The sequence below is a fragment of the Pelobates fuscus genome, chromosome 7, assembly GCF_036172605.1.
Source record: "Pelobates fuscus isolate aPelFus1 chromosome 7, aPelFus1.pri, whole genome shotgun sequence".
NCBI classification, from domain to species: domain Eukaryota; kingdom Metazoa; phylum Chordata; class Amphibia; order Anura; family Pelobatidae; genus Pelobates; species Pelobates fuscus.
The window spans coordinates 192,915,110-193,203,467 of NC_086323.1; the positions used below are offsets into that span (position 1 = coordinate 192,915,110).

The 288,358-nt window shown below is 42.2% G+C and overlaps 2 protein-coding genes and 1 pseudogene across 6 annotated transcripts; 2 read left to right on the forward strand and 1 right to left on the reverse strand.

The window, feature by feature from the left end:
- The first annotated feature begins 13,338 nt into the window (after window positions 1–13,338).
- LOC134568424 (oocyte zinc finger protein XlCOF7.1-like) lies at window positions 13,339–220,279 on the forward strand. 4 transcript variants are annotated; one of them, XM_063427010.1, is made up of 2 exons: window positions 13,339–13,396; window positions 218,548–220,279. In XM_063427010.1, exon 2 carries the CDS (start codon window positions 218,598–218,600, stop codon window positions 220,224–220,226), a length of 1,629 nt encoding a protein of 542 aa, XP_063283080.1. In that variant the 5' UTR covers window positions 13,339–13,396; window positions 218,548–218,597; the 3' UTR covers window positions 220,227–220,279. The 4 variants fall into 4 exon arrangements, with proteins under 4 accessions (XP_063283080.1, XP_063283079.1, XP_063283081.1 ...); XM_063427009.1 differs by lacking the exon at window positions 13,339–13,396 and adding an exon at window positions 172,516–172,625; XM_063427011.1 differs by lacking the exon at window positions 13,339–13,396 and adding an exon at window positions 173,408–173,512.
- LOC134568440 (gastrula zinc finger protein XlCGF17.1-like) lies at window positions 15,040–30,017 on the forward strand. Of its 2 annotated transcripts, none has more exons than XM_063427031.1 (2): window positions 15,040–15,152; window positions 28,891–30,017. In XM_063427031.1, exon 2 carries the CDS (start codon window positions 28,944–28,946, stop codon window positions 29,997–29,999), a length of 1,056 nt encoding a protein of 351 aa, XP_063283101.1. In that variant the 5' UTR covers window positions 15,040–15,152; window positions 28,891–28,943; the 3' UTR covers window positions 30,000–30,017. The 2 variants fall into 2 exon arrangements, with proteins under 2 accessions (XP_063283101.1, XP_063283100.1); XM_063427030.1 differs by having other exon boundaries at window positions 15,040–15,142.
- Window positions 220,280–262,799: 42,520 nt separating the features above from the next.
- Window positions 262,800–265,793, reverse strand: LOC134569266 (uncharacterized; annotated as a pseudogene).
- Window positions 265,794–288,358: the final 22,565 nt, after the last annotated feature.

Here is a 288,358-nt window from a genome sequence, read left to right on the forward strand (position 1 = left end):
ACCATCACACGCACACGCACACATCACACAAACAGCACCCTCACACACACAGCGCCCTCACACAGCACAGTAACAGGACCCTAACAAACACACTCACAAACACCCTCACCCACATAGCACACTACCAGCACCCTCACACAACCCTCACACAGCACACGAGCAGCACACACATACACAGCAGTGTGTGTGTGTGTGTATATGTGTTTATGTGTGTATGTGTATATATATATATATATATATATATATTACATATATACACATGCGCCGTGTGTTTGTGCTTTAGGGTGCACACCCTAATGCAATAGGCTGCGCACGCCTATGGGAATATGACGTCATATTCCGGCTCCCAGCTACAGCAGACAGCCCGCGCGGCGAGAGGGAGCAGAAAGCTCACAGCTCCCTCGCCGCGGCTGATATTGAGAGAGCCGCCCGACCCACTGGACCCCAGGGACAAGTCCACGCCAGCACTCCAGGTAGAGAGGCTGGGTGGACATTTTTTTAATTAAAAAAATAATAATTTGTGTGTGTGTGTGTGAATGTGTGTGTGTGTCTGTGACTGTGTGTGTGTGTCTGTGACTGTGTTTGTGTGTGTGTGTGTGTGTGTCTGTTTGTGTGTGTGTGTGTGTCTGTTTGTGTGTGTGTGTGTCTTTGACTGTGTGTGTGTCTGTGTGTGTGTATGTGAATATGTGTGTGTGTATGTGAATGTGTGTGTGTGTGAATGTGTGTGTGAATGTGTGTGTGTATGTGAATATGTGTGTGTCTGTGAGTGTGAGTGTATGTGTGTATGTGTATCTGTGAATGTGTGTCTGTGAATGTGTATGTGTGTCAGTGTATGTGAATATGTGTGTCTGTGAATGTATGAGTGTGTCTGTGAATGTGTGTGTCTATGAATGTATGAGTGTGTGTGTGTCTGTGAGTGTATGTGTGTGTGTTTGAGTATGCGTGTCAGTGTGTGTATATATATATATATATATATATATATATATACATATATATATATACACACACACACACATATACATACACACACTGGATTGTATATTATTTTTTTTGGGGGGTGGGAATCTTGGTTCCCACACTTTATTCCCCAGGACTTTATTCTCCCCTGTCGGCTCAGGCAGAACCGGCGCTGAGTGTCGGCTCTGCTCTAAGCCTCCATGGGCCGGCGGGGAGATCAAAGATCTACCTCACCGGCCCACAGCAGCATGAAGGGAGGCAGGAGAGGACCCAGGGAGCTCTAGACAGCAGCTCCACCAGGTTCCTCTGGCGAGATCTGAGCGTTGCCGCGGCAACGCTCAGATCTCACGGGAGTTAACTCTAGCCCCGCAGGCTAGAGTTCACTCTCCACTGGACCACCAGGGATGGCACATGGCAGCAAGGATCCCCCCTCCCTACATAAGGTAAGAAGGGAGGGGGGATATTTACTAATCTACAGTGGCGGCTCTAGACTTGGCGAGGCCTTAGGCGAAATTCATACATGAGGCCCCCACTAACACCATTATTGGAAAAAAATTGCAGTTGACTTGTGTGTGTGTATATAAGAAGCTGTAGATATATTGAAAGGAAGCTTGCAGTATAGAGAGAGTACTGTATATAGAGAACTAGTCTTTGTATACATAGTTGCATTGTGCATTTACCTGTATGTACCTGAGAGTGTGTGTCTGGCAGTGAGTATCTTTGTATATGTATGTATGTTTCCCTGAGCATGTGTATGTTTGTGTACTGGCCTTTGGCATTAAGTTCATGGCGACGCTATGTTTTATGACAGTGTGTACTGTGTAGAATGATTGCCTTTAGGGGGTGACAGGGTGAGTAAAGGAGTAACTGTGGCAGGGTGAGTGTAAAAGAGCAGGAGGGTGCCAGAGTGCGCAGAGTGGTGCCCGTGTGTTTAGAGGGAGCGATAGTGTGTATGGAGGTAGGTGACAGTGTGTGTGGAGAGAGGTGACAGTGTGTGGGAAAATGACATAGGGGGTGACAGGTGAGGTGGCAGGGTGAGAGGTGGTGACAGGTGAGGTGGCAGAGTGACAGGTGGGGTGGCAGGGTGAGTGACAGGGTCAGATGTGGGGTGAGAGAGGGTGACAGTGTGAGGTGGGGTGACGGTGTGTGGGGAGTGACAGGGTAAGTTGACAGAGTAAGGTGGGTGACATAGTTTGGGGGGTCACAGGGTGGGTGACAGAGTAAGAGGTGGGGTGACAGGTGAGGTGGCAGAGTGAGAGGGGGTGACAGGTGAGGTGGCAGGGTGAGAGGGGTGACAGGTGGGGTGGCAGGGTAAGTGACAGGGTCAGATGTGGGGTGAGAGGGGAGGCAGGGTGAGGGGGGTGACAGGTGGGGTGGCAGGGTGAGAGGGGGTAACAGGGTGAGAGGGGGCGACAGTATTAGGGGGTGACAGGTGGGGTGGCAGGGTGACAGGTGGGGTGGCAGGGTGACAGGTGGGGTGGCAGGGTGAGATGTGGGGTGAGAGGGGAGGAAGGGTGAGGGGGGTGGCAGGGTGAGAGGGGGTGACATGGTGAGAGGGGGTGACAGTATGAGGGGGGTGACAGTGTGTGGGGAGTGCCAGGGTGGGTGACAGAGTGGGGGTCACAGGGTGGGTGGCAGGGTGACAGGTGGGGTGGCAGGGTGACAGGTGGGGTGGCAGGGTGAGAGGTGGGTGACAGGTGGGGTGGCAGGGCCTGACAGGTGGGGTGGCAGCGTGAGAGGGGGTGACAGGGTGAAAGGGGGTGGCAGAGTGAGAGGGGGTGACAGGTGAGGTGGCAGGGTGAGAGGGGGTGGCAGGGTGAGTGACAGGGTCAGATGTGGGGTGAGAGGGGAGGCAGGGTGAGGGGGGTGACAGGTGGGGTGGCAGGGTGAGAGGGGGCAACAGTAATAGGGGGTGACTGGTGGGGTGGCAGGGTGACAGGTGGGGTGGCAGGGTGAGTGACAGGGTCAGATGTGGGGTGAGAGGGGAGGAAGGGTGAGGGGGTGGCGGGGTGAGAGGGGAGGAAGGGTGAGGGGGTGGCAGGGTGAGAGGGGGTGGCAGGGTGAGAGGGGGTGACAGGGTGAGAGGGGGTGACAGTATGAGGGGGGGTGACAGTGTGGGGGTCACAGGGTGGGTGACAGAGTAAGAGGTGGGGTGACAGGGTTACAGGGTGAGAGGTGGGGTGGCAGGGTGAGAGGTGGGGTGAGAGGGGGTGACAGGTGGGGTGGCAGGGACTGACAGGTGGGGTGGCAGCATGAGAGGGGGGTGACAGGGTGAAAGGGGGTGACAGGTGGGGTGGCAGGGTGAGATGGGGGTGACAGGTGGGGTGGCAGGGTGACGGGGTGACAGGTGGGGTAGCAGTGTGAGAGAGGGATGACAGGGTGAAGTGGCAGGGTGGGGGGGGTGACAGGGTGAGGTGGCAGGGTGAGGGGGTGACAGGTGGGGTGGCAGGGTGAGAAGGTGGTGAGAAGTGGGGTGGCAGGGTGAGGGGGGCGACAGGGTGAGATGGGGTGAGGGGAGGTGACAGGGTGGGGGGGTGACGGGGTGAGGGGGGGTGACGGGGTGAGATGGGGTGAGGGGGGGCGACAGGGTGAGATGGGGTGGCGACAGGATGAGATGGGGTGAGGGGGGTGACAGGGTGAGATGGAGTGACAGGGTGAGGGGGGCTTCAGGGTGAGATGGGGTGGCGACAGGGTGAGATGGGGTGAGGGGGGTGACAGGGTGAGATGGGGTGACGGGGTGAGATGGGGTGACGGGGTGAGATGGGGTGACGGGGTGAGATGGGGTGAGGGGGGTGACGGGGTGAGGGGGTGACGGGGTGAGGGGGGTGACGGGGTGACGGGGGTGACGGGGTGAGGGGGGTGACGGGGTGAGGGGGGTGGCGGGGTGAGATGGGGTGACGGGGTGAGGGGGGTGACGGGGTGAGGGGGGTGACGGGGTGACGGGGTGAGGGGGTGACGGGGTGAGGGGGGTGACGGGGTGGGGGGGTGACAGGGTGAGATGGGGTGGGGGTGACAGGGTGAGATGGGGTGGGGGTGACAGGGTGAGATGGGGTGGGGGTGGTGACAGGGTGAGATGGGGTGGGGGGTGACAGGGTGAGATGGGTTGGGGGGTGACAGGGTGAGATGGGGTGGGGGGGGTGACAGGGTGAGATGGGGTTGGGGGGTGACAGGGTGAGATGGGGTTGGGGGGTGACAGGGTGAGATGGGGTGGGGGGGGTGACAGGGTGAGCTGGGGTGAGGGGGGTGACATGTGGGATGACAGGGTGAGGGGGGGGTCAAAATGTACCTTTTTCCCTGGTGGTCCGGTGGGGTCAATCTGTCCCTGGTGGTCCAGTGTCCTGGATGGCTCCCTGGTGGTCCAGTGGGCTTTCCGGTCTGCAGTTCCGCCGGATGCAGAGCTGCAGACCACATGGGGAAAGTCTCGTGATCTCCATTCAGAGCGTTGCCGTGGTAACCCGCGGCAACGTTCTGATTGGCTGGAGATCGCGAGACCTCAGTCTGCAGCTCACACCCGGCGGAGCTGCAGACTGAGGCAGGCTCTCTCCCCAGGCGCCTGACAGGAGGGGCCTCGCACCCGGCGGCACCATGAGCAAGCCGCCGGGCACCCTCCTGTGTCGGGTCCTCGGTCATAGACCGAGAACCCGACATGTCAGTCTGCCCTCAGGCGGTTTAGGCGGCCGCGAGGCCCCTGACTGTGCGAGGCCTTAGGCGGCCGCCTAAATCGCCTAATTAGAGAGCCGCCTCTGCTAATCTGCCCCCACCTCCACAATCTGTCCAAACATACAGCACACACACACACATACAGCACCCACACACAAAAAGCACTCTCACACAAACAGCACACACACAGCACCCTCACACACACAGCACCCACACACATACAGTACACATACAGCACCCTCACACACACAGTACACTAACCGCACCCTCACAAACACACACAGCACCTTTACAAACACACAACACCCTCACACACAGCACACTAACAACACCCTCGCAAACACACACACACAAACAGCACCCTCAGAAATACATGACACCCACACACATCACACAAACAGCACCCTCACACACACATCACACAAACAGCACCCTCACACACACAGCACCCTCACACAGCACACTAACAGGACCCTAACACACACACACAAACACCCTCACACACAAACAGCACCCTCACACACACACACACACACACAAACACCCTCACCCACATAGCACACTACCAGCACCCTCACACATACACAGCAGCACCCTTACACACACCACCCTCACACAGCACACACACACACAGTATGTATATATATATATATATATATATATATATACATACATATACATACATGCGGCGTGTGTTTGTGCTTTAGGGTGCACACCCTAATGCAATAGGCTCCGCACGCCTATGAGCACCGCAATTGTGGAACGACCTCCCGCACAATTTAAAATCTTTCCCAAGCCTAAAGTCCTTTAAGAGATCCCTCTCTACATACCTTGAAACAGAATGCACCTGTCATGGTTGATTATATATTTTCTACCTGTTCTATGTTACATTTTGCATTTATTGTGTATTAATATTGTTTTTGTATTTTATTGTACCCTAATGTAACAATGCAATGATTTGTGGACCCAGGACATACTTGAAAACGAGAGGAATCTCAATGTATCTTTCCTGGTAAAATATTTTATAAATAAATAAAATAAATAATATTGGCTCAAAATCTGCTTTTCTCCAAATGAGTACATGTATGCATTAGCATACATCGGGGCCATAGGTGCCCCCATGGACGTGCCTGTCTGCTGAATATAGAACCCAGATTCAAACCGAAAATAATTCAGGGTTAAACAGTTGTAGTAATTCCATCATGTATTCAATGGGCGGGGAAATGTTGTCCTTATGTCTCAATAATGTTGTCCTTATGTCTCATTGCTTGTATGCCCTCGTCATGAGGGATTACTGTGTATAAGCTGTTGACGTCAATGGTGGTCAGAAGCATTCCATCTTTAGGTACCAGGTTGAATCACCGCTGAAGTATCTTTCACACATGTTGGTAACATCATGACAGGTATCTTAAATTTAATATCCTGTCGAGGATTAGAATAATTACACTGAAGATGTTTTCTGAAATGAGCCACGTCTTCTATGACATCACTTAACCTCGTTCTCATTTCTTCACCCTCCAATGAACACTTGATCACCACATATTTAAATGCTGTCTATTTCACTGTTAACTTATCTTGATAAAGGTCCGATGGGACTGAAACGTCAACACCATTAATGAATTGTTGCTGAAAATTAAAAGCACTATTTTGAACAAATATTGAGTCTTATGAGTGCTCTCCTTCAAGGTGTGTTATGTATATACATATATGTATATAATTTTTTAAAAATTATTTTTATTTATATATAGGTATACATATAGTGATATATACGTATATACCTATGTATATTATTTCGTTCTATGTGTATTTTGATATCTATATATATATATATATATAGATATCAAAATACAGTTAGAACGAAATTACACACATATATATTTTTAATTATTTTTTATATTTTTTTATTTACATTTTGTAACGTATTAACATATTTTTTTTATTATATATAAATATATAATTAAATATATATTTAATCAATATCATTCTACGTGTATTTTAATATTAATATATATATATAATTATATATATATATAAATATTAAAATACACTTAGACAATGTATGTGTAAATGTGTATATGTAGAAAGGCCATTAGGCCTGAGTTTGTGGGAGGAGTGAGTCCCCTGCTTAAACTCCCAGCCCCTACTCACCTCTGACGTTCAAGTTCGAGTGTTGCTGTTCGACTTCCGGTTTGCCTGACTTCCGGTCCGGGCGTCCTGTCTGTCAGCTGCAGTCTCCGTCAGAATCCTCTGTCCTATCTGCGGTCCACGCCACTCTGTGGTCTTATCGGGGGGCCGGAACGCACATGGCAGTAACTTTTATCGGAGACCACCCACGGTCCCCACTCTAAGTAATCTCGGGGATCGTTTTTTGGTAAATCTACCACCCCCCCCAACGGACTCGTAGGTTCGCGGTACGTTACTACCCTTTCATACATACCACGTACCGGCTCGGTTAAACGATACTCATGTTTCCCGGGTTCTCAATTGTGCATGTAAATCCGCTGCTGTTATAGCAGAGGCTATGCTACTGAGCTGAATATGTAAAGGATGCCATACTTCATTATAGTGTTCACGGCATAGTGCTTCTGTTTGTAAACTTTCATTCATGCTTTCCATTGTCTCTTGTGTCAGTTCATATGCCAAGTTTAGTGGGCTGTTATCGCCACCTAGTGGTTTTTTATGGTATTGGCTGGTTCTTTTCTTTATGCATTACATGTAGCTTGCCTGCACTAAACTCTAGCAGTAGCAGCAATCTAACGTACTTGGCTGTTAACCGTGAAATGCTAATTACACAATATTATACCATTTCTTTATGTGCGGATGTTAATCTTAGCTCTGTTAAAATTTCTCTGGTCTCCACAGATCGCCCGTTTGTCATATATTATGGCTAAATTGCAAAAAACCCTGGTTCTTGTTCTACAATCCAGGTATAGTATGTGATGTAGAATTATTAAAAATCTTTATTAAACCTGTATTGAATTATTGTACTAACTCCATTTTAATCTCACATAACCTCACATTATGACAGACCCTCCATTTTGTCTACATTACATGACAGAATTTCCTAACAGCATTTAGTATAATGAATAGAGACTGTATTTTCTATAAAGACATGACTAACCCCGGAATTGCTGAATCTCCTGTAATTTGCAACATAGTATAATCTGAAGGCCATGAGAACGCCGGCCTAATGAAATGTTCTATTCATAAAAGAACCTTGCACCTGACCACAAGTCTGACATCACTAACTGCCCAAAATGACGTTTAAGCCCCCCTTCCCACCAAGTAAGCCTCATGCTGGGAGAGATGGCGCTTGAGCCATCTGTCCACACCCGTGTCCAGAACAATACCACCTCCCGGTGGGAGGACACCTAGCTAGTAACTCAAATCCCTGAGCCAATTAATAATATTGATGGGTGGGCATTGACATAGCCACTTAACATTTAATCCAATTAATGATGTTTATTTGTTATTATCTGATATTCAATGATGATGTCATTTTGCCTTTAAAAGGGTCTGCATACCCGTTTTCTAACCAGATGCCATTAAATTTTCTGAAGTGCTTTTAACCTGAACTCCATGTGTCAGTGTGAACTTACTTCTGCGTATATGCAATTTAATCATCTCAGATTTGGACAGGAACAGATAGACATTTAAACATATTTGTTTATTTCTAAATTAATCTACATCATATGTATTTCACTTCAGTTACTGTTTATCAAGGCCTCAGGCACCCTTCACTCTACACTTGTTACTCTGTCTCGAACCACTCGTTCAGACCCCCCAGGAGCTCACGTTGCGCTCATACGCCACGCTCACACAGATCTACATCTGTCTCAAACCCTTAGGTTTTTTTTTACGATATCACCAACTGCTGTGCCTCTCTTCTAAAAATACTTGAAGGTTCAAGTTCCTGGGTATAACCACTATCAAGGTTAGTATCCACCCATTACATAATTTGCCAATTTACCCCATAGATGGTGCGCGAACTGGCTTACAGGGTCTGGACTCCATACCTAGCTCACCGAGGTATTTACAGGTTCCGAAAGGCCATCTCCAACCTCAACACAGAGGTAAGGCCCCACGTCCAAATCATAGTTAAACGCCTACAGGGCCGTAGTCAGGGCCTCACTTTCCACGGCCACACATTTTAAATCTCTTAAATGTCATCGAGAGGCCAACATCCCACCACCACATCTGTGGCCATGTACTTACCTCGGCCAAATTATAGATAGAGCCTCTCACCGCCACTTGGCACTAGTAGGGCCTCATCTGTCACTAGTCAAAGTTAAGTTTTTCAATTCGCCTTACAGTCCAGTTCACCTTAGGAACCCCCCCTGCCCCACCTCGTTTCATTCTCTCATACGCCCCTACTAAATCCAATTCATTAATTAGTTTCTAGAATGTCTCAAGATCCGGCTCTCATTGACGAGTTGCCTACCGATGATATTCCGTTTACTCCTATCAGACCTGAGTCTCCAGGCGAATCTCTCGCCCCCTCTACCCCTACGTCCTTGAGAGCATGTACTATTCCTAAAATTACTAAAGTAATAGAGGTCCAGGCACTCCTTGGTTCAAGACAGGTACTTTATTAGGAACCACAAGAGCAACGTTTCGACCCCAAAAGGTCTTTGTCAAGCTTGTCAAAGACCTTTTGGGGTCAAAACGTTGCTGTTGCTGTTGGGCCTATTTTTAAATTACTCAGCAATCTACTTGACAAATCCCCATTCGATCCCAACACGAACCTGGTGATCAAGTCTGCTATCTATTTAGATTTTTATGGGTTCCTAAGACCTAGGGAATTTACCGTTGTTTGTCAAGGAGATATCACACACAGCCTCAAAACCTCACAACTCACTAAAGTAGAGGATTACTACGTTCTCACGATCCCATCTACCAAAACTAATCATTCACTACACCTCACTATCATTCCCCTCTTTCCAACAGATAATGCTCGGTGTCCGGTTAAGGCACTAGACCACCTACGGTCAACTCATAACACGCACTTACCAGACTCTCCGCTCTTACAACTACAAGGGCACCCACTCACCACAGCTAAATTCACAACGCATGTTAGAATCTTATTGGCAAAACTGGGTTACAACCCGGCTTCGTTCTCTGGGCACTCCTTCCGCATAGGAGCCGCTTCATCAGCCTCTAGTACAAACACCCCGGTCCATATCATCAAGAGACTGGGTCAATGGAAATCCTCCATATACCATACGTACATACCACGACCCGAAAGAGAGCTTCGCCAAGCCTTCAGGAACTTAGTTATGTAATAAATGCAATAAAGTGTGTTTTCTTCGAACTTCTCTTTTGCCCTCTTTACAGGCCCACTCGGACGTTGGTTTCGGCACACTACAACCAACTTTCATCTCAGACACTATCCATTACATATTAAATTCCGAGCACAAATATACTTAGATCATTTATATAATATATATATAAATGATCTAAGTATATTTTATTTGTAACTGTAATTTTTTTTCATTAAGGGTTTAAGAGGGGAGGAGAGGGGGCAGAGACAGTGTCAGCCAGCCTTCGGTATCTACTGTGTCTGACGGCCATCTTGGATGCGAGGGGTGCCTTACATAGTGCCTGCGTCGCGTTGTTGGTCGCAACCATGAGGCCACCATCTGCTCAGCTTGGCGGTGAGTTGCTCCCCGGTTTCGCAGTGCTGCCCTGAGACCAGCGCAGGTCCGGTCCAGTATTGTCATGGGGGATGTGTGCGTCCCTGAGCGGGTATTCCGCCTGCACAGCTCAGGCTGGTCGGCCATTTTGGCTGTACCTCTGTGGTCTGATGCCCCGCCATTTCTGGTAGTTGGTGTGGACTTGTTCCATGCTGGTCAGTATGTGCTTTGGAGACCGGGATGTCCCCCACCGGTCCTGGGGGGGGGTCTGCTGCGATGTAGTAGCTTGTGGGGTCTTCCGCTGAGGGGAGCGGCCGCCTCCCCCCTGTTTCAGCCCCAGTAGGCCGCATGAGGAACTCCGTGTTCCCGTCATCGACAGGCACCGGGGTGGTGTCTGTAGGCTCAGTAGGGCACACCCGACGTGGGTAGTGCACCCTCCGTTACTTTTGGGCTTAGGATTCGTCGCTGTCACCCCGGTTTCTGCCCGCCGGATCGGAGCTCGTGGCAGACGCGTCTGCACGGCTCAGCGGTCAAGCTCCGCCCCCCCTAGATTGTATTTCTTATACAAAAAATGTGAGGAAGGCTGAACTTGATGGACGCAAGTCTCTTTTCATCTATGTAACTATGTAACTACGTTTCTATTAAGAAGACTTGAGGGATCTTCTGTAATTTTATTTTATATACGGTTACCCACTATTGGAGAGCACGTGTGTTTTAGATATATATATATACTTCGGAGCTTTGCACAATGCACAGTTTGTCCCTAACCAGCTCCTGTAGTAAGTGTGCAAGGCATGCTGGGATTGGCACACCACCTAGATTTGCTCTCTTCCCAGTGTGTGTATGGAGTTCGGCCATGTTGGGTGTATGTTATCATTATACAGAGCGACGTGTTTATTATCAGCGTTTAGATACTCAGTATTATTACACAGAGCGAAATGTTTATTATCACTGTATAGATACTCAGTATTATTATACAGAGCGACATGTTTATTATCAGAGTATAGATACTCGGTATTATTACACAGAGCGAAATGTTTATTATCACTGTATAGATACTCAGTATTATGATACAGAGCGACATGTTTATTATCAGAGTATAGATACTCGGTATTATTATACAGAGCGACATGTTTATTATCAGCATATAGATACTCCGTATTATTATACAGAGCGACATGTTTACTATCAGCGTATAGATACTTGGTATTATTATACAGAGCAACATGTTTATTATCACTGTATAGATACTCAGTATTATTATACAGAGCGACATGTTTATTATCAGAGTATCGATACTCAGTATTATTATACAGAGCGACATGTTTATTATCAGAGTATCGATACTCAGTATTATTATACAGAGCGACATGTTTATTATCACTGTAAAGATACTCAGTATTATTATACAGAGCGACCTGTTTATTATCAGTGTATAGATACTCAGTATTATACAGAGCGACATGTTTATTATCAGTTTATAGATACTCAGTATTATTATACAGAGCGACATGTTTATTATCAGTGTATAGATACTCAGTATTATTATACAGAGCGACATGTTTATTATCAGCGTATAGATACTCCGTATTATTATACAGAGCGACATGTTTATTATCAGCGTATAGATACTCGGTATTATTATACAGAGCGACATGTTTATTATCAGCGTATAGATACTCGGTATTATTATACAAAGCGACATGTTTATTATCAGCGTATAGATACTCGGTATTATTATACAGAGCGACATGTTTATTATCAGCGTATAGATACTCCTCATTATTATACAGAGCGACATGTTTATTATCAGCGTATCGATACTCAGTATTATTATACAGAGCGACATGTTTATTATCAGTGTATAGATACTCAGTATTATTATACAGAGCGACATGTTTATTATCAGCGTATAGATACTCAGTATTATTATACAGAGCGACATGTTTATTATCACTGTATAGATACTCAGTATTATTATACAGAGCGACATGTTTATTATCAGTGTATCGATACTCAGTATTATTATACAGAGCGACATGTTTATTATCAGTGTATAGATACTCAGTATTATTATACAGAGTAAAATGTTTATTATCAGTGTATAGATACTCAGTATTATACAGAGCGACCTGTTTATTATCAGTGTATAGATACTCAGTATCATTATACAGAGCGACCTGTTTATTATCACTGTATAGATACTCAGTATTATTATACAGAGCGACATGTTTATTATCAGTGTATCGATACTCAGTATTATTATACAGAGCGACATGTTTATTATCAGTGTATAGATACTCAGTATCATTATACAGAGCGACATGTTTATTATCAGTGTATAGATACTCAGTATTATTATACAGAGCGACATGTTTATTATCAGCGTATAGATACTCGGTATTATTATACAGAGCGACATGTTTATTATAAGCGTATAGATACTCGGTATTATTATACAGAGCGACATGTTTATTATCAGCGTATAGATACTCGGTATTATTATACAGAGCGACATGTTTATTATCAGCGTACAGATACTCGGCATTATTATACAGAGCGACATGTTTATTATCAGCGTATAGATACTCGGTATTATTATACAGAGCGACATGTTTATTATCAGCGTATAGATACTCGGTATCATTATACAGAGCGACATGTTTATTATCAGCGTATAGATACTCAGCATTATTATACAGAGTGACATGTTTATTATCAGCGTATAGATACTCAGTATTATTATACAGAGCGACATGTTTATTATCAGTGTATAGATACTCTGTATTATTATACAGAGCGACATGTTTATTATCAGTGTATAGATACTCTGTATTATTATACAGAGCGACATGTTTATAATCAGCATATAGATACTCAGTATTATTATGTGGATACTGTGGTGTATACCAGCAGTCCCTTCTAGGGGAGCTTTGCACAATCCACAGTTTTTCCCTAACCAGCTCCTGTAGTAAGTGTGCAAGGCATGCTGGGATTGGCACACCCCCTAGATTTGCTCTCTTCCCAGTGTGTGCATGGAGTTCGGCCATGTTGGGTGTATGTGACGGCAGGAATGTGTATATCAACAAAGGGATCGAACATAATATATGACTTGTGATCAATAAATCCTGGCTGATTAATAGACGGTATGTTATTGTAAGTCAGCTATCATCAAACATAACAGGTACTCGGTATCATTATACAGAGCTACATGTTTATTATCATTGTATAGATACTCAGTATTATTATACAGAGCGACATGTTTATTATCAGTGTATAGATACTCCGTATTATTATACAGAGCGACATGTTTATTATCAGCGTATCGATACTCAGTATTATTATACAGAGCGACATGTTTATTATCAGTGTATAGATACTCAGTATTATTATACAGAGCGACATGTTTATTATCAGCGTATAGATACTCAGTATTATTATACAGAGCGACATGTTTATTATCACTGTATAGATACTCAGTATTATTATACAGAGCGACATGTTTATTATCAGTGTATCGATACTCAGTATTATTATACAGAGCGACATGTTTATTATCAGTGTATAGATACTCAGTATTATTATACAGAGTAAAATGTTTATTATCAGTGTATAGATACTCAGTATTATACAGAGCGACCTGTTTATTATCAGTGTATAGATACTCAGTATCATTATACAGAGCGACCTGTTTATTATCACTGTATAGATACTCAGTATTATTATACAGAGCGACATGTTTATTATCAGTGTATCGATACTCAGTATTATTATACAGAGCGACATGTTTATTATCATTGTATAGATACTCAGTATTATTATACAGAGCGACATGTTTATTATCAGTGTATAGATACTCAGTATTATTATACAGAGCGACATGTTTATTATCAGCGTATAGATACTCCGTATTATTATACAGAGCGACATGTTTATTATAAGCGTATAGATACTCGGTATTATTATACAGAGCGACATGTTTATTATCAGCGTATAGATACTCAGTATTATTATACAGAGCGACATGTTTATTATAAGCGTATAGATACTCAGTATCATTATACAGAGCGACATGTTTATTATCAGCGTATAGATACTCGGTATTATTATACAGAGCGACATGTTTATTATCAGCGTACAGATACTCGGTATTATTATACAGAGCGACATGTTTATTATCAGCGTATAGATACTCGGTATTATTATACAGAGCGACATGTTTATTATCAGTGTATAGATACTCGGTATCATTATACAGAGCGACATGTTTATTATCAGCGTATAGATACTCAGTATTATTATACAGAGCGACATGTTTATTATCAGCGTATAGATACTCGGTATTATTATACAGAGCGACATGTTTATTATCAGTGTATAGATACTCGGATCATTATACAGAGCGACATGTTTATTATCAGTGTATAGATGCTCTGTATTATTATACAGAGCGACATGTTTATTATCAGCGTATAGATACTCAGCATTATTATACAGAGTGACATGTTTATTATCAGCGTATAGATACTCAGTATTATTATACAGAGCGACATGTTTATTATCAGCGTATAGATACTCTGTATTATTATACAGAGCGACATGTTTATAATCAGCATATAGATACTCAGTATTATTATGTGGATACTGTGGTGTATACCAGCAGTCCCCTCTAGGGGAGCTTTGCACAATCCACAGTTTTTCCCTAACCAGCTCCTGTAGTAAGTGTGCAAGGCATCCTGGGATTGGCACACCCCCTAGATTTGCTCTCTTCCCAGTGTGTGTATGGAGTTCGGCCATGTTGGGTTATGTGACGGCAGGAATGTGTATATCAACAAAGGGATCGAACATAATATGTGACTTGTGATCAATAAATCCTGGCTGATTAATAGACGGTATGTTATTGTAAGTCAGCTATCATCAAACATAACAGGTACTCGGTATCATTATACAGAGCGACATGTTTATTATCAGTGTATAGATACTCAGTATTATTATACAGAGCGACATGTTTATTATCAGCGTATAGATACTCAGTGTTATTATACAGAGCAACATGTTTATTGTCAGCGTATAGATACTCGGTATTATTATACAGAACAACATGTTTATCATCAGTGTATAGATACTCAGTATTATTATACAGAGCGACATGTTTATTATCAGTGTATAGATACTCAGTATTATTATACAGAACAACATGTTTATTATCAGTGTATAGATACTCAGTATTATTATACAGAGCAACATGTTTATTATCAGCGTATAGATACTCAGTATTATTATACAGAGTGACATGTTTATTATCAGTGTATAGATACTTGGTATTATTATACAAAACGACATGTATATTATCAGTGTATAGATACTTGGTATTATTATACAAAACTACATGTTTATTATCAGTGTATAGATACTCAGTATTATTATACAGAGTGACATGTTTATTATCAGTGTATAGATACTCCGTATTATTATACAGAGCGACATGTTTATTATCAGCGTATAGATACTCAGTATTATTATACAGAGAGACATGTTTATTATCAGCGTATAGATACTCAGTATTATTATACAGAGCGACATGTTTATTATCAGTGTATAGATACTCAGTGTAGCGGAGTAGAGGTATTATCCAAGGTATCTCCGTTGGTAGACAGGAAAGGTAATCCAAGACAGGTATAAGACAGGTAGCGTAGTTACAATCCCTTCCCTCCAAGAACTAGACGACACATAGCTTGGAGGTCAACTGAGGTTTTATTCACACACTCACAGTATTTATGGGATTTCCCATGCAAGGGGTTTCCCTACAGACAATTCAGGGGTGAGGAAATAGGGGACTACGTGGGAAACTGCACAAGAGGGACATTTCTCCCATAATACACTGCTGCACGGGAGGGACACTCCCACCAACATATACCGTTAAGTGGATTATCCCCTCGTGCAGCAGAAACCATATTTTACATTAAAATACATAAGAGAAATATTGTTCGTCAGATTTAGATGAACGGGTGTTCGGTAGATCGCTGGGGTCGGAGCGCACATTCCCTGAAAGTACCGCTCCGATCCCAGCTTAAATAGCCAAACGCCGCATGAATTACATTTATTTTCTAAGTTCCCCTCAAACTACCGAAGGATTCCATAGAAACCTAATACCGAAAGACCGGGGCTCCCGAACGGCTTGGAAGTCCAGCGGTATTCGTGCCGCCGAGCAGCCGATTTTAGTTCCAGGCGCTCGACGACCAAATACCGCTGGGCTAACAAAGGATCCAAGATGGCCGACCGCCGCGTGGTCGGTAGCCGAACGACGGCCACCCTGAATCCTCTTAATTTACCGTTTGCAACAATGCTGCAATCTTTAACGAGAGCCACACGACCTCCTGCACCTAAATGAATGCACCAAACTCCCGAACTGCATACAAGGGAATAAGGTAGCACTCCAGCTGGAACCTCACGAATAGCTGCTAGCAGACGAACAGGAAAAGCAGACATCAGCTTACACTCCTAGCAGTCAATCTCCAGCAGCATACAGTGAATCCCCCCAAGAACGAGACAAGGCTCCGTGTTGAAGGTCAAGCAGTGGTCTGAGGTGCTGGGCACCCAGCCTGGTTTTTATTACATGAGTACACATACAGGCCACACCCAGGGGGAGGCATAAAATAACCAATAACATAGATGTTACCTCCCACACATCCCCTCCCTTTAGTGTGACACTTAATCCCATTATGTGTACAGTTCAAAATATACTTTTACATAACTTTCATAACTTTACAACCATACATCGTATCCACATAACAATCACATATTCAGACTCGGCATACTTTAAACATAACCACTCTCAAAAATCATACAAATCCCTCCAGTAAATAAAAAGTTACACGGAAGTCCTTTTATGACCGACCGCAAGCACCTTTTCTTGCCCAAAACAGTTCCATGGATTTGGGCTGTGCGGTCGGTCACTTTCTAGCATAAAAACGGCTAAGTCCCGTTCGAAGTATGGCCGGTACTTCGACTTTAGTCGAAGTGTCGAAGTGAAGTCGATGGTACCGGTCGGCGGTGTTCGAGTTAAAATGGCCGCCGCCACGTGGTCCTTTGTCCGATGCCGGTCACTTCGACAACTTCGGAAACTCCGGCACTTTGGTAACTTCGGCACTTCGGCTGCATCCGGAGTGTCCTATAAAAAGTGTCAATTCTTCTCCCATAGTAATAAAAGGGCCGAACACTGTTTGTAAAGGGCCCAATCTCCCAGGGCCATAGTCCAAAGGCAGCAGGCGGGCAACCAGGCTCCTCCAATACAATGTGGCGAGATTGGTTTCGTCACATCTCTCCCCCTTTCCAAAAAGATTAACAGGGTACCTGACCTCCTGCCGGTCAGTGCCCTTGTTAGTCCAGCAACCCACCCACAAAGCAGAAAAAACAATACAGCCCACCCACAATAAATGGTTACTACACCTGGGTAGAGGAGAAGTTTGTCCATGTCCAGGTGCCTCACCACGGCTGTGTAGGGGACTGGTAGGCTGCCTTGGTGGGTTGCTGAGTGGGCAGAGACCAGCGGTACTCTGTCCTGGTGCCAGCACTACCACCGGAGTAGTCTGGTTGGAGCCTGGTTGCTGGAGACTGACTGTCTCCCCCTTAGGTGCATAGCTCTGCTGCTGAATGGGGAGACCGGTTGTCTCCCCCTTGGATACACAGTTCTGTCGTGGGGGGTAGGACCGACCATCCCTACCCCCCGTGTGGTAAGTGCAGAGACCACGGTCCCATCTGCACCGGTGGGGGGTTTACAGTCTCCCCCTGGTACATTAAGCTGCCGCTGGGGAGAGGGGGTAACAAGCTCCTCTCCCGATATAACACTCTGCCCATTAATGATCCGCCGCTGGGGAGAGGTGGTAACAATCTCCTCTCCCATACATACTTTTAGTCTTTGCGGAGGGAGACCGACTTTCTCTCCTCCCAATACAGAGTCCTGCTGCTGGGGAAAGGAGACTGGGCTCTCTATTCCCTGCTGGATACTCTGCCGCTGGGGAATGGAGACTGGGCTCCCGATTCCGGGCACATCACACTGCCGCAGGGGAGGGAGGACGCTGCTCTCCTCTCCCTGCACTTCACATTGCCCACCTGGCATATCACTCTGCTGCTGGGGGGCAGGAACAAATACCTCTGCCCCCTGTAACTCAGCCTGCCGCTGGGGAGGGAGGAGGCTGCTCTCCTCTCCCTGCACTTCACATTGCCCTCCTGGCATATCACTCTGCTGCTGGGGGGCAGGAACAAATACCTCTGCCCCCTGTAACTCAGCCTGCCGCTGGGGAGGGAGGAGGCTGCTCTCCTCTCCCTGCACTTCACATTGCCCTCCTGGCATATCACTCTGCTGCTGGGGGGCAGGAACAACTACCTCTGCCCCCTGTAACTCAGCCTGCCACTGGGGAGGGAGGACACTGCTCTCCTCTCCCTGCACTTTACACTGCCGCTGGGGAATGGAGACTGGGCTCCCAATTCCCTGCAGGACCGGTGGAGAGACCTCGGTCCCATCTCCACTGGCCACCTGGGGTTCTTCCCAGTAAAACTGTACCATCTCGTCCCCTCTGAATGGGTCTGGCTCTGGGTCTGTCCTGCTGCTCTCCTGCTGAGCCTTCTCATAATATTGGAACAGCTGCTGGTAGCCCTGTTCTAGCTCCATCTCCCGGGTCACCAGGTGGACCAGGTCTTGCTCAATTTCATGAGTGTCATCCCAGTCATACCTGCTCTCCCTCCACCCCAAGAGATCACTGAACCGGTCTTGTGTAGGGCTCCCAAATTCAAGCTCTGAAAAGGACCCCCATAACAAGCCAGGACCATCAAACTCCAATCCCTCTGGCTTGTCATGCTCGGCTGTCCAGGGCAGGTGCTGTGCAACATACCACCAAAGCGCCTGGTAGGCATCCTCCAGCCACATCTCCTGCCATACCCGGAGCTCCAATTCTTTTACCCATTCCTCCCTGGGCTGCTCTCCCAGGAAGGGCATCCGCAGGGCTAGTCGCTTCTGCAAACGCTGATCTTCCTTGGGAAGTCTCTTACCCTGTTGGTATTCCACAATGCCCAGTGCCTGGTACCAGATGCCTTTACGGACTGCATCTCGGTCCTCCATGGCACCCTCATCGAACTCTACTGCTGGTTCCATGCTGGTGCTGTCAAATTGTAAAATCCAGAGCAATGGTGTCTCCTGTAGCTGTCCTTCTGGCTGTAGGAACGATCCCGCCGCTTGCCACCAATTGTTACGGACCGTTTCAGCATAAAAAGGGAAAAATCCGTTTAGGCGATAATCCCCTTTTCACAAAAAGGCACAGCTACTATAAAAGCACCAAAACTCACGAATTCGGATATAAATGAATGCACCAAACTCCCGAACTGCATACAAGGGAATAAGGTAGCACTCCAGCTGGAACCTCACGAATAGCTGCTAGCAGACGAACAGGAAAAGCAGACATCAGCTTACACTCCTAGCAGTCAATCTCCAGCAGCATACAGTGAATCCCCCCAAGAACGAGACAAGGCTCCGTGTTGAAGGTCAAGCAGTGGTCTGAGGTGCTGGGCACCCAGCCTGGTTTTTATTACATGAGTACACATACAGGCCACATACAGGCCACACCCAGGGGGAGGCATAAAATAACCAATAACATAGATGTTACCTCCCACACATCCCCTCCCTTTAGTGTGACACTTAATCCCATTATGTGTACAGTTCAAAATATACTTTTACATAACTTTCATAACTTTACAACCATACATCGTATCCACATAACAATCACATATTCAGACTCGGCATACTTTAAACATAACCACTCTCAAAAATCATACAAATCCCTCCAGTAAATAAAAAGTTACACGGAAGTCCTTTTATGACCGACCGCAAGCACCTTTTCTTGCCCAAAACAGTTCCATGGATTTGGGCTGTGCGGTCGGTCACTTTCTAGCATAAAAACGGCTAAGTCCCGTTCGAAGTATGGCCGGTACTTCGACTTTAGTCGAAGTGTCGAAGTGAAGTCGATGGTATGGGTCGGCGGTGTTCGAGTTAAAATGGCCGCCGCCACGTGGTCCTTTGTCCGATGCCGGTCACTTCGACAACTTCGGAAACTCCGGCACTTCGGTAACTTCGGCACTTCGGCTGCATTCGAAGTGTCCTATAAAAAGTGTCAATTCTTCTCCCATAGTAATAAAAGGGCCGAACACTGTTTGTAAAGGGCCCAATCTCCCAGGGCCATAGTCCAAAGGCAGCAGACGGGCAACCAGGCTCCTCCAATACAATGTGGCGAGATTGGTTTCGTCACAACTGTCAACTAGGCAGATCAAGGACAGGGCCAGCACAAGTCATAGCCCTGGCCAATCAGCATCTCCTCATAAAGATAAATTGAATCAATGGATCTCTATGAGGAAAGTTCAGTGTCTGCATGCCGAGGGTGGAGACACTGAATGGCAGTGCTGCACACTAGGCAGTGCTGCCCCAGGAAGCACCTCTAGCAGCCATCTAAGGAGTGGCCAGTGGAGTTATTTTCTCTGAAAAGACAGGGTTTACTGCAAAAGGCCTGAATGGAATGATTCTACTTACCAGAACAAATACAATAAGCTGTAGTTGTTCTGGTGACTATAGTGTCCCTTTAAGTTTGGAAGCTTAAGAGGGATGTATGGGAACAAAACTTGTGTGGACTGGCTGACAATAAAATTAGTTTAGATAATGCAGACGTTGGTCTCTCTAACACTGTGGCATGTCCCCATTCTTCTTCACTCACTACATACACTACACACACCTTTTCTCTGTCTCAGACTATATACCAGGAACTTCTGCCTGCTAGTAAGAAGGTAAGGAGACAAGTGGACCAGCGAGTGCTAGGGGACAGTCCTTAGAAAGCATGGAGTGAGCGCATCAGACGCATTTATGTTAAGCTCAGGGTGCTGCCTGCATAGTATGCCCTTAGTTGGACAGCCTGCATGATTGGCGGGCAGCCTGACATGCATTCATGCCAGGCTGTCCTTCAAATGCTTTGAACAGACATTCCTCCTTTTTGGGCATGTTCTCCCCTTTTGGCAGGTCTGGTCACGTGATTCGCACCAGTGGCCCACCCTTTTACCCCTCCCATTGACTTCCTGCTTCACTGGACACTGCTGTTAAGGGTTATGGATTTACTTGAAAGATGAAAGCATAAATTAGAGAGAGATTAGCATAGAGTATGTGTTTTCTTATAGCTGCATCCTATGAGTTTCCCTCCAGCACCATCTCCATCAGATACATGACGCTTGGGAGGTATGATTGTTTTAGTGTTTTTGGTCGATAAGATTCTGTAATTAGGCCCATTATCATTGTCAGCACTAGCCCCAGTGTGCTCTTAATCCGGCCCTGTCCCATAGTGTTCTTCCCCCTCCCCTGTCCCATAGTGTTCTTCCCCCTCCCCTGTCCCATAGTGTTCTTCCCCCCCCTCCCCTGTCCCATAGTGTTCTTCCCCCCTTCCCCTGTCCCATAGTGTTCTTCCCCCCTTCCCCTGTCCCATAGTGTTCTTCCCCCCTCCCCTGTCCCATAGTGTTCTCCCCCCTCCCCTGTCCCATAGTGTTCTTCCCCCCTCCCCTGTCCCATAGTGTTCTTCCCCCCCTCCCCTGTCCCATAGTGTTCTTCCCCCCCTCCCCTGTCCCATAGTGTTCTTCCCCCCTTCCCCTGTCCCATAGTGTTCTTCCCCCCTTCCCCTGTCCCATAGTGTTCTTCCCCCCCTCCCCTGTCCCATAGTGTTCTTCCCCCCTCCCCTGTCCCATAGTGTTCTTCCCCCCTCCCCTGTCCCATAGTGTTCTTCCCCCCTCCCCTGTCCCATAGTGTTCTTCCCCCCCTCCCCTGTCCCATAGTGTTCTTCCCCCCCTCCCCTGTCCCATAGTGTTCTTCCCCCCCTCCCCTGTCCCATAGTGTTCTTCCCCCCCTCCCCTGTCCCATAGTGTTCTTCCCCCCCTCCCCTGTCCCATAGTGTTCTTCTCCCCCTCCCCTGTCCCATAGTGTTCTTCCCCCCTCCCCTGTCCCATAGTGTTCTTCCCCCCCTCCCCTGTCCCATAGTGTTCTTCCCCCCCCTCCCCTGTCCCATAGTGTTCTTCCCCCCCCTCCCCTGTCCCATAGTGTTCTTCCCCCCCTCCCCTGTCCCATAGTGTTCTTCCCCCCCCTCCCCTGTCCCATAGTGTTCTTCCCCCCCTCCCCTGTCCCATAGTGTTCTTCCCCCTCCTCCCCTGTCCCATAGTGTTCTTCCCCCTCCTCCCCTGTCCCATAGTGTTCTTCCCCCTCCTCCCCTGTCCCATAGTGTTCTTCCCCCTCCTCCCCTGTCCCATAGTGTTCTTCCCCCTCCTCCCCTGTCCCATAGTGTTCTTCCCCCTCCTCCCCTGTCCCATAGTGTTCTTCCCCCCTCCCCTGTCCCATAGTGTTCTTCCCCCCCCTCCCCTGTCCCATAGTGTTCTCCCCCCCTCCCCTGTCCCATAGTGTTCTTCCCCCCCTCCCCTGTCCCATAGTGTTCTTCCCCCCTTCCCCTGTCCCATAGTGTGCTTTCCCCCCGTCCCATCCCCCCCCACCCTGTCCACCCCCCCCCCCACCCCCCACCCCCCCCAAAAAAAAGCAACATTTGACCCGTTTTCAGCCGAAACGGCATAGGCCCATTTTCGGCTGAAAATTTTGTCAGCTGAAATTTCGGTGCATCCCTAATATTAATATTAAAATACATGTAGAATTATATTGATATATAATAGGAAAAAAAATTATGTAAATACGTTATAAAATAAAATAAAATAAATAAATAAAAAAAAATATATATATATCTGTTTATTTTCGTTCTAACTGTATTTTGATATTTATATATAAACAAAGCAAGAAATGAGAGCACTCCATGGGTTTGGTAAATCAAATTACTGTATTCAAATAGCACGCAAAAAAATCGACGTTTCGACCGTCTAGCGGTCTTTATCAAGATATATATATATATATATATATATATATATATTAAAATACACGTATAAATAATATATCTACATATATATATCACTATATACCTATATATGAATAAAAATAATAAAAAACAAAACAAATATATATATATATTTCTACATAATTCTACATATATATTTATGTAATAATTTTACATAATTAGGTCATTTTATTAAGTACAATTAGCGGGACCTGCCTGACAACCCAGGCAGAAAGTATAGGGAATTTAATTTGCTAGCACTATATTTAACCCTATAACTTTCCAAAACACCATAAAACCTGCACATGAGGTGTACTGTTATACTCGAGAGACGCCGCTGAACACAAATATTTGTGTTTCAAAACCGTAAAATGTATTACAACAATGATATCGTCAGTGAAAGTGAAAGTGAGGACATCCAGCGTCAGATACCAGACCAAAAGAAGAGAACCCAAGGTATTGCAAATGGGGTATGGGGTATGAGCGTAGCAGGAACAGATCTTCTAAGAGCTAGTGGTTATACTTAGGGGAGTATTATGATATAGCAATCCCCAGAGTGTATGTAGTTCTCAAATCCCCCAAACATGAACCAAGACTTCATGAAGGGGTACATAATTCTGTTTTAATGGTAGCCACACTGGCCTTTTATGCAAGTCCCCATGCAAGGGTGACACCCACATACACCTTGCTTGGGGACTTGCATAAAAGGCCAGCTGTGGCTTCCATTAAACTGAATGCTTTACCCCTTCATGAAGTCTTGGCTCATGTTTGGGGGATTGGAGAGCTACATACACTCTGGGGATTGCTATATCACAATACTCCCCTTAGTATAATCACTAAATCTTCTAAAAGCTGATCCTGCTATGCTCTCTGGACTAGGAGAGGCCTACCCACTGGAAGCTGGATCCTGGTCTTCGGTCCAGGGTGGGTGGAGGATGGCGAGACCCCAACCAAGCTGCAGCGGTTCGTGGGGTTTACAGTGGTTATGGTGCTCAAGTACAGTGCTTATGGTGCTCGCAAGTATTCGGAAGCCGCGATTGATGGAGGTACCCGGTCGGTGTGCTAGGCAGTCTGTTATAGCAACAATGGGGGAAAAGCTTTAGTGGCTTCGATGGCCACTTCGAGTTTAATGCGATATACGATAAACGGTTACTTACATAATTATGGAACTCTTAGGATGATGATAAATACTTATAATTAGACTGGAAGAATAAGATTGAAGGCAACGGCACATGCTAGAATAAGCGTAGATTAACAATAATATTAGCATAAGCAGATGGGCGGGGCCTGGCCGCCGAGCTGGAAGGACATGGAGCACATCAGCTCCTCCACAAACCCGTGCTAAAATGGCTAAATATGCCCAGGTCCCTCTGAAAACCACACCAAACAGATGCCAACTGACAGGGGGACCCAAGCGACATCTGCATCTACAAAGTCAGCTCCTGTCCGACCGCCGACGACACGGTATGGGCCGCTGAGTTTGGGCCTGCCGTGAGGCCTTGGCGGGAGAAACGGCCGATCTCCCGTGCTTGGTCCGGCGGGGCCTCCCTCGGTCCCATCACAGGCCCCGTTCCCCCCCCTGTGGGCCGGTGGGGGTTATCCCGGCCCCCCCAACCGGGGAAGCAGAGCACACTCCAGGGAGCTATACAGCGGCGAGACCAGTCTGGGACCGCATGGCACAAGCTAAGATGGCCGCCGCACAGACTGCACGACGGAGCAGAGTGACCGCAGTGCCTGAGGGGAGGCTGGATGCCCCCTAGGAGGTCAGTGTGCACAACAGCAAGTGAGAGACATGGCACCCACGACGAACCCCTGGACACTGATCCTCTCGGAGCACTGTGAGGAAGCAGACACTTACTGATAGACCAAGCCACCGAGAAAATTACGACAGGGATCTCACTCCCACCCGAGGCAGACATTGTACCAAACCGCAAGTACAACATAAGAGAACTGTCATTCTGCCACTTGCCTGGACTGCACCTAATGCGGCGGTTCCCAAGCCTGAGTTTACCTGCAGTCGCTACACCTCAGAGTACCACAGTTGGGAAGAGCCCCCAAGTTCGTAAGGCTGGAGTGCTTAACACGTCCCTCCAACATGCCCAGAGACTGACTTCATCCTAGAGGCCCTCAGGGGATAATACTGTGCTGCAATGGCCTACTATATGGTATAATCCGGGCAGTGATAGAAATCAGATGCCTTATCAGTAAAAAGTTCTAGATGGTGTGGTATAAATGCATAGCCTATAACAGATCTTGTAAGAATAACCCCAGCTTCTGGAGCTTGAATACACTTATCACTGCTAGGCTGTTTTATAATGTGGTAGATATTGTATTACACCAGCCTGTAACCTAACTAACAGACCTACCTTAATTTAACAGGTATACTAAATATAGCCTAACTGTACTGAATGCAAGAATGTCATATGACCACTAAGATAAGCATCTATATTACTTTGATTAGGTTTGTTGCCTCTGATGGTAGCTAAGACTTACGGTATTAATACTCAGTGTCAGGTCTATAGAAAAGCCTGCGTAACTCTTGGATACCTCCCTACCACGACAATGCTAGCCTTAACTTGTTATAACTTTCAAACTATTTACTTCACTGCGATTTAAACATGTCCATAAATATAAAAAATAGTGCATTGTACTACCATACCCTAATGCTTTCCCTGTTATACACTCTTTGTTTTTGAAATAAGCATGCGGATTGCCTTTGGGGTACCACGTGCCTGTATGTTACCATCATATGCATTGCAAAAATAAAGAATTTAAAAAAAAAAAAAAAAAAAATATTAGCATAAGCTATAACTTTATTGCTTAATGAACATGACTGCATGAGATAAACTGAACGTACGTGGATCGTATGAATATGACAGTAAAAGTAATTACAATACCTGGGCTAGTTGCAATGCAGTCGAACGCGATTGAAACAAGTTAGTGTAACAGAGAAAACATGCTGACTGCAGATGGCAGAGATGTGAACCGTTTCTAAACTGCTGATGAGGAGTGTTATAACGTGAAGCAAACCTATGCAAGTTTGTAAAGTTTGATGTGCATCAACAGCTGAATGTGGGCCGGATGTGGCCAGCAAACAAAGAAAACATTTAGTTTTCAAATACCTGCACCATGTGTTAGAGGCATTATAGGGCTACAGAATTTGCTGGCGCTATATAAATTAAATAATATTAAACAAACTGCAAATTAGCATATGACCAGTAGAACCAGCGTACGTGCATACAGCAGTTAACAGACATAATTATGCCTGGCAATTTTAAAGTACGATTCGCTAGGCCTGTGCGGCATTTTCCCAGAAAGGGATAAAACAATGGAAGTAGTGACGGACAATGAAATAAGACCGATTACCATCAAGGCAGTACTATAAAGGCTAACCACATGTATAGGGCCAAATTTGGACCTGTCATCAATTTATCATGTATAGGCATAAGTTTGGGCCTGACGTCATTATGACCGACATAATATTAAAGTACCGTATATACTCTAGTATAAGCCGAGTTTTTCAGCACATTTTTTGTGCTGAAAAACCCCAACTCGGCTTATACTCGAGTCAGTCTGTATTATGGCAATTTGCATTGCCATAATACAGACAATGGGGGCTGTGGGGGCTGCAGAGAGATGTTACTTACCTTTCCTGCAGCTCCTGTCAGCTCTCTCCTCCTCCGCCGGTCCGTTTAGCTCTTCTGTCAGCTCACAGAGTAAATCTCGCGAGAGCCGCGGCTGAGGAGGAGAGAGCTGACAGGAGCTGCAGGAAAGGTAAGTAACATCTCTCTGCAGCCCCCACAGCCCCCTCCTACACAGTGCCCATCCACTGGACCACCAGGGAAGGAGATCCCCCCCTCCCTGGCCAGCTAGCAAGCAGGGTGGGGGGACAAAACAATGTATGTATATATTAATAAAAATAAAAAAAAAATAATAATAAAATAATAAAATAAAAATAAAATAATAAAAAAATGTAATGAAACAAAAAAAAATATAAAAATAATATTTAAAAAATAAAAATGCCCACCCCCCACCAAGGCTCTGCATCATACTCTGCATTACACACACACATACACACACTGCATTCATACACACACACTGCATTCATACACACACACACACACTGCATTCATACACACACACTGCATTCATACACACTGCATTCATACACACAGCATTCATACACACACACTGCACTCATACACACACTGCACTCATACACACACTGCACTCATACACACACTGCACTCATACACACACTGCACTCATACACACACACTGCACTCATACACACACACTGCACTCATACACACACACGGCACTCATACACACACACGGCACTCATACACACTGCACTCATACACACACACTGCACTCATACACACACACTGCACTCATACACACACACTGCACTCATACACACACACTGCACTCATACACACACACTGCACTCATACACACACACTGCACTCATACACACACACTGCACTCATACACACACACTGCACTCATACACACACACTGCACTCATACACACACACTGCACTCATACACACACACTGCACTCATACACACACACTGCACTCATACACACACTGCACTCATACACACACACTGCATTCATATACACACACTGCATTCATACACACACTGCACTCATACACACACTGCACTCATACACACACACTGCATTCTCATACACACACTGCATTCATTATATACACACACTGTAAATAAATATTCAATTAATATAATTTTTTTAGGATCTAATTTTATTTAGAAATTTACCAGCAGCTGCTGCATTTCCCACCCTAGTCTTATACTCGAGTCAATAAGTTTTCCCAGTTTTTTGGGGTAAAATTAGGGGCCTCGGCTTATATTCGGGTCGGCTTATACTCGAGTATATACGGTATATTTGACTAGGCTCATGTGGAGTACAGAAAGGCTAAACCAACGTAAGTAGTGAAATACCCTTCCCACAATTCCAGGCTTCACCCACAGCCTCAACCTGCTATATATATATATATATATATATATATATATATATCTTGCTTATTCATCATGATGTTTCATAGTCCTATTTCTTATCTTTGATGAAATTATTGTCAGTTTTTCTATGGTAAAATGGTAAGTATGGTAAAAAATAAATAATTTATTATTTGCAGATTTTCTTTAACTCCGAGTACGTTTCCACATTTCAGGTCAAACTAGTTATTTACTACAATTTCAATATCACAACCTTCTAGTATGAGTGGTAAAGGCTGAGTGATATAGAAAGAGTAGTAGATACATGGAGCATGCTTCCAGTGAAAGTGGTAAAAACGAATAGATGTATAGAAAAGGTAGTAGATACTTGACACAGCCTTCCAGGGGCAGAGGTAGGGGGATAACAGAGAAATAATGTGCCGCACGTGATATACACAGTGTGTAACTTGTTCCTCTAGCATAAATGCAGATACGTGAGGCTTTATGGACTAACTCATATTTTGCAAAGCAAATTAAAGTAAAAGGGGGTATACTCAATTTTGCTAGTGAAGGGGTTAAAGCACACAAAATACTTTCTTCGCAATCAACATGACACCTAATGGTCATATTTCTTATCTATTACGGAAATATTGTAAGTTTTTTTATAAGTATGGCAATAATATATTGTGACCGATTTCCTTTAACTCTCTGTGTATTTCTTTCAGGTTTATGTGCCAGGCATGGTTTTACTGAAAGAGGTGACAGGAATACATGAAGCATGGCTATGAAAAAATCTTTAAATAACAGAACCAAGGAGTCTAACTCTGAAAAATCAAACATTTTCTCAGATTCCTGTATGTTCTCAAAGGAGACAGTAAACATAAACCCCACACCGTTCTCATGTTCTGAATGTGGAAAATGTCTTGGCAGTAAAGAAACTCTTGTTATACATCAGAGAACTCACACAGGAGAAAAATTGTTCTCATGTTCTGAATGTGGAAAATGTTTTAACAATAAAACAAAGCTTGTTAGTCATCAGATAACTCACACAGGAGAGAAACCGTTCTCATGTGCTGAATGTGGGAAATGTTTTAGCCGTAAAAGAACTCTTGTTCTTCATCAGAGAACTCACACAGGAGAGAAGCCGTTCTCATGTTCTGAGTGTGGAAAATGTTGTAGGGATTACTCAGCTTTTGTTAGACATCAGAGAACTCACACAGGAGAGAAACCGTTTGGATGTTCTGAATGTGAAAAATGCTTTAGCCGTTACTCAATTCTTGTAATACACCAGAGAACTCACACAGGAGAGAAACCTTTCTCATGTTCTGAATGTGAAAAATGTTTTGGCAATAAAACAAAGCTTGTCATTCATCAGAGAACTCACACGGGAGAGAACCCGTTTGCATGTTCTGAATGTGGAAAAAGTTTTAGGGATCACTCAATTCTTGTTATTCATCAGAGAACTCACACAGGAGAGAAACCATTCTCATGCTCTGAATGTGGAAAATGTTTAGTCAGTAAAACAAATCTTGTCATTCATCAGAGAACTCACACGGGAGAGAAACCGTTTGCATGTTCTGAATGTGGAAAAAGTATGAGGGATCACTCAAATCTTATTAAACATCAGAGAACTCACACAGGAGAGAAACCATTCTCATGTTCTGAGTGTGAAAAATGCTTTAGCCGTCACTCAAGTCTTGTAATACACCAGAGAACTCACACAGGAGAGAAACCTTTCTCGTGTTCTGAATGTGGAAAATGTTTTAGGGATCTCTCAAATCTTATTAAACATGAGAAAAATCACACAGGAGAGAAACCATTCTCATGTTCTTAGTTACATAGTTACATAGCTGAAAAGAGACTTGCGTCCAAGTTCAGCCTTCCTCACATTTGTTTTTTTTTTTTTGCTGTTGATCCAAAAGAAGGCAAAAAACCCAGTTTGAAGCACAATTTTGCAACAAGCTATGAAAAAAATTCCTTCTTGACCCCAGAATGGCAGTCAGATTTATCCTTGGATCAAGCAGTTATTACCCTACATTGAAAGATTATATCCTTGAATATTCTGTTTTTGCAAGTATGCATCTAGTAGCTGTTTGAACATCTGTATGGACTCTGATAAAACCACTTCTTCAGGCAGATAATTCCACATCCTGATTGTTCTTACAGTAAAAAAAACATTTCCTTTGCCTTAGATGAAATCATCTTTCTTCCAGTCTAAATGCATGACCTCGTGTCCCATGTAAAGTCCGGTTTGTGAATAGATTTCCACACAATGGTTTGTATTGGCCCCGAATATATTTGTATAATGTTATCATATCCCCTCTCAGGCGACGTTTTTCTAAACTAAACCGGTTTAAATTTGTTAATCTTTCTTCTTAGCTGATATGTTCCATTCCTTTTATTAATTTTGCAGCACGCCTCTGCACTTTTTCTAGTGCCATAATATCCTTCTTTAGAACAGGGGCCCAAAATTGCACAGCATATTCAATATGTGGTCTTACCAGTGATTGATTTATAAAGAGGCAAAATGATATTCTCGTCCCGAGAATGAATGCCCTTTTTCATGCATACCTTACTGGCCTTGGCCTGAATGTTAAAGAGATTTTTCTGTTAAACCTAATCTTAATAGACATCAGAGATCTCTAACAGGGGAAGTCTCTTAAAATTTTATAATGTACATAGGAATAAAATGTCTTGTATTGTGAATTTTTCTCATACTGACACAATAAACAGTAACTGTGAAAGTAGCAGTCAATGTACATATGATGCATTGGTATTGTGGCACCCCCATGCTATCATCCGGGGGTGCCTAACCTGCAACGCTAACTCTTCTCTACTTGGTAGCATACTCACCGGCAACAAGAATACAACTCAGGATACATTGTGGTTGTATGTTCTGGCTGTTACAGAATATACTAACTAGCCTGTTCCACTGGTAATTCACTTCAATGAATATGGTTCATTAGCATGACTTAAATGTGCATGGATTCCAACCAAGACCTCCACAAAGAGACAAGACACGCTTCTTGCTGGCAACTTGTAGGATCATTATTTCTGAGTGTCAGCTTTTATTAAAAACCACAGCACACACATTAAATGCATTTACAAATTAAAAATTAATTGGGATAGGAGACCAGAGTTCTGACTTAGGGATTTTAATTAGGTTGAGTTAATTATCCCCAAGGGTCCTTTATTCTTATCCCAGGACACAGTAACCTTGGACATTCCAAGAGAAATGCAAGTTCCCCCACCCTCCATGTTAATACAGACTTCAAGCTAATTTTAGGTTTACTTCTAATTCTCAAGGTTTTTTTTTCTTAGGGCGTGCAATGCAGCTGAAACTATAACTACTTCATACATAGGAACTGATAGGCCCTACGTAGACATCTAGTATTAATTATAGAACGTATGTCTTATGGACATAGTCTAAATTAGAGGGGCAAAGGTTTAAAAATAAAATCAGGAAGTATTACTTTACTGAGAGGGTAGTGGATGCATGGAATAGCTTTCCAGCTGAAGTCGTAGAGGTTAACACAGTGAAGGATTTTAAGCATGCGTGGGATAGGCATAAGGCTATCCTAACTATAAGATAAGGCCAGGGACTAATGAAAGTATTTAGAAAATTGGGCAGACTAGATGGGCCGAGTGGTTCTATGTATGTCCATTGTATATCAATGGTCAGCACATAGGGTTCTTGTTCAGATAGATTGATGAAGGCCCTCTGTTGTTATACAGGGAAAAAAAATAGACTGTGCCAAATTAGAAATACTAGGTAATCATATACATATATTATAATCTAGTATTTCTTATTTGGTGCAGTCTGTTTTTTTTCTGTATTTCTTCCTTGTTCCTCTTGGGTTATTAGTGTATCAAAGTAACAAACCTTATTCTACTGCCTTTGGCGTTAGTGCTGGATCCCCCCCCCCTTCTTTTTCCCCACTGTTACTATAACCTTTGACCCGTCATTGCAGGCAAATTCCAGGAAGACTCCCATGTGTATTAAGAAGGGCCTCTTTCTGAATGTATTAATTTAACCCCTTAAGGACCAAGCTTCTGGAATAAAGAGGAATCATGACATGTCACACATGTCATGTGTCCTTAAGGGATTAAACATATATAGTAAAATCCTTTGTGAAAATTATATTTTACTCCCTATGAAAATAATGTTCCATATTAATTAAGAATGATTGATCACTATTGAGCAAATTAAACTCTTATAAATAGTTAAGATGGCGCCGGTAAGCACATAAACACACACAGGCAGTATCACTAGATGCAGGCCTGGATGCCACAGCTACTAATACACAGCACTGAAAATGTTAATAAAACCACAAAACACAGCATCAGAATGACTCATGCATACCATCACAAGATAATTATTAGTATACAGCTAGCTTTTAGATAAGAGATAATTAACCAGACCTGGCATGGCATTGTTGGTGGGCCTGGACAGCCTGGACAGCTGCCGGTCTCATCCATCGCTTTTCCAAGGTCTTTGCTGGGCTGCACTGATAAGGAGACTTGGTGGAAAAGTACAGACTATTCATCCTATTGGTAAGTCTCTGTTAAAAAAAAAAAAAAGTATAAAAGATGAGAAAACTTGGCGTACTACCCACCTGTAATATGGACGCGTATTGCTGGTTCTACTGATTCCCAGAAAGAGAGGGTCCCCTTCAGGCCTGACTCCCAGAAGTTCTCTCAGTCGAGTGCAGCAAGCTTCACTAATGGTGATGTATAACTTAAGCTGAATATCTAGATAATTAAACTTTCTTTAAGCTGAATGTGCACTATAGATTAAATGTTATTACTTATTAATTCTCTGTTAGTCAATAACGTTTACATTAAAAGTCTCTGTTAGTCAATAAAGTTTGTATTGATTATTTACAGTTGCAAGAAAAAGTATGTGAACCCTTTGGAATGATATGGATTTCTGCACAAATTGGTCATAAAATGTGATCTGATCATCATCTAAGTCACAACAGTAGACAATCACAGTCTGCTTATACTAATAACACACAAAGAATGAAATGTTGCCATGTTTTTATTGAACACACCATGTAAACATTCACAGTGCAGGTGGAAAAAGTATGCGAACCCTTGGATTTAATAACTGGTTGAACCTCCTTTGGCAGCAATAACTTCAACGAAACATTTCCTGTAGTTGCAGATCAGACGTGCACAACGGTCAGGAGTAATTCTTGACCATTCCTCTTTACAGAACTGTTTCAGTTCAGCAATATTCTTCGGATGTCTGGTGTGAATCGCTTTCTTGAGATCATGCCACAGCATCTCATTCGGCTTGAGGTCAGGACTCTGACTGGGCCACTTCAGAAGGCGTATTTTCTTCTTTTTAAGCTATTCTGTTGTTGATTTACTTCTATGCTTTGGGTCATTGTCCTGTTGCAACACCCATCTTCTGTTGAGCGTCAGCTGGTAGACAGATGGCTTTAAGTTCTCCTGCAAAATATCTTGATAAACTTGGGAATTAATTTTTCCTTCGATGATAGCAATCTGTCCAGGCCCTGACGCAGCAAAGCAGCCCCAAACCATGATGCTCCCACCACCATACTTCACAGTTGGGATGAGGTTTTGATGTTGGCGTGCTGTGCCTCTTTTTCGCCACACATAGTGTTGTGTGTTTCTTCCAAACAACTTAACTTTGGTTTCATCTGTCCACATAATATTTTGCCAGTACTGCTGTGGAACATCCAGGTGCTTTTGTGCAAACTGTAAACGTGCAGCAATGTTTTGTTTGGACAGCAGTGGCTTCCTCTGTGGTATACTCCCATGAAATCTATTCTTGTTTAGTGTTTTACGTATTGTAGATTTGCTAACAGGGATGTTAACATTTGCCAGTGACTTTTGTAAGTCTTTAGCTGACACTCTAGAATTCTTCTTCACCTCATTGAGCAGTCTGCGCTGTGCTCTTGCAGTCAACTTTACAGGACGGCCACTCCTAGGGAGAGTAGCAGCAGTGCTGAACTTTCTCCATTTATAGACAAGTTGTCTTACCGTGGACTGGTGAACAGCAAGGCTTTTGGAGATACTGTTATAACCCTTTCCAGCTTTATGCAAGTCAACAATTCTTAATCGTAGGTCTTCTGACAGCTCTTTTGTGCGAGGCATCATTCACATCAGGCAATGCTTCTTGTGAAAAGCAAACCCAGAACTGGGGTGTGTTTTTTATAGGGCAAGGCAGCTGTAACCAACACCTCCAATCTCATCTCATTGATTGGACTCCAGTTGGCTGACATCTCACTCCAATTAGCTCTTGGAGATGTCATTAGTCTAGGGGTTCACATACTTTTCCCACCTGCACTGTGAATGTTTACATGGTGTGTTCAATAAAGACATGGCAACATTTCATTCTTTGTGTGTTATTAGTTTAAGCAGACTGAGATTGTCTATTGTTGTGACTTAGATGATGATCAGATCACATTTTATGACCAATTTGTGCTGAAATCCATATCATTCCAAAGGGTTCACATACTTTTTCTTGCAACTGTACAAGTACTTGGTGTCAGTGTCTTTCCCTTTCTCATATACTCAATTCACTCATCCCGAATAGGGTTTTGGTGCCCACCAATACCTTTAAAAACCTTAGGGTAATTGATTATTGCTTTTTGATATTGGCACTTCATGAGTTTAATGATTAGGCACAACACCACCCAAGTATAACCATTTTTTTTAAACATATGGCTTTTATCATAGATTGCACGGAATGGTGATTAAGCCACAATCGCTTTTACACGTATTTTAAAGAATTAAATAACCTTATCCTTTTGTGTGTGCCTCCTAATTAACTGAATTCTTAGACATGTAAAAGCTTTTTGCTGATAGATATTCACCAAGACAATCTGATTCGATTATTGGAACTCTGATGTGACAAACAAACATCTCAGGATCAGCTAATTTCCTACATTTAATGGTCGTGATTTAAGTCTGAATTATTACTAACTGAATAGAAATGATTCTGCTGAAAAGATTCAGAAGATTACAAGAAAGTAACGGCAGAACATGTCAAACTCTGCCGAGTGTTAGTACCCCGCTTGATACAGGAGGAACATATGTTCACGGAAGCTGCATGACATTCCAAGGATCCTTTGTTTAAACATCCCAGAGTTACTACGCGAAGACAGAGGTGAGCAGGAGGAAAATCAATTGAACGTGGTTGCTTTATCCAGTACTGGAAGATTTTGTAGATTATAATTTAAGATTTGCATCTGAAGTCCTTATTGTCCTTATCTATTTTGAATAAATAGCATAACGGCCCTCAAAAAAAAAATTTTGTTTGTTGGACGACCCTCAAGAATAACTACATACTCCACAAAGTATTCTTCCATCAAAAATCGTTGAATCTGTGGAAACCAAATTTCTTCAAAGGGTATATGTCTTTTGTAACCCATCTGTACAAAGTTATATAGTTTTTGTTAAATACAACTTTTTAACTGTGTAGTTAATCATGGAGTGGCTGCAAAAGACGGCTGCCAAATTTGACTGTCTTTAGATCTGTCTGTGAAATGGTTTAATCCTGAAAATATTTGGGATGATTGTTCATTGAAATTGTTAGACAGATTAAGTGATATTGAGCAAAGCAATGTGTTTAAAAAGGAAAGTAAAAAAGGTGCATGTGACATGCGTTACCTTCAAAAGAAGTTTGCTACAAATTCCTGGAGGGAGTGTGGAAGCTGGCCTCCTTCCCACCGACTATGGGCCAGGTCAGAGATTGTGAATAACAGTTACATTTTATTTCCCAATATTGAACTCCCTAACTTCTCCCCAATACGGTATAGTCTGAACTACCGAACACAGACTACCCCTGGCTTGTTCCCTTCAAAATAATCATTCGTGTAAATGCACCCTCTGGGTAGCTGCCGTTCGTTTATGCGAACGCATGTGTACAAACAAATGGTTATTTTGTCCATGCGAACGCAGGCAGAGGTATAAAGGCATCGATGTCTGGAACTATTTTTGGCTACACTATCTCATGAATCCCGGTCAAGCAAGTATGCTTCTTTTCCTAAATGGATAGACAAACACTATTCGGTAGATTCTTTCTACCGAACAAGTGGAGCATTCTTATCCTGAGAACCAGGCAGTGCATATGGTAGATTGCTAACAGGAACTCCTAAAAGATGACCGGCCAGTGCAGCTATTTTCACGGATCTATTTTGGGCTTGTACCTTGTGTTTGGTCGGTCAAAACATTACTACAATGGCATTTGCGTACCAAAAGCATCCGAGCACTTTTTAGTCAACATGGGCGCAAAGATCCGGACTATTTGGGGATGCCAGACTTGTGGGGATACCTGTTTGTTTTATGTGAATTTTGGGGTATTGTTGTAGTGGAGCGCTAATCCTAGCAGGAACTCTCCTCCGCTGCTGTGGTATTTTACCAAACTATAAATTACTATATAAACATACACATATAAACTATGGTCCGTTTACTTTAACAAATATTTATTCAGAGACAAAACAACAACATACAAATAATGACACACTAACTATACCAACAACAGCAACAACAATCTAACTAACTAACTAACAATAACAACTAAATCTTATAAAGTCACAGGAACCCACTCACAGTTCACCATTATAAAAATTAGCCCATGTCATTTCTGCTCAGTAGCACAGCCAAGAAGGAACATGAAGGGTTGGGGAAAGGGGGGAGTGGTTATCTCTTTCCTGACTTGTAAAGGTATTGAATTACCCAATTACCATATCAAAGGGTAAAGCTTATCCCCCTGTAAGAAAGATCTACATGAGCTTGGTCACATGACCCCTGGTCACCATATTAGTTTGATGGCAGGGAAAGTCAGGTGAAACAGGAATAATACTGAATTACCAGACGAAAAGACACAATGTAATAATTTGGTACTTGTTTTCCCAAGTAACGAACAGTAGCAACACAGGAAAATAAAGGCACACAAAGGGTATGGACAGCCCCTCGTACAAAGAGGGATACTGTGGCAAAGCCCATTCTGCTACAGTCGTATATTATTTTTATGTTACCTCTGTGTTTGAGAGATCCACTCAGCCTCCCTACCTTCTGGAGAGCTGGGTGAATTTCTTACCTGGGGTCTAGTGGGGCTGCTGGGCAGTTGTTCATGCAGTCTGGGGGCGGACAGGCAGCGAGGAGTGTAAGCGCTCCCTAATCGTCTCCCTTGCGCGCCGCAGAGTGATGCCGGGAGCCGGAGTGACGTCATATTCCGGCATCATGGCAGGGAGTTGGGGAGGGAGAGCTCACACTAAGTGCTCCCTTCGCAGCGGCCTGCAAACATATTAGTTGTGGGCCGCATGCGGCCCGCTAGTTTGACATTCAAGGCTAAGACTGTTGGGAGTTATTGGAAGCAGATCGGTTATTTCTGCTTCCATATCTCCTATTTCCCTGAGAATTCCTTTTCCACTGAGAATTTCCTTGGTTCTTGTTATAGCAGGGCCGTTTCTTACCACTGGCATTGGACTTTCCAGAGCTATTTTCAGAGGAATTAACAGGATTGCTTGTAGCTGTTACCTGTTTCTGAGGTTTAGGGGATTTAAGAACCTCAGCATCAGTCCGTTTCTGTTGGAACTCTAATCGTAATTGAACTTTGGTCTCTGACACCATTTCATCACCAGGTTTCTTACCCATAACGTTCATGGTATATAGTATACAGTTTCATGCACTGATTGACTAGCCATTCTAATGGTAACTTATAGTCATAATCCCTTGCAAGATTCATTTGTATGTTTACCTGCATAGCGTGAAAATACAGATCTTTGAACGCTTTACTTTCATACCTGGGTTTCTTATGGACCATGAAATATGCATTTTTAAGAATTTTTTAAAATTCTCGGGGACTCTGGTTTCCCTGCACTTTAAATTATAAAGTGCTTTCTTGGCAGAAGCAATAGTTTGAAACTTCCTATATTCCATGATTAATTCAGACTTCATCTTAGACCAGGACATTAGCTGCATGTTTTGGAGACATTTTAGTAGGGATGTGCATGGGCAAAAAATTTGGTTCCATTCGGCACTTCCGAAATTCGGGACTTTGGCAATTTAGCACTTCAATTAGTTTTTTTTTGGAACTTCGACAATTCCTTAACCCTACCCCTATCCCTAACCTAACCCCTATCCCTAACCTAACCCCTACATTGGTTGGCGTTAGAGGTCTAGGTTAGGAGTAGGGTTAGGGGTAGGGTTAGGGGTTAGGGTGTCAGGACGATCCAGTGACCCAACACGCAGAATAAAGTAAAACATGTAACAAAGACAAACCGTAACAACGTATTACCAGGGACTAATGATGTATGTGTATGGAGAGAGACAGGGACAGGAAGCTACATCTTATCCCTGCTTCTCTCTACTGACTGAAACCGCAGGGGAGCAGCACATGCAGCCATCAGAGACAGCCTACAGATCAGGTAAGTGAAGCATGGGGGCAGCCTATAGATCAGGGAAGTGAGGCATGGGGGGCAGCCTATAGATCAAGGAAGTGAGGCATGGGGGGAGGCTATAGATCAGGGAAGTGAGGCATGGGGGGCAGCCTGTAGATCAAGGAAGTGAGGCATGGGGGGAAGCCTATAGATCAGGGAAGTGAGGCATGGGGGGCAGCCTGTAGATCAGGGAAGTGAGGCATGGGGGCAGCCTATAGCTTAGGTAAGTGAGGGATGGGGGGCTCCACCTACAGATCAGATAAGTGAGGGATGGGGGGGCAGTCTATAGATCAGGTAAGTGAGGGATGGGGGAGACAGCCTACAGGAAGGGTCAGCAAGAAGCAGGAAGGTAAAGTAAGAGAAGAAGCAGAAAGGAGAAGGAGCAGAAATGAGCAGGAAGGGACATCAAGGAGCAAAAAGGGGCAGCAAGGAGCTGGAATAGACAGCACAAAAGGTAAAGTAGGAGAAGGAGCACAAAGGAACAGAAATTAGCAGGAAGGGTCATCAAGGAGCTGGAAGGTAAAGGAGCACAAAGGCATAGTAGAAGGAGCAGAAATGAGCAGGAAGATACATCAAGGAGCAGAAAGGGTCAGCAATGAGCTGGAAAGGGCAGAAGGAACACAAACATAAAGTAGGAGAAGGAGCAGAAATTATCAGGAAGGGTCTGCAAGGAGCAGGAAGGGTCTGCAAGAAGCATGAAGGGACAGCAAGGAGCAGGAAGGGTCTGCAAGGGGCAGGAAGGGTCTGCAAGGAGAAGGAAGGATCTGCAAAGAGCAGAAAGGGACAGAAGGAGCAGAAAGAATCAGAAGTAGCCAAAGGTAACATAGGAGAAGGAGCAGAAAATGATTAGAAAGAGAAAGGAGCAAAAGGGCGCAAAGTAAGCAGAAAGGTAAAGGAGCAGAAAGAGCCAAGGAGGAGAAAATACAGTGTCAGAAGAAAAAGACTGTGTCAAATGAAGGAGAAGAAAAGGAGATTGGAGCAGGAAGGACAAGTGAAGTGAACCCTCCACTTTATTCTAGACACCACATCATAAGGCTATGATACCATGGCCTGGCAGGGAAACTTTGGACCTTCTCATCTCCCCAGGTAAAAAAAAAAATATCAGTGTTAATGTGTTCACTTTTATTTACTGAGTATCAGGAAGCACAGAGTACCGCTGGGTAGGGGTGTCGCTGATTGGCTAGAGCGGTCAGCTGGCACTCTAAGCTAAGTAAAAGTAAAACATTTTTATGATCCAGGAACTAGCGATTGGCTTAGAGCATTAACTGACCACTCTAGCCAATCAGCGGCACCCATGCCTGACGTTAATCTGCACTTACTGACACTCCGTTTCAGAAGCCGAATACCACTGAGCGACCTGGAGATCTGGAGGAAGCCTTTGGGGTTAAACCATTTGAGAGCGGTTTAACCCCTTAAAGGAAAGAGAGCACCCAGGGACTTCCTGGCATCATAGCATTTTCATTTAGATGAAGTTGTTATGGTGACCAGAATGATCCTGTAACTTGCTTAAAGGAACACTATAGTATCAGGAATACAAACATGTATTCCTGACACCATAGTTTTTTAAACGCTATTCACCCTGGCTTTATGTGATAATGATTATGCCCCTTCCCTTTCATGATACTGTCAAAAAAGGACCAAGCATGGATGTCATTACAATTATGCCCCGTCCCCGTCCCCCGGGAAAAATTCCTGCAGACACCCATGTTTCCGTATCAGAGAAAACGGAAGGTAATACAGTAGGGTGGAGACCATATACAACATAAAAAGTTTTCAAAAGTCATACGTATCGTTGTTCTGGGCAAATTCAGCCCAGGGCAAGAGGTCAACCCAATTATCCTCGGAAGCGTTAACTGATTTGCCCTTTCAGCCGCCCCATTAGTTTGGGTATGATAAGATGAAGAAAAACACAGGTTGATACCCAATTCTTTACAGAAAGATTTCCAGAATCGAGAAATGAACTGAGAACCTCTGTCAGAAACAATGTTTTGAGGAATCCCATTTAACCTCACCAATTCCTTAATGAAAATCTGAGCAAGGTCTTGTGAGGGAGGTAATTGTTTAAGGAGGACAAAATGGGCCATTAGAGAATCGATCTATGACCACGAGTATAGTGTTATATCCTTTGGAGAAGGCAACTCCACAATGAAGTCCATGGCTATATGAGACCACGGAATGAGAGGCACAGGCAGCAGTTTCAAAAATTCACATTTTAATTTGTGCGGAACCTTAGAGACAGCACAAGTCTGGCAAGTATTAACAAAAGTAATAACATCAACCTTAAGAGAGGGCCACCAGAACCTTCTGGTTACCGCTGAAATGGTTTTGCAAGTACCTGGATGCCCAGCTGTAACGTTATTATGAAACATATCAAGAATCGCCCTTCTTTCAGTTTCAGGAACAAACAGGAGACCTGAAGGTTTATTACTAGGTGCCTGAGGTTGAGCCGCAATTATGACACCAAGAAGGTATTCGTATTCCCCATTACGGGTTTTTAACTCTGTTTTCCATTCATGTCCTCCTTTGATTCTAACTAGATTGTAAGCACTCCTTAAATTCAGTTTCATAAATATCGTAGCCCCTTTTAACCTGTGAAAGAGCTCTGAAAGAAGTGGTATAGGGTAAGCGTTCCTTATGGTGATTTTATTAAGCGCCCTGTAATAAATACAAGGACTCAGAAGGACTCAGATCACCCTCTTTTTTAGATACAAAGAAAAACCCTGTTCCTGCTGGGGAAGAGGATCTGCGTATATGACCTTTAGGTGACGCATCCTTTATATATTCTTCCATGATTTTACTTTCCATGGGAGACAGAGTATAGCCTCTCCCTTTCGGTGGTATAGTACCTGGCAATAGATCTATAGGACAATCATAAGATCTATGGGGTGGAAGTGTATCGGCATGTACTTTGTTAAACATCTCTTTTACCTCCCTGTATTGGGAGGGAACCGTAGTGGACAATGGAGAGGCGGTAGGAACATTGATAGTACCCAATTGTTTTCTTATAGACTTTAAACATTTGTTACAACATCCTTCACCCCACTTTTGTATCTCTCCTTTCCTCCAATCTATATGTGGATCATGTTTGATTAGCCATGGAAAACCAAGTACAATGGGACAAGAGGGTGAGGAGATAACCTGAAAAGTGATCTGTTCCTTATGCAAGGCCCCTACTTGCAATGAAACCGGTAAGGTCTCATGGGTAATGAGCAGATTCCTAAGAGGTCTACCATCTATGGCCTCAACGGCCAAAGGTGTTGACTTCTCCCTTAGAGATATTTTGTGTGTGGACACAAAGTGAACATCAATAAAGCTTTCTGCTGCTCCTGAGTCTAATAGGGCTTTGCAATTGACCTCAAGGTTGTGTAACAAAATGATAACAGAATGGAGAAGTCTCGAAAGAGGCATAGTGGGGGACATATACTTAACACCTAAGGCCAGTCCCCTAATGGTACTTAGGTGTTAGAGTTTTCCGGACGAATCGGGCAATTTACCCTCATATGTCCCTTCTTGCCACAATACATACACAGACCCTTACTCCTCCTGAATTGTCTCTCTGCTTCAGATAACCTCATAACTCCCAACTGCATAGGTTCAGGTTCAGCAGCTAAAATATGGGGTTTGTGAACAACAGGGTTGGAGAAGCAGGGAGTGAGAAAAGTGCTATTTCTTCTAGGTATGTTTCTGATCCTTTCCCTTTCTCTTAGCCTGTTGTCCATCTGTATCATATAAATTATACACTCGATAAGTTTGTTTGGCAAGTCTCTGGTAGCAACCTCATCTAGAATGGTATCGGACAGGCCTTCAGTGAAAGCGGTGAAATCCACCTCTGAGGCAAGAGTACAAAACTCAATGGCATAATCAGCAACAGAGCGATTGCCCTATCTTATGCGCATGAGGGCTTATTCTGCATCCTTTTCCTTACCTAATGGCTCAAACGTTAGCTTGTACTCAGCTACGTATTCCGCATAATCATATGCTATAGACTTGTTGCTTTCCCATGAAGGATTTGCCCAGGTAAGTGCCTTACCTATCAACCGATTCATCAAATAACTAATCTTGGATCTATCTGAAGGAAAGGAGTCAGGGGTGGGCTCAAAGTGGTACTCGATTTGGTTAAGAAAACCATGGCGTTCCTGAGCATTACCACCGAAATGAGGGGGTTGTGAGAGGGATAAAGACCAAGTGTTGTCACGAACGCACCCTACTCCAAGAGTGTGTGTGACGTAGTTGTGGTGGTGAAAGGGTTAAATTCACTATTTGTCTGCACTAGACCGGAAATAATGACAAAATCCCCCTTTTTAACACCACCCACACTTAAGCATAATAATATAACTATTACTATTTTAATGCTGCCACCACCAAGACAATTTATAAATGGGGTGCCTTGGTCCCCCAGGTAAATCGACAATAAAACCCACCAAATATTACTTCGTACAATATTTAAGGGGTGGAGTTAAGGTGTACCTACAGAAATAATAACTGACCACCTCCTTTGTTCCAGACCACGCATTTGGCTCTATCTTCTTTTTTGTACCTGCCACAGAAATAATAATTGCATCTACAAATTTGTTATTATTTTCCCATTCCATAGACATGTTACACGTCCCATCCATGATCCAATAGGACGGACATCACAATTCCTTTCCCTAGGGTCAAGTTAGGTCACTCATGTTTGGACTTGGTTAGAAGATGGTGCTTGTCACATTCCAAATATAACAAAAATGAGGCTATAATATTATTCTGTGGGGGGTAAATATGAATGTTTTGTCCTTCCTTTGGATATGATACTGGAACAAAACTAATGGCATTCACATATCAAAGAAATTTACTCATCACTTACAAGGTACATGCCAAATGGATGAAGAGACATTCAGACTTTTTTCAAGTGTAGAACCTCACACCTTGCAGAGCCTTGATTACTTCACATCCATATGGTAAAATCCTTTTCACATCGCAATGCCATTCATACTACCCCTTCTGTCATCTGACCTCTGTGGGGGTCCCAGCTTCAAAAGATGTAAACCCTTTTGACCTCAACAATACCATCTCTGTAATTTGTACCATTTACTACACAAATTACATTACAGGATAATATTCCATAATAAATTATGCACCCTTGCCGTGACAAGCGTTGTATACTATGGTTACAACAGCAACAGGAGGGGTTGGAAGAGGTCGTTGATCCTCCGGTTGGAGGTGAGCAGTACGGGCCAACAATGTCTAAAAGGCCTGGGCGAATTGACCACACGTTGATCATTATCTTCCAGCCTTCTTTCGCAAGCCAACATTTGTTGACTTAACTCTGCAGGGTTCATAGACCTGTCGTAATGTCAGGACGAACCAGTCTCCCAATACGCAGAATTAAGTAAAACACGTGAAAAGACAAACCGTAACAACATGTTACTGGGCCTTAGAATGGCCGGATTTAACATAATAGAATAAACAGTCACGAGCCGAGGTCAGGAATACAGAAAGGAATAAAAACGATAAGAGCAAAGCCAAAGGGTCAGGGATACCAAAAATACAGTAAGTCAAGCCAAGCCAAGATTAATAGTGTAGCATTACTTACCTTTTCCAGGTGGCCGGCCGGGGTCCTCTCTTCGAGCTGCGCGCGGTCCTGCTGCTGCACTAGCCGCGCGCGGCTCATCCGACGGCTGCAACAGGAAGGCGGGCAGTGACCGCGAGAAGCGGTCACGTGTCCCACCTGAATCTAAGAGCGCGCCGCGGGTCTCGGGCACGCATTTAAAGAAACAGTGGGAGTCTAAATCGACAAAGGGCTCCCATTGGCCCCTGTCATGCCACACTCCCCATACACTTACCTTTTGGGGGCGTGGATATGACAGGAGCCAATCACATTAATTACTAAGGTACTTTTACTCACCTTTTTCCCTTAGTCCTTGCCCTATCGTGGTTTCTGTTGCAGTTCCCTTTAGCGCTTGTTGTGTTCAGTTGTGTTCCTTCGTATTGACTTTGGCTTTGTTTCTGACTACGTTTTCTCTTGTTCCTTATCTGTTCTGTTTGCCGGCTTACTGTTTTCTGTGTACCAGACCCCGGCTAGTCCTAGTTTACGCTGTCTCTTTGTGCCCTTGACCTCGGATCGTTCCTGACTCTGTCTCCTCTCATATACGTTGAGTCCGGCCATTCTAAGGTCCGGTAGACGTATTTCTCCTCTGTGTTGTCTTTTGTTGAGTTGAATCCTGCGAGTTGGGGTATATTTTCGTTACATTACGATAGGGCCATGGACCCTGCAGATTTAGCTCAGCAAATGGCTTCTCATGAGGCTAGGTTTGTAGAGCAGGATCACCGTATGGATCAGATAGCTCAGGCTCTCCAGACGCTCTTGTCTAGAACTATTCCTGCAACCGCACCTAACCCTCCTACACCTCTTCTTCCCGAAGTATCCACTTTGCCTAATACTTCGCCCCATTTAACACCCCCTCCCAGGTATGGAGGGGAGGCTAAGACATGCAGAGGTTTCATTAATCAAATAGAATTCCACTTTGAGATGTATCCACGTTCCTTTCCCACTGATAGGTCTAAAGTGGGGTTTTTGATGCATCAACTTACTGATAAAGCACTTGAGTGGGCAAATCCTATTTGGGAGGCCAATGGACCTTTGGTGCATAATTTCAATAGTTTCCTTACGGCTTTCCGTAGAACTTCTGACACAACTAAAAGGTCAAAGAATGCCGCCAGAACATTAATGAGAATCAAACAGGGTTCTAGGTCTGTGGCTGACTATGCCATTCAGTTTCGTACCCTTGCTTCACAGGTAGATTGGACCAACAATGGGTTAACTACTGCATTTATGGAAGGTTTATCTGACACTATATTGGATGAGGTAGCAGCTAGGGAGCTTCCTACTGCATTTGAGGACCTTATTGACTACCTCATTGATATAGATTACAGAATTTGTGACAGGCTCTATACTAAGAACAGGAATAGACGTTTAGTTACACCTATTAACCCCAAAGTTGATACACCTGAGAGTTTCAAAGTATCTGAGGAGGAATCCATGCAATTAGGGGTTGCCAAACTCTCTGATACTGAAAAATTGCATAGAAGAAGGGACGGGCTCTGCCTATACTGTGGTAGGGGAGACCATATGATTAAAGAATGTCCTGTGCTTCCGGAAAACTCTCGCACCTAAGACCTTATAGGGGACTGGCCTTGGGTGTGATATCTAAGTCTCCTAAATTCCCTCCTAACCGTTTGCTTCTCCCTGTTTCTCTTCATATGGGAGAGAGTTGTATAGCTGAAAGCATACTAGCCTTGGTTGATTCCGGGGCTGCTGCGAATTTCATAGACTCTGGTTTTGATACAATAAAAAACATTCCCATCAGAGAGAGGGAGATACCTTTGGCCATTGAGGCCATAGATGGTAGACCTTTAAGTACTCCAGTTATTACCCATTAAACTGTACCATTATTCATGTATACAGGGGTTTTACACTTTGAGACTGTTCAGTTCCAGGTTATCACCTCTCCCTCTTCTCATATCGTGTTAGGGTACCCATGGCTACGTTCTCACAATCCCATTTTCACTTGGGAGTCGGGGCAATTAAAATCATGGAGCAAAGCCTGCCACGAATCTTGTATGATTAAAGTCACCCCTTTACATTCTATTAATGTTCCTACAACTCCTCCTTTGTCTACTGTTATACCTCCTCAGTACTTGTTTCTCAAGACTGTATTCGATAAAAGGGAGGCTGATAAATTACCGCCTCACAGACCCTATGATTGTGCTATCGATTTATTGCCTGGCACTATACCTCCAAAGGGCAGGGTGTACCCTTTATCTATTCAAGAAAACCGTATCATGGAGGAATATGGTAAGGAATCACTAGAAAATGGATTCATTAGGAGATCCTCTTCTCCGGCTGGAGCGGGGTTCTTCTTCGTATCTAAGAAAGAAGGTGATTTAAGACCGTGTATCGATTATAGAGGTCTAAATAAAATCACTATCAAAAATGCATACCCTATACCTTTAATCACAGAATTGTTTGACAGGCTGAACCATGCTACTGTATTCACTAAATTGGACCTTAGAGGCGCATACAATTTAATACGTATTAAGAAAGGCTACGAATGGAAGACTGCATTCAACACTAGATCCGGTCATTACGAGTATACTGTTATGCCATTTGGTCTTTGCAATGCCCCAGCAATATTTCAAGAATTCATTAATGACGTCTTAAGAGACTTTATTCACACATTTGTAATTATGTACTTGGACGACATACTAATATATTCTACAGATTTACACACTCATCACAGACATGTTACAACGGTCCGGAAGACCCTTCTTGCTCATGGTCTTTATTGTATACAGAGCGACATGTTTATTATCAGCGTATAGATACTCAGTATTATTATACAGAGCGACATTTTTATTATCAGTGTATAGATACTCAGTATTATTATACAGAGCGACATGTTTATTATCAGCGTATAGATACTCAGAATTATAATACAGAGCGACATGTTTATTATCAGCGTATAGATACTCAGTATTATTATACAGTGCAACATGTTTATTATCAGTGTATAGATACTCAGTATTATTATACAGAGCGACATGTTTATTATCAGCATATAGATACTCAGCATTATTATACAGAGCGACATGTTTATTATCAGTGTATAGATACTCAGCATTATTATACAGAGCGATATGTTTATTATCAGCGTATAGATACTCAGCATTACTATACAGAGTGACATGTTTATTATCAGTGTATAGATACTCAGTATTATTATACAGAGTGACATGTTTATTATCAGCGTATAGATACTCAGTATTATTATACAGAGTGACATGTTTATTATCACTGTATAGATACTCAGTATTATTATACAGAGCGACTTGTTTATTATCAGTGTATAGATACTCAGCATTATTATACAGAGCGATATGTTTATTATTAGTGTATAGATACTCAGTATTATTATACAGAGTGACATGTTTATTATCAGCGTATAGATACTCAGTATTATTATACAGAGTGACATGTTTATTATCACTGTATAGATACTCAGTATTATTATACAGAGCGATATGTTTATTATCAGCGTATAGATACTCAGCATTATTATACAGAGCGATATGTTTATTATCAGTGTATAGATACTCCGTATTATTATACAGAGCGACATGTTTATTATCAGCATATAGATACTCAGTATTATTATACAGAGCGACATGTTTTTTATCAGTGTATAGATACTCAGTATTATTATACAGAGCGACATGTTTATTATCAGCGTATAGATACTCAGTATTATTATACAGAGTGACATGTTTATTATCAGCGTATAGATACTCAGTATTATTATACAGAGTGACATGTTTATTATCACTGTATAGATACTCAGTATTATTATACAGAGCGACATGTTTATTATCAGCGTATAGATACTCCGTATTATTATACAGAGCGACATGTTTATTATCAGCGTATAGATACTCAGTATTATTATACAGTGCGACATGTTTATTATCACTGTATAGATACTCAGTATTATTGATACCGGAGAAACTGACGGAAGCCAAGCACAGAGAGATGGACACAGGTTTCTTCAGCAAGGAAGAGATTCTTTATTCGGTTCACCGATCGGGACTCAGAGGGACTAATGTCACCAAAAAACAGCAAAGTCTGAGTCCTGATCATACAGTGTAGGTCCCTTATATAGGCATGTAGCTCCTCCCATAATCAGTTCAACCTACACATACTCTTATCTAATCAACCGAATAGAGACTAAAATCCTGTTTGACCACATGGCTTGCCCAGCACAATGGAGGAGGGGAAATACTCGTATATCCTGTATTCCTACTTATGCTCCTTACACTACTGATTGTATCTTAGCTACGTATAACTGACTTAACTGGTACATCAACATATGCAAATGCACATACCATGTGGCAATCTTGTCCTAGTAAATTTATTTTTACTCAGATTCCACCACATTCCCCCCTTTGATGCTTCTGATATTTCACAATTCCAGATGCATCACTTAACCATAGTTTGCTTACACCTCAGGTTGCTATGAACCAGACCAGACTTTGCGACTAATGACATGAATCCCTCAACATTCCTCTCCCACTAGTTCTCCCTGATTTAGAGCCTCATATCTATATATGGCCATTATCTGTGCAGCAGCCTTTCTTTCTGCTATATTTTCTATAATGCCCTGCACAGACCTAACTACCAAAGGAATCAGACATAGTAGGAGAAGGCACAGCATCAAAATTAGCATGACTCCACCTACCAATGCCTTAAGTCCTCCAAACGGCTCATACCAATTACCAAACCAACTACTTGGATTATACCCTTTCCATGCCTGGGTAGGCACATGCGCTAGTTTAACCATATGGCTAGTAAGCTCAGCTATTGCTTGCCCTTCATCATCTATTTGAAGACAACAATTGCTTAGGTTAAACTTCCCACATACACCTCCCTCTACTGCCAATAGGTAATCCAAGGCTAATCTATTATGGTAAACGGGTGTCCTCATCCTAGTATTATGTTTCGCTAGGAGATTGAGCGCTTGTGATGTCTCATTGGTAATTATCTCAACCACTGCCTGTAACCTTATAATGCGGTTGAGCATATATATTGGGGTTCTATATCCGAAAGTGCCATCTTCTGCCTTAGTGCCTGGCCCATAATAATCTATGATACGCTGGGGAGGCCATTCATTATCTTCCCAGGTACCTATCTCTAGGGGTCCCCTTTTCTTCCTATGATTCACATCATATACTTTAACTCCCAAAGTCTCTCCTGTTTCAATAGGCAACAAGAAGAAGGATGGTTTGAGCATACCTAATACACATGCCCCTTCCCAGTCCTGTGGTAACTCCAAATAGGCTTTCTTACCACAGATCCAGTACAAATTTGCTGGGGCTTTCCAGCTAGATGTAATAGATAGATCAAACCACACCTCCTTTAAATTGGTATAACTTGCAAACGGGTTAGGTGGTTCTGAGACATTTGAAGCCGACCACCAGGTTGTATTCTTTGTAGTATCATCATAAGCTTTTTGCCCTAGACAAGTTAGTTCTCCTACAGATGTGTTAAACATTATTCCTTTTCTTGCTATGCAAACATAACCTATAATGGAGGTCTTTAATCGCCACTCAGATTTACCTCTAACACTCATTTGATAATCGGCTTGAGAAGATATTAACTGTTCAACTGTCTCAGAACCGGAATACATTACCTCCTTTGCTTCCCATGGCCATTGGTCTCCCATATTAGTACCTCCACACACATAGCAGTTGGTCACATTAAGACTACCAGCAATACTCTCGGCTAGATCAATAAACAGGTTCTTAGCATTATGGGGGATCTTATTCTCTACACTCATCTCTTCATAAAAAGAATGGAAAACCTGATGAGTTTGGGATGCTACGGTATCGGTCTCTATCCCTATAAATAATATTGTCCCAGGATCCAAACCCGTCCCATATATCTGGAACCCAAATAAGTTACCAAACCTATCTAAAAATTGTTCAGGATTATTAATAAGTATATGGACCGGGTTACACTCCATAGACTTACAATACGGTTTGGTAGGCAACTTAGTAACAATCATATCCTTATCTACTGTCTGTCCCCAAGTTGCCCACCCCACACAAGACCAATATGGGCAATAATTATAATCCCTATCTGGGCATTTTGGACGTACGTACTTATTTTTACTACTGGGACAAATATACTTATTGTTAGACCCATACGTTCTCTCCCACTTAAGATCCCCGCATACATTCCACGGTTTTCTACCACTTGATATCGCCTTACATGCATCAAATAGCAGAACACCCGAAGAATGTACGGTTTCTAATACTGTTTTATTTATTAGGGTCCCCTGTGAGTCTCCATTCCGGAGGGTCAACCAAATTGTACGGGGTTGATACTCTGGATTGAAGCACTTAGGTTCGCCTACTCCTAAATGGCATACACTATACTCTATACCTAAGTATCTACACCTTGATACATATCCTTTACATTCATATTGTGAATGCCAAATTAGGGTCTGGGAAATATGATTACCTGTTATAGTAGTCTTAATGCAAAAATACATACTATCAAAAACACTTCTTTCGACGTCTTCATCCTCAGTCTTCGTCCGTGCGATGGCACCTCAGCTTCCAGGATGTAAGGGCTGCAAGGAATGGAGTTCTGCAGGTCCTCTCTTCCCTTCACAGAGGTCCCTTCGAGACACCCTGGCTATGTCATGTGGGTGAGTGGTCTGGCTTTATTATGGCCGACAAAACACTCACTTACTGATCTCTTTAAACACACTTGTAATCCCAATATCTCCTCGTTACTCCGACTGAGTCATGCGCTTTAACCGGATCTTGCAGGGATTCTCTGGATCTGGTGTAGCTTGCCAAGAATCTACTGCTGCTGGTTTAACCCTGGAGTGATGAATCCACGGAGTCACTTCAGCCACCTTTATTGCTGTAGGGGTAGACAAAAGAACAACATAAGGACCCCTCCACTTAGGCCCTAACGGTATACTGTTCCACTCTTTAATCCACACTTGATCTCCTGGATGATAGCTATGAACAGGAGAATACATATTCACAGGTAATCTATCTTGTACCCATTTCTGTACCTCCTCCATAGTTTTACCCGACTCTACAACCTGCTGCCGGGTAATTCCTTCTCCCAACTGACTCAAATCGCCCCTTAAGTTACCAAGTACGGGAGGTGGACGCCCATACATGATTTCAAAAGGTGAGAGACCCATCCTTCTGGTAGGTGTACTACGAATACATAACAGAGCTATAGGCAAAAGAACATTCCACTTAAGTTGAGTTTCTTGACACATCTTTGCCAATTGGTTCTTAATCGTTCTGTTCATCCTTTCCACTTTCCCAGAACTCTGAGGTCTATATGCCGTATGAAGCTTCCACTTAATACCAAGCATATGAGTCAGTTGTTGTAGGCACTGGTGAACAAAGGCTGGACCATTATCCGATCCTATAGAACATGGTAGTCCATATCGGGGTATTATTTCTCGCAACAGGAATCGTACAACTTCTCCTGCTTTCTCTGTACGAGTAGGACATGCTTCTACCCAGCCTGAATAGGTACACACAACTACTAGTAGGTAGCGATGTCCACCGGATTTAGGCATTACAGTATAGTCTATTTGAAGATCGGACATAGGGAGTCCCCCCATATACTGGACTCCCGGTGGTTTCACTGGTCCTTGCTTTGCGTTATTCTTAGCACATATTACACATCTTCGTACAATGGCTTGAGTCAAGTTGGACAATCTTGGTATGTAGAAATGTTTTCTGAGAGATTCTTCCATACTATCTCTTCCAGAATGTGTCCCGTTGTGATAGTTCTGGCCAATTTCTACAGCTAGTGATGCTGGAATGACTATTCTTCCATCTTCTAACTGATACCATTTGTTCTCCAGGTACTTCCCAGCTTCAGTCTTTTACCACTCTTCTTCTTGAGCTGTATAAACTAGAGTCCATTGAGACAGTGGAGTCGGTATAAGTGCAGCTATATGTTCCACATATTCCTGTCTTCCTGATTCAGCGGCACGCTTAGCTGCATTATCTGCCATCCGATTTCCTTTGGTTACGTCACCATCTCCTTTCAGATGCGCCCGACAATGTATAATACCAACTTCTTTCGGTTCCCACACGGCTTCCAGTAGTTGCAATATTTCAGCTGCGTACTTGATTTCTTTACCCTCTGAATTCAATAGTCCTCTTTCTTTATACAAAGCTCCATGGGCATGAGTGGTTAAAAACGCATACTTGGAGTCCGTGTAAATGTTCACTCTTAAACCTTCTGCCAATTGTAACGCTCGTGTTAGTGCAATTAATTCTGCCTTCTGTGCCGATGTTCCTTTTGACAATGGCCGAGCTTCTATCACCTTGTCTATGGTAGTCACTGCATATCCTGCATAGCGAATCCCTTCTTTCACATAACTACTGCCGTCCGTATAATACTGGACATCAGGGTTCTGGATAGGAAAATCACGAAGGTCCGGTCTACTTGAGAACACTTCATCCATCACCTCCAGGCAATCATGTTGACTCTCAGTAGGTTGTGGCAAAAGGGTAGCTGGATTCAAGGTATTAACAGTCTCTAAATGCACTCTTGGGTTTTCACTCAACATAGCTTGATACTTAGTCTTGCGGCTATTACTAAACCAATGATTGCCTTTATAGTCTAGAAACGTTTGTACTGAGTGCGGGACTCGCACGTAGAGTTCCTGACCCAGAGTGAGCTTATCAGCTTCGGCTATCAGCAGGGCGGCGGCAGCTACAGCTCTTAGATAAGGTGGAAGACCACTGGCCACTGCATCCAGTTGTTTGGACATATATGCAACAGGTCTTTGCCATGATCCCAAGTACTGTGTCAATACTCCCACAGTCATTCTTCTTTGCTCGTGTACATATAAGTAGAATGGACGTGTATGATCAGGTAGACCTAATGCTGGGGCACTCATCAAAGCCTTCTTCACATCTTCAAATGCCTTTTGCTGTTCAGGGGTCCACAGGAAGGGATCGTGTTCTGTACCTTTTATAGCTGCATAAAGAGGTTTCGCCAATTTCGCATAACTGGGAATCCATATCCTACAGAAGCCTGCTGTCCCCAAGAATTCCCGCACTTGTCTTCTATTCTTGGGTATTGGTATTTGGCATACAGCTTCTTTTCTCTCTGGCCCCATTATCCTTTGACCTTCAGAGATATGGAATCCCAGATACTTGACAGTTGGCTGACACAACTGAGCTTTCTTCCTGGACACCTTGTATCCTGCCTTCCAGAGAATGTGTAGTAGATCATGTGTTGCTTGCTGACATATTTCTCTTGTAACTGCCGCTATTAACAAATCATCTACATATTGCAATAGTACACACTCTCCTGGGATGGACTTGAAATCCAGTAAGTCTTGACTTAAAGCTGATCCAAATAGGGTGGGTGAATTTTTAAACCCTTGGGGCAGTCTTGTCCAAGTCATCTGGCGTTTCGAGCCCGTTACAGCATTTTCCCATTGGAATGCGAAGATACACTGGCTTTCCGCAGCAATTCGAAGGCAAAAGAAGGCATCTTTGAGATCTAAGACAGTGAAATAGGTAGCCCCGCCCGGAATTAAAGCAAGCAGGTTATATGGATTGGGCACAACTGGGTGTATACTTACGACCGCATCATTGACTGCTCTCAAGTCCTGCACAGGGCGATACTCATCTGTACCGGGCTTTTGAACAGGCAACAATGGGGTGTTCCAGGGGGAAGTACAGAATTTTAGGATACCATACTGTAGCGGAATGCAGTAAGCCTGTCCTATAACATGCCTGTGTAACTGTATTCGTTCTATTTTTTTGCCTGTGTATAAATTGCATTTGAATATTTACTATGTGAATTGAATGTTATTCGGTAGTTTCCATCCGTACCATATGCTTATGGAAACTACCGAACTGAGGGACCACCCCAGAGAGAAGTGTGCCAGCAATTAAAGTTCACATTCCTTCTAAACCGCAAGTTAACCGGCTCATTAACATTGTATCTGGGTGGCCGCCATTCGGCATGCGTACACGTGGCGGCGGCCATCTTACGCATGAAAATCTCAGCGGTGTTTGGTCGTCAAGTGTCTGGAACTCAAATCGGACACTCAAACAACCGAACACCGCTGAGACCTCCAGAGCTCCGTAACTGCCGAACGGAGAGTCCTAACAAATTCCCATTCGGTAGAGACAAAGTACCGAATGAGGGAACCAACATCTATGTGAATTTAAGTGTGCATGGCAATTATAAATGTATGTTTTAACTGCCAAACAGAGACCGACCGCAGGGCCCAATCTTATGGAACCCTTTTCGGATACCAACTCGTGTGCGGTCGGTCAAACTTCACCTCCCCGTAACTACCGAACTACTGGTCCGATCTGGGTGAATTTTGGATATTATAGTCACCCAGATCAGGGCTACCTAGCGGTACCCTAATATTAATGTTAGGGGATGGTTTAGGGGTACATCCAGGTTTGGGGTAAATTGCTGTGCAAGTTAAGGGGATTATGACTCACTCTGAGGGGAGGAGAGGTGTGGGAGGTAACAAGCACTGTATGGGTTACTGTCCTAATTACTGTAAATCCCTGCCTTGCATGGGAGCAGGCTTTATAAGAAACCTTGGAATAAACGATTGTCAGTTCTACTCCTGAAACTGTGTGTCGTCCAGTTATTGGGAGTGCTGTGGGGATATTGCTGTACCTTTTTACCTGCTGGAAACTCTGCTGTGGATTTACTAATGACTTGTTCCTGAGCCTTCCTAGGATCCGAAGTGGAGAATAGCTGCGAGAAATCAGCTCTCCGCTACATTGGTTGGCAGCGCTGGGATCCAGACTCACAGAGGAACAAGGATTAATGGAGATTGACCTTTCTACTCTAAAGAGATCCACGTTGAAAGAACTTCTGGAAGCGAAAGGTGTTTCAGCTAGCAGCAAATCCAAAGCAACGCTTATCACTGAAGTAATGGCAGAATACAGAGCAGAGGAGGTCCAGGCCACGGAACAAAGACCTGAAACAGAACAGGAGGAGTTCCAAAGGCATTTACAATTCAGACTGGCCTTTTATGGGGAAAACCCACCAACAGAGATCATCTCTAAAACCATGACAGAGGTGCAGGAGTTTGTGATGAGCAAAAGGAGACCACAAACACCGGAAAGAAGTGCAGCAGGAGCTGTGACACAAGAGGGTAAGCCTAAAATTCCCTATTAAGCGTTTAAAACATATGTGGAGGCAGAGGAGGATATAGATGCCTTCCTCCAAGACTTTGAGAGACTATGTACGCTGCATAACATACCAAGGGAAGAGTGGGTACCCATATTAGCAGGACGGCTGTCAGGAAGGGCAGCTGAAGCCTACCGCACTGTACCAGATGTTGAAATTAGGAACTATAGCCGGGTAAAAGAGATTATCCTGGCCCGGTATGCAATAACACCAGAGGCATACTGGAGGCGCTTCAGGGAACTGAAAAAGGCTGACAAAGACTCGCACACAGAGTGGGCTTGCCGACTAGAAAGGGCAGCTCTTGGGTGGATGCAGTCGAGTAAAGCGCGGTCCATGGAGGACTTGTTACAAATGCTACTATTGGAACAATTTTATGAGGGGATATCCACAGAACTGCAGGAATGGGTGAGGGATCGTAACCCCACCACCCTCACTGAGGCTGCCAAAAAGGCAGATGATTTTATGGATGCCTGCAGACAAACTAAGGCAGTGAGTACTAAACCTGCCATGCGGCCGCTGGGAGGAAATTCCTTCTCCCTTAACCCTCAACCCTCACCAAGACAACTCCCTCCACCAGCACCAGCAGCCGCACAACGCGAGATACCGCACACCTGCTTCTGTGCAATGCCACCGGTGCCAGAAGTGGGGACATTTCCAGCGAGATTGTCCACAGTCTAGAGACCGCACCACCTGGATTCGACCAGGGCCACCACCACCACCACCGAGAGCAGCAGCGCACCACTACCAGGACGAGGTACCACTTCCCTACAGCTCTGCAGTTCCAGTCACGACTGTGGAACAGTGGGAAGTGCTGCATGAGGCCAACCCCTTACAGGCACAGGCGGATAATCGACAGCACCATAGGCAGACAGTGTATCTAGAAGGGAAGCCTATGCAGGGGCTCAGAGACTCGGGAGCCACCATCACCTTGGTTCAAAGTCATTTGGTTTCTGACAAGGCCAAACTGAATAAGACTGTGGCTGTCAGGGTCGCAGGGGGAGCCGTGTAGCGGCTAGACACAGCCAGGGTACACTTGCATTGGGGTGCGGGGTTCGGGAATGTAGAAGTGGGACTAATGCCGCAATTACCTGCTGAGGTGGTCCTGGGGAATGATCTGGGCAAACTCACCTCCGCATTTGAGCCCCAAACTACTGAGGAAGCGCACCCAGTAGTCACCAGGCAACAGGCCCGCACCCAGCACAACAACGCACTGCCGGAGGTCCAGGTAAGAGATTCCTCCCCTTCCCTAGACTGTATCCCTTGGGCCCCTCCTGACGAGTTTGTAGCCGAGGTGATCACTGACCCTACCTTACAAGTATACCGAGACAAGGTCACCTCTAACCAACCGGGGGCGGAGGGAGAAAGATTTGTGTGGGACCGACAGTTATTGTACCGAGAGATGAGTAAACAGATAGATGGGTCAGACCCCATTGCTGCAAGGCAGCTGGTGGTACCTCAGAGGTACCGAACCGAATTACTCCGGATAGCGCACGATATTCCGCTATCAGGACATTTGGGGGTCAGCCGTACCAGATATCGGCTGACCCAAAGTTTCTTCTGGCCAGGGATTAGCCAGGAGGTGCGCAGATATTGTAACACCTGCGATACGTGCCAGAAGGTAGGAAAGAGGGGGGATAAGCGTAAGGCGAAGCTGCACCCACTACCCATAATCGAGGAACCCTTTCATAGGGTCGCAGTAGATATTGTAGGCCCCCTCCGGAAGCCTAGCCCATCGGGCAAACGGTATATCTTGACCGTAGTGGACTACGCCACTCGCTACCCCGAGGCGGTAGCCTTAACTAACATACATGTAGAGACGGTGGCTGAGGCGCTGATGCAGATTTTCTCCCGGATGGGGTTACCCAGGGAGATCATCTCGGATCAGGGCACTCAGTTCACGGCAGAGGTCACCCAACAGCTCTGGAAGTTCTGTAAAGTTAAGCGCATAATTAGTGCCCCATACCACCACCAGACTAATGGGCTCTGCGAACGGTTCAATGGCACCTTAAAACAGATGCTCCGAACCTTCACAGAGACTCACCGAGACTGGGAAAAATTCCTGCCGCACTTACTGTTTGCTTACAGGGAGGTACCGCAGGAATCTACGGGATTTTCCCCCTTTGAACTGCTATTCGGGAGGAGGGTAAGGGGACCCCTAGACTTGATTAGAGAACACTGGGAGGGAGACCGTAGCGCCGATGGCACCCCTATTGTACCATATGTGTTGGCCCTCCGAGATCGCCTGGAAGCACTCACAAAGACGGTAAAGGAAAACCTACAGGCAGCTCAGACGCGTCAGCGCACCTGGTACGATAGGGGCGCCAGGGACCGCAGCTTTAAGGTCGGGCAGAAAGTTTTAATTTTAAAACCTGTCCGACACGATAAGCTACAGGCCGCCTGGCAAGGCCCTTATAAAGTGGTAGAACAACGATGTGACACCACTTATATAATTGGCCACTGCGCAGGGACTGGGGGGCGACGCATGATCCATGTGAACATGATGAAGCCTTACCAGGAACGTTCAGAGGAGGTGACAGCTATCTGCGCCCCCACCTCTGAAGAAGGCGACAGCCTACCCCTCCCCGATCTGTTAGAAGACGGACAGCTGGCTGGGGATTTAGGAGCAGTTGTATTGGGGGATCGGTTGAGCCCGCAGGAGCGTATCGAGGTACAACAACTACTGCAAGAGAAGCAGGAGACCTTTTCTAATGTACCTGGATACACCCCTCTGGCTACCCACCGAGTAGAAACCCCAGGACAACTTCCCATGCGCCAGACCCCGTACCGCATCCCTGAAGCGGTACGGGAGAATATGCGCAAAGAGATTGAGGAGATGATTCAGTTAGGAGTGATTGAACCCTCGGATAGCCCCTGGGCTTCTCCAGTGGTCCTCGTACCAAAGCGGGACGGCACGACCCGCTTTTGCGTGGACTACAGGAGATTGAATGAGAAGACAGTATCCGACGCATACCCGATGCCTAGGATAGATGAGTTACTGGGCCGTATTGTCCCCTATACCTTACCACGATTGATTTGTGTAAGGGGTATTGGCAGATTCCCTTAGCCCCGGACGCCATCCCTAAGTCCGCCTTTGTCACCCCATTCGGCCTGTACCAATTTAAGGTCATGCCGTTTGGGATGAAAAACGCGTCGGCTACCTTCCAGCGGATGGTGGACCACCTCCTAGATGGGTTCCAAGACTATACCTGCGCATATCTCGATGATATTGCCATATTTAGCGATACCTGGCAGGAGCACTTGGCCCATGTAGGAGCGGTTCTAGACAGGATCAGGGAGGCTGGTTTAACCCTAAAACCAGCTAAATGTAGCATTGGGATGGCCGAGGTACAGTACCTGGGCCACAGAGTGGGCTGCGGTAAACAAAAGCCGGAACCAGCCAAAGTAGAGGCAGTAGCACAGTGGCCTACCCCGAAAACTAAAACCCAGGTGTTAGCCTTCCTAGGGACAGCAGGGTACTACCGGAAGTTTGTCCCCAATTATAGTGCCCTGGCCAAACCCCTCACTGACCTGACACGTAAAAACCTTCCCCGCCAAGTAACCTGGACCCCGGAGTGTGAGCAGGCATTCCAACTCTTGAAAGATGCACTTGTTAATGCCCCTGTCTTGGCCGCTCCCAATCCAACTAAACGTTTTCTTGTTCACACAGACGCTTCTATGTTTGGATTGGGGGCAGTACTGAGCCAAGTCGGGGCCGATGGCGGAGAACACCCCGTAGCTTACATCAGTCACAAACTTTTACCCCGGGAAGTAAGCTACGCCGCCATCGAGAAGGAATGTCTGGCTGTGGTGTGGGCCTTGAAGAAATTGCAGCCCTATTTATATGGACAGGCTTTTTCTCTGCTCACGGATCACAACCCGTTAGTCTGGCTGAACCGGGTGGCTGGGGACAATGCCAGGCTGCTGCGCTGGAGTTTGGCGCTGCAGCCTTTTGACTTTAACATTCAGTACCGCCCGGGTAAGCAAAATGGAAACGCCGACGGGTTGTCACGACAAACTGATCTGGAGAAATGATCCGTGAGCACCCCGGTCATCCCCAAGCCGATCCGTGTGGGATCAGACTGTGTATGCCGGCTTGTGGGCAAGGGGGAACAGTGTAGCGGAATGCAGTAAGCCTGTCCTATAACATGCCTGTGTAACTGTATTCGTTCTATTTTTTTGCCTGTGTTTAAATTGCATTCGAATATTTACTATGTGAATTGTATGTTATTCGGTAGTTTCCATCCGTACCATATGCTTATGGAAACTACCGAACTGAGGGACCACCCCAGAGAGAAGTGTGCCAGCAATTAAAGTTCACATTCCTTCTAAACCGCAAGTTAACCGGCTCATTAACATTGTATCTGGGTGGCCGCCATTCGGCATGCGTACACGTGGCGGCGGCCATCTTACGCATGAAAATCTCAGCGGTGTTTGGTCGTCGAGTGTCTGGAACTCAAATCGGACACTCAAACAACCGAACACCGCTGAGACCTCCAGAGCTCCGTAACTGCCGAACGGAGAGTCCTAACAAATCCCCATTCGATAGAGACAAAGTACCGAATGAGGGAACCAACATCTATGTGAATTTAAGTGTGGATGGCAATTATAAATGTATGTTTTAACTGCCGAACGGAGACCGACCGCAGGGCCCAATCTTATGGAACCCTTTTCGGATACCAACTCGTGTGCGGTCGGTCAAACTTCACCTCCCCGTAACTACCGAACTACTGGTCCGATCTGGGTGAATTTTGGATATTATAGTCACCCAGATCAGGGCTACCTAGCGGTACCCTAATATTAATGTTAGGGGATGGTTTAGGGGTACATCCAGGTTTGGGGTAAATTGCTGTGCAAGTTAAGGGGATTATGACTCACTCTGAGGGGAGGAGAGGTGTGGGAGGTAACAAGCACTGTATGGGTTACTGTCCTAATTACTGTAAATCCCTCCCTTGCATGGGAGCAGGCTTTATAAGAAACCTTGGAATAAACGATTGTCAGTTCTACTCCTGAAACTGTGTGTCGTCCAGTTATTGGGAGTGCTGTGGGGATATTGCTGTACCCTTTTACCTGCTGGAAACTCTGCTGTGGATTTACTAATGACTTGTTCCTGAGCCTTCCTAGGATCCGAAGTGGAGAATAGCTGCGAGAAATCAGCTCTCCGCTACATTGGTTGGCAGCGCTGGGATCCAGACGCTACACATACCGTATGAACTTATCCAAATACGATTGTATATTCTTCTTGGCCTTTTGTGGGATATGATCTTGCCTTAAGCTCACTGGATAGACCCCAAGTTTCAGTTCGATTCGAATTGGTGGGATATTGCGAGCAAGTCCTGGTGGGTTGTTCTCTGCCCACACTCCTGGTATATTAAACAAGGATTCATCACTCTTAGGGTTTTGGCTAGTCAACGCTGTATAAAGTCGCCACTCTTCTTCCTTTGGTACAGATATTGTCATTATACCTGAAGGTCCATTGAACTTTAAAGATGTTGTTCCATTTGGTAGAAATGTTATCTGCGCTTGTAGTTTTGACAACAAATCACGTCCTAACAGTTGGACTGGACATTCAGGCATATAATGTACAGAGTCGACTTTTAAGAACCGGTTTAGCAGCACTCCTTCCAGTTGCTCCTATTACGGTGATAGTTCTTCCGGATGGAGGAGCAACTAGGTCAGTCACCACCGAATGTTCAGCACCAGTATCGATCATGAACGCACTCCTTTTTCCCCCTATTGATACATCGACCATAGGCTCCGCTCGGCCAAGGGGGATAGAGCCCGTCGGTATCAATAGTCCTCCATGACCGTGTCAGCCAATCCTACAAAGTCCCTATCTTCTCTATCGCGGGATCTCTGCACTGCTGGATATACCTGTCTTCTCTAACACTTCCTCTATTGCTACCATTATTCCCTCCAGGACCTCCTCTACCTCTTGCTCTGCCTCTATAATTACCATATCCTGCCCTAGGTCTGTCTCTCTCATACTGTTCCAATATATACTTCTTTTTCCCTTCTATCTACGCCTGCGATTGCTACCGCTAGCATATCTGCCTTTCTACGCATCTTGCGCTCTTCCTCTTTCTTTGTCTCTGTTTCCCTGTTCATGTACACTTTATTCGCTACCTTTGTTAGTTGGGTTATGGACATCCCTACAAACCCTTCTAACTTTTGTAGCTTGCGCTTTATATCTCCGTTGTCATGCCTTAATTATGATATCCTCTTACTTCCTGGTTCCACGGAGCTTAGCCACACCTCTTTATGACACGGTCTCCCTATTTAATCTGACCGCACCAGCTGATCGACGCTGGATTATTGAACTACGTTCCGTACTCACAAACCGGCTGCAACATCGTTGTGAAAGCCCTCTGTTACCGGACCGGACTGGAAGACTTCAAGTTCCCTTCACCTTTCCTCATCCACGACTAAAGCTGAACTCTCACCATTCAGGATAAACCGCCTCTGAGGAGATCTCGGGAACCAGTGTTCTATGTGCCGGAAGCTAAGTAAAACCTCTGTGATAAGTGTTGCATCTCAAAGCTGTTATTTCCTGTCTCCAAAGTCCTTCGTTAAAACAACCTCGTTACAGCTAACTTCAACTCATACTTTGTCTCAGTTAGCTGCATCTGTCTTACTTCAGTTTAAGTCTATGGAACAGCTATTGTAACTTCTTATCACCTAATTAATTAATAATACTAAAGGACTCTTTCTGCTTCAGTCATCGTTTACTACTTAAAGCTACAGTGCCTATAATTGTGGACTTCAGTTATCGTTTACTACTTAAAGCTACAGTGCCTATAATTGTGGACTTCAGTTATCGTTTATTACTTAAAGCTACAGTACCTGTAAATTGGAATTAAAGTCAATACCTTTTACTTTTTATAATAAATATTCAAACTATAAGAAATCTGCAGTTGTGTTCCTTCATAACAAATGTTTAGACGTGACATCCGTAGGCTTGGCTGACAAAGGCAGAGTTAACCATCCGGGAATTCTCAGGGGCCTCCGGATTAAAGGGGGTATACAAGCGGTATGCCTCCAATAATAGGTCATAAAAGACACTTTGCGATTCATCACATTTCTGCAATACCTCAGCCGTCTTAGACATGTTAATCGCCTTCTTTCCTCCAGCTTTCATGCCAGCAATAATAGCGTCCCTGTTTGCTTTTAAATGGGCCATATCTGCGCCATTGATATTCCATTCCGGATCAGTGTTTGGATAATGTGCTGCGGCCCATGCTGCCGGATTGGCCTGATTTTGTGTACGGGCCACTTCTTCCAGCGCTTTAATTGCCGCTTGGTTTATCCTTGTCCTTTCCTCGTTATTAAACAATGTCATAAGCAGTTGCTGGCAATCAGCCCAAGTGGGATTATGTGTCTTGACTATGGAGGTAAACAAATCCGTCATGGCTTGAGGCTTTTCGGTGTATGAGGAGTTATGGGTCTTCCAATTAAATAGATCAGTAGTTGTGAAGGGAACATAAACGAATACTGGATCCAGGGCCGGACTGGCTCACCGTGCCACCGGTGGGCCGCGGCACCTGGGGGCTGCAGAGGTATGTGCCACCGGGTGGCCGGTCCGGTGGCACACTCAGAGGGGGCCGGCCGCTTTCCACGCTGGTGCCGTCGGGCCGGGTGGCAGCCTCGCCGGTCCGGCGGCACTTCTAATGCTGAGGACAGAGGAGCATGAAGGAGGAGGGAGGAGCATGTCTCTGTACCATGCTCCCTCGCGGTTCCTGTGCTGGGAATTGTGGGAACCGCGAGGGAGCATGGTACAAAGACATGCTCCTCCCTCCTCCTTCATGCTCCTCTGTCTTCAGCATTAGAAGTGCCGCCGGACCGGCAAGGCTGCCACCCGGCCCGACGGCACCAGCGTGGAAAGCGGCCGGCCCCCTCTGACTACTCTCGGATAAATGGAGGGGCTGGGGCACAAGGGGGGGTAATATTGGGGCACAAGGGGGGGTAATATTGGGGCACAAGGGGGGTAATATAGGGGCACAAGGGGGGGTAATATTGGGGCACAAGGAGGGGTGTAGTATAGAGACACAAGGGGGGGTGTAGTATAGAGGGGGGGTAATATTGGGGCACAAGGGGGGGTAATATAGGGGCACAAGGGGGGGTAATATAGGGGCACAAGGGGGGGTAATATAGGGGCACAAGGGGGGGTGTAGTATAGAGACACAAGGGGGGGTGTAGTATAGAGGGGGGCACTGGCACTGTCCAAGCACATGTGCCTTCACGGACCGGAGGGGAGATCAGAGGTCTCCCTCCCTGTTCTGGAGGCACCATGCAGGCAGCCGGCAAGGGAGGGAGGAAGAGAGGACCCGGGAGCTCAGCCTGCAGCTCCTCCGGGTCCTTCTTGCGCGAGTACAGAGCGTTGCTGCGGTTACAGTGGCAACGCTCCAGCTCTCGCGAGAGTGAACTCTAGCGCTGGAGCAACGGGCTAGAGTTCACTCTCACCACTGCGACCTCTAGCCCCATACCCACACCTAGACCTCCCCATACACACATTGCCCCCCCCCCCCCACACAGGCACCCAAACACACATTGCCCCACACACCCTACACACTGAACCTTTCACACAAACTGCACCCCTCACACATTGCACCACTGCTCCTATACGCTACTACAGCCCCATATCCCAGCAGACCCCAGGTAAGTTGTCAAACTGTTCTTAAACGGTTTGACTCCTTACTCTGGGAGCGGGTCCCGGCACTCCTGGCACCATAACCACTACACAGAGCAGTAGTGGTTATTGTGCATGGATTATTTCTTTAAATCTATAAGTGCCCCTCCCGAGATCAGGCTCTGGATCCGCCACTGGTGTGGGTGTATATATATATATATATATATATATATCATGTATATTAATGTGTGTATTAGTTATATATATAGAATTATGCCTATTATATTTACACATATATTAATGTACATATATATATATATATATATATATATATATATATATATACGTAATACACAGAGAAATGTAATTGATATGTACCATATGTAATGAGCAGATATTGGCCCAGTCTTGTTGCTAGGTGCATACTCCAGCACAATAACATATTTAAAGTGAAGAGCGCACCCACAGGACTTCAAACTAAACAAGATACTGTCATTTTTTACAGTTGTGCCCTAGATACATTCACCATTTCAGTCCCATGACCAAGCTTTCCTTAATATGTCAAGGTAGTTGGACTGAAACATTGGTTATATGCAAAGGCACGTCTGCTTAAAAAAAATCAGCACTCTTGGTTTTTTTGAAGCCTATATGTGCTTTTTTTTTTTTTTTACGTTGGAGTAATAATTTTTAATCTTAAATTATCTTTTCTAACGCTGTATTTGCACATTATGCCGGCGTGACGCATTATGGGGCTGGTAAATAATTTTTTTCCAGGGCTGCTTTTAATTCCCAGTCCGGCCCTGACTGGATCAGCATATTGTATCTGGCCGTCACCGTTAATGTGTGTCAGGCCAGGTGTCAGTCGAAGTGGCATTTGATAATGTCGGGGTTGTAGGGTACCGGTCAATTGTCGGGTTAGTATGGAGCTTCGTTTTGGAACGTCAGTTAGGGGTTCCGGTCGAGGGGTAGTAAGACAAGGGGATGGGGACGCTTTACTGAGGGGGAGGTCGGTGAGTAAAATATTCCGGGCCGGGCTAGGAGGAGCCTGACCAGGAACTAGAAATGGCGCCAAATCTGGGTAGGTGGAGTTGACAGAGGTAGGTACTGAGAGGGGAGGGTTTAAAACAAGAGGGCTGGGCTCTGAGCTAGAGGAGGAAGTAGGTGGGGACAACGGGGCAAGGGGAGGAGCGTTTCCAGCAGCACCTCCTCTTCCGGTGGAGGAGGAGTAAGGGGGCGGCATAGGGATCTCAGACTCAGGAGGCGTGTCCAAAATGGGTGTAATCAGAGGCGGCTCTCTAATTAGGCGGTTTAGGCGGCCGCCTAAGGCCTCGCGCTGGCGGGGGCCTCCCGGCCGCCTAAACCGCCTGTTGGCAGAGTGTGTCAGGTCCTCGGTCACTGACCGAGGACCTGACACCAGGAGGGGGCCCGGCGAGGCCCCTCCTGGCTGCCCGGCCACCATCGCAGACACTGGTCTGCAGCTCCGCAGTGTGCAGAGCTGCAGACCATGTGACTCGCGAGAATTGGCCAATCAGAGCGTTGCCGCGGGTTACCACGGCAACGCTCTGAAATCTCGCGAGATTACACGGTCTGCAGCTCTGAGGAGCTGCAGACCGTGAGCAGTGGCCACCGGACCACCAGGGAGCCCACTGGACCATCAGGGAAAGGTAGGCTCTCCCTCCCCATCACCCCCCACCACCCTCAGGCTCACCCCCAGCTTCACCATCCACCACCCTCAGCCTCACCCCCCACCACCATCACCCCCACCACCCTCAGCCTCAACCCCACTACCACCATCACCCCCCACCACCATCACCCCCACCACCCTCAGCCTCACCCCCCACCACCATCATCCCACCACCCCTCCCCACCCTCACCATCACCCCCACCACCCTCAGCCTCACCCCCCACCACCACCACTATCACCCCCCACCACCCTCAGCCTCACCCCCACCACCATCACCCCCACCACCCCCACCACCCTCAGCCTCACCACCCACCATCACCCCCCACCACCCTCAGCCTCACTACCCACCACCATCACCCTCAGCTTCACCCCCCACCCCCACCACCATCACCCCTCCTCAGCCTCACCCCACCACCATCACCCCTCCCAACCCTCACCATCACCCCCCACCACCCTCACCATCACCCCCACCACCCTCAGCCTCACCCCCCACCACCATCACCCACCATCACCACTCTCAGCCTCAACACCATCACCCCCACCACCCTCACCATCACCCCTCCCCACCATCACCCCTCCCCACCATCACCCCTCCCCACCCTCACTCCCACCACCCTCAGCTTCACCCTCCCACCACCGTCACCATCACCACCCCACCACCCTCAGCCTCACCCCCCACCACCATCACCCCTCCCCACCCTCACCATCACCCCTCCCCACCCTCACCATCACCCCCCACCACCCTCACCATCACCCCCACCACCCTCACCATCACCCCCACCACCCTCACCATCACCCCCACCACCCTCAGCCTCACCCCCACCACCATCACCACCCTCAGCCTCACCACCATCACCCCCCACCACCCTCACCATCACCCCTCCCCACCATCACCCCTCCCCACCCTCACCCCTCCCCACCCTCACTCCCACCACCCTCAGCTTCACCCCCCCACCACCGTCACCATCACCCCCCCACCACCCTCAGCCTCACCCCCCACCACCATCACCCCTCCCCACCCTCACCATCACCCCTCCCCACCCTCACCCTCACCCCCCACCACCCTCACGATCACCCCCACCACCCTCAGCCTCACCCCCCACCACCATCACCCACCATCACCACCCTCAGCCTCACCACCATCACCCCCACCACCCTCACCATCACCCCTCCCCACCATCACCCCTCCCCACCATCACCCCTCCCCACCCTCACTCCCACCACCCTCAGCTTCACCCCCCCACCACCGTCACCATCACCCCACCACCACCCTCAGCCTCACCCCCCACCACCATCACCCACCATCACCATCACCACCCTCAGCTTCACCCCCCACCACCCTCAGCTTCACCCCCACCACCATCACCCCTCACCACCCTCACCATCACCCCTCCCCACCATCACCCCCCCACCACCCTCAGCCTCACCCCCACCACCCTCAGCTACACCCACCACCACAGTCACCATCACCCCCCACCACCCTCAGCTTCACCCCCACCACCATCACCCCTCCCCACCCTCAGCCTCACCCCCACCACCCTCACCATTACTCCTTCACCCTCAGCCTCACCCCCACCACCCTCAGCCTCACCATCCCCCATAATCCCCCACCACCCTCAGCCTCACCTCCCACCACCCTCAGCATCACCCCTCACCACCCTCAGCTTCACCACCCACCACCACCCTCAACATCACCACCCTCAGCATCACCCCCTCACCCCCCTCAGCATCACCCCCCTCAGCATCACCCCTCTCAGCATCACCCCCCTTAGCCTCACCCCCCCACCACCCTCAGCATCACCACCCTCAGCATCACCACCCTCAGCATCACCCCTCACCACCCTCAGCATCGCCCCTCACCACCCTCAGCATTACCCCCACCACCCTCAGCATCACCACCCTCAGCATAACCCTCCGTCACCACCCTCAGCCTCCCCCCACTCACCATCACCCCCTCCTTCTCACATTACCCCCTCTCACTCTCACATTACCCCCCACTCTCACATTACCCCCCCACTCTCACATTACCCCCCCACTCTCACATTACCCCTCACTCTCACATTAGCCCCCCCACTCTCACATTAGCCCCCCACTCTCACATTAGCCCCCCACTCTCACATTAGCCCCCCCCACTCTCACATTAGCCCCCCACTCTCACATTACCCCCTCTCACTCTCACATTACCCCCTCTCACTCTCACATTACCCACTCTCACATTACCCCCTCTCACATTACCATCACCCCCCGCTCCCTCTCACATTACCATCACCCCCCGCTCCCTCTCACATTACCATCACCCCCCCTGCTCCCTTTCACCATCACACCCCTGCTCCCTCTCACCATCACACCCCCGCTCCCTCTCACCATCACACCCCCCTCTCCCTCTCACCATCACACCCCCCGCTCCCTCTCACCATCACACCCCCCGCTCCCTCTCACCATCAGCTACCCCATACACATAGGGTTTCAGACAAAAGCAAACATGCTCACAGAGACATACATTCGCACACACAAGGATACTCTGTCAGACACACTCTCAGGCACATACACAGGTAGACAGTGCATCAATGTGTATATGTGACACTTTTTTGTTAGTGGGGCCTCATGTTTGCGTTTCGCCTAAGGCCTCATAAAGTCTAGAGACGCCTCTGGGCGTAATTACGGCCTTAGTGGACAAGCGAGTCCTGGCCACCATGAGGCGACATTGTTCCTCGTGGCATACTCGGATCCATTTTGGCGAGTCTTTTACGGCCTGCCTCCAACAATCAATATATGGAAACTGCCCGTAAAGTTCAGGCCTACCTGATACAGCCACGTGTACACGCTGTACCAGATTAGGATCCAAACTGCCACGTGGCAGCCATGCGGCAACCAAAGTAGGCCATTCCCTACTACACAATGTAATCAAGCGTGCTGGAGACATCTTTACCCCAAAATCACATACTGTATATCCCTTTTTAAAATTCTTTATCATACATCCTAAGGGATCCAAAATCGTCGAATCTGACGCGCCCATACTTAACAATGGAGCGTCGTTTCCAACAGAAACTATACAAACACTCTACCAACTGTCACACCCGTTCCCTCGGCAACAGCACCACGTGGTACAGTTACTAAGTGAAACGCACACAACAAAACACTCAGGGAATTCCCGTACACACACAGCTGTAACACCAGTCACTAAGTAACTAATACTGTGCCCTTTGGCAAAACTATACGGTCACCCACGCTATAATTCCCTATATTTGAATTACCCGTCTATAACATACCCCAGTAACATCGTCTTTACAAACAGTAGTTAAAGTACAATTTAAAGTCACAGTACAATTAGTAGTGGTTATGGTGTTAAAACATGCAACATAGACGACAATTATTAGTACTTATTTACAGTGTCAGTAATTATACATGGTTATGGTACCGTGCGCTATGATACAGTTACACACTATTCACACTCTCGCTAGACGGCAGAGCTCACGCTATCTAGCAAGATATATACGCTACTACAACAATCTTTAACACATTTACAATTCCCAACTAATCTATTGGCCAGTACCTTGATGGACTACCTAAAACTATCTACATACGTTTTGGTTAGCCACACTGCCCAAGCACCACATATAGCGAACTAGAGGGCGGAATTTACAACAGCACCCTTTTAGTCTATTTACTCTATCAAAAATCTAGTGGGTTCCAAATTTACACGCCTTCCCACTTAGCCAAGATAGGTTGAGATCTAGCGGACCGAATTTACACAGACGCCGCTTAGTCTCCCGGTCCCTCCGACCTAGCGAACAAAATATACACCCTAGAATGCTAGTCTAGACAAGACACCGGTGTCCGGCTAGGGCTATTTACACCAGAACCCCGCCTGACTCCAAACCAAAATTAAACGGGCTTACTAAAGAGCGTTTAATTGAGCGGTGCACCTTCGCTCCTTCCCTCCACTGGAGGGGGCAGATTCCATACACAAATAACCCCTTATGGGCCTACCGCACAATCGGTATCCAATACCCCTAGTGGGTCCACCGTCTAAAACAGTAGTCGTCGTCTGGTGGGAATGCCCAATTATCCAACCCTACTGGGAACACATACACAAAATCATTCAGAGATTCACAGACACCCCACCACCGAAGGACCCTGCAGCACTCCTCCTCCACCACACCAAAACCAAAGCATCCGTATATAAGAAATCCCTCACGGTTAGAATCCTCAATGTGGCTAAAAGTCTGATTCCAGTATTCTGGAAAAAACAACACGCTCCCCCGATGGCAACCTGGTTCCAACGCATGGAGGAACTCAGAACGCTCGAGGAGCTCACCCTACAGGCAGAGGGGAAATCACAGACATACCAGACGATCTGGACCCATTGGATTCTGACGACTGGAAAACCAGACTTCCAAGACTTGATACGCTAAACGTCACAAACACGGACGACACTATTGACACACACCCAGAGACACGACCCCCCCCCTCCTCCAACATACCTGACTCCCTGCTCCCCGCCCCCCCCCTCCCCCCTCCGGGAACCGGGGGACGAGGGCGCGTACACGGACTATGTAAGAGGAATATGTTAGATTGCATAGGTAGACAGGAGTAAGCACGACAAACTAGGCATTTCAGACAGAGGTTGATTACTGGGTGGGGAAAGGTGCTTCGTATCAAATCAGTATAGGGGGAGGCAGATACACTGATGAGCTACACTGAGCCCACATCGCAGAGAGATAACGGAGAATGGGGACTGACTGAAGACGTGAGATAGGGACGACATCCCGAGATTCCCTTAGTCATCAGCCGATCCCGACAAACAGAATCTCCCCCCCTCCTCCCCCCCCCTCTACCCCCTCTCCTCCACATCACGAAGAGAGGGGCACCCACCCGTGGACCGGGAGACCCCGGCTGTACATCCCTGAAATCCCCGAGTCAGCTAATAACATAATCACTGCAAACGTAAAGGGAAGCCGGAGATATGCCTTACCCTATGCCTATGCAAACTAAAGGGACCTGCGAGTCCACCAATGTTGAAATAAGTACAGTTGATAGGGGTAGTGTGTACCCTCAGTTTATATGTTGCATATTCTTTATTAACTGGACCTGCGAGTCCAACAATGCTGAATCCTGACATGTCGGAAGGGGTCCACTATACCCCGGAATATATGCTATTGATACTCTGATACCGGGACCTGCGTGTCCACAATGTTATTTTTGCTTCATGAAACTATATGCAATTCCAAATTCTAAATAAAAAGATATTTACAAAAAAAATAAAAAAAACAGTAGTCGTCTTACCTCCTCGTTCCTGAACCTGGATTCACACTCATCGACGGGGGCACCCCAGCACTTACTACGTAGAGGCCGATGATCTCCTGGACAACAGACCAGTGGTGCCGAGACGAAAGGAGGTCCACGCAGAAGTTCAGGGGTGCAGCCATAGAGAACGTGGGCAAAGATAGACCGTCTCACGCCTCTGCTTCTCAGCTACCGTTAAACGATGAGCTTCCCGGCCCAATGCACCAAATGATACCGGAGAAACTGACGGAAGCCAAGCACAGAGAGATGGACACAGGTTTCTTCAGGAAGGAAGAGATTCTTTATTCGGTTCACCGATCGGGACTCAGAGGGACTAATGTCACCAAAAAACAGCAAAGTCTGAGTCCTGATCATACAGTGTAGGTCCCTTATATAGGCATGTAGCTCCTCCCATAATCAGTTCAACCTACACATACTCTTATCTAATCAACCGGATAGAGACTAAAATCCTGTTTGACCACATGGCTTGCCCAGCACAATGGAGGAGGAGAAATACTCGTATATCCTGTATTCCTACTTATGCTCCTTACACTACTGATTGTATCTTAGCTACGTGTAACTGACTTAACTGGTACATCAACATATGCAAATGCACATACCATGTGGCAATCTTGTCCTAGTAAATTTATTTTTACTGAGATTCCACCACATTATTATACAGAGCGACATGTTTATTATCAGCGTATTGATACTCAGTATTATTATACAGAGCGACATGTTTATTATCAGCGTATTGATACTCAGTATTATTATACAGAGCGACCTGTTTATAATCAGTGTATAGATACTCGGTATTATTATACAGAGCGACATGTTTATTATCAGCGTATTGATACTCAGTATTATTATACAGAGCGACATGTTTATTATCAGTGTATAGATAATCAGTATTATTATACAGACTAGTGACTACATTATTATGTAGATACTGTGGTGTATACCAGCAGTCCCCTCTAGGGGAGCTTTGCACAATGCACAGTTTTTCCCTAACCAGCTCCTGTAGTAAGTGTGCAAGGCATGCTGGGATGGATACACCCCCTAGATTTGCTCTCTTCCCCGTGTGTGTATGGAGTTCGGCCATGTTGGGTGTATGTGACGGCAGGAATGTGTATATCAACAAAGAGATCGAACATAATATGTGACTTGTGATCAATAAATCCTTTCTGATTAATAGACAGTATGTTATTGTAAGTCAGCTATCATCAAACATAACAGGTACTCGGTATCATTATACAGAGCGACATGTTTATTATCAGTGTATAGATACTCAGTATTATTATACAGAGCAACATGTTTATTATCAGCGTATAGATACTCAGTATTATTATACAGAGCGACATGTTTATTATCAGTGTATAGATACTCGTTATTACTATACAGAGTGACATGTTTATTATCAGTGTATAGATACTCGGTATTATTATACAGAGCGACATGTTTATTATCAGCGTATTGGTACTCAGTATTATTATACAGAGCAACATGTTTATTATCAGTGTATAGATACTCAGTATTATTATACAGAGCGACATGTTTATTATCAGCTTATAGATACTCAGTATTATTATACAGAGCGACATGTTTATTATCAGCGTATAGATACTCAATATTATTATAAAGAGCGACATGTTTATTATCAGTGTATAGATACGCAGTATTATTATACAGAGCGACATGTTTATTATCAGTTTATAGATACTCAGTATTATTATACAGAGCGACATGTTTATTGTCACTGTATAGATACTCAGTATTATTATACAGAGCGACATGTTTATTATCAGTGTATAGATACTCAGTATTATTATACAGAGCGACATGTTTATTATCACCGTATAGATACTCCGTATTATTATACAGAGCGACATGTTTATTATCAGCTTATAGATACTCAGTATTATTATACAGAGCGACATGTTTATTATCACTGTATAGATACTCAGTATTATTATACAGAGCGACATGTTTATTATCAGCATATAGATACTCAGTATTATACAGAGTGACATGTTTATTATCAGCGTATAGATACTCAGTATTATTATACAGAGCGACATGTTTATTATCAGCTTATAGATACTCAGTATTATTATACAGAGCGCCATGTTTATTATCAGCGTATAGATACTCAGTATTATTATACAGAGCGACATGTTTATTATCAGTTTATAGATACTCAGTATTATTATACAGAGCGACATGTTTATTGTCACTGTATAGATACTCAGTATTATTATACAGAGCGACATGTTTATTATCAGTGTATAGATACTCAGTATTATTATACAGAGCGACATGTTTATTATCACCGTATAGATACTCCGTATTATTATACAGAGCGACATGTTTATTATCAGCTTATAGATACTCAGTATTATTATACAGAGCGACATGTTTATTATCAGCATATAGATACTCAGTATTATACAGAGTGACATGTTTATTATCAGCGTATAGATACTCAGTATTATTATACAGAGCGACATGTTTATTATCAGCTTGTAGATACTCAGTATTATTATACAGAGCGACATGTTTATTATCAGCGTATAGATACTCAGTATTATTATACAGAGCGAAATGTTTATTATCACTGTATAGATACTCAGTATTATTATACAGAGCGACATGTTTATTATCAGCGTATAGATACTCAGTATTATTATACAGAGCGACATGTTTATTATCAGTGTATAGATACTCAATATTATTATACAGAGCGACCTGTTTATTATCAGCTTATAGATACTCCGTATTATACAGAGCGACATGTTTATTATCACTGTATAGATACTCAGTATTATTATACAGAGCGACATGTTTATTATCACTGTATAGATACTCAGTATTATTATACAGAGCGACATGTTTATTATCACTGTATAGATACTCAGTATTATTATACAGAGCAACATGTTTATTATCAGTGTATAGATACTCAGTATTATTATACAGAGCGACATGTTTATTATCAGTGTATAGATACTCAGTATTATTATACAGAGCGACATGTTTATTATCAGCTTATAGATACTCAGTATTATTATACAGAGCGACATGTATATTATCAGCGTATAGATACTCAGTATTATTATACAGAGCGACATGTATATTATCAGCGTATTGATACTCCGTATTATTATACAGAGCGACATGTTTATTATCAGTGTATAGATACTCAGTATTATTATACAGAGCAACATGTTTATTATCAGTGTATAGATACTCAGTATTATTATACAGAGCGACATGTTTATTATCAGCATATAGATACTCAGTATTATTATACAGAGCAACATGTTTATTATCAGCGTATAGATACTCAATATTATTATAAAGAGCGACATGTTTATTATCAGCGTATAGATACGCAGTATTATTATACAGAGCGACATGTTTATTATCAGTGTATAGATACTCAATATTATTATACAGAGCGACCTGTTTATTATCAGCTTATAGATACTCCGTATTATACAGAGCGACATGTTTATTATCACTGTATAGATACTCAGTATTATTATACAGAGCGACATGTTTATTATCACTGTATAGATACTCAGTATTATTATACAGAGCGACATGTTTATTATCACTGTATAGATACTCAGTATTATTATACAGAGCAACATGTTTATTATCAGTGTATAGATACTCAGTATTATTATACAGAGCGACATGTTTATTATCAGTGTATAGATACTCAGTATTATTATACAGAGCGACATGTTTATTATCAGCGTATTGATACTCCGTATTATTATACAGAGCGACATGTTTATTATCAGTGTATAGATACTCAGTATTATTATACAGAGCGACATGTTTATTATCAGCATATAGATACTCAGTATTATTATACAGAGCAACATGTTTATAATAATATTGAGTATCTATACGCTGATAATAAACATGTTGCTCTGTATAATAATACTGAGTATCTATATGCTGATAATAAACATGTCGCTCTGTATAATAATACTGAGTATCTATACACTGATAATAAACATGTTGCTCTGTATAATAATACTGAGTATCTATACACTGATAATAAACATGTCGCTCTGTATAATAATATGGAGTATCAATACGCTGATAATAAACATGTCGCTCTTTATAATAATATTGAGTATCTATACGCTGATAATAAAGAGCGACATGTTTATTATCAGCGTATTAATACTCGTTATTATTATACAGAGCGACATGTTTATTATCAGCGTATAGATACTCAATATTATTATAAAGAGCGACATGTTTATTATCAGCGTATTAATACTCGTTATTATTATACAGAGCGACATGTTTATTATCAGCATATAGATACTCAGTATTATTATACAGAGCAACATGTTTATTATCAGCGTATAGATACTCAATATTATTATAAAGAGCGACATGTTTATTATCAGCGTATAGATACTCAGTATTATTATACAGAGCGAAATGTTTATTATCACTGTATAGATACTCAGTATTATTATACAGAGCGACATGTTTATTATCAGCGTATAGATACTCAGTATTATTATACAGAGCGGCATGTTTATTATCAGTGTATAGATAATCAGTATTATACAGAGTGACATGTTTATTATCAGCGTATAGATACTCAGTATTATTATACAGAGCGACATGTTTATTATCAGCTTATAGATACTCAGTATTATTATACAGAGCGACATGTTTATTATCAGCGTATAGATACTCAATATTATTATAAAGAGCGACATGTTTATTATCAGCGTATTAATACTCGTTATTATTATACAGAGCGACATGTTTATTATCAGTTTATAGATAATCAGTATTATTATACAGAGCGACATGTTTATTATCAGCGTATAGATACTCAATATTATTATAAAGAGCGACATGTTTATTATCAGCGTATTAATACTCGTTATTATTATACAGAGCGACATGTTTATTATCAGCGTATAGATACTCAATATTATTATAAAGAGCGACATGTTTATTATCAGAGTATTAATACTCGTTATTATTATACAGAGCGACATGTTTATTATCAGCGTATAGATACTCAATATTATTATAAAGAGCGACATGTTTATTATCAGCTTATAGATACTCAGTATTATTATACAGAGCGACATGTTTATTATCACTGTATAGATACTCAGTATTATTATACAGAGCGACATGTTTATTATCAGCGTATAGATACTCAAATTATTATACAGAGCGACATGTTTATTAGCAGCGTATAGATATTCAGTATTATTATACAGAGCGACATCTTTATTATCAGCGTATTGATACTCAGTATTATTATACAGAGCGACATGTTTATTATCACTGTATAGATACTTGGTATTATTATACAGAGCGACATGTTTATTATCAGCGTATAGATACTCCGTATTATTATACAGAGCGACATGTTTATTATCAGCGTATAGATACTCAGTATTATTATACAGAGCGACATGTTTATTATCAGCGTATAGATACTCATTATTACTATACAGAGCGACCTGTTTATTATCACTCTATAGATACTCGGTATTATTATACAGAGCGACATGTTTATTATCAGCATATAGATACTCAGTATTATTATACAGAGCAACATGTTTATTATCAGCGTATAGATACTCAGCATTATTATACAGGGCGACATGTTTATTATTAGCGTATAGATACTCAGTATTATTATACAGAGCGACATGTTTATTATCAGAGTATAGATACTCGTTATTACTATACAGAGTGACATGTTTATTATCAGTGTATAGATACTCGTTATTACTATACAGAGTGACATGTTTATTATCAGTGTATAGATACTCGGTATTATTATACAGAGCGACATGTTTATTATCAGCGTATTGATACTCAGTATTATACAGAGCGACATGTTTATTATCAGTGTATCGATACTCAGTGTTATTATACAGGGCGACATGTTTATTATCAGCGGATAGATACTCGGTATTATTATACAGAGCGACATGTTTATTATCAGCGTATTGGTACTCAGTATTATTATACAGAGCGACATGTTTATTATCAGTGTATAGATACTCAGTATTATTATACAGAGCGACATGTTTATTATCAGCGTATAGATACTCAGTATTATTATACATAGCGACATGTTTATTATCAGTGTATAGATACTCAGTATTATTATACAGAGCGACATGTTTATTATCAGCGTATTGATACTCAGTATTATACAGAGCGACATGTTTATTATCAGTGTATCGATACTCAGTGTTATTATACAGAGTAACATGTTTATTATCAGTGTATAGATACTCGTTATTACTATACAGAGCGACATGTTTATTATCACTGTATATATACTCAGTATTATTATACAGAGCGACATGTTTATTATCAGTGTATAGATACTCAATATTATTATACAGAGCGACATGTTTATTATCAGCGTATTGATACTCAGTATTATTATACAGAGCGACATGTTTATTATCAGTGTATAGATACTCAGTATTATTATACAGAGCGACATGTTTATTATCACTGTATAGATACTCAGTATTATTATACAGAGCGACATGTTTATTATCAGTGTATAGATACTCAGTATTATTATACAGAGCGACATGTTTATTATTAGTATATAGATACTCAATATTATTATACAGAGCGACATGTTTATTATCAGCGTATTGATACTCAGTATTATTATACAGAGCAACATGTTTATTATCAGCTTATTGATACTCAGTATTATTATACAGAGCGACATGTTTATTATCACTGTATTGATACTCATGATTATTATACAGAGCGACATGTTTATTATCAGCGTATAGATACTCAAATTATTATACAGAGCGACATGTTTATTATCAGTGTATAGATACTCGTTATTACTATACAGAGTGACATGTTTATTATCAGCGTATAGATAATCAGTATTATTATACAGAGCGACATATTTATTATCAGCGTATAGATACTCAGTATTATTATACAGAGCGACATCTTTATTATCAGCGTATTGATACTCAGTATTATTATACAGAGCGACATGTTTATTATCACTGTATAGATACTTGGTATTATTATACAGAGCGACATGTTTATTATCAGCGTATAGATACTCCGTATTATTATACAGAGCGACATGTTTATTATCAGCGTATAGATACTCCGTATTATTATACAGAGCGACATGTTTATTATCAGCGTAGAGATACTCAGTATTATCATACAGAGCGACATGTTTATTATCAGCGTATAGATACTTTATTACTATACAGAGCGACCTGTTTATTATCACTGTATAGATACTCGGTATTATTATACAGAGCGACATGTTTATTATCAGCATATAGATACTCCGTATTATTATACAGAGCAACATGTTTATTATCAGCGTATAGATACTCAGTATTATTATACAGAGCGACATGTTTATTATCAGAGTATAGATACTCGTTATTACTATACAGAGTGTTATGTTTATTATCAGTGTATAGATACTCAGTATTATTATACAGAGTGACATGTTTATTATCAGTGTATAGATACTCAATATTATTATACAGAGCGACATGTTTATTATCAGCGTATTGATACTCAGTATTATTATACAGAGCGACATGTTTATTATCAGTGTATAGATACTCAGTATTATTATACAGAGCGACATGTTTATTATTAGTGTATAGATACTCGTTATTACTATACAGAGTGACATGTTTATTATCAGTGTATAGATACTCAGTATTATTATACAGAGCGACATGTTTATTATCAGCGTATTGATACTCAGTATTATACAGAGCGACATGTTTATTATCAGTGTATCGATACTCAGTGTTATTATACAGAGTAACATGTTTATTATCAGTGTATAGATACTCGTTATTACTATACAGAGCGACATGTTTATTATCACTGTATATATACTCAGTATTATTATACAGAGCGACATGTTTATTATCAGTGTATAGATACTCAATATTATTATACAGAGCGACATGTTTATTATCAGCGTATTGATACTCAGTATTATTATACAGAGCGACATGTTTATTATCAGTGTATAGATACTCAGTATTATTATACAGAGCGACATGTTTATTATCACTGTATAGATACTCAGTATTATTATACAGAGCGACATGTTTATTATCAGTGTATAGATACTCAGTATTATTATACAGAGCGACATGTTTATTATTAGTATATAGATACTCAATATTATTATACAGAGCGACATGTTTATTATCAGCGTATTGATACTCAGTATTATTATACAGAGCAACATGTTTATTATCAGCTTATTGATACTCAGTATTATTATACAGAGCGACATGTTTATTATCACTGTATTGATACTCATGATTATTATACAGAGCGACATGTTTATTATCAGCGTATAGATACTCAAATTATTATACAGAGCGACATGTTTATTATCAGTGTATAGATACTCGTTATTACTATACAGTGACATGTTTATTATCAGCGTATAGATAATCAGTATTATTATACAGAGCGACATATTTATTATCAGCGTATAGATACTCAGTATTATTATACAGAGCGACATCTTTATTATCAGCGTATTGATACTCAGTATTATTATACAGAGCGACATGTTTATTATCACTGTATAGATACTTGGTATTATTATACAGAGCGACATGTTTATTATCAGCGTATAGATACTCCGTATTATTATACAGAGCGACATGTTTATTATCAGCGTATAGATACTCCGTATTATTATACAGAGCGACATGTTTATTATCAGCGTAGAGATACTCAGTATTATCATACAGAGCGACATGTTTATTATCAGCGTATAGATACTTTATTACTATACAGAGCGACCTGTTTATTATCACTGTATAGATACTCGGTATTATTATACAGAGCGACATGTTTATTATCAGCATATAGATACTCCGTATTATTATACAGAGCAACATGTTTATTATCAGCGTATAGATACTCAGTATTATTATACAGAGCGACATGTTTATTATCAGAGTATAGATACTCGTTATTACTATACAGAGTGTTATGTTTATTATCAGTGTATAGATACTCAGTATTATTATACAGAGTGACATGTTTATTATCAGTGTATAGATACTCAATATTATTATACAGAGCGACATGTTTATTATCAGCGTATTGATACTCAGTATTATTATACAGAGCGACATGTTTATTATCAGTGTATAGATACTCAGTATTATTATACAGAGCGACATGTTTATTATTAGTGTATAGATACTCGTTATTACTATACAGAGTGACATGTTTATTATCAGTGTATAGATACTCGGTATTATTATACAGAGCGACATGTTTATTATCAGCGTATTGATACTCAGTATTATACAGAGCGACATGTTTATTATCAGTGTATCGATACTCAGTGTTATTATACAGGGCGACATGTTCATTATCAGCGGATAGATACTCAGTATTATTATACAGAGCGACATGTTTATTATCAGCGTATTGGTACTCAGTATTATTATACAGAGCGACATGTTTATTATCAGTGTATAGATACTCAGTATTATTATACAGAGCGACATGTTTATTATCAGCGTATAGATACTCAGTATTATTATACAGAGCGACATGTTTATCATCAGTGTATAGATACTCAGTATTATTATACAGAGCGACATGTTTATTATCAGCGTATTGATACTCAGTATTATACAGAGCGACATGTTTATTATCAGTGTATCGATACTCAGTGTTATTATACAGAGCGACATATTTATTATCAGCTTATAGATACTCAGTATTATTATACAGAGCGACATGTTTATTATCACTGTATAGATACTCAGTATTATTATACAGAGTGACATGTTTATTATCAGTGTATAGATACTCAATATTATTATACAGAGCGACATGTTTATTATCAGCGTATTGATACTCAGTATTATTATACAGAGCGACATGTTTATTATCAGTGTATAGATACTCAGTATTATTATACAGAGCGACATGTTTATTATTAGTGTATAGATACTCGTTATTACTATACAGAGTGACATGTTTATTATCAGCGTATTGATACTCAGTATTATTATACAGAGCGACATGTTTATTATCAGTGTATAGATACCCCCTATTATTATACAGAGCGACATGTTTATTATTAGCGTATTGATACTCAGTATTATTATACAGAGTGACATGTTTATTATCAGTGTATAGATACTCAGTATTATTATACAGAGCGACATGTTTATTATCAGCGTATAGATACTCAGTATTATTATACAGAGCGACATGTTTATTATCAGTGTATAGATACTCAGTATTATTATACAGAGCGACCTGTTTATTATCAGCTTATAGAGACTCAGTATTATTATACAGAGCGACATGTTTATTATCAGTGTATAGATACTCAGTATTATTATACAGAGCGACATGTTTATTATCAGCGTATAGATACTCAGTATTATTATACAGAGCGACATGTTTATCATCAGTGTATAGATACTCAGTATTATTATACAGAGCGACATGTTTATTATCAGCGTATTGATACTCAGTATTATACAGAGCGACATGTTTATTATCAGTGTATCGATACTCAGTGTTATTATACAGAGCGACATATTTATTATCAGCTTATAGATACTCAGTATTATTATACAGAGCGACATGTTTATTATCACTGTATAGATACTCAGTATTATTATACAGAGTGACATGTTTATTATCAGTGTATAGATACTCAATATTATTATACAGAGCGACATGTTTATTATCAGCGTATTGATACTCAGTATTATTATACAGAGCGACATGTTTATTATCAGTGTATAGATACTCAGTATTATTATACAGAGCGACATGTTTATTATCACTGTATAGATACTCAGTATTATTATACAGAGCGACATGTTTATTATCAGCTTATAGATACTCAGTATTATTATACAGAGCGACATGTTTATTATCACTGTATAGATACTCGGTATTATTATACAGAGCGACATGTTTATTATCAGCATATAGATACTCAGCATTATTATACAGGGCGACATGTTTATTATTAGCGTATAGATACTCAGTATTATTATACAGAGCGACATGTTTATTATCAGCATATAGATACTCAGTATTATTATACAGAGCAACATGTTTATTATCAGCGTATAGATACTCAGCATTATTATACAGGGCGACATGTTTATTATTAGCGTATAGATACTCAGCATTATTATACAGAGCGACATGTTTATTATCAGCTTATAGAGACTCAGTATTATTATACAGAGCGACATGTTTATTATCAGTGTATAGATACTCAGTATTATTATACAGAGCGACATGTTTATTATCAGCGTATAGATACTCAGTATTATTATACAGAGCGATATGTTTATTATCAGCGTATAGATACTCAGTATTATTATACAGAGCGACATGTTTATTATTAGTGTATAGATACTCGTTATTACTATACAGAGTGACATGTTTATTATCAGCGTATAGATACTCAGTATTATTATACAGAGCGACATGTTTATTATTAGTGTATAGATACTCGTTATTACTATACAGAGTGACATGTTTATTATCAGCGTATTGATACTCAGTATTATTATACAGAGCGACATGTTTATTATCAGTGTATAGATACCCCCTATTATTATACAGAGCGACATGTTTATTATTAGCGTATTGATACTCAGTATTATTATACAGAGTGACATGTTTATTATCAGCGTATAGATACTCAGTATTATTATACAGAGCGACATGTTTATTATCAGTGTATAGATACTCAGTATTATTATACAGAGCGACCTGTTTATTATCAGCTTATAGAGACTCAGTATTATTATACAGAGCGACATGTTTATTATCAGTGTATAGATACTCACGATTATTATACAGAGCGACATGTTTATTATCAGCGTATAGATACTCAGTATTATTATACAGAGCGACATGTTTATCATCAGTGTATAGATACTCAGTATTATTATACAGAGCGACATGTTTATTATCAGCGTATTGATACTCAGTATTATACAGAGCGACATGTTTATTATCAGTGTATCGATACTCAGTGTTATTATACAGAGCGACATATTTATTATCAGCTTATAGATACTCAGTATTATTATACAGAGCGACATGTTTATTATCACTGTATAGATACTCAGTATTATTATACAGAGTGACATGTTTATTATCAGTGTATAGATACTCAATATTATTATACAGAGCGACATGTTTATTATCAGCGTATTGATACTCAGTATTATTATACAGAGCGACATGTTTATTATCAGTGTATAGATACTCAGTATTATTATACAGAGCGACATGTTTATTATCACTGTATAGATACTCAGTATTATTATACAGAGCGACATGTTTATTATCAGCTTATAGATACTCAGTATTATTATACAGAGCGACATGTTTATTATCACTGTATAGATACTCGGTATTATTATACAGAGCGACATGTTTATTATCAGCATATAGATACTCAGCATTATTATACAGGGCGACATGTTTATTATTAGCGTATAGATACTCAGTATTATTATACAGAGCGACATGTTTATTATCAGCATATAGATACTCAGTATTATTATACAGAGCAACATGTTTATTATCAGCGTATAGATACTCAGCATTATTATACAGGGCGACATGTTTATTATTAGCGTATAGATACTCAGCATTATTATACAGAGCGACATGTTTATTATCAGAGTATAGATACTCGTTATTACTATACAGAGTAACATGTTTATTATCAGTGTATAGATACTCGTTATTACTATACAGAGTGACATGTTTATTATCAGAGTATAGATACTCGTTATTACTATACAGAGTGACATGTTTATTATCAGTGTATAGATACTCGGTATTATTATACAGAGCGACATGTTTATTATCAACGTATTGATACTCAGTATTATTATACAGAGCGATATGTTTATTATCAGCGTATTGATACTCAGTATTATTATACAGAGCGACATGTTTATTATCAGTGTATAGATACTCAGTATTATTATACAGAGCGACATGTTTATTATCAGCTTATAGATACCCCGATTATTATACAGTGCGACATGTTTATTATCACTGTATAGATACTCGGTATTATTATACAGAGCAACATGTTTATTATCAGTGTATAGATACTCAGTATTATTATACAGAGCGACATGTTTATTATCAGTGTATAGATACTCGGTATTATTATACAGAGCGACATGTTTATTATCAGTGTATAGATACTCAGTATTATTATACAGAGCGACATGTTTATTATCAGCGTATAGATACTCAGTATTATTATACAGAGCGAAATGTTTATTTCAGCTTATAGATACTCAGTATTATTATACAGAGCGACATGTTCATTATCAGAGTATAGATACTCGTTATTACTATACAGAGTGACATGTTTATTATCAGTGTATAGATACTCGTTATTACTATACAGAGTGACATGTTTATTATCAGAGTATAGATACTCGTTATTACTATACAGAGTGACATGTTTATTATCAGTGTATAGATACTCGTGATTACTATACAGAGTGACATGTTTATTATCAGTGTATAGATACTCGGAATTATTATACAGAGCGACATGTTTATTATCAGTGTATAGATACTCAGTATTATTATTGTGGCGGAACCCACCTCGTGGCGGAACACACCCTGGTTACTTTTTCCTCAAGCCTTGGACCTATAACTGGACACAAGTGGCAGGGGGCCATCTGGACAACTACCCCATGTGAGGACAGCCAGACGACTATCAGAGCCCCAGACCGACTGGAGGTCTGGAGTCTGGATAGTCTAAATGGGAAAGGGGAGAAATGTGGCGGAACCCACCTCGCCACTGGACATTGGAGGGGCCTGGCTGCCTGCCTCTTACCCGCTGACTATGGCCCCTGGAAAACTGGTACATTTAAAGATTTATATTTGGGCTTGTTATACTGTATATTGCTGCTACTGGCCCTTTTAACAGCATCTATGGACACATTGGGACTTTTGGGACTACTGTCCCTTTAAGACTGTGAAGCATATTCGAGTGTACTGCCTGTAATATTATATATGTATTTATATATGTGTTAAGTTTATCCTGGGTGATTTGTATGCAGCATTCATCTGATTGTTCGGTAGAATCACTCCATTCAGTATATTGAGTGAAACTACCGAACAACCAGACCACCCAGGAATGAGTGTGCCTCCAATTACCGTTTGCAACAATGTTGCAAACGGGTAATTGGCAATCAGTGCAGTGTGGTCTGTGTCCTCTGGGTGGCCGCCATTCGGGAGCCGAACACGTGGCGGCGGCCATCTTAAACTACCGAACAGCGGTGTTTTGCCGTCGAGCGTCTGGAACTAAAATCGGACACTCGACTAGGCAAACACCGCTGAGACCTCCAGACTTCCAGGATTTCGTATAGAAACTACCGAATGGCCCGCCGTTCGGTAGAAAGAACCCCTCAAACAAGGGAATTCATTCAAACCCTCTCCAGGCTCTATAACACAGGCAATTCGCCTGTTTTAATTCCCTTGTTTGTGACCGACCGCAGGGCCAAAATGCATGGAACTGTTTTCGGATACTTTACCCATGCGGTCGGTCAAAACTTTGCCTGCTCATAACTCCCGAACCCCTGGTCCGATCTGGGTGATTTTTGAGTATGTTGCTCACCCAGATCAGGGCTATCAAGGGATACCTGTTTTAGGGGTGTATCATATGTATTTGGGGTACATCCAGGAATTGGGGAAAAGTGTGTACTGTATAATTGGGTTAAGTGTTAATCTAAGGGGAGGAAAGGTGTGGGAGGTACATCCATGTGATTGGTCAATTTCATCCTCCCCCTGGGAGTGTCCTGTATGTACCTGTTTGTGAATAAAAGCCGGGCTGGATGAGCCAGTCCAGAGTTCCTGTTTTACCCTCAAAGTGATGTGTCGTCTCATTATTGGGGGGAAGGATTTATTGCATGCTGTTCCAGTTGACTGCTAGGAGTACAAGCCTATTCGTATGGTTCCTATTCAATGGTCTACAGCATTCAGAGGCTTGAGAGCATTCATATGCTTCTCTGATTCGGTGATTGTGGTGTCTGCCAGAGTGCTTGGAGTCCTCAGGAAGCGCTAGGAGCATCCATTAACGGAGGTACCAGGTCGGGGTGCCAGGCGATCCGTTACATTGGTGGCAAGCGGTGGGATGGCGTCCTGGTGTGAGAGGAACAACACCCTGGAGACACAGGAATTATTATGGAGTGGCATAGAACCAGCGAGTCCCTGGACAGTGCTCCAGGTGGAAGAGGAGTTTAACCGGAGGTTACAGAACCTCTTGGCGCCACTGGTAAAGCCAATAGTAGAGGCAACCAGGTTGGACTGCAGTGAGAGCGCCCGACAAGAGATGTGGGAAGAAACCCTAGAGGGTGTCCAGCGTTGGCGAGGTGAGCGTCTCCCCAGCAAGGAGCAGCGATTACAAGCCAGAGTGGCCCTACGGATACCTATGCTGGGAGAACAGGCTCAGGAGGAATGGGTGATGCAACTTGATTCACTGGCATGGAGAGAACTGGGTCTCGAGGACGCATACCAAGCGCTACGTTGGTACGCGGTTCAGCGGGTGCCTGGAATGGCCAAATTTGGCAAACCCGAGGGCGAGGATTATAATGGCCCTGGCTTATTATGGGGGACATTTGCAGAACCAGAATTTGGGAGTGCGGCAGAGTCACGGCTTTGGGACATATTTGACTACAGAGAAGCCGTGCTGGATCTCCCTATGGCCGAGGACCTAAGGCCAGACTTGACTGAACTGGCTGTCCAGGAATGGGAGCTGGAGCAGGATTACCAACACCTGTTCAGCGCCAGTCAGTTACCATATACCCCACAAGTACCACCAGAGCAGTGGGAGATCGAACAGAATTATGCGGACTCATATGATCCAGTGACACCGCCTGTCTCTAACCTGATGGGGCTTCTGGACTGTACACCATTGGGAGCGGTGAGTTTTGTTCCCCCTCCCCAACAACTAAGCCCGCCAGTAGGAGACCTGCATTTAGTACCTCCTACTGCCCAACCAGCCCCAGAAATGGGGGACCTTATCGACTGGTCCTGGGAAGACCCACAGATGGCAGGTGAAGATGGGACCGTGGTCTCTCTGCCGGCCCTACAGGGAGGCTGGGCAGTTGGCCCAGATCCCCAGCGGCAGGGCGTGTTACAGGGGGCTGAAGGTGCCGTCCTTGCCCCCCAGCGGCAGCCTAACACACCAAGGGGAGACAGTGAGCCCCACAACAGCACAGAGGAGACCGTGGTCTCTGTGGCCAAGTTACAGGGAGCTGAAGGAGCCGTCCTTGCTCCCCAGCGGCAGTCTACGGTTCAGGGAGAGGAGTTGGTCATTCCCTCTCCCCAGCGGCAGCACAGCTCACCAAGGGGAGACAGTAAGCCCCACAATGGGGCCTCTGTGCCCAGTAAGCCCCACAAACCGTGGTCTCTGTGCCCAAGTTACAGGGAGCTGAAGGAGCCGTCCTTGCTCCCCAGCGGCAGTCTACGGTTCAGGGAGAGGAATTGGTCATTCCCTCTCCCCAGCGGCAGCACAGCTCACCAAGGGGAGACAGTAAGCCCCACAACAGCACAGATGGGACCGTGGTCTCTGTGCCCAAGTTGCAGGGAGCTGAAGGAGCCGTCCTTGCTCCCCAGCGGCAGTCTACGGTTCAGGGAGAGGTGTTTGTCATTCCCTCTCCCCAGCGGCAGCTTAGCACACCAAGGGGAGACAGTAAACCCCACAACCGTGCAGATGGGACCGTAGTCTCTGCACCTACACCCCTGGGGATAGGGACAGTCGGTCCTAGTCCACAACAGCCAGACACAATATCGGAAGGGGAGAAAGTCGTTTTTCCCCAACAACAGCTGTGTTCAACCAGGGGAGAGGACACCCTGGTTACTTTTTCCTCAAGCCTTGGACCTATAACTGGACACAAGTGGCAGGGGGCCATCTGGACAACTACCCCATGTGAGGACAGCCAGACGACTATCAGAGCCCCAGACCGACTGGAGGTCTGGAGTCTGGATACGACATGTTTATTATCAGCGTATAGATACTCAGTATTATTATACAGAGCGACATGTTTATTATCAGCGTATAGATACTCAGTATTATTATACAGCGCGACATGTTTATTATCAGCATATAGATACTCGTTATTACTATACAGAGTGACATGTTTATTATCAATGTATAGATACTCGTGATTACTATACAGAGTGACATGTTTATTATCAGTGTATAGATACTCGGAATTATTATACAGAGCGACATGTTTATTATCAGCTTATAGATACTCATTATTATTATACAGAGCAACATGTTTATTATCAGCGTATAGATACTCAGTATTATTATACAGAGCAACATGTTTATTATCAGCGTATAGATACTCAGCATTATTATACAGAGCGACATGTTTATTATCAGTGTATAGATACTCAGTATTATTATACAGAGCGACCTGTTTATTATCAGCTTATAGAGACTCAGTATTATTATACAGAGCGACATGTTTATTATCCCTGTATAGATACTCAGTATTATTATACAGAGCGACATGTTTATTATCACTGTATAGATACTCAGTATTATTATACAGAGCGACATGTTTATTATCAGCTTATAGATACTCATTATTATTATACAGAGCAACATGTTTATTATCAGCGTATAGATACTCAGTATTATTATACAGAGCAACATGTTTATTATCAGCGTATAGATACTCAGCATTATTATACAGAGCGACATGTTTATTATCAGTGTATAGATACTCAGTATTATTATACAGAGCGACCTGTTTATTATCAGCTTATAGAGACTCAGTATTATTATACAGAGCGACATGTTTATTATCCCTGTATAGATACTCAGTATTATTATACAGAGCGACATGTTTATTATCACTGTATAGATACTCAGTATTATTATACAGAGCGACATGTTTATTATCAGTGTATAGATACTCAGTAATATTATACAGAGCGACATGTTTATTATCAGTGTATAGATACTCAGTATTATTATACAGAGCGACATGTTTATTATCACTGTAAAGATACTCAGTATTATTATACAGAGCAACATGTTTATTATCAGCGTATATATACTCCGTATTATTATACAGAGTGACATGTTTATTATCAGCGTATAGATACTCCGTATTATTATACAGAGCGACATGTTTATTATCAGCGTATAGATACTCTGTATTATTATACAGCGCGACATGTTTATTATCAGCTTATAGATACTCAGTATTATTATACAGAGCGATATGTTTATTATCACTGTATAGATACTCTGTATTATCATACAGAGCGACATGTTTATTATCAGCGTATTGATACTCAGTATTATTATACAGAGCGACATGTTTATTATCAGCTTATAGATACTCAGTATTATACAGAGCGACATGTTTATTATCAGTGTATAGATACTCAGTATTATTATACAGAGCGACATGTTTATTATCACTGTATAGATACTCAGTATTATTATACAGAGCGACATGTTTATTATCAGCGTATAGATACTCAGTATTATCATACAGAGCGACATGTTTATTATCAGTGTATAGATACTCAGTATTATTATAGAGAGCGACATGTTTATTATCAGCGTATAGATATTCAGTATTATTATACAGAGCGACATGTTTATTATCAGCTTATAGATACTCAGTATTATTATACAGAGCGACATGTTTATTATCAGCTTATAGATTCTCAGTATTATTATACAGAGCGACATGTTTATTATCACTGTATAGATACTCGGTATTATTATACAGAGCGACATGTTTGTTATCAGCGTATAGATACTCAGTATTATTATACAGGGCGACATGTTTATTATTAGCGTATAGATACTCCTGACATATGCACCGTCGTTATTCGGCAGGTGCCATTTTAGTTTACCTTAAATAAAACACTGACACCGAATTTATCTGTTGGATTATAACGTCCACAGCTTTATTAATTATTAAATATGTAAATAAATAAATTAACAATTTAGGGTCATTGTCCATCTAACATTATATTACTATCCCCCCGTACAATACCCCTGACAATGACCCTATCTTTTGAACAATAATTAACATTCACTTAACATATAACCAGAAACACACGGCCTACCAGAGAGGCCCCAAAACCATCTGTTAACTGTAGGGGTGTACCCAGACACCCCTACCCCCTAGGTTCGTAGCCACCGAAGAGCTTGAACCTACCAACATCTAATCCATCTGGCCTACTCCAGCCTAGGCCTTGGCCTGTCCATTCCCAATTCCATCTAACTCCTGGCTTTAACACGCCCTGTTCCGCCATAGCACATGACTTGATCCCTTAAGGACATGTGCGCCCCCCACCACCCTGAAACAGGGCCAAGCTAATCCCTTCCTGAAAGCCTAGATTGAGCAAGTCACAACCCACGTCTGACAAGTGCACCCCGTCTCTCCTAAAATAGCCCGGAAGCATGTCCTCCAGTTCCCTATGCCGAACTACAATACCCCCCACTCGCCGCACAAAACTCGCCATTGCCCTGTTAACCTTGCCCCTGCATCGAGCCACTGCAGCTGGATCCCTGGCGTGCCGCCACGTGAAACGGGGGACCATTTCCGACCACACTACCACCACGCCAGGGACCAGGTCCAACAGCCGATCCACGTCTCTCTTCATCCGTCTAACCAACTCCCTTTGCGGAATCAGACCCAAATCATTCCCACCCCCGTGTAATAAAACTATGTCCGGAGCAGACCCCCCGGCCAACCTGCTAAACAACAAACTACTAAGGCTTTGCCAGCTAAACCCCCTAAAGCCAAACCAAGAAATCGACACTTCTCCTTGAGTAAAACCCAGCTGTGCTCCACATCTCCGAACAGCAGCCCTCTTCTGAGCCCAATAGACATACGAGTGGCCCCAGATCCACACTTTCCATCCTGCAAAGAAAAACACGTTAATACCAAACAGATGGATTCCACTTCCATCACAGCATCCCATCGCCCTGCTCACACCAGCCTATCTGGTCTAACGTATGATCTAAAACGCAAGGATTCCCACCTCCCTATGCGTTTAATCCTCTCGTCCCCCAGTCCCAGCCGTGCGGCCTCAGTTGCCGCCCCAATTCTAAAGGAGTGAGTCCCAAATTGCCCTGGCTCTAGGCCCAGCTTACTTACCCCCATCCTAAACACCCTCGCGAACTGGAAGCGCGACAGGGCCGAGCCATCCTGGTGCACCAAGAAGCAACCATCACCCCCCGGGCGCAATGCCCGGTACTCCGACCCCTTTTCAACTGGGCACACCCCTGACCCAGGCAACCCGAACAACACAACTGCGCAACCTTTGCCAAAAATGTCCGTCTTCGAACGGCGTAACTGAATTCGCACCCTGTCCTCGCGAACCTCCACATCTGTGAGCTGAAGACCCCCAAGGCCCTTCTTGTTTGCGCTCACCAACTCCCCGATCCGAAAAGCCCCGAAAAAAGCCCACACAAATGCCACCGTGAACAACGACACCTCAAATGAGGAGCTGCAAATACCCGGAAGAACGCCCACCAGCTCCCGCAACAAATCAAAGGACACTGGTCTACGCGAGTCTACCGTTTTCTTCCCCCTCTTGAATCCCTTCACTGCCTGACGGACCAGGAAGTGTTTGGTATCATCAACCCAGCCATTGAACTTAAACAGGAAAGCCAAGGCAGAGAGATGCCTATCCACCATGGCAGGCGACGCCTGAGCCGCGAACAGTCGACAGAGTAACCACAAAAGTGCATCCAAGCGTTGCCCCTCCGTAGGGGCGCTACTCACCTGAGCCACCGTCTCGTCCCACAGTTTCCAAACCTTTTCGTAGGACGCCCACGTGCTCGGCGCCAGTGACCTCCTCACACAGTCTCCAAGCAGGCCGTCCCGAGTTGCCACATCACACCCGGGCACTCCTGACCCTGGGCCAGCGCGTCCGGCGCAGCCTCCCGGAAGCGTTCCCACTGAAAACGAGACAGTGAGTCAGCCACCACGTTCTGGAGCCCCGGGATGTGCCTAGCCCTGAACACTATGTTGAATGACATACAACTAAGTACTAATTGTCGAAGCAGGCGTACTACCGGGGGCGACGAGGCGGTCAAGCTATTGATCGCTTGCACTACCGCCATGTTATCGGAGTAGAATACCACCTTTTTGTCAGCCAACTCCGTACCCCAGAGTACCACCGCTACAACGATGGGAAACAACTCCAAGAACGCCAAGTTCTTAATCAGAGGACTCACCTTCCACGGTTCCGGCCACGCCTCCGCGCACCACTTACCTGCCAAGTAGGCCCCAAAACCAACACTGCCGGAAGCGTCCGTAAACAACTTCATTGCTGCCGACGACACCATCGGTTCCCGAAAGAACACTGTCCCATTAAAGTTGCCCAAAAACTGTTCCCAAACCCCCAAATCGTCCTTCATCTCGGCCGACACCCGAATGTAGTGCGACGGCCGCCGCACCCCACTCGTTGCCTGCGCCAACCTCCGGCAAAATATCCTCCCCATGGGGATCACCCTGCACGCAAAATCCGAAAAGCCGCCTCCACGTCCACCTTGGCCATCAGCGCCCCACGCCCCGCTCTCCTAACCAGCTCGACGGCTTTGTCGAATGACGTGTAGGAGACCGAGCATAGGTCGGCGTCGATGTCATCATTCAGTATCACTCAGTATTATTATACAGAGCGACATGTTTATTATCAGCGTATTGATACTCAGTATTATTATACAGAGCGACATGTTTATTATCAGCGTATTGATACTCAGTATTATTATACAGAGCGACATGTTTATTATCAGTGTATAGATACTCGTTATTACTATACAGTGTGACATGTTTATTATCAGTGTATAGATACTCGTTATTACTATACAGACTGACATGTTTATTATCAGTGTATAGATACTCAGTAATACTATACAGAGCGACATGTTTATTATCAGCGTATTGATACTCAGTATTATTATACACAGCGACATGTTTATTATCAGTGTATTGATACTCAGTATTATTATACAGAGCGACATGTTTATTATCAGCGTATTGATACTCAGTATTATTATACAGAGCGACATGTTTATTATCAGCGTATTGATACTCAGTATTATTATACAGAGCGACATGTTTATTATCAGTGTATAGATACTCAGTATTATTATACAGAGCGACATGTTTATTATCAGCTTATAGATACTCATACAGAGCGACATGTTTATTATCACTGTATAGATACTCAGTATTATTATACAGAGCGACATGTTTATTATCAGCTTATAGATACTCAGTATTATTATACAGAGCGACATGTTTATTATCACTGTATAGATACTCAGTATTATTATACAGAGCGACATGTTTATTATCACTGTATAGATACTCGGTATTATTATACAGAGCGACATGTTTATTATCAGCGTATAGATACTCAGTATTATTATACAGGGCGACATGTTTATTATTAGCGTATAGATACTCGTTATTACTATACAGAGCGACATGTTTATTATCAGCGTATTGATACTCTGTGGCAGCAGCAGCCACAAGAGACTTGTACTGTAAAAGTTATATGTTATTTGAAATACCAAGCACTACATGTACCGTGTATTTACCAGCAATGTTAATGTAATCGGTTGAAACAATGTTGCCAGTAGCGTAATTGGGGTCGTGGGTGGCCGCCGTTCGCCTAATCTCCACGTGGCGGCGGCCATCTTAGCTACCGAACAGCGGTGTTTGGTCGTCGAGCGTCTGGTAGTTTGAATTCCCCAGAATACGGGAGTCATCCGAACGAAGATTAGAGTCGGATGGCTGAACTGTTCGGTAGTTTCTGTTCAGTGAAATAGACCGACTACAGGGCCAGAATCTATGGAGCTGTTTTCGGCTACTGAATCCCTGCAGTCGGTCAAATCTTTAAATGTCTGTAACTCCCGAACCCCTGGTCTGATCTGGGTGAATTTTGAATATGTTGCTCACCCAGAGCAGACCTACCAGGGGACCCCTCATTTGTCACCGTACCCCCTGTATTTAGGGGACATCCAGAAACTGGGGAAAACTCTGTTCCCACTAATGAGATTAACTGTTAATCTAAGGGGAGGAGAGGGAGAGGAGGTGACTACGACATGATTATTTGAAGTTACCTCCCTTGCCTGTGAAAAAGACATAAAAGCAAATGTGTAAATAAAGCTGGCAGTTGACCTCCAAGCTATGTGTCGTCTAGTTCTTGGAGGGAAGGGATTGTAACTACGCTACCTGTTTATACCTGTCTTGGATTGCTGTTCCTGTCTACCAGCGGAGCTACCTTGGATCATACCTCTACTCCGCTACAATTGGTGGCAAGCGACGGGATCATACTACACAGCAAGAGGCGTTCAGCAGGAATTAAAAAGGACTGAATGGAAACGGATTATACCCTCTTGAAACGGGACACGCTAAAAGAGTTACTAGAAGCGAGAGGGAGGATAGCAAGCAACAAAACCAAGGCTGTCCTAATCGCAGAGCTCATGGAAGGAGACAGAGTCGCAGCTGCTGCAGCACCTCCAAGGGAGGAGGAGGAAACTGAGTTCACCAGGGAATATAGGACCAGGATGGCTCTATTCCCACCAGCCATGGCAGAGCAGAGAGCGGACCAGGTGTACAACGATGTACAGGCATACCTTATGCAGCGATTAAACGCAGAGGAACCAACAAGCGGGGGAGGGAAGCGCAACGTCTGCCCCCACCCCGCTAACAAAAGCTAAAGTACCATACCAGGTCTTTAAAGCGTTTATTGATACCGAGGGGGACATTGATGGCTATTTACAGGACTTTGAACGGTTGTGCCAGCTGCATGCCATTAGCACTGAAGACCAAGTGCCAGTGCTAGCGGGTAAACTATCAGGCCGCGCAGCAGATGCCTACCGAGCTATGCCGGCCGAGGATATCCGGGACTATCAGAAGGTAAAACAAACCTTGCTCGCACGGTATGCCCTTACACCTGAAGCATACCGAACACAGTTCCGGAAACTACTCAAATCAGGAAAAGACTCGCATGCAGAATTTGCACACCGCCTACAACGGGTGGCTCGAGGCAGCCAAAGCCGTCACGGCCCAAGAGATCAAGCAGTTGATGGTGCTGGAACAGTTCTATAAATGTTTGTCCACAGAGCTACAGATCTGGGTAAGAGACCGTAAGCCCCGTACTCTGCAAGAGGCCGCTCAGCTAGCAGATGAGCACCAGGACTCCCGGCGGGAACAGCATTTATCCATTAGAGTGCAATCCACGCCAGCTGTTCCCCGACTTACCCCAGTAGAGTCGCCCCGACCAGGGGGAACCTACCAGTCCCAACCTCCCCGGTACAACAACAGGGCATCTATCCGGTGCCATGCATGTAACCAGATGGGTCACATACAACGAGACTGCCCCCGAAACCGGGCCAGGCCGGCCTGGACCCCTCAACGACCACCAACCACTCCTCGAGCCGCAGTACACTGCTATCAGGGCAGGGCCTTGGCTCAACCTTTCACCTCTACCCAAATAGAGGAACCCTTGGGCATCCTCCATGAGGTAAACCCGGTCCAGGCGGCATCAGACAATCGCCAAGGCCACGACAAGTGGTCCATGTGGAGGGCAAGCGGATGGAGGGGTTAAGAGATTCCGGGGCCACCATCACTCTGGTACGGAACCATCTAGTGGCCCCGAACCATCTCACTGGAGACTGTATTGCAGTTCGAGTGGCAGGGGGAGCTATTTACAAAGTACCCACTGCTAAACTACATTTGGACTGGGGAGCGGGGGCAGGACAAATTGAAATGGGGATGATGCAGGATCTACCTGCCGATGTGATTTTGGGGAACGATTTGGGGGAGCTAACCTCCGCTTTTGTTACCCGACCTCCTCCACAGGAAGCTTACCCGGTCGTCACCCGTCAACAGGCTCGCACCACGGCAACCCCCCTGGACTCTGAGGCTCAGGTAAGTCCAAACCCCCCTGATCACACTGTGTTGCCCTGGGCTGCCCCATTAGAATTTGGTAGCGAGGTCGCCCTGGACCCGTCCCTACAAGTTTACAAGGACAGGATAGATAAAAACCAGACTGGCAGAGAGGGGGAGAGATATGCTTGGGATAAGGGGTTATTATACCGGTATGCAGAAAAGGTAGTAGCCGGATCAATCCCCGTACCCATTAAACAGTTAATTGTGCCTCGAAAGTATAGACGAGAGTTAATGCGGATCGCCCACGACATTCCCATGTCCGGGCACCTAGGGATCAGCCGCACCAAGCATCGGCTGCTGCAGAACTTCTTCTGGCCAGGGATATCACAGGATATTAAGCAGTACTGTAATACATGCGATACCTGTCAGAGAGTGGGAAAACGGGGGGACCGATACAAGGCCAAACTACACACCCTGCCCATAATCGAAGAACCCTTTAGCCGGGTAGCGGTAGACATTATCGGACCGCTGAAACAAAAAAGCCCGTCTGGCAAGAAATACATTTTGACCGTAGTAGACTATGCCACTAGATACCCCGAAGCAGTAGCCCTGACGAATGTACATGCGGAGACCATAGTCGACGCCCTCATGCGCATATTTACCCGTATGGGAATTCCCCGGGAGATCATTTCGGATCAGGGTACCCAATTCACGGCCGAGGTCACTCAACAGCTTTGGAACGTATGCGGGGTCCGAGCTATCCTTAATTCCCCATACCACCCCCAGTCCAATGGCCTCTGCGAACGGTTTAATGGAACCTTAAAACAAATGATCCGCACGTTCGTAGCAACCCAGAAAAACTGGGAGCGGTTCTTACCCCATCTCCTGTTTGCCTACCGAGAGGTGCCCCAAGAGTCCACTGGGTTCTCTCCCTTCGAATTGTTGTTCGGAAGGAGAGTAAGGGGACCCCTAGATCTAATCAGAGAACACTGGGAGGGGGGAACGACCATTAACGGCACCCCTATCGTACCCTATGTGTTGGAGTTTCGGAACCGCTTGGAGGAATTGACCCGGGCTGTGCGCAACAACCTCCAGGCGGCCCAGACGCGCCAGCGCCAATGGTATGATAGGGGAGCCAGGGACCGCAGCTTTCAGGTCGGCCAGAAAGTACTAGTCCTACGACCCGTCCCTACTGACAAGCTGCAGGCTTCCTGGCGGGGCCCATTCAAGGTGGTAGAGCAGGTCTGCGATACCACCTATATAATTGGCCCCTGCGCCGGGACCGGGGACAGACGCATGTTCCATGTGAACATGCTGAAACCCTACCACGAGCGCACAGAGGAAGTATCCGCCATCTGCGCCTCGGCTGCGGAGGACACAGATAACCTACCCCTCCCTGACATGCTAGCCCGAGGAACGCTGCAAGAGGATCTCGCAGCCGTACAGTTAGGAGACCGCTTGCATCCCCAGGAAAGAGCTCAGGCCCAAAGTCTAATTAGGGAAAAAGGAGCCACGTTTTCCAACCTCCCGGGATATACCCCGTTAGCTACCCATCGGGTAGAAACCCTAGATCCGATCCCACTCCGTCAACCGCCCTACCGCATTCCCGAAGCAGTGAGGGGGAATATGTACAAGGAGCTGAAGGAAATGTTGCAGTTAGGGGTAATTGAGCATTCGGATAGCCCCTGGGCATCCCCAGTGGTACTCGTGCCGAAGCGGGATGGAACTACCCGCTTCTGTGTAGATTACCGAAGGCTCAATGATAAAACCATATCCGATGCCTATCCCATGCCCCGGATAGACGAGCTATTAGACAAAATGGCTAGGGGGAAATACCTAACCACAATTGATCTTTGCAAGGGATATTGGCAAATTCCTCTAGCTGAGGACGCTATCCCCAAGTCGGCCTTCGTCACCCCATTTGGCCTGTACCAATTCCGGGTCATGCCATTTGGGATGAAGAACGCCCCGGCCACATTCCAGAGGATGGTGGACCGACTACTGGATGGGTTTCAGGAGTACGCTTGCGCCTATTTAGACGACATAGCCATCTTTAGTTATTCCTGGGCCGATCATCTAGACCATATCGGGGCAGTACTAGACCGCATCAGAGAAGCCGGACTGACCCTCAAGCCCAGTAAATGTCATATAGGGATGGCCGAGGTCCAATACCTAGGACACCGAGTAGGCAGCGGCCACCAAAAACCCGAACCAGCCAAAATAGAGGCCGTAGCTAAATGGCCAACCCCCCGCACTAAAACCCAGGTACTAGCCTTTTTAGGGACCGCAGGGTATTACCGAAAGTTTGTACCTAACTACAGCGCCCTAGCCAAGCCCCTTACCGACTTAACCCGCAAGAACCTTCCCAAATTAGTAGTATGGGCCCCAGAGTGTGAACAGGCATTTCAACTCCTAAAAAATGCCCTGGTTAATGCCCCTGTGTTAGCTGCTCCCGATCCGACTAAACGCTTTCTCGTCCATACAGACGCTTCAATGTTCGGATTGGGAGCAGTACTGAGCCAGATCGGAGCCGATGGCGGTGAACATCCGGTAGCTTACCTCAGCCGAAAACTTTTACCCAGAGAAGTAAGCTACGCCGCCATCGAAAAGGAATGCCTTGCCGTGGTGTGGGCCCTCAAGAAACTACAGCCCTATTTGTATGGACAAACATTCTCCCTGCTCACAGATCACAACCCGTTGGTCTGGCTGAACCGGGTGTCAGGAGACAATGCCAGGCTGCAACATCCAATATCGCCCGGGGAAGCTCAATGGAAATGCTGACGGGTTATCCCGACAAACTGAACTAGACAAGTGATCTGTGGGTACTCCTCCAAACATCCCCAAGCCGATCCGTTGGGATCAGACTGTGTATGCTGGCTTGGTTCTGGGGGAGCATTGTGGCAGCAGCAGCCACAAGAGACTTGTACTGTAAAAGTTATATGTTATTTGAAATACCAAGCACTACATGTACCGTGTATTTACCAGCAATGTTAATGTAATCGGTTGAAACAATGTTGCCAGTAGCGTAATTGGGGTCGTGGGTGGCCGCCGTTCGCCTAATCTCCACGTGGCGGCGGCCATCTTAGCTACCGAACAGCGGTGTTTGGTCATCGAGCGTCTGGAACTAAAATCGGACGCTCGACTAACCAGACACCGCTCAGACCTCCAGGAACCCCAAAACATACGATTCAAACTGCCGAACGGCCCGCCGTTCGGTAGTTTGAATTCCCCAGAATACGGGAGTCATCCGAACGAAGATTAGAGTCGGATGGCTGAACTGTTCGGTAGTTTCTGTTCAGTGAAATAGACCGACTACAGGGCCAGAATCTATGGAGCTGTTTTCGGCTACTGAATCCCTGCAGTCGGTCAAATCTTTAAATGTCTGTAACTCCCGAACCCCTGGTCTGATCTGGGTGAATTTTGAATATGTCGCTCACCCAGAGCAGACCTACCAGGCGTACCCCCTGTATTTAGGGGACATCCAGAAACTGGGGAAAACTCTGTTCCCACTAATGAGATTAACTGTTAATCTAAGGGGAGGAGAGGGAGAGGAGGTGACTACGACATGATTGGTTATTTGAAGTTACCTCCCTTGCCTGGGAAAAAGACATAAAAGCAAATGTGTAAATAAAGCTGGCAGTTGACCTCCAAGCTATGTGTCGTCTAGTTCTTGGAGGGAAGGGATTGTAACTACGCTACCTGTTTATACCTGTCTTGGATTGCTGTTCCTGTCTACCAGCGGAGCTACCTTGGATCATACCTCTACTCCGCTACATACTCATTATTATTATACAGAGCGACATGTTTATTATCAGCGTATTGATACTCAGTATTATTATACAGAGCGACATGTTTATTATCAGCGTATTGATACTCAGTATTATTATACAGAGCGACATGTTTATTATCAGCGTATTGATACTCAGTATTATTATACAGAGCGACATGTTTATTATCAGCGTATTGATACTCAGTATTATTATACAGAGCGACATGTTTATTATCACTGTATAGATACTCAGCATTATTATACAGAGCGACATGTTTATTATCAGTGTATAGATACTCACATTATTATACAGGGCGACATGTTTATTATCAGTGTATACATAATCAGTATTATTATACAGAGCGACATGTTTATTATCAGTGTATAGATACTCAGTATTATTATACAGAGCGACATGTTTATTATCAGCTTATAGATACTCAGTATTATTATACAGAGCGACATGTTTATTATCAGCGTATAGATACTCAGTATTATTATACAGAGCGACATGTTTATTATCAGCTTATAGATACTCAGTGTTACGACACTCGCCGCCTGGGGGGTGAAGCCGCCGTTTAGCCGATAATCCCCTTTCTCCAGAAATGCAGTTCCAGCATTACCGATCATAAGACTCCCGACCGGAGCATACGAATGCGGTAACTCCCGATCAGCAATCCATCCAAAATCCTTCCACAGCTAGAAATAAACGAAAACGCTGTCCCAATAGTCAATCCCTCCACAAACGAGACAAAGCTCCGTTTTGAAGGTCAAGCAGAATGTGTTTAATGGGGGCTACCTGCCCAGTATTTATGCAGGTCTCCACCAGGTAGACACTCCCCTAGGGGACCTGGTGGAAGACTGTAAAATATATTTAACAGTAGCCAATCGCAGTGGCCATAACACAAGCCCTCCCCATTTTACCCATAAGACATTTCTTCCTATCCCGGAGATAATTAGGGAGAAATCTAATTAACTCCGAGGATAGGAACCATCGCCATTTTAAACACAAACATACAAAATGCAATAAAATACATAAAATCCGAAATACCGAAGATATAGTGTTCGTCCAACGTATCCCCAGATAGCCTGAATCTGAAGGCATATTCCTGCCGAATAGCGCTCAGATCCGAAGTACACAGTCCAATCGCCATGGAGTCAAAGTCTCTCATAAGTCTTTCGGTGTACGAATGACTCCATGGGCCGGCTATCTGGGTAAGTCCATACGGATGAAGAAAACCCCCGAACGGAACAGGGTTCGTATGCCTCCAAGGGAATAGAAGGAGGGACGGCCGTCTCCAGCGGTGTTCGGTAGATAAAGAGTCCGTTTTTAGATCCATGGGTTTTGCACCGAACACCGCTGATTCGCCTCGTGTCCAAAATGGCCGCCGCCTCGTGGTCGGCATACGAACGACGACCACCCGTATGAAATGGAATGGAGAGGTGTTTGCGGTTAACCACAGCGTTCTAATTTGTGGTTAAGGTGTTAATGAGCCGCACACTCCTCTCCTGGGTGGCCGATGTTCGGTAGTTTTATTCGGTACTTTAGGAAACGAAAAACCAATAGCGTACGGACAGGAAATCCACGAATCTCATGGAAACAGATGAACCCGCAATACAGGTCTATGCAGTAGGGTTCGTCACACGGCTCCCCCCTTGTGGAACACTCCGGCAGACCCGGCTTGGCCCTTTAGCGGGTCAACGTGGGGATGACCGGACTAGGAAGTAGTAAGGACGTCGGTTTGCCGGGATAGCCCATCTGCATTCCCATTCTGCTTACCGGGTCGGTAACTGATGGTGAAGTTATATGGCTGTAATGCTAAACTCCACCGCAGCAGTCTACCATTGTCTCCCGAGACCCGGTTAAGCCAAACAAGGGGATTGTGGTCCGTGATAAGGGAAAATTCCTGTCCATACAAATAGGGGCTCAATTTCTTCAATGCCCAGACCAGGGCCAAACACTCTTTCTCTACTGCCGCATAACTCACTTCCCGGGGTAACAGCTTTCGACTGAGGTATGCGACAGGGTGTTCTCCTCCATCTTCCCCGACCTGGCTTAGCACAGCCCCCAGTCCATACATGGAAGCATCTGTATGGACGAGAAAACGTTTGTTAGGAAGTGGGGCAGCCAGGACAGGGGCATTCATGAGGGCCTGCTTAAGTGCTTGAAACGCAGCTTCACAAGCTGGAGACCACAGGACCTGCTTAGGGAGGTTCTTCTTAGTCAGGTCTGTCAGGGGTTTAGCTATCGAGCTATAGTCGGGGACAAAGCGTCTGTAATACCCTGCAGTCCCTAGGAAGGCCAATACTTGGGTCTTGGTTATAGGTGTGGGCCAGTTCGCTACTGCCTCTATCTTGGCCGGCTCTGGTCTCTGGCTCCCACACCCTACCCTGTGACCCAAGTATTGTACCTCAGCCATACCTAGATGACACTTCTCTGGCTTTAACGTCAGGCCAGCGGCCCGAATTTTATCCAGTACTACCCCTATGTGTACCAGGTGTTCCTCCCAGGACTCACTGTAGATCGCAATATCATCCAGGTATGCACAAGCAAAGTCCTGGAAGCCATCAAGGAGCCGATCCACCATTCGTTGGAAGGTAGCCGGGGCGTTCTTCATCCCAAATGGCATAACCTTAAATTGGTATAAGCCAAAGGGGGTGACGAAGGCCGACTTGGGGATGGCGTCCTTGGCCAGGGGAATCTGCCAGTAGCCCTTACACAGGTCTATGGTGGTCAGGTAGCGTCCCCTGGCAATGCGGTCTAATAACTCGTCTACCCGTGGCATCGGGTAGGCGTCAGTGGTGGTCCGCTCGTTGAGCCTCCTGTAGTCCACACAGAACCGGGTGGTCCCATCTTTCTTAGGCACCAGGACTACAGGGGAGGCCCAAGGGCTATCGGAGTGCTCGATGACCCCAAGCTGGGTCATCTCCTCTATCTCCTTCCGCATTCCTTCTCGGACTGCTTCAGGGATACGGTAAGGGGGCTGTCGTAAGGGGTTCTGTCCAGGGGTCTCTACCTTATGTACAGCTAGGGTAGTGTAGCCGGGTTCTTGGGAGAACGTCGCCTGCTTCTCCCACAGAAGCTGTTTCGCCTGTTCCTTCTCCGTGGGGCTTAACCTGTCCCCTAGCTGTACGAGCTCAGTCAGATCCGTCTGGGCACCTCTGGCTAATAGGTCGGGTAGGGGTAAGCTTTCGGTATCGTCTGCAGCGGGGGCACACACTGCGGCTATATCCTCCGGTCGTTCCTGATATTCCTTTAGCATGTTCACATGAAAGGATCGCTGGATCCTGTCATCTGAACAGCTGGCTATAAGGTACGTAGTATCGCACACCTGGGCTAATACTTTATACGGGCCCTGCCAAGATGCCTGCATCTTGTTCGCCTTCACAGGTTTGAGCACTAGTACCTTCTGCCCAACCTGGAATACTCGCTGTCGGGCACCCCGATCATACCATTCCTTCTGTCTCCCCTGGGCCACCCGGAGATTCTCCCTTGCCATCAGAGACAGTTTCTCCATGCGGTCCCGAAGTTCCAGAACATACGGTACTATGGGGGTACCTTCCTGCTCTGTCTCCCCCTCCCAGTGGCCTCTAATGAGATCTAGAGGTCCGCGGACCCTTCTCCCATAAAGCAGCTCAAAGGGGGAGAACCCAGTAGATTCCTGGGGCACCTCTCTGTAGGCAAACAACAGATGAGGCAGGAATCGCTCCCAGTCTCGGCAAGTGTCAGAAAAGGTCCTCAGCATCTGTTTGAGGGTGCCATTAAATCGCTCGCAGAGACCGTTAGTCTGTGGATGGTATGGGGAACTAAGTATCGGTTTAATGCCGCATACCCTCCACAGCTGCTGGGTGAGCACAGCGGTAAATTGGGTTCCCTGGTCAGAGAGAATCTCTTGAGGGAACCCGACCCTGGTAAAAATCCTAACCAGGGCATCAGCAACTGTCTCTGCCTCTATGTTAGACAGCGCCACTGCCTCTGGATAGCGAGTGGCGTAGTCCACCACGGTGAGAATGTATCTCTTACCAGATGGACTAGCCCTGGCCAGTGGACCCACAATATCAACGGCTATGCGGGCAAAGGGCTCCCCAATAATAGGCATCGACATAAGCCTACCTTTTGGGTGGTCCCCCCGCTTCCCTACCCGTTGACAAGTGTCACACGTGCTACAATATATCCGCACAGCCTGGTTAATTCCTGGCCAAAAGAAATTCTGCATAATCCTATGGCCTGTGCGGCGGGACCCTAGATGTCCGGCTAGCGGGACATCATGCCCTATCCGCAGAATCTCTCGCCGGTACTTCGCGGGTACTACCAGCTGTCGATTCGGCGGAGGGGCAACACTTTTCTGGGATGGCTTAGGGATCCGATATAACCTGTCCCCTACCCACTCATACCGCTCCCCCTCTGCTCCCTCCTCTCCAGTGTCTGCTCTGCCTCTATACCTCTGGAGAGATGGGTCTGTCTGGGTTTCCCTCCCGAACTCCTCCGGGGAATCCCAACTAGCTAACGTCGGCCCTGGGGTGTCAGTCGGGGAATCGGTCCTTACCTGGGTCTCAGCAGCAGGTGGGCCGGTTCCAGCAGCACGGGTCTGAGCACGGGTAGTCACTGGGTTGGCTTCGCCAGGTCCCATAGTAGCATAGGCGGAAATCAAAGGGGCCAAATCATTTCCCAGCAAAACATCGGCAGGCAAGTCCTTCATAACCCCCACATTCACATGTCCAGCTCCCGCTCCCCAGTCCAAATGAACTCGGGCAACAGGCAGACGGAACACGGCGCCTCCTGCCACCCTTACTGCCACAGTGTTCCCGGTGTGTTGGTGTTCCGAAACCAGGTTCTTTTGGAGCAAGGTCATCGTAGCCCCGGTGTCTCTTAGACCAGTGACCTCTTTCCCGTTCAACTTAACGGTCTGTCTGTGGTGTTGGCGGTTGTCCTGCTGAGCTGCGTGAACTGGGTCTGCTTCGTGCAGGAAACCCCAAAATTCCTCCTGCTCCAGGCAGTGAGCAGAAGGCTGAGGTGGTTGCTGGGCTCCGCCGGCTGGGTTTCTCCAGGATGGCGCTTGGTTGGCGTGGTTTAAAGGGCATTCCTGTTTTTTATGTCCCATCTGTTTGCACCCAAAGCACTGGATCTGGTTGGAGTAACCCCGTTTGTTGAATCGGGCTGACTGCCCATGGTTGGTTGCTGGCGGTATAGCGGGGGTACGTTGTGCTGGGGGGTGATATAGGTTGGTGGTTGGAGGTGCTGCCGGTTTGTATTCCACTCGGGCAGGGACCTTGGCTGCTGTCTGATCGAGCTTACGGGCATCAGTGTATTCGTCAGCCAGACGAGCAGCTTCGTGGAAGGTAGCGGGTTTGCGGTCCCTGACCCACTCTCGAACTCCTGCAGGTAATTTGTCAAAGCAGTGTTCTAGCAGGAACACTTGCAGCACCTCTTCCCCAGTTACCGCTCGACATCCTGTCATCCAGTGGGCTGCCGTGCGGTGTACCCGGCATGCCCATTCCACATAGGAATCACCAGCCTGTTTATTATTGTCCCGGAATCGCCTCCGGTACGCCTCAGGGGTAACAGCGTACCGGGTCAAAAGAGCATCTTTTACTGTCTGGTAGCTAGTGAGTTCCTCCTCTGGGATGGCCCGAAAAGCTTCACTAGCCCGGCCGGATAGTTTCCCAGAGAGGATAGGAACCCATTCTTCTGCGGGTACCTGGTGTAAAGCACACTGTCGTTCAAAGTCCGCCAGGAACCCGTCTATCTCTCCTTCCGTCTCAATAAAGTTTTTAAAAGCAGCAAATGGTACCTTTTTCTTCCCATTGTTATTATGGGGTACCTCTGCTGCTGCAGCTCCGCTTCTCTGGAGCGCCTGTTGTGCTGTTACTGCGGCTTGTACTTGAACCACAATATCCGCTGCAGGGTTGGGGCCAAAGTGTGCCAGCCTGATCTGAACTGCCCGGTTAAACGCTATTTCCTCGGGTGTTAGATCCAGTAGGCCAGGCACATTAGCTATCTCCCTTCCCTGTGCTGTATCCATCTCCACCAATATAGCAATAATCTCTCTTTTCTTGAGATTGCTCGCTGATCGTCCTCTGCGCTCCAAAATGTCTTTAAGGGTAGCACGCCTTAACTCCTCATATTGCATTTCCAATCCGGGGTGTGTAGCTGGCCTTCAGGGCGGTGGGATTCATCCCGTCGCTTGCCACCAGTTGTTACGACACTCGCCGCCTGGGGGGTGAAGCCGCCGTTTAGCCGATAATCCCCTTTCTCCAGAAATGCAGTTCCAGCATTACCGATCATAAGACTCCCGACCGGAGCATACGAATGCGGTAACTCCCGATCAGCAATCCATCCAAAATCCTTCCACAGCTAGAAATAAACGAAAACGCTGTCCCAATAGTCAATCCCTCCACAAACGAGACAAAGCTCCGTTTTGAAGGTCAAGCAGAATGTGTTTAATGGGGGCTACCTGCCCAGTATTTATGCAGGTCTCCACCAGGTAGACACTCCCCTAGGGGACCTGGTGGAAGACTGTAAAATATATTTAACAGTAGCCAATCGCAGTGGCCATAACACAAGCCCTCCCCATTTTACCCATAAGACATTTCTTCCTATCCCGGAGATAATTAGGGAGAAATCTAATTAACTCCGAGGATAGGAACCATCGCCATTTTAAACACAAACATACAAAATGCAATAAAATACATAAAATCCGAAATACCGAAGATATAGTGTTCGTCCAACGTATCCCCAGATAGCCTGAATCTGAAGGCATATTCCTGCCGAATAGCGCTCAGATCCGAAGTACACAGTCCAATCGCCATGGAGTCAAAGTCTCTCATAAGTCTTTCGGTGTACGAATGACTCCATGGGCCGGCTATCTGGGTAAGTCCATACGGATGAAGAAAACCCCCGAACGGAACAGGGTTCGTATGCCTCCAAGGGAATAGAAGGAGGGACGGCCGTCTCCAGCGGTGTTCGGTAGATAAAGAGTCCGTTTTTAGATCCATGGGTTTTGCACCGAACACCGCTGATTCGCCTCGTGTCCAAAATGGCCGCCGCCTCGTGGTCGGCATACGAACGACGACCACCCGTATGAAATGGAATGGAGAGGTGTTTGCGGTTAACCACAGCGTTCTAATTTGTGGTCAAGGTGTTAATGAGCCGCACACTCCTCTCCTGGGTGGCCGATGTTCGGTAGTTTTATTCGGTACTTTAGGAAACGAAAAACCAATAGCGTACGGACAGGAAATCCACGAATCTCATGGAAACAGATGAACCCGCAATACAGGTCTATGCAGTAGGGTTCGTCACACTCAGTATTATTATACAGAGCGACATGTTTATTATCACTGTATAGATACTCAGTATTATTATACAGAGCGACATGTTTATTATCACTGTATAGATACTCAGCATTATTATACAGAGCGACATGTTTATTATCAGTGTATAGATACTCACATTATTATACAGGGCGACATGTTTATTATCAGTGTATACATAATCAGTATTATTATACAGAGCGACATGTTTATTATCAGTGTATAGATACTCAGTATTATTATACAGAGCGACATGTTTATTATCAGCTTATAGATACTCAGTATTATTATACAGAGCGACATGTTTATTATCACTGTATAGATACTCAGTATTATTATACAGAGCGACATGTTTATTATCACTGTATAGATACTCAGCATTATTATACAGAGCGACATGTTTATTATCAGCTTATAGATCAGGGGTAGGCAACCTACTGTGATGTAATTCCAGTAAAATACAAGTTTAGCAGGCTAAGATTGCCACAAGGCATATGTATGTATATGTGTTTGTAGTATCAGTTAGTTAATTACACGTAGCTAAGATACTGTTATCACTGTACTGACCAGGTGCAGGAATGTAAGAACTGGAATTACGCGTCCCTCTCCTTTGTATCAGATGAGCCACGTGGTTAGACCGGATGGATGAGTTTAGACTCTATTTATTAAATAGGTTAAGGGTATGTGTGGGTGTAGTTAATTGTGGGAGGAGCTACAGTGCTATATAAGGAATGTACTCTATGTATTCAGTACTCAGACTTTGCTGTATTTTGGTGACGCTAGTCCCTCTGAGTCCCGATCGGTGATCCAATAAAGAATCTCTTCCTTCCTGAAGAAACCTGTGTCCATCTCTCTGTGCTTGGCTTCCGTCAGTTTCTCCGGTATCATTTGGTGCATTGGCCGGGAAGCTCATCGTTCAACGGTAGCTGAGAGGCAGAGGCGTGAGACGGTCTATCTTTGCCCACGTTCTCTACGGCTGCACCCCTGAACTTCTGCGTGGACCTCCCTTCGTCTCGGCGCCACTGGTCTGTTGTCCAGGAGATCATCGGCCTCTACGTGAGAAGTGCTGGGGTGTCCCCGTCGATGAGTGTGAACTCAGGTTCAGGAACGAGGAGGTAAGACAACTGCTGTTTTAGACGGCAGGACCCACTAGGGGTATACCGATTGTGCGGTAGGCCCAAAGGGGTTTTGAATCTGTGTATCTGCCCCCTCTGTCGGAGGGAAGGAGCGAAGGCGCACCGCTCGATCGAACGCTCTTTAGTCAGACCGTTTGATTTGGTTAGTCAGGCGGGGTCCTGGTGTAAATAGCCCTAGCCGGACACCGGTGTCTTGTCTAGACTAGCGTTCTAGGGTGTATATTACGTTCGCTAGGTCGGAGGGACCGGGAGACTAAGCGGCGCCTGTGTAAATTCGGTTCGCTAGTTCTCATCCTATCTGGGCTAAGTGGGAAGGCGTGTAAATTTGGAACCCACTAGACTTTTGATAGTGCGACTAAGAGGCGCCTGTGTAAATTCGGTTCTCTAGCTCGCTATATATGTGGTGATTGGGCAGTGTGGCTAACCAAAACGGGTGTATATAGTTTTAGGTAGTCCATTCAAGGTACTGGCCAATAGTTTAGTTGGGAATTGTAAATGTGTTAACGATTGTTTTAGTAAAGTGTATATCTTGTTAGATAGCGCGAGCTCAGCCGTCTAGCGAGAGTGTTAATAGTGTGTTGCTGTATTATAGTGCACGGTACCATAACCCTGTATATTTACTGACATTATATAATAAGTACTAATCATTGTCGTCCATTGCATGTTTAACACCATAACCACTAATAATTGTATTGTGACCTTAACTTGTGCTTTGACCTATGCTAACCGTACTGTAACCGCTATTTGTAAAAGACGATGTTACTGGGGTGTGTTATAGACGGGTAATTCGTATATAGAGAATTATAGCGTGGGTGACTGTATAGTTACGCCAAAGGGCATAATATTGATTATATAGTGACTGGTGTAACAGCTGTGTGTGTACGGGAATTCCCTGAGTGTTTATTGTTATTGTGTACGTTTCACTTGGTAACCGTACCACGTGGTGCTGTTGCCAGAGGAAACGGGTGTGACTGTTGAATAGTACGCGTGTATAGTATTCGTTGTCGACGACGTTCCATTGTTAAGTATGGGTGCGTCGCAGTCAACGATTCCGGATCCCTTAGGATGTATGGTTAAGAATTTTAAAAAGGGATTCAAAGTTTGTGATTTTGGGGTAAAGATGTCTCCTGTACGTTTGGTCACTTTGTGTACTAGGGAGTGGCCTACTTTGGTTGCGGCATGGCCGCCACATGGCAGTTTGGATCCAACTCTGGTACAGCGCTTACACGTGGCTGTATCGGGTAGGCCTGAACTTTACGGCCAGTTTCCTTATATTGACTGTTGGAGACAGGCCGTAAATGACTCGCCAAAATGGCTCCAGACATGCCACGAGGAGCAGTGTCGCCTCATGGTAGCTAGGACTTGCTCGTCCACTAGGACTGGTGTTAGGCCCATTTTGGACACGCCCCCTGAGTCCGAGATCCCTTTGCCGCCCCCTTACTTTCCGTTAAGAAGAAGTGACGCAAACGCAGGAAGTCCTGCACCCCTCCCCTCATTACCCTCATCCACTTCCGCTTCCTCCTCCAGTACAGGATCCACCCCCCCTCGTACTAAATCTCCCCTTCCGGAACCAGAATCCACCCCCATTAGAAACGAATATCCTGATTTGGCGCCACTTCAGACTTCCGGTCAAGCTTCATCTAGCTCGGCTCGAAGTGTTTTATTTACGACCTTTTCCCAAAACCGACCTCCCACATCCCCATACCCTATCTCTCCCCGACCGGAACCCATGACTGACGCCTCTCTACGTAGCCCCATCCAAACCCGACAGTTGACTGGTGCCCAACAATTAAAGCACTATCAGATGCCTCTTCGTCTGAATCCCGGGTCAGCTTATATCGATGCCGCAGGTCAAATGGCACACGCTGACCCAGTCTTCGTATATGTCCCATTTACCACAACCGATCTTTTAAACTGGAAGACCCATAATTCCTCGTATACTGAGAAACCACAAGCTATGACTGATCTGTTCACCTCAATAGTACAGACGCATAATCCGACATGGGCTGATTGCCAGCAGTTACTAATGACTTTATTTAACAATGAGGAAAGGACAAGAATAAATCAAGCAGCCATTAAAGCATTAGAGGATAGAGCCCGTGCTTTGAACCAAGCCAATCCAGCAGCATGGGCCGCGACACACTATCCCAACACCGATCCCGATTGGAACGTAAATGGTGCTGATATGGTTCAACTCAGAGCCTATAGAGACGCTATAATTGCTGGCATGAAAGCCGGAGGAAAGAAAGCCATTAACATGTCGAAGACAGTTGAGGTGATCCAGAAAAGCGATGAAGCGCCCAGTGTCTTTTATGACCGATTATTGGAGGCATACCGCTTGTATACCCCCTTTAATCCGGAAGACGCAGACAATTCCCGAATGGTTAACTCCGCCTTTGTCAGCCAAGCATACGGAGATATTAAGCGCAAGCTACAAAAGTTAGAAGGGTTTGCAGGTATGTCCATCACCCAACTAATGGAGGTAGCAAATAAGGTCTATATGAACAGGGATACAGAAAGTAAGAAAGAGGAAGAGCGCAAGATGCGTAAAAAGGCTGATATGCTAGCGGTAGCGATCGCAGGCGTAGATAAACGGGGCCCAGATAGAGGCAATAATAGATGGAGTAGGGAGCCTTTGAGTAGGGATCAATGCGCGTATTGCAAGGAAGAAGGGCATTGGAGGAACGAATGTCCGCAAAGAGAGCAGTACGAGAGAGACCAACCCAGGGCAGGCTACGGAAACTTTAGAGGTAGAGCGAGAGGTAGAGGAGGCCCCGGAGGGAGTAATGGTTATAGAGGGAGTAATGGGAACAGAGGAAGTGTTAGGGAAGACAGGTATATTCCAGCAGCGCAAAGGTCCCGCGATAGAGAAGGTAGGGACTTTGTAGGATTGGCTGACACTGTCATGGAGGACTATTGATACCGACCGGGCTCCATCCCCCTTGGTTGAGCGGAGCCTATGGTCGATGTATCAATAGGGGGGAAAAGGAGTGCGTTCATGATCGACACTGGTGCTGAACATTCAGTGGTGACTAATCTAGTTGCTCCTCCATCTGGAAGGACTATTACTGTGATAGGAGCAACTGGAAGAAGTGCTGAAAAACCGGTTCTTAAAAGTCGACTCTGTACATTGGGAGGCCACGTAGTAAAACACCAATTCCTTTATATGCCTGAATGTCCAGTCCAATTGCTGGGACGTGATATGCTATCAAAATTACAAGCGCAGATTACGTTCCTACCAAATGGAACAACATCCTTAAAGTTTAATGGACCTTCAGGTATTATGACTTTATCCGTACCAAAGGAAGAAGAGTGGCGACTTTATACAGTGTTGACTAGCCAAAACCCTAGGAGTGATGAGACATTGTTTAACATACCAGGAGTTTGGGCAGAGAACAACCCACCAGGACTGGCCCGCAATATTCCACCAATAAAAATTGAACTGAAACATGGGGTTTATCCAGTGAGCCTAAGACAATATCACATTCCGCAGAAGGCTAAGAAGAACATCCAATCCTATCTGGATAAGTTCATACGGTATGGTATCCTAAAATTCTGTACTTCCCCCTGGAACACCCCATTGCTGCCTGTTCAAAAGCCCGGTACAGATGAGTATCGACCTGTACAGGACTTAAGAGCAGTCAATGATGCGGTTGTTAGCATACATCCAGTTGTACCCAATCCATATAACCTGCTTGCTTTAATTCCGGGCGGGGCTACTTACTTCACAGTCTTAGATCTCAAAGATGCCTTCTTTTGCCTCCGAATTGCCGCAGAAAGCCAATGTATTTTCGCTTTCCAATGGGAGAACGCTGTAACGGGCTCAAAACGCCAAATGACTTGGACAAGACTGCCCCAAGGGTTTAAAAATTCACCTACCCTATTTGGTTCAGCTCTAAGTCAAGATCTACTGGATTTCGAGTCTATCCCAGGAGAATGTGTATTGTTACAATATGTAGATGACTTGTTGATAGCAGCAGTTACAAAAGAAAAATGTCAGCAAGCAACGCACGATCTACTACATATTCTCTGGAAGGCAGGATACAAGGTGTCCAGGAAGAAGGCTCAGTTGTGTTTGCCAACTGTCAAGTATCTGGGATTCCATATCTCTGAAGGTCAAAGGATTATGGGGCCAGAGAGAAAAGAAGCTGTCTGCCAAATACCAATACCCAAGAATAGAAGACAAGTGCGAGAATTCTTGGGGGCAGCAGGCTTCTGTAGGATATGGATTCCCAGCTATGCGATACTGGCAAAACCTCTGTACGCAGCCATCAAAGGTACAGGGCACGACCCCTTCTTATGGACCCAAGAACAGCAAACGGCATTTGAAGATGTGAAGAAGGCTTTGATGAGTGCCCCAGCCTTAGGTCTACCTGATCACACACGACCATTCTACTTATATGTACACGAGCAAAGAAGAATGGCTGTGGGAGTATTGACACAGTACTTGGGATCATGGCAAAGACCTGTTGCCTACATGTCTAAGCAACTGGATGCAGTGGCCAGCGGACTTCCACCTTGTCTAAGAGCCGTAGCTGCAGCCGCCCTGCTAGTAGCTGAAGCCGATAAACTCACTCTGGGTCAAGAACTTTATGTACGAGTCCCACATGCAGTACAGACGTTGTTGGATTACAAAGGAAATCATTGGTTTAGTAACAGCCGTATGACCAAGTATCAAGCAATGTTGTGTGAAAACCCAAGAGTGCATTTAGAGACTGTAAACACCTTAAATCCAGCTACCCTTTTGCCGCAACCTACTGAAAGTCAACATGATTGTTTGGAAGTAATGGATGAAGTATTTTCAAGTAGACCAGATCTTCGTGATTTTCCCATCCAGAACCCCGATGTTCAATATTACACCGACGGCAGTAGTTATGTGAAAGAAGGGATCCGCTATGCAGGATATGCAGTGACAACAATAGACAAGGTGATAGAAGCTCGGCCACTGGCGAAAGGAACATCAGCACAAAAGGCAGAATTAATAGCACTAACACGAGCGTTACAATTGGCTGAAGGTTTAAGAGTAAATATCTATACGGACTCTAAGTATGCGTTTTTAACCACTCATGCCCACGGAGCTTTGTATAAAGAAAGAGGACTACTGAATTCAGAAGGCAAAGAAATCAAGTACGCAGCTGAAATCCTACAACTATTGGAAGCAGTGTGGGAGCCGAAAGAAGTCGGTATCATACATTGTCGAGCGCATCTGAGAGGAGATGGTGATGTAACCAAGGGAAATCGGATGGCAGATAGTGCAGCTAAGCGTGCTGCTGAATCAGGAAGACAGGAGTATGTGGGGCATATAGCTGCTCTTATACCAACTCCACTGTCCCAATGGACTCCAGTTTATACAGCTCAAGAAGAGGAGTGGTTAAAGACTGAACCGGGAAAGTATTTGGAGAACAAGTGGTATCAGCTAGAAGATGGAAGAATAGTCATACCAGCATCACTAGCGGTAGAAATTGTCCAAAATTATCACAACGGGACACATTCTGGGAGAGACAGTACTGAAGAATCTCTCAGGAAACATTTCTACATACCAAGATTGTCCAACTTGACTCAGGCCATTGTACGCAGATGTGTAACGTGTGCTAAGAATAATGCAAGACAAGGACCAGTAAAGCCACCAGGAGTCCAGTTTATGGGGGGACTCCCCATGTCCGATCTACAAATAGACTTTACAGTAATGCCTAAATCGGGTGGACATCGTTACCTGTTGGTAATTGTGTGCACCTATTCAGGCTGGGTAGAAGCATGTCCTACTCGTACAGAGAAAGCAGGAGAAGTTGTAAGATTCCTGCTACGAGAAATAATACCCCGATATGGACTACCCTGTTCTATAGGATCGGACAATGGTCCAGCTTTTGTTCATCAGTGCCTACAACAACTGACTCATATGCTTGGTATAAAGTGGAGGCTTCATACTGCATATAGACCCCAGAGTTCTGGTAAGGTAGAGAGAATGAATAGAACTATAAAGAACCAGTTGGCTAAAATGTGTCAGGAAACCCAACTTAAGTGGAACGTTCTCTTACCCATAGCTTTATTGCGAATCCGCAGTACCCCTACCAGAAGGATGGGCCTCTCTCCTTTTGAAATCATGTATGGGCGACCACCTCCCGTACTTGGTAACTTAAGGGGGGACTTGAGTCAGTTGGGAGAAGGAATTACCCGGCAGCAGGTTGTAGAGTTGGGTAAGACTATGGAGGAGGTACAGAAATGGGTACAAGATAGATTACCTGTGAATATTTATCCCCCTGTTCATAGTTATCATCCAGGAGACCAAGTGTGGATTAAAGAGTGGAATAATGTACCGTTAGGGCCCAAGTGGAGAGGTCCTTATGTTGTTCTTTTGTCTACCCCTACAGCGATAAAAGTAGCCGAAGTAACTCCGTGGATACATCACTCCAGGGTTAAACCAGCAGCAGTCGATTCTTGGCAAATTACAGCAGATCCAGAGAATCCCTGCAAGATCCGGTTGAAACGCACTACTCAGTCGGAGTAACGAGGAATTATTGTGGATTACAAATTTTATTGTTACAGGTGTGAGTGAGAAGGCCATAATAAAGCCTGTCCGCTTACCAACACATAGTGTATAAGCCAGGAAAGTCTCGAAGGGACACCTGTGAAGACGAGCAGAACTCCATTCCCTGCAGCCCTCACATCCTGGAAGCTGAGGTTCCATCGCACGGACGAAGACTGAGGATGACGGCGAAAGATGTGCTTTTGATTGTGTTTATTTATATGTGTTTTTATATTCAGGAAGGTAGAGGTACCGACACTCCTAGCTGTGAGGTATGCATTAAGACTACGAGAACAGGTAACCATATTTCCCAAACCCTAATTTGGCATTCACAATACGAATGTAAAGGAGAGGTATCAAGATGTAGATACCTAAATATAGACTATAGTGTGTGCCATTTAGGAGTAGGAGAACCTAAGTGCTTCAGTCCAGAGTATCAACCTCGTACAATTTGGTTGACTCTCAGGAATGGAGATCCTCAGGGGACCCTAATTAATAAGACGGTGTTAGAATCCGTACATTCTTCGGGTGTTCTGCTATTTGATGCATGTAAGGCGATATCAAGTGGTAGAAAACCGTGGAATGTATGTGGGGATCTTAGATGGGAGAGGACGTATGGGTCTAATGATAAATATATTTGTCCCAGTAGTAAAAATAAATATGTGAGTCCTAGATGCCCAAATAAAGACTATAACTTTTGTCCATATTGGTCTTGTGTGGGGTGGGCGACTTGGGGACAGACAGTAGATAAAGACATGATAGTGACTAAGTTGCCGACTAGCCCTTATTGTAAGTCTATGGAATGCAACCCAGTCCATATACTTATTAATAACCCCGACAAGTTCCTAGATAAGTATGGAAATTTATTTGGGTTTCAGATATACGGGACGGGTTTAGATCCTGGGACATTATTGTTTATAGGAATAGAGACTGATACGGTATCCTCCCAGACTCATCAAGTATACCATTCGTTTTATGAAGAGATGAGTATAGATAATAAGATCCCCCATAACGCTAAAAACCTGTTCATTGACCTAGCTGAAAGTATTGCCGGTAGTCTTAATGTTACCAACTGCTATGTGTGTGGAGGTACTAACATGGGAGACCAATGGCCTTGGGAAGCAAAGGAGGTAATGTCCGGTTCTGAGGCAGTTGACCAACTAATATCTACACAAGCCGATTATCATTTGAGTGTTAGAGGTAAATCTGAGTGGAGATTAAAGACCTCCATCATAGGTTATGTTTGCATAGCAAGGAAAGGAATAATGTATAATACTTCTGTAGGAGAATTAACTTGTCTAGGGCAAAAAGCTTATGATGATGATACTAAAAATACAACTTGGTGGTCGGCTTCAAATGTCTCAGAACCATCTAACCCGTTTGCTAGATATGCCAGTTTAAAGGATGTGTGGTTTGATTTATCCATCACATCTACCTGGAGAGCCCCAGCAAATTTGTACTGGATCTGTGGTAAGAAAGCCTATTCGGAGTTGCCACAGGACTGGGAAGGGGCATGTGTGTTGGGTATGCTCAAACCATCCTTCTTCTTGTTACCGATTGAAACAGGTGAGACTTTAGGTGTTAAAGTGTATGATGTGAATCATAGGAAGAAAAGGGGACCCTTAGAGATAGGCACCTGGGAAGATAATGAATGGCCTCCCCAGCGTATCATAGATTATTATGGGCCAGCCACGTGGGCAGAAGATGGTACCTTTGGTTATAGAACCCCAATTTATATGCTCAACCGTATTATAAGATTACAGGCGGTGGTTGAGATTATTACTAATGAGACCTCACAAGCACTCAATCTTCTAGCGAAGCATAATACCAGGATGAGGACAGCAGTGTACCAAAATAGATTAGCCTTGGATTACCTTTTGGCAGTAGAGGGAGGTGTATGTGGGAAGTTTAACCTGAGCAATTGCTGTCTTCAAATAGATGACGAAGGGCAAGCAATAGCTGAGCTTACTAGCCATATGGTTAAACTAGTGCATGTGCCTACTCAGGTATGGAAAGGGTACAATCCAAGTAGTTGGTTTGGTAGCTGGTATGAGTGGTTTGGAGGGCTTAAGGCAGTGGTAGGTGGAGTCCTACTGATTTTACTGTTGTGTCTACTCCTACCGTGTCTTATACCCTTAGTAGTTAGGTCTGTGCAAAGCCTGATAGGAAGTATAGCAGAGAGGAAGGCTGCTGCACAGATAATGGCGATATATAAGTATAAGGCTCTAGATCAAGGAGAACCAATGCAGGAAGATGAGTGTTAAAAGATTCACATCATAAGATAAGTCTGGTCTGGTTCATGGTAACCTGAGGTATATGCAAACCAAGGTTAAGTGATGCCTCAAGTAATTGTGAAATATCAGAGGCATCAAAGGGGGGAATGTGATGTAATTCCAGTAAAATACAAGTTTAGCAGGCTAAGATTGCCACAAGGCATATGTATGTATATGTGTTTGTAGTATCAGTTAGTTAATTACACGTAGCTAAGATACTGTTATCACTGTACTGACCAGGTGCAGGAATGTAAGAACTGGAATTACGCGTCCCTCTCCTTTGTATCAGATGAGCCACGTGGTTAGACCGGATGGATGAGTTTAGACTCTATTTATTAAATAGGTTAAGGGTATGTGTGGGTGTAGTTAATTGTGGGAGGAGCTACAGTGCTATATAAGGAATGTACTCTATGTATTCAGTACTCAGACTTTGCTGTATTTTGGTGACGCTAGTCCCTCTGAGTCCCGATCGGTGATCCAATAAAGAATCTCTTCCTTCCTGAAGAAACCTGTGTCCATCTCTCTGTGCTTGGCTTCCGTCAGTTTCTCCGGTATCACTACGGCACTAGTGCCATGCACGGCACTCGAGGTGTCTTTGCACGGCACTCAAGGCTGCTAGAGCCAAACAGGCTCTGTCCTATCAGGAGTCCCAGTAAAACTTCAGATATCTGCTAATACGAAGAGGTGGTGAAGGACAATCCTCAATTCATGCATTGCAGCACATAGAGGAAGTGATCTCAGATCACTTCCTCCCAGCACTTGTGAATGGGAATCCACACTGTGGTAGAGCAGCCTGCAGCTGCTGTTGCAGCTCCTGTCCTTGACCTGTACCTGGCCAGCCTGGTCCCCACTGGAACCCAGGGAAGCCACACACAGTGCTAAATATACACAGAAATTTACAATAACCCTCCACTCATACAAATAATACGAACAGCCCACAAACATACACACAATCCGCAGAAACGTAACCCGCTATCAATCCACATACATGCACACAACCCCACATGCAGTCTCTCACATGCAATACCCCAAACAGCCCCCACACATACACACACTACCAAAGACACAACGTGACATATCCATCCACAAACACAATTTCACAAGCAGCCCCCATACACAGCCCACATTCATATGTATCATACACGATACCACAAACTACTCCTGTGAACATACACATTATAATAGCTTATATACGCACAAATATTCAGCGATACAAAGCAATTACCGTATAAATAACACAAGCAGAATACGGGAGCATACATACCTCAATTTTAAAAAATAGGACCGGCACGCTACGGGACATCACAATCCTATATCCGCACAGTGCTGCTAAAAGGTTGCCTACCCCTGTTATAGATACTCAGTATTATTATACAGAGCGACATGTTTATTATCACTGGATAGATACTCAGTATTATTATACAGAGCGACATGTTTATTATCAGTGTATAGATACTCAGTATTATTATACAGAGCGACATGTTTATTATCAGTGTATAGATACTCAGTATTATTATACAGAGCGACATGTTTATTATCAGTGTATAGATAATCAGTATTATTATACAGAGCGACATGTTTATTATCAGTGTATAGATACTCAGTATTATTATACAGAGCGACATGTTTATTATCAGTGTATAGATAATCAGTATTATTATACAGAGCGACCTGTTTATTATCAGTGTATAGATACTCAGTATTATTATACAGAGCGACATGTTTATTATCAGCTTATAGATACTCAGTATTATTATACAGAGCGACATGTTTATTATCAGCTTATAGATACTCAGTATTATTATACAGAGCGACATGTTTATTATCAACGTATAGATACTCCGTATTATTATACAGAGCGACATGTTTATTATCAGTGTATAGATACTCAGTATTATTATAGAGAGCGACATGTTTATTATCAGCGTATAGATACTCATTATTATTATACAGAGCGACATGTTTATTATCAGCGTATAGATACTCATTATTATTATACAGAGCGACATGTTTATTATCAGCTTATAGATACTCAGTATTATTATACAGAGCGACATGTTTATTATCAGCTTATAGATACTCAGTATTATTATACAGAGCGACATGTTTATTATCACTGTATAGATACTCGGTATTATTATACAGAGCGACATGTTTGTTATCAGCGTATAGATACTCAGTATTATTATACAGGGCGACATGTTTATTATTAGCGTATAGATACTCAGTATTATTATACAGAGCGACATGTTTATGATCAGAGTATAGATACTCGTTATTACTATACAGAGCGACATGTTTATTATCAGCGTATTGATACTCATTATTATTATACAGAGCGACATGTTTATTATCAGCGTATTGATACTCAGTATTATTATAGAGAGCGACATGTTTATTATCAGCGTATAGATACTCATTATTATTATACAGAGCGACATGTTTATTATCAGCTTATAGATACTCAGTATTATTATACAGAGCGACATGTTTATTATCAGCTTATAGATACTCCGTATTATTATACAGAGCGACATGTTTATTATCAGTGTATAGATACTCAGATTATTATAGAGAGCGACATGTTTATTATCAGCTTATAGATACTCCGTATTATTATACAGAGCGACATGTTTATTATCAGTGTATAGATACTCAGATTATTATAGAGAGCGACATGTTTATTATCAGCTTATAGATACTCAGTATTATTATACAGAGCGACATGTTTGTTATCAGCGTATAGATACTCAGTATTATTATACAGGGCGACATGTTTATTATTAGCGTATAGATACTCAGTATTATTATACAGAGCGACATGTTTATGATCAGAGTATAGATACTCGTTATTACTATACAGAGCGACATGTTTATTATCAGCGTATTGATACTCATTATTATTATACAGAGCGACATGTTTATTATCAGCGTATTGATACTCAGTATTATTATACAGAGCGACATGTTTATTATCAGTGTATAGATACTCAGTATTATTATACAGAGCGACATGTTTATTATCAGTGTATAGATACTCAGTATTATTATACAGAGCGACATGTTTATTATCACTGTATAGATACTCAGTATTATTATACAGAGTGACATGTTTATTATCAGCGTATAGATACTCAATATTATTATACAGAGCGACATGTTTATTATCAGCGTATTGATACTCAGTATTATTATACAGAGCGACATGTTTATTATCAGCTTATAGATACTCATTATTATTATACAGAGCGACATGTTTATTATCACTGTATAGATACTCAATATTATTATACAGAGCGACATGTTTATTATCAGTGTATAGATACTCAGTATTATTATAGAGAGCGACATGTTTATTATCAGCGTATAGATACTCATTATTATTATACAGAGCGACATGTTTATTATCAGCTTATAGATACTCAGTATTATTATACAGAGCGACATGTTTATTATCAGCTTATAGATACTCAGTATTATTATACAGAGCGACATGTTTATTATCAGTGTATAGATACTCGGTATTATTATAGAGAGCGACATGTTTATTATCAGCTTATAGATACTCATTATTATTATACAGAGCGACATGTTTATTATCAGCTTATAGATACTCATTATTATTATACAGAGCGACATGTTTATTATCACTGTATAGATACTCAATATTATTATACAGAGCGACATGTTTATTATCAGTGTATAGATACTCAGTATTATTATAGAGAGCGACATGTTTATTATCAGCGTATAGATACTCATTATTATTATACAGAGCGACATGTTTATTATCAGCTTATAGATACTCAGTATTATTATACAGAGCGACATGTTTATTATCAGCTTATAGATACTCAGTATTATTATACAGAGCGACATGTTTATTATCACTGTATAGATACTCGGTATTATTATACAGAGCGACATGTTTGTTATCAGCGTATAGATACTCAGTATTATTATACAGGGCGACATGTTTATTATTAGCGTATAGATACTCAGTATTATTATACAGAGCGACATGTTTATGATCAGAGTATAGATACTCGTTATTACTATACAGAGCGACATGTTTATTATCAGCGTATTGATACTCAGTATTATTATAGAGAGCGACATGTTTATTATCAGCGTATAGATACTCATTATTATTATACAGAGCGACATGTTTATTATCAGCTTATAGATACTCGGTATTATTATACAGAGCGACATGTTTATTATCAGCTTATAGATACTCAGTATTATTATACAGAGCGACATGTTTATTATCACTGTATAAATACTCAGTATTATTATACAGAGCGACATGTTTATTATCACTGGATAGATACTCAGTATTATTATACAGAGCGACATGTTTATTATCAGTGTATAGATACTCAGTATTATTATACAGAGCGACATGTTTATTATCAGCTTATAGATACTCAGTATTATTATACAGAGCGACATGTTTATTATCAGCTTATAGATACTCATTATTATTATACAGAGCGACATGTTTATTATCACTGTATAGATACTCAGCATTATTATACAGAGCGACATGTTTATTATCAGTGTATAGATACTCACATTATTATACAGAGCGACATGTTTATTATCAGTGTATAGATACTCAGTATTATTATAGAGAGCGACATGTTTATTATCAGCGTATAGATACTCATTATTATTATACAGAGCGACATGTTTATTATCAGCTTATAGATACTCAGTATTATTATACAGAGCGACATGTTTATTATCAGCTTATAGATACTCAGTATTATTATACAGAGCGACATGTTTATTATCACTGTATAGATACTCGGTATTATTATACAGAGCGACATGTTTGTTATCAGCGTATAGATACTCAGTATTATTATACAGGGCGACATGTTTATTATTAGCGTATAGATACTCAGTATTATTATACAGAGCGACATGTTTATGATCAGAGTATAGATACTCGTTATTACTATACAGAGCGACATGTTTATTATCAGCGTATTGATACTCGGTATTATTATAGAGAGCGACATGTTTATTATCAGCGTATAGATACTCATTATTATTATACAGAGCGACATGTTTATTATCAGCTTATAGATACTCGGTATTATTATACAGAGCGACATGTTTATTATCAGCTTATAGATACTCAGTATTATTATACAGAGCGACATGTTTATTATCACTGTATAAATACTCAGTATTATTATACAGAGCGACATGTTTATTATCACTGGATAGATACTCAGTATTATTATACAGAGCGACATGTTTATTATCAGTGTATAGATACTCAGTATTATTATACAGAGCGACATGTTTATTATCAGTGTATAGATACTCATTATTATTATACAGAGCGACATGTTTATTATCAGCTTATAGATACTCGGTATTATTATACAGAGCGACATGTTTATTATCAGCGTATTGATACTCAGTATTATTATACAGAGCGACATGTTTATTATCAGTGTATAGATACTCAGTATTATTATACAGAGCGACATGTTTATTATCAGTGTATAGATACTCAGTATTATTATACAGAGCGACATGTTTATTATCACTGTATAGATACTCAGTATTATTATACAGAGCGACATGTTTATTATCAGCGTATAGATACTCAATATTATTATACAGAGCGACATGTTTATTATCAGCGTATTGATACTCAGTATTATTATACAGAGCGACATGTTTATTATCAGCTTATAGATACTCAGTATTATTATACAGAGCGACATGTTTATTATCACTGTATAGATACTCAGTATTATTATACAGAGCGACATGTTTATTATCAGCTTATAGATACTCGGTATTATTATACAGAGCGACATGTTTATTATCAGCTTATAGATACTCAGTATTATTATACAGAGCGACATGTTTATTATCACTGTATAAATACTCAGTATTATTATACAGAGCGACATGTTTATTATCACTGGATAGATACTCAGTATTATTATACAGAGCGACATGTTAATTATCAGCGTATTGATACTCAGTATTATTATACAGAGCGACATGTTTATTATCAGCTTATAGATACTCAGTATTATTATACAGAGCAACATGTTTATTATAACTGTATAGATACTCAGTATTATTATACAGAGCGACATGTTTATTATCAGCTTATAGATACTCAGTATTATTATACAGAGCGACATGTTTATTATCACTGTATAGATACTCAGTATTATTATTCAGAGCGACATGTTTATTATCAGTGTATAGATACTCAGTATTATTATACAGAGCGACATGTTTATTATCAGCGTATAGATACTCAGTACCGGTATTATTATACAGAGCGACATGTTTATTATCAGCGTATAGATACTCAGTATTATTATACAGAGTGACATGTTTATTATCAGCGTATAGATACTCAGTATTATTATACAGAGCGACATGTTTATTATCAGTGTATAGATACTCGTTATTACTATACAGAGTGACATGTTTATTATTAGCGTATAGATACTCAGTATTATTATAGAGAGCGACATGTTTATTATCAGTGTATAGATACTCAGTATTATTATACAGAGCGACATGTTTATTATCAGTGTATAGATACTCGTTATCACTATACAGAGTGACATGTTTATTATCAGCGTATAGATACTCAGTATTATTATACAGAGTGACATGTTTATTATCAGCGTATAGATACTCAGTATTATTATAGAGAGCGACATGTTTATTATCAGCGTATAGATACTCAGTATTATTATACAGAGCGAAATGTTTATTATCAGCTTATAGATACTCAGTATTATTATACAGAGCGACATGTTTATTATCAGCTTATAGATACTCAGTATTATTATACAGAGCGACATGTTTATTATCACTGTATAGATACTCGGTATTATTATACAGAGCGACATGTTTATTATCAGCGTATAGACACTCAGTATTATTATACAGAGCAACATGTTTGTTATCAGCGTATAGATACTCAGTATTATTATACAGGGCGACATGTTTATTATTAGCGTATAGATACTCAGTATTATTATACAGAGCGACATGTTTATGATCAGAGTATAGATACTCGTTATTACTATACAGAGCGACATGTTTATTATCAGAGTACTGATACTCATTATTATTATACAGAGCGACATGTTTATTATCAGCGTATTGATACTCAGTATTATTATACAGAGCGACATGTTTATTATCACTGTATAGATACTCAGTATTATTATACAGAGCGACATGTTTATTATCAGCGTATAGATACTCAATATTATTATACAGAGCGACATGTTTATTATCAGCGTATTGATACTCAGTATTATTATACAGAGCGACATGTTTATTATCAGCTTATAGATACTCAGTATTATTATACAGAGCGACATGTTTATTATCACTGTATAGATACTCAGTATTATTATACAGAGCGACATGTTTATTATCAGCTTATAGATACTCGGTATTATTATACAGAGCGACATGTTTATTATCAGCTTATAGATACTCAGTATTATTATACAGAGCGACATGTTTATTATCACTGTATAAATACTCAGTATTATTATACAGAGCGACATGTTTATTATCACTGGATAGATACTCAGTATTATTATACAGAGCGACATGTTAATTATCAGCGTATTGATACTCAGTATTATTATACAGAGCGACATGTTTATTATCAGCTTATAGATACTCAGTATTATTATACAGAGCAACATGTTTATTATCACTGTATAGATACTCAGTATTATTATACAGAGCGACATGTTTATTATCAGCTTATAGATACTCAGTATTATTATACAGAGCGACATGTTTATTATCACTGTATAGATACTCAGTATTATTATTCAGAGCGACATGTTTATTATCAGTGTATAGATACTCAGTATTATTATACAGAGCGACATGTTTATTATCAGCGTATAGATACTCAGTACCGGTATTATTATACAGAGCGACATGTTTATTATCAGCGTATAGATACTCAGTATTATTATACAGAGTGACATGTTTATTATCAGCGTATAGATACTCAGTATTATTATACAGAGCGACATGTTTATTATCAGTGTATAGATACTCGTTATTACTATACAGAGTGACATGTTTATTATTAGCGTATAGATACTCAGTATTATTATAGAGAGCGACATGTTTATTATCAGTGTATAGATACTCAGTATTATTATACAGAGCGACATGTTGATTATCAGTGTATAGATACTCGTTATCACTATACAGAGTGACATGTTTATTATCAGCGTATAGATACTCAGTATTATTATACAGAGTGACATGTTTATTATCAGCGTATAGATACTCAGTATTATTATAGAGAGCGACATGTTTATTATCAGCGTATAGATACTCAGTATTATTATACAGAGCGAAATGTTTATTATCAGCTTATAGATACTCAGTATTATTATACAGAGCGACATGTTTATTATCAGCTTATAGATACTCAGTATTATTATACAGAGCGACATGTTTATTATCACTGTATAGATACTCGGTATTATTATACAGAGCGACATGTTTATTATCAGCGTATAGACACTCAGTATTATTATACAGAGCAACATGTTTGTTATCAGCGTATAGATACTCAGTATTATTATACAGGGCGACATGTTTATTATTAGCGTATAGATACTCAGTATTATTATACAGAGCGACATGTTTATGATCAGAGTATAGATACTCGTTATTACTATACAGAGCGACATGTTTATTATCAGAGTACTGATACTCATTATTATTATACAGAGCGACATGTTTATTATCAGCGTATTGATACTCAGTATTATTATACAGAGCGACATGTTTATTATCACTGTATAGATACTCAGTATTATTATACAGAGCGACATGTTTATTATCAGTGTATAGATACTCAGTATTATTATACAGAGCGACATGTTTATTATCAGCGTATAGATACTCAGAATTATTATACAGAGCGACATGTTTATTATCAGCGTATAGATACTCAGTATTATTATACAGAGTGACATGTTTATTATCAGCGTATAGATACTCAGTATTATTATACAGAGCGACATGTTTATTATCAGTGTATAGATACTCGTTATTACTATACAGAGTGACATGTTTATTATCAGCGTATAGATACTCAGTATTATTATACAGAGTGACATGTTTATTATCAGCGTATAGATACTCAGTATTATTATACAGAGCGACATGTTTATGATCAGAGTATAGATACTCGTTATTACTATACAGAGCGACATGTTTATTATCAGAGTACTGATACTCATTATTATTATTATACAGAGCGACATGTTTATTATCAGCGTATTGATACTCAGTATTATTATACAGAGCGACATGTTTATTATCAGTGTATAGATACTCAGTATTATTATACAGAGCGACATGTTTATTATCAGCTTATAGATACTCAGTATTATTATACAGAGCGACATGTTTATTATCAGTGTATAAATACTCAGTATTATTATACAGAGCGACATGTTTATTATCACTGTATAGATACTCGGTATCATTATACAGAGCGACATGTTTATTAGCAGCATATAGATACTCAGTATTATTATACAGAGCGACATGTTTAGTTTATTATCAGCTTATAGATACTCAGTATTATTATACAGAGCAACATGTTTATTATCACTGTATAGATACTCAGTATTATTATACAGAGCGACATGATTATTATCAGCTTATAGATACTCAGTATTATTATACAGAGCGACATGTTTATTATCAGCTTATAGATACTCAGTATTATTATACAGAGCGACATGTTTATTATCACTGTATAGATACTCAGTATTATTATACAGAGCGACATGTTTATTATCAGTGTATAGATACTCAGTATTATTATACAGAGCGACATGTTTATTATCAGCGTATAGATACTCAGAATTATTATACAGAGTGACATGTTTATTATCAGCGTATAGATACTCAGTATTATTATACAGAGCGACATGTTTATTATCAGTGTATAGATACTCGTTATTACTATACAGAGTGACATGTTTATTATCAGCGTATAGATACTCAGTATTATTATACAGAGTGACATGTTTATTATCAGCGTATAGATACTCAGTATTATTATAGAGAGCGACATGTTTATTATCAGTGTATAGATACTCAGTATTATTATACAGAGCGACATGTTTATTATCAGTGTATAGATACTCGTTATTACTATACAGAGTGACATGTTTATTATCAGCGTATAGATACTCAGTATTATTATACAGAGCGACATGTTTATTATCAGTGTATAGATACTCGTTATTACTATACAGAGTGACATGTTTATTATCAGCGTATAGATACTCAGTATTATTATACAGAGTGACATGTTTATTATCAGCGTATAGATACTCAGTATTATTATAGAGAGCGACATGTTTATTATCAGTGTATAGATACTCAGTATTATTATACAGAGCGACATGTTTATTATCAGTGTATAGATACTCGTTATTACTATACAGAGTGACATGTTTATTATCAGCGTATAGATACTCAGTATTATTATACAGAGTGACATGTTTATGATCAGAGTATAGATACTCGTTATTACTATACAGAGCGACATGTTTATTATCAGCGTATTGATACTCATTATTATTATACAGAGCGACATGTTTATTATCAGCTTATAGATACTCAGTATTATTATACAGAGCGACATGTTTATTATCAGCTTATAGATACTCATTATTATTATACAGAGCGACATGTTTATTATCAGCTTATAGATACTCAGTATTATTATACAGAGCGACATGTTTATTATCAGCTTATAGATACTCAGTATTATTATACAGAGCGACATGTTTATTATCAGCGTATAGACACTCAGTATTATTATACAGAGCAACATGTTTGTTATCAGCGTATAGATACTCAGTATTATTATACAGGGCGACATGTTTATTATTAGCGTATAGATACTCAGTATTATTATACAGGGCGACATGTTTATTATTAGCGTATAGATACTCAGTATTATTATACAGAGCGACATGTTTATGATCAGAGTATAGATACTCGTTATTACTATACAGAGCGACATGTTTATTATCAGCGTATTGATACTCATTATTATTATACAGAGCGACATGTTTATTATCAGTGTATAGATACTCGTTATTACTATACAGAGTGACATGTTTATTATCAGCGTATAGATACTCAGTATTATTATACAGAGTGACATGTTTATTATCAGCGTATAGATACTCAGTATTATTATAGAGAGCGACATGTTTATTATCAGCGTATAGATACTCAGTATTATTATAGAGAGCGACATGTTTATTATCAGCGTATAGATACTCCGTATTATTATACAGAGCGACATGTTTATTATCAGTGTATAGATACTCAGTATTATTATACAGAGCGACATGTTTATTATGAGCGTATTGATACTCGGTATTATTATACAGAGCAACATGTTTATTATCAGTGTATAGATACTCAGTATTATTATACAGAGCGACATGTTTATTATCACTGTATAGATACTCAGTATTATTATACAGAGCGACATGTTTATTATCAGCATATAGATACTCAGTATTAATCAGAGTGACATGTTTATTATCAGCGTATAGATACTTAGTATTATTATACAGAGCGACATGTTTATTATCAGCGTATCGATACTCAGTATTATTATACAGAGCGACATGTTTATTATCAGTGTATAAATACTCAGTATTATTATACAGAGCGACATGTTTATTATCAGCTTATAGATACTCAGTATTATTATACAGAGCGACATGTTTATTATCACTGTATAGATACTCAGTATTATTATACAGAGCGACATGTTTATTATCAGCGTATAGATACTCAGTATTATTATACAGAGCGACATGTTTATCACTGTATAGATACTAGGTATTATTATACAGAGCGACATGTTTATTATAAGCGTATAGATACTCAGTATTATTATACAGAGCAACATGTTTATTATCAGAGTATAGATACTCGTTATTACTATACAGAGTGACATGTTTATTATCAGCATATTGATACTCAGTATTATTATACAGAGCGACATGTTTATTATCAGCGTATTGATACTCAGTATTATTATACAGAGCGACATGTTTATTATCAGTGTATAGATACTCAGTATTATTATACAGAGTGACATGTTTATTATCAGCGTATAGATACTCAGTATTATTATACAGAGTGACATGTTTATTATCAGCGTATAGATACTCAGTATTATTATAGAGAGCGACATGTTTATTATCAGTGTATAGATACTCAGTATTATTATACAGAGCGACATGTTTATTATCAGTGTATAGATACTCGTTATTACTATACAGAGTGACATGTTTATTATCAGCGTATAGATACTCAGTATTATTATACAGAGCGACATGTTTATTATCAGTGTATAGATACTCGCTATTACTATACAGAGTGACATGTTTATTATCAGCGTATAGATACTCAGTATTATTATACAGAGTGACATGTTTATTATCAGCGTATAGATACTCAGTATTATTATAGAGAGCGACATGTTTATTATCAGTGTATAGATACTCAGTATTATTATACAGAGCGACATGTTTATTATCAGTGTATAGATACTCGTTATTACTATACAGAGTGACATGTTTATTATCAGCGTATAGATACTCAGTATTATTATACAGAGTGACATGTTTATGATCAGAGTATAGATACTCGTTATTACTATACAGAGCGACATGTTTATTATCAGCGTATTGATACTCATTATTATTATACAGAGCGACATGTTTATTATCAGCTTATAGATACTCAGTATTATTATACAGAGCGACATGTTTATTATCAGCTTATAGATACTCAGTATTATTATACAGAGCGACATGTTTATTATCAGCTTATAGATACTCAGTATTATTATACAGAGCGACATGTTTATTATCAGCGTATAGACACTCAGTATTATTATACAGAGCAACATGTTTGTTATCAGCGTATAGATACTCAGTATTATTATACAGGGCGACATGTTTATTATTAGCGTATAGATACTCAGTATTATTATACAGGGCGACATGTTTATTATTAGCGTATAGATACTCAGTATTATTATACAGAGCGACATGTTTATGATCAGAGTATAGATACTCGTTATTACTATACAGAGCGACATGTTTATTATCAGCGTATTGATACTCATTATTATTATACAGAGCGACATGTTTATTATCAGTGTATAGATACTCGTTATTACTATACAGAGTGACATGTTTATTATCAGCGTATAGATACTCAGTATTATTATACAGAGTGACATGTTTATTATCAGCGTATAGATACTCAGTATTATTATAGAGAGCGACATGTTTATTATCAGCGTATAGATACTCAGTATTATTATAGAGAGCGACATGTTTATTATCAGCGTATAGATACTCCGTATTATTATACAGAGCGACATGTTTATTATCAGTGTATAGATACTCAGTATTATTATACAGAGCGACATGTTTATTATGAGCGTATTGATACTCGGTATTATTATACAGAGCAACATGTTTATTATCAGTGTATAGATACTCAGTATTATTATACAGAGCGACATGTTTATTATCACTGTATAGATACTCAGTATTATTATACAGAGCGACATGTTTATTATCAGCATATAGATACTCAGTATTAATCAGAGTGACATGTTTATTATCAGCGTATAGATACTTAGTATTATTATACAGAGCGACATGTTTATTATCAGCGTATCGATACTCAGTATTATTATACAGAGCGACATGTTTATTATCAGTGTATAAATACTCAGTATTATTATACAGAGCGACATGTTTATTATCAGCTTATAGATACTCAGTATTATTATACAGAGCGACATGTTTATTATCACTGTATAGATACTCAGTATTATTATACAGAGCGACATGTTTATTATCAGCGTATAGATACTCAGTATTATTATACAGAGCGACATGTTTATCACTGTATAGATACTAGGTATTATTATACAGAGCGACATGTTTATTATAAGCGTATAGATACTCAGTATTATTATACAGAGCAACATGTTTATTATCAGAGTATAGATACTCGTTATTACTATACAGAGTGACATGTTTATTATCAGCATATTGATACTCAGTATTATTATACAGAGCGACATGTTTATTATCAGCGTATTGATACTCAGTATTATTATACAGAGCGACATGTTTATTATCAGTGTATAGATACTCAGTATTATTATACAGAGTGACATGTTTATTATCAGCGTATAGATACTCAGTATTATTATACAGAGTGACATGTTTATTATCAGCGTATAGATACTCAGTATTATTATAGAGAGCGACATGTTTATTATCAGTGTATAGATACTCAGTATTATTATACAGAGCGACATGTTTATTATCAGTGTATAGATACTCGTTATTACTATACAGAGTGACATGTTTATTATCAGCGTATAGATACTCAGTATTATTATACAGAGCGACATGTTTATTATCAGTGTATAGATACTCGTTATTACTATACAGAGTGACATGTTTATTATCAGCGTATAGATACTCAGTATTATTATACAGAGTGACATGTTTATTATCAGCGTATAGATACTCAGTATTATTATAGAGAGCGACATGTTTATTATCAGTGTATAGATACTCAGTATTATTATACAGAGCGACATGTTTATTATCAGTGTATAGATACTCGTTATTACTATACAGAGTGACATGTTTATTATCAGCGTATAGATACTCAGTATTATTATACAGAGTGACATGTTTATGATCAGAGTATAGATACTCGTTATTACTATACAGAGCGACATGTTTATTATCAGCGTATTGATACTCATTATTATTATACAGAGCGACATGTTTATTATCAGCTTATAGATACTCAGTATTATTATACAGAGCGACATGTTTATTATCAGCTTATAGATACTCAGTATTATTATACAGAGCGACATGTTTATTATCAGCTTATAGATACTCAGTATTATTATACAGAGCGACATGTTTATTATCAGCGTATAGACACTCAGTATTATTATACAGAGCAACATGTTTGTTATCAGCGTATAGATACTCAGTATTATTATACAGGGCGACATGTTTATTATTAGCGTATAGATACTCAGTATTATTATACAGGGCGACATGTTTATTATTAGCGTATAGATACTCAGTATTATTATACAGAGCGACATGTTTATGATCAGAGTATAGATACTCGTTATTACTATACAGAGCGACATGTTTATTATCAGCGTATTGATACTCATTATTATTATACAGAGCGACATGTTTATTATCAGTGTATAGATACTCGTTATTACTATACAGAGTGACATGTTTATTATCAGCGTATAGATACTCAGTATTATTATACAGAGTGACATGTTTATTATCAGCGTATAGATACTCAGTATTATTATAGAGAGCGACATGTTTATTATCAGCGTATAGATACTCAGTATTATTATAGAGAGCGACATGTTTATTATGAGCGTATTGATACTCGGTATTATTATACAGAGCAACATGTTTATTATCAGTGTATAGATACTCAGTATTATTATACAGAGCGACATGTTTATTATCACTGTATAGATACTCAGTATTATTATACAGAGCGACATGTTTATTATCAGCATATAGATACTCAGTATTAATCAGAGTGACATGTTTATTATCAGCGTATAGATACTTAGTATTATTATACAGAGCGACATGTTTATTATCAGCGTATCGATACTCAGTATTATTATACAGAGCGACATGTTTATTATCAGTGTATAAATACTCAGTATTATTATACAGAGCGACATGTTTATTATCAGCTTATAGATACTCAGTATTATTATACAGAGCGACATGTTTATTATCACTGTATAGATACTCAGTATTATTATACAGAGCGACATGTTTATTATCAGCGTATAGATACTCAGTATTATTATACAGAGCGACATGTTTATCACTGTATAGATACTAGGTATTATTATACAGAGCGACATGTTTATTATAAGCGTATAGATACTCAGTATTATTATACAGAGCAACATGTTTATTATCAGAGTATAGATACTCGTTATTACTATACAGAGTGACATGTTTATTATCAGCATATTGATACTCAGTATTATTATACAGAGCGACATGTTTATTATCAGCGTATTGATACTCAGTATTATTATACAGAGCGACATGTTTATTATCAGTGTATAGATACTCAGTATTATTATACAGAGTGACATGTTTATTATCAGCGTATAGATACTCAGTATTATTATACAGAGTGACATGTTTATTATCAGCGTATAGATACTCAGTATTATTATAGAGAGCGACATGTTTATTATCAGTGTATAGATACTCAGTATTATTATACAGAGCGACATGTTTATTATCAGTGTATAGATACTCGTTATTACTATACAGAGTGACATGTTTATTATCAGCGTATAGATACTCAGTATTATTATACAGAGCGACATGTTTATTATCAGTGTATAGATACTCGTTATTACTATACAGAGTGACATGTTTATTATCAGCGTATAGATACTCAGTATTATTATACAGAGTGACATGTTTATTATCAGCGTATAGATACTCAGTATTATTATAGAGAGCGACATGTTTATTATCAGTGTATAGATACTCAGTATTATTATACAGAGCGACATGTTTATTATCAGTGTATAGATACTCGTTATTACTATACAGAGTGACATGTTTATTATCAGCGTATAGATACTCAGTATTATTATACAGAGTGACAAGTTTATGATCAGAGTATAGATACTCGTTATTACTATACAGAGCGACATGTTTATTATCAGCGTATTGATACTCATTATTATTATACAGAGCGACATGTTTATTATCAGCTTATAGATACTCAGTATTATTATACAGAGCGACATGTTTATTATCAGCTTATAGATACTCAGTATTATTATACAGAGCGACATGTTTATTATCAGCTTATAGATACTCAGTATTATTATACAGAGCGACATGTTTATTATCAGCGTATAGACACTCAGTATTATTATACAGAGCAACATGTTTGTTATCAGCGTATAGATACTCAGTATTATTATACAGGGCGACATGTTTATTATTAGCGTATAGATACTCAGTATTATTATACAGGGCGACATGTTTATTATTAGCGTATAGATACTCAGTATTATTATACAGAGCGACATGTTTATGATCAGAGTATAGATACTCGTTATTACTATACAGAGCGACATGTTTATTATCAGCGTATTGATACTCATTATTATTATACAGAGCGACATGTTTATTATCAGTGTATAGATACTCGTTATTACTATACAGAGTGACATGTTTATTATCAGCGTATAGATACTCAGTATTATTATACAGAGTGACATGTTTATTATCAGCGTATAGATACTCAGTATTATTATAGAGAGCGACATGTTTATTATCAGCGTATAGATACTCAGTATTATTATAGAGAGCGACATGTTTATTATCAGCGTATAGATACTCCGTATTATTATACAGAGCGACATGTTTATTATCAGTGTATAGATACTCAGTATTATTATACAGAGCGACATGTTTATTATGAGCGTATTGATACTCGGTATTATTATACAGAGCAACATGTTTATTATCAGTGTATAGATACTCAGTATTATTATACAGAGCGACATGTTTATTATCACTGTATAGATACTCAGTATTATTATACAGAGCGACATGTTTATTATCAGCATATAGATACTCAGTATTAATCAGAGTGACATGTTTATTATCAGCGTATAGATACTTAGTATTATTATACAGAGCGACATGTTTATTATCAGCGTATCGATACTCAGTATTATTATACAGAGCGACATGTTTATTATCAGTGTATAAATACTCAGTATTATTATACAGAGCGACATGTTTATTATCAGCTTATAGATACTCAGTATTATTATACAGAGCGACATGTTTATTATCACTGTATAGATACTCAGTATTATTATACAGAGCGACATGTTTATTATCAGCGTATAGATACTCAGTATTATTATACAGAGCGACATGTTTATCACTGTATAGATACTAGGTATTATTATACAGAGCGACATGTTTATTATAAGCGTATAGATACTCAGTATTATTATACAGAGCAACATGTTTATTATCAGAGTATAGATACTCGTTATTACTATACAGAGTGACATGTTTATTATCAGCATATTGATACTCAGTATTATTATACAGAGCGACATGTTTATTATCAGCGTATTGATACTCAGTATTATTATACAGAGCGACATGTTTATTATCAGTGTATAGATACTCAGTATTATTATACAGAGCGACATGTTTATTATCAGCTTATAGACACTCAGTATTATTATACAGAGCGACATGTTTATTATCACTGTATAGATACTCAGTATTATTATACAGAGCGACATGTTTATTATCAGTGTATAGATACTCAGTATTATTATACAGAGCGACATGTTTATTATCAGTGTAGAGATACTCAGTATTATTATACAGAGCGACATGTTTATTATCAGCGTATTGATACTCAGGATTACTATACAGAGCGACATGTTTATTATCACCGTATAGATACTCATTATTATTATACAGAGCGACATGTTTATTATCAGCTTATAGATACTCAGTATTATTATACAGAGTGACATGTTTATTATCAGCGTATAGATACTCAGTATTATTATACAGAGCGACATGTTTATTATCAGTGTATAGATACTCAGTATTATTATAGAGAGCGACATGTTTATTATCAGCGTATAGATACTCAGGATTATTATACAGAGCGACATGTTTATTATCAGCGTATAGATACTCCGTATTATTATACAGAGCGACATGTTTATTATCAGTGTATAGATACTCAGTATTATTATACAGAGCGACATGTTTATTATCAGCGTATAGATACTCAGTATTATTATACAGAGCGACATGTTTATTATCAGCTTATAGATACTCAGTATTATTATACAGAGCGACATGTTTATTATCAGCGTATAGATACTCCGAATTATTATACAGAGCAACATGTTTATTATCAGTGTATAGATACTCAGTATTATTATACAGAGCGACATGTTTATTATCACTGTATAGATACTCAGTATTATTATACAGAGCGACATGTTTATTATCAGTGTATAGATACTCAGTATTATTATACAGAGCGACATGTTTATTATCAGCGTATTGATACTCAGTATTACTATACAGAGCGACATGTTTATTATCACCGTATAGATACTCATTATTATTATACAGAGCGACATGTTTATTATCAGCTTATAGATACTCAGTATTATTATACAGAGTGACATGTTTATTATCAGCGTATAGATACTCAGTATTATTATACAGAGCGACATGTTTATTATCAGTGTATAGATACTCAGTATTATTATAGAGAGCGACATGTTTATTATCAGCGTATAGATACTCAGTATTATTATACAGAGCGACATGTTTATTATCAGTTTATAGATACTCAGTATTATTATACAGAGCGACATGTTTATTATCAGCGTATAGATACTCAGTATTATTATACAGAGCGACATGTTTATTATCACTGTATAGATACTCGGTATTATTATACAGAGCGTCATGTTTATTATCACTGTATAGATACTTGGTATTATTATACAGAGCGACATGTTTATTATCAGCGTATAGATACTCCGTATTATTATACAGAGCGACATGTTTATTATCAGTGTATAGATACTCCGTATTATTATACAGAGCGACATGTTTATTATCAGTGTATAGATACTCCGTATTATTATACAGAGCGACATGTTTATTATCAGTGTATAGATACTCGGTATTATTATACAGAGCGACATGTTTATTATCAGTGTATAGATACTCAGTATTATTATACAGAGCGACATGTTTATTATCACTGTATAGATACTCAGTATTATTATACAGAGCGACATGTTTATTATCACTGTATAGATACTCAGTATTATTATACAGAGCGACATGTTTATTATCAGCGTATAGATACTCAGTATTATTATACAGAGCGACATGTTTATTATCAGCGTATAGATACTCAGTATTATTATACAGAGCGACATGTTTATTATCAGTGTATAGATACTCAGTATTATTATAGAGAGCGATATGTTTATTATCAGCGTATAGATACTTAGTATTATTATACAGAGCGACATGTTTATTATCAGCGTATAGATACTCAGTATTATTATACAGAGCGACATGTTTATTATCAGTGTATAAATACTCAGTATTATTATACAGAGCGACATGTTTATTATCAGCTTATAGATACTAAGTATTATTATACAGAGCGACATGTTTATTATCACTGTATAGATACTCAGTATTATTATACAGAGCGACATGTTTATTATCAGTGTATAGATACTCAGTATTATTATACAGAGCGACATGTTTATTATCACTGTATAGATACTTGGTATTATTATACAGAGTGACATGTTTATTATCAGCGTATTGATACTCAGTATTATTATACAGAGCGACATGTTTATTATCAGTGTATAGATACTCAGTATTATTATACAGAGCGACATGTTTATTATCAGCTTATAGATACTCAGTATTATTATACAGGGCGACATGTTTATTATTAGCGTATAGATACTCAGTATTATTATACAGAGCAACATGTTTATTATCAGCATATAGATACTCAGTATTATTATACAGAGCGACATGTTTATTATCAGCTTATAGATACTCAGTATTATTATACAGAGCGACATGTTTATTATCAGTGTATAGATACTCAGTATTATTATACAGAGCGACATGTTTATTATGAGCGTATTGATACTCGGTATTATTATACAGAGCAACATGTTTATTATCAGTGTATAGATACTCAGTATTATTATACAGAGCGACATGTTTATTATCACTGTATAGATACTCAATAAACATGTCGCTCTGTATAATAATAATGAGTATCTATACGGTGATAATAAACATGTCGCTCTGTATAGTAATACTGAGTATCAATACGCTGATAATAAACATGTCGCTCTGTATAATAATACTATCAGCGTATTGATACTCAGTATTACTATACAGAGCGACATGTTTATTATCACCGTATAGATACTCATTATTATTATACAGAGCGACATGTTTATTATCAGCTTATAGATACTCAGTATTATTATACAGAGTGACATGTTTATTATCAGTGTATAGATACTCAGTATTATTATACAGAGCGACATGTTTATTATCACTGTATAGATACTCAATATTATTATACAGAGCGACATGTTTATTATCAGCGTATTGTTACTCAGTATTATTATACAGAGCAACATGTTTATTATCAGAGTATAGATACTCGTTATTACTATACAGAGTGACATGTTTATTATCAGCATATTGATACTCAGTATTATTATACAGAGCGACATGTTTATTATCAGCGTATTGATACTCAGTATTATTATACAGAGCGACATGTTTATTATCAGTGTATAGATACTCAGTATTATTATACAGAGCGAGTATTATTATACAGAGCGACATGTTTATTATCAGCTTATAGATACTCAGTATTATTATACAGAGCGACATGTTTATTATCACTGTATAGATACTCATGATTATTATACAGAGCGACATGTTTATTATCAGTGTATAGATACTCAGTATTATTATACAGAGCGACATGTTTATTATCACTGTATAGATACTCAGTATTATTATACAGAGCGACATGTTTATTATCAGTGTATAGATACTCAGTATTATTATACAGAGCGACATGTTTATTATCAGCGTATTGATACTCAGTATTACTATACAGAGCGACATGTTTATTATCACCGTATAGATACTCATTATTATTATACAGAGCGACATGTTTATTATCAGCTTATAGATACTCAGTATTATTATACAGAGTGACATGTTTATTATCAGCGTATAGATACTCAGTATTATTATACAGAGCGACATGTTTATTATCAGTGTATAGATACTCAGTATTATTATAGAGAGCGACATGTTTATTATCAGCGTATAGATACTCAGTATTATTATACAGAGCGACATGTTTATTATCAGTTTATAGATACTCAGTATTATTATACAGAGCGACATGTTTATTATCAGCGTATAGATACTCAGTATTATTATACAGAGCGACATGTTTATTATCACTGTATAGATACTCGGTATTATTATACAGAGCGTCATGTTTATTATCACTGTATAGATACTTGGTATTATTATACAGAGCGACATGTTTATTATCAGCGTATAGATACTCCGTATTATTATACAGAGCGACATGTTTATTATCAGTGTATAGATACTCCGTATTATTATACAGAGCGACATGTTTATTATCAGTGTATAGATACTCCGTATTATTATACAGAGCGACATGTTTATTATCAGTGTATAGATACTCCGTATTATTATACAGAGCGACATGTTTATTATCAGTGTATAGATACTCGGTATTATTATACAGAGCGACATGTTTATTATCAGTGTATAGATACTCAGTATTATTATACAGAGCGACATGTTTATTATCACTGTATAGATACTCAGTATTATTATACAGAGCGACATGTTTATTATCACTGTATAGATACTCAGTATTATTATACAGAGCGACATGTTTATTATCAGCGTATAGATACTCAGTATTATTATACAGAGCGACATGTTTATTATCAGTGTATAGATACTCAGTATTATTATAGAGAGCGATATGTTTATTATCAGCGTATAGATACTTAGTATTATTATACAGAGCGACATGTTTATTATCAGCGTATAGATACTCAGTATTATTATACAGAGCGACATGTTTATTATCAGCTTATAGATACTAAGTATTATTATACAGAGCGACATGTTTATTATCACTGTATAGATACTCAGTATTATTATACAGAGCGACATGTTTATTATCAGTGTATAGATACTCAGTATTATTATACAGAGCGACATGTTTATTATCACTGTATAGATACTTGGTATTATTATACAGAGTGACATGTTTATTATCAGCGTATTGATACTCAGTATTATTATACAGAGCGACATGTTTATTATCAGTGTATAGATACTCAGTATTATTATACAGAGCGACATGTTTATTATCAGCTTATAGATACTCAGTATTATTATACAGGGCGACATGTTTATTATTAGCGTATAGATACTCAGTATTATTATACAGAGCAACATGTTTATTATCAGCATATAGATACTCAGTATTATTATACAGAGCGACATGTTTATTATCAGCTTATAGATACTCAGTATTATTATACAGAGCGACATGTTTATTATCACTGTATAGATATTCAGTATTATTATACAGAGCGACATGTTTATTATCAGCATATAGATACTCAGTATTAATCAGAGTGACATGTTTATTATCAGCGTATAGATACTCCGTATTATTATACAGAGCGACATGTTTATTATCAGTGTATAGATACTCCGTATTATTATACAGAGCGACATGTTTATTATCAGTGTATAGATACTCCGTATTATTATACAGAGCGACATGTTTATTATCAGTGTATAGATACTCGGTATTATTATACAGAGCGACATGTTTATTATCAGTGTATAGATACTCAGTATTATTATACAGAGCGACATGTTTATTATCACTGTATAGATACTCAGTATTATTATACAGAGCGACATGTTTATTATCACTGTATAGATACTCAGTATTATTATACAGAGCGACATGTTTATTATCAGCGTATAGATACTCAGTATTATTATACAGAGCGACATGTTTATTATCAGCATATAGATACTCAGTATTATTATACAGAGCGACATGTTTATTATCACTGTATAGATACTCAGTATTATTATACAGAGCGACATGTTTATTATCAGCGTATAGATACTCAGTATTATTATACAGAGCAACATGTTTATTATCAGCATATAGATACTCAGTATTATTATACAGAGCGACATGTTTATTATCAGCTTATAGATACTCAGTATTATTATACAGAGCGACATGTTTATTATCACTGTATAGATATTCAGTATTATTATACAGAGCGACATGTTTATTATCAGCATATAGATACTCAGTATTAATCAGAGTGACATGTTTATTATCAGCGTATAGATACTCCGTATTATTATACAGAGCGACATGTTTATTATCAGTGTATAGATACTCCGTATTATTATACAGAGCGACATGTTTATTATCAGTGTATAGATACTCCGTATTATTATACAGAGCGACATGTTTATTATCAGTGTATAGATACTCGGTATTATTATACAGAGCGACATGTTTATTATCAGTGTATAGATACTCAGTATTATTATACAGAGCGACATGTTTATTATCACTGTATAGATACTCAGTATTATTATACAGAGCGACATGTTTATTATCACTGTATAGATACTCAGTATTATTATACAGAGCGACATGTTTATTATCAGCGTATAGATACTCAGTATTATTATACAGAGCGACATGTTTATTATCAGTGTATAGATACTCAGTATTATTATAGAGAGCGATATGTTTATTATCAGCGTATAGATACTTAGTATTATTATACAGAGCGACATGTTTATTATCAGCGTATAGATACTCAGTATTATTATACAGAGCGACATGTTTATTATCAGCTTATAGATACTAAGTATTATTATACAGAGCGACATGTTTATTATCACTGTATAGATACTCAGTATTATTATACAGAGCGACATGTTTATTATCAGTGTATAGATACTCAGTATTATTATACAGAGCGACATGTTTATTATCACTGTATAGATACTTGGTATTATTATACAGAGTGACATGTTTATTATCAGCGTATTGATACTCAGTATTATTATACAGAGCGACATGTTTATTATCAGTGTATAGATACTCAGTATTATTATACAGAGCGACATGTTTATTATCAGCTTATAGATACTCAGTATTATTATACAGGGCGACATGTTTATTATTAGCGTATAGATACTCAGTATTATTATACAGAGCAACATGTTTATTATCAGCATATAGATACTCAGTATTATTATACAGAGCGACATGTTTATTATCAGCTTATAGATACTCAGTATTATTATACAGAGCGACATGTTTATTATCACTGTATAGATATTCAGTATTATTATACAGAGCGACATGTTTATTATCAGCATATAGATACTCAGTATTAATCAGAGTGACATGTTTATTATCAGCGTATAGATACTCAGTATTATTATACAGAGCGACATGTTTATTATCAGTGTATAGATACTCAGTATTATTATAGAGAGCGACATGTTTATTATCAGCGTATAGATACTCAATATTATTATACAGAGCGACATGTTTATTATCAGCTTATAGATACTCAGTATTATTATACAGAGCGAAATGTTTATTATCACTGTATAGATACTCAGTATTATTATACAGAGCGACATGTTTATTATCAGTGTATAGATACTCAGTATTATTATACAGAGCGACATGTTTATTATCAGCGTATAGATACTCTGTATTATTATACAGAGCGACATGTTTATTATCAGCGTATAGATACTCAGTATTATTATACAGAGTGACATGTTTATTATCCGCGTATTGATACTCAGTATTATTATACAGAGCGACATGTTTATTATCACTGTATAGATACTTGGTATTATTATACAGAGTGACATGTTTATTATCAGCATATTGATACTCAGTATTATTATACAGAGCGACATGTTTATTATTAGCGTATTGATACTCAGTATTATTATACAGAGCGACATGTTTATTATCAGTGTATAGATACTCAGTATTATTATACAGAGCGACATGTTTATTATCAGCTTATAGATACTCAGTATTATTATACAGAGCGACATGTTTATTATCAGCTTATAGATACTCAGTATTATTATACAGAGCGACATGTTTATTATCACTGTATAGATACTCAGTATTATTATACAGAGCGACATGTTTATTATCAGCTTATAGATACTCAGTATTATTATACAGGGCGACATGTTTATTATTAGCGTATAGATACTCAGTATTATTATACAGAGCAACATGTTTATTATCAGCATATAGATACTCAGTATTATTATACAGAGCAACATGTTTATTATCAGCATATAGATACTCAGTATTATTATACAGAGCGACATGTTTATTATCAGCTTATAGATACTCAGTATTATTATACAGAGCGACATGTTTATTATCACTGTATAGATATTCAGTATTATTATACAGAGCGACATGTTTATTATCAGCGTATTGTTACTCAGTATTATTATACAGAGCAATATGTTTATTATCAGAGTATAGATACTCGTTATTACTATACAGAGTGACATGTTGATTATCAGCATATTGATACTCAGTATTATTATACAGAGCGACATGTTTATTATCAGCGTATTGATACTCATTATTATTATACAGAGCGACATGTTTATTATCAGTGTATAGATACTCAGTATTATTATACAGAGCGACATGTTTATTATCAGCTTATAGATACTCAGTATTATTATACAGAGCGACATGTTTATTATCACTGTATAGATACTCAGTATTATTATACAGAGCGACATGTTTATTAGTGTATAGATACTCAGTATTATTATACAGAGCGACATGTTTATTATCAGCGTATTGATACTCAGTATTACTATACAGAGCGACATGTTTATTATCACCGTATAGATACTCATTATTATTATACAGAGCGACATGTTTATTATCAGCTTATAGATACTCAGTATTATTATACAGAGTGACATGTTTATTATCAGCGTATAGATACTCAGTATTATTATACAGAGCGACATGTTTATTATCAGTTTATAGATACTCAGTATTATTATAGAGAGCGACATGTTTATTATCAGCGTATAGATACTCAGTATTATTATACAGAGCGACATGTTTATTATCAGCTTATAGATACTCAGTATTATTATACAGAGCGACATGTTTATTATCAGCGTATAGATACTCAGTATTATTATACAGAGCGACATGTTTATTATCACTGTATAGATACTCGGTATTATTTTACAGAGCGACATATTTATTATCACTGTATAGATACTTGGTATTATTATACAGAGCGACATGTTTATTATCAGCGTATAGATACTCCGTATTATTATACAGAGCGACATGTTTATTATCAGCGTATAGATACTCCGTATTATTATACAGAGCGACATGTTTATTATCAGTGTATAGATACTCAGTATTATTATACAGAGCGACATGTTTATTATGAGCGTATTGATACTCGGTATTATTATACAGAGCAACATGTTTATTATCAGTGTATAGATACTCAGTATTATTATACAGAGCGACATGTTTATTATCACTGTATAGATACTCATTATTATTATACAGAGCGACATGTTTATTATCAGCGTATTGATACTCAGTATTACTATACAGAGCGACATGTTTACTATCACCGTATAGATACTCATTATTATTATACAGAGCGACATGTTTATTATCAGCTTATAGATACTCAGTATTATTATACAGAGTGACATGTTTATTATCAGTGTATAGATACTCAGTATTATTATACAGAGCGACATGTTTATTATCACTGTATAGATACTCAATATTATTATACAGAGCGACATGTTTATTATCAGCGTATTGTTACTCAGTATTATTATACAGAGCAACATGTTTATTATCAGAGTATAGATACTCGTTATTACTATACAGAGTGACATGTTTATTATCAGCATATTGATACTCAGTATTATTATACAGAGCGACATGTTTATTATCAGCGTATTGATACTCAGTATTATTATACAGAGCGACATGTTTATTATCAGTGTATAGATACTCAGTATTATTATACAGAGCGACATGTTTATTATCAGCTTATAGATACTCAGTATTATTATACAGAGCGACATGTTTATTATCACTGTATAGATACTCAGTATTATTATACAGAGCGACATGTTTATTATCAGTGTATAGATACTCAGTATTATTATACAGAGCGACATGTTTATTATCAGCGTATTGATACTCAGTATTACTATACAGAGCGACATGTTTATTATCACCGTATAGATACTCATTATTATTATACAGAGCGACATGTTTATTATCAGCTTATAGATACTCAGTATTATTATACAGAGTGACATGTTTATTATCAGCGTATAGATACTCAGTATTATTATACAGAGCGACATGTTTATTATCAGTGTATAGATACTCAGTATTATTATAGAGAGCGACATGTTTATTATCAGCGTATAGATACTCAGTATTATTATACAGAGCGACATGTTTATTATCAGCTTATAGATACTCAGTATTATTATACAGAGCGACATGTTTATTATCAGCGTATAGATACTCAGTATTATTATACAGAGCGACATGTTTATTATCACTGTATAGATACTCGGTATTATTATACAGAGCGACATGTTTATTATCACTGTATAGATATTCAGTATTATTATACAGAGCGACATGTTTATTATCAGCATATAGATACTCAGTATTAATCAGAGTGACATGTTTATTATCAGCGTATAGATACTCAGTATTATTATACAGAGCGACATGTTTATTATCAGTGTATAGATACTCAGTATTATTATAGAGAGCGACATGTTTATTATCAGCGTATAGATACTCAATATTATTATACAGAGCGACATGTTTATTATCAGCTTATAGATACTCAGTATTATTATACAGAGCGAAATGTTTATTATCACTGTATAGATACTCAGTATTATTATACAGAGCGACATGTTTATTATCAGTGTATAGATACTCAGTATTATTATACAGAGCGACATGTTTATTATCAGCGTATAGATACTCTGTATTATTATACAGAGCGACATGTTTATTATCAGCGTATAGATACTCAGTATTATTATACAGAGTGACATGTTTATTATCCGCGTATTGATACTCAGTATTATTATACAGAGCGACATGTTTATTATCACTGTATAGATACTTGGTATTATTATACAGAGTGACATGTTTATTATCAGCATATTGATACTCAGTATTATTATACAGAGCGACATGTTTATTATTAGCGTATTGATACTCAGTATTATTATACAGAGCGACATGTTTATTATCAGTGTATAGATACTCAGTATTATTATACAGAGCGACATGTTTATTATCAGCTTATAGATACTCAGTATTATTATACAGAGCGACATGTTTATTATCAGCTTATAGATACTCAGTATTATTATACAGAGCGACATGTTTATTATCACTGTATAGATACTCAGTATTATTATACAGAGCGACATGTTTATTATCAGCTTATAGATACTCAGTATTATTATACAGGGCGACATGTTTATTATTAGCGTATAGATACTCAGTATTATTATACAGAGCAACATGTTTATTATCAGCATATAGATACTCAGTATTATTATACAGAGCAACATGTTTATTATCAGCATATAGATACTCAGTATTATTATACAGAGCGACATGTTTATTATCAGCTTATAGATACTCAGTATTATTATACAGAGCGACATGTTTATTATCACTGTATAGATATTCAGTATTATTATACAGAGCGACATGTTTATTATCAGCGTATTGTTACTCAGTATTATTATACAGAGCAATATGTTTATTATCAGAGTATAGATACTCGTTATTACTATACAGAGTGACATGTTTATTATCAGCATATTGATACTCAGTATTATTATACAGAGCGACATGTTTATTATCAGCGTATTGATACTCATTATTATTATACAGAGCGACATGTTTATTATCAGTGTATAGATACTCAGTATTATTATACAGAGCGACATGTTTATTATCAGCTTATAGATACTCAGTATTATTATACAGAGCGACATGTTTATTATCACTGTATAGATACTCAGTATTATTATACAGAGCGACATGTTTATTAGTGTATAGATACTCAGTATTATTATACAGAGCGACATGTTTATTATCAGCGTATTGATACTCAGTATTACTATACAGAGCGACATGTTTATTATCACCGTATAGATACTCATTATTATTATACAGAGCGACATGTTTATTATCAGCTTATAGATACTCAGTATTATTATACAGAGTGACATGTTTATTATCAGCGTATAGATACTCAGTATTATTATACAGAGCGACATGTTTATTATCAGTTTATAGATACTCAGTATTATTATAGAGAGCGACATGTTTATTATCAGCGTATAGATACTCAGTATTATTATACAGAGCGACATGTTTATTATCAGCTTATAGATACTCAGTATTATTATACAGAGCGACATGTTTATTATCAGCGTATAGATACTCAGTATTATTATACAGAGCGACATGTTTATTATCACTGTATAGATACTCGGTATTATTTTACAGAGCGACATATTTATTATCACTGTATAGATACTTGGTATTATTATACAGAGCGACATGTTTATTATCAGCGTATAGATACTCCATATTATTATACAGAGCGACATGTTTATTATCAGCGTATAGATACTCCGTATTATTATACAGAGCGACATGTTTATTATCAGTGTATAGATACTCAGTATTATTATACAGAGCGACATGTTTATTATGAGCGTATTGATACTCGGTATTATTATACAGAGCAACATGTTTATTATCAGTGTATAGATACTCAGTATTATTATACAGAGCGACATGTTTATTATCACTGTATAGATACTCATTATTATTATACAGAGCGACATGTTTATTATCAGCGTATTGATACTCAGTATTACTATACAGAGCGACATGTTTACTATCACCGTATAGATACTCATTATTATTATACAGAGCGACATGTTTATTATCAGCTTATAGATACTCAGTATTATTATACAGAGTGACATGTTTATTATCAGTGTATAGATACTCAGTATTATTATACAGAGCGACATGTTTATTATCACTGTATAGATACTCAATATTATTATACAGAGCGACATGTTTATTATCAGCGTATTGTTACTCAGTATTATTATACAGAGCAACATGTTTATTATCAGAGTATAGATACTCGTTATTACTATACAGAGTGACATGTTTATTATCAGCATATTGATACTCAGTATTATTATACAGAGCGACATGTTTATTATCAGCGTATTGATACTCAGTATTATTATACAGAGCGACATGTTTATTATCAGTGTATAGATACTCAGTATTATTATACAGAGCGACATGTTTATTATCAGCTTATAGATACTCAGTATTATTATACAGAGCGACATGTTTATTATCACTGTATAGATACTCAGTATTATTATACAGAGCGACATGTTTATTATCAGTGTATAGATACTCAGTATTATTATACAGAGCGACATGTTTATTATCAGCGTATTGATACTCAGTATTACTATACAGAGCGACATGTTTATTATCACCGTATAGATACTCATTATTATTATACAGAGCGACATGTTTATTATCAGCTTATAGATACTCAGTATTATTATACAGAGTGACATGTTTATTATCAGCGTATAGATACTCAGTATTATTATACAGAGCGACATGTTTATTATCAGTGTATAGATACTCAGTATTATTATAGAGAGCGACATGTTTATTATCAGCGTATAGATACTCAGTATTATTATACAGAGCGACATGTTTATTATCAGCTTATAGATACTCAGTATTATTATACAGAGCGACATGTTTATTATCAGCGTATAGATACTCAGTATTATTATACAGAGCGACATGTTTATTATCACTGTATAGATACTCGGTATTATTATACAGAGCGACATGTTTATTATCACTGTATAGATACTTGGTATTATTATACAGAGCGACATGTTTATTATCAGCGTATAGATACTCCGTATTATTATACAGAGCGACATGTTTATTATCAGTGTATAGATACTCCGTATTATTATACAGAGCGACATGTTTATTATCAGTGTATAGATACTCAGTATTATTATACAGAGCGACATGTTTATTATGAGCGTATTGATACTCGGTATTATTATACAGAGCAACATGTTTATTATCAGTGTATAGATACTCGGTATTATTATACAGAGCGACATGTTTATTATCACTGTATAGATACTCAGTATTATTATACAGAGCGACATGTTTATTATCACTGTATAGATACTCAGTATTATTATACAGAACGACATGTTTATTATCAGCGTATAGATACTCAGTATTATTATACAGAGCGACATGTTTATTATCAGTGTATAGATACTCAGTATTATTATAGAGAGCGATATGTTTATTATCAGCGTATAGATACTTAGTATTATTATACAGAGCGACATGTTTATTATCAGCGTATAGATACTCAGTATTATTATACAGAGCGACATGTTTATTATCAGTGTATAAATACTCAGTATTATTATACAGAGCGACATGTTTATTATCACTGTATAGATACTCAATATTATTATACAGAGCGACATGTTTATTATCAGCGTATTGATACTCAGTATTATTATACAGAGCGACATGTTTATTATCAGCTTATAGATACTCAGTATTATTATACAGAGGGACATGTTTATTATCACTGTATAGATATTCAGTATTATTATACAGAGCGACATGTTTATTATCAGCATATAGATACTCAGTATTAATCAGAGTGACATGTTTATTATCAGCGTATAGATACTCAATATTATTATACAGAGCGACATGTTTATTATCAGCTTATAGATACTCAGTATTATTATACAGAGCGAAATGTTTATTATCACTGTATAGATACTTAGTATTATTATACAGAGCGACATGTTTATTATCAGTGTACAGATACTCAGTATTATTATACAGAGCGACATGTTTATTATCAGCGTATAGATACTCTGTATTATTATACAGAGTGACATGTTTATTATCAGTATTATTATACAGAGCGACATGTTTATTATCAGTGTATAGATACTCAGTATTATTATACAGAGCAACATGTTTATTATCAGCTTATAGATACTCAGTATTATTATACAGGGCGACATGTTTATTATTAGCGTATAGATACTCAGTATTATTATACAGAGCAACATGTTTATTATCAGCATATAGATACTCAGTATTATTATACAGAGCGACATGTTTATTATCAGCTTATAGATACTCAGTATTATTATACAGAGCGACATGTTTATTATCACTGTAGCGGAGTAGAGGTACGATCCAAGGTAGCTCCGCTGGTAGACAGGAACAGCAATCCAATACGGGTATCAAACGGGTAGCGTGGTTACAATCCCTTCCCTCCAAGAACTAGACGACACATAGCTTGGAGGTCAACTGTCAGCTTTATTCACACAATTTCTTTTATGGCTTTTTCCCATGCAAGGGAGGTAACTCAAAACAACCAATCACCTCACAATCACCTCCCCTCCCTCTCCTCCCCTTAGATTAACAGGTAAATTAATTAGAGGGAACCGAGTTTTCCCCAGTTTCTGAATGACCCCTAAATACGGGGGGTACGGGGATACACGAGGGGTCCCCTGGTAGGTCTGCTCTGGGTGAGTAACATATTCAAATTTCACCCAGATCAGACCAGGGGTTCGGGAGTTACAGGTATTTAAAGATTTGACCGACTGCAGGGACACAGTAGCCGAAAACGGCTCCATAGATTCTGGCCCTGTAGTCGGTCTACTTCTCTGCCTAGAAAGTGCCGAATAGCTCAGCCATCCGACCCCAATCTTTGGTTCGGATGAATCCCCTAAACTGGGGAATGCAAACTACCGAACGGCGGGCCGTTCGGCAGTTTGGATCACACGATTTGGGGATCCTGGAGGTCTGAGCGGTGTCTGGGTAGTCGAGCGTCCGATTTTAGTTCCAGACGCTCGACGACCAAACACCGCTGTTCGGCAGTTAAGATGGCCGCCGCCACGTGGAGATTAGGCGAACGGCGGCCACCCACGGACCCAATAACGGTATGTACACACGGATTCTTCTTTAACATGCTGGTATAATATGTAAGATACATTGACAGGGACAAATAACATTGTAAATGCGGGTTTTGGTGGCTGCTTCTGCCACAATGCTCCCCCAGAACCAAGCCAGCATACACAGTCTGATCCCAACGGATCGACTTGGGGATGTCTGGAGGAGTACCCACAGATCACTGGTCTAGTTCCGTCTGTCGGGATAACCCGTCAGCATTTCCATTGAGCTTCCCCGGGCGATATTGGATATTGAAATCAAAGGGCTGAAGCGCTAAGCTCCAGCGCAGCAGTCTGGCATTGTCTCCGGACACCCGGTTCAGCCAGACCAACGGGTTGTGATCTGTGAGCAGGGAAAATGTTTGTCCATACAAATAGGGCTGTAGTTTCTTGAGGGCCCACACCACGGCAAGGCATTCCTTTTCGATGGCGGCGTAGCTTACTTCTCTGGGTAAAAGTTTTCGGCTGAGGTAAGCTACGGGGTGTTCACCGCCATCGGCTCCGATCTGGCTCAGTACTGCTCCCAATCCGAACATTGAAGCGTCTGTATGGACGAGAAAGCGTTTAGTCGGATCGGGAGCAGCCAACACAGGGGCATTAACAAGGGCATTTTTTAGGAGTTGGAAGGCCTGTTCACACTCTGGGGCCCATACTACTAATTTGGGAAGGTTTTTGCGGGTTAAGTCGGTAAGGGGCTTGGCTAGGGCGCTGTAGTTAGGTACAAACTTTCGGTAATATCCTGCCGTCCCCAAAAAGGCTAGTACCTGGGTTTTAGTGCGGGGGGTTGGCCATTTAGCTACGGCCTCTATTTTGGCTGGTTCGGGTTTTTGGTGGCCGCTGCCTACTCGGTGTCCGAGGTATTGGACCTCGGCCATCCCTATATGGCATTTACTGGGCTTGAGGGTCAGTCCGGCTTCCCGGATGCGGTCTAGTACTGCTCCGATATGGTCTAAATGATCGGCCCAGGAGTAACTAAAGATGGCTATGTCGTCTAGATAGGCGCAAGCGTACTCCTGAAACCCGTCCAATAGTCGGTCCACCATCCTCTGGAAGGTGGCCGGGGCGTTCTTCATCCCAAATGGCATGACCCGGAATTGGTACAGGCCAAATGGGGTGACGAAGGCCGACTTGGGAATGGCGTCCTCGGCTAGAGGAATTTGCCAATATCCTTTACAAAGATCAATGGTGGTTAAGTATTTCCCCCTAGCCATTTTGTCTAATAGCTCGTCTATCCGGGGCATGGGATAGGCATCGGATATGGTTTTATCATTGAGCCTCCGGTAATCTACACAGAAGCGGGTAGTTCCATCCCGCTTTGGCACGAGTACTACGGGGGATGCCCAGGGGCTATCTGAATGCTCAATTACCCCTAACTGCAACATTTCCTTCAGTTCCTTGTACATGTTCCCCCTCACTGCTTCGGGAATGCGGTAGGGCGGTTGACGGAGTGGGACCGGATCTAGGGTTTCTACCCGATGGGTAGCTAACGGGGTATATCCCGGGAGGTTGGAAAAAGTGGCTCCTTTTTCCCTAATTAAACTTTGGGCCTGAGCTTTTTCCTGGGGATTCAAGCGGTCTCCTAGCTGTACGGCTGCGAGATCCTCTTGTAGCGTTTCTCGGGCCAGCATGTCAGGGAGGGGTAGGTTATCTGTGTCCTCTGCAGCCGAGGCGCAGATGGCAGATACTTCCTCTGTGCGCTCGTGGTAGGGCTTCAGCATGTTCACATGGAACATGCGTCGGTCCCCGGTCCCGGCGCAGGGGCCGATTATATAGGTGGTATCGCAGACCTGCTCTACCACCTTGAATGGGCCCCGCCAGGAAGCCTGCAGCTTGTCAGTAGGGACGGGGCGTAAGACTAGTACTTTCTGGCCGACCTGAAAGCTGCGGTCCCTAGCTCCCTTATCATACCAGTGGCGCTGGCGTGTCTGGGCCGCCTGGAGGTTGTTGCGCACAGCTCGGGTCAATTCCTCCAGGCGGTTCCGAAACTCCAACACATAGGGTACGATAGGGGTGCCGTCAATGGTCGTCCCCCCCTCCCAGTGTTCCCTTATTAGGTCTAGGGGTCCCCTTACCCTCCTTCCGAACAACAGTTCGAAGGGAGAGAACCCAGTGGACTCTTGGGGCACCTCTCGGTAGGCGAACAGGAGATGGGGTAAGAACCGCTCCCAGTTCTTCTGAGTGGCTACGAACGTGCGGATCATTTGTTTTAAGGTCCCATTAAACCGTTCGCAGAGGCCATTGGACTGGGGGTGGTATGGGGAATTAAGGATAGGTCGGACCCCGCATACTTTCCAAAGCTGTTGCGTGACCTCGGCCGTGAATTGGGTACCCTGATCTGAAATGATCTCCCGGGGGATCCCCATACGGGTAAAGATACGCATGAGGGCGTCTACTATGGTCTCTGCGTGTACATTCGTTAGGGCTACTGCTTCGGGATATCTAGTGGCATAATCTACCACGGTCAATATGTATTTCTTACCAGACGGGCTTTTTTGTTTCAGTGGTCCGATAATGTCTACCGCTACTCGGCTAAAGGGTTCTTCAATAATGGGCAGGGTGTGTAGTTTGGCCTTGTATCGGTCCCCCCGCTTTCCCACTCTCTGACAGGTATCGCAAGTATTACAGTATTGCTTAATATCCTGTGATATCCCTGGCCAGAAGAAGTTCTGTAGCAGCCGATGTTTGGTTCGGCTGATCCCTAGGTGTCCAGACAGGGGAATGTCGTGGGCGATTCGCATTAACTCTTGTCGATACTTTCGAGGCACAATTAACTGTTTAATGGGTACAGGAATCGACCCGGCTACTACCTTTTCTGCATACCGGTATAATAACCCCTTATCCCAAGCATATCTCTCCCCCTCTCTGCCAGTCTGGTCTTTATCTATTCTGTCCTTGTAAACCTGTAGGGACGGGTCCAGGGCGACCTCGCTACCAAATTCTAATGGGGCAGCCCAGGGTAATACAGTGTGATCAGGGGGGTTTGTGCTTACCTGAGCCTCAGAGTCAAGGTGGGGTGCCGTGGTGCGAGCCTGTTGGCGGGTGACGACCGGGTAAGCTTCCTGTGGAGGAGGCCGGGTAACAAACGCGGAAGTTAGCTCCCCCAAATCGTTCCCCAAAATCACATCGGCAGGTAGGTCCTGCATCATCCCCACTTCAATTTGTCCTGCCCCCGCTCCCCAGTCCAAATGTAGTTTAGCAGTGGGTACCTTGTATATAGCTCCCCCTGCCACTCGAACTGCAATGCACTCCCCAGTGAGATGGTTCGGGGCCACTAAATGGTTGCGTACCAGAGTGATGGTGGCCCCAGAATCTCTTAACCCCTCCAGCCGCTTGCCCTCCACATGGACCACTTGTCGGTGGCCCTGGCGGTTGTCTGAGGCCGCCTGGACCGGGTTTACCTCATGGAGGGTGCCCAAGGGTTCTGCTATTTGGGTAGAGGTGAAAGGTTGAGCCCAGGGCCTGCCCTGATAGCAGTGTACCGCGGCTCGGGGGGTGGTTGGTGGTCGTTGAGGGGTCCAGGCTGGTCTGGCCCGGTTTTGGGGACAGTCTCGTTGCATGTGACCCAGCTGGTTGCATGCATGGCACCGGACAGATGCCCGGTTGTTGTACCGGGGGGTTTGAGACTGGTAGGTCCCCCCTGGTCGGGGCGGATTTACTGGGGTAAGCTGGGGAACAGCTGGCGTAGATTGCACTCTACTGGATACATGCTGTTCCCGTCGGGAGTCCTGATGCTCATCTGCTAGTTGAGCGGCCTCATGCAGAGTATGGGGCTTACGTTCTCTTACCCAGATCTGTAACTGTGGAGACAAACGTCGGTAGAACTGCTCCAGCATCATCAATTGCTTGATCTCTTGGGCCGTGACGGCTTTGGCTGCCTCAAGCCACCCGTCAGCTGCCCGTTGTAGGCGGTGTGCAAATTCTGCATGTGAGTCTTTTTCTGATTTGGGTAATTCCCGGAACTGTGTTCGGTATGCTTCAGGTGTAAGGGCATACCGTGCGAGCAAGGTTTGTTTTACCTTTTGATAGTCCCTGATATCCTCTGCCGGCATAGCTCGGTAGGCATCTGCTGCGCGGCCGGATAGGTTACCCGCTAGCACTCGTACTTGTTCTTCAGTGCTAATGGCATGTAGCTGGCACAAAAGTTCAAAGTTCTGTAAATAGCCATCAATGTCCCCCTCGGTATCATTAAATGCTTTGAATACCTGGTACGGTATTTTAGCTTTCGCTGGTGGGGTGGGGGCCGCTGTTGCGCTTCCCTGCGCTGATCGCTGCATAAAGAGAGCCTGTACATCGTTGTACACCTGGTCTGCTTTCTGTGCTGCCATGGCTGGTGAGAATAGAGCCATCCTGGCCCTATATTCTCTGGTAAACTCAGTTTCTTCCCCCTCCCTTGGAGGTGCTGCAGCAGCTGCGGCTCTGTCTCCTTCCATGAGTTCTGCGATTAGGATAGCCTTTGTTTTGTTGCTTGCTATCCTCCCTCTCGCTTCCAGTAACTCTTTTAGCGTGTCCCGTTTCAAGAGGGTATAATCTGTTTCCATTCAGTCCTTTTTAATTCCTGCTGAATGCCTCTTGCTGTGTAGTACGATCCCGTCGCTTGCCACCAATTGTAGCGGAGTAGAGGTACGATCCAAGGTAGCTCCGCTGGTAGACAGGAACAGCAATCCAATACGGGTATCAAACGGGTAGCGTGGTTACAATCCCTTCCCTCCAAGAACTAGACGACACATAGCTTGGAGGTCAACTGTCAGCTTTATTCACACAATTTCTTTTATGGCTTTTTCCCATGCAAGGGAGGTAACTCAAAACAACCAATCACCTCACAATCACCTCCCCTCCCTCTCCTCCCCTTAGATTAACAGGTAAATTAATTAGAGGGAACCGAGTTTTCCCCAGTTTCTGAATGACCCCTAAATACGGGGGGTACGGGGATACACGAGGGGTCCCCTGGTAGGTCTGCTCTGGGTGAGTAACATATTCAAATTTCACCCAGATCAGACCAGGGGTTCGGGAGTTACAGGTATTTAAAGATTTGACCGACTGCAGGGACACAGTAGCCGAAAACGGCTCCATAGATTCTGGCCCTGTAGTCGGTCTACTTCTCTGCCTAGAAAGTGCCGAATAGCTCAGCCATCCGACCCCAATCTTTGGTTCGGATGAATCCCCTAAACTGGGGAATGCAAACTACCGAACGGCGGGCCGTTCGGCAGTTTGGATCACACGATTTGGGGATCCTGGAGGTCTGAGCGGTGTCTGGGTAGTCGAGCGTCCGATTTTAGTTCCAGACGCTCGACGACCAAACACCGCTGTTCGGCAGTTAAGATGGCCGCCGCCACGTGGAGATTAGGCGAACGGCGGCCACCCACGGACCCAATAACGGTATGTACACACGGATTCTTCTTTAACATGCTGGTATAATATGTAAGATACATTGACAGGGACAAATAACATTGTAAATGCGGGTTTTGGTGGCTGCTTCTGCCACAATCACTGTATAGATATTCAGTATTATTATACAGAGCGACATGTTTATTATCAGCATATAGATACTCAGTATTAATCAGAGTGACATGTTTATTATCAGCGTATAGATACTCAGTATTATTATACAGAGCGACATGTTTATTATCAGCGTATTGATACTCAGTATTATTATAGAGAGCGACATGTTTATTATCAGCGTATAGATACTCAATATTATTATACAGAGCGACATGTTTATTATCGGCTTATAGATACTCAGTATTATTATACAGAGCGAAATGTTTATTATCACTGTATAGATACTCAGTATTATTATACAGAGTGACATGTTTATTATCAGCGTATTGATACTCAGTATTATTATACAGAGCGACATGTTTATTATCACTGTATAGATACTTGGTATTATTATACAGAGTGACATGTTTATTATCAGCATATTGATACTCAGTATTATTATACAGAGCGACATGTTTATTATCACTGTATAGATACTTGGTATTATTATACAGAGTGACATGTTTATTATCAGCGTATTGATACTCAGTATTATTATACAGAGCGACATGTTTATTATCAGTGTATAGATACTCAGTATTATTATACAGAGCGACATGTTTATTATCAGCTTATAGATACTCAGTATTATTATACAGAGCGACATGTTTATTATCACTGTATAGATACTCAGTATTATTATACAGAGCGACATGTTTATTATCAGTGTATAGATACTCAGTATTATTATACAGAGCGACATGTTTATTATCAGTGTATAGATACTCAGTATTATTATACAGAGCCACATGTTTATTATCAGCGTATTGATACTCAGTATTACTATACAGAGCGACATGTTTATTATCACTGTATAGATACTCATTATTATTTTACAGAGCGACATGTTTATTATCAGCTTATAGATACTCAGTATTATTATACAGAGTGACATGTTTATTATCACTGTATAGATACTCAGTATTATTATACAGAGCGACATGTTTATTATCAGCGTATAGATACTCAGTATTATTATACAGAGCGACATGTTTATTATCAGTGTATAGATACTCAGTATTATTATAGAGAGCGACATGTTTATTATCAGCGTATAGATACTCAGTATTATTATACAGAGCGACATGTTTATTATCAGCTTATAGATACTCAGTATTATTATACAGAGCGACATGTTTATTATCAACTTATAGATACTCAGTATTATTATACAGAGCGACATGTTTATTATCAGCTTATAGATACTCAGTATTATTATACAGAGCGACATGTTTATTATCAGCTTATAGATACTCAGTATTATTATACAGAGCGACATGTTTATTATCACTGTATAGATACTTGGTATTATTATACAGAGTGACATGTTTATTATCAGCGTATTGATACTCAGTATTATTATACAGAGCGACATGTTTATTATCAGTGTATAGATACTCAGTATTATTATACAGAGCGACATGTTTATTATCAGCTTATAGATACTCAGTATTATTATACAGGGCGACATGTTTATTATTAGCGTATAGATACTCAGTATTATTATACAGAGCAACATGTTTATTATCAGCATATAGATACTCAGTATTATTATACAGAGCGACATGTTTATTATCAGCTTATAGATACTCAGTATTATTATACAGAGCGACATGTTTATTATCACTGTATAGATATTCAGTATTATTATACAGAGCGACATGTTTATTATCAGCATATAGATACTCAGTATTAATCAGAGTGACATGTTTATTATCAGCGTATAGATACTCAGTATTATTATACAGAGCGACATGTTTATTATCAGTGTATAGATACTCAGTATTATTATAGAGAGCGACATGTTTATTATCAGCGTATAGATACTCAATATTATTATACAGAGCGACATGTTTATTATCAGCTTATAGATACTCAGTATTATTATACAGAGCGAAATGTTTATTATCACTGTATAGATACTCAGTATTATTATACAGAGCGACATGTTTATTATCAGTGTATAGATACTCAGTATTATTATACAGAGCGACATGTTTATTATCAGCGTATAGATACTCTGTATTATTATACAGAGCGACATGTTTATTATCAGCGTATAGATACTCAGTATTATTATACAGAGTGACATGTTTATTATCCGCGTATTGATACTCAGTATTATTATACAGAGCGACATGTTTATTATCACTGTATAGATACTTGGTATTATTATACAGAGTGACATGTTTATTATCAGCATATTGATACTCAGTATTATTATACAGAGCGACATGTTTATTATTAGCGTATTGATACTCAGTATTATTATACAGAGCGACATGTTTATTATCAGTGTATAGATACTCAGTATTATTATACAGAGCGACATGTTTATTATCAGCTTATAGATACTCAGTATTATTATACAGAGCGACATGTTTATTATCACTGTATAGATACTCAGTATTATTATACAGAGCGACATGTTTATTATCAGTGTATAGATACTCAGTATTATTATACAGAGCGACATGTTTATTATCAGTGTATAGATACTCAGTATTATTATACAGAGCGACATGTTTATTATCAGCGTATTGATACTCAATATTACTATACAGAGCGACATGTTTATTATCACCGTATAGATACTCATTATTATTTTACAGAGCGACATGTTTATTATCAGCTTATAGATACTCAGTATTATTATACAGAGTGACATGTTTATTATCACTGTATAGATACTCAGTATTATTATACAGAGCGACATGTTTATTATCAGCGTATAGATACTCAGTATTATTATACAGAGCGACATGTTTATTATCAGTGTATAGATACTCAGTATTATTATAGAGAGCGACATGTTTATTATCAGCGTATAGATACTCAGTATTATTATACAGAGCGACATGTTTATTATCAGCTTATAGATACTCAATATTATTATACAGAGCGACATGTTTATTATCAGCTTATAGATACTCAGTATTATTATACAGAGCGACATGTTTATTATCAGCTTATATATACTCAGTATTATTATACAGAGCGACATGTTTATTATCAGCGTATAGATACTCAGTATTATTATACATAGCAACATGTTTGTTATCAGCGTATAGATACTCAGTATTATTATACAGAGCGACATGTTTATGATCAGAGTATAGATACTCGTTATTACTATACAGAGCGACATGTTTATTATCAGCGTATTGATACTCATTATTATTATACAGAGCGACATGTTTATTATCAGCTTATAGATACTCAGTATTATTATACAGAGCGACATGTTTATTATCAGCATATAGATACTCAGTATTAATCAGAGTGACATGTTTATTATCAGCGTATAGATACTCAAATTATTATACAGAGCGACATGTTTATTATCAGCTTATAGATACTCAGTATTATTATACAGAGCGAAATGTTTATTATCACTGTATAGATACTTAGTATTATTATACAGAGCGACATGTTTATTATCAGTGTACAGATACTCAGTATTATTATACAGAGCGACATGTTTATGATCAGAGTATAGATACTCGTTATTACTATACAGAGCGACATGTTTATTATCAGCGTATTGATACTCATTATTATTATACAGAGCGACATGTTTATTATCAGCGTATTGATACTCAGTATTATTATACAGAGCGACATGTTTATTATCAGTGTATAGATACTCAGTATTATTATACAGAGCGACATGTTTATTATCACTGTATAGATACTCAATATTATTATACAGAGCGACATGTTTATTATCAGCGTATTGATACTCAGTATTATTATACAGAGCGACATGTTTATTATCAGCTTATAGATACTCAGTATTATTATACAGAGGGACATGTTTATTATCACTGTATAGATATTCAGTATTATTATACAGAGCGACATGTTTATTATCAGCATATAGATACTCAGTATTAATCAGAGTGACATGTTTATTATCAGCGTATAGATACTCAATATTATTATACAGAGCGACATGTTTATTATCAGCTTATAGATACTCAGTATTATTATACAGAGCGAAATGTTTATTATCACTGTATAGATACTTAGTATTATTATACAGAGCGACATGTTTATTATCAGTGTACAGATACTCAGTATTATTATACAGAGTGACATGTTTATTATCAGCGTATAGATACTCTGTATTATTATACAGAGTGACATGTTTATTATCAGTATTATTATACAGAGCGACATGTTTATTATCAGTGTATAAATACTCAGTATTATTATACAGAGCGACATGTTTATTATCAGCTTATAGATACTAAGTATTATTATACAGAGCGACATGTTTATTATCACTGTATAGATACTAGGTATTATTATACAGAGCGACATGTTTATTATCAGAGTATAGATACTCGTTATTTCTATACAGAGTGACATGTTTATTATCAGCATATTGATACTCAGTATTATTATACAGAGCGACATGTTTATTATCAGAGTATAGATACTCGTTATTTCTATACAGAGTGACATGTTTATTATCAGCATATTGATACTCAGTATTATTATACAGAGCGACATGTTTATTATCACCGTATAGATACTCATTATTATTATACAGAGCGACATGTTTATTATCAGCTTATAGATACTCAGTATTATTATACAGAGCGACATGTTTATTATCACTGTATAGATACTCAGTATTATTATACAGAGCGACATGTTTATTATCAGTGTATAGATACGCAGTATTATTATACAGAGCGACATGTTTATTATCAGCGTAAAGATACTCAGTATTATTATACAGAGCAACATGTTTATTATCAGCGTATAGATACTCCGTATTATACAGGGCAACATGTTTATTATTAGCGTATAGATACTCAGTATTATTATACAGAGCGACATGTTTATTATCAGCATATAGATACTCATGATTATTATACAGAGCGACATGTTTATTATCAGCTTATAGATACTCAGTATTATTATACAGAGCGACATGTTTATTATCAGCGTATAGATACTCAGTATTATTATACAGAGCGACATGTTTATTATCAGCTTATAGATACTCAGTATTATTATACAGGGCGACATGTTTATTATTAGCGTATAGATACTCAGTATTATTATACAGAGCAACATGTTTATTATCAGCATATAGATACTCAGTATTATTATACAGAGCGACATGTTTATTATCAGCTTATAAATACTCAGTATTATTATACAGAGCGACATGTTTATTATCACTGTATAGATATTCAGTATTATTATACAGAGCGACATGTTTATTATCAGCATATAGATACTCAGTATTAATCAGAGTGACATGTTTATTATCAGCGTATAGATACTCAGTATTATTATACAGAGCGACATGTTTATTATCAGCGTATTGATACTCAGTATTATTATAGAGAGCGACATGTTTATTATCAGCGTATAGATACTCAATATTATTATACAGAGCGACATGTTTATTATCGGCTTATAGATACTCAGTATTATTATACAGAGCGAAATGTTTATTATCACTGTATAGATACTCAGTATTATTATACAGAGTGACATGTTTATTATCAGCGTATTGATACTCAGTATTATTATACAGAGCGACATGTTTATTATCACTGTATAGATACTTGGTATTATTATACAGAGTGACATGTTTATTATCAGCATATTGATACTCAGTATTATTATACAGAGCGACATGTTTATTATCACTGTATAGATACTTGGTATTATTATACAGAGTGACATGTTTATTATCAGCGTATTGATACTCAGTATTATTATACAGAGCGACATGTTTATTATCAGTGTATAGATACTCAGTATTATTATACAGAGCGACATGTTTATTATCAGCTTATAGATACTCAGTATTATTATACAGAGCGACATGTTTATTATCACTGTATAGATACTCAGTATTATTATACAGAGCGACATGTTTATTATCAGTGTATAGATACTCAGTATTATTATACAGAGCGACATGTTTATTATCAGTGTATAGATACTCAGTATTATTATACAGAGCCACATGTTTATTATCAGCGTATTGATACTCAGTATTACTATACAGAGCGACATGTTTATTATCACTGTATAGATACTCATTATTATTTTACAGAGCGACATGTTTATTATCAGCTTATAGATACTCAGTATTATTATACAGAGTGACATGTTTATTATCACTGTATAGATACTCAGTATTATTATACAGAGCGACATGTTTATTATCAGCGTATAGATACTCAGTATTATTATACAGAGCGACATGTTTATTATCAGTGTATAGATACTCAGTATTATTATAGAGAGCGACATGTTTATTATCAGCGTATAGATACTCAGTATTATTATACAGAGCGACATGTTTATTATCAGCTTATAGATACTCAGTATTATTATACAGAGCGACATGTTTATTATCAGCTTATAGATACTCAGTATTATTATACAGAGCAACATGTTTATTATCAGCGTATAGATACTCTGTATTATTATACAGAGTGACATGTTTATTATCAGTATTATTATACAGAGCGACATGTTTATTATCAGTGTATAAATACTCAGTATTATTATACAGAGCGACATGTTTATTATCAGCTTATAGATACTAAGTATTATTATACAGAGCGACATGTTTATTATCACTGTATAGATACTAGGTATTATTATACAGCGCGACATGTTTATTATAAGCGTATAGATACTCAGTATTATTATACAGAGCAACATGTTTATTATCAGAGTATAGATACTCGTTATTTCTATACAGAGTGACATGTTTATTATCAGCATATTGATACTCAGTATTATTATACGGAGCGACATGTTTATTATCACCGTATAGATACTCATTATTATTATACAGAGCGACATGTTTATTATCAGCTTATAGATACTCAGTATTATTATACAGAGCGACATGTTTATTATCACTGTATAGATACTCAGTATTATTATACAGAGCGACATGTTTATTATCAGTGTATAGATACGCAGTATTATTATACAGAGCGACATGTTTATTATCAGCGTAAAGATACTCAGTATTATTATACAGAGCAACATGTTTATTATCAGCGTATAGATACTCCGTATTATACAGGGCAACATGTTTATTATTAGCGTATAGATACTCAGTATTATTATACAGAGCGACATGTTTATTATCAGCATATAGATACTCATGATTATTATACAGAGCGACATGTTTATTATCAGCTTATAGATACTCAGTATTATTATACAGAGCGACATGTTTATTATCAGCGTATAGATACTCAGAATTATTATACAGAGCGACATGTTTATTATCAGCTTATAGATACTCAGTATTATTATACAGGGCGACATGTTTATTATTAGCGTATAGATACTCAGTATTATTATACAGAGCAACATGTTTATTATCAGCATATAGATACTCAGTATTATTATACAGAGCGACATGTTTATTATCAGCTTATAGATACTCAGTATTATTATACAGAGCGACATGTTTATTATCACTGTATAGATATTCAGTATTATTATACAGAGCGACATGTTTATTATCAGCATATAGATACTCAGTATTAATCAGAGTGACATGTTTATTATCAGCGTATAGATACTCAGTATTATTATACAGAGCGACATGTTTATTATCAGCGTATTGATACTCAGTATTATTATAGAGAGCGACATGTTTATTATCAGCGTATAGATACTCAATATTATTATACAGAGCGACATGTTTATTATCGGCTTATAGATACTCAGTATTATTATACAGAGCGAAATGTTTATTATCACTGTATAGATACTCAGTATTATTATACAGAGTGACATGTTTATTATCAGCGTATTGATACTCAGTATTATTATACAGAGCGACATGTTTATTATCACTGTATAGATACTTGGTATTATTATACAGAGTGACATGTTTATTATCAGCATATTGATACTCAGTATTATTATACAGAGCGACATGTTTATTATCACTGTATAGATACTTGGTATTATTATACAGAGTGACATGTTTATTATCAGCGTATTGATACTCAGTATTATTATACAGAGCGACATGTTTATTATCAGTGTATAGATACTCAGTATTATTATACAGAGCGACATGTTTATTATCAGCTTATAGATACTCAGTATTATTATACAGAGCGACATGTTTATTATCACTGTATAGATACTCAGTATTATTATACAGAGCGACATGTTTATTATCAGCGTATAGATACTCAGTATTATTATACAGAGCGACATGTTTATTATCAGTGTATAGATACTCAGTATTATTATAGAGAGCGACATGTTTATTATCAGCGTATAGATACTCAGTATTATTATACAGAGCGACATGTTTATTATCAGCTTATAGATACTCAGTATTATTATACAGAGCGACATGTTTATTATCAGCTTATAGATACTCAGTATTATTATACAGAGCGACATGTTTATTATCAGCTTATAGATACTCAGTATTATTATACAGAGCGACATGTTTATTATCAGCTTATAGATACTCAGTATTATTATACAGAGCGACATGTTTATTATCAGCTTGTAGATACTCAGTATTATTATACAGAGCGACATGTTTATTATCAGCTTGTAGATACTCAGTATTATTATACAGAGCGACATGTTTATTATCAGCTTATAGATACTCAGTATTATTATACAGAGCGACATGTTTATTATCAGCTTATAGATACTCAGTATTATTATACAGAGCGACATGTTTATGGTCAGAGTATAGATACTCGTTATTACTATACAGAGCGACATGTTTATTATCAGCGTATTGATACTCAGTATTATTATACAGAGCGACATGTTTATTATCAGCTTATAGATACTCAGTATTATTATACAGAGCGACATGTTTATTATCACTGTATAGATACTCAATATTATTATACAGAGCGACATGTTTATTATCAGCGTATTGATACTCAGTATTATTATACAGAGCGACATGTTTATTATCAGCTTATAGATACTCAGTATTATTATACAGAGCGACATGTTTATTATCAGTGTATAGATACTCAGTATTATTATACAGAGCGACATGTTTATTATCAGTGTATAGATACTCAGTATTATTATACAGAGCGACATGTTTATTATCAGCGTATTGATACTCAGTATTACTATACAGAGCGACATGTTTATTATCACCGTATAGATACTCATTATTATTTTACAGAGCGACATGTTTATTATCAGCTTATAGATACTCAGTATTATTTTTTACGTACTTTCACTATGTATGGTCCTTTCTTTCTCATATCTTTGAAGACATTCTAACACCTGGATCTACTATCAAGTCCCATACTACATATACCCCAGGGGGGGTGAGAGGCCTGATTTACACTTTTGTTTGTGAGTGCATTACTTACTCCACATTTTATTATTATTATCTTACTGTGTTACGCTATGATATACACTTTTTATCATTCCAGATTGTATAACATATTCATATAGAATATTCCAATTTTGGATATATTCCCCAGGTTGTATTTTATTATTTTTGTGAAGGTGGTTTCCGCTTTATTTCTTTCTGTTTTCTACTATTGGTGTTTAGTGAGGTTCACCTGGAACCACTTTCAATTTAGCAGCTCTATTGCTTTTGGTTAGTGGGTATACTACTGTTTTGTCACTTTGATTATTATACAGAGTGACATGTTTATTATCACTGTATAGATACTCAGTATTATTATACAGAGCGACATGTTTATTATCAGCTTATAGATACTCAGTATTATTATACAGAGTGACATGTTTATTATCACTGTATAGATACTCAGTATTATTATACAGAGCGACATGTTTATTATCAGCGGATAGATACTCAGTATTATTATACAGAGCGACATGTTTATTATCAGTGTATAGATACTCAGTATTATTATAGAGAGCGACATGTTTATTATCAGCGGATAGATACTCAGTATTATTATACAGAGCGACATGTTTATTATCAGCTTGTAGATACTCAGTATTATTATACAGAGCGACATGTTTATTATCAGCGTATAGATACTCGTTATTACTATACAGAGCGACATGTTTATTATCAGCGTATTGATACTCATTATTATTATACAGAGCGACATGTTTATTATCAGCGTATTGATACTCAGTATTATTATACAGAGCGACATGTTTATTATCAGTGTATAGATACTCAGTATTATTATACAGAGCGACATGTTTATTATCAGCTGATAGATACTCAGTATTATTATACAGAGCGACATGTTTATTATCACTGTATAGATACTCAATATTATTATACAGAGCGACATGTTTATTATCAGCGTATTGATACTCGGTATTATTATACAGAGCGACATGTTTATTATCAGCTTATAGATACTCAGTATTATTATACAGAGCGACATGTTTATTATCAGCTTATAGATACTCAGTATTATTATACAGAGCGACATGTTTATTATCACTGTATAGATACTCAGTATTATTATTCAGAGCGACGTGTTTATTATCAGTGTATAGATACTCAGTATTATTATACAGAGCGACATGTTTATTATCAGCGTATAGATACTCAGTATTATTATACAGAGCGACATGTTTATTATCCGCTTATAGATACTCATACAGAGCGACATGTTTATTATCAGCTTATAGATACTCAGTATTATTATACAGAGCGACATGTTTATTATCACTGTATAGATACTCAGTATTATTTTACAGAGCGACATGTTTATTATCACTGTATAGATACTCAGTATTATTATACAGAGCGACATGTTTATTATCACCGTATAGATACTCAGTATTATTATACAGAGCGACATGTTTATTATCAGCTTATAGATACTCAGTATTATTATACAGAGCGACATGTTTATTATCAGCATATAGATACTCAGTATTATACAGAGTGACATGTTTATTATCAGCGTATAGATACTCAGTATTATTATACAGAGCGACATGTTTATTATCAGTGTATAGAGACTCAGTATTATTATAGAGAGCGACATGTTTATTATCAGCGTATAGATACTCAGAATTATTATACAGAGCAACATGTTTATTATCAGAGTATAGATACTCGTTATTACTATACAGAGTGACATGTTTATTATCAGCATATTGATACTCAGTATTATTATACAGAGCGACATGTTTATTATCAGCGTATTGATACTCAGTATTATTATACAGAGCGACATGTTTATTATCAGTGTATAGATGCTCAGTATTATTATACAGAGCGACATGTTTATTATCAGCTTCTAGATACTCAGTATTTTTATACAGAGCGACATGTTTATTATCACTGTATAGATACTCAGTATTATTATACAGAGCGACATGTTTATTATCACTGTATAGATACTCAGTATTATTATACAGAGCGACATGTTTATTATCAGTGTATAGATACTCAGTATTATTATACAGAGCGACATGTTTATTATCAGCGTATTGATACTCAGTATTATTATACAGAGCGACATGTTTATTATCACCGTATAGATACTCAATATTATTATACAGAGCGACATGTTTATTATCAGCTTATAGATACTCAGTATTATTATACAGAGCGACATGTTTATTATCACTGTATAGATACTCATTATTATTATACAGAGCGACATGTTTATTATCAGCATATAGATACTCAGTATTATTATACAGAGCGACATGTTTATTATCAGCTTATAGATACTCAGTATTATTATACAGAGCGACATGTTTATTATCAGCGTATAGATACTCAGAATTATTATACAGAGCGACATGTTTATTATCAGCTTATAGATACTCAGTATTATTATACAGGGCGACATGTTTATTATTAGCGTATAGATACTCAGTATTATTATACAGAGCGACATGTTTATTATCAGCATATAGATACTCAGAATTATTATACAGAGTGACATGTTTATTATCAGCTTATAGATACTCAGTATTATTATACAGAGCGACATGTTTATTATCAGCGTATAGATACTCCGTATTATTATATAGAGCGACATGTTTATTATCCGCGTATAGATACTCAGTATTATTATACAGAGCGACATGTTTATTATCAGCGTATAGATACTCAGTATTATTATACAGAGCGACATGTTTATTATCAGTGTATAGATACTCAGTATTATTATACAGAGCGACATGTTTATTATCAGTGTATAGATACTCAGTATTATTATACAGAGCGACATGTTTATTATCAGCGTATTGATACTCAGTATTACTATACAGAGCGACATGTTTATTATCACCGTATAGATACTCATTATTATTTTACAGAGCGACATGTTTATTATCAGCTTATAGATACTCAGTATTATTTTTTACGTACTTTCACTATGTATGGTCCTTTCTTTCTCATATCTTTGAAGACATTCTAACACCTGGATCTACTATCAAGTCCCATACTACATATACCCCAGGGGGGGTGAGAGGCCTGATTTACACTTTTGTTTGTGAGTGCATTACTTACTCCACATTTTATTATTATTATCTTACTGTGTTACGCTATGATATACACTTTTTATCATTCCAGATTGTATAACATATTCATATAGAATATTCCAATTTTGGATATATTCCCCAGGTTGTATTTTATTATTTTTGTGAAGGTGGTTTCCGCTTTATTTCTTTCTGTTTTCTACTATTGGTGTTTAGTGAGGTTCACCTGGAACCACTTTCAATTTAGCAGCTCTATTGCTTTTGGTTAGTGGGTATACTACTGTTTTGTCACTTTGATTATTATACAGAGTGACATGTTTATTATCACTGTATAGATACTCAGTATTATTATACAGAGCGACATGTTTATTATCAGCTTATAGATACTCAGTATTATTATACAGAGTGACATGTTTATTATCACTGTATAGATACTCAGTATTATTATACAGAGCGACATGTTTATTATCAGCGGATAGATACTCAGTATTATTATACAGAGCGACATGTTTATTATCAGTGTATAGATACTCAGTATTATTATAGAGAGCGACATGTTTATTATCAGCGGATAGATACTCAGTATTATTATACAGAGCGACATGTTTATTATCAGCTTATAGATACTCAGTATTATTATACAGAGCGACATGTTTATTATCAGCTTGTAGATACTCAGTATTATTATACAGAGCGACATGTTTATTATCAGCGTATAGATACTCAGTATTATTATACATAGCAACATGTTTGTTATCAGCGTATAGATACTCAGTATTATTATACAGAGCGACATGTTTATGATCAGAGTATAGATACTCGTTATTACTATACAGAGCGACATGTTTATTATCAGCGTATTGATACTCATTATTATTATACAGAGCGACATGTTTATTATCAGCGTATTGATACTCAGTATTATTATACAGAGCGACATGTTTATTATCAGTGTATAGATACTCAGTATTATTATACAGAGCGACATGTTTATTATCAGCTGATAGATACTCAGTATTATTATACAGAGCGACATGTTTATTATCACTGTATAGATACTCAATATTATTATACAGAGCGACATGTTTATTATCAGCGTATTGATACTCGGTATTATTATACAGAGCGACATGTTTATTATCAGCTTATAGATACTCAGTATTATTATACAGAGCGACATGTTTATTATCAGCTTATAGATACTCAGTATTATTATACAGAGCGACATGTTTATTATCACTGTATAGATACTCAGTATTATTATTCAGAGCGACGTGTTTATTATCAGTGTATAGATACTCAGTATTATTATACAGAGCGACATGTTTATTATCAGCGTATAGATACTCAGTATTATTATACAGAGCGACATGTTTATTATCCGCTTATAGATACTCATACAGAGCGACATGTTTATTATCAGCTTATAGATACTCAGTATTATTATACAGAGCGACATGTTTATTATCACTGTATAGATACTCAGTATTATTTTACAGAGCGACATGTTTATTATCACTGTATAGATACTCAGTATTATTATACAGAGCGACATGTTTATTATCACCGTATAGATACTCAGTATTATTATACAGAGCGACATGTTTATTATCAGCTTATAGATACTCAGTATTATTATACAGAGCGACATGTTTATTATCAGCATATAGATACTCAGTATTATACAGAGTGACATGTTTATTATCAGCGTATAGATACTCAGTATTATTATACAGAGCGACATGTTTATTATCAGTGTATAGAGACTCAGTATTATTATAGAGAGCGACATGTTTATTATCAGCGTATAGATACTCAGTATTATTATACAGAGCAACATGTTTATTATCAGAGTATAGATACTCGTTATTACTATACAGAGTGACATGTTTATTATCAGCATATTGATACTCAGTATTATTATACAGAGCGACATGTTTATTATCAGCGTATTGATACTCAGTATTATTATACAGAGCGACATGTTTATTATCAGTGTATAGATGCTCAGTATTATTATACAGAGCGACATGTTTATTATCAGCTTCTAGATACTCAGTATTTTTATACAGAGCGACATGTTTATTATCACTGTATAGATACTCAGTATTATGATACAGAGCGACATGTTTATTATCACTGTATAGATACTCAGTATTATTATACAGAGCGACATGTTTATTATCAGTGTATAGATACTCAGTATTATTATACAGAGCGACATGTTTATTATCAGCGTATTGATACTCAGTATTATTATACAGAGCGACATGTTTATTATCACCGTATAGATACTCATTATTATTATACAGAGCGACATGTTTATTATCAGCTTATAGATACTCAGTATTATTATACAGAGCGACATGTTTATTATCACTGTATAGATACTCATTATTATTATACAGAGCGACATGTTTATTATCAGCATATAGATACTCAGTATTATTATACAGAGCGACATGTTTATTATCAGCTTATAGATACTCAGTATTATTATACAGAGCGACATGTTTATTATCAGCGTATAGATACTCAGAATTATTATACAGAGCGACATGTTTATTATCAGCTTATAGATACTCAGTATTATTATACAGGGCGACATGTTTATTATTAGCGTATAGATACTCAGTATTATTATACAGAGCGACATGTTTATTATCAGCATATAGATACTCAGAATTATTATACAGAGTGACATGTTTATTATCAGCTTATAGATACTCAGTATTATTATACAGAGCGACATGTTTATTATCAGCGTATAGATACTCCGTATTATTATATAGAGCGACATGTTTATTATCCGCGTATAGATACTCAGTATTATTATACAGAGCGACATGTTTATTATCAGCGTATAGATACTCAGTATTATTATACAGAGCGACATGTTTATTATCAGTGTATAGATACTCAGTATTATTATACAGAGCAACATGTTTATTATCAGCGTATAGATACTCAGTATTATTATATAGAGCGACATGTTTATTATCAGTGTATAGATACTCAGTATTATTATACAGAGCGACATGTTTATTATCAGTGTATAGATACTCAGTATTATTATACAGAGCGACATGTTTATTATCAGCGTATAGATACTCAGTATTATTATATAGAGCGACATGTTTATTATCAGTGTATAGATACTCAGTATTATTATACAAAGCGACATGTTTATTATCAGCTTATAGATACTCAGTATTATTATACAGAGCGACATGTTAATTATCAGCGTATAGATACTCAGTATTATTATACAAAGCGACATGTTTATTATCAGCGTATAGATACTCAGGATTATTATGTGGATACTGTGGTGAATACCTGCAGTCCCCTCTAGGGGAGCTTTGCATAATGCATAGTTTGTCCCTAACCAGCTCCTGTAGTAAGTGTGCAAGGCAGGCTGGGATGGATACACCCCCTAGATTTGCTCTCTCTTCCCAGTGTGTGTATGGAGTTCGGCCATGTTGGGTGTATGTTACAGCAGGAATGTGTATATCAACAAAGGGATCGAACATAATATGTGACTTGTGATCAATAAATCCTGGCTGATTAATAGACGGTATGTTATTGTAAGTCAGCTATCATCAAACATAACAGGTACTCGATATCATTATACAGGGCGACATGTTTATTATCAGCGTATAGATACTCAGTATTATTATACAGAGCGACATGTGTATTATCAGTGTATAGATACTCAGTATTATTATACAGAGCAACATTTTTATTATCAGCGTATAGATACTCAGTATTACTATACAGAGCGACATGTTTATTATCACTTTATAGATACTCATTATTATTATACAGAGCGACATGTTTATTATCACTGTATAGATACTCGGTATTATTATACAGAGCGGCATGTTTATTATCAGCGTATAGATACTCAGTATTATTATACAGAGCGACATGTTTATTATCAGCGTATAGATACTCCGTATTATTATACAGAGCGACATGTTTATTATCAGCGTATAGATACTCAGGATTATTATACAGAGCGACATGTTTATTTTCACTGTATAGATACTCGGTATTATTATACAGAGCGGCATGTTTATTATCAGCGTATAGATACTCAGTATTATTATATAAAGCGACATGTTTATTATCAGCGTATAGATACTCAGTATTATTATACAGAGCGACATGTTTATTATCAGCGTATAGATACTCAGTATTATTATGTGGATACTGTGGTGAATACCAGCAGTCCCCTCTAGGGGAGCTTTGCACAATGCACAGTTTGTCCCTAACCAGCTCCTGTAGTAAGTGTGCAAGGCATACTGGGATTGGCACACCCCCTAGATTTGCTCTCTTCCCAATGTGTGTATGGAGTTCGGCCATGTTGGGTGTATGTTACAGCAGGAATGTGTATATCAACAAAGGGATCGAACATAATATGTGACTTGTGATCAATAAATCCTGGCTAATTAATAGATGGTATGTTATTGTAAGTCAGCTATCATCAAACATAACAGGTACTCGAATCATTATACAGAGCGACATGTTTATTATCAGTGTATAGATACTCGGTATTATTATACAGAGCGACATGTTTATTATCAGCGTATAGATACTCAGTATTATTATACAGAGCAACATGTTTATTATCAGCGTATAGATACTCAGTATTATTATACAGAGGGACATGTTTATTATCAGCGTATAGATACTCAGTATTATTATACAGAGCAACATGTTTATTATCAGCGTATAGATACTCGGTATCATTATACAGAGCGACATGTTTATTATCAGCGTATAGATACTCGTTATTACTATACAGAGCGACATATTTATTATCAGCGTATAGATACTCAGTATTATTATACAGAGTGACATGTTTATTATCAGCGTATAGATACTCAGTATTATTATACAGAGAGACATGTTTATTATCAGTGTATAGATACTCAGTATTATTATACAGAGGGACATGTTTATTATCAGCGTATAGATACTCAGTATTATTATACAGAGCAACATGTTTATTATCAGCGTATAGATACTCGGTATCATTATACAGAGCGACATGTTTATTATCAGCGTATAGATACTCGTATTACTATACAGAGCGACATATTTATTATCAGTGTATAGATACTCAGTATTATTATACAGAGTGACATGTTTATTATCAGCGTATAGATACTCTGTATTATTATACAGAGCGACATGTTTATTATCAGTGTATAGATACTCAATATTATTATACAGAGTGACATGTTTATTATCCGCGTATAGATACTCAGTATTATTATACAGAGCGACATGTTTATTATCAGCTTATAGATACTCAGTATTATTATACAGAGCGACATGTTTATTATCAGCATATAGATACTCAGTATTATTATACAGAGTGACATGTTTATTATCAGCGTATAGGTACTCAGTATTATTATACAGAGCGACATGTTTATTATCACTGTATAGATACTTGGTATTATTATACAGAGTGACATGTTTATTATCAGCGTATAGATACTTAGTATTTATTATACAGAGCGACATGTTTATTATCAGTGTATAGATACTCAGTATTATTATACAGAGCAACATGTTTATTATCAGCTTATAGATACTCAGTATTATTATACAGAGCGACATGTTTATTATCAGTGTATAGATACTCATTATTATTATACAGAGCGACATGTTTATTATCAGTGTATAGATACTCAGTATTATTATACAGGGCGACATGTTTATTATCAGCGTATAGATACTCAGTATTATTATACAGAGTGACATGTTTATTATCAGTGTATAGATACTCAGTATTATTATACAGAGCGACATGTTTATTATCAGTGTATAGATACTCAGTATTATTATACAGAGCGACATGTTTATTATCAGTGTATAGATACTCAGTATTATTATACAGAGTGACATGTTTATTATCAGTGTATAGATACTCAGTATTATTATACAGAGCGACATGTTTATTATCAGTGTATAGATACTCAGGATTATTATACAGAGCGACATGTTTATTATCAGTGTATAGATACTCAGTATTATTATACAGAGCGACATGTTTATTATCAGTGTATAGATACTCAGTATTATTATACAGAGCGACATGTTTATTATCACTGTATAGATACTCAGGATTATTATACAGAGCGACATGTTTATTATCAGTGTATAGATACTCAGTATTATTATACAGGGCGACATGTTTATTATCAGTGTATAGATACTCAGTATTATTATACAGAGCGACATGTTTATTATCACTGTATAGATACTCAGGATTATTATACAGAGCGACATGTTTATTATCAGAGTATAGATACTCAGTATTATTATACAGAGCGACATGTTTATTATCAGTGTATAGATACTCAGTATTATTATACAGAGCGACATGTTTATTATCAGTGTATAGATACTCAGTATTATTATACAGAGCGACATGTTTATTATCACTGTATAGATACTCAGGATTATTATACAGAGCGACATGTTTATTATCAGTGTATAGATACTCAGTATTATTATACAGGGCGACATGTTTATTATCAGCGTATAGATACTCAGTATTATTATACAGAGCGACATGTTTATTATCAGCTTATAGATACTCAGTATCATTATACAGAGGGACATGTTTATCAGTGTATAGATACTCAGTATTATTATACAGAGCGACATGTTTATTATCAGCGTATAGATACTCAGTATTATTATACAGAGCGACATGTTTATTATCAGTGTATAGATACTCAATATCATTATACAGAGCGACATGTTTATTATCAGCGTATAGATACTCAGTATTATTATACAGAGCAACATGTTTATTATCAGCGTATAGATACTCAGTATTATTATTCAGAGCAACATGTTTATTATCAGTGTATTGATACTCAGTATTATTATACAGAGCGACATGTTTATTATCAGCGTATAGATACTCAGTATTATTATACAGAGCGACATGTTTATTATCAGCTTATAGATACTCAGTATCATTATACAGAGCGACATGTTTATTATCAGCGTATAGATACTCAGTATTATTATACAGAGCGACATGTTTATTATCAGCGTATAGATACTCAGTATTATTATACAGAGCGACATGTTTATTATCAGCGTATAGATACTCAGTATTATTATACAGAGCGACATGTTTATTATCAGCGTATAGATACTCAGTATTATTATTCAGAGCAACATGTTTATTATCAGCGTATAGATACTCAGTATTATTATACAGAGCGACATGTTTATTATCAGCGTATAGATACTCAGTATTATTATACAGAACGACATGTTTATTATCAGCGTATAGATACTCAGTATCATTATACAGAGCGACATGTTTATTATCAGTGTATAGATACTCAGTATTATTATACAGAGCGACATGTTATTATCAGTGTATAGATACTCTGTATTATTATACAGAGCGACATGTTTATTATCAGCGTATAGATACTCAGTATTATTATACAGAGCGACATGTTTATTATCAGTGTATAGATACTCAGTATTATTATACAGAGCGACATGTTTATTATCAGTGTATAGATACTCAATATCATTATACAGAGCGACATGTTTATTATCAGCGTATAGATACTCAGTATTATTATACAGAGCAACATGTTTATTATCAGCGTATAGATACTCAGTATTATTATTCAGAGCAACATGTTTATTATCAGTGTATTGATACTCAGTATTATTATACAGAGCGACATGTTTATTATCAGCGTATAGATACTCAGTATTATTATACAGAGCGACATGTTTATTATCAGCTTATAGATACTCAGTATCATTATACAGAGCGACATGTTTATTATCAGCGTATAGATACTCAGTATTATTATACAGAGCGACATGTTTATTATCAGCGTATAGATACTCAGTATTATTATACAGAGCGACATGTTTATTATCAGCGTATAGATACTCAGTATTATTATACAGAGCGACATGTTTATTATCAGCGTATAGATACTCAGTATTATTATTCAGAGCAACATGTTTATTATCAGCGTATAGATACTCAGTATTATTATACAGAGCGACATGTTTATTATCAGCGTATAGATACTCAGTATTATTATACAGAACGACATGTTTATTATCAGCGTATAGATACTCAGTATCATTATACAGAGCGACATGTTTATTATCAGTGTATAGATACTCAGTATTATTATACAGAGCGACATGTTATTATCAGTGTATAGATACTCTGTATTATTATACAGAGCGACATGTTTATTATCAGCGTATAGATACTCGGTATTATTATACAGAGCGACATGTTTATTATCAGCGTATAGATACTCAGTATTATTATACAGAGCGACATGTTTATTATCAGTGTATAGATACTCAGTATTATTATACAGAGCGACATGTTTATTATCAGTGTATAGATACTCAGTATCATTATACAGAGCGACATGTTTATTATCAGTGTATAGATACTCAGTATCATTATACAGAGCGACATGTTTATTATCAGTGTATAGATACTCAGTATTATTATACAGAGCGACATGTTATTATCAGTGTATAGATACTCTGTATTATTATACAGAGCGACATGTTTATTATCAGCGTATAGATACTCGGTATTATTATACAGAGCGACATGTTTATTATCAGCGTATAGATACTCAGTATTATTATACAGAGCGACATGTTTATTATCAGTGTATAGATACTCAGTATTATTATACAGAGCGACATGTTTATTATCAGTGTATAGATACTCAGTATCATTATACAGAGCGACATGTTTATTATCAGCGTATAGATACTCAGTATTATTATACAGAGCGACATGTTTATTATCAGCGTATAGATACTCAGTATTATTATACAGAGCGACATGTTTATTATCAGTGTATAGATACTCAGTATTATTATACAGAGCGACATGTTATTATCAGTGTATAGATACTCTGTATTATTATACAGAGCGACATGTTTATTATCAGCGTATAGATACTCGGTATTATTATACAGAGCGACATGTTTATTATCAGTGTATAGATACTCAGTATTATTATACAGAGCGACATGTTATTATCAGTGTATAGATACTCTGTATTATTATACAGAGCGACATGTTTATTATCAGCGTATAGATACTCGGTATTATTATACAGAGCGACATGTTTATTATCAGTGTATAGATACTCAGTATCATTATACAGAGCGACATGTTTATTATCAGCGTATAGATACTCAGTATCATTATACAGAGCGACATGTTTATTATCAGTGTATAGATACTCAGTATTATTATACAGAGCGACATGTTATTATCAGTGTATAGATACTCTGTATTATTATACAGAGCGACATGTTTATTATCAGCGTATAGATACTCGGTATTATTATACAGAGCGACATGTTTATTATCAGCGTATAGATACTCAGTATTATTATACAGAGCGACATGTTTATTATCAGTGTATAGATACTCAGTATTATTATACAGAGCGACATGTTTATTATCAGTGTATAGATACTCAGTATCATTATACAGAGCGACATGTTTATTATCAGCGTATAGATACTCAGTATTATTATACAGAGCGACATGTTTATTATCAGCGTATAGATACTCAGTATTATTATACAGAGCGACATGTTTATTATCAGCGTATAGATACTCAGTATTATTATACAGAGCGACATGTTTATTATCAGCGTATAGATACTCAGTATTATTATTCAGAGCAACATGTTTATTATCAGCGTATAGATACTCAGTATTATTATACAGAGCGACATGTTTATTATCAGCGTATAGATACTCAGTATTATTATACAGAACGACATGTTTATTATCAGCGTATAGATACTCAGTATCATTATACAGAGCGACATGTTTATTATCAGTGTATAGATACTCTGTATTATTATACAGAACGACATGTTTATTATCAGCGTATAGATACTCAGTATTATTATACAGAGCGACATGTTATTATCAGTGTATAGATACTCTGTATTATTATACAGAGCGACATGTTTATTATCAGCGTATAGATACTCGGTATTATTATACAGAGCGACATGTTTATTATCAGCGTATAGATACTCAGTATTATTATACAGAGCGACATGTTTATTATCAGCGTATAGATACTCAGTATTATTATACAGAGCGACATGTTTATTATCAGTGTATAGATACTCAGTATTATTATACAGAGCGACATGTTTATTATCAGTGTATAGGTACTCAGTATTATTATACAGAGCGACATGTTTATTATCAGTGTATGGATACTCAGTATTATTATACAGAGCGACATGTTTATTATCAGCGTATTGGTACTCAGTATTATTATACAGAGCGACATGTTTATTATCAGCGTATAGATACTCAGTATTATTATACAGAGCGACATGTTTATTATCAGTGTATAGATACTCAGTATTATTATACAGAGCGACATGTTTATTATCAGCGTATAGATACTCAGTATTATTATACAGAGCGACATGTTTATTATCAGCGTATTGGTACTCAGTATTATTATACAGAGTGACATGTTTATTATCAGCGTATAGATACTCAGTATTATTATACAGAGCGACATGTTTATTATCAGCGTATAGATACTCAGTATTATTATACAGAGCGACATGTTTATTATCAGTGTATAGATACTCAGTATTATTATACAGAGCGACATGTTTATTATCAGTGTATAGATACTCAGTATCATTATACAGAGCGACATGTTTATTATCAGCGTATAGATACTCAGTATTATTATACAGAGCGACATGTTTATTATCAGCGTATAGATACTCAGTATTATTATACAGAGCGACATGTTTATTATCAGCGTATAGATACTCAGTATTATTATACAGAGCGACATGTTTATTATCAGCGTATAGATACTCAGTATTATTATTCAGAGCAACATGTTTATTATCAGCGTATAGATACTCAGTATTATTATACAGAGCGACATGTTTATTATCAGCGTATAGATACTCAGTATTATTATACAGAACGACATGTTTATTATCAGCGTATAGATACTCAGTATCATTATACAGAGCGACATGTTTATTATCAGTGTATAGATACTCTGTATTATTATACAGAACGACATGTTTATTATCAGCGTATAGATACTCAGTATTATTATACAGAGCGACATGTTATTATCAGTGTATAGATACTCTGTATTATTATACAGAGCGACATGTTTATTATCAGCGTATAGATACTCGGTATTATTATACAGAGCGACATGTTTATTATCAGCGTATAGATACTCAGTATTATTATACAGAGCGACATGTTTATTATCAGCGTATAGATACTCAGTATTATTATACAGAGCGACATGTTTATTATCAGTGTATAGATACTCAGTATTATTATACAGAGCGACATGTTTATTATCAGTGTATAGGTACTCAGTATTATTATACAGAGCGACATGTTTATTATCAGTGTATGGATACTCAGTATTATTATACAGAGCGACATGTTTATTATCAGCGTATTGGTACTCAGTATTATTATACAGAGCGACATGTTTATTATCAGCGTATAGATACTCAGTATTATTATACAGAGCGACATGTTTATTATCAGTGTATAGATACTCAGTATTATTATACAGAGCGACATGTTTATTATCAGCGTATAGATACTCAGTATTATTATACAGAGCGACATGTTTATTATCAGCGTATTGGTACTCAGTATTATTATACAGAGTGACATGTTTATTATCAGCGTATAGATACTCAGTATTATTATACAGAGCGACATGTTTATTATCAGCGTATAGATACTCAGTATTATTATACAGAGCGACATGTTTATTATCAGCTTATAGATACTCAGTATTATTATACAGAGCGACATGTTTATTATCAGTGTATAGATACTCAGTATTATTATACAGAGCGACATGTTTATTATCAGCTTATAGATACTCAGTATTATTATACAGAGCGACATGTTTATTATCAGCTTATAGATACTCAGTATTATTATACAGAGCGACATGTTTATTATCAGTGTATGGATACTCAGTATTATTATACAGAGCGACATGTTTATTATCAGCGTATTGGTACTCAGTATTATTATACAGAGCGACATGTTTATTATCAGCGTATAGATACTCAGTATTATTATACAGAGCGACATGTTTATTATCAGCTTATAGATACTCAGTATTATTATACAGAGCGACATGTTTATTATCAGTGTATAGATACTCAGTATTATTATACAGAGCGACATGTTTATTATCACTGTATAGATACTCAGTATTATTATACAGAGCGACATGTTTATTATCAGCGTATAGATACTCTGTATTATTATACAGAGTGACATGTTTATTATCAGCGTATAGATACTCAGTATTATTATACAGAGCGACATGTTTATTATCAGTGTATAGATACTCAGTATTATTATACAGAGCGACATGTTTATTATCAGTGTATAGATACTCAGTATTATTATACAGAGCGACATGTTTATTATCCCTGTATAGATACTCAGTATTATTATACAGAGCGACATGTTTATTATCAGTGTATAGATACTCAGTATTATTATACAGAGCGACATGTTTATTATCAGCGTATAGATACTCAGTATTATTATACAGAGCGACATGTTTATTATCAGCGTATTGGTACTCAGTATTATTATACAGAGTGACATGTTTATTATCAGCGTATAGATACTCAGTATTATTATACAGAGCGACATGTTTATTATCAGTGTATAGATACTCAGTATTATTATACAGAGCGACATGTTTATTATCAGCTTATAGATACTCAGTATTATTATACAGGGTGACATGTTTATTATCAGTGTATAGATACTCGGTATTATTATACAGAGCGACATGTTTATTATCAGCGTATAGATACTCAGTATTATTATACAGAGCGACATGTTTATTATCAGCGTAAAGATACTCAGTATTATTATACAGAGCGACATGTTTATTATCAGTGTATAGATACTCAGTATTATTATATATAATATAACTATATTAAATAGTCCATATTAGTCTACTTTATCGCACTGTATATAAATTACTTGTTTTAGTTATGTTTTAATATGTTTTTCAATACGTGTTTTTAATTGGTTGATCTGTTTTTTGGCACCAATTTCAATTATTACATACCCTTATAAATACTGTTTCATGCCAGGTACAATGCTATACTACCATTTTGATAAAGCCTTAAAAGTGAAACGCGTTAATGGTTTTAAATTGTGTATTTTTTTTAATTTTTTTTAATTCTTTATTTTTGTTAGTGCATAGAATAACATTTTGGCTTTCTGAACCACAACAGTTGCAGAAGACCATTGGATAACAGTGAATAACATGGCCTTGAGGTAGCTGTGCACATTTTTTAGAAAAGGATGAACTATATACGAATAGAAACAGAGTCATCATGCATTTTAAATGACGAGTAGGAACAAAGCATAAAGTGAAAGGAGTGTTGGCTAGTTATATATATCTTATATCTTATGAAGCATTAATATCATTGTAAACCAGAGTCTTACTAAGCTTTCTACACATTGAAGACCAATTCCCACTAGTATTTCTGATTATCCGTCAGGTTATGTTGTCTCAGAATAAGTTATATAATGTATACTCTTAGTGACATCAGGTATGCAAGAAAAAACAAAAGAAAAAACAATGTCGTTGAGGTCGATCGTGTTAGCCTTGGTCATGGCTCGTAGGTGGGCATGGTAGGGTGCCTATGGTTGCTAGTAAGGGCTATAAGCCTGCTTCCCCCTGGGGGACACATGCATCTCTTGTGGCCTTTGGTACGTTGTCTCCTTAAATTATAGAATATAATATAATATAATATTTCAAATGAAGCCTATGTACAGCAAAATAAACATAATGTGGTGTCTAGGAGGACCTGTCTCGGGTGGTGGTGCCCGTAAGTAGTAATCTGGCTGCCGTGAGGTTATAAGGACTGCTCTGCTTGCCTGTAATTACGGGTACAGCGAGAGAATGTGTGGGTTATTGAGCGATCCCCTGTGTGGCAAGCGATCCCATTAATTTGGGGCTCTCCCTCGCTATGTGGAAGGTATAGGTGGGGATAATGTTAATGTGTCGGTCTTTATTTGGGGCCTAGTCTGTTGTGCTGTCTTGGTAGGGCGCACTCGGTAAACTGAGCCACTGCTCTAATAACAGGAAAGCAATAACAGAGTTCAAAGGGTTGTGCTGCAAGTTATTGTGAATCAGGTTTGAATTGTCCTTTTCAATTACAGCAATCATTCAGCTTCAACTGGATACCGCCTGATGAGTAGCCGGGTAGGCCACCACAGTCTGCTGGCTTGTTAAGGAGGGTTCTGGTCCCTGTTTCGGGCTAGTCTGTTCTGGCAGGGTGCCGGAATGGTCGTTCCCGCCGTTGTTCCCTTCGACGGTTGCGTTGTGACGGCAGCCCAAGCGTGTTGAGGAGCTTGGTCGGATCTTCTCCTGCTGAGAGGGCCAGGACGGTGTCGCCGTGGGGCACCACTAGCGTACCGGATGCTCCCCATCTGTACCGGACTCCGTGGTCTCTGAGGGCCCTGGTGATGGGCTGGAATCTGCGCCGCTCTGCTAGTATCGAGAAAGGTAAGTCATCAAATAGTCTTATTCGGCTGTTTTCCACCACCACAGTGTCCTGATTTCTGGAGCGGGACAGTATGGCTGACTTGACTGAGATATCTCGTGTAATCACGATGGTGTCTCTGGGGGCGTCTGCAGGGGCAGTGGGGGCCTTCCGGACTCGGAACGCCGATATCAAGGGCTGTACTCCGTTCCCCACCTGCACCCCCAGCGCTACGGCTACCTTAGTGGCAAAATCCATCAGGGCCTCCTGGTTCACGGTCTCCGGTATGCCTCTGAGCCTGATATTTCTCTTGCGGTGTCTTGCCTCCAGTGCCGTGACCGAGTTGGTAAGTCTCTGGATCTGCAGGGACATCATGGCTTGTATCTGCGTATGAGAGTCTGCTATTAAACCGTCTCGTTCCCCCTCTCTGGATTCCACTTCATTTACTCGGTGGGTCAGGGTGGTTATTTCAGACTGTACCCCCGCGAGGTCTGCTTTCCATACCGCCCGTAGGTCCAGTAGGAGCTGTTTAATGTCCCCTTTAGTGGACGGGGATGTGTCTGTGTCTGATTCCGCCCTTTGGTGTATTCCACTCACTGTCTGTGGGGCCTCGGTATCTTCCTCCTCCATGGAATCCTCCGAGTTACTGGAGCCTCGTGCTGTATCAGGGGCCATCTTGGTCCGGGCCTGAGGCCGCAGCCCATCGAAGGATCTTCGAATATCGGTCTGACAGTATCCCTCCGTGTGGGTTTGCGCCCCATCGTTATATCGGAGGTATAGGCAGTAATTTGATTTTAAATATGCCCGATTTCGTGGGTTTTTGGCCGTTTTTGCAGTCTGATTTGCAGGAGCTCTGCACAGGCACGTCTAGTCGGTCGCTCAGCTGGCCACGCCCCCCTTAAATTGTGTATTTTAACAGTAAAAGTTTTTTGTTTTTCTTTTGGTTACCTTTTTTATAGGACCAATCTTCATTTTATTGTACTTTATATGCACTTTTTATTGTTACTTTTCCTGGCATTTTTATTGTATCCTGATTAAAGAAATCCTAGGTGGGGATCATTCCACCAGTGCTGTGTTAATAGAGCAGTATCCTCTGCTCTATACTTGTGAGTATATTTAATTTTTTATTTTTTTTATTATTTTTTCAAACTGAGAGCACTATTGCTGTTTTTTATATATTGTGGAGTACGACATAACCAAGGCCGGATTGACGGACGCACCTCTTCAGTATATCCCTTAGCGGGGATTATACCGCTAAACGCCCTCCATCCTAGAGCTGGCCTAAGCTCCTCCAAATGTGAGTGTATTATCTTCCTTTTATTCGCTTTATCCTTGGATTTACAATACTTCACTATTGGCAGTTTGTTGTGTTTCCATTCTTGTCTTCACATATACGGATTATTTTACAACACAGACGGATCAACTCCTGAGGACTGTACACATATCCTATCCAGCTATATCAGTGAGACGCTTCATTTATTTATTTTAATCCTATTGAACATTTTACCACTTGGAAGTACTCTTTTATCCTTTTTTTCTGTTGTTTTAAGAGAGACTTTTTATTAGTTTTATAGGCCTATTTTGGTGTTGTCTATTCATTGAGACGATTTGGTCTGGCCTTTACTGTCATAGACTACTGTATTTTAGCTTTTAGCGCAGCCCTTACCCACTTTTACCATTTTTAGTTTGATTTACAAAGGGTCTTGAGGGATTTACTTTTTAAGGGTTGCTGCTTATATTTCTGTTATTTAGCGCAGGCTCCCCCCCCCCCCTGTTTTTACACATAGTAAATAGACATTTTACTAGCATTCATTTCTATCCCCCCTTAAAATTACTATTTACTAACATCTATCTCTAGCAGCTATATCTGTCCCTAATAACTGTCCCTAGCTGATCTGTCCAGCAGGCCTCGGAACTCTTTTAGTGCTGCGCATAAGACGAGCAGTGGCTTGTCCACCACCCACCTCGCTAAAGACTTTGCCTAGAAGGAAGTCAGATGCTGTCCCTGCTGTCCCTAAAATACTGTAACCTTGTATGTGATGGAGAGAGACTGCAACGGGGCATAGGGCTTATCATAATCCTCCTCATCTACTACTTGATGAATGAAAGTCGGTGTGGCCTGATCTACTGTTTTCTGGAGACATTTCTTAACATAATGAGAGCAAGGATAATCAAAATTACCAGGACCGCCACACCAATCTGGGACAGAACTTTGTGCCAACAGCTCATCCACCCAAACCATCTTTCCCATGGATCAGTGACCCCAGAGTTCCTTTTCAATTCTTCCGAGAGACTCTCTAACTTCTCTATTGCGAGGGTCACCTTATCATTTGGGCCTGTGTTGTCTGGAATGTAGGTACAACATGTCATGATGTCTGGGAGTATTTTACACACTCCCTGTGGTGGAACCTACCTCGCCACTGGGCATTGGAGGGGCCTGGCTGCCTGCCTCTTACCTGCTGACTATGGCCCCTGGAAAATTGGTACAGTTAAAGATTTATATTTGGGCATATTGTACTGTATATTGCTGCTACTGGCCCTTTTAACAGCATCTATGGACACATTGGGACTTTTGGGACTACTGTCCCTTTAAGACTGTGAAGCATGTTCTAGTGTGCTGCCTGTAATATTGTATATGTATTCATGTGTTAAGTTTAACCTGGGTGATATGTATGCAGCATTCAACTGATTGTTCGGTAGAATCACTCCATTCATTATATTGAGTGAAACTACCGAACAACCAGACCACCCAGGAATAAGTGTGCCTCCAATTACAGTTTGCAACAATGTTGCAAACGGGTAATTGGCAATCAGTGTAATGTATTCTTTGTCCTCTGGGTGGCCGCCATTCGGGAAACAAACACGTGGCGGCGGCCATCTTAAACTACCGAACAGCGGTGTTTTGCCGTCGAGTGTCTGGAACTAAAATCGGACACTTGACTAGGCAAACACCGCTGAGACCTCCATACTTCCAGAAATTCGTATGGAAACTACCGAATGACCCGCCGTTCGGTAGAAAGAACCCCACAAACAAGGGAATTCATTCAAACCCTCTCCAGGCTCTATAACACAGGCAATTCGTCTGTTTTCATTCCCTTGTTTGTGACCGACCGCAGGGCCAAAATGCATGGAACTGTTTTCGGATACTTTACCCATGCGGTCGGTCAAATCTTTGGAAACCCATATCTGCCGAACTGTTCATCCGAATGACTTGAATTTTGGATATGTTTCCCCCCTGAATAAGGGATTTAAAGGTGTACCCCCTGTTTTTGGGGTACATCCAGGAATTGGGGAAAAGTGTGTACTGTATAATTGGGTTAAGTGTTAATCTAAGGGGAGGAAATGTGTGGGAGGTACATCCATGTGATTGGTCAATATCATCCTCCCCCTGGGAGTGTCCTGTATGTACCTGTTTGTGAATAAAAGCCAGGCTGGATGAGCCAGTCCAGAGTTCCTGTTTTACCCTCAAAGTGATGTGTCGTCTCATTATTGGGGGAAGGATTTATTGCATGCTGTTCCAGTTGACTGCTAGGAGTACAAGCCTATTCGTATGGTTCCTATTCAATGGTCTACAGCATTCATATGCTTGGGAGAATTTAAAAGGTTTCTCGGATTCGGTGATTGTGGTGTCTGCCAGAGTGCTTGGAGTCCTCAGGAAGCACTAGGAGCATCCATTAACGGAGGTACCAAGTCGGGGTACCAGGCGATCCGTTACACTCCCCCTTTTTCTGCTAGGATCATGTCTAGGGCCATCCTATTCTGGAAGGTCATCTGGGACGTTGCTTGTAATTGCTCAGGTATCCCTTGGAGGGCATCTCTTATATAATTTACAAACCGTTGCTGGTTATAATATATGTAATTAATCCAATTCAGATTCTTATTGGCAGTGATGATCGGGAGAATGGATTCAAACCCTTCTGCACCGAAGTCTCTTGCTATGAATTCGTCTGGCACAACCCCTTGGCACCCCAATGGCATCTATATATATACATGGGGGTCGAAACTGCCTTTTACAGGGATGCTTCTTCTTGTCCTGATGTGTGAGTGTGACGTGTCGAGTACATCTTGGTGACTTTTGGATATGATGTGTATTGGCATAATGACTTGGTCGAGGGTGCATTCTCCCCACAATAGGCCTTCCAACTTTGTCCTAAGTTGCATGTCCCCTCACAACCAATATATGTCCCCAAGGGATCGAATCTGATTTTGTAGTAAGACAGCTTGAACTTTGCTATAAGTGAAATTGCTTAGAAACCTGCCTTTCCCTCCGTATATGCCGTAGCAGGTATAGTTCCCTGGATATATGGTAATACCCTGATCCGGTTTGGGGTTCTTAGTCCCACCTCTGATGCTCACCTCCTGTGGTACTCGCTTCTCTCCTCCATTAGATGCTCACCCAGTCTCCACTGCTTAAAAAAAATAGTTAAAAACCCACTTCTTCATAAAAGCGTATCACTTAAACTGTTAGTTGCAGAAGAGGAATCAGTCGGGAGCTATTGTCACTAGTCTAATACTATCCTTACCTTTTGTGTCATTTTACCACACTTCCTCTAGCATGTAAGCTCATTGAGCAGGGCCCTCAACCCCTCTGTTCCTGTGTGTCCAACTCTTCTGGTTACAACTACATGTCTGTTCGACCACCCATTGTAAAGCGCTGTGGAATTTGATGGCGCTATATAAATAACATAATAATAATAAAAATAATAATAATAATGGAATATTCCTTTTTCCATAATTCACACACTGATTGATTAGTCTTGCAGTTAGTGAAGAGACTCAGAAAACACACCTCTATGTCAGGGGGTAGAGTTAAAGGAACAGTACCCAGGTGGGGTCTAGCTCCACCACAGACATAGCAATTAGTTCTATTGTGTTTGTTAGCATTATATCTCATCCATTCCAGCCATAGGTTAGTGTCAAAGAATCCTGTCTCTGTAGCCATAGTGTCTTCAAACATCAGGTTTGCTATGGCTACCATGTCCTTAAAGGTCTGAATGTGGGGTTTAAGAGGGTTAGTGATCACATGTCGGGAAGCTACCCACTCGGGTGACTGATACATGTCCTGAAGATAGAAACTTCCTTGTTTATTATAGGAGCACCGGCCAGCATCGCCGGGGCTAGGATTTTCTATGTTTAGGGTAAGTTTCATTGGGGTTGCCCCTCCCGGCTTTTGTAAAGTCATTCTGCGTAATAAAGACTCCCCATTTTTGTCTTTCCGGTCTAGGGCACTCTGTGGCTTGTAGCCTCAAGCTGGTCCTGCGTTCCAACCCACCGCCGTCCAGTAACCACAGTCATGTCTCCAATAATCATCTGTAACACATATATGTATGGGTCTTTTATGCAGGGTATATCCTTGTATACTGTTTGTATCAGTGATTGTGGGAATGGACAGCTGACAATATCACAATAGTCAAATGCAAATGTGGCCACATGTGTGTTAGTAGAGTTATACCAAAATGTAAATACATTATCATCTTTAGTAACTTGCTGGGGCCTTATCAGGCCTAGTAGTGAAATGATGCACAGGATGATCATGGCTTAGGACAGTCCACCTCCTCTGGGGCTGGAACCTTCTTGCAGTGGGAAGCGTGTATCCAGGTGCTCTTCCCGGCCAATTTAACGGAAGTAGCTGTGATTAGGAGGACTTGGAAGGGACCATCATATCTTGGCTCAAGAGAGTGTTTCCTCACAAATTTCTTAACCAGAACCCTATCACCAGGAAGCAATCGATGGGTGCCTGTGTCAGACTCTGGATCTGGAATGGAAGAAAACACCTGTGCATGGATTTTGGTCAACGCTCGAGAGAGAGCAGTTACATAGTCAACCAATACATCAGAGTGGAGTTGGAGCTGTTGGGGGAAGTAGCAACCGAGTCTGGGTGCTGACCCAAACAGTATCTTATAAGGGGACAGGGCAAACCTCCCTCTCGGTGTGTACCTGACACTAAATAGAGCAATGGTGAGACTCTCTGGTCAAGACAGGTAAGTTTCTTGGGCAATTTTCAACATTCTGACTTTTAAAGTGCCATTCATGCACTCTACTTTGCCACTACTCTGTGGGTGATAGGGTGTGTGGAATGCAAGGGTCACCCCCAGTGCTGCCCAGATTTCTTTCGCTACTGATGCAGTAAAGGCCGGTCCCTGGTCACTTTCTATTACTTCAGGGACCAAAAATCTGCAGATTACTTCGGTGAGCAGGCGTTTAGCTGTGGTTTTGGCTGTCATGTTAGTGACTGGGTAGGCCCCTGGCCATCCTGAGAACATGTCCACTATGACTAGTGCGTATTCAAACCGACCACTCTTTGGCATTTGAATATGGTCAATCTGGATTCTTTGGAAGGGATAGTGGGGTTTAGCTAGATGCTTCGCCTTCTCCATCCTGCCTGGATTACATTTGGCAAAGATGGTGCAGGATCTACAACAACTGTCTGTCAAGGAGGTAATTCCTGGTGCTTAATAGTATTTATTGATCTGGGAATTCATGAGGGTCTTGGACAAGTGTGATGCTCCATGGGCCCACTGGACCACTGCTGAATACAGGCTCTTGGGTAAACGGAACTTGAGATTGTTGGAGTACAACCCGTCTTGAAGGGTTGCCCCTTTCTGTTTCCAGCTTTGTATTTCTTCAGGGTCAGCAGCCGCTTGTTGTTCCTTCAGGAGCTTGAGATCTTGAGCATTTACCTTCAATATGGCCACTTCTTCAGGGAGGAGTAGGGCATCCATCAGATCTTTGATAGTCGTGCTGTGTTAGACCGGCGTGCCAGTTGGGGAAAAAAGGAGGAGGGCGGGAGTGGGAGAAATAACATATGATATATGTATATAAAAAACACAAGCTCACCTATCTACCCCCTTCACAAGGGACCCGGGCCACCAGCTATCACACGCTTTATGCTACATAAGCTGCAACCTTGGGAGAAAGCCATGAGGGTAGACACATTAAGTCCGAATGAGTGGGGAGGAGGGAAGGGGGGGGGGGGAGGGAAGAGGGAAGTGGAGGGAAATGCAAGCCATATAAAGGGAGTAACAGAGAGGTTGATATCTAGTAAATATACCACTGCACGTTAAACTATATGCTACACAAGTGAATGCCAACCCCGCCAAAGAGAATTGTAGAGGCACCTGACCCAACCAGATCCAGGGACAGATGACACAAGGGGAACACTTCGGAGATTCAGGAGACCCCCTAGAACGCCCCAGACCACCGGAGCATTGTAAGTGACCCCACATGACCCTCAGCCCATAGCTAGCTACGACCCAATACCCCCCAGGACGCATAATACATTTGCCACTCGTATACTACAGCATTGTGCACCTATTCTTAGACAAGCACAGTGGGAATGAAGACTCCCATGACACATATAGTCAGAACACACACCACCTCACCAGACACAACGGCAGAGGTACACTCCGAAAGGCCCAGACCGCTACCTAAACCAATACCCGTGTAGACTACCTACTGGGGGAGCTACTGCCGAAGCCTAGCCTGGAATAAAGACCGGTACGGCACTGGTTGTCCGCCCAGTTACACGGAGTCACCCCATAATGGGTTAACACAAACCCCCGACTCGCCACGCACACCTCAACCGAGGTTTGGGGCAGTGGACCCATCCGACCACTGTCACACCCAGGGGCGCGGACACTACAACACATCCTTCAGCACTCCTCACCACTGCCGCCTACTACACCACACTTCCCCTAAGCCCCCCCCCCCCTGAATCCCTACCAACCCACCCACACAGGTGGTCGCTCGCTGGGGCATGCTCGGGCCCACCTACCGGCAGAGAACTACTCTAAACTCAACAGTTCAGTGACCGACCTGGAGAACTGAACCCCCACAGAAGCCCCGAGAGACCACACATGGCGTATACCCCGTCACCGCTGGTGATCTGGTCACAAAACTGCAGAGGCGTCAAAGGCGTCAACGTCCCGGAAAAGAGATCACACCTCCTACGAAGCCTCAAGCGACAATACATCTCCATTGCCCTTTTACAAGAAACACACCTCAGACTGGAAACGAACACATTACTAAAAGACCAGAGCTACCCAGTAAACTACTACAGCAATCGCCCAACGTCGCGCAAGGCGGGAACTGCGATCTTCCTAGCCGCACACCTGCAGTTCACCCTCACAGATAAATTGACAGACGCGGGAGGCAGGTTCCTCTTCATTAAGGGTGAGAGCCCGAAAAATGTAAACATTCACTACGGTGTACACGCCCAACACCTGACAAGCCAGCTTCAGCAGAAATACACTGACAAAGCTATCTTAGTTCACAGAAGGAATCCTCACATTTGGCGGAGACCTTAACGCTCCCCTAGATCCCCGGATAGACACCTCCAAAGGAAGAAGCAGTGTGGCTAGTCGACACTTGGAGGGCGCTACACCCAGAAGGTTGGGACTATACCTACTACTCCACACTGCACAATAGATACTCCCGAATTGATTGTTTTCGTGCAGAAAGAGGGACTCCCATATCTACAGAGGGCACTCACCACGCCATGGTCAGACCACAGCACAGCACAGGTGACCATGGCATCGCCCATGTTCCGACCAACTAGAACCACGTGGAGGCTCAATGACTCCCTACTGGTGGATACGGTGATGAAGGCACAACTCACAGACCATCTAAACCAAAATTTTGCCGAAAACACCACTGAGGGAGTATCATACATGACGATATGGGAGGCACACAAAAGTGTCATCAGGGGCCACCTCATTCGCATGGCTACCCAACGGAAAAAAGAAACCAGCCAGCAGATCGCTGACCTAGAAATTGCTCACAAGTGCGACCAACAAGACCAGACCTACAGAGACCTGACAGCGAACAGGAGACAACTGACAGAACTTCTCGAGGGCACGGATCAGCTATGACAAACTCTGCCTCCCGAGACGATGGGGAGGATTAGCTCTACCCGACATCAAACGATATCACCAAGCAACGGTAATACAGAGACTCAGGGAACTACATATAGACTCACCCCACAAACGTTGGGTCACGCTTTGGAGAGACACCAGAGACAAAAGACTACACACGCTGATGTGGCAGACGACACTAGGAGAGGACTCGCCCGTCACACAAACGCTAAAACACTGGACCACGTTGAGAAAAGAACAGAAGATTTCACCGAAACCAAGCCCGCTGTTACCCATCACATACAACCCAAACCTGGGTGATAGTCTTCCACCGACTGCTTGGCCGGTGGACAGCCAAGACGGATGTCTACCTATATACATGGTACTGAACAATACAGAAGTGAAACCACTAAGAGAAATAATGGACGGAAGGCCGCACACACTCATGCACTAATTTCACTATGCCCAACTCAAACACTACTACCACAACCTACCACACAGGGCCACAATCCACAGAGACCTAACGTGGTATGAGAAGGTAGGGTCTCCACAATATACGGAAACCTACTGATGGGACACCGACCGAATAACACTTTATACAAAAAACAGTGGGAGGACTGGTTGGACAGGACCTTTTCGGATGACCAATGGGAGAAAATCCTGATATTGCAACACAAGAGCTCTTCTAGCTCCCATTATCAGGAGGTAAACTATAAGCTGCTAACACACTGGTATTGCACACCTTCCCTGCTCAGCCGATACATCCCGACTATCCTGAACACCTGTTGGAGATGCGAGGAAGAAACAGGATCCTTGAAACACATCTGGTGGGACTGCAATAGAATTAAGCCGTACTGGGAGAGCATCGAAAGGGAAATCGGAAGCATACTAGATAACCCCCTATGGCTAACGATGGAAGCTGCCTTCATACACCATACGGAGCAACCCATATCCACCTACAAAAGATTGCTCCTGAGACACATGCTAAACGCGGCTAAATCCCTAATTCCACTATACTGGAAAAAGCAGAACCCACCCACAACGGAACAATGGAAACGCAAAGTAGAGGACATATGAACAGCAGAAGCTAAAATAGCAGACCTTCTAGGAAGGAGTGACAAACACACAGAGCTCTGGATGCCATGGCTACTATACATCGCTTAGGTAACAACACACAGCAGGACACGCAGCTGAGAAAAATGAGAGATGGTGTGGACAGAGGACCCGGGCGTGCCGGGAGGGCGGGCGGCCTGCCACTATCCCGCACCCACCCAACCCACCCACCCTGTCTTACCCGTAGCCCCCCAGTTCCGAATTGGGACGTCATAACCACACACCCTTGACACGAAAGAAGACCCTGATGGGGGAGAACCCAAAATAACCAAAAGTGGATAAGGAGGAAGCACATAGGGGGAACGGCCCCAGAAAGGGAAAGACGCAACGACTTGACCCACTACAAGAAACATAAGGATGCAACAAACCTAAGGGAAACACATTAAGCAAACAGCACTTGCATAGTATAGTATACAGATGCACACTGATCTAAACACAGGAACACATAATCGCCAGACAGACCCGGAGAACTCATATTCGTTGTCAGAATCCTCGAGCGGGAAACCCAAAAGTGACGGCACACAATCATATGTCAAGGTTCCACACAAATAAAACTACACTATATCAGACTTACAAATGCCAACATCGACACAAACCGAATTAAAACACTAACAAACATGCACCTGGACCCAGGGGCGTATTAGCCGCGAGGCAAACAAGGCATTTGCCTTGGGCGGCATTTTCCAGGGGGCGGCAAAAAAAGCCGCCCCCCAAATGCCCAAGGCAAATGTCTTGTTAGCCTTGCGGCTAACAGACATGCCGGTTGAGCTGCTGGGCGATCGGGCGGCACTGCCTGCCTGGCTGGCGGGTGGGCGGCCGGCCGGCCGGCGGGCGAGGGAGCACTTCCCCTGAGCTGTTTGCTCAGCTCCCTCGCCAGCCGCAGAGTGAGGCTGGGAAGCCGGAGCCGGAATATGACGTCATATTCCGGCTCCCAGCCTCACTCTGAGGCGCGCGAGGGAGCTGAGCAGACAGCTCAGGGGAAGTGCTCCCTCGCCGGCCGCCCGCCCACCCGCCAGCCAGGCAGGAAGTGCCGCCCGATCGCCCAGCAGCCACTGGACCACCAGGGAGGAAGAGACACCCCCCCTCCCCAGCATTCCCAAAGGTAAGGAGGCTGGGGGGGGGGGTGTTAAATTAAAAAAAAGTGTTAAAAATAAATTTAAAAAAAAATCGAAAAAAAATCTGTTAATAATAAAATAAAAAAAAAAGTTTTAAAAATAAATGTAAAAAAAATGTGTTAATGTGGGTGGGTGAGTGTGTGTCTGTGTCTGTTAGTGTGTCTGTGTCTGTTAGTGTGTCTGTGTCTGTTAGTGTGTGTGTCTGTTAGTGTGTGTGTGTCTGTTAGTGTGTGTGTCAGTGTGTGTGTTTGTGTCTGTTAGTGTCTTTCGGTTAGTGTGTGTGTCTGTTAGTGTTTCTGTCTGTGTCTGTTAGTGTGTGTGTGTCGGTTAGTGTGTGTGTCTGTTAGTGTGTGTGTCTGTGTCTGTTAGTGTGTGTGTCTGTGTCTGTTAGTGTGTGTGTCTGTGTCTGTTAGTGTGTGTGTCTGTGTCTGTTAGTGTGTGTTTGTGTGTCTGTTAGTGTGTGTGTGTGTCTGACTGTGTGTGTCTGTTAGTGTGTGTTTGCCTGTGAGTGTGTGTGTATGTTAGTGAGTGTGTGTGTCTGCTAGTTTGTGTCTGCTAGTGAGTGAGTGTGTGTCTGTTACTGAGTGTGAGTGTGTCTGTTAGTGTGTGTGTGTTTGTTAGCGAGTGTGTGTTTCTGTTAGCTAGTGTGTGTTTCTGTCAGTGAATGTGTGTGTGTGTATTTAGAATGCGGGCGGGGGGAAAGGTTGGGTGGGGGTGGCGCGGGGGGGGGGGCGCTTGAGTTTTGTCCTGCCTAGGGCAGCACAAAACCAGGATACACCACTGCCTGGACCACTAGGGGACCAAAACATAGAGACAGAGACCCTCAGAAGTAGGATGGGGCGGACGAATCACTGGGGGCCCAGTTACTTCCACACATGTGAAGTTAATCGACCCATGAGGGTAGACGCACAAACTTGGCAGTAAGGCTGAGATAATTAATGAACCCAGATTAAAAATCAAACAACCATATGAAAAGGTCAAGGGAAATAGGAGGGCAGATGCGACACATTAATGGAAACAACGTTAGTACGACAAACAGAACGTAGAGACAAACTGGAAGGGAGACACATGCCACGCAGAACCCTAAACCTGTGAACCCAGATAAACCATGATAACACTTAGCTAACCCAAACACCTAATACAGACTGGGAATCAAAGCTGCTGTGACAATGCTTTATGTTGAATGAGGCCTGCGAGACAAAAAGCGACCTAACGGTAATGGAGCCTGTGTTCCCACATGGTTACGAAGTTTCACCATATGTATAACAAAATATGTAAATGCTTGAGACCTGCGAGTCTCTCTTTCCAATTATCAGGTCTGAGTTTATCTACACTATAACCAATAAAAAAATCATTTTTACAAAAAAGATATATCGATATCTCTAATCTGCGTAGTCTTAAATGTGTGATATCTAGTATTATAGGGTAGTTATATGGCACACTTGTTTATATCACAGACGCTCATGTTGATTGCATCAACATTTGGCACTTTTTTCACATCAAACACTTCACACATCATCACTTTTCATGCACTTTACAACTGTCCTTACTTATGATCCATGGCTGCATTCCGCAGCCTTTATTATTTTCACATTTACGATTTTGTTCATATCTGCGAATAAGGTATATTCACCATATTTATTTTAAAATAGTAGAAAGTTAGGTTGTCAGCACTTTATGATAGTGTTGTAATATAACATTGCATTTACACTATTTCAAACATTACACACAAAACAATGTAGCGGGAAAAGGTTGCACAAAAATCCAATATAATAAAACAAGTTTTACACAAACAACCCGGTGTAGCTAAAACAAATCACCCAAGTGGTTTATCACTAAAAAGTAAAAAAATGGATAAGCTGATTGCGCACGCGATGGTGTAAGAGATTCTTGATATACAGTAACTGGTATATCCTATGCAGTGTAAACATGAAAAACTATCATAGGGCAATATGGACACCTAAAATGACAAGCAAAATTAATTGGAGCACTCACAATGTTTAGAGCCCTTATGAGTCGGCTCTAAACTGTGCAGGCAATTCATCGGTATAATGATGTAAGAGTGGAAGAACGTGGTTATCGGCAAAAATCATCATGGTTTTATGAAGCAATACTAACAAACCTAATCACAATCTACGAAGAAGTAAGTAGAAGTATGGATCGGAGTGTTGCAGTTGATGTGATCTATTTGGATATTGCCAAGGTGTTTGAACACTAATCCTTTGTGTGGAACTGCATCAAACTTAAAGAAATTGGTCTAGATGAAAATTCTTGTTGGCTTAAAAATAATTTACAGTAATTGTAAATTTTCATGCTGGACAGAGCTTGAAAAAAGCATGTTTCAGTGTTTGCAGATGACACAAAACACTGTAACATAATACAACGTGAAGAAGATATTACTTTACTGCAGATGGGTTTAGATGGACTGGGAACTGGGTACTCAAATGGCAGATGAAATTTAATGTAGAAAAATGCAAAGTTAAGCACTTCGGGGTAAAGAATGCTCAAGCAACTTATATCCTAAATGCTAGTGAATTAGGGATAACAATACATGAGAAGGATTTGGGAATTGATACAGCCAACAAACTAGTCAACAATGTGCAATGTCAATCAGCAGTGGCCAAGGCCAGTAAGGTGTTGTCATGCATAAAGTAGGGCATTGATTCTAGGGATGAGAATATAATTTTTCCTCTTTATAAATCACTTGTGAGACCACATCTTAAATATGCTGTGCAATTTTAGGCACCTGTTCTAAAGAAGGATATTATGGCACTGGAAAGAGTGCAGAGGCGGGCTACAAAATTAATAAAAGGAATGGAAGATTTTAGCTATGAAGAAAGGTTAAAACATTTAATCCTCTTTAGTTTAGAAAAACTTAGTTTCAGAGGGAATATGATATTATACGAATATATCCAGAACCAATACAAACCATTGTGTGGAAATCTATTCACAAACAGGATGTCTATACATAGGACACAAAGCCATGCGTTTAGACTGGAAGAAAGAAAATTTAGTGTTAACAAGTGGTTTTATCAGAGTCTGTACAGATGTATAAACAGCAACCAGATCCATACATGCAAAAACATAATTGTAACGGAACTGCTGGCACCCGACTGGGTACCTTCCGTTGACGGATGCTCCTAGTGCTTCCCAAGGGCTCCAAGCACTCCACGAGGCATCATAACCACCGCAGAGCCCACGAACCACTGCAGCTTGGTTGGGGTCTCGTCGTCTTCCACCCACCCTGGACCCAAGACCAGGATCCAGCTTCCAGTAGATAGACCTTTCTTAAATCCAGAGAGCAGGAACAGGAACACGCTCTTACCAGAGCTTAGTGATTATACCCTGGGGAGTATAGTGATTATAGCAATCCCCAGAGTATAGTTCTCCAATCCCCCAAACATGAGCCAAAACTTCATGAAGATGCAAGATGATCTATTTAATGGTGGCCACAGCTTGACCTTTTATGCAGGTCCTCCAGCAAGGGATACTCCCACAGGGACCTTGTGGAGGACTAGAATATAATTACAGTAGCCAATCAAATAATTAGACAATGTGAAACACTCCCACAGAAACAGTAAAATCCCTCCCCTCTATCCTGGAGATAATTAGCTTAAGTGGCTGTAGGAAACGTAATTATCTCCAGGTACAGAAAATATCTAAGTTACAGCTGCAACAAAACACATTAAAATAAATAACTTATGTTTCACAGAACTGAACCCTCACATTAGACATATCCCTAGATAGCTTGGATCTGAGCGTTCAATATAGATGAACAGCGCTCAGATCCCACGAACATAGTCGAATCGCCATGTGGTTCAAGTGTTTATGGAAGTCTCTGGCTTTCCTGCCCAAAACAGTTCCACAGATATTGGCTGTGCGGCCAGTCTATTTCCAATAGTTCCGTTCCGTTCGAATGCACGACCAGGACCGTTTGTGCAAATAGCCAAAGTCAAAGTGGCGTTCGAGTTGTCAAACGCCGTTCGACTCCCGTTGAAGTGTCGAAATTCTGGAGAAGGTAAAGTTCAGCGGTGTTTGTGCCATCGCGTGTCCGATTTGAGTTCCATGAACTCGACGACCAAACACCGCTAAACGTGTTCAACTAAACAAGATGGTCGCCGCCACGTGTTCGGCTATACGAACGGCGACCACCCAGCCATTCGTCAATTAGCTGCGGTTAACCACAGCTCCTGGGTGGTAAATGAGGGACACACTCCACTTGTGGGTGGTCCGTTTTTCCGACAGTTTGTTCGGCAACCCCAAATACCGAACCATATCCGGGAAAGGCACGAACAAGCCTTTCCATAGCCCTAAGACCCATGGTAACGTATGGACCATAGTCCTGGGGTAAGAGCCTGGCAAGCAGGCCCCTCCAAACACCAGTGACGAAGGTGCTTTTGTCACAATATTATTCATTGATTCTTGATCCAAGGATAAATGTAAATGCCATTCAGGGGTCAAGAAGAAATTATTTTCCTAGTTTGTTGCAAAATTGGAAGTGCCTTCTTTTGGATCAACCGCAAAAAACAAATGTGAGGAAGGCTGAACTTGATGGACATCTGTCTCCTTTCAGCCTACAAAACTATTTAACTAACCATGTAACCTTGCCAACCACAGAAGTAAATTACCTTCCTGTCCTCCTGCTCCTGTTTGCCTGGGCCTGCAGATTTACACAGCTTGATGGTTGAGGCTTTCTGGCTTCCCTCAGAGCTGCTGCAGCATGGATGGTGGCCGGCACCTGTGGAGGCAATTTGCACACATTACTGGAGGTATGGATACCGGTGTGGGCCCCCCCGCGGCCTGCCTCCCCCTGGAGCACCCCCTGTGGTCTCCCCTGCTGCCTCCCATGCGGTCCCTGCCCCTGGGGGCCGCACCAGCACTGGCAGGCGTTCCCGTCCACCTGCCAGTTTCTCTCCAGATCCCACTCCTCGGGCCCGGTGTAGGAGCAGGAGCCTGGGCCCGAGGCATCACCAGGACCGCGTGTCTGGGGCTCCAGACACGCGGCCTGGGTCCAGTGGCCGTGATTTGCGGCCTTCCGCGGCTGCGCGCGTTGCGCACCCTGCTCCCTCAAGGCCTGAGGTGAGGCCTTCCTCCGCTGCGTGCCCTGCGGCCCGGAGGCCTGGTGCGCAGCCTACCCAGCGGGCTCCACATGCCTGGCCTGTTCCCCTGACTCCCGCCCCGGCCGCCAGCGTTGGAACGCGGTCCAGGGGCGGTGGGAGGCCCGTGAATACTTCCGGGCGGAGGTCGGCTGCCCGGCAACGTGCCAGGTCCCCCCGCAGCCGGCGGGGTTGTGGGGCTGCCGCTGGGCCCCTGTGATGAGTGGGCCGCGCGGGGTACCGGGGTACCGCCGTTGGGGGTGCATGGGGGGTTCCCTTGTGGGTCGGGAGCCTCCTCTGCCGGTGAGGAAGGCTCCCGGTATGCTCTTTCCCCTGTCCCCTCCCTCTCCCATGGGGTTTCCGCGAGGGGGTCCCCGGGACCCTCTCATCCCTTACTGTCCTCCTCTTGCCCCCTACCCCCTCTTTCAGCTCTGTGGGTCGTCCCCCTCTCCTTTTCTTCCCCCCCCCTTTTCAGCTCTCTTCCTCCTTTCCTCCCCCCTCTTCCTCCTTCCTCTCCCCCCCCCCTTTTCTGCCCTTCCCTCCCCTGGCGCCTATCCTGCTCTATCTGGGTCCCCTCTGTTCTCCCCTGCCCCCTATACCTGGCCTGCCCCCCCCCATGCAGGTCACTTACCTTGGCCATCTCCTCTGGGGCGTGGGCTCACGTCCTCTCTGCTGCTTCCCTCTCAGGACACTGCTGCAGTTCATGGAGCGGTCCAGCAGGTGGCGTCTGGATCACAGCTGATGTCTTCTGTGGATGCTGGAACTGCTGTTTCTTTGCCTCAGCCTTCTGTGAGCGCAGTGCCGGGCTTGGATTGCCAGGCTGCAACCGGTGAGTAAATTTCCCCCCTCTTTTTAGCGCTTTGCGTGCCTACGTTGTTCCTTCCTTTATTCAGTCTAATCCTCTTTGCACACACACACAAAAAAATAAATAATAATTATAATTATTACAGGACAGAAATAAAATGTAAATTGCCAAATGGACTAAATTACACAAAAAAAAAGTGCATACAATGACAAATACAAGAAGAAGATTAAACGTAAAAAAAAAATAAAATAAGAAAAACTGAAATAGAATCCAAGTACTTGGTGGGTGCATGGACACGGCTTCCCCCCCCCCCCTTAATTTTCAGTATGCATCGTATGTTTAAGTGCGCTTTCCTGCAGCGTCCCGGGTTCGCGTGACTCTGGGCGTTGTTGAGCTAATATGGCCCGCTTGGCTTGCGCGCAATACTAGGGAGCAGGTGGGGGGAGGGGCTTTTATTGCAGGGACGTTCCCTCCTGCCACGGGGGACCCTTGACTAAGAGGGACATTAGGGGCTCCGGGAGGGTCGTGGGGAGCATGCTGTGGTCGGTTACGCCCCATGGCGCACATTCAAATGCACCCTGTGTTCTGGATAGCATGGTCGGGGAGAGTGCTCCCCGAGAATGCGCTGCGTGGTTCTGCGGTCGGGACACTCTCGGGACGCATATCGTCCCTGGGATGAGCTGGGTTGGTGGAGGTACGTTTTGCACTTTCGTTGGCGGTGCGACCCTTCTTGGCTTGGGGCCGGATGGGCTTCGGCCTCTGGTTTTACTTAGGACTCGCCTGGTGCCTCAGCATGGTGCGTTTTTTTGTCGGGATGGGGGACGTGGGTGCTCTCGGTGCAGGACCCTCAGTCCATGTGAGAGCTCCTTCGGGTGGTGTGGGTCCAGTTTACCAAGAACGCTCGATTAGCTTACTTCCCAATCGTTTAGTGTGCCCCTGGAGTCCGCTCTGCGGGTCCCCCCTTTGGGATGTGGTGCCCATGGAGGAGCCGGGTTGATATCGCCTGGTTCCTTATTTACTCGGTTGTCGATTCCTTCCGGGGGCTGGGTTTGAGTTGGTGGCTCGGCGCAGCGGTCTGCGTGGGTGGGCTGCGTGGGCCCTGGGGCCTTGCTGACAAAGGCGGCTGTGGAATCGGTTTACTCCCAATGTCGCTTATGTGTGGGGCCGTCAGTGTCCCATGTACGCAGTGTTTTCTTGGGATAGTGTTTTGGAGTTTCGGAGTTCCGTGGGTCGGGATGCGTGCTATTGTCTCCTGGATAGTGGGATCGATTCCTGTAAGGGGAACGTCGGTTGCCCCTGGCTGCGGTTTGGGACGTCAGGCAGGAGGCGTCGGTGGTTTGGAGGGGCGTTGTGGGTTTCGGCTGCGCTACCCGTGGGCTCTCCTGGGTACGCTGGGCTTTGCCTGTTGGGGTTGCCCTTGGGACTGTATGGGGTTCCTGCTGGGCCTCCTTTAACGGTGGCTTGTGCAATCTGGCCCACTGAGTCCTTTCCGCTGGCTTCCAACTGTTTGCCGCTGCAGCAGGTTTGGGGGTTTTGGGATATTTGGGCTCTCGGTGGTGTGCTGCCTCTTGCCCATTACGCTGGCTCTGTCGGACTCTGGTGTTGGTGGAGGTTCCCCTTTCTGGTGGCATGGGGTACCCGGCTCACAAACAGGTGGGTGGGTTTTCCTTGGGGACCATCGTGGGGTGGTGCTGGCAGTCTTTATCATGTGACAGTACCCTATACCCCGGTGGTACTCTGGCACTCTGGTTGCGGCGCCTGACTCGGCGCTGTTTGAGTCTAGGGGCGGCTGGTCAGGGTTTTTGTCCGGTTATTACCGATATGATGGCCGATGCTCTGTCTTGTTCATTATTGAGCGGACTTCGGGCGGAGGTGTCACGGGGTCGATTTGTAAGACAGTGGAGGTGTGGTCGCTTGGTCCAACGGTCTGCTGAAGCTGGTCCGTGGGCGATCTCTTAGGCGGCGTGGGGCCCGCTCCAGTAAGGTTGGAGTGATCGGGACGGATGGGAACGTTTCCTTTTGGGTTCCGGGATTGTACTGCTCATCTACATGTTTGGTTCCGTCTATTACGGGCGTTGGGGGCGATTTCTGCGATTAGCGGGGCTCGGCTTCCCGTTCATGTCACGGTCGTCGGCAAGTGGGAGGGTGTTTTGGTGGAGTTGAGTAAGTATTGGAATGGACTTCCTTCCGGTTTCGAGGCTCGACGGCTGTTGTCGTTGGGAAGGGTAAGTTGGTTAAGGTTGGCTGTTTCATCGATAGACTCTGTGCAATTCTTGGATGTTGTGGGTTGACTTTCTGCATCCTCCTGAGGTAGATGGAATGCACGGGGTAATGGTTGGGCTCCTACCATGATGTAGTGGGTTCCCAGGATAGTCTGAAATATACCGTTCCGATCGGAGATCGTGAAAGGTCCCGTCATTTGCCTATTTTTCATCGGGAGTGCTGTTCCGTCCCCTGGATTCTCCGGCCTCCTCACCCCTGTTTGATTCTCGGAGATGGGTTTTCTCCCCGGCATCCATTTCGTTGGGATGTTCCGCTTGGAGGCTCGAATTCCTGGATGAGGATGGTGGGGAGTTCAAGGGGCATTCATTCTGGTTGGGGGTGGCTACGGACGCCGCCAGGCTTGGCGTGCCTGCGCCCATGGTTCAGAGAGCTCGAATGGTGGGAGTCAGGGTGGTGGGTTCCTTAGGTTCACCCTGCTGGTCTCCGAATGGATTTATCTCCACGATTACGGCCCCCCCTCCCCCCCTGGAATGGGAATGGTGGGATTCTCGTATGTAATTTGGGCCAGGAGGCAGGGGCGAGTGGTTGGATCTTACGCCTTCAGGAGCGGAGGTTCGGTGGTCTGGTACCGGATACATGAAAGGGGTGTGGCTCTAACTCATACGGGGTCAGCGGTCCCGCCTCCTAGGAGTACCAGGGGTTTTGTCATCTCTGGGTGGAATGACATGGGTTCGGTAACGGTTTAGGAATTGGGTGCTCTTCAATCTGGCCATATTCCGCATTCTGCTTCTTCCCAGAGGTTCTCAGGGGCTTGGCTGAGGCTATCGCCCGTTCCTGTTTGCAGTGTGCTCAGCACTGTGAGTGCCCTGGTGCGCTGCCGTCGGAATTCGGACGAGATGGATTTCTAGGTTTGTCTTGGGGGTTTCCAGTTCGCCTTAGGGTTTGGCCGGATGTGGCCTAGTTATCTCGAGGGGATGGGTGCGCTTTATGGAGGTCAGAATAGGCCTATGTTCATCTAGCGCTGCGAGAAGTGGTGGAACAGGCCATGGCTGGTTGTGGTGGGGTCCCCCGCTGATTTTAGGCGTAAAACAGCGGGGTTGTGGCAGGGGTATGTCCTTGCCAATTGAGTTTGAAGTTACGTTTAAGTATATGGAATGATGAACAAGTTTTTAAGATCTCAAACCTCCCCTGCTCCAAAGGTTAAACTTTAGGTTGCCTGAGGTCTCGTGCCCATCGAGCGTGGATAAGGTCGGCTGATGGCAGGCATTGGAAAGATATGATTTTTATGACGAGGGGGGAGGTGAGAGGGAGTGGTGATTAGGAACCACTCTATGTTTATTGGCAAGGACGGTTGGGTCACTGTATAACACTATGTGTGGAGTTATATATGTATATATGTTAATTTATGCTTATTTATGTCTAACGTTTTGGTTACAGAAAAGAAGAGATTTAATAAATAAAGTTATGGATGTGTAATGCAGTAATTTAGTTTGTGATAATAAATGCTGTGGCCTGTTTCATCCATACTAAGTGGTCTGTCGTTACTGGGGGGTTGAATGGGGTTAGATTTTGTTCTAGGCTGCATCGCGATTCCCCACTACGTACATACATGACTGCCAGACCTATTAATTTATTGTGAAAAGCTGTATGTTTATCAATAATTAACTTCCAAGCGTCGTGTTTTTTACTTCTGTAAAATAAGCAGATAAAACTGGAGAAGAATCGTAAAGAAGAATAAATTGGAGAGCTAGAGAATGGCTTCTGGTGATGAGTTACCAGACTGTTATGTTTTAGAAGTAGGAAGCCGCAGACATCATAAAGTAGGGTGCAGATAAGTAGAATTTATTGTCAAAATGGACAAAACGATGGTACGTCGTTACAGCCATGAATTCTTTATCCTGTATGCCCCTGTTATGTTCTGTTAGTGATTGTTGGGCTGCATGCAAAGACAGACCACACCACCATTTTCTTTTTTGTTATGTCAGCGCATGGTTGGGTACAGAAACAAAGAGGGGACATGGGGCATGTAAGATATATTACAGGTGACAACTTAAGTCTTGAGATGACAAACTGGTCAAGAGTGTGACAACCAAACATTGACATTGGAACATGAGAGAATAGTAGCTTTAGGAGAACAGCGGCATAGCTAATGTACATTTTATTGTGACTAAGGGTCAGGTGAATGGTACAGCAGCATTCTAAAAGTACCCCTAACCAAAGGGGCAGTGGGGGGGGGGGGGGGGGATGTGGGTGTTAGTGCAATCCCCGTACTAAAGGGGTGAGTGCCCTGTCTACTAGAAGCCGGAGCTTCTATCAACGGGTGGATGGGCTCCATTTAACTAGCTGAGCTAGATCAGATCCATGTATTATGTCTAGCCATACAACAGTCTAAAATATGGATAATGAAGCATAATATAAAAATTATTAAGCACAGTTAAACTACACACAAAGAGTTCGGACTACAGCTTCGCATCTGTCCATATCCTCTGTATTCAAGTCCCAGGTGAGGAGGTTGGGATCTTCCCAGAAGTGGAGGGGACAGTTTTCTGTGGGTTTCGTGCCTGCGGGTTGGTTCGTTGTGCAGGGTCCGTATTCAGGTCAGTCAGTCCCAGTTTCAGTAAAAATTGTGGAGCTTCGGCCGGTGTAGATATTTTGTGTATAGTCCCCTCATGCGACACTACCAGGAACCTGGGTGATCTCCAGTGATATTCCATTCCGGCCGATCGGAGCCGGTTGGTTACAGGATTCAAGGATCTTCTCCATTGCAGAGTAGCCCTGGTAAGATCTTGGTAGAAGGAGAGTGAGGAGCCTTCAAATGTTAGAGGTGACTTGCCCCGTAGTGCTGTCAGCAGGGATTGTTTATCTTGTGCTGTAGAGCAGCGGACTATGACGTCTCTTGTCACTGGCGCCTGAGCTTTGCCCGAGATTGGCAGTCAGTATATCCCATCTAGGGAAAACTTCTTTGCTTGGTTTGGTGGAAGCACTGTGGCCACCATCCTCCGAATTTAGTGAGGGAGCTCTTTGGGTGTGATCGGGTCGGGTATGCCCCTTATTTTCAGGTGATTGCGCCATGACCTGTCGTCTAGGGCCGTGTAGTGGAGTGCTAGGGCTTGTAGCGTCGCTTGTAGGGTGAAGACAGTGTCCGATAGGGTCGACAGGCCCCTCTTGAGGTCAGTGATGTCACCCTCAGATGTTGCTACCCTGTCTGTTACAGCTTGTAGGTCCGCTTTTATCCCTGCCACATCGGCTGCTAGTGTGCCTTTTATCTCCGTGATCAGGTTACGAAATCAGGTCCGTGTCCCCTGCAGGGTGAAGTACCTGTTCAGAGGTCGGGGCAGGTTGTGTCCCTTCTGAGCAGTCAGGCACATTCTCGGGTCTCGCCGTCACCGCCATTTTGGTCAGTGGCTGCTGCTGGAGCATGGACCCTATATCTCTGGTCCCAGAGTGTCTTTCCTGTCCGTCGCCCCATGATTGGTGTCCGGTTATGGAGGGGAGTGGGCAGGTGAGCCTTACTGTCTGAGTCCTCCAGAGGTCCAGGCAGTCAATTAATGCAGGTAGGTCTAGGCTTGTGGGTGATCTGTAGGCCCCAGGCCTCCGCTTTTGTCGTTTTGCTTTAGCGGTGTGTAGAAACGGCATGTGGTGTCCCTTGGTGTGCTCCGTAGAGTATGCCGGTGTTTATTCAAGCATTTGTGGGGTGAGTCCCCCGAAAACCCGCAGTTTTTTCAGTTTTGCGATCGGAGCGATGCGAGATAGCATCCGCTTTGGCTCAAGGTTAGGCTCCGCCCCTGTTTTTTTTATTTTTTATAGGTATGCTGTGATCAGCAGGGGGAATCAACATGCAGAAGTAGGGAACTGTTGTGGATCAAATCAACCGTTTGATAATTGTATGTCTGCCCCTGGCCAAATTAAAGTATGCGTGCACGCTTCCCCCAGTAAATCCCACCAGACACAAGGTTCAGGTTGATGAAAACTTGAGGAATGTTTATTCCGGGAGGCTGACATGCCCTTATAAAGCATAATTACATCATATGTATTGTCAGAGCTAACAGAGAATAATAAATTAATAATTGGTTCGGTGTTGGGTGATGTATTCAATGTACGTCCCACTGGGTGTGATATTGCTGTTATCATAAAATACTCCCCCAGATTCCCAGCACCATTTTGTTACACGAGGTAGCTAGTCGATGGGTGGGGTACTCATGAGTGACATCTAGATGTCATTTTAATAATTTAGTAAATAATAATGATTACATGGTTATGAAAAGTAAATAGGCATTTTACTAAACTATTATTTTGTCCCCAACAGGAACGCTTAACTGGTCATCCCCTTACCTGTAGCCGCATTCTCGAAGGGAGCTCTATTCTCGAAATGGTGATCCACTTCTGGTTCAAAGTGGTAAGGTAGCTGACTTCTGGAGAAGTTCCCGCGCTTTTACAAACGGTTTGGTTCTCGTGGACATTTGGAATCTAACAATCTGACCGCTGTAAGTATTGTCATTTGTCCCGCAAATGGACATCAAGAGCCCACCAGCGGGAGTCTGACAATCGTGATTAACTTAGCCTTTCGGACCTAATATGCTTGGTTCGGCACAATATTTTCATGCGCACATATTGCTTGTTACATCATCTAACTCTCACGGAATACTGTATGTGCTGTATTTTGTAATTTCTGCTATCGGGTGTGGTAGGCCTCTCTTGTGGTTTTCTATGGTGAACAGAAGGTCTTCCGCAAATGCTGACACCTTATATTCCTGTGAATGTTCCTTTATACCTATAATTTTAGCCTGCTTGCACATTGCCTGTAACAGGGGTTCTAGAACTAAAATAAAAAGAAGAGGGGATAGGGGACAGCCTTGGCATGTTTCATTAGTGATGGGAAATGTGTCTGAAAAATTGCCGTTGGTTTTAAGTTTAGCGGTCGGAAAAAAAGTAAATCGCTCGCATCCACTGAATCAAACGTTGACCAAACACCAGAGTCTCCAAAGTGTTTAGGAGGAAGGACCAGTCCACTCTGTCAAAAGCCTTCTCTGAATCAATCGCCAGTATAATGACTTTGTCTGTGCATGATGAATGAGATTTATGATTTTGGTGGTATTGTCTTTGGCCTCTCTGGATGGAACAAATTCGGCCTGATCAGGATAGACTAGTTCTCAAAAGGGTTTGTTTTCCCTAAAGTAATGGTGGAGAGGATATATTTCCTGATCTGTTCAGATTGCAATAGATTAGGGTTATGTTTCTGTAGTGGAGCCCTAGATCTAGCAGGGACCTTTCTCCGCTGGATCCACACGAGTATAATCAGGAACAAGAAAAATGCCAAAGAAATAGCCCACCTCCTCCCCAGCAACTGGGCGACACACAGTTCTGGGAGTACAACTGGCTTTTTTCCTGCCACACACGACTTTTATACATTGCCCATAGCATCGGGTTTGTAAGTCAAAAATACAGGGCTTTTCTTCCCAGGATCCTCTGTGCCTGAACGATTCTTGCGTGAGAAAAAGCTATAATTTTTTGCTCAGGAACAGAAAAATATACAATATTGGAAAACACCCCAAAAATGCATTTTAATAACTTCAGAACCCCACACAAGTCATATCACCGAATTGCTTGGATCTGAGCGCACACTTTGCTGAAATATCACTCAGGGTAGGGTATGAATGCTCTCCCTGTTTGGTAGTTTATGTCTCCTAACTGTTCAGGAAGTTGGATGGTTTTCCCTAGGTCGCATATCCGAAACAGTTCCACACTGTCAACAACCATGTACCACTGCCCGCGTTTGGGACAAAATGGCCACCAATTGATAGAACATATGCTTTCTGTTTTATGAACGGTGGCCACACAGGGAAAACACTTGAACTAATAACCAATTTGTGGTTAACAGCCAGGGGTGGTCAATAATTAAAAGGCACGAACAAGGGGCCACACAGCGAGGGGGTTCGGTAAATGAACAGGGGTATACGGACAGCCGAACAACGGGAATAAAAGTATATTTGGGTTCTGCATTCTGCTACACTGCTCCCCCTTAACCACAATCCGGCATACACAGTCTGATCCTTAATGGATCGACTTGGGGATGTCCAGGGGTGCTCACGGATCACTTCTCAAGTTCCCAGGGTGTTAATGTATAGTGAAGTCAAAAGCAGCAGCCTGGCGTTGTCGCCTGCCACACTGTTCAGCCATACCAACGGGTTGTGATCCATGAGCAAGGAGAATGGCTGGCTGTCCGTACTAATATGGCTGTAACTTTTTCAGGGCCCACACCATGGCCAGACATTCCTTTTTGATGGAGGTGTAGCTTATTTCTCTGGGTAACAGCTTGTGACTGATGTAAGCCATGAGATGTTCTCCCCTGTCAGGTCCCACTTTGCTCAGTTCTGCTCCCAATCCATACATAGAAGTGTCTGTATGAACGAGAAAGTGTTTAGTTAGATTGGGAGCTGCCAAGACAGGGGCATTCCACTAGAGCCTTTTTTAACTGCTTGAATGCCTGCTCAAACTCTGGGGCCTAGGCTACTTGGCGGGGAAGGTACTTATGGATAAGATAAATACAAAGGGCTTGGCCAGGGCACTATAATTGGGCACAAACTTCCTATAATACCCTGCCGTCCCAAGAAAGGCTAACATTGAGTCTTCATCCTGGGGGTAGGACACTGGGCCACTGCCTCAATCATAGCGGGCTCAGGCCACAGGCCTTTGCAGCCCTCTTCCCACTCTGTGACCAAGGTACTGTACCACTTTCACTTGCTAGGCTTAAGTGTTAAGCCCACTTCTCTAATCCTATCTAGGACCACTCCTATATGGGCCAAGTGCTCCTGCCAAGTATCGCTGAAGATGGTGATATCCAGATATGCACAGGCATAGTCCTGTAACCCATCTAGGAGTCTGTCCACCATCCTCTTGGAAAAAAGCCGGAGCGTTTTTCATCCCAAACGGCATGACTTTAATTTGGTACAGAGAGAATGGGGTGACAAAGGCTGACTTAGGGATGGCTTGGGTTATCTGCCAGTACCCCTTACAAAGATCAATTGTAATAAGGTATTGGCCCCTCGCCATCCTGTCTAGCAACTCATCTATCCTAAAAAAGAGAATAGATGAGGGCACAAGTTTTCACAGTGTCTTATCAATTTCTGACAGTGTCTTATCATTTAACCTGGTGGTCTACACAAAAATGTTTTGGCACCAGGACTACTGGAGAAGCCCAAGGGCTGTCGGCGGCTTCAATAAGCCCCAGTTGGAGCATCTCCATCCCATACTGATTCCGGGGTTCCCTCTGACCCAGTCTGACTAGAGGTGACCCTGTCCCTGTATACTTGTAGCATTGGTTCAGTTGTCTCCTCTTTCACCAAATCAGTTGGGGCATTCCAGGAAAACTCAAGTGGTGGGGAAGGGTCTCTTACCTAAGCCTCCAGGTGTGAGCTATGGTCCCTTGTGCCGGCCTGTTGCCTGGTGACCACCGGGTATAGTTTCTACGACCTGGCTTTGGGCCTCAAAAGTGGAAGTGAGCTTTTCCAGAACATTCCCGAACAAAACTTCCACAGGTAGCTCCTGCATCAGCCCAAACTCCACCATTCCAGACCCCGCTCCCCAATGAAAATGTACCTGAGTAACCGAACTGCCACAGAATTGCCCATTCGCGCTGCTTCATGAACCATAGAAACATAGAATGTGACGGCAGATAAGAACCATTCGGCCCATCTAGTCTGCCCAGGTGCCACTTGACTAGCGTGAGGGTGGTTCCCATGTCTCAGAGCCCTTGGACCATCTTGCCCTGAAGGTCCACAGTCTGTCGGTGGTGCTGTCGATTTTCCGCCGCTGCTTGCACCGGGTCTGCCTCATGTAGGAGTTCATAGTACTCCTCGGTTGGTCCTGGAGCGGCATAACGTGTGGGGGCCTCAACGTTGTAATAGCTTGTGGCTGCTCTGGTTGCTGGAGGGGGGCTGGGACGGATCCATTGTTCCCGGTCCCTGTTCTGCGGGCAGTCCCTTTGCATGTGCCCCATCTTTTTACACAGATGGCACTGTACCTGGCTTTGCTGTTGGAAGTGTGGTGGTGGGTGGTTGAAGGTACCTGCTTTCTGGGTGGTGCTACTGGTCCTGGAGTGGTTAATGCTGGACAAGTAAAGACTCTTGGTTGGACTGGTCTTTGCTGTCTAGATATTCATCTGCACGCCTCGCTGCTTCTGTGATGGTGGTGGGGTTGCAATCCCTTACCCACTCCTGGATCTCTGGATCCAACCCATTAAAAAACTGTTCTAATTGTATCTGCTGTAAGAGTTCCTCCATCGTGCTTACTTCCTCCATCGTGCTTACTTGGTTGACTTGCACCCATCCCAGGCTGGCTCTGTGTAGCTGGCATGCCCTTTCGTCATGAGAATCTTTCTCTGCTTTCCTTAGGTCGATTGGCCTATAGAGATACCGATATTGCCGATAATGCAGACCAGGAGGGCCCACAGCAAGCTCTTACTTACCTTCCCTTCAGCTCCCCTAAGTCTTGCGAGTCCCGCGATATATTTACAATAACTTCCAATTTGCTCTGTATGCTATGGAAACATAGCATGGGTACGTGAAAGTCATAAAAAAAACTACAAGGAAAAAAGAAGCCCCATTTGTATTTTAAAGCTGCAATTTCATATAATAGCACAAAGAAGTGCTAAGGAATAAAAGCCGAGGGTGGACAAAAGGGAGAGTGAAAGGAAGAGGGAGCGAGGAAGGAAAAAGAGAGAAAAAGAAAGGGAAAAAAAGGGGACATTTGGGACTTAAAACAAAAAAGGACTACTAAACTAAATAGTGAAATAAAATGGCTACACCAAAGATCCCTAGAAAAAAAGAACCTGAACAAGATATCAAACGAGATAAAGGAATATTGTACTGTGTACTGCAGCCTACACAAGAAATTCACTTGATTTTTTATTTAAAGGTTGTTTGAGGTAGAAAATGAAATGTTTTAAATATCACATCAGGAAAGGTACACAACACCAAATGCAATACGGAATAAGTTTGATAAATAATAATCTGTGTCAAAAATGGGTGTGGTTAATTAAGGGGTGATTACAAATTTATATAAGTGTTAAGTCCGCTTTTTTATGCCCCCCCTCCTGCTGCTGTTTTTTTGTCCAGACCTGTAGATTTTGGGATTCTCTTTATATATCTATAGATTTTTTTTTCTCTTTCTTTGGCCATAAACGGTGGTAAAAGCTTTATGAATAATTATTTAAATTGCTGGCCCATGCCTACCCCCTAAGAATACCCCTGCGTGAAGATCTTATAATCGATCTCAGCTAGTGACATTATGGGGAATAATGTCAGAGATTACATTGAGAGTTTGTTGTCCTTCCTTATGTACCGTATATACTCGAGTATAAGCCGAGTTTTTCAGCCCATTTTTTGGGCTGAAAAACCCCAACTCGGCTTATACTCGAGTCACTGTCTGTATTATGGCAATTTGCATTGCCATAATACAGACCGGGGGAGAGGGGGGCTGGCAGAGCTGTAACTTACCTGTTCTGCAGCTCCTGTCAGCTCTCTCCTCCTCTGCGCCGTCCGTTCAGCACCTCGGTCAGCTCCCAGTGTAAGTCTCGCGAGAGCCGCGGCTCTCGCGAGACTTACAGTGTGAGCTGATAGAAGGAGCTGCACGGACGGCGCAGAGGAGGAGAGAGCTGACAGGAGCTGCAGAACAGGTAAGTTACAGCTCTGCCAGCCCCCCTCTCCCCCCACTGAACTGCCATGGACCACCAGGGAAGGAGCCCCCCTCCCTGCCATATATCAAGCAGGGAGGGGGGACGAAAAAAAATAAATATATAAATAAAATAAAAATAATAATAATAAAAAAAAAATTAATAACAAAAAAAGGGGGATAAGGACCACTATGGGAGGGAGGGGGGGGTATAAGGACCACTATGGGAGGGAGGGGGGGGGATAAGGACCACTATTGGAGGGAGGGGGGTATAAGGACCACTATGGGAGGGAGGGGGGGTATAAGGACCACTATGGGAGGGAGGGGGGGAGATAAGGACCACTATTGGAGGGAGGGGGGTATAAGGACCACTATGGGAGGGAGGGGGGGTATAAGGACCACTATGGGAGGGGGTGGGATAAGGACCACTATGGGAGGGAGGGGGTATAAGGACCACTATGGGAGGGAGGGGGGTATAAGGACCACTATGGGAGGGAGGGGGGGGTATATGGACCACTATGGGAGGGATGGGGGGGGATAAGGAACATTATGGGAGGGAGAAGGGGGATAAGGGCCACTATGAGAGGGAGGGGGTGGGATAAGGACCACTATGGGAGGGGAGGGGGAAGTAAGGACCACTAGGGGAGGGGAGGGTAAGGACCACTAGGGGAGGGGAGGGTAAGGACCACTAGGGGAGGGGAGGGTAAGGACCACTAGGGGAGGGGAGGGTAAGGACCACTGGGGGGGGGGGGGGTGAAGGAACACGGGGGTAGGGAGGTAAGGACCACTGAGGGAGGAGGAGGGGAAGTCAGGACATATGGGGGGGGGGAGGGGGCGGCAAAATTTTTGTTGCCTACGGCGGCAAATATCCTTGCACCGGCCCTGCACACACTGCATTCACACACTGCATTCATACACACACACACTGCATTCATACACACACACACACTGCATTCATGCACACACACACTGCACTCATACACACACTGCACTCATACACACACGCTGCACTCATACACACACGCTGCACTCATACACACACGCTGCACTCATACACACACGCTGCACTCATACACACACACATACGCACACACTGCAACACACTGTAAATAAATATTCAATTAATATATTTTTTTTAGGATCTAATTTTATTTAGAAATTTACCAGTAGCTGCTGCATTTCCCACCCTAGTCTTATACTCGAGTCAATAAGTTTTCCCAGTTTTTTTGGTTAAAATTAGGGGCCTCGGCTTATATTCGGGTCGGCTTATACTCGAGTATATACGGTAAGTGAGGACGTATGCAGTGGTCTCCCTTTATATAGGGGGATTTTCATGTTGTGTAGTTTTTTGTTTTTTTTGGAGGGGGGGGGGGGGTTAAAATTTCTTTATTTGTGATAAGCAGGTAAATACAACAGTGCCTGTATCGCCACAACAGCATCATCAGGCTCAATATTCGTGGTCAAGATAACAATACAATGGTATGATGGGTTGCAACTAGTATTTTACATATATATAGTAATTCAAGACACGCGTTGTAACATGAGAAGTCAGTTTACGTTGTTACTACGTTTCCATACAGGGCTGAAATAGCAGTGGTTGTTGCGAGTGTCACAGGGTTTCTAGAATCTTGTTTTTACAGTCAAAAAAATTTAGTCGACAGACCACATCTTGTGGGAGATTAGTTTGGGCTTCTCACGGGCGCAGAGCCCTGTGGGCCCTGTCAAAGGCTACCGGGGTGTCTGTGGGTCTTTTTAATATCAGATTAAAGAGTTCCCGCAGCACAGCTGTGAGGTCTTCACGATCTGGCTTTGGGAGGCCTTTTATCCTCAAATTGTTGCGCCTTCCCCGGTTATCTAGGTCGTCCAGGGAGCGCTGCACAGCAGAGTAGTGGTCTGTGTGGGTCTCAACTGATTCTTGTAGTAGATTTAGTTGCGCTTGGATCACGTTCCTGTCATCCTCTAGGGAGGAGACCCTTTGCTTAATATGCTGGAAGCCTACTCCTATGGCGTCCAGCTTAGTTTGGAATGATGCCTCCAGTTTTTGCAGCATTTGAGCCAAATCCTATTTGGAGGGTAGGGCCCTGAGTATGGCCTTAATATCACTCTCTGTAGAGTGTATCGTGTCCTCAGATCTTGAGGGGCTCGGTGGTGAAAAGCAGGCCTGTGGTGAGCTTGGCGCCATATTGGGGCCTACCTTTTTTGCATTATGTTTAGCCGTGTCCCGAAAATATTTAGTGAGGGACCCCAATTTTCCGTCAGGAGTCTTGTCCGATGTCTGGTGTCCAGTGGTAGATCTTTTGGGGTGTCCCATTTTATTTTGTAGTGCCCGATGGCTATGGATTCTTTCTCCCTAGCAGAGGAGCTCAGTTAGCACATGTCCATGCGGTTTGGCTGCTAGCTTCTCCCCCTCTGTGTAGTTGATTTTTTTTGTTGACCCTGTGAGGAGGACTGAGACAGGGAAAAGGAGCAAATGAGAATAGAATAGTATTCTGAAGTGCATTTCCATGAATATACAGGGGCTGTATACCCCATTTAAAAGGAAACTGTTATATGAATTACTCAGAAAGGAACAAGTAGACATAGTCATGATACAAGAGACTCACTGGAAAAGGGAAGAGAAGGTTAGATGGAATTATGAGTTGTATGAAAAAGCAATACAGGCATCTTTTGAGAGGGGGAAAAAAGAGTCGCTATTATTTTTTCATAACGGCTTAATAAAGAAATACTATACTCAAAACTGGATAGCGAAGGAAGATGTCAAATTTTGGTATGCAGGGTAGACTCCATAATATAAACCTTTTCAATCTTTATTTGTCAAATATAATACCAACAAAGTATCTAAAAAAGGTAACGGATAAAGTTGAAAAGGTTAAAATGGGAATATTAGTTTTTACAGGGGATTTTAATTGAGTCCTGATACGGAACTAGATTAAAAAAAAAAAAAAACAATTAAAGAAACAATCTTGGATATTCGGAAACATTATAAAAGAAAACAACTTGTTGGATGTATGGTGAATTCCTGAAGTATAACTGTCTGTAAGTTATGCTTTATGGACTAAAAGTAATTTTGCAAGGTTCAATCACCATGATGTTTCATTGTCCTATTTCTTATCTTTCATGAAAATATTGTCAGTACTAAGTACGGTAAACAAATAATATATAGACAGATTTTCTTTAACACCCAGTACATTTCCATTGGCAGGTCACACCAGGTATATGCTATAATTTCAATAACACAACCTTCTAGTTTAAGTGGTAGAGGTTAGGAGTGATAGAAAAAGAGTAGTAGATGCTTGGCACAGCCTTCCAGTGGCAGAGGTTACGGGATAACAGTGAAATTATGTGCTGCATGTGTTTAGAATATATGTGATTAGAATGTATTTGATATACACAGTATGTGTAATTTGTTCCGCTAGCATTAATGCAGATACGTGAGGATTTATGGCTTAAATCTAATTTTGCAAAGCAAATTAAAGTAAAAAGGAGTATTGTAACGGACCGTTTTGCTCACCAAAGGTTAAAACCCGTTTAGGCGATATTCCCCTTTCCAGATGCACAGGCAGCTACTGTAAGCACCAATCTCCCGAACAGGAAACACACGAATACTGGAAACAGCCGAACAGGAAAAACCATACAAAAGGCAGTCAGCATACAATCCAATTCCCCCAATAACGAGACAAAACTTCGTTTTGAGGGTCAAGCAGAATCTGACTGTCCTGGCACATACAGCCTCTTTTATTCCCAATCCACAACCACAGTACAGCCCACAGGGTTTTACAGAACAACCAATCAATCCGTACAATACACACAGACACTCCCACACAAAATCCTTCCCTCTGCCTGTGATATGATTACTGAACACAATGGGTAATCTCATTATCACAGGCAGAGGAATACAGGTTTTTACACAATATTTATAACTTCTAAAATATACATGTCACAAACATAAAACATACATTTTCATAATCAGCATGCGAGAAATACACACATACTCAAAAATCAGGGCAATCGGTTCAGGGGTTAAAAAGTTAGATGGAAGTCCGTTATGTCCGACCGCAAGCACATTTTCCTGCCCAAAACAGTTCCATAGATTTGGGCTGTGCGGTCGGTCTATTTCAGGCTGAAAAAATGACTAAGTCCCATTCGAACGAGCGTTCGAATCTTCGGCTGCAAAATCATTGTGGGAGAAGGTAAGGCTCAGCGGTGTTCGCGCAACTGTGTAGCCGATTTCAGTTCCATGAATTTGGCTACACATACCGCTGACCGCATGGAATGAACCAAGATGGCCGCCGCCACGTGTTCGTTTTTCAAATGACGGCCCCTTCGACTACTTCGGCATTTCGACGGAATTCAAAGTGCCAATTTAAAAGTACAAACCCTTTCTCTGGGAGTTAAAGGGCCAGCAGCAGCACAACAAAAATCCATTATGCCCAAATCTGCTATTTAAAGGGCCAAACCTCCCAGGGACATAATCACAGGGCAAGAGGCTGGCAAGCAGTCCTCTCCAGACACAAGTGGCAGGGCTGGTTCCGCCACAAGTATATACAAAATACTTCTATTCTTTGCAATCACCATGACATCTGATAGTCGTTTTTCTTAATTATTAAATATAGCAAACAATAATTTATAGTGATGTGAGAAAAAGGAGGAGACCGCGCCTTAAATATAAAGAACTAGATTAATATACAAAAAAGGTATACGTACACTATATTTGAAGTAATGGTACTCTTACACAATATGACCTCAGAAAATAAAAAGGAACATACAAAGAATAATAGTGCAATATGTTTGGTACAATAAGTGTGTAGATGAGTAATACTAATAGTTTTCCACTCACATATCCCAGAGCTAACCTAGAGCTCTGCCTTTAGTGCGCATGGACGGAACAATCCCCGTCTAAGGATATATATGAGGCGGTCCCAATCGTCTCGGATGGAGTAATATGTGGAGAGACAGGAGAATCCAGATAGTGCAATATATATTTGTAAAATAAAAGGTGAATAAAATGATATAAAATCAGTACTCACATTTACTAGAGCAGAACTTGCTCGTTTCTTTAGCGTAGGTGGTATAGTCCCCACCAAGGAACAGGATGGTTACCAGGATGGAAAAAATAAAATTCAAATGTATATAAACAAAGAATTTATTTGAACAAAAATAGGATAAAATAAATAAGAGTGCTATTTAAAAAGTCTTTCAAAGTCCACTTTACGCGTTTCGCCTATCAAAAAGAAATCTGAAGAAGCCTTTTTGATAGGCGAAACGCGTAAAGTGGACTTTGAAAGACTTTTTAAATAGCACTCTTATTTATTTTATCCTATTTTTGTTCAAATACATTCTTTGTTTATATACATTTGAATTTTATTTTTTCCATCCTGGTTTCCATCCTGTTCCTTGGTGGGGACTATACCACCTACGCTAAAGAAACTAGAGCAAGTTCTGCTCTAGTAAATGTGAGTACTGATTTTATATCATTTTATTTACCTTTTATTTTACAAATATATATTGCACTATCTGGATTCTCCTGTCTCTCCACATATTACTCCATCCGAGACGATTGGGACCACCACCACCTCATATATATCCTTAGACGGGGATTGTTCCGTCCATGCGCACTAACGGCATAGCTCTAGGTTAGCTCTGGGATATGTGAGTGGAAAACTATTAGTATTATTCATCTACACACTTATTGTACCAAACATATTGCACTATTATTCTTTGTATGTTCCTTTTTATTTTCTGAGGTCATATTGTGTAAGAGGACCATTACTTCAAATATAGTGTACGTATACCCTTTTTGTATATTAATCTAGTTATTTATATTTAAGGCGCGGTCTCCTCCTTCTTTTTCTCACATCACTTCTTTACAAGGTTGGGGTTCCTTGTACTGGTCACTGCAGCCTAATATTTTATATATTGAGCGCCTAATTCATCCATTTTGTTTGTACAATAATTTATAGTGACAGATTTCCTTTAACTCCCAGTATATTTCTTTCAGGTGTATTTGTCAGAAGAGGTGACAAGAACAGAAATACATGAAGCAAAGCTATGAAGAAATCTTTTAATAACAGAACCAAGGAGTCTAACTCTGAAAAATCAAGCATTTTATCAGATAACTATATGTTCTCAAAGGAGACCGTAAACATAAACTCCAAACCGTTCTCGTGTTCAGAATGTGAAAAATCATTTTCTTTCATACATCATCTTGTTACACATCAGAGAACTCACACAGGGGAGAAACCGTTCTCATGTTCTGAATGTGGAAAATGTTTTAGTCAACATGGAAGTCTTGTTACACATCTGAAAACTCACACAGGAGAGAAACAATTCACATGTTCTGAATGTGAAAAAGGTTTTGGGAGACATTCAGAACTTGTCCGTCATCAGAGAACTCACACAGGAGAGAAACTGTTCACGTGTTCTGAATGTGAAAAATGTTTTAGGCAGTCCTCTCATCTTGTTGAACATCAGAGAATTCACACAGGAGAGACACCATTCTCATGCTCTGAATGTGGAAAATGTTTTAACCAACATTCAAATCTTGTCAGTCATCAGAGAACTCACACAGGAGAGACACCATTCTCATGCTCTGAATGTGGAAAATGTTTTAACCAACATTCAAATCTTGTCAGTCATCAGAGAACTCACACAGGAGAGAAACTGTTCACGTGTTCTGAATGTGAAAAATGTTTTAGGCAGTCCTCTCATCTTGTTGAACATCAGAGAATTCACACAGGAGAGACACCATTCTCATGCTCTGAATGTGGAAAATGTTTTAACCAACATTCAAATCTTGTCAGTCATCAGAGAACTCACACAGGAGAGACACCATTCTCATGCTCTGAATGTGGAAAATGTTTTAACCAACATTCAAATCTTGTCAGTCATCAGAGAAATCACACAGGAGAGAAACCGTTCTCGTGTTCAGAATGTGAAAAATCATTTTCTTTCAAACATACTCTTGTTACACATCAGAGAACTCACACAGGAGAGAAACCGTTCTCGTGTTCAGAATGTGAAAAATCATTTTCTTTCAGATATCATCTTGTTACACATCAGAGAACTCACACAGGGGAGAAACCGTTCTCATGTTCTGAATGTGGAAAATGTTTTAGTCAACATGGAAGTCTTTGTACACATCTGAAAACTCACACAGGAGAGAAACCATTCACATGTTCTGAATGTGAAAAAGGTTTTGGGAGACATTCAGAACTTGTCCGTCATCAGAGAGCTCACACAGGAGAGAAACTGTTCACGTGTTCTGAATGTGGAAAATGTTTTGTCAATAAAGCAGATCTTGTCCGTCATCAGAGAACTCACACAGTAGAGAAACCATTTTCATGTTCTGAATGTGGAAAATGTTTTATCCACAAAGCTGAGCTTATCTGTCATCAGAGAACTCACACAGGAGAGAAACTGTTCACGTGTTCTGAATGTGGAAAATGTTTTGTCAATAAAGCAGATCTTGTCCGTCATCAGAGAACTCACACAGGAGAGAAACCATTTTCATGTTCTGAATGTGGAAAATGTTTTAGGCAGTCCTCACATCTTGTTGAACATCAGAGAACTCACACAGGAGAGAAACCGTTTTCATGTTCTGAATGTGGAAAATGTTTTATCACAAATGCAAAGCTTGTCCGTCATCAGAGAACTCACACATGTGAGGTGATTTTATAATTCATCTATGGATTATTATTGTGATTTTTTTCTAATGCTGACACAATAAATAGTAACTTTTGATATTCGCAGTCAATGATGCATTGGTATTGTGGCACCCCTGTGCTATCGTGTGGAGGCGCCTAACGGCTGTAGACTCACCGGCAACCCAGTATACAGCCCAGAATACATTGTGGTTCTGGCTGTTACAGAGTATACTTATTAGCCTATTCCACTGGTAATACACTTCAATGAATATGGTTCCTTAGCATGACTTAAGTTTGCATGATTCCAACCAAGACCTCAGCAAAGAGACAAGACACATGCTAGCAACTTGTAGGATCACTATTTCTGAGCTCCAGCTTTAATTATAAAACCACAGCACACACATGAAATGTATTTACAAGTTATTTATACCAATCAGAATATGAACTGGGATCGGAGAACAGAGCTCTGACTGAGGAATGTAAATTAGGTAAAGCTAATTATTACCTGAGGACCTGTATTCTTATACCAGAACACAATAACCTTGGAAATTCTAAGAGAAAAGCTAGTTCCCCCAACCCTCATGTTAATATAGACTTCAAGCAATGGTTGTGTTTACTTCTAATTCTTAAGGGTTTTTTTTCCCCTTAGGGCATACAATGCACCTGAGACTATAACTATTAAATATACCAATTGTATTAAATATTCCAACCAGTCACTCATATTTTCGAGTCAAATTTCAGCCTTATGAAAAATATTTAATAGCTTTAAAATATCTGATGTAATGTGATTATCATTCTTGTATTAGTTGCAAATAATATAATTTCTGATAGAAACTGATAGACCCTACCTAGTCATCTAATATTAATTATAGGTCATATGTCCATTGTATTTCAATGGTCAACAAATATGGTTCTTGTTCAGATAGATTGATGAAGGCCTGCTGTTATTATAACCTTTGACCCGGTATTCCAGGCCAGACTCCCATGTTTATTAAGAAGGGCCTCTTTCTGAATGTATTCATTTGTACAAATATAGTAAAATCCTTTGTGTAAATTATATTTTACCCTCAAGTATAACCATTTTTATAAATACACAACAACAAGACCTGCGCTCAAACTCCCATTACTCTTGGGTGTCAGCAACAACCATAATACACATCAGCCCCAATACGTACAGTAAAAAACAAAGAAAAAATGTTACCTGTGTTTTTCCCAAATCCCTATGCATATTTACACAAATGGAGGTTATTTCAATAGCCATTAGAGGGTTTCCCACCTGCCATGTCAAGGCAAACCTCTTAGGCGGGTTCTACACTAACTATTCACCATGCTTCCTTGAGCTTCTGGCAAAGAAATCTGTAATGAGACAGTGTTGGTTTTCTAAATCCCTACATGCTTCTTAACAGTTAATAGGGAACACATGGGGTGGGCGGCAGCTGTGTGATACAAAAGCAAAGACAAATACACAAAAACAAGTCCTGCTCTTGGGTGTCAGCAACGACCATAGTACACATCAGCCCCAATACATACTCTAAAAACCAAAGAAAAATGTTAGCCATTTTTATAATTTATGGCTTTATTCATAGATTTGATTGAATGGTTATTAAGCCACAACCCTTTTTACACATTTTTTTAAAGAATTAAATCTTATCCTTATGTGTACGCCTCCTAATTAACATATATTCACCACCAATACTTGACATCAAAAATGGATATTAACTTGAAGTGCATACATATTGCTGTATTGGTACAGACGTGTGCAAAGACGTAGAAGGAGGGAGGTGCTGGGGACCGTATTTACTCTGCCATGGGGCCCGAGGGAGCAATTTGGTGCCTCTATGCTCTGCTTCCACATTCAGGCCCCACCACACAAGCTCTGTCCCTCAAAGCCCCCACACTCACGCTGCTGACCTCACCCAAAGGAAGAGGATAGAATATGGAGACTTCACCTCCCAATGCTCCCAGTCTCCCACAGCCTGTTACAGGTAGGCTTCAGTCCATGACAGTGATTTTGAATGCGTGTGTGTGTGTCAGTTAGCTTGTCTGTAGTGAGCATGTGTGTGTACATGACTGAGCTTGTCTGTAGTGAACTTGTGTGTGTGTGTGTGTGTGTGTGTTAGTGAGTTTGTAGTGAGCATGTGTTGTTACAAGGTCTATTAATTTCCCTAGCACCCCAGCAAAACTCCTAAAAAAAAATTAACAGAAGGGAAATTACCCCCTAGGCTCTCTTTTGAGAGTGCATTGGATGCAACATTAGCTGAAACAAAAACTCAGAAGACTCTCTGCATTTGTTGAATAGATTTAGTGATGATGAAATGTAAGATAATATAATGAAAAAAATGCTTATAATTAAGATGTGTGTCAGTGAGCTTATGTGTAAGCAAGTTTGTGTGTGTGTGTCAGCTAGCCTTTCTGTAGTGAGCTTGTGTGTGTAGGTGGGTTTGTAATGAACATTTGTCAGTGATCTTTTCTGTAGTGAGCATGTGTGTATGTTTGTCAGTTAGCTTGTCTGTATGGAGCTTGTGTGTCAGCTAGCTTTTCTACAAAAAGCTTGTGTGTGTGTCAGTGATCATGTGTGTATCAGGGAGTTTGTAGTGACTGAGCTTTTCTGTAGTGAACTTTGTCTGTAAGTGAGCATGTGTGTGTCAGTGCGCTTGTCTGTAGTGAGTGTGTTAGTATATCAATTAGTTTGTCTGTATTAATCTTGTGTGAGTGTCAGTTTGTGGTATCAGTGATCTTTTCTGTAGTGAACTTGTGTATGTGTGTGTGTCAGTGAGATTGTTTTTTTTTTTTTTTTTTCCCCATGTCTGTATTTTTGTATTGCATAGGTTCATTCACAAGCTTTAAGTGATATTCTTATATGAAAAGTAAAATTAGGTTGAAAGCATGATCTTCATAAAATGTCAGAGATATAACACTTTAAAAAAAATAAAAAACAGAAAAATGAACAAGCCTGGGTCAGTATACAAGAAATGTAAAATCAACTGACGGCAAAAGAAAGCAAATGCAAGCTGTGAAACATGTCTAGATTAGTGATGAAACAAGACTTCAAGGTTTGGAAGATATTCTAGGCATGTGGGTAAATGATAGAGTGAAAATAAAATTAATCATGCTATGTTTACATGAGAGTTGGGCTGTGTGCCCAGGAGTAGTGTTAACATGATTGCGGTTTCAGAAAGAGTAGGCTATAACATTGTAAGAATAAAGAATGTGATCCAGGAACAACAAAGTCCCTTAAACACTGGAGGGAAAAATCTGAGCCTGGATTGAACTAAATATATAAAATCATACTGTTACAAGAACCCTCTGTCTGCACTGTTACAAAATAACCCCCCTTTCGTTAAAACCCATACTATGTCGGTATTCTGACCTTACGAACTCACTCCACGAACCGTTATAAATACACATTCGTATGTACGAACGATGGGCCTCCCAGCCCTTGGCGTGTGCCGCCACTTAACCCCAGTCACCTCTGAAAATACCGAATAACCGACCACCCTACGAGCAGAGTGTGCCTCTCATTAACTGCACAAGGAGTTGCGGTCTGCGGTTAACCACCAACTAATTGACGGTCACAGGGGATCCACGTTCGTATACATTTCCCCGAAGGAAAAACTACCGAAAGACTCCTGAACGGGGACCACCTACATTCTGGCATGTGGCCTCAATTAGAACGTTGATATTGCGGTTAACCGCAGGTTAAGTACCCCCTTCCGGTCGGTCTCCAGTCATCTCCCGAATGGCCGGGACAACCATACTGAGAGTGGGGTTCGTGTAAATATGTATCCGACACACGCTCCATGAGTGTTAGGTCGAGGTCCCGCTGTCTATTGACCAGCCTTAAAACATGGTCGCCATCAGGGGTTCACGACAAAAGTACCGAATAAGACTTTATATGGCAGAAACTCCCCGTTCTGTTCGTGGAATCTGGGCGCAATTCGTATACCGGATGCGCCCAGATCTGAGCTACCGAATGAATAGTTGAATGAACTATATTCCTATTACAATGTTGAAGTTATGTATTTTTATGCTGTTTTCTGGGACACAATAAAGCATGGTCTTTTGGGCGCTTGGAGATAATTAGATTGTATAAGCGTTGGACTCATTATCTCCAAGCTGGGCGGGTACTAGTTTGAATGATACATTGTATTATGATTGGTGGAATCTTTGTACTGTACCTGTATCCCATCAGGTCAATAGGGGGCTGTCCCTGGACCTGGGGACTTGCATAACTTGCCATGCTTGTATGCCATTAAAGCCAGTTTGTTTTACCCTCAACTCGCAGCCTCGACTTGTGTTGTAGGGATCCGGGAATCCTAGCTTTATTATAGCTAGTGGGGTATTCTACATTTACAGATTTCTACCGATTTGAAGCACCGTTCAACTCTCCGACTTCGGGAACCAGGACCTCCAAGCGATCCAACCGCCTGCTAGACCGGAGGCAATCGTAGCACATACTTTATTAGAATCCAAATGAAGAAAAATAGCAAAATAATAAGAAGAACAAAAAAAAAAAAAAAATCACTCAAAAACAAAAAGTGATATCCTAGAGGGGAGCTGAATAAAAAGTGTTTTTGTTTCTTTAATTTAATTATATGTGAAATATTTTCTCCTTTTATTAACAACTGTTAAGTGGACTGATATTCTAGTCAGCCCACAACTTCATATTACTTCATACTAAATATAAACGCAGTACTCTCAGCCAGAGAACAATCCGGTAGAGAGTACAGAAAGGGTTAAAGGGGTACTAACAGGTCTTAACACTAAATCATTCAAAAGATACAAAAAAATAAGGAAATGAGGGAGAAGCATCCCTAAACAGGGAACAAATCCCATCAAGACCAGTACCCCCAGTAGAGCACTATGTAAAACCTTGCAAGAAAAAACTATCTCAGACAAGGTAAAAAAATAATAGTTTTAATAATAAAGTATATTTAAGAACTAAACACCAAGTGTCTAAAAAAAACAGACTGTTAAACCTATAAATATAGAAAAATACTGAGAAATATATAATTCAGCCCAAATTCTATATAACTTCCAAAGTGTAATAAAATTGATACTTTGTAGTCAATTCACTCAGAGTAACAGAATGATTAATACAAATTATAACAATATAGGTGACAAAAAGTATCAACTCAGAATAATAGCTGAAAATATGCTCAGATTAGTCCAAACAGATGAAATCATGGACATGAAAGAACCCTTGAATCATATAAGTAAATTATATACAAAAAATACCTCAAAGCCTATAAAGCTCACTCAGACTAAAATAGCCCTATATGTTTCGCACAAAGTGAGTAAATCGAAAGGACAGGAAGAGGTAGATGAAAATTAAAGTAAGAAATAATAAAGTCGAAGACATCCTCACAGCAGCTGGCCTGCACTGGCGGACTTCACGACAACTCTATTGCGGACTGTGTACCAAGCAAACAGCGATCACCGCAAAGGAACCGGAGGGACACCAGAGGATATAACCCGAGAGGCCAGCCTGATTCCCCGCAAGCCACGAACACCCTACCTAGAAAAGACTCTCTTGTTAAAGTGACATCGCAGATGACTAGGAATTAGATGACATAACCTCACAACCTGTATATATATTGCCTGTTTTTACCAACACACTAGCAGTGGCGGATCCAGAGACTGATCTCGGGAGGGGCACTTTTATATTATTTAAAGAAATAATCCATGCACAATAACCACTACAGCTCTGTGTAGTGGTTATGGTGCCGGGACCCCCTCCCAGAGTAAGTAGTCAATCCGTTTAACCCCTTAAGGACCAAACTTCTGGAATAAAAGGGAATCATGACATGTCATGTGTCCTTAAGGGGTTAAGAACAGTTTGACAACTTACAGTGTATGTGTGTGTATGGGGGGCAGTGTGTGTGTATGGGGGGGAAGTGTGTGTGCATGGGGGGCAGTGTATGTGTATGGGGAGGCAGTGTATGTGTATGGGGGGGCAGTGTGTTTGTATGGGGCAGTGTTGATACCGGAGAAACTGACGGAAGCCAAGCACAGAGAGATGGACACAGGTTTCTTCAGGAAGGAAGAGATTCTTTATTCGGTTCACCGATCGGGACTCAGAGGGACTAATGTCACCAAAATACAGCAAGTTCTGAGCCCCGGACAATAGTGCAGGCTCCTTATATAGGCACATAACTCCTCCCATATTAAGCTCCACCCGCACATTCTCTTGACCAATCAATACAAATAACAATTAACTTCCTGCTTGACCGCATGGCTTGTCCAGCACAATGGAGGAGGGGAATACTACATCCTGTATTCTTGCACATGCTCCGTACACTACTGATCGTATCTTGCCTCGTGCAACCAACTGATCGATACGTCAGCATATGCACGTACACATGCCACGTGGTAATCTCGGCCTACTAAATTTATTTTTACCGAGATTCCACCACATTCCCCCCTTTGATGCCTCTTGATATTTCACAATTACTTGAGGCATCACTTAACCTTGGTTTGCATACACCGCAAGTTACCATGAACCAGACCCGACTTGTCTATGATGTGAATCTTTCAACACTCATCTTCCTGCATTGGTTCTCCCTGATCTAGAGCCTTATATTTATAAATTGCCATTATCTGTGCAGCAGCCTTCCTCTCTGCTATATTTTCTATCAGGCTTTGCACAGACCTAACTACTAAGGGGATAAGACATGGCAGGAGTAGACACAACATTACAATCAGTAGGACTCCACCTACCAATGCCTTAAGCCCTCCAAACTGCTCATACCAGCTACCAAACCAACTACTTGGATTGTACCCTTTCCATACCTGAGTAGGCACATGCGCTAGTTTAACCATATGGCTAGTAAGCTCAGCTATTGCTTGCCCTTCGTCATCTATTTGAAGACAGCAATTGCTCAGGTTAAACTTCCCACATACACCTCCCTCTACTGCCAATAGGTAATCCAAGGCTAATCTATTTTGGTATACTGCTGTCCTCATCCTGGTATTATGCTTCGCTAGAAGATTGAGCGCTTGAGAGGTCTCGTTAGTGATAATCTCAACCACCGCCTGTAACCTTATAATGCGGTTGAGCATATAAATTGGGGTTCTATAACCAAAGGTACCATCCTCTGCCCACGTGGCTGGCCCATAGTAATCTATAATACGCTGGGGAGGCCATTCATCATCTTCCCAGGCGCCTATCTCTATGGGTCCCCTTTTCTTCCTATGATTCACATCATACACTTTAACACCTAAAGTCTCACCTGTTTCAATAGGTAACAAGAAGAAGGATGGTTTGAGCATACCCAACACACATGCCCCTTCCCAGTCCTGTGGCAACTCCGAATAGGCTTTCTTACCACAGATCCAGTACAAATTTGCTGGGGCTCTCCAACTAGATGTGATGGATAAATCCAACTAGATGTGATGGATAAATTGGCATATCTAGCAAACGGGTTAGATGGTTCTGAGATATTTGAAGCCGACCACCAAGTTGTATTCTTTGTATCATCATCATAAGCTTTTTGCCCTAGACAAGTTAACTCTCCTACAGAAGTATTATACATCATTCCTTTCCTTGCTATGCAAACATAACCTATGATGGAGGTCTTTAATCTCCACTCAGATTTACCTCTAACACTCATCTGATAATCGGCTTGTGAAGATATTAATTGTTCAACTGCCTCAGAACCGGACATTACCTCCTTTGCTTCCCAAGGCCATTGGTCTCCCATGTTAGTACCTCCACACACATAGCAGTTGGTAACATTAAGACTACCGGCAATACTTTCAGCTAAATCAATGAACAGGTTTTTAGCGTTATGGGGGATCTTATTATCTATACTCATTTCTTCATAAAAGGAATGGTATACCTGATGAGTTTGGGAGGTTACCGTATCAGTCTCTATCCCTATAAACAATACTGTCCCAGGGTCTAAACCCGTCCCGTATATTTGAAACCCAAATAAATTACCATATTTATCTAAGAACTTGTCGGGGTTATTTATAAGTATATGGACTGGATTGCATTCCATAGACTTACAGTATGGATTGGTAGGCAACTTAGTCACAATCATGTCCTTGTCTGCTGTCTGTCCCCAAGTTGCCCACCCCACACAAGACCAATATGGGCAAAAGTTATAATCTCTATTTGGGCATTTAGGACTCGCATACTTATTTTTACTGCTGGGACAAATATATTTATCGTTAGACCCATACGTTCTCTCCCATCTAAGATCCCCACATACATTCCACGGCTTTCTACCACTTGATATCGCCTTACACGCATCAAATAGCAGAACACCCGAAGAATGTACGGATTCTAATACCGTTTTGTTAATTAGGGTCCCGTGAGGATCTCCATTCCTGAAAGTCAACCAAATTGTACGGGGTTGATACTCCGGACTGAAGCACTTAGGTTCTCCTACTCCTAAATGGCACACACTATATTCTATATTTAAGTATCTACATCTTGATACATCTCCTTTACACTCGTATTGCGAATGCCAAATTAGGGTCTGGGAAATATGGTTACCTGTTCTTGTAGTCTTAATGCATACCTCACAGCTAGGAGTGTCGGTACCTCTACCTTCCTGAATATAAAAATACATATAAATAAACATTATCATAAACACATCTTTCGTCGTCATTCTCAGTCTTCGTCCGTGCGATGGCACCTCAGCTTCCAGGATGTAAGGGCTGCAGGGAATGGAGTTCTGCTCGTCTTCACAGGGGTCTCTTCGAGACTTTTCCTGACTGTTAAACTACACGTCGGTGAGCGGACAGGCTTTATTATGGCCTTCTCACTCACTTACCAATCTCTGAAACAATAAAATTTGTAATCCACAAAGTTCCTCGTCACTTGAGTCGTGCGCTTTAACCGGATCTTGCAGGGATTCTCTGAATCTGCTGTAGCTTGCCAAGAATCGACCGCTGCTGGTTTAACCCTGGAGTGGTGTATCCACGGAGTCACTTCGGCCACTTTTATCGCTGTAGGGGTAGACAAAAGAACAACATGAGGACCTCTCCACTTGGGCCCTAACGGTACATTATTCCACTCTTTAATCCACACTTGGTCTCCTGGGTGGTAACTATGAACTGGGGGATAAATATTCACAGGTAATCTATCTTGTACCCATTTCTGTACCTCCTCCATAGTCTTACCCAACTCTACAACCTGCTGCCGGGTAATTCCTTCTCCCAACTGACTCAAATCCCCCCTTAAGTTACCAAGTACGGGAGGTGGTCGCCCATACATGATTTCAAAAGGAGAGAGGCCCATCCTTCTGGTAGGTGTACTGCGGATTCGCAACAGAGCTATGGGCAAAAGAACGTTCCACTTAAGTTGGGTTTCCTGACACATTTTAGCCAACTGGTTCTTAATAGTTCTATTCATTCTCTCTACTTTACCAGAACTCTGGGGTCTATATGCCGTATGAAGCCTCCACTTTATACCAAGCATATGAGTCAGTTGTTGTAGGCACTGATGAACAAAAGCTGGACCATTGTCCGATCCTATAGAGCAGGGTAGTCCATATCGGGGTATTATTTCTCGTAGCAGGAATCTCACAACTTCTCCTGCTTTCTCTGTACGAGTAGGACATGCTTCTACCCAGCCTGAATAGGTGCACACAACTACCAGTAGGTAGCGATGTCCACCTGATTTAGGCATTACTGTATAGTCAATCTGTAGATCGGACATGGGTAGTCCCCCCATAAACTGAACTCCTGGTGGCTTTACTGGTCCTTGCCTTGCATTATTTTTAGCACACGTTACGCATCTTCGTACAATGGCCGGAGTCAAGTTGGACAATCTTGGTATGTAGAAATGTTTTCTGAGAGATTCTTCTGTGCTGTCTCTCCCAGAATGTGTCCCGTTGTGATAATTTTGGACAATTTCTACCGCTAGTGATGCTGGAATAACTATTCTTCCATCTTCTAACTGATACCATTTGTTCTCCAAATACTTTCCAGGTTCAGTCTTTAACCACTCCTCTTCTTGAGCTGTATAAACTGGAGTCCATTGAGACAGTGGAGTTGGTATAAGAGCAGCTATATGTTCCACATATTCCTGTCTTCCTGATTCAGTGGCACGCTTAGCTGCATTATCTGCCATCCGATTTCCTTTGGTTACATCACCATCTCCTCTCAGATGCGCTCGACAATGTAGAATACCGACTTCTTTCGGTTCCCATACTGCTTCCAATAGTTGTAGGATTTCAGCTGCGTACTTGATTTCTTTGCCCTCTGAATTCAATAGTCCTCTTTCTTTATACAAAGCTCCGTGGGCATGAGTGGTTAAAAACGCATACTTGGAGTCCGTGTAGATGTTCACTCTTAAACCTTCAGCCAATTGTAACGCTCGTGTCAGTGCTATCAATTCTGCCTTTTGTGCTGATGTTCCTTTTGCCAGTGGCCGAGCTTCTATCACCTTGTCTATTGTTGTTACTGCATATCCTGCATAGCGGATCCCTTCTTTCACATAACTACTGCCGTCGGTGTAATATTGAACATCGGGGTTCTGGATGGGAAAATCACGAAGATCTGGTCTACTTGAAAATACTTCATCCATCACTTCCAAACAATCATGTTGACTTTCAGTAGGTTGTGGCAAAAGGGTAGCTGGATTTAAGGTATTTACAGTCTCTAAATGCACTCTTGGGTTTTCACACAACATTGCTTGATACTTGGTCATACGGCTGTTACTAAACCAATGATTTCCTTTGTAATCCAACAACGTCTGTACTGCATGTGGGACATAAAGTTCTTGACCCAGAGTGAGTTTATCGGCTTCAGCTACTAGCAGGGTGGCTGCAGCTACGGCTCTTAGACAAGGTGGAAGTCCGCTGGCCACTGCATCCAGTTGCTTAGACATGTAGGCAATAGGTCTTTGCCATGATCCCAAGTACTGTGTCAATACTCCCACAGCCATTCTTCTTTGCTCGTGTACATACAGGTAGAATGGTCGTGTGTGATCAAGCAGGCCTAATGCTGGGGCACTCATCAAAGCCTTCTTCGCATCTTCAAATGCCGTTTGTTGTTCTTTTTTTTTTTTTGTCAATCTTTCTTTTATTGAGGCAGGGGTTAAATGGGGTACAGAATGAAGAGGAGGGGATGCATAGTAAAAGTACATAGTGGGATCATTGTTACACATTAGTACATCTCCTACGATTGGGAGCCTCATTATTTTTTTTATTAAGTACGCTTTCCAAATAGTTAAGATCCTGCGTAAAGTAGTAACGAGAAAGGTAGCTTAGGACTATACGGTGCCACCGTCAGCGATAAAGTAAAAGGAACAAGCGTATAACTGATGAGTAACATACGGTATGCAATCTATGCGTAGTGTGGCATGGAAATAACAGAGATAAACAGGCTATGGGGCCCACGACCTGGCTAAACAGGTATTCTGAGCTGGTGTCAGGCTGATCAGGCATGGAACACTGCTACACAAGTTTATGTACATCAACAGAGTAGAAGGAGAGGCCTAGACAATCAAGCTGAACAAATAGAAAAGGAGACCTAAAGCTGTTTTGGTTGCATGCATCATTTAACAGATGGAACAGGCTATATACTAGAAGTATTATTGGTATACAAATTTAGTTAGTCTTAGCTGGAGGTCTAGTCTAGGTATTATATACTGGTAAACGGGAGCTTAAGACTCATTAGTATTGTGAGCAGTGAGTATCTGTTAGTAATATTCAAAGGAAGGTAAATACTGCATGCTTAAGCACTATACTGCTAACGAGTCGTTAAATGATATATTGTCCGACAGAGTCCAGTCTTGCCTCCACTGTGAGGTTAGCAGGAGTATTGTACATACAGTTCGGTATGCTCAGCCTATGCCGGCTCTGAGTGCTGGCTGGACGGGCCAGGTATCGTGGTCGGGATGAAGCCTTGGTGAGTCGCCCTCTCCGGCAGTTCCTGACGAGAACCGCCATCCTTGTCTGCTGCCTGTGAGGGGCTGTGTGCGTTGAGTGCGGGGGGGGGTGTGGGGGCGGTCGGGTCTCCCCTTGGCCCCAGGCTCCGTGTGGGGTCTGCATCCTGGTTCCACGAACTCAGGTGCCACAAGAGGCCGAGTTCTTCCCTGTGAGGGCGCTTCGGATAGCCCCGGTGGTTCGTCGCCGCCAGCGGCGGTTAGGCTTCCGGCGATGTGGTTGATGCCGTGGAGTTAGCCTCCTGGTGACCCCTGGCCCGGGAGGGCGGTCGGTGCTAGATTTTAGCGCTGAAGGGTATATGGTGCCCGTAGGAGGCCCTTTCCGTCCCTGTTTCCCTGGCCCACATTCTGTACCTACGTTGTGTACTTGGGGTGCTGCAAAGATTCTGTCCAGCTTTTCCATGAATTGTTGGAATATTAAATCCAGGCTTGTGGCTTGTGCGGTTTCAGGAGTTATAAGGCTAGGGACTTCGGTAGAGTTGCTAGGCCCGGTGCGTCCGGAGCCCAAGCCCGAGTGGGCAGGTGCCTTCCGCATAGCCATATGTGTCGCTTCGGTGGGGACCGGGATAACCCCCGCCGGTCCATAGGGGGGGGAACGGGGTTTCCAGTTTTGCCTCGCCGTGTGTGTCTGCAGTGGGGGAGCGGCCGTCTCTCCCACCGCTACCATGCTTGTAGGCCGCAAACTTGCGCGGGTCGGGTCCGGAACACAGAACCACTTGCGTGGTGTCATCATGTTGGTCTCGATGTCCCCTAACGTTTGGGAGCACCGGGACTCCAGTTTACTGCCTCCGGTGATCGATAATCGGCTTTAGGCGAGTTGATTAGCGGGAGCAGCAGCGACATGCGTCTGCTCCCCTCAGCAGTCAGGCCCCGCCCCCCGTTTGTTGTTCTTGAGTCCATAAGAAGGGGTCGTTCTCTGTACCTTTGATAGCTGCATACAGAGGTTTTGCCAGTATCGCGTAACTGGGAATCCATATCCTACAGAAGCCTGCTGCCCCCAAGAATTCTCGCACTTGTCTTCTATTCTTGGGTATCGGTATTTGGCACAGCTTCTTTTCTCTCTGGCCCCATAATTCTTTGACCTTCAGAGATATGGAATCCCAGATATTTGACAGTTGGCAAACACAACTGAGCCTTCTTTCTAGACACCTTGTATCCTGCCTTCCAGAGAATGTGTAGTAGATCGTGTGTTGCTTGCTGACATATTTCCTTTGTAACTGCTGCTATCAACAAGTCGTCTACATATTGTAACAATACACACTCTCCTGGGATGGACTCGAAATCCAGTAGATCTTGACTCAGAGCTGAACCAAATAGGGTAGGTGAATTTTTAAACCCTTGAGGCAGTCTTGTCTAAGTCATTTGGCGTTTTGAGCCCGTTACAGCATTTTCCCATTGGAAAGCGAAGATACATTGGCTTTCTGCGGCAATTCGGAGGCAAAAGAAGGCATCTTTGAGGTCTAAAACTGTAAAATAGGTAGCCCCGCCCGGAATTAAAGCAAGCAGGTTATACGGATTGGGCACAACTGGATGTATACTAACAACCGCATCATTGACTGCTCTCAAGTCCTGCACAGGTCGATACTCATCTGTACCGGGCTTTTGAACAGGCAGCAATGGGGTGTTCCAGGGGGAAGTACAGAATTTTAGGATACCATACCGTATGAACTTATCCAGATAAGATTGAATGTTCTTCTTAGCCTTCTGCAGGATGTGATATTGTCTTAGGCTCACTGGATAAACCCCAAGTTTTAGTTCGATTTTAATAGGTGGAATATTGCGGGCCAGTCCTGGTGGGTTGTTCTCTGCCCAAACTCCTGGTATGTTGAATAAGGATTCATCACTCCTAGGGTTTTGGCTAGTCAACGCTGTATAAAGTCGCCACTCTTCTTCCTTTCGTACGGATAATGTCATAATACCTGAAGGTCCATTAAACTTTAAGGATGTTGTTCCGTTTGGTAGGAACGTAATCTGCGCTTGTAATTTGGAAAGCAAATCACGTCCCAACAATTGGACTGGACATTCAGGCATGTAAAGGAACTGATGTTTTACTACGTGGCCTCCCAATGTACAGAGTCGACTTTTAAGAACCGGCTTTGCAGCACTTCTTCCAGTTGCTCCTATTACGGTAATAGTTCTTCCAGATGGAGGAGCAACTAGGTTAGTCACCACCGAATGTTCAGCACCAGTGTCGATCATGAATGCACTCCTTTTTCCCCCTATTGATAAATCAACCATAGGCTCCGCTCGACCAAGGGGGATGGAGCCCGGTCGGTATCAATAGTCCTTCTCTATCGCGGGACCTTTGCGCTGCTGGATAATACCTATCTTCTCTTACACTTCCTCTGTTACCATTACTCCCTCTATTACCATTACTCCCTCCGGGGCCTCCTCTACCTCTCGCTCTGCCTCTAAAGTTTCCATAACCTGCCCTGGGTGGGTCTCTCTCGTACTGCTCTCTTTGCGGACACTCGCTTCTCCAATGCCCTTCTTCTCTGCAATACGCGCACTGATTCCTACTCAGGGGCTCCCTATTCCACCTACTATAGCCTCTATCTGGGCCCCGTCTATCTACGCCTGCGATCGCTACCGCTAGCATATCAGCCTTTTTACGCATCTTGCGCTCTTCCTCTTTCTTACTTTCTGACTCCCTATTCATGTACACCTTATTTGCTACCTCCATTAGTTGGGTGATGGACATTCCTGCAAACCCTTCTAGCTTTTGTAGCTTGCGCTTAATATCCCCGTAGGCTTGGCTGACAAAGGCGGAGTTTACCATTCGGGAATTATCAGCGTCTTCCGGATTAAAGGGGGTATACAAGCGGTATGCCTCCAATAATCGGTCATAAAAGACACTGGGCGCTTCATCACTTTTCTGAATCACCTCAACTGTCTTCGACATATTAATGGCTTTCTTCCCTCCGGCTTTCATGCCAGCAATTATAGCGTCTCTATAGGCTTTTAGTTGACGCATGTCTGCGCCATTAACGTTCCATTCGGGATCGGTATTAGGATAATGCGTTGCGGCCCATGCTGCTGGATTGGCTTGATTTAAAGTACGGGCTTCATCCTCTAGCGCTTTAATGGCCGCTTGGTTAATCCTAGTCCTTTCCTCATTATTGAACAATGTCATTAATAACTGCTGGCAATCAGCCCATGTCGGATTATGTGTCTGAACTATCGAGGTGAACAGATCGGTCATAGCTTGTGGTTTCTCAGTGTACGAGGAATTGTGGGTCTTCCAATTCAAGAGATCGGTAGTCATGAACGGGACATATACGAAGACTGGGTCAGCATATACCATTTGACCTGCGGCATCGAGATAGGCTGACCCAGGATTCAAACGAAGAGGCATCTGATAATGTTTGGGTTGTTGGGTACCGGTCAGTTGTCTGGTTAGTATAGGGCTACGTGGAGGGGCGTCGGTTATGGGTTCCGGTTGGGGGTAATAAGGCGTGGGGATGTAGAGGCTCTATTGTGGGGAAGGCCGGTGAATAAAATATTCCGAGCCGAGCTAGAAGAAGCTTGACCGGAAGTTTGAAGTGGCGCCAAATCAGGATAATTGGGTTTAACGGGGGTTGGTTCCGGAAGGGGAGGTTTAGTACGACGGGGGGTGGATTCTGAACTGGAGGAGGAAGCGGAAGTGGATGGGGACAATGGGCGAGTGGGGGTGGAACTTCCTGTACTTGTATCACTTCCCTCTACAGGGAAGTAAGGGGGCGGCATAGGGATCTCGGACTCAGGGGGCATGTCCAAAATGGGCCTAACCATAGTCCTAGTGGACAAACCGTCCTGGCCACCATGAGGCGACATTGCTCCTCGTGGCATATCCGAATCCATCTTGGTGAGTCGTTTACGGCCTGTCTCCAACAATCAATATATGGAAACTGTCCGTAAAGTTCAGGCCTACCTGATACAGCCACGTGTACACGCTGTACCAGAGTTGGATCCAAACTGCCACGTGGCGGCCATGCCGCAACCAAAGTAGGCCACTCCCTAGTGCACAAAGTTACCAAACGTACAGGGGACATTTTAACCCCAAAATCACATGTTGTAAATCCCTTTTTAAAATTCTTTACCATACAACCTAAGGGATCCAAAATCGTCGACTCCGACGCGCCCATACTTATCAATGGAGCGTCGTTGTGTCAGGATCGGGACAGGGATCCAACACGCAGAGTACAAAGTGTAGTAGGTACGTATACCGGACCTTAGAATGGCCGGACTAAACGTAAGGAGTAAGTAGAGAATGGTCAGAGACAAGCCGAGGTCGAGGGAACGAGAAGACAGGTAAGCGAGAGACAAGCCGGGTCAAAGGATAACAGAGATAAGCAGAGTAATACAAACAAGCCGGGTCAGAACCAAAGAGACAATAGACATACAAGAGCACTGAGTGACTAGACTGGCTAGAACCACGACAGGGCAATGAGCAAATGCGGAAAGCTCTATTAAATACCCCGGTTCTAGGAGGTAATCACACCCCCGACGAGTCCTGGTTCGTGTTCAGGGTTTGAGTGACAGGTCGAGCAGGCTTGGCGTCATGACGTCGGCTACTGAGCGTCACGTCATAAAAGGGCGTGGATCCCTCGCGGCCGGCGTGTAACCGACCGGAGGAACCGCGAGGAACGGAGGAAACAGCACTTCTGAACGGGAAAACGTCTAAGTCTCTCCTCTTATCAGAGGTAGAGACTACAGGTACCCTGACAGTACCCCCCCTCTCAGAAACGCCCACCGGGCGGAAGCAACCGGGACGAGATGGAAAGCGGGAGTGAAAAGCCCTGCGGAGGCGAGGAGCATGTACATCCTCCTGAGGTACCCAAGTCCTCTCCTCAGGACCATATCCCTTCCAGTCGACAAGATACTGTAACCTCCCTCGAGAAATTCGAGAATCGATGATGGAGTTGATCTCGTATTCTTCCTGACCCTCAACCTGAACAGAGCGAGGGGAGGAAACAGTGGAGGAAAATCTGTTGCAAATTAACGGTTTCAGCAAGGAAACATGAAAAGAATTAGGGATGCGTAAGGCAGATGGAAGTACTAGGCGATACGCAACCGGGTTAATACGAGTCAGGACCCTGTAAGGACCAATGTAACGAGGAGCGAATTTCATAGAAGGAACCTTTAAACAAATGTTTTTTGTACTCAACCATACCCTATCACCAGGAACAAAAACAGGAGCCGCCCTTCTGCTTTTGTCAGCGTGTTTCTTGAACAACATGGAATTATGTAGGAGAATTTGTCGAGTCTGATCCCACAACTTCCTCAGATTGGCAACATGAACATCAACCGACGGTACCCCTTGGGAAGGAGAGACCGAGGGAAGAATGGAAGGATGAAAGCCATAATTCATGAAAAAGGGGCTAGAGCGAGTGGAATCACAAACAAGATTATTGTGTGCGAACTCTGCCCAAGGAATCAAACCGACCCAATCGTCCTGATGTTCGGAAACAAAACAACGCAAATATTGTTCAATTTTTTGATTGGTACGTTCAGCAGCTCCGTTAGACTGAGGATGATAAGCAGAAGAAAAATTCAATTTGATGCGTAATTGAGAACAGAAGGATCTCCAGAAACGTGAAACAAATTGGGAACCTCTATCAGAAATAATTTCGGAAGGTATCCCATGTAAACGAAAAATTTCTTTAGCAAATATTTCCGCCAATTCAGGAGAAGTCGGAAGTTTAGGTAAAGGCACAAAATGAGCCATCTTAGTAAACCTATCGACTACAGTGAGAATAACAGTCTGTCTTTTAGAAATAGGCAAATCAACAATAAAGTCCATGGCCAAACAGGACCATGGTCTCTCTGGAATGCCCAAGGGCTGTAATAGACCACATGGAAGAGTATGAGGTTGCTTAGTCTTAGTACAGATCTCACACACTGCAATGAAATCCTTAATATCCTTTCGTAAAGAAGGCCACCAGAAATCTTTAGAGATTAAGGAATATGTCTTGCGAATGCCAGGATACCCCGCCACCTTACTCTCGTGAAAACACTGTAAGAGCTCCCGTTGGAGTTCAGGAGGAACGAAGTGTCTTGCCACAGGAGTCTGCCCAGGTGCCAGATGTTGCAACTTCATGATTTGGTCAAGCAGTGGAGAATGAATTTTAAGACTTGTGTTGGCGATAATATTGCACTTGGGGACTATAGAGGATAACACTGGCTCAGATACAGTAGAAGGTTCATATTGGCGAGACAAAGCATCGGCTTTAGAATTCTTAGAACCAGGTCTATAAGTGAGTACGTAATTGAAATGGGTGAGAAATAAAGACCAACGAGCTTGCCTGGAGCACAATCGCTTGGCCTCCCCAATATAGGACAAGTTCTTGTGGTCCGTCAAAATAGTAACAGGATGTAAGATCCCTTCCAATAAATGTCTCCACTCCTTTAAAGCCATGATAACTGCTAGTAGTTCCCTGTCACCAATGTCATATCTGCTCTCCGGGCCAGATAGCTTTTTGGAAAAAAACCCACATGGATGTAATGGTTTATCCACACCTAACCTTTGGGACAGGATAGCGCCTACACCCGTCTCTGAGGCGTCTACTTCGAGTAGGAAAGGCAGAGTAGTATCAGGGTGAACTAAAATTGGTGCGGAAGCAAAAAGTTCTTTGAGTGTTTTGAAAGCAAGAAGTGCTTCAGTAGACCAATTCTTAGTGTCAGCCCCCTGTCTGGTCATATTGGTGATAGGAGCAATAATTGACGAGTAACCCTTAATGAAGCGCCTATAATAATTGGAGAATCCAATAAACCTCTGAATGGCCTTGAGACCCTTAGGTAAGGGCCAGTCTAAAATGGACTGGAGTTTATCCGGATCCATCTTAAACCCTTCCCCAGAAATCACATAACCAAGAAAGTTTGTCTGAGACTGATCAAAACTACATTTCTCCAGTTTGCAGTACAAGCCATGTTGAAGAAGTTTGCGCAAAACCCTTCTGACTTGTCTGTGGTGAGTCTCAATGTCCCTAGAATGTATAAGTATATCATCCAGGTATACAATAACACAGTCATGTTGAAATTCCCTAAGAACTTCATTGATCAAGTCCTGAAATACTGCCGGCGCATTGCAGAGACCAAAAGGCATTACGGTATACTCGTAGTGCCCATATCGAGTGTTGAACGCCGTCATCCACTCGTGACCCTGCTGAATCCTCACCAAGTTATATGCCCCTCTGAGATCTAACTTGGTGAAAATCTTGGAACCCTTTAAACGATCAAAGAGCTCGGTAATCAAAGGAATCGGGTAGGCATTTCTAACGGTTATTTTGTTCAAACCTCGGTAGTCAATGCAAGGTCTCAGCGTACCATCCTTCTTTTTAACAAAAAAAAACCCAGCCCCGGCAGGGGAGGAAGATCTCCTAATGAATCCTTTGTCTAGATTTTCACGAATATACTTCTCTAGGACTAAGTTCTCTTTAGTAGACAAAGGGTATACATTGCCCCTGGGAGGCATAGTACCAGGGAGTAGATTAATCTTACAATCAAAGGTCCTGTGTGGAGGTAAAGTATCGGCCTTCTTTTTGTCAAATACCGCCTTTAAGTCCAGGTACAGTGGCGGTATTTGTACTTCTGTAGAGTCGGTAGACTGAGTGGATGTATTAACTATGCAAAGCGGTGAGACTTTCTGTAAACACTTCTCCTGACAATTCTGACCCCATGAGATTATCTCCCCTAATTCCCAATCAATAATAGGGTTATGTCTCTTTAACCAAGAATACCCCAGGACTATGGGAACAGAAGGAGATGAAATGAGTAACAGAGATATGTCTTCCTCGTGTAAAATACCAACAGTTAAGTTAACGGGTATGGTTTCACGAAAAATCACAGGCTCAACTAAAGGTCTACCATCTATGGCCTCAACGGCCAAGGGCGTCTCCCTTAACTGAGATGGAATAGTGTGTTTAGTGACAAAAACTTGGTCGATGAAGCTCTCAGCAGCTCCGGAATCTATCAATGCCACAGTCTCTACTACTCCCCTCTCCCAAGTTAAGGAAACGGGTAGCAGAAGCCTATGATCTTTATAATTATGAGTAGAGGACAAAATAGAAACACCCAAGGCCTGTCCTCTAGAGAAACTTAGGTGCGAGCGTTTCCCGATCGATTAGGACAATTTAGGCGTAAGTGACCTCTGACTCCACAGTACATACACAGCCCCTCCCTTCTCCTGTACTGTCTCTCCTCTTCTGAGAGATGAGTATTGCCTATCTGCTTAGGTTCTGGAAAAGGTAAGGTTTTGGTCTCAGGACTTAGAAATGAGAGAGCTAGTTTGAAGGAAGGTCTGCAGGTTCTATCTCGAGTGTTCTGCCTCTCTCTTAAGCGTTCATCAATGCGAGAGATAAAAGAAATTAAATCCTCAAAATTTTCAGGAAGCTCTCTAGTAGCAACCTCATCAAGTATTACATCTGATAATCCGTTTAAAAATACGTCTATATAAGCCTGTTCATTCCACTTAACCTTTGCCGCCAAGGACCTGAACTCTAGTGCATAATCCACAAGTGTTCGGTTATCTTGTCTAAGGCGCAACAGTAATCTGGCTGCATTGACCTTTCTACCAGGAGGGTCAAAAGTTCTTCTAAAAGCAGCTACAAAGTCATTATAATTATATACTAACGGGTTATCGTTCTCCCACAATGGATTGGCCCATCTCAGAGCTTTCTCAACGAGTAAGGTGATAATAAATCCGACCTTCGCCCTATCTGTAGGATAGGAACGGGGTTGTAATTCGAAGTGGATACTGATTTGGTTTAAAAAACCTCGACACTTCTCAGGAGAACCACCATAATGTACAGGTGGGGTAATACGGGAGGAGGCACCTACAGTGGCTACCTCTAAACCTGAACAGGAGAGATAGAATTATTACGCATCTCTTCTGGTGGATTATTAGGACGAGATAATAACGCCTGTAACGCTAAGGCCATCTGATCCATTCTATGTTCCATGGCGTCAAACCTAGGATCGGAAGGACCAAGCTGACTACTTGTACCTGCAGGATCCATTGGCCCTGTCGTAATGTCAGGATCGGGACAGGGATCCAACACGCAGAGTACAAAGTGTAGTAGGTACGTATACCGGACCTTAGAATGGCCGGACTAAACGTAAGGAGTAAGTAGAGAATGGTCAGAGACAAGCCGAGGTCGAGGGAACGAGAAGACAGGTAAGCGAGAGACAAGCCGGGTCAAAGGATAACAGAGATAAGCAGAGTAATACAAACAAGCCGGGTCAGAACCAAAGAGACAATAGACATACAAGAGCACTGAGTGACTAGACTGGCTAGAACCACGACAGGGCAATGAGCAAATGCGGAAAGCTCTATTAAATACCCCGGTTCTAGGAGGTAATCACACCCCCAAAGAGTCCTGGTTTGTGTTCAGGGTTTGAGTGACAGGTCGAGCAGGTTTGGCGTCATGACGTCGGCTACTGAGCGTCACGTCATAAAAGGGCGTGGATCCCTCGCGGCCGGCGTGTAACCGACCGGAGGAACCGCGAGGAACGGAGGAAACAGCACTTCTGAACGGGAAAACGTCTAAGTCTCTCCTCTTATCAGAGGTAGAGACTACAGGTACCCTGACACGTTGACAACGAATACTATGCACACGTTCTATTCAACAGTCACACCCGTTTCTTCCGGCAACAGCACCACGTGGTACAGTTACCAAGTGAAACGTACACAATAACACAATAAACACTCAGGGAATTCCCATACACGCACAGCTGTTACACCAGTCACTAAATAATCAATATTATGCCCTTTGGCGAAACTATACAGTCACCCACGCTATAATGCTCTATATATGAATTACCCGTCTATAACACACCCCAGTAACATCGTCTTTTACAAACAGTAGTTACAGTACGGTTAGCATGGGTCAAAGTACAATTTAAGGTCACAATACAATTATTAGTGGTTATGGTGTTAAACATGCAATAGACGACAATGATTAGTACTTATATACAATGTCAGTAAATATACAGGGTTATGGTACCGTGCACTATAATACAGCAACACACTATTAACACTCTCGCTAGACGGCTGAGCTTGCGCTATCTAACAAGATATACACTTTACTAACAATCTTTAACACATATACAATCCCAACTAAACTATTGGCCAGTACCTTGATGGACTACCTAAAACTATCTACATCCGTTTTGGTTAGCCACACTGCCCAAGCACCACATATAGCGAAATAGAGGGCGGAATTTACAACAGAACCCTTTTAGTCTTTCTACTCTATCAATAGTCTAGTGCAGGGGTAGGCAACCTTCGGCTCTACAGATGTTGTGGACTACATCTCCCTTGATGCTTTGCCAGCAATATGGCTGTAAAAGCATTATGGGAGATGTAGTCCAAAACATCTGTAGAGCCGAAGGTTGCCTACCCCTGGTCTAGTGGGTTCCAAATTTACACGCCTTCCCACTTAGCCAAGATAGGTTGAGAGCTAGCAAACGATAATGTACATCAGAGTCTGCTTAGTCTCCCGGTCCCTCCGACCTAGCGAACAAATTGTACACTCTAGACAAGACACCGGTGTCCGGCTAGGGCTATTTACACAGAACCCCGCCTGACTCCAAACCAAATCAAACGGTCTTACTAAAGAGCGTTCGATTGAGCGGTGCGCCTTCGCTCCTTCCCTCCGACAGAGGGGGCAGATTCCATACACAGATTTAAACCCCTTATGGGCCTACCGCACAATTGGTATACCCCTAGTGGGTCCGCCGTCTAAAACAGCGGTCGTCTTACCTCCTCGTTCCTGAACCTGAGTTCACACTCATCGACGGGGACAGCCCAGCACTTCTTATGTAGAGGCCGATGATCTCCTGGACAACAGACCAGTGGCGCCGAGACGAAGGGAGGTCCACGCAGAAGTTCAGGGGTGCAGCCGTAGAGAACGTGGGCAAAGATAGACCGTCTCATGCCTCTGCTTCTCAGCTACCGTTGAACGATGAGCTTCCCGGCCAATGCACCAAATGATACCGGAGAAACTGACGGAAGCCAAGCACAGAGAGATGGACACAGGTTTCTTCAGGAAGGAAGAGATTCTTTATTCGGTTCACCGTTTAACCCCTTAAGGACCAAACTTCTGGAATAAAAGGGAATCATGACATGTCACACATGTCATGTGTCCTTAAGGGGTTAAGAACAGTTTGACAACTTACAGTGTATGTGTGTGTATGGTGTGTGCGGTGTGTGTGTATGGGGGGCAGTGTGTGTGTATGGGGGGGAAGTGTGTGTGCATGGGGGGCAGTGTATGTGTATGGGGAGGCAGTGTATGTGTATGGGGGGGCAGTGTGTTTGTATGGGGCAGTGTTGATACCGGAGAAACTGACGGAAGCCAAGCACAGAGAGATGGACACAGGTTTCTTCAGGAAGGAAGAGATTCTTTATTCGGTTCACCGATCGGGACTCAGAGGGACTAATGTCACCAAAATACAGCAAGTTCTGAGCCCCGGACAATAGTGCAGGCTCCTTATATAGGCACATAACTCCTCCCATATTGAGCTCCACCCGCACATTCTCTTGACCAATCAATACAAATAAGAATTAACTTCCTGCTTGACCGCATGGCTTGTCCAGCACAATGGAGGAGGGGAATACTACATCCTGTATTCTTACACATGCTCCGTACACTACTGATCGTATCTTGCCTCGTGCAACCAACTGATCGATACGTCAGCATATGCACGTACACATGCCACGTGGTAATCTCGGCCTACTAAATTTATTTTTACCGAGATTCCACCACAGTGTATGTGTGTGTGGGGGGGCAGTGTGTTTGTATATGGGGGCAGTGTGTGTGTATGGGGGGCAGTGTGTGTGTGTGTGGGCTTTTTATGGGGGCAATGTGTGAATGTGGGGTTAGGAGGGTAAGGGGGCTTTTTGCTAAAAATAAATAAAGAATGTATAAAATTAAATATATTTATGTCCTCCCTCTTTACTGGGAGGAGGGGGGACATATTTCGATCCCTGGTGGTCTAAGTGGGGATTCATTGGTGGTCCCAGTGGTAGGACTGAACTCTAGCCCGCGCTCCTGGGCTAGAGTTCACTCTCGTGAGATTTGGAGTGGTAACCGCGGCAATGCTCCATGCTCGTGAGAGGAGGACCCGGAGCAGCTGCAGGCTGAGCTCCTAGGTCCTCTCTCCCTCCCCTGTCGGCTGCCAGCAATATGCCTGCAGACCGGGGAGGGAGATCTGTGATCTCCCCTCCAGTCTGCAGGCACATTGCAGTTGCAGGGCTGGCACAATTGCCCCGTTGCCCCCCCCCCCCTGGATCCGCCAGTGCACACTAGGCTGGTCGCCCAGTACTACTTGACACACCATAACCTCTCATGGGCTCCACTGCCCGGAAGCCTCCCTCCACAATCTATATAGCATACTTGTGACGAAACCAATCTCGCCACATTGTATTGGAGGAGCCTGGTTGCCCGCCTGCTGCCTTTGGATTATGGACCGGCAGCTAAAGGGTTAATTTTACTGTGCAGAAGGATTTATTTCTCCCTTTCTGCACAGCAGTTCGGTAGATTTCATCACAAACAGCCGTTCACCAACCTCCCCAGAGCCGTGGGAAGCCGGCCGGCGTTGTTAATTGGCCACCCAGAAGCTGGAGTGTGCTGCCAATTTACCTCCCTGAAGCTGCGGTTAATTGCCTGTTAACTGTGTGGCCGCTGTTACACTTAGCGGCCGCTAGGTGGCGCTGTTCTGGAGCTCCCCGGGCAGCCAACACTTTTCTGCCCGGCTTTCATGCACCAAAATCGGACACTTTTACGTGCAGGCACCGCTGAACCTCCAGCCCCTGGTTCTAATTCGTATGGATTTGGTGAATGCAGGGAAATTCGGTAGTTTATGTTTTATGTGAACTGTAGTAACCCAGATAGCCTGCCATGGAGCCTGTTCCTATAATTAAAGACTTTAGCTCCATGGCAATTAAAATGTATTTGTGTGATCTGGGTACCATTCACCTAATAATGTGCACCCAGACCTGAGCTATCTGGGGATATGTTACATGTCTGTGTTTTGTGTATAAAATGTGTCTGTATGTATTTTAAAGTGATAGTCTGTTTCTGTGTCACCATGTGCATAATGGAGTCTGGCCTTTGTCTTAGGAGATAATTGAATTACTTCATTAATTATCTCCAGGGCAGGGAGGAGGAAACCAAGATGCATTGTGGGAAAGTATTGTGGCTGTGTGTACGAAAATGATACATGTCTGTCTGCTGTTTCAGTCTTCCATCTGGTCCCCTAGGGGAGTGTCCACCAGGTGGGAGACCTGCATAAATACAGGGGCAGGTAGCCCGGAATAAACAGACCACTGCTTGACCTTCAACACGGAGCCTTGTCTCGTTCTTGGGGGGATTCACTGTATGCTGTTGGAGATTTGACTGCTAGGAGTGTAAGCTGATGTCTGCTTTTCCTATTCATCTGCTAGCAGCTATTTGTGAGGTTCTAGCAGGAGTGCTACCTTATTCACCTATATCCAGTTCGTGAGTTCTGATGTTCTGCAGTAGCTGTGCCTGTTTGGAAAAGGGGATTATCGCCTAAACCGATTTATTCCCTTTTATGCTGAAACGGTCCGTTACAATTGGTGGCAAGCGGCGGGATCGTTCCTACAGCCAGAAGGACAGCTACAGGAGACACCATTACTCTGGATTTTACAATTTGAGGGCAACGAATGTCCCAGGACAGCGACCCTAAAAGCAACAGCATGGAACCAGCAGTGGAGTACGATGAGGGTGACATGGATGACCGGGAGGCATTAAGGAAAGGCATCTGGTACCAGGCACTGGACATTGTGGAATACCAACGAGGTGAGAGACTTCCCAAGGAAGATCAGCGTTTGCAGGAGCGACTAGCCCTGCGGATGCCCTTCCTGGGAGAGCAGCCCAGGGAGGAATGGGTAAAAGAACTGGAGCTCCGGGTATGGCAGGAGATGTGGCTGGAGGATGCGTACCAGGCGCTTTGGTGGTATGTTGCACAGCACCTGCCCTGGACAGCCGAGCATGACAAGCCAGAGGGAGAGGAGTTTGATGGTCCTGGCTTGTTATGGGAGTCTTTCTCAGAGCCTGAATTTGGGAGCCCCACACAAGCCCGGTTCAGTGATCTCTTTGAGTGGAGGGAGAGCAGGTATGACTGGGACGACACTCATGAAATTGAGCAAGACCTGGTCCACCTAGTAACCCGAGAGATGGAGCTGGAACAGGACTACCAAAATCTGTTCCACTCCAGTGAGAAGGCTCAACAGGGAAGCGCAGACCCAGATCCAGACCCCTTCAGCTGGGAAGATATTGTACAATTTTACTGGGAAGAACCCCAGGTGGCCAGTAGAGATGGGACCGAGGTCTCTCCACCGAGCCTGCAGGGAATTGGGAGCCCAGTCTCCATTCCCCAGCGGCAGGCTGAGTTACAGGGGGCAGAGGTAGTTGTTCCTGCCCCCCAGCAGCAGAGTGATATGCCAGGAGGGCAATGTGAAGTGCAGGGAGAGGAGAGCAGCGTCCTCCCTCCCCAGCGGCAGGCTGAGTTACAGGGGGCAGAGGTAGTTGTTCCTGCCCCCCAGCAGCAGAGTGATATGCCAGGAGGGCAATGTGGAATACAGGGAGAGGAGAGCAGCGTCCTCCCTCCCCAGCGGCAGCGTGAGTTTTCGGGAATTGGGAGCCCAGTCTCCATTCTCCAGCGGCAGAGTATCCAGCAGGGAATAGAGAGCCCTGTCTCCTTTCCCCAGTGGCAGGACTCTGTATTGGGAGGAGAGACAGTCGGTCTCCCTCCGCAAAGACTAGGAATATGTATGGGAGAGGAGCTTGTTACCACCTCTCCCCAGCGTTGATCATTAATGGGCAGAGTGTTCTATCGGGAGAGGAGCTTGTTACCCCCTCTCCCCAGCGGCAGCTTAATGTACCAGGGGGAGACTGTAAACCCCCCACCGGTGCAGATGGGACCGTGGTCTCTGCACTCACCACACAGGGGGTAGGGACGGTCGGTCCTACCCCCCCACGACAGAGCTGTGTATTCAAGGGGGAGACAGTCCGTCTCCAGCAACCAGGCTCCAACCAGACTACTCCGGTGGTAGTACTGGCACCAGGACAGAGTACCGCTGGTCTCTGCCCACTCAGCAACCCACCAAGGCAGCCTACCGGTCCCCCACACAGCTGTGCTGAGGCACCTGGACATAGACAAGATTCTCCTCTACCCAGGTGTAGTAACCATTTATTGTGGGTGGGCTGTACTGTTTTTTCTGCTTTGTGGGTGGGCTGCTGGACTAACAAGGGCACTGACCGGCAGGAGGTCAGGTACCCTGTTAGTCTTTTTGGAAAGGGGGAGAGATGTGACGAAACCAATCTCGCCACATTGTATTGGAGGAGCCTGGTTGCCCGCCTGCTGCCTTTGGATTATGGACCGGCAGCTAAAGGGTTAATTTTACTGTGCAGAAGGATTTATTTCTCCCTTTCTGCACAGCAGTTCGGTAGATTTCATCACAAACAGCCGTTCACCAACCTCCCCAGAGCCGTGGGAAGCCGGCCGGCGTTGTTAATTGGCCACCCAGAAGCTGGAGTGTGCTGCCAATTTACCTCCCTGAAGCTGCGGTTAATTGCCTGTTAACTGTGTGGCCGCTGTTACACTTAGCGGCCGCTAGGTGGCGCTGTTCTGGAGCTCCCCGGGCAGCCAACACTTTTCTGCCCGGCTTTCATGCACCAAAATCGGACACTTTTACGTGCAGGCAACGCTGAACCTCCAGCCCCTGGTTCTAATTCGTTTGGATTTGGTGAATGCAGGGAAATTCGGTATTTTATGTTTTATGTGAACTGTAGTAACCCAGATAGCCTGCCATGGAGCCTGTTCCTATAATTAAAGACTTTAGCTCCATGGCAATTAAAATGTATTCGTGTGGTCTGGGTGCCATTCACCTAATAATGTGCACCCAGACCTGAGCTATCTGGGGATATGTTACATGTCTGTGTTTTGTGTATAAAATGTGTCTGTATGTATTTTAAAGTGATAGTCTGTTTCTGTGTCACCATGTGCATAATGGAGTCTGGCCTTTGTCTTAGGAGATAATTGAATTACTTCATTAATTATCTCCAGGGCAGGGAGGAGGAAACCAAGATGCATTGTGGGAAAGTATTGTGGCTGTGTGTACGAAAATGATACATGTCTGTCTGCTGTTTCAGTCTTCCATCTGGTCCCCTAGGGGAGTGTCCACCAGGTGGGAGACCTGCATAAATACAGGGGCAGGTAGCCCTGAATAAACAGACCACTGCTTGACCTTCAACACAGAGCCTTGTCTCGTTCTTGGGGGGATTCACTGTATGCTGTTGGAGATTTGACTGCTAGGAGTGTAAGCTGATGTCTGCTTTTCCTATTCATCTGCTAGCAGCTATTTGTGAGGTTCTAGCTGGAGTGCTACCTTATTCACCTATATCCAGTTCGTGAGTTCTGATGTTCTGCAGTAGCTGTGCCTGTTTGGAAAAGGGGATTATCGCCTAAACCGATTTATTCCCTTTTATGCTGAAACGGTCCGTTACAATACTCTTGCCTGGCGTGAGCTTTTCCACGGTAACAACACTATACCTAATGCTAGCTGTACAGCAGGCATACTCACTAACCCCAATACTACTACAAAAGCATGTACACATAAACTAACTACACTATTCACCACATAGCGTTGTAGCCCTCCATGCTACATCATATGCTAAAATCATTTTTATTTTCCATAGCAAAGTCAATGGCCAAGCTATATTAACACTCAAGCACACACACTGACTTACACCATGCAACTGTTTCTCGACTTTAACTTTAGAAAATGTGCACAGTTCCTCATGCCATGCATTTGTAAACCTCTGTTTCTGAAAAATATGGTAATCGCTGTTGTGGCATTACTAGACTAAATGTTATCTATATATCTATGCACGAAAAACTTTACTTTCTTTACTGAATCCTCCCAGCAGCAAAGAAACAGTTAAACAATTGAAAACAAAATCAACCAATCAGAAGATATCCATACAATACTATGTGGCTATGAGACTCCTACCAATTCCTCTTTCTTGATGCAGCCAAAACTTGAAGTCCACCGTGTAAACCAGAAAATAGTCCGCAAAACACAAAGCGTAGTCAACCATGTAACCGAAGCATAACGAGGCCAATGAAGAGACGAATCAAGAATGCCGTGAAGGACTAAAAAAAACAAAAAACTTCACACTAGAAGGAAAAGAACATTTTTATGGTGTGATTGGTAGACTGGCAGTCATACAGAAACAAACACTATTGTGACAAGTCGTGTCAATAATTATGCAATATATATATATATATATATATTATGAAAACTAGAGTAATCTAATCATTTTCAGCAACCTGTATATAGGAAAAAGCAATGCCTAATAGCCATTCATTTTCTCTGATTATTAATTGATTCTTGGAACCGATTTATATAAAAGAGGACTTTATTATTGAAATTCCTTTTCATGCAAACAAGTTAAATGCATTAAGCTTTCTTTCTTCCTTATCCCCTTAGTGACCGCGAACGTACCAGGTACGTCCGACAAAAAACGACCGTTAACGACCTCGGAGTACCAGGTACGTCCTCGGCTATTTTGAGCACTGAAAGTGATCGTGATCGCTTCCAGCCGCTCTGATGTTATTCGATATCGAGGTATTGTGGAATACCCCCCTACACTGACAGGGACCCAAGTGATTGCCCCTCCCCCGGAGCGATCACTTCCGGGTTTGCCGCACGTGGTGCCCGGCACCCGCTGGCTTCAGATTCTCTTACCTTTACTGAGTGCCACCCCCCCCTTCCCCATGTACTTACCGATCGCCACGTTCCCCGCCGGCGATCGGTCTTCTTCTTTGGGGGGACTCTCTGGACTAAGTCCAGAGAGTCCAACCTCTCCAATTTAGGACCCCCAGGGGCCATGTGATCACCATGATCACATCACTGCAATAGGACTCTAGGAGCTGCCAGCAGGGGGACTGTCTGAGCTGTCAGACAGTCCCCCAGGCTGCTAAAAAAATAATAAAATGAATAATTATACATATACAGGTGGTCTTGTATAAAACCTACCTGTTTTACCACGGCTCGCACTTACGACCAGGCGTCAAGCCATCATGGGGATTCCCTGCTCTGGTGCGTATGTATATGTTTGGGAAAACTTCCCCGAACATAGACGAACGCACCAGACCAGGGAATCCCTCAAATCTATGTTGGGGAAATTCCCCCGAACCAGTTTAAATATTACATTGCAGTTGTCTGTTACTTATTCCAGGGGATTATATTTCCCAGTTAACTCGGCAGTTATGATGTGTTTTGTCTGCTATTTGTGCTATTTGTGCAAGCATCGTCAATTTGTAAAAAAATTCTATAGTGTAGAGGATTCATATGCTTGTATCGGTATTATGCCTCAATATGAGGTTGTCCCAGAGATTTATATTCTGTATGGCTTTATAATGTACAGCCTTATCAATCGATCATTTATTAGTCCCATCATATTTTTGTGTTGCTTATGTATATAGCGGTCATATGCTTCTATGCTTTATTAACTACACATGGGCTCCGTTTTTATAACAATGTTTATTGTTGTATAATTAATTAATTAATGTACAGGTTATATTACTAGTATTTATGTATATATTCATGCTTTTCTGTGTACCATTTGGCCACTATTGCCATTCCCATTTGCACTTTTGGTTTAGCATGTCACTCTTTCACATGATTTCTCAGACACTCTCATTGTTTTGTGCATACCACTGCACTTCACTTAGATGTGGCTTACTGGTACATGGTTTATACTTAGATATGTCTTTGCCTACTTTCCTCAAATTCTGAGGATCTTCTGTCTTGATGCTCTCTCACTGTATCCCTCGGTTCCACTTCACAATGCACAGTGGCATCATAGGTTTAAATGGTGATCACTTTTTCATCCTGTTGGACGTCAATACGCGATGACGTCATGAAGGCGGTCCGAACACACTTCCGGGTTACGGTGAAGGGGTCTACAATGAAATTGATTGGTAAGTGCACTGATATTTGTTATATATACTCACTATTTTTGCTGTTACAGTAATCTTGAAAAAGACCCGCAGGGGTCGAAACGTCGATTTAAACATTTTTTTTTTGCTGTATGCACATTATCTAAATAAATTACAGTATTTTTGGCCAAGTCCTGTGAGTGCATCCTGGATCTTTCTTTGTTTATATATATATAAAATAAATTGAAAACCAAAACATTTATACAAAAAACAATAAAACCGCTAACTTTGGCCAGCGTTTGTGACTAAGTGGCTACAACAAAAGACTGGAAATACCCCATTTGGAATACCCTGGGTTGTCTACTTTTCTTTGTCAGTAACACATAAATGGAACTAAAAATCCATGCCGAAATTACAATGTTAGAGAAAAATAACTAAAAAAAAAACGACTACCCAAATGTTTGACAGAGACTGGTGGTAGAATTAGTGCATGGAAAGTGTTAAAATACTACCATTTGAAATACCCTAGGGTGTCTACTTTTTAAAAATATTTGGTTTGATGGGGTAAATTATATTGACCGGCTTCAACATTTTCCTAAATGGGCCATGGGTGCATGATGATTTGTTCTTAAAATTACAAGTTGGAAAACTGGAATGTGCACCCTCTTTTAGCCCCCAGAGAACCCAACACGCCTATACATGGGTGGCATCCCTGTACTCAGGAAATGATGCTGAACACATATTGGGGTGTTCTTTGGCAGTAACCCTTAAAGTTCTCAGTACATATATTCTTAAATTGCTATGTGTCTCAAAAAAATCACCAATTATTATTATTTTTTTTTTAATTTGGCATAGACTGGTGGTAAAATGGCTTCATGAAAAAAATGTCTTCTTTTAAAAAAAATATATACATGTGAAGGGTTATTCGGGGATTCCTGACAGATATCAGTGTTAAATGTAACACTGATGTAATGGAAATAGCAAAGTGCTACTTGTGCTTATAGCCCTATAACTTTCCAAAAAAAGCTAAGAACATGCTAACATTGGGCATTTCTAAACTCAGGACAAAATGTAGAAACTATTTAGCATGGGTGGTTTTTGGCAGTTGTAGCTGCATAACAGATTTTAGGGGTCAAATTCCGAAAAAAAATATTGTATAATTTTGTTTATAGTAAATTATACGATATGATGAAAATAATGGTATCTTTAGAATGACCATTTAATGGCAAGAAAAACAGTATATAATATGTGTGTACAGTAAATGACTAAGAGGAAAATTACAGCTAAACACAAACACCACAGAAATGTAAAAAGAGCCTTGGTCCCAACGGCAAGAATTTTGAAAAACTACAATAAAAACTACAATACAATAAGAGATAATAAAACCTCTTTAGAAATTATATTGGAAGGTCTCCTTGTTTTTATTAAAGGTATAGTACGAACAATTAACTCTGCAGTTGTGTTCCACAAATTCTCTGTCTAAAGATAGGTAAGGTAAGTGTTGCATTGTACCTCACTGGTAAATCCTGGATGCATTTGCCACCACTCCTCACCATTACAGTAGCCGCCTTCAGGAAGGGTCAGAGACCTTTCAATCCGCTCTGGGCAACAAGATACGGCATCTGGAGAGCGGCGTCTTGAAAGCCGCAGAAATTCCAAGCAAGGTGCTCTGGGCCCGGAAAGCACTGAATCCGGTACCATGCGATACACCAGGGTCCCCTCTTCGCACTGAAGCGTATTATTCCGTAGAAACAGCAAGATGGCAGGCAGAAAAAGCCTATTTAGCAGACTTTGCTCAGGATCTCGACCAACATGTATCTACTCTGTCTGACAGTCAGGCCCTACCCCCAGAGCTTGTGTTTTTTGTCAGTGAGCTTTTGTGTATACCTGACACTCTCTGTAATGGCACAAGATGAGATAAAACCAGCTTGGGAACTGAGCGGGGAACCACCCAAGGACAGTCTAATTGAGCTGTTGTCCTTTCTCAGCACTCTCTTGCGACTGTTTTTTTGCTCTCCTTATACAGATGTGGACCCCTTGCTCATGGTGCCTAGCGGGATATTGGCTATACCTGACTGATGATGCATAACAAGGTTGAAACGATCGTCTGGGGTTGCTGTATCTCTCGTGCAGAGAAAGCGGGCCTGTATTTTGGATCTGTTCTGACCTTTTGGGTGGAATCAGTCTGAGATGCATGGCCCATTTCTCTCTGTAATGGCACAAGATGAGTTAAAACCAGCTTGAGAACTGAGCAGGGACCCATTCTCGGCACTCTCTTACGCCTTTTTTTTGCTCAATTAGCTTTTTTGTGCTTGTGTCAAAATGTAACAGAGATATGTCTGTAAAAGGGGTTAATCCTGAAAATGTTTGGGATGATTGTTTATTGAAATTGTTAGATAGATTAAGGGATATTGAGCAAGGCAATTGATTTAAAGAGGAATGTCAAAACGTTGCATTATTGGCAAAGTGCTTTCTTGAAACTAATGATTCTATGCATGAATGGTGTCAACTTAAAAGGCAAGTAATTATTGTTGTAACCGCGGCTGGATCCCTTTTTTTACCACTATAACATCTTAAAGCATAGGACTTAGCAGGGCTAACCATACAGATATCTTAGCCATAATTTTATATAGTTAGTGTAAGAGATCCTCTATTTAACATATATAAATAATTGAGAATACAATATAAAATAAGGATTGTCTTGGAAGCAATAACGTTTTGTCTTTTAGATATTTATTATATAAAAATATAGACATAAAATCCATTACAATAATTTATAGCAGAGTTTATAAGATTAAACTAAATGCTTGCAAATATCAATAGGTTAACATACCCTTCTGAACATGTCGTCATGTCAGCCTCTCTGTCATTTTAAGATGGAGCAGCGTCTGTCTCCACGTCTCTCCTCTGTGTCTTAACATTTAAAAGTACACCTGTATACCTTAGGTGTCTTCAATTTAGGGTTACCACAGTATGTTAAGTACTGAAAGAGTCGTAGCATAGCCAGCGGCCACAGGTGCTCCGGAAAAGGACCAGCAATCCCAACACGACAAGGCAACGAAACAAATTCACAGGCACTCCAATTGTGAAAGCCGCAGGCAGATTTATTGTCACAAAATGAGCAGCTTGACAAAGACCTATTGCTAGGTCGAAACGTTGCTGCTCATTTTGTGACGATAAATCTGCCTGCGGCTTTCACAATTGGAGTGCTTGTGAATTTGTTTCGTAGCATAGCCTTGAAGCTTATTTATGCATTATTGTGATTGTATTTCGTCTGGGACAAAATGTCATAAACATATTATGCACTGAAGGTAGGTAAGAGGTTATTGCTTAAAGAAACATGTATGAAAAACAATGTTTTGTAACGGATCGCCTAGTGCTTCCCGAGGGCTCCAAGCACTTCACCAGACACTATAACCACCGCAGACCCCATGAAGCGCTGCAGCTTGGTTGGGGTCTCGTCGCCTCCTACCCACCCTGGACCAATGACAAGGCTCCAGGTTCCAGTGGTTGAACCGCTCTTAATCCAGAGAGCAGAAACAGGAACAAACTCTTACAAGAGCTTAGGGATTATTCAAGGTATGAAGAGCATAGCAATCCCTTGTAGCAGTTTCCCCAATAAAAGGCAGGACTCTAGATTGAGGGAACTGAAGGTTTAATGGTACAGCTGCTCTTTTATACAGTTTTTCCCCAAAAGGTTACCGCCCAGGTGGACCTTGTGGGGCACAGGACATGAAAATCACAATCCAATAAAAACAGAGTTTTACGGGGGGCGTGGCTTGCCACCAAGCAAGATGGCCGCATAGGGATTAGGGATCTGCTACGGCACATGGGCTCCATTAACATCACTAATTAACTCTGCAGAAACAATGAATACAGACAAAAATCAACATGTCGCAATCCAAGTCTAAAAAATCCACCTCAAGGACAATTTTTTTTAGCTTTTTTGGACAAAAATCAACGTCCATGCCAGAGGCCGTACAGGCCGCTCTCCAAGTTGGTGCCGGGGACCTCGACCTCACCTCCACACCAAACAACGAGCCCCAAACCTCAGAGTGCCTCACAAGAGGCCACTTCGAGAGGCCCATGGAAACCATGTCGGCAAAACTAATAAACACCTGGAAATCGACGGCGGACCAGATCAGAAAAGAGGTACGGGACCTCTCAGCCAGAACCTCCTCTGTGGAACTGCATTGCCAGTACTTAACCTCCACACAAACTGAAAAGACAGGCCACTTAGAGGCCCTGCAACACCAAGTGGAAAATATGGAATCTGTCCTCCCAGATGACTTACAAATCTTCGTGAGAGGCCTCATGCATGCTTACACACCAAACATCCCAGCAGACATGCTCCTCGTCGACAGAGTGCACAGGGTCTCGAAGCCGAGATACCTGCCTGACTCAACGCGCCGTGATGTTCTCCTCAGAGCACACTACTACCACATTAAAGAGCTCATCCTAAGAATGCACCGCAACAGGCCAGACCCGCATGAGGATTACCCCACTGTGCCCATCATGGCGGACCTCTCTGCGGCAACCCTCAGACGCAGGAGGGATTTTCAACAGGTCACATTGGAGCTATAGATGGGTTTAGTCCGCGGGGGGCTTGCGGCCCTGTCAGGGTGCGGGGTGTGCGTCCTTTGGTTTCGTGGTAGGTAGGCCCCATTCCGCGAGTGTCTTTAAGCCCTCCTCTGGGGTAGAGATGATTTTTTTGCTTTCCCACAAAGCTAATCCTCACTGTAAAGGTAGATGCTAAATTAATTTCTACCCCAGAGGAGGGCTTAAAGACACTTGTGGAATTGGGCCTACCTACCACGAAACCGAAGGACGCACACCCCACACTCCGAGAGGGCCGCAAGCCACTGTAACAGATCACCTGGCACCCCGACTGGGTACCTCCGTTGAAGGATGCTCCTAGCACTTCCTGAGGACTCCAAGCACTGCAGCAGACACCACAATCACCGAACCGGAGAAACATATAAATTATCTCAAGGATATGAATGATGTATACAGCCAAATAGGAAAAACCATGCGAATAGGTTTACACTCCTAGCAGTCAAACTGGAACAGCATACAATAAATCCTCCTCCCAATAATGAGACACCACTTAACTTTGAGGGTTAAGCAGGAACTCCACTGTAATGGCCACACACTGGCTTTTATGCAAGTCCCCATGCAAGGGGACATCCCACAGGGTTGGACACAGTACACATGGGAACGCACGCATCATCCGGTCACGTGTGCATCTCACGGACCGATCACATGTGCGTTCCACTAATAGGACTTCCGGGTGTACGGATGCCGGCATGGACACATGAATGCAGAAAACGCCCTACCCATCAGTACGTCCGGTTACACAGATGAAGGTAATTGAGTAATCTACACTACATAAAAGCAGGAAAAGTCCCATTAGTAAATTTACACCAACTGAGGAAGCCAGCTCCTGGCGAAACGCGTTTTGGTTTTAAGGACTATTTGTCATGTTATTTTGATTCATTTGAATCTTTGTCATTATTCACTTATTTTATTTTAATAAATTTCTTCCTGATTGATGGGATTTTGCATCACTATTTATCCTTTGGAAGTGGAAGATACCAGGAGGATACAAGAAAAGGGTAGTGGATCCCCTTCAAAAGATCCCGAGGCGCATACCACTAGAGCCAGGTGACCTTTTGGCTCTATCTTTGTGAGTTTACATTTCATATATGTTCTTGACCCTTTTATCTTTTTAAGTTACATATGTCTGCACTATGATCTGGTTGTTTGTCATTTGCAGGCTATAATACAGTATCATCTATATACATTGTTTTTACATGTGTACAGGTATTTCAGTGCTCCATTTATTTTTTATCTTTGGACACAGTACAACCAATCATTTACAGGAGAACCGTAAAACACTCCCAGCAATTGCACACAAAATCCTCCCCTCTGCTTGTGATCTAATTATGGTACACAATGGGTTAACATAATTATCACAAGCAGGAAAAATACAGTTTTTATATATGTACTATAACTTTAAAAATTACATATTATTCATAAATCATACAAATCCTTCCATTAGTTCAAAAGTTAGCTGGAAGTCCTTTGTGACCGACCGCAGGCACATTTTCCTGCCCAAAACAGTTCCATAGATTTGGGCTGTGCGGTCAGTCAATTTCACACTGAAAAAATTCAGTGCCATTCAGTGCCATTCGGGGCCATTCGTGCATTTGGCTCAGTATAACAGTGAGTTTAAACTGCCGAACTGGACTTAGTCTCTGCAGCTGAAATCTGAGTGTAGGAGAAGGTAAGGGTCAGCGGTATTCATTGAAATGTGTAGCCGATTTCAGTTTCATGGATTTTGCTACACATACTGCTGACCTCGTTCGAATGAACAAAGATGGCCGCCGCCACGTGTTCCTTTGTCGAATGGCGGCCACTTCGACTACTTCGGCACTTCGGCTGTATCCGAAGTGCCAGTTTAAAGCTGCAGAACCAATACAATTTAAAGTGGCAGCCAGTCTTTTAAAATCCAATCTGCTAAAATATTCTTTAACAGGCAATGACCTTCAGGGGCCATAGTCTTAAAAGGGCATTGTTCCCAAAAGTCACAGTATGTCCCCAGATGGTTCTTAAAGGGCCAGCAGCAGCATAATAAAATACAATATGCCCAAATACTGTATTTAAAAGGGTCAAATCTCCCAGGGGCCATAGTCAGCAGGCAGGAGGCGGGCAAACAGGCTTCTCCAATGCCCAGTGGCGAGGCCACATTTCTCCCCTTTCCCAAAAAGACTAACAAGGTATCTGGCCTCCTGTCGGTCAGTGCCTTGGTTAGTCCAGCAACCCACCCACAAAACATAGTCAGTAGTGTAGCCCACCCACAATGAAAAGTTACTGTACCTGGGGTAGTTGGTAGCTTGTCCATGTCCATGGGCTCCACCACGGGTCTGGGGAGTACTAGCCCTCCGGATCGGTGGGTTGCTAAGTGGGCAGAGACCAGCGGTACTCTGCCCTGGTGCCAGCACTTCAGCTGGAGTAGGCTGGTTGGAGCCCAGTTGTGAATAGGGGGTGGTAGGCTCCTCTCCCTGGACCCGGTGCTGCTGCTGGAGGGGGAAACCGACTGTTTCCCGTTTTGATAAACAGTCCTGCTGCTGGGGATCTGGGCAGGCTGTCCCGCACCCCTGTAGACCGCGTGCAGAGACCACGGTCCCATCTGCCCCATCTGGGAGAATAAGGTCTCCCCTTTGGGGAATAAGCTGCCACTGGGGGGAGGTGGTAACCGGCTCCTCTCCCTGACACTCTCTCCGATGCTGGAGAGGGGGGCCAACTGTCTCCCCTTCCTGTAATACACTCTGCCATTGGGGAGAGAAACCATTGGTCTCTCCTCCCTGTAATTTACACTGCCGCTGGGGAGGGGAGACGATGCTCTCCACTCCCTGCACTTCACACTGCCACTGGGGATCTGGGCCAACCGCCCAGCATCCCTGTAGCTCACCCTGCCACTGGGGAGGGAGGACGCTACTCTCCTCTCCCTGCAAGGTACACTGCCGCTGGGGAGCAGGACCGACTGTCCGTACTCCCTGTAGCTTGGGCGCATCTGTGCTGGTGGGGGGCTTAGTGTCTCCCCTTGGTGGGCTATGCTGCCGCTGGGGAGAGGGGGTAACAAGCTACTCTCCCTTACACACTTTCAGCCGCTGGGGAGGGGAGACATTGTTCTCCACTCCCTGCATTTCACACTGCCGCTGGGGAAAGGAGACACTGGTCTCTATTCCCTGCAAATCACACTGACGCTTGGGATTTGAGCTGACCGCCCAGCATCCCTGTAGCTCACCCTGCCGCTGGGGAGGAAGGACGCCACTCTACTCTCCCTGCAAGGTACACTGCCGCTGGGGAGGGGAGACGATGCACTTCACACTGCCGCTGGGGAAAGGAGACACGGCTCTCTATTTCCTGCAAATCAATCTGCCACTGGGGATGTGTGCTGACCGCCCAGCATCCCTGTAGCTCACCCTGCCGCTGGGGAGGAAGGACGCTACTCTCCTCTCCCTGCAAGGTACACTGCCACTGGGGAGGGGACACAATGCTCTCCACTCCCTGCACTACACACTGCCGCTGGGGGGTCTGGGCCGACTGCCCAGCATCCCTGTAGGGCCGGTAGAGAGACCGCCGTCCCATCTCCACCTGCCATCTGTGGGTCTTCCCAGGACCAGTCTGTGAGGTCTCTCAACATTTGCGAGTAAGGACCACCTGCTTCCGCACCTCGCAACTCCGGCTGCTGCTGGGAATCTGGGCCGGCTGCCCAGCATCCCAATGGGCCCGGTGGAGAGTCCTCGGTCCCATCTCCACCTGCCTGTTGTGGTTCCTCACAGGACCAGTCTATGAGGACCCCTACTTCAGGTTCCTCCGGCCACCTCAGGGGAAGACGGCTAACCTCCTCGGCTGTTGTGACACTCCTTCCGCTGAGCATACTCTCTCTTTCGCCAGCCGGAATTCTCGGTTCAGCCTTGTGTTTCACTCGGCCATGACCTGGTTCCAGATCACCCGGCGTATCTCCATTGGTACATCCCCATAATGGGCCACTTGCTGCCTCACCTCGGCCAGCCAATCATCTTCAGAGCCAGAGCCTTCCATACCTGTCTGCTCCAAGTCGCTGGATACCTCTGCTCCCAGGGGCGCTGCACGTGTGCTAGCGTTGCCCTCAATTTGTAACTCCAAACATTACCAGTGTCTCTGAGCTGCTTCTCCTCGCACTAGGACGCCATCCCACCGCTGCCACCAATGTAACGGATCACCTGGCACCCCGACTGGGTACCTCCATTGAAGGATGCTCCTAACGCGTCCTGAGGACTCCAAGCACTGCAGCAGACACCACAATCACCGAACAAGAGAAACATATAAATTCTCTCAAGCATATGAATGCTGTATACAGCCGAATAGGAAAAACCATGCGAATAGGTTTACACTCCTAGCAGTCAAACTGGAACAGCATACAATAAATCCTCCCCCCAATAATGAGTCGACACTTCACTTTGAGGGTTAAGCAGGAACTCCACTGTAATGGCCACACACTGGCTTTTATGCAAGTCCCAATGCAAGGGGACATCCCACAGGGTTGGACACAGTACAACCAATCATTTACAGGAGAACCGTAAAACATTCCTCCTGTCGGTCAGTGCCTTGGTTAGTCCAGCAACCCACCCACAAAACATAGTCAGTAGTGTAGCCCACCCACAATGAAAAGTTACTGTACCTGGGGTAGTTGGTAGCTTGTCCATGTCCATGGGCTCCACCACGGGTCTGGGGAGTACTAGCCCTCCGGATCGGTGGGTTGCTAAGTGGGCAGAGACCAGCGGTACTCTGCCCTGGTGCCAGCACTTCAGCTGGAGTAGGCTGGTTGGAGCCCAGTTGTGAATAGGGGGTGGTAGGCTCCTCTCCCTGGACCCGGTGCTGCTGCTGGAGGGGGAAACCGACTGTTTCCAGTTTTGATAAACAGTCCTGCTGATCTGGGCAGGCTGTCCCGCACCCCTGTAGACCGCGTGCAGAGACCACGGTCCCATCTGCCCCATCTGGGAGAATAAGGTCTCCCCTTTGGGGAATAAGCTGCCACTGGGGGGAGGTGGTAACCGGCTCCTCTCCCTGACACTCTCTCCGATGCTGGAGAGGGGGGCCAACTGTCTCCCCTTCCTGTAATACACTCTGCCACTGGGGAGAGAAACCGGTGGTCTCTCCTCCCTGTAATGTACACTGCCGCTGGGGTACACAATGGGTTAACATAATGATCACAAGCAGGAAAAATACAGTTTTTATATATGTACTATAACTTTAAAAATATACATCCAATCTTCATAAAAATTACATATTATTCATAAATCATGCAAATCCTTCCATTAGTTCAAAAGTTAGCTGGAAGTCCTTTGTGACCGACCGCAGGCACATTTTCCTGCCCAAAACAGTTCCATAGATTTGGGCTCAATTTCACACTGAAAAAATGACTAAGTCCCATTCGAATGCACGAACGGGGCCATTTGTGCATTTGGCTCAGTATAACAGTGAGTTCAAACTGCCGAACTGGACTTAGTCTCTGCAGCTGAAAACTGAGTGTAGGAGAAGGTAAGGGTCAGCGGTATTCGTTGAAATGTGTAGCCGATTTCAGTTCCATGGATTTGGCTACACATACCGCTGACCTTCTTCGAATGAACAAAGATGGCCACTGCCACGTGTTCCTTTGTCGAATGGCAGCCACTTCGACTACTTCGGCACTTCGGCTGTATCCGAAGTGCCAGTTTAAAGCTGCAGAACTAATACAATTTAAAGGGGCAGCAAGTCTTTTAAAATCCAATCTGCTAAAATATTCTTTAACAGGCAATATCTTCCAGGGGCCATAGTCTTAAAAGGGCATTGTCACGAACGCACCCTACTCCAAGAGTGTGCGTGACATAGTTGTGGTGGTGAAAGGGTTAAAGTACACTATTTGTCTGCACTAGACCGGAAATAATGACAAAATCCCCCTTTCAACACCACCCACACTTAAACATAATATAACTATTACTATCTTAACGCTGCCACCACCAAGACAATTTATAAATGGGGTGCCTTGGTCCCCCAGGTAAATCAACAATAAAAACCCACCAAATATTACTTAGCACAATATCTATGTAATTACAAAAATACTAGCTAGTCTCTTCAGGCAACGTGATTCTTAACCAGACAAAGGCAGAACTTAATAAATGAATGTTTATTATGAACAGAAAATGGTCACAGTGCATATAAAAATATATGATAAACAAATTATTTACACCAACAACAGATAAAAACAAAAAGGATAAAATAACAGAAGTCCTAATTACTCACTTAGGTTTTTCAAAGTACAACTTCTGTCCAGGGGGTCTCTGGCAAGGAAGGATGATGGTGACTCACTCAAAATTAGATCTTGACCCCAAGCAAGTACACACCACCCTTCAGGATCACAGGAGATATACCCTGTGGAATTATCACACCCCACCCAGGGGCGTACCTATAGTGATTCCAAGTGACCACCTCCTTTGTTCCAGAAACAGCAAGCCAAATATAAACTTTTTGGTTTTATCTCCTCTACTGTACCTGCCACAGAAATAATAATTGCCTCTATGAATTTGTTATTGTTTTCCCATTCCATAGACATGTTGCACGCCCCACCTGCGATCCAATAGGACAGACATCACAATTCCTGCCACACGGTTTAAGTTGTGCAACTCATGTTTAGGCTTAATTAAAAGATTGGGCTTGTCCCATTCCAAATATAATAAAAATTAGGCTTTATTATTATTCTGTGGGGTAAATATGAATGTTTTTGTCCTTCCTTTGGGTATGATACTGGAGCAAAGCTAAAATGGCATTTACATTTCAAAGAGTTTTACTCAGCACTTAATGGTACAGGCCAAATGGATGAGAGACATTCAGACTTTTCCCAAGTGTAGAACCTCACACCTTGCAGAGCCTTGATTACTTCACATCCATATTAGTAAAACCCTTTCAACCTTGCTATGCCATCCACACTTCCCCTTCTGTCATCCGACCTCGGTGGGGGTCCCAGATTCAAAAGATGTAACCCCTGTTGACCTCAGCAATAGCATCCTTTTGTGCCATTTACTACACAAATGGCATTAAAGGATAATATTTCATAATGTAATACTAAATTATGCACCCTTGTCGTGACACTTCCCCCAAATAAGAGACGCAATGAGAGAAGGCTCACATGCCTCTACCTTGCGTATCAACACTTGTGCCTTTTTGCCTCTACCTCATACACTCATCTTTTTCATAACTCTGGTTCTCCATGAATGGGGTAGCCCTCATGTGTTCGTACACCTCCCCCAAAAAGGCTTGCCCTTTGTCCCTAAGCCATAGAACAGCCATATCCACAACACACATGCCTGATTTGCCTGTTTCCTTCTCACACTGCGCTCTGGTCACATCTCTTGGGCCGCACCCACTGCGCCCATGTAGTAGCTCTAAGGGGAAGAAACCAACCAATTTCTGCAGTACTCCCCTGTAAGCACACAAAAGATGAGACAGAGGACACTCCCAGGGTACCTGCAATGTATCCACACTCCACAGAATCAAAAAGTTGCTTAGAGACAGATTCCTTCTCCTGAGCTGGCTTGGGTGTATGTGTGAGATGTGATTGTGATAAGCTGACAAGGTTCCTGGTTCCCTCATCAGTATGCTCCCCTGCGGCCATTCTCCCTGGACCCACAGGCTGAGTCTGTCCCTGCCCCTCACTTTGGGCAGGCCGTGGACGCGTCCCCCTTTCTACCGATGGAACCTCTGTCTCTCCCTCACTTTCACTCCATGTCCTCACACATACAGAACCTTGGAATCTGGCAGAGTCTGGTGCAAAGTAAAGCTCACATGCCCTCTGCCCTCCCTCACAGCCAGGCTTTCCCTCCATACTTTCACACAGCCCATCTGATACATTTGCTTCAGGCACATATTGGCACACATATTCATTCAGCCCTCTGTCCCTAGAATTCTCTTCCTGCACATTGTCACATGACACCTTTGACACCCCTTGGTCAGGCACATAATGTGGCACACACTCACATAATTTCCTCTCCCAGCCAGGCCATCCTCCCACAATCTCACATAGCCCCTCACTTTCTCCTTGTTCTGGCACCTGACATACTCCTGACTGAGATATAGGGGAACATATCGGCTCATCCTGCCCTGACTTCCAGTGGTTTGATCCACTTATGTTTTCACATGGCATCTCAAACAACCCTGGCTCTGACACAGATAGGCACACACGCTCATCCAGCCCTGCCTTCCCTTGCAGTTGTTTTTGCCCACTCACACATGGTATTGCAGGCACTCTTATTTCTGGCCCGGACTGGCATGCATGCTCATTCTGCCCTCGCTCCCAGCACAATTGCCGGCATACACCTTCACATGTTTCCATGGACACCCCTGGTTCTGGCACAGATTGACACACATTCTGCCCTCCCTCCCAGTAAAGTTGCCCTGGCAAACTGTCCCCTGTTACCACAGACACCTCTGGTTCTGGCACAGCCTGGCACACATGCTCATTCTGCCCTCCCTCCCAGCACAATTGTCTGCATACATTTTCACATGTTTCCACGGACAGCCCTGGTTCTGGCACAGATTGACACACATTCTGCCCTCCCTCCCAGTAAAGTTGCCCTGGCAAACTTTCACCTGTTACCACAGACACCTCTGGTTCTGTCACAGCCTGGCACACATGCTCATTCTGCCCTCCCTCCCAGCAAGGTAGTCTACGTACACTTTTACATATTGCCCTCTGCACAGTAGGGCCCCTATGAGGCTTGGGTTTAAAACACACATTACTTTCAGGCACATACTGGGATAACAATCTACCTAAGTCAGTACCAAGTAATACATTTGCAGGGATATTCTCATCTACCCCCACATTTCTGAAACCCTTCCCCGCTCCCCAATCCAAATAAACTCGTGCCATTGGCACTACAAGCCGTATCCCCCCAATTCCTTTAACTGCTAGAGTCTTGCCAGGAATTAAGTCCTCAGAGCGCACTAGCTCTGGACGCACAAGAGTCACATCTGCCCCAGTGTCCCTGAGTCCCACAGTTACCTCTCCTCCGACTGTCACAGGTTGCAGATTCACATTGTTGCTGCCCTCTGATCTGGTTACGAACAACACAGAAGATGGGGCTCTTGCAGGTTGAACCCCTCCGGTGAGGGTGCTGGCCTCCTTTTCTCTGGGCAGGTATTACTCAAGTGCCCCATTCGGTTGCAAATAAAACATCTGCGACTATCTCCTTGCGCAGACATGACACTAGCTCCCCCTCTCCCTGAGGTAGGAGCTGAAACAAAAGATGGCCCGCTAGGCCTGGTGATGGGGAGTCGTGGTGGTGTGGTCCTCCAGTTGGATGTTCCCTTGGCAAAACCTCTGCTCCGGTCCACTGTTGCTCGATTGGCAGTGTGGACATCCGCCAGCTTACCCGCTTCCAATGCTGTTTTGGGGTTCCGGTCCAGCAGCCATTCCTGTACATCGGCTGGGCAGAGCTGCAAAAACTGTTCTTTTATTAGCAGATCTTGCAAACCTTCTAAAGTGGTAATTTCCAGCCCTGTAGTCCACTGTCGGAATGCTGTCGCCAGGTGCCCCACAACTGCTGCATAACTTTCTGTGGGATGCTTTAGCAAAGTCCTGAATTTCTTTCGGTACACCTTAGGAGTGAGGTTGTACCGTTCCTGCAAGGCAGCCTTAATCGAATCATAGTCCTGGTCAAATTCTGCTGGAAGCGCAGCAAATGCTTCCAGTGCAGGACCTCTGAGACCAGGGGTGAGGTATTTTGCCCACTGGTCCTTTGGTAGCTGGTACTGCCTGCAAACCTTTTCAAAACTGCGCAGGAAAACATCCAAATCACCATCTTTGTCCAAAGTTGGAAAGTTCTCTGCACGTGGTTTGGGTGCAGAAGAGTCTCTGGGATTTATACTTATAGGGGAGGCAGTCAACCTCTCCAACTCAGCCATTTTTAGCTCATGCTCTCTGGCAGCTTGGCGCTCTGCGGCCTCTCTCTCGGCTTGGCGCTCTCTCTCCGCTTGGCGCTCAGCAGCCTCCTGATATTTAAGGATAAGCTGTAGTCTTTGGTTTGTATCTGCTGAGTCCACATATTTCAACACAGTTTGCAAGTAAGAATCCAAAGGATCCCCAGATCTCGGTACATCATTGACAAAAGCTGCAGGTATCTCCTCTGCAGTGTTTGAGGCCTCACTTTGCACTGCTTGTTGCATATCATAGTCCACCAGTGCTTGTAATAGTTCCTCTTTTGATTTTCCCCGACAGGGAATAGATCTCTACCGGCAAAGCTGGTCTAGCGCTGCCTTGGACTGTGCCTGGTACTCCATTTAGTAAATAAAAGATAGCAAAGAAAAAACAGAGAGGGGGGGGGGGACTGTTGAGGTGTAAATATATTATATATGCACTGAGTTCAGCCTTTGGAAATTGAGACACAATTTCTTTTAGTGCCTGTATTAACCACCAAATCCAGCAACACTAATATCTGGTATAAAAAGATGAAAAAAATCTTTTAGTTATCCCACCGCTATGCCACCAATTTGTCACGAACGCACCCTACTCCAAGAGTGTGCGTGACGTAGTTGTGGTGGTGAAAGGGTTAAAGTACACTATTTGTCTGCACTAGACCGGAAATAATGACAAAATCCCCCTTTCAACACCACCCACACTTAAACATAATATAACTATTACTATCTTAACGCTGCCACCACCAAGACAATTTATAAATGGGGTGCCTTGGTCCCCCAGGTAAATCAACAATAAAAACCCACCAAATATTACTTAGCACAATATCTATGTAATTACAAAAATACTAGCTAGTCTCTTCAGGTAACGTGATTCTTAACCAGACAAAGGCAGAACTTAATAAATTAATGTTTATTATGAACAGAAAATGGTCACAGTGCATATAAAAATATATGATAAACAAATTATTTACACCAACAACCGATAAAAACAAAAAGGATAAAATAACAGAAGTCCTAATTACTCACTTAGGTTTTTCAAAGTACAACTTCTGTCCAGGGGGTCTCTGGCAAGGAAGGATGATGGTGACTCACTCAAAATTAGATCTTGACCCCAAGCAAGTACACACCACCCTTCAGGATCACAGGAGATATACCCTGTGGAATTATCACACCCCAGCCAGGGGCGTACCTATAGTGATTCCAAGTGACCACCTCCTTTGTTCCAGAAACAGCAAGCCAAATATAAACTTTTTGGTTTTATCTCCTCTACTGTACCTGCCATAGAAATAATAATTGCCTCTATGAATTTGTTATTGTTTTCCCATTCCATAGACATGTTGCACGCCCCACCTGCGATCCAATAGGACAGACATCACAATTCCTGCCACACGGTTTAAGTTGTGCAACTCATGTTTAGGCTTAATTAAAAGATTGGGCTTGTCCCATTCCAAATATAATAAAAATTAGGCTTTATTATTATTCTGTGGGGTAAATATGAATGTTTTTGTCCTTCCTTTGGGTATGATACTGGAGCAAAGCTAAAATGGCATTTACATTTCAAAGAGTTTTACTCAGCACTTAATGGTACAGGCCAAATGGATGAGAGACATTCAGACTTTTCCCAAGTGTAGAACCTCACACCTTGCAGAGCCTTGATTGCTTCACATTCATATTAGTAAAACCCTTTCAACCTTGCTATGCCATTCATACTACCCCTTCTGTCATCCGACCTCGGTGGGGGTCCCAGCTTCAAAAGATGTAACCCCTGTTGACCTCAGCAATAGCATCCTTTTGTGCCATTTACTACACAAATGGCATTAAAGGATAATATTTCATAATGTAATACTAAATTATGCACCCTTGCCGTGACAGGCATTGTTCCCAAAAGTCACAGTATGTCCCCAGATGGTTCTTAAAGGGCCAGCAGCAGCATAATAAAATACAATATGCCCAAATACTGTATTTAAAGGGTCAAATCTCCCAGGGGCCATAGTCAGCAGGCAGGAGGCGGGCAAACAGGCTTCTCCAATTCCCAGTGGCGAGGTTGGTTTCGCCACACCCACGAACTAACCACCATGAGGCACACTTTGCCGCAAGTATCAAGACCTCTTAACCTATACTATGTGGTTACCCTATGTTAATGTTTGATTTTTTTTTTTTATTATTCTTTATTTTATTGAGGCGTATAATAGCAAGGGTACAGAATGAAGAGAGGGAGATGATATGAATACGTACAAGTAGGGATTAATACAGCTCAGTATGTATCACCTCAGATAGTCGTCTGCCTCTTTTTATATTGAGTAAATGGTTCGAGTGCATACGCATTACTGTTTAGCAATAACGTGAAACAATACAATAAGTAAAACAATACAATAAAGCTGGTACTGCGCTTGTTAATAATATGTTTAGTGTGGCTGTGGTGTGCTAGTTGTTAAAACCTGTGAGAGCATTTAAACTGTTGTGTGCTTTAGCAATATCGAGACTATGGTCACAGCGCAGGTAGCGTCTAACGATTAAGCATTGTGTGGACAGGTCGTGTGTCTATTATAATGAGTCGAAGTACATGTGTCGGTAAACAAGCTAGGTAACATGCTCAAGTCGAGTGCTATTAAATGGTGAAGTTAAACAAGGCTAGTTAGATTATCTATCGATATATATCACTGAGTACTGACGAAATAAACATAAGGTGATACAATTGAGAAAGAAGAAAAAAAATATAAAAATAAAAATAAGAGGGTATTAGCAGTAGAAAGAGGGAAGTGCTCATGCCATTGTACAGAACACTGGTGAGACCTCACTTGGAGTATTGTACGCAGTACTGGAGACCGTATCTTCAGAAGGATATTGATACCTTAGAGAGAGTTCAGAGAAGGGCTACTAAACTGGTTCATGGATTGCAGGATAAAACTTACCAGTTAAGGTTCAAGGATCTTAACATGTATAGCTTGGAGGAAAGACGAGACAGGGGGGATATGATAGAAACATTTAAATACATAAAGGGAATCAACACAGTAAAGGAGGAGACTATATTTAAAAGAAGAAAAACTACCACAACAAGAGGACATATTCTTATATTAGAGGGACAAAGGTTTAAAAATAATATCAGGAAGTATTACTTTACTGAGAGGGTAGTGGATGCATGGAATAGCCTTCCAGCTGAAGTGGTAGAGGTTAACACAGTAAAGGAGTTTAAGCATGCGTGGGATAGGCATAAGGCTATCCTAACTATAAGATAAGGCCAGGGACTAATGAAAGTATTTAGAAAATTGGGCAGACTAGATGGGCCGAATGGTTCTTATCTGCTGTCACATTCTATGTTTCTATGTTTCTACCCATATCCTTGACTGCTGGCAGGACAGAAATGCAACCATGCCCCATGGAGGGAGGACGATAGCCCTACGCCTTAATGGCTGAACCCAAGACACATGCAGAGTGGCATACCTCCCCGTGAGAAGGCGGCAGGACACTAAACTAAAACCCCTCCTCCTCCAGGGGAAATAATGCCAGAGAATGCCCACCACCCATGCCCATGACTAGGAACCCCCTCCAGCTCAGCACAGCAAGGGAGATAAAGAAACGTCGGGAGGGGTAGTTACAAGAAACCTCTGCAGGTATTTACGGTGATCATGGAACTAGCTAGAGGCCCAACCCCCAACCACCGCCTTGACAGGGAACACCTTGACCGGTCATCACATGGTACAGACCTGGGTACCCACACCCCTCTCTTTAAGATTACAAGACATTTGTGGACAAAGGGCAACGTAACCCAAACCACCTGAGGTCGTAGGCCCCACAGGCTTAACCCTCACTAGTACCGTATATACTCGAGTATAAGTCGAGTTTTTATGCACATTTTTTGTGCTGAAAAACCTCAACTCGACTTATACTCGAGTCAATGTCTGTATTATGGCAATTTACATTGCCATAATACAGACATGGGGCTATGTAGGAGGGGGGCTGGCATAGAGCCTTTACTTACCTCTCCTGCAGCTCCTGTCAGCTCCCTTCTACTCGGCGCCAGTCCAGTCAGCTCCCCTGTCAGCTCCCAGTGTAAGTCTCGCGAGAGCCACGGGGTCATAGACTTACACTGAGATTTGCAGAGGGAGCTGACCGGACCGGCGCGGAGGAGGAGGGAGCTGACAGGAGCTGCAGGAGAGGTAAGTGCTTCCTGCCAGCCCCCCTCCACTGAACTGCCAATGCCACTGGACCACCAGGAAGTGAGAGCCCCCCTCCCTGCCATGTATCAAGCAGGGAGGGGGGACGAAAAAAAATATTAATCAAATAAAATAATAGAATACAATATTAATATTATAACAAAAAAAATTAAAATAATAATTAAAAAATAATAATAATAAAAATGCCCACCCCCCCACCATGGCTCTGCAACACATACACAAACACACACTGCATCACACACACTCTGCATTCATACACACACACTATGCATTCATACACACACACACTGCACTCATACACACACACACTGCACTCATACACACACTGCATTCATACACACACTGCACTCATACACACTGCACTCATACACACACACTGCACTCATACATACACACACTGCACTCATACATACACACACTGCACTCATACACACACACTGCATTCATACACACACACTGCATTCACACACACACACTGCATTCACACACACTGCATTCATACACACACACACTGCATTCATTATATATACACACTGTAAATAAATATTAAATTAATATAATTTTTTTAGGATCTAATTTTATTTAGAAATTTACCAGTAGCTACTGCATTTCCCACCCTAGTCTTATACTCGAGTCAATACGTTTTCCCAGTTTTTTGGGGTAAAATTAGGGGCCTCGGCTTATATTCGAGTCGGCTTATACTCGAGTATATACGGTATTTCTTCCCCAAGGCTGCCTACTCATATTAGGGACTGCCGGCAGGCTGCTACGCAAAGGCACCTACGACATTGTTAACACCATCGCTGTTTACTGTACCCACATGAATATTATGCTGTTCCTGTTACTTGCAAACTCAACCTTATTGAAGTGATGTATATGACGTTGCACTGTATAGTTTTTCACTGTTTTTAAGTTAATTCTATAAATAAATGTTTCTGCTCCCTTCCACAACACAAATTGGAGTCCAATTAGCCACCCGATTGGAAGTCTCGACTCCCATTCCCCACGGTGTGACCAACACACCAGACCAAGTAAGGTCCATAAGGTCTATAAGGTCTATATATATAAACCCAGACCAATACCCAGACCCTCTTTTCTTTCCCCTGCTCCCTCTACAACCTACCCCATAGCAATAGCAAAGGCCTATATGCTACAACTGAGACCCTGTTAATGCTACCACCCTACACCATAGCACACAATAGCTAACATGAAGATCTACTCACACAACACTAGAGGGCTAAACATGCCACACAAGAGACGCATACTACTGGACGACCTAAAATGCACCAAAGCATATTGTTTATACAAGAAACGCACATAGCGTCTAAACGACACACTCCTGAACAACTCCGTATTCACTGCACAGCTCACACAACACCTACGAGAATACTTCGAGCTGAATGACTCCCTAGAGGTTTCCACCACCTCACTCTGGCAAGCTTATATAACGGTTAGGAGGGGAATAATACTTAGCCGCGCATCCTATCTTAAACTAAAACGCAAACAGGAACATACGGACCTCCTGAGAAAACTTCGAGACACGACAAATGCGCATCTCTTGAACCCGTCTGATACGCATGCCAAATCCATCTTAGACATCACCAACCAAATCAACACCCTGACCCTCAATAAGACAACCCCCATCTTATGTATACTCAGGGCAATAAAGCTGGAAAACATCTAGCAACACTGCTTAGACAAACTCCAAGATCCCATATCTACTTGCAAGAACAGGGGAGAAAATCCACAATCCACAAGACATCAATGACGAAATGGCTGACTATTATTACTCACTCTACAACTTGAAGACTGACCCCAGCCTGCACCAACCTACCGAGCAAGAAATTAACACCCTTCTCCAACAGACAACGCTGCCCACACTATCGACAGCTCACAAACAAGCCATACAAAACCCGATTACCATATAGGAAATACTAGACACGATCCAAGCACTCCCACCTGGGAAATCACCACGCCCAGACGGGCTAACCAACTCAAAGTATAAACAATTTGAAACCACCGTAGCCCCCTACCTACAGAAATTGTTTACCCATATTCTCCGCTCAGGAGACATGCCAAAGGAGATGCTAATGGCACATGTTGCCACTCTCCCAAAACCGGGGAAAGCCCCGAACCGGAGCCAAAACATTCGACCAATATCTTTATTGAACACAGACCTAAAGCTCATTCCAAAGCTTTTCTCCAATAGACTAGCACCCATCATCCCGACGATTATTGAGGAAGACCAGGCGGGCTTCGTGGGGGGTAGATAGGGAGCGGATGGCACACGTAAAATCCTAAATGTGATATATGGGATGCGAGGGGGAGGGTCCCAAGCATATGCATGTTCCTAAAATGCGGAAAAAGCTTTTGACAGGCTCCACTGGCCCTTCCTGCTCGCAGTCCTCTGGAAAATTGAATTCCAGCCCCAGTTCCTGTCACTCATCACTACACTCTACTCATCCCCAACAGCTCAGGTGGTAAATGGGGGATTCATGTCTAAATCATTTTCCATCTCCAACGGCTACATACAGGGATGCCCACTTTCCCCACTAATTTACATATTGGCACTGGAACCCCTAACCCAGCAGATACGGGACGACCCGAAGATCCATGGGGTCCGGGTCAGGGGACAAGAATATAAGCTGTCCTTATTTGCAGACAACATCCTCCTAACCCTAGAACAACCACACATGTCCCTCCCAAATTTTCACAAAGTCATAACCCTATATAGCCAGTGCTCTTACTACAAACTAAACATTGTGAAAACCCTTGCCCTAGGGGTCAATGTCCCTGCACAAGACCTGACAAACTTAAAAACCAACTTCAACTACGACTGGAGACAGGACCATCTAAAGTTCTTAGGGGTTAACTTCACACCCACGCCCAACACACTATTCAAAGCAAACTATCTCAAACTACTTAGTGAAATTCGAACTATCATGCAAGCGTGGATGGGGAAATTCATCTAATGGGCAGGACGAATAGCATCACTGAAAATGGTGTTCCTTACAAAAATTCAATATCTTTTCTGAACGCTCGAGATCTGCAAAACCTCCTAAACTATGTATGGGAATACAAGAAACCACATGTGACAAAAACCACTATGCACCGGCTGTTCATCCAGGGCGGGATGGATAGGCCAGACATACTGGGATACTACCGAGCAGCTCATATAGCACCACTGCTATCAGCACCCCATTACCACAAGCAAATTACATGGATCAACTTGGAGAAGAGCTACGCAAAGGGCCTTTCCCTTCCAATACTAGCCTGGATGCTGAAACTCCACAGGCCGAAAAGCACCGACCTGCTGCCCACAACTGCACTCACCCTATCCATATGGGACAACTGCCGTAAGAAGATGGGCAAAGCTGATCTGGTTTCCCCAGCCCTCCCACTGGAAATGCTGCGCCTACTTATACCTGACTTTAACTACAAACTCTGGCACAGACATGGAATATTGACCATGTCACAAATAATGCATGGCTCCCACCTCAAACAGCTTTCAGACCTCAGAATTGAATACAAACTGCCCACCACAGCCACATTCTCTTACATGCAACTACAATAATGGTTTGCCCTCCAACCAAGACAACCGACCGCAAACACACCAAACCCGCTCTGGTCGGCGGGAGAACAATTCTGTACGACAACCAAGCCGGCCAAAAATCTAATCTCCACGATCTCAGAACACGTCCAATCCCAAAAGCATTCCCCCTCCTTCATATCAGCGTGGGAGAAAGATATCGGACACCCACTCACAGATGACCAGTGGCAAGATATTTTCAAAGCTCATAAACAACTAACTCTATGCACGACCCACCTGGAACTGTACCACAAGCTGCTTTACAGATGGTACCTGGTCCCCACGCATCTCAAACAAAGCTTCCCCAGCACACCCGATGTTTGTTGGAGATGTCAGGCAGACCGAGGAATCATGGTACATAAATGGTGGCAATGCTCGGGGCTCCAAAAATAAGTAGCAGCTCTGGCAACTAAATGCACTAACACACATCTACCCTTTCTGCCCGAAACCTTTCTGCTCCTCTTACTGCCGCACACACCACAAAAATGCCAAAGATATCTAATTTACCACATCATCATTGCAGCCCTCACTATCATCAGCAGGAAATGGAGACAAACTCCCCCCCACGATCAACCAATGTATCACCGCTGTAAATACAAGCAGAAACGACGAAAACATGGCAAGGAATATAAGGCAGACAGCTCCATACTGGTCTACTGCATTGGAAATGTAGGAAGAACCCAAACCCAAACAAGCTTAACACACACGCACATACCACAGTCAAACACCAACAACCTCCCTGACTGGAGGCACCATATTTCCACCCCTATTCGGTTCAATCTACATGCAATACCAGGCCAACTACCCAACCCACACTGACACCCTCCCCCTCTTCTCTGAGAACCCTATACCACCCCTCCACCCCCCCATTATGAAAATGAATACAGCAACAATTCGAAACACCAACTCCAAGCCACACACTAGCACACAAAACTGGAGATGAGAGGTGACACTGTTATTCTGCCACATTTGATCCAATGTTATGACAAATGTAACCAATGTAATGCAAGAAATTTGAAAAGTTAACATGTTGCATACCATTACAATATTGCAAAACCTTATATGTACCATTTTCACAGTTACCCCTCTTTCCCACCCCTTTTTCTTTTCTGTACCCCTACCCGCCCCCCCGAGACTACGTAACCTGAAAAAAATAAAAATTGTCAAAAAACAAACTGTAGCGGAGGTGCAATATTCTCCAGGTTATCTCCGCTTATAATCCAAGTGAGACTCAGGAACAAGGCAATATAAATCCACAGGCAAGGTTTCCAGCAGGTAAAGTAATACAGCAGTATCCCAACAGCAATCCCAATAACTGGACGACACACAGTTTCAGGAGCAGAACTGACAAGCTTTATTCCACAGTGCCTTATAAAGCATGTTCCCATGCAAGGGAGGAGTTTTCAACAATTATTACAGTAACCAATCTGGGAATAGTAACCTCCCACATCTCTCCTCCCCTCAGCTTACATCATAATCCCCTTTTCACTGTACTCAGATTCCCCCATTCCTAGATGTACCCCTATACTTAGGGGTACCCCTTTAAATGGCACATCCCCTGATAGCCCTGATCTGGGTGAGTAACATACTCAAAAATCACCCAGATCGGACCAGGGGTTCGGGAGTTATGGGCAGGCAAAGATTTGACCGACCGCATGGGTAAAGTATCCAAAAACCGTTCCATGCATTTTGGCCCTGCGGTCGGTCACAGACAATGGAATAAAACAGACGAAGTGCCTGGGTTAGGGAGCCAAAGGAGGATTCGAATGAATCCCCTAGTTCGTGTGGTTCTTTCTACCGAACGGCGGGCCACGCGAACTACTGGAAGTCTGGAGGTCTCAGCGGTGTTTGCCTAGTCGAGTGTCCGATTTTAGTTCCAGACACTCGACGGCAAAACACCGCTGTTCGGGAGTTTAAGATGGCCGCCGCCACGTGTTCGTTTCTCCGATGACGACCACCCAGAGGACAAAGACCACACTGCACTGATTGACAATTACCCGTTTGCAACATTGTTGCAAACGGTAATTGAAGGCACACTTCACACAGGGGAGGTCTGGTTGTTTGGTAGTTTCATTCCCCTACTTTATTCGAATGATTCTACTGAACAATCAGAGGAATACATTTCTTTTAAACATACATAAAACTGGCAGGTTACACGAATACAATTATTCACACTTAATTTGTAGGACAGCCCAGGCCATTCGCTACACAAACAAAAAAACAACAACACTTGACTCAAGTTTTACACTTGAACACTCCCAGTTACTGTACACAAACCCTCTCCTCTGTCTGTGATACAATTAACAAAGACAATAGACTAACTCAATTATAAGCAGAAAAAAACATACATTTTTACAAACCCCAAAAAGTACCCCAAGATACAACATATCCCCACAAAGCCCCGATCGGGGTGAACCCAGATCGGTTCAGGGGTTCTGGAATTTCTTGGAAGTCTTATTTTTTCCCCACCGTGCACATGGTCCCATGCCCAAGACAGTTCCATACACTCGACGACAAAACACTGCTGGACAATTTAAGATGTCCGCCGCCGCCACATGTTTGAATCTGTTCCAGTTAAAAGTCCAAGGGGCATTGTGCCAAGTCCCAATATGCACGATTAGTGTTTTTAAAGTGCAATAAATCCCAGGGGCCATAGTCACAGGGTAAGAGGCTGGCAAGCAGGCCTCTCCAAAAAACAGTGGCGAGGTCACTTTCGCCACAAGTTCCATTTATAACACCTTGTCAGTTTTAAATATCTATTAAAGACAAAGTACACATTTTGAGAAATACAATAGTTGCATTTGCCTGTTAAAACTAGAATGTCATATCGTACCTTTTACATGCCTAAACCCATGAATAAGTCAGATATGTGATGTTTGTATTAATATTGTTTGTATTAATGGTGTTCAACCTTGTTAAAAATAAAGAATTTTTAAAAAAAACAAACTAGAATGTCAAACTTGTGGCCCAAAATGAATATATTTGTGGCCTGCATGCCTTGGGCCGCTTTGTGCTGTGGCTGCGAAGATTCTTGCCTTCCCTCCCATGGTCACAAGAGCGCAGAGTGGCTGTCTGTCTGAAGAGCAGCCAAGCCACTCCCCCTTCTCTCCCACTCGCAGTGCCAGAAGAGCAGGGAGGAGGGAGTGGGCAGTGTATTAATTTGACAGAGGGAATCGGGCTGTGTATTAGAGTGGTGGGGGGTGGTAAATTAGGCGAGGCATTGTTAAAATAGTATTATTTATATTATTATGATTAAGTGTGGGTGGTGTTAAGGGGGATTTTAATAAATATTTCCGGTCTATTTCAGACAAATAAGGAACTTTAAACCTTTCACCACCAGCACTAAATTTAACTCACTCTTGGAGTAGGGTGTGTTTGTGACACCGAGTGTTACAGATCACCCTGTTCCTGGATTATTGAACAGTTATTTTCAACATTGTATAGTCCGGTATACGAACGACACCAAACAGATTGCCCCATTTGGTTCGTATACCGAACAGGCAGACCACCTAGAACTGTTGTGTGCTGCTCATTGACCTTTTTGACCCTCATTATCACCTTCGAAAACCACAATTACCCCAACATTCTAATCGGTCGACTGGGTGGCCGCCGCTCGTATGGACAAACACGTGGCAATGGCCATCTTTAGCCGCGAACGTGTACAGCGATGTTTGGTTGTCAAGTGTATGGAACTATAATCGGGCACTCAATGGCCCGAACACTACTGAGACTTCCATCCCCACGTATGTTTGGTTATATTTGTCTGGGAAGAGCGGCGTTCGGTGGGAACACACTCCCAAACAAGGGGCACATGACCAGGGTGCACACAACCTGTTATATTTGTGGTTTTATTGTATTTTGTACTCCCGTAAGAAACCGACTGCTCTGCCTGAATCCATGGACCCTTTTTGGCAGGCGCCTTGTGTGCGGTCGGTCTAAATTATACTCCGGTGGGCGTACACTTATGCTGAAACGCGCATCGAGCGTTAGTCTGCCTATGCTATTTCTTGTGTTTTAACTGTGTGTAGTCTGGGAGGTCTATCTGTCCTGGGGTTGGAAGGCTTTGCTGTTTTTTCCTATGCTAGTTAGCGGGGACCATTTAGTTAGGCTGTCTTGAAGCAGCAGGGTATTAAATTGATATAGGGCGTGCTTGTGGATAGATACCTGAGTGATCACTAGCCATTATCACTCGAGACAGATGAGCGGCAGTACCCAGAACTAAGTTGGTAGCGATATACACCATTTTCTTTATGGACAGTGTGATTGTCTACCTTAGGATCTATCCACCTAGCTCCTATATATACTATGTTCTTCCCCTACGACTGTAGTATAAAGTGCAATTTGAGAGGTGGCATGCCCCTCTTACTTATATTTGAACGCAGGTCTCTATATATCTAATGCTCCCATAGGTTTAACTGTACTTATTCTATATCGATTACACTAGGGAGCTCAAGACATTATGTGATCATTACTCTTTTAACTGTCCTAAGTCTCCTTATCTCCCCAGGCAGTAATTACATCCATTTGCACTAGAGGCACCAGGTTCCCTGTTTCTGTTAAAGCTATATACACTGGTTACATTTTACCTCCAGACATTTTAATATTAATTGTTTATTTTGATTTCTCACTTGGGTTTGCACACTCTTATATTTTTTTTTATAATTTTGATAATCTCGGCCATGTATATTAATAAAGGCTAATACCACGTATATTTAATCTTAACCAATAGAGGTGGGACCTCCCACAATTTTGTGAGGACTCATCCCTACTCCATTCTAGTATTTATTTTTAAATTTTTTTAGGGTTGATGCCCTTGAGTTCCTCTGTAACCAGTTAAGAGGCATCAGTGCTGACTAATTTAACACTGTAGCCTCTCCTCTCCCATTTTTTATTCCTCTATGCTGTTTTGGCTGTGTTTGTGGGATCTGAGTGCTTTCGGGATATGTTGGGTACTCAGATCCAGGATATCCGGGGAGAGAGGACTTGAGGGGTACCTTATTGTTAAAGGTGTATTTTGGGGTGTAATTATTGTACAGGCCCTGGACCTGAGAGGTAATATAATTAAGTTGTGTACTTTGTAGCAGTCCCCTCTCAGGCCCAGTAGGTAAAGCCCCTGGAATATGTCACTTTAAACCCCTTGCATGGTGTAACGGCACCTCAGGCATAAAAGGGGTTAAAGCCATTTAGGAGATATTCCCTTTCCAGATACAAAGGCAGCTACCGAATACACCAATCTGCCGAACAGGAAAAACTATACGAATAATCCCCCCAAGTAATGTGGGCTACCTGCCCGGTATTTATGCAGGTCTCCCACCAGGTGGACACTCCTCTAGGGGACCTAGTGGTAAACTGGGACATAAATTGGACATTAACCAATCAGGACAGTTTACCAGTAAACACTCCCACATGCACATTGTAATCCCTCCTCTCTATCCTGGAGATAATTGGGAAGTGTCCGTTTTCAGTTCCATGGAATCGTCGACGAACACCGCTGTGCATTCAACTGTTTAAGATGGACGCCGCCACATGTTCGGCTATACGAATGACGGCCACCCAGCGTTCATCAATTAAGCTGTGGTTAACCGCAGCTTCTGGGAGGTAAATTGCTGACACCCCCCTATACAGGTGGTCCGGCCATTTGTATGTTTGTTCGGTAAATTCCATTTACCGAACGCCCTGGTAGAAAGGCACGAACAAGCCTCTCTGCAGGGAGAAATAAAGGTTTTAACAGGGGGCCCATAGTCCGGAGGAAGCAGGCGAGCAACCAGGCTTCTACAGTGCCCAGTGACGAGGTTAGTTTCGCCACTCATGGTTATTCAAATAAAAGGCTGTGTGTGGTCCCCATTAAAAACACTTCTACTTCACCTACAACATAGAGCCTCATCTCATGCTTGTAGGGAACAGCTATACTCGCTTTATTACCGCTTTGATTACTACTTGGGAAAACTACAGCATTACGCGTACTAGAGGGAAAGGACATCTCTGGCGGCGGAAACCCCTCTTCTCTCGGGGTGGCTGCCACACCGAGTATTTTCAAAGTTGAGGCAGAACATGCTGAATGAAGTTTGCTGCTTCAAATATGGCCCTTTCTGGTGAACAATAGGTTAAAGATGGAAACTATACAGATAGGTTGAAACCAGGGAACAAGGTGATGGTAAAATCATTTAGAACATCAGGTCCATGGGAAGCAGGTTGGGAAGGTCTTTGTTATTCTAAAAAAAAAAAATAGGGCAAACTGTGTTACAGGTTCAAAGAGAAAAAGTTGGTAGAAAATGTAATAAGTCAAATCTTGTGCATATTGATCAAAGTAAACGTACTAATGTATAAGTATAGTAAACTACCATCTGTTTTTTTATTGCAGATTCAATAATGTTTTTTCATGAACAAAACCTTTTTGATTTTAAAAAGGACAGATTGTTTGGACTTTCAAAGGACATTATGAAGAAAGACTGAGCTTGTGGATTCGGTTGGAGAGGACATTATTTAATGGACTAAATCAAATCGATTTTATTTTCTGGTTAATGTCAAATGCATACAATTGTAGAGCATAATGACACTGTTATTGATGATCGTGGTACAATTGATACCCAAGGTACTCAAGATTGTGAAAAGTAAAAATACCTTTTTACCTTTTTTTTTTCCATTCACATATAGTGTAGGGTGAGATACTGTAAGGCTCCTGCTGATTATTGTAGATGCATTAATGCAAACACATCTGATGATGCAATATCTGGTATGCTCATATATAATGATATTCTAGAACCATGTCATTTGACATATTGTATTCATACAGCGCAGCCCTTGCCCTTGCCCTTGCCAAACAGTCCTACTTTTCCTCTCTCAAAATTCATTCTTCCGCAATCCCAGGTGTCTCTTTGATACCTTTAATTTTCTTCTTCGCCCTGCTGTGGCCACCCCCCAAACTAACCTTACTGCTGATAACTTTGCATGTTACTTTACTGACAAGATAGAACAGCTAAGGTAAGAATTCTCCCCTCCTTGCCATTCTGTTTCTCAACCACACATAGATCATGCCTTTCTAACCTTCAGACATTCTCCCCGGCTACTGACCAAGAGGTGGCTGCTCTTCTCTTTTCCTCTCGCCTCACCACTTGCCCGCTCGATCCTGTCCCACCTCACCTTATTAGATCTCTCTCCACTTGTCTCGTGCCCTCCTTAACGCACATCTTCAACTGCTCTCTCTCTTCTGGCATTGTCCCTGCTGACCTTAAACATGCCACTGTAGTACCTATACTAAAAAAAACATCCCTCAACCCGTCCACCCCTTCTAACTATCGTCCCATATCCCTGCTCCCTTTTTCCTCAAAACTTCTGGAAAGACTTGTCTTTACACGTGTGTCTCATTTCCTCAATTCCAACTCTCTCCTTAACCCACTTCAATCTGGCTTCCGCCCTCTCCACTCTACTGAGACTGCGCTTATCAAAGTTACTAGTGACCTAATCGCAGCTAAATCCAAAGGCCACTACGCCATACTAATTCTTCTTGACCTCTCTGCGACCTTTGACACCGTTGATCATGCTCTCCTTCTTCAAACTCTTCAATCGCTTGGTCTATGTGACTCTGTACTCTCGTGGTTTTCCTCTTATCTCTCCCAATGCTCATTTAGTGTCTCCTTTTCTAGTGATACCTCCTCCCCTCGTCCTGTTTCGGTTGGTGTCCCCCAAGGCTCTGTCCTTGGTCCCCTTCTATTTTCTCTTTATACTGCCTCTCTTGGCAAACTTATTACCTCTTTTGGATTCCACTACCACCTGTACGCTAAGGACACCCAGTTATATCTCTCCTCCACGGACCTCTCCCCTGCCGTCCTGCAACGTGTCACTGCTTGCCTTTCTTCCATCTCTGATTGGATGTCCTCCCGCTTTCTGAAACTCAATCTCTCTAAATCTGAGCTCCTTGTCTTTCCTCCTCCTAATACTGATCCTCCTCTTTTACTCTGCCTTCAAGTTTGTGGTACCCACATCAGTCCATCCTTGCAAGTGCGCTGTCTTGGCGTCATACTTGATTCTGGCCTCACCTTTGAGCCTCACATCAAGCATGTTGCCAAATCCTGTAGATTCCATCTTAAAAACATAGCCTGCATCCACCCCTTTCTTACACAAGATGCTCTAGTAATTTCCCGCATGGATTATTTTAACCCTCTCCTGATCGGTCTTCCCAAAAGCCGTACTGCACCATTACAGTCCATAATGAACGCTGCTGCCAGACTGATTTTCCTCTCTAGTAGGTTCTCTCACACCTCACCCCTCTGCCAGTCCTTACATTGGCTTCCTGTATGCTATAGGAGTCAATTCAAGGTACTAATTCACACCTATAATGCACTGAACAACTCTAGCCCCTCTTATATCTCCTCACAGATCCATAGGTATGTCCCTTCTCGGTCTCTCCGCTCTGCCCGTGACCACCTTCTGTCCGTTGGCCACACCCGTACGGCCAACTCACGCTTGCAGGACTTCTCGCGGGCGGCTCCCTTCCTATGGAATAGCCTGCCTACCGCCATCAGACTCTCCCCTAGTCTTGCATCTTTTACGAAGTGCCTTAAAACCCATCTCTTTAGGAAAGCTTATGGCCTCCCAGAGTAACCTCTACCTCACATACCTGTCTCTTGCGCTCTCCTAAAGGGCAGCCCACCTTATTTGACTGCAAACTCCTGTCCTAATGTGTTTTACACCCCACCTCCTATAGAATGTAAGCTCGATTGAGCAGGGTCCTCTTCAAACTATTGTTCCTGTAAGTTTTTTTGTAATTGTCCTATTTATAGTTAAATCCCCCCCTCATAATATTGTAAAGCGCTACGGAATCTGTTGGCGCTATATAAATGGCAATAATAATAAAATAATAATAATAATTTGATGGAAGAATTTATATAATCATTAATAATACTAAATATTTTATATGTGAAAGGCCATAGGCCTGAATTTGTGAGAGGAGTTTTCCCTATAAAAGCTCTATCCCCCTGCTTACCTATGCTGGTTCCTGTAAGAGTGACTGTTGCCACGACAATCAGCACTTCCGGTTTCTTCGGCCCTCCATTTGCTCCAGAAGCAGCCACGGACTCGTCTTCAGCCACTGACCCAGCTTACAGCTCTCCAAACCCGACTTGCAGCTTTATTTGGGGCTCCATCCACCCGCAGGGCCTCCTAACCGGTTCCCGTTCTCTGTAACCGGCTTCCTGCCGTACACTCACGTATGTACACGTGGGAACACGTTCACGGCGTTCCCATGTTTGGGCCTAACAAATGCTGGGATTTACTCCCTCCGTTTAGCTTTATTATACTGTTTGTCTAATTCTTATGCTGTTCATCTAATTCTTATACCATTCATCTAATTCCGTTCATTTACTTTTCATTCACGTAATCATTTTCGTTTAAATGCATTAGTTTAAATCCATTCGTATGAATCATTTCGTTTATATCATTTCATTAAAACATTAGTCTAAAACTCTTTGTTTAAAACCATTCATGTAATAACTTTCGTTTAAATGCATTCATGTAATCACTTTCGTTTAAATGCATTCGTTTAAATCCATTCATTTAAATTCATTTTGTTTAAATGCCTTTCGTTTAAAGTAATTTTGTTTAAACTCATCACGTTTAAATGTATTTCGTTTAAAGTCATGTATGTACATAGCGGGGAATGTGGTGCGACTAAGAGTAAAGAGAATACCCCACTTCTCCCCCCAATAACAACAGACAACGAATATTGGATGAAACAAGCCACAGCATTTAATAAACTTACAACTGTAGGACTCATCCAAACTTTATTCTTTTTCCTTTAATCAAATATAAACAAACACATAAATATATATACATACCATAATTGACATATAAATTAACACTTATTGTCCTACAGCCTCCAACTTAAATAACCATCTTTGCCAACGAACTTAACCAGGTGCCTATGCACCAAAAACTTTACCCACTGGTGTCTCGCCTCCCCCCTCGTCCAAACCAAAATTTCCATCATCTTAAATGCTCTACCACCAGCCAGCTTTTAGCTCGGTGGGCACGTCCAATTCAGTAACTTAAAAGCTTACCTTACAGAGAAGGGGAGGTTGAGACATCTCCTGACATTCCATGTGCTCCCCAACCCTGTTGGCAAAGACACGCTCCCCGCCACAAACCCCACTGTTTTAAACCTAAAATCAGCGGGGAGCCCCACCAAAACCAACCAAGGCCTGTTCCACCACTTCCTGAATGGCAAGATGAAAAAAGATAGAGCCCGACCTCCATCACCCAGAAACACTTTAGCTGCCAGGCGAGCGAACCAAAATCCCCTTACCCTGAAACACACCGAGAGGCCCTCCAATTTTTGTTTCATACGGCAGCGTACCGATTATGGAACCGCTGCCGAAAGATACGGGAAATGGCCTCTGACCAATCGATTTTTTATTTTTTTTTGGAACTGCATTTATAATAACACATCCATAATTTATTTTAATAATCTCTCTTATTTTATGTAACCAAAACATTAAACATAAATAGTCATAACTTAACACATAGTGTCATACAGTGAACCCAACACCACGCATCACTAAACAACTAAAACACGCACCAATGCCCTCTTAGGGGCAGACGCCAAACACCACATTGATATCGTCCAAAGCTTAAGGTCCCCCAGGTGGATAACCCAAACATTAGGGACATGTGGGACAGCTGAACCTGCATCCGGGAGGAGCCGAACCCATTGCATACCTCCAGGACCAAACCAACGAACCTCCCCTTCAGAAGGCGCACAACCCAATAGCTCACCTCCCGGACGGACACCCGCATGCCACCAGGGAGTATAACCAGGAAAAAGACATACAGATATTTTCTGTTTTCCAAGTGCACCCTGGGAATTGTTACTTTTACCCAAAGTACTGGTACTCATTTATCTACTTCAAAAGAATGAATGGTTGAGCCACCGCTGCTGAGAATTGAACCTGCAACCCCCCAAGGATTGAACCAATTCTACAAAATCAGCATTACTTCACTGAGCCATCCCACCATGGCCCCTACTGGTTCTCTGCACCACGTGCACTGACACTGGGGGGTGCGCGGTAAACTCCCGAGGGAGCATGCCGCGTGTCACAAGGCGTGCGGCCTACAGAGGCCTGACCGCGGGGGGGGGGGGGGATCCACACCGGCGGCCACACCAGGCTGGAGGGGAGCACATTGCTCCTGAAGGTGCCTGCCATCATCCAGGGCAGCAGCAGCTGTGAGGGCAGCAGGATTGAATCCACATCCATCCTTTTAAGAAGGTAAAATCACCAGGCCCAGGACAAACAGGAGCACAGAGGCAGGGACGTTGTTTGCTGCCCAGAATCCCAAAAGGCACTGAGGTAAGATGATCCCTGCCCCATTACAAACACATAACCACTTCCCTAAAAACATACAGCCAATCACTAACACCATCCCCACACTCATACATGTGCGTTTGTCCGTTTAGCTGTGCTGACTCCCCAGGGCCTTTTCATTTAAATTCATCACGTTTAAATACATTTCGGTTACGTTTATGCTGGTTTCCTATAAGACAAGCCCCAGCCAGGGATAGAGAACTGGCTGCAAGGGACAGGACCTGCCCCTAATACTTTTAGGTTCTAGTTCCCATGAGGTCTCCCCATCCCCCACCCACCTCACGCAGAGGTATCGCCCACATGGCACACTTTAATATAAATGCCTTATATCCCCTTCTGCAGGGGTTGGTTTAGCGTTTCCCAAACCAGTCCTCAAGACCCACCGACAGTCCAGGTTTTGTTAGTATCTCCAGTGGAATAAAACAGGGAAATACATAAATCCTGTACTGTTGGTGGGCCATGAGGACTGGTTTGGGAACCACTGGTTTAGAATGTCACTTGCCACGGCCAAACATTTTTCTCTATACTGTCACCGAGAGGCCAACATCCCGCCACATTGTTTAGTGGCCACATTTCCCCACGGGCCAAATCATAGGTAGAGCCTCTCCCCGCCACTTGGCAATTAGCAGGGATTCACCTATCACGGTTAGTTAAGTTCTTTGCCATTTGGTACTAGCTAGCTATACAGTATTTCACCTTTGGCTCAAAATTCTGTGTTTACTAATCTCTTCATAGGATGTCAGAAGATTCACCCCATGACGACAACTTGTCTCTACATGGCTCTCCCCCCGGGCCCAGTACATCTGTTAGACCTCACCAGCCATATCTCTCGTTACCACTACCCCTGGGTCTCTGAGATCTTGGACAATCCCTAAATTGGTGGCAGAACTACGCCATATGAAAGTTCCTTTCCCGGCCACAGCAAGGAAAGCAGAACTCTTTAAGTTATTAACGGTTCAGTCAAACGATCCCAAGCCCGGTACAAGTTCTCAGGAGCCTAATGTCAGTCATTCACCATTTCAAGACACTTTTTCATCCATCTTGTCCACCCTTCAGTCACTAAACAAGAGGATGACCAACATAGAAACCATAATTTCTACAGTTACCAGCGCACCTCTCACTCCAAGCACAGCACCTGCACCTTCTAACATGTATTCTAGGGGGATTACTATCATTCCCTCCACTCCACACGGCATCAACCCTGTATATACTGTTCCAGTTTCTATTAGGGAAGACATTCTGGATGGCAAGGATGTTAGCCTAGTTGCCCTCCTTATAACTTCACAGGATACTTTAGAGAATAAAGCTGTTGGTTTTGAAGATAGGTCAGAGTTCCTCATATCTAGGGACTCACGCCTTTAGTATAAAACTACCCATCCCCGAATTCGTTCTCAGTTTCGGACTATACGAGGAGAGAGGAATTCGACCTCTATCTACACAAGGTGGTTGTTAGGGACCAGGAACCAGACAGAGACAGAACTAGATGCAAAAACACCTTTATTAATAAATAACAAAAGAAATAACCAAAAGCAAAGTCCAGGAGGCAAGCAGGGGTCAGTCACCAGAGTGGGTAGTCAGACGAGCCAGGATCAGGAGAACGTAGAGCAGCAGAGTCAGGAACAAGGCCAGAGTCAGGAACCAGGAACAAACAGGAAACACAGGAACAAGGAGACTTCTGGGGAACAGGAAACCACGCAAGGAGGTTCTGGGATTTGCTGCTTAAATAGGTTGAACTGATTAGCAGCAGGGTTGATTACTATTCTCAGGTGAGTAACCGTGGCAACATACTGAAGGAGCTGATCGTTAATTACAGCTGAAAAACTCAGACACTGAAAGAGGAATGGTTGCTGTTTAAAACAGCAAAGAAACCCTGACAGTGGTGGACTTGGGGCAAGAGTACGGGGGTTTCGCCTTTTATGATTACCACAGAGCAATTTCATCTAAGGCAGCAGCGGCTCTGGCCCAGTCCAACACTCGCATCGACTGGAGTCAGTTGGACACAGAGCTGTTCTGCAGGCATTTTGCCGGCTTGAGACCTCCATCTCCCCTACCTCACATTCCTCCAACTTATGTCCATACGTAGCATAACACCCTATATCTCAGCCCTCCACTTCCTACTCATCTTCCAACCTCTGCGTCAGTCAGCACAGGGGACAGAGAGATAAGCTGGGCATACCAGTATTATTCCTGGGCAAAGCACAGATATGCAACGACTTCAATGCTGGAGCATGTAACTACAATGCATGCAGGTTGTTGCATATTTGCGCCATCTCCTTTAGGTCACATACAAAAGACACGTGGCCTTCCAAGCTTTCCCCTAGGAAATCACAGACTGAAGTAAACATAGACACCTTGGCTTACCATTTACGCACCCACCCCTCCCCTCACCTGGTTCAATATTTGATTTCTGGGTTCTCTGAGGCTTTCCAAACAGGGTTAGTAGCACTCACAACAGGTACACTGGAATGTCCTAACTTACTCTCTGCTACCAACGACCCATCCGCCGATACACTCTGTCTCTCAACACCAAAACAGCCTACAACAGGGCTGTTACTGAGTCAAGTTTATGACATGGTGAGACCATGGTGGTTTTTGTCTCTTCTTTTTGGCCACCTACACTTAAAATTAGCACATATCACTCGGATATCTAGCAGCCATTTACATCACACTATATGTCTGTCTCAGACCCCGAGAGTTCACTGTGGTCTATATATGGATGTCAGCTCCTGTATAAAACTATCGGTCAGAACCATACACGGTAACCACTACTTTATGTCTCGACTCTCATCCAAACCAACCATACAACTACCCAACTACAATTCCTCTGTTTCTACAGAGAACCTCTGGTGCCCCGGTTAAATATATTCGAGTTAATTCTATCCACTACTTCTGTCTCCCACCTAAACTTCAAAGACCAAGCAGATAGAATCCTCTTTTTACAGCACGTTACTTCACCTCCTGAGAATAACTCAGGAAAACCTAAACGTCTAGCATTGTAGTAAATTTTGAATAAAGTGCATTTTCTGCAATATCTTTTGTCCTTCTTTATTACAGGCCTACCTGTATGTTGGTAACGGAACACCACTACCAACTTTCCCCCCTCTTCTCTATTTTCATATCCGAATTAAGTTCCGACTAGAAATATATATATATCTGTGGTCGGAAACATTTAAGTAATAAGCGTGGATTGTGTTAATGCAAAGTTGATTGGAGTGTGCCGTGACCAACGTACGGGTAAGCCAGTAATAAAAGAGGGTCCACCAATGTAAACGTATTAATAAAACTATTCATAAAAGAAAGTATAAGGGGTGAGTTGGGTGGGATGACCGGAACCAGGACGGCCCAGGTAAGAGAGTGATTGAGGTTTTTACAGACAAACAATAGATTAAATATGGTATAACCATATTTGACCATATTCCAATTATTATTCAGTATAATACATAATTTTGTATTGCACAATTCTTTATTTTTTCTATTTTTTCTATTCAATACGTTTGCACTTTGGCTACATCAAGCCATCCTCCGTCTGAGGACTCCATTTCCCACATTCCCTTTCTGTACCAAGCACTTGCGTGTTGGTCCCCACCTCCTACCATCCCCTCAGACCAATCAGGTGGCCTGACGATCCGCCCCACCCTTTTTCTCTACTTTTTCTCTCCTCTTATGAAGATTGAATGTATAGTTTTAAAGTTA

Bases quoted from the DNA above. Each gene is read 5' to 3' on its own strand.
- LOC134568440 (XM_063427031.1), top strand. From the start codon at position 28,944: ATGGCTATGAAAAAATCTTTAAATAACAGAACCAAGGAGTCTAACTCT.
- LOC134568424 (XM_063427010.1), top strand. From the start codon at position 218,598: ATGAAGAAATCTTTTAATAACAGAACCAAGGAGTCTAACTCTGAAAAA.